Here is a 255,938-nt window from a genome sequence, read left to right as displayed (position 1 = left end):
CCAATTAAATATTATATTTTATTTTGTTTTGTTTTTAAATTTCCAATTTCTAATCGAGAGTATTAAAAAACAAATATAAGAACTGTATAATATTATAAGAACGGTTATGATTTACAGACACTAAATAATAATACTTAATTTTGTACGAAAGACAATATTAACTGATAATCCAAGTAAATACCAGAGGACAATTCCTAATTATTTTATGAGTAAAAATATCACGAATGAATGATAATTTTTTTTTTTCATTAATTTTGATCAACAATAATGAACATTTTTTTATTTCATCAAAATTTGATGGATTTATATAAATTCTAAAATGTAATTATAGAAATTATATAAATCTTATGCATTGCAATAATCTAATAAACTATTGAAAACACTATCGTCAAGTTTACATATATTCCGTATGTTTCTTATTGTAATACTTAGTATAGAAGATTGTTGTTTTTCAAAATAAATATTTTCAGTATGAAGAAGTAAGTACATTCATTCCAAATAATTGATAAAAACCTATAATTTATTGATAAATTAATATTAATTGTTTTGACAATACCAACGCTTTAAAATATTATATCGATTGATTTATTTTGATAAGGGTATACTCAATATTCATAGAAAACAATAGTTTTCTCTACATTTCAATGAATTGCTTATATAAGTAAAATAATTTGAAATTGAATATTTTTTTTTTAAAACCCGTAACTGAAACCTATAAATTTAAAAAAAACCATTCACAAAACCCAACTGAATTTTGCAAAAACCGATCATAGTTAGGTTCAAACCCAAATGCAAGTACAACAATTTCAAAAATACGTACCACGTCTCAACTATGTCACGAGACCAGTGTATTTTCAACATGGACCTCATACTAAGTATAAGGTCTATTTTTTTCCATCTCTTGGAGTGGGTGGGGGGGATTATCAGGTATTAGTTGGTTTACATTTTTTAGGAATCAAATGAATGTAAAATTTATTTAGGGTCAAAAATTGTTGTTTCTGTACAATATGAAAAATAATTGTCATTATTTTCCGCTTGTGTTGAAATGTATTGTTGTAGAGGTACCATTTTTTTTATTACGAATTTCAGTAGTTGTTTACGTATTTACATAAGTATTTAGCTTTTACGTACTAATATTTGATCAATATTCAGTAATAAATAATAACAATGTGTATACGTTCCCACTACCCGCATAGAAATAGAAAGTTTAATTAAATGTCCTATCATTTTATGTATAAACAATAATAACAATCAACAATCATGAATACATTTAATTATTACGACATTTTGATAATAATAAAAAAATGTGTTAGCTATTACAACTTCAAGCGAGGTAATAACCTTGTAGTTGTAACTGATGATAATAATAAATAATAATACAATTATAAAATATGAATAAAAAAATATTTAAAATACAATTTACATTGAACTCTTTTAATACTAACGATGCATTTATTTAAAAATATTTTGTTTAAAAATAAATAATGATAAATGACGTACTTCTATACATTTTGACATTTTGTAATGAACTATTTAAAAAATAATATTTTTAAATTCATTCACGCAATTGGATTTGGAAACAAATATTTTGCAACAAAATATATTTATATTTTTTTACTAATTATATTAAAATATACCCAAAAATAGTATAATATTTTATATATTACTATTTATTATATACCTATATAATATATTATATCGGAGGTAATAATAATAATATTATTTCTTCTGATCAAATTTACATCACAATAGCTGGTACCTATAGGTTAGGTTACCTATAGTCTCCATTCTTAAATTCTTAAATATATTTGTATAATAATGATTATCTATCTTAAATAATAATCATTTTAATAAATGTTCTAATATGTATTGCATGATTGATTCTGTACATTTCAAAATTAAGATTTCATATGGTTTGCAATAAATCTACACGTTACAAGGGTTGTTTTTCGACCTGAGTGGTTGGCGAGCAACGGAGCAAACACATTACAGTTGGTGTTTGTTATGTCGACCATAATCGACGGAGAGCGTATCTATTCTATTTTACATCCTTTTACCTCTCCCTTTCTCTCAGACACTATGTTCTGCTCGTAACGTTTCTACCCGCCCCTACGTTGCTATAACCAGGTATTTGATAACTTCCTGTTGTACACCACTGAACCCTAAATCCCCGTTAACACGGTGACATAATAATATATTCAAACCGTTTGTCTGTACCAGACAAGTTGAATTTTCAAGTATCCGAGGGGTTTATTTATTTATCAATATATTATAATATATTATACGTGCTTGTCAAGTAACTTTTTACGAGTGTTATATTGATAGATTACATATACCTAAGATACTGTTGCATGTTGTATATAATGTTAAGAGATTTGATGTTGATCCTACACAGAATGATCAATTCAATAAATTACCTGTCTAATCCATGTCAAGGAGGGCCGACAAACCTTTTGGTTTCTAAGTATCAAATAAAATATTGGATTGATATATTTTGACAAGAATGTATATCTATACTAATAAAAAAAATTTAGTATATAAGTCATTAGGATAAACTATTTAAAAATGCCATTAAAACTGTGGCTATTTTGGACTTTGTATAACTATAGATTTACTGCATGGTTTTAAAATATTGATCCATATTCATTATTTAGGTAGCTATTTTATGGTCAGTATATAAGTATTAAGGTTAGTAATGAACGTGGTGATATGAGTGATGTTTTGTTAGAATGGTTGTATCCGTCTCACACGTGTGCAAATTAGACCACAGTAATATAGTATAATTATAAGTTGGGCATGGCAGATACCTACGGGTGCCCAAATCAAAAATTCTGCCAAAACAAACACACACGTGTAAACAAATCTACAGTACCGTCCCCTACAGTACCACAGGCTAATGACCTAGTAGTTGAAGCCTTAACCCTAATAAAAAAAAAAATTATAAGTTATAACACATTAGACAGATCGATAATATATTATTATGGAATTGGTTTTTGACCAGAACACAAATAATAAAAGATAAATAAAACAAAATGTTCGGTACATAATCATTCGGTACATTTTATCTTACATAATCTTTTTTAAAACATCAACAACAAATTTAAGGTGATTTTATTTAACGTTGTCAGTAACTTAAAAAATGTTATTCCTTTGTATATTATTCCTCACTATTTCACAAGTATAATTTTTATTAAATTTTCAATCTTAATGGTAGAAAGGTGACTTACTCAAAGCTTTTTGATCTGTTTTTTTTTACTTTTTGCTCTATAACAGTTAAACAAGTATTAATGAGTTATGAGTATACATACACCGTAAATCAATAAAAGTAATTATTACTTTATATAAATAAACTTAAAATTATGAGATAGGTGTATAGCAGTTTGATTAACTTGTATATAAAATTTCATTATGAGTTGTATTTCACAAAAGTTATTATTGAAAAATGTACAAAACATTATTTTTTATTGAATTCGATATAATAATATTCACTGAGAAATTTTCTAGTTATTTTTTTTTGCAATGTACAATGTGGGAAATAATATGATTATTCACTTATACAATTTTAAATTTTAAATACTATATATAATATAAAATATACATAACTATTAAATTAAATATACATGGTAGAACTGTATGGATTCAATAGCGCAATAACTAGTAATAAATAACGGTTAACGATAGTTAATGATACTTAAATATTAATTAATAATTTATTAAATAAGGTATGTCACTTATAATATATTATGTGCCTACATACATATAACGGTCATAATATGCTAACCAACCAACTCGACTGATATCCAAATATTTACTCGTTATGGGTAATAATATTATTTTGTCAGCATTCACGATTACACAATAATATTATGCGACACGTAATAATAATATTGTAACACTATCTATTAATATTATGATTGTGTTGGACTATCCAAATGGAGTTTTCACCAAACCCACGCGCGTGGCGGCTTGGCATTATTTATTTTTTTCACCACCGTTGAGCTCGTAGTTGGGTCCTCCGCCGCCACTGCCACTGCCGCCGCCGCCGTCGTTCCTTGGACCTGAACGTCGGCCGGATCGTCAGGCAGTGGTGGCTCTAGGCCACCACCATCCTCTGGTTTTAGCAACGCTACTCCCATAGTGCCCATCCGGACGCAGTTGAAGTCGACGGCGAACACGGGTTTCTTCTCGGTTTGTGCTTCCATGCTCAAGCACACGTGAACGTTGCGGCCCACGAAGTACACGTTGCTGAACTTCAAACACACCCGGCTCCGGGTCCAGGCGGGCGGGAAGATCGGCACGCATATGGGCCGCGGATTCCTACCTATTGCATAACGTGACAATAAATAATATAATAATAAATAATCAACGTTCGACGATCGATCGGTTAATACGTCTAATACGCATAGACCATAATATTATACCATTGGAGACGGCGGTGTTGGGTAGTGCGTTCCCTGGAAATTTTCATTACTGTAGTATACAGTATATATTATTATAATATACGCAGTTATACACAGTTTATTGTATCATCTACTGCGCATGTGCGTAGTACTACGGGTCTTCTCGAGAAGAACTACACCCATGCTCCGTATATTAGTATATTATAAGGTCTATGACAGGGGTTACCAAATGGCGGGCCGCAGACAAGAAAAAAACCGTCAATACAGCAGTGTAGTACTCTCGGTAACTCGAACCTTATAACTCAAGTATAAAACTCAGGTATACCTTGATAACTCGAAATTATCGATATCTCGAACAAATAAAATTCCCCTTCAAATAACAATAACACATTAAGATTTTGATAACTCGACATTTTTAGTAAGTCGAAATTTCCTCCTCCCCCCGTGGGGCTTCGATATAACGAAAGTATACTGTGTTATACGTTTGTAATTTATCAGTTTTGTTCATTGAATTTTATTAACGTCTGTAATTTTGATGGCCCGCGAACAATTTCCAGATTCCTAATGTGGCCCTTCAAAAATATCAATTGGTGACCCCCTGGTCTGTGCTAATATGTCGGCTCTGTCCTATAAGAAAATGGATATTATATTATTATCTGCACAAGCACCATTAAAGACAGTGATAACACCGTGCTTTGTAAAAAAAAAGTACAGAGATTTAAAAATAATATGTTCAGCACCTATGCATGTGTTTTTATGCATGGTTAATGTTTCTCAATATTCTAAGACACGGAGAAAATAATAATTTAGTCAGAACGAGTATGTCATCAGATGCTTAAAAAATACATCACTTAACGTCATACCTATACCTAGGTGGCTATAGGCAGACGAATTTCGTTCAATATGAATAAGTTCAACCATAATAATATTATTATTATTCGACAAAAGACGAAATTAATATATTGTATTATTATAATTGAAATAACGGCGAGTGTTGCGAACAGTTTTCACGATGAATATTTAATTAGGTAGATATTCATTTTACTCCAGTCGCGTAACGTAGGTAATCACTACTTGCCATATGAACTCTTTAATGATAGGTACATAATGGATACCAGGCAATTCATTGTTGTATACCACACACGAAGGGAAAATCTTCATAAAATAGTAGTTTTACATGTAGCACATGGGTCATAATATGAGAACGGACAATTCGAATCTAATCAAAAATAATTACGACGGTTATCCACTTCCTTCCGGTAAAATTTTCTCAATTATTATTGGCTAACAATTATAAAATAATTCTACCAAAAAATAAACAAGGAGCATTGGAATTCTCCCGGTTAGAATTTATCTTATTTACCTATTTTTACGTGATCGTAATATATCTGCAATAATAGGCTTTTTTTTTTTATTACAGATATAAATAATATCAAAACGAATCGTTAAAATGTAGTAGGATAGAATGTAGTTTCTAGAATAATTTTCATGAAAGTAGTAGCAAGTTAAATTTACAAAATATCACTTAGTTTATAAGAACATTTAAATGATCATAGTCAATTAATTTTGATTCTATATAGTTTAGAAAAAAACATTTAAAATTAAATGTTCAAAGTAGGTTATATGAAATATGTATAATATGCATAACTCATTTCATTCAGGTTAGAATTATTTAGAAACTTACTTTACGAGTTAAAATTTTTATCGTTTTATTTTATATTGTTATGCTTATGACACTTGTAATATTTTTAATTTGTTATGGTTAAACTAGATGTCATCTAAAATGACATCTATTTTATTATGATAAAATATTATTTTCAAAGCAAAATGTGGTAAATTACGAGAAATATTTTATTTGTTTTTAAATAATACCAAGTATAATAATATAATAATTGGAAATTTTTTTATTGAATACAAATATAGTAAATTACCTTACGGTAACTTTAAAGTATCTTCGAAGTAGGAACGGGTTAATTTAATTACTTAGTCATTACTCATGAGATTAATAGTAGGTAATTCAATTTAATTAAGTAAAGGTAAACACGTGCAATTGCGTCACCTTTGTTGGAAACTTTTTTATTTAAAAACCGATTACAATTATTTGATATTATGCGTATTAATGTATTATATTGAATATACTCTCTATGGAAATTATTAACAATATTTTAAAACAAAATGTTTAATACGTTTATTGAATTTTCGACACGCACTGCCAATTCAAATGGTTATCATAAATAAAAACCTGACATTTTGAATAGAATTCTGTGTTAATCTTACGAGAGTTTACTTATGTTATTTTCCGTAATAGACAAGATGATAATATATTTACGAACAATACTTATTAAATTTATAAAATTTAATCTACTTAGAAAACAAATTATACAACAATACTGTATAAAATATATAGGCATTATGACATTACGACATGAAAAATATTTATGCTCACTAAGTCATGAATAACAATTTTCGATCATAAATGAGTGACATTTATGAGCCAACGGTGCTGGCTGGTTAATGGCTGAAAAGATAATAATATATTATAGGATCTGTGTATTAGTCGCTTCAATAGTTTGACATTATAATTGAAATATGTGATTGGCCAAGATAACGGTTTCATTATGAACTAAATCCTCCATCATACGTAGTTCGGGTAGTTACCATAAATAATTGGATACCTAAATGTCAACGAAATAGCTTATATCGCTGGTAATCAGAAGTTATTAATAATTGAATAGTCCCTTTATTAATACTACCAGCAAAGCCTTTCTGGACAGGGTTTGAAGTGAAAATTAAAATATTTCATTTTTAGAAATGTGCCATGTGGACATGTGGTGGCATTGATACAAACTAATGATTTAAATTTTAAGTGTTTTATGTTGCCCCTTCTTAGCGTATTATTGTCAAATAAAGTCAAACTTTTAATGATATTATTTTATTTTATTAAATGTTTGGTTTCCATGTAAAAAGATTGATGATTAACGTAAACCATGGTATGTACTGTCAATAATAGTATTATTTATGTTGATATATTGTTTATTTTACTCGTACATAATATATCGTGTAGTACAATAGTAGTATTTTTACTGTGAATTGTGATTCAAAATAATATTATTTAATGGTAGTATTTTAATTGTATATGCTTTTATCTTTAAAATTCCGAGTGAATTGAGGAATATGTTAGTTTAATAATTATACAATCTTCGGTTAAAATCATTAAATTTTGTTAAACAACTACCTATCTAATTTGGTTGCACAAATGAATAATTATTCATTATAGGTGTCTATACAGTTACATCACGTCTAGTAGTAAAAATTTCATTAAATTAATAATTATTGTAGAGTTGACAAAAATGTATTGTTTGAAAACAAATGTAATACGTTTATGCTATAACAAACAAAATAAACAACAATATACAAAAATAAGCTATTGTATACCTAAATTAATAGGTAGATGGTATTAGAACGAATGGCTACCTATATAACAGTTTATTAGTTTGCGCAGAACCATTTTTTTTGGAATTGAATTCTCATCACATAGTAAGTTAATTGCATATTTTTAAATAAAATAAGTTAATAGAAAAATGCAAAATATGAAATTGTTGGGTACCTATATAATAACACTAATAATCAATTGCTGTCAATAATAGAAATACCTAATGTGAAACATAAAAAAAATTGTATTTAAATATTGTATTATATTAAACTATTTTGGTCAAATGTTTTTGTGTCCCTACTACTATTATTCTAATATAAGTATAATAGCGGCAATATTGTATTGTTAAATATTACCTATTGATGAAATATTGTTTTAACATCATATATTTCATGAACTATTCTAATCAAATAAATAAAACGTATGCCTAATAACAAATCATACGAAAGAAGTATAATCTTACGACTTACCACTTGCAACGTGCTTTGTTGTGGAATAAAAATGTAATTTTTAATATTAATATTTTAAATAACATTGTAGTATAGATAACGTAAATGCAAATGTAAGCAAGTACCCATCAGGTAATACTCATTTAATTAGCATTTTTAAAAATAATATTATATTTTTAATTCATGTTAGTTAATTAATTATGTGTTCATTCTAATCATGCTGATCATGATTGATTTGTTTTAAATTATAATTGGAGTTACTTTTAATAATTTACCGATTTTATTTTATTTCATAAGCTCGTGCGTATATTATTGCGACGAATTTTATATTAATATATTTAATGATATTTAAACTTACCCGATACATCTCTATTGTACACCGTGTAATCATTGAATAATATACGCACGTTGAATTCGAAGTCATCGGCGTTATATGTTATATTGGTGCACAGCCGTTGCCGTATGTTAAGGTTAAAGTTTTGAAGTATATTTCCACTACAACAGCTGCATTTGCTTTCTTGACATTTGCACGGATACGTAATCTCCCTCGACTCTGGAAGTTCATAAAAATTACTTACTTTTACATTTATTTTTATTTTAGATTTAAGTTAAACGCACCCTGCTATCATGTGATTTTCTTAAAAAATTTGTATTTTATGATAATATAGTCATGCTTTAAATGTATTTATTATTTAAATATCAAACCATGAACAATATTATATTTGTATATTTTTTTCGATACTTAATATATATAGTTAGCATTGAACGAATACAATATACTTACAAATTATATAATATTGATTGAACAACAAAAGTTATTCAAATAAAACCAATCCGTAAAACTACAGTGGATAATAGATCGACTATATTATGTCAATCAGTAAAAATTATTTCTTTTTAAGAAAGTCGTAACTTTTTTTTTAAACGTCTGACAAGTTATAACTGTATAGTAGTTTTTATTTTGAAACAAATAAGTTTTGTTAGAAAAAATGACCAACTTTGGGTGAAACTATTATATTATTATTACAGTAAGTCCAGAGAATAACAAAGTAAAATAGTTTTACATTGATCGTATTCAACTAAAAATCCTAATCTAAATGTAAACGTTATAAAATATTAATATGTAATATTAAATTGGTAACGACTTACCCGGTGAAAAATTTGTGGACAAGACATTGTTCGCTTCATCGCCGAACACGTGGCTCGGGACAATAATTACGAGGGCCGAGGATAAAACGATCAAACGGGCTGTAATCATGCTGACGAGTGAATGTCGTCGACAACCGATCGGACACGTAGAAATCGATTTACTATGGTGTATGCGGCGTGTACACATAGAACTCCGGCGAAGAAAAAGTTAAAGTTTCACCTTGTTGCGATATTATTTTCGTGTGATATTTGAATTTCTCCATCTCTACTGCTGGCAGAGTGAGTAACATCAGCTCCCTGCCATTAAATATTATATTATAGAATATAAGATACGGAGAAAAACCCGAGAGTGGTGTGTTTGGATCGAAAATGACACATGATGCAAATTGCATTACCCGTGAAACCGGACATACACCCGACGAGTTTTTAAAAACATGTTTAGATGTAGAATATATTATTATTATTTTTTAAGACTGCAATGTATAATATTATGTCTGCTGTTAAGAATGCATTTAACCAGGGGTCTCCGACCTTTTTTTTGCAATTGGCTGAAACCTAATTACACTTATCGGCATCGCGAGCCAAAACTGTATAGAGAGGTACAGAAAGATTTGAGGATGAAATTTAAGAAAGATAAGAATAGTGTTATTATTATTTTATAATGTATTAATTATTTTAACTCTGATTAAGTTAATAAATATTAAACACCTATGTTTTATTATTTTCGATTTAGGGCAAAATTAATAAATTCAAAACTCATATATTATTTTCTAATTATAAGTTGGCTTGGCTGGTTGGAACCAGCCTGGAAGCGTAGGTTGGAGACCCCTGCATTAAACCACAGGACATATTTTATTGAGAGATTTAAGTATCTAGAATCTAGATGACATCTGTACAATTTACCTTTAATTTAGTGATGGTGATTTTAAAACGATAAAAATACAATAATTGAGCACAATTATAGGCGTGTCTTAACGGATGAAAAGTTCAATATAAATTATGAATGACTATATACCTATTCATGACTGTACATTTTATTTACACACATTCACTGTGTTGAGCCTAAATCAGTTACATAAACACATCATATAATAGTCTTGAACATTTTAAAATGTAGGTAATTTGTTTGATAAAAACATTAAAATACGAATAATTTATAAATTTAGAATTACTTTTCTGAAGTTATATTTTCTATACACTATAATTAAAAAAAGATTGACATATATTTCCTTTAGTTCTGTATATTACTCTGTATAGTGAAAAACATATTTCTTTTTACGGAGGAGTTTAATAATAGTTACCTACATCAAATAGTATTGACATAAGCATTATACTGATTCCGAGCTCAGTATTTTGCCCGGATTTTTGATATTGAGATTACATAAATGCAATCAAAAGATATAAAAATGATATTTCTTACGTTTTATGATATTAATTTATTATTCATACTGGCTGTGCTCTGTGCCTCTGTCTGAAAAGTTTAGTTGATATTTAAATATTATTCTATAAAAGTATTTTTAGTATAGTTCTACTTTCATGGGTGGAACTAGGATTTAGATGTAACAGCAGGGCACGTCCTGTAAATTGCAAAAGCAAAGTTAAAAAAGTGGGAAAGTGTATACTTAGGTACTTAATGTTTTTACAATGCATTACAATATTACTTAGTTATAATATTATACATTGTATGATAACTATACATTGGATGTTAAATGTTTTGTTCATAAATCATAAGTCATTATAGTAATAATTATAGTTTGTCTTTATTGTCTTGTTGAAAGATAATATCTTAAAGTGGAGAGCTTCTTTGGTTTTATTTAGTCTGTCATGAATGTTCTTTAATTGATTTGTCATCCATATTTATGGGTAGGGTAATCCCGTGTCGTTATAAAGTTGCTTATTTTGCATGAAACAGGTGTCTTAAAATATAACATAACCAACTACATCAGTGTATACTACAATTAATATAGGAGTACCTATTTAAAGGTGATAAATATTAAATAATAATCTGAGATTTATTAGTTTATCAAATAAACAATAACTAATTTTTTATTTACAACTGATTCAAATGCATTTAGTAATAACCTATATGTGTTAAAAAATTCCTATATACGACTTTTTTTAATAAATGTAAATATGTATGACATTATAAGTTATAACAATATATTATTATTTAATTTCAATGGAAGAACGAACTTTTTATCCCAATATATATTTTATTTCTTAAAAACCTCCAACGTATGGAGGAGAGGGGGACTGCGTTAGTATTACTCTCCTATTCAGCATCGGTTGTTCAGCTATATTCAAATAGAAGTTTCGAAGACTGAATGATTTAAAGTTTAAACTAATGGAACTGAAAGTATGTCAAGTCTTTATTTTTAAATTTGAAAATATTTAAATACTGATATATCATATAGATATAATGTGATAAAAAAATAGTATTATTTTCACAGTTATGTTATATCATTGTTATTGCTTTTTATAAGTTTCCAAAGAACGTCAACAAATCATAGTTTTCTTCAAATCGTTTTAATTTACCTTTATGGTAACCTATTATTTTGAAATTTCCACTGACGTAAAAATGACTTCATCAAAGTTTATTTGTAAACTTTATTCATGACTTCGTGTGTGGTAAACGTTCACAGCGAATAATCATTTGGCTGGGTGATTTATTTAACTTTGTCACACATCGCATGAACATAATTTTATAGGAGTACCTATCATTTAAAAGTCATAATATAAAAAAAAACCATCTTATGTTTTAAAAAAATATGCCAACAAACTATTTAAATATCAATTAAGAAAAATTTTGATATTCATATCCCTTTTACTGTCATTTTAATATAACACAAGAGTAGAGTTCCAGCAATTGACTGTCAAGGTGTATACTATCAAATAACAAAGGTTTCGGGTGCTTCTTTATGAACATTAAAAGTCAAACTTTCAAGTGAATAAATGCACACTATTGTTATTTGTAATTAAAACTTTTAATGGTTAAAAACTTTATTCATTTTAACAGTTATTATTATTAAAAACAACTCTAAGGTATATTTTTTGTTTTTATACTAGAAAAAATTACCTAACGTTATATATATTTTTAGATAAAATACAATAAGTATGCCATATACTTATATAAAACTATTGACTGTTTATCTATGTTAAAATAATATTTTACAAAACAAAATTGATGTGTTTTTGATTTGTTGCTTTTTGTTTTAATATTTTGTTAATTGTTATACCAATAAACTATAGTTTTATCGAAACAAATCTAATGAAAGTTAAAACAGCGTGATGAAATTATTAAAATTAACAATGTATATTTATCAATACGTTATCAATTTATGTTTGTGAATTTACAGACTTACTTTAAATATTTCAAAAATAGTTTTGTACATGCGCACTTCTTAAAAGTAAAGGTAATATTTTTTGATCAATTATTGCTATGAAGATAAAACATTTAACATTTTCAGACTTGAATTTAACGTCATTGGTAACCTAAATATATAAAAATAAACATACATTAATTTAAATACATAAAAAACTTTACATTTATTGCACATTTAAAAATATATTTTATTTGAAAAAAGTCTCAATACGACCAATTAATGATAATAGGAATATTGTTAAGTTACATCCTCATATATCGGATGTGAAGCAGCTATAATAAACATAAACTAGTTATACAGTTATACTCGATTAATTCTGTAATTTATATTCTATAATAAAATATTTTTGTAAATACACAAATAATATTATTAGGTAGGTACTTAAAATTATTGTATTTTACTTCTAAACATTGAAACTTCATAACAGCTTTCTAAATTATAACAAAATTCGTCAAATTTAATTCCATCACAGCGATTGCTCCATCCTTCAGTTTGGTACTTTGGTTATTGGTACATCGTATATAAAATGTCACATCATATACATTTCAAACAGAACTATATTTAATATTTACATCGGATGGTAACAATAATATTAATAACAACAAAATTTAACCATCAAATAATAGGAAAAAATCTTAAAAAGAGATATCTTTTAAATGTAAAATTGAAAACTCATTCGTTTCATAATATATTTTATAAAATGCCTGAACGGGTATGTTTTTCATAAGCTTCTACTAATATCATTTCTCCATAAATATTTTCCAAGATCTAACAGTCATCTATACAGCCAGCCTACACATTTTAATTTATCGTCATTGTATCCATGCCCTCCAATTTTTTGAATACCAACTGAAAGCACGAATTCGTACTAAAGAAGAATACATCTACATAAAGATATTACGTATAAGGAAATATCATTTGGTGTATACAATTATGAATCGATGAGAAACGTTTTAAAAATAGAAATATTGTATTTTTGGATAAAAGTGAACATTATAATAATAATTAATTATGCAGACTACCTAGGCTAGGTTAGGATTTGGACACTCGTATATTTATTTGCTTCACTAGCCCGCAGGATAATGAAGCTGATGGTGTTGATTACATGAAAAAAATCATTAGCCTAAACATTAGAACCTTGTAACTAGATAACTGATATTCAAAAGTATTATATTATATTATTATACAGATAGGTAAAATATGATACTTTTTAAGATCTCCTTGTACAGCTAATACACATTACACATGTACCTAAAATATATCCCTAAAATGTTCCAAAATCAAATTTAAGTTAATTCAGATAGTCAATAAGTTAATTATGTTTAATGTTTAAATTAGACAATATACCGCGTTAGGTACCAATAAATATTTATAAATAAATAATAGTTTTAGATTTAGATTTCTACTTCGATGTCCCGACCATTCCTGGAAATTCACCTAGGTGTCTCAAACGTAATTGGTGTCGTGACCTTCTTGATCCCCGGCCCCATGCAAATTAAAAAAAAAATACTAATTAGTGAGTGTCATTGATGGATGGCTTCTCACATCTCGTGTTTCATGTAAATATATATGTTTATGTTAGTTATCCTCTTTTTAATGTATTAATGTATAATATATATATATATGATTTCACTCTCTGCCACACGTACTCATTGTGCCTCTTAGGTATAGATTGTATATTTCAAAAAAAGGGGAAAAAATAGTTTATACTTAAATAATAAATAAAAACGAAAATAAACATAATACTATTATGGTGCTTAGACGTATCTTTTTCTAAATCCCCGACACTCATCCTAGCACTGCTTGAATCTCTTAGATTTTTATTAACAAGGCAACGGAGACTATAGACCTCGATGATGCCATGCCTTTAAATGGGTTATCTTATAAAATATATTGAACTATTTACCTTTATGTATTTATATAGTATATATTATATTATTATTTATTTATTTATTTATTTATAATTTATAAACTAACACTTAACTGAATTCGAATCTAATTATATATAGGTACAATATTCATTTAATATTTCACTTGTAATTTCCGGGAGTACTTAGGTACTTACTCAAAAATACGATATTGTTCGTGGGTATGGAAAAACTGAAGTTGTAAGATTTCAAATATCAGACATAAGACTTGCAAGGCATGTTGAAACAAACTAAAGCATAATCAGCCGTACAATACAGCGTACAATCGACTCCTATAACTATAAAGCAGTGTGACATCCCATGTTTTTTTTATAAATTATACAATTTAAACGGAGTGGATTTTATTGTACCGATTTTATTTTATTTTAATTTATAATTTGAATAATGAGTTTTGGATTTGGTTCTGAATAGTACTATACCTATAGCTACGCTTAAGTAGTAAATTGTGTAGTATATCTCTGTATATATCGAGTATTCAATTACGAATACATAGCAGTTATTAGTATTGTTCCATAAGTTCTACATATTAGTCGGTCATATTTTGCCATTAAGAATTCATGTGTAAATTTTCAATTTTATTCAATACAAATTTAATAAAAATGAAAAATATATAAATTCAATTTTTTTAAAATTCCACGAATACATCAAATGCAATTTAATCCTTATAAAGTATTGAAACGTGTGACTAAAAACAAATAAAATACGAATACAACTAAAGTATCTTGAAGAAAAGAAATATATTATACTATTTACCCTTTTTAAGAAAAAATTTCTTTTATGTTTTTTATTGACTTTCTTTTATCTTTTTATTTTTTATAATATTGGGTTTAAAACTAAACGCAATCATTAATATGACATTTGCAATTACATAACTATGTTCTGTATATATTTATCATTGAAAAACATTCGTACATGCAAAATAAAACCAAAAAAATAAAAATAAAACGTATAAAAAAGCTTTTTTTCAAAGAGATTTTCCCTACATTTCCGGTTTTAAAATATCCTCATTAACGAGTTTTCTACTCAAGAGAAACGGCTTTAGGTTAACGGGTGAAGCAAGTTAAGTATTTTAAATATTACAAGAAAAGTACATGTATATTTTTATATACTAAAGGCTGTTGTTTGTAAATGTTTTTAAAACCGATCTTTTTTCTTTGGTAATGATTTTTATTTTATGTGCAACGGACGAAAAACAATAAGTCAAAGGCTACACTATAAGCAAAAGAATTTCGCATTAGCATATACATGGGTCGGTGCGCAAGTATAATGGATTTAATTATTTTTTTTTTATGACTCACTGATTGTAACAAATTACTTAACAGACGTTACTGCAGGCACACGTTTAGTTGTTTAATTGTAGGAATAGTTCATACATAGGAAATGTTGTCTTTCGGTAAAGACATTTAAATTATATACCATTTGCAATTATTGTAAAAACCAATCTTATTCAATTTATTTAAAATGAATAGATAAATTAATTTATAAATAATAAAAAAATGTTCAAAGGCTAAACTGAATTGAAATAAACATTATAGTTTGTGTAATAGCTCCTTATATTGTCTATAAATAAACGTTGGCACCTTTATTCCATAATACTAGATAAACGAATGTGGGCTGTAAAATACGGTTATACGACCGTTGTGTCTAACCATCCATCTGTAAATCCGCAGTGACTTTCGTTCCCATGGTTATGATACTATTGTTTATTTACCTAGTAAAAATGTTACTATTAACAATAGTATTATAAATTGTTGACCTAGACTCATGCTATTATTTTTTACTCCTCCTTTATTAATATTTGTTGTTTTGAAATTAAATTAATTAAAATAATATATACTTTTAAATTTAACTTAGAAGGTAGTTTCTGGTAGAAAATTGAATCTAGTCTGTACATTTGGGAGGTGGGAAGTGAAGATTCTCAGTTCTAATCAAAATAAATTGAAAAAAAATAGGGATTTATCACGCAAACCCTGAATTTTTTTAACCCAGGTATTCATGAATATTTGAAATATAGTTATAAATATAGTCACAATTTTTTTATAAGCATTCAAAGTTCAAATGTTTACAAAATTCATTAAAATTACAAACATTTTTAATTTTTTGACCTAAGAATCGAAAATTTGATACAAGATTTGTCATAAGTTTATTTACTGGCAACGTCGTGTATCGTGTCATGCACGGGCACGGTAACTAAGGTTATATAACTGGCAACCATATTGGCTGAAGAGTTGAGCCGTAGTCAATTCTTGGTATACTCAGTTACTACGTGGTTATTATATGATACCAAATAAGTAACACACAAGACGACACTAAAATGTCCCTCTCATCTACTTCGTCATATCGAAAATAATGAGAGAAAATGAAATTTGCCTCTGCCAATTCGACTGCGTTGACGTACCGTAAACGGAACACGGAGATCAAGTTATAAGTAAGTTATAAGTAAAATACATAGCATGCATACTTGTGTAAAGTATTTAATTCAGGTACCTATATCTTATCTACAAGGTAGGTATAATGTTATAGTCGTCGTCGAGTCAAATCAGAGATAAAGTTTCACATAAATTATGTAGATGATAATTCAAAATTCGTCAAAAGTTCTGTATAATTAATTATTATAGTTTTTAATTTTTAACTATTCAATATTTTTGGGCATCGTCTTAATCTGACGCGTTGTCACTGGATATACTTATTTTCAATTATAACGTTATACCTACAATATGCCTATAATTCATAATTCTACGTAGTAGTTTAGTTAATCACTTGAAATATAACATTTAGTGGTTATTTTTAAATAATACAATTTATAATTAACTTCAAAATGAAATAAAGCAACAGTAGAAGTGTTCGTAAGTATTGTTTATTGAACTATAGTCTTTAATGAATACGTTTTTATTAAAAATACTTCAAATCAAAATTAGCTGGTTAAAAAAGAAAAATAAGATACTTTATTAATTACTGTTTACAGAGATTCGCAGTTGAATGTAAAAATATTATAGTAAAATAAAAACCAATTACCGTTGGGAATTTTTAAATTATTTCCATTAAGCTAATTTACTTATATGGTATATTTTTAATTTTGTTTTACAGTATGAAGTCAAAAAACATCTCGAATGTGCGAAAAAATAATTACATTTTATGGATTATTATGACTTATGAGAAGTAATAATATTATGTATAGGTACATATTTTAAAAATGATTTCCTAATTGTTTTTATCTAGTATTACATTAAATAAACGTAACGATAACTTTGACTTTGTACAATTAGTTATGTGGGGACGGAGTGGCCGAGTGGACTAAGGCGTCGGCTGCGACGCAGCCGACCTGAGTTCGATACTTCGGCCGCGGGTGGCATTTTTCTTCGGGCATGTCAAGGTGTCCGGAGAACAAGTGCCGCCATCCCCCCACCAGGGGCACGGCAGAAACCTACGGGTGCCCCATTAGAAATTCTGCCAAAACACAACACACACGTGTACCAACCTACCCAATTAAAAAAAAAAAAAAAAATTAGTTATGTTCAATCAAAAGCGTATCCCTCACAGAAATTCTGTTCACTCTTCTCCGACGTATCCAAACCGTTATTAATATTATGCTCGGAATAGACCATTCTAATCTAACGTACAAATACTCTATGAGTGGACGAAAACAACCACTTGACGACTCATGAACCCTTTCTGTATCTGTTAAACATCTACTCACGAAATGCAACAGATGCAACCGATCATAGACGAGCAAAATATAATACATATAATAATATGAGATCTTCTAGCACCGTAGGTACCCGGAAGGCTGAAACGCCTGAAACTACAACCTAACTAATTGCTCCATTTACCGGAATTACTTTATATTAATATTAAAACTATCAATATCTAACTTGTGCCATTTTGATTACGTTCTATATTTTGTTTCTTATTTAAATTATGTAGCTATAATTATATAATATCAACTTAGTTATTACTCAATACTTATTAGTAACGCTGATGACATTGCTGTTCATGCGTATATATTATAGATATTAATAAAACAATTTAATATTTATTATATAATAAAATAATTAACTTCATTCAATTTACACATTTTTCATTTAGTTAGGCTCACCCAAAACATAATTTTTTTATAAATTTAATTTGAAAAAGAAAAACTATTGCTCCTCATATTCAATATTATGTTCATTATTAGTTTTCTTACTTTTTAGATATCTTTCATCTTATGGTTGGAAAATAATAGACTGATATTAAAAAACATCAGATTGATTGTTGTATGTATATTATATGTACCTATATAAGCCATCAATAATACATATATAGATAATATAACATATATTTTAATGAAAAATTAGTAATAATATTTCCAATTTTAAAATTAAAAAAATGTGTTACTTTTACTTATATGTTACCTTTACTCGATAATTAATTGATTGTTTATTATAAAAGGTCCTTGATAGTTCTAACTACATTTGACTATTTTTTGTATGTTTCTTATAAGTCTTTCATGTATAATTTATATATCTACCAGAAACCTTGAAACAATTATCAACGTTGAATGATGTATTCCTAAAAATCGAACGTAGGTAAAACCATAAAATAAACTACGAAAACAGCAGTAGCATTCGATTAATATACAGGTTGAAATTTTGAATCAACATATAGATTAATTAAAATACTGAGTTTTATAATATTTAAATTAGTTTTAATTGAACACAAATCAAGAACTATACTTACTACATTTTTATGAGTTATAAGTTATAACTAATGAGTTATTGAACAAACTTAATTTAAAAAGGACCAATTGTAAGGCTTCATAGAATTTTTCATTTATATGATCCTATGATTTTTGAATAGATCATTAAATCAACACTGTTTCCCGGATTGAAGAATTTAAGCACCATTTGATTATTGTAATTATTATACTGTATAAATTATACTTTGTTTGAATTATAATTTATAATGATAAGTGATCTAAGTATGGTCGAAAAAGCATGATAGATTTTAATTTTCCTCTTGTCCGACAGATATTATTGCAGCTTAGTAATTTTTTTAATTTACATAGTAATTATATATTATTTTTACTTTCCGATTTGATATTTTATTCAAAATTGTAATATTTTTTAGCTTTAATGTTTATCCGATCTCTCGTGATGGTTATTAAATATCAGACGATCACGCACGAGTGAATTAAAGATTTAGTAGCGTCATTTTTTCTTTCACCTTACCCCCGTCTAGCATGGTATCGGTACAGTGTATCCTGTAAATGCACGCAAACACTATTGGCTTCGTTTGCAAAAATTGAGTGGCTTCAATTCCTTGATTTAGGGTTACAGTATATACACCAAGACTGTGGGGCGTGGGCGGACAAACATGTCTCACTGAACGATTTTTCCCTTTAATCCCACAATAAAATCCTTTTTCCATTTCATTCTTTATTTGGCATTCCAACTGAAATCAATAATATAATATGCACATTGCACACCCTTTTACAAATCCATGCTGTGAATATTGTTATAACTTATGAACATACCATTTAGGTAGGTACTGGTTGACGAACAGTTTGATTGGAGATTTTTTTTTCGAATCATGCTAACACATTTTCGACACTATCACCATTATGACTATTAAGTATTACTTACGTTTATAATATTATAAACCTAAAATATGTTCTACTCAGAGACATGCAAATTACAACAAAGTATCAGCTTTGATAATAACTACGAGATATGAAATGTATTGTTATATCATACATATTATATATTCATTTTCAAATCGAGTCGAAAAACTATAAAACATAAATTATCATGTTATAGCTGATATTAAATTATCCTAGACCAAGTAATGAAATAATTATACTTTTGGATGAACAATTTTTGAAAATTTTTAAACATGACAACTGACATTAGAACGTTTTTTTAAAAATATTTCTGTTATATTTTGGGAACATTATCGTTGCCAAATGCTGAATTAGTTACAGGTACAGTGGAATGTATTAATTGTTTTGAGTAGGTATATTGAGGAGCAGTAAGCCAAAGAAAACTAGATAATACCATTATTAAAAAATAATATGCGTGTTTATTTTGTGCATGCATTGATTCAATTTAAAAACTACCTTTTCCTGAAGTCACATCAGTGCCATTAAATACTGACATACTATAATATCCAATTATGTGTTTCGATCATGTATTACTGTATTAGTAGTTAGTATGTTTGTTGACATTATTTACAGCTATATATTTTAATACTTAATTAATTCTAAGATTTCACAGTAGTGTGTATTATACAAATATCACGTCAGGTATTATAATATACCTATATTATATTATAAATGTTATTATTATATATGCTATTAAATCAAAATATATAGTATCTCATAATATAAATATTATATACTCAAATATGAGTACTTAAAAATATTAATACTATCAAATACAAATACTTTTTAGTTTATTATTCTGTATAGAATATAACTATTTATCAAATAGTATTAATATATAATTTTGTTAAAAAATATTTTTGTCTGAGATTACACTGTTTCATTTTTATAAAAGTTGAAACTAAAGACGATTAAACTTAATCAAAATTATAATTTGTTAAATTATTTTAAAAAGATAGAAATTAAATAAATTAGTATAGGTAACACATATAGAAAAAAACACATATAAAAAAAGCAATTGAAAATGTATTTATGCACGGAAAGTGCATTTTCTAGGATTTCCAAGCGTACAAGTAGGATATATTATTTTGTGGCTGTTATTTATAGTTTAGTAGGATTGTTTTATCTCTCATAATAAAATAATGGTTGTTCACTTATTCGGGTTATTCCCTTATGCCCGTGGCTTTTATCATGATTTAGGAACACGAAACATAAAAAACCTTTTTGTTTTAAACCTTATTATTTCATAAACTAAATACTTAGAAACTAAGACATTATGTTCTTCATATTACGAACTATTTTTAATTAAATATTTATTATATTTGAGAAATAAATTGTTCAATGTAAAGTAATGTTTTGCTACTATAATAGATAATTAATAATCCATACAAAAATAATAAACAGATGAGATAATTTTTTTTTTTTACTCCATAAACTTATATAGATACCTACTTAATTCTTTGATCATCAGTGATAGACCTGAAGCTTGATTTTGAGGTACGCAAAATCTAATATTGCCTACACACAATTTTATTACAGATATTCTTAGATTCTATAATTTATTGCTCGAAAGCATATGTATATAGTATATCTAATAGATATGAAGATATTTTATACCCCTCCCCAACTTTATTGATATAACGTATAATAAAATAGTTTTTTTATCAACTTTAACACAAGTCTGATTGGTAATTAAGTTAATAATATTAGATAAGTACTTATACTTAACATATTATGTGTATGTACATTGCAGAAGTGTTATCATTGAATATATATCTGAACGGGTGAACGAGTCATAAAAACAATATCACTTCAAAAATTGTCACAATTTTGAATTTACTACCCAGAAATTTATATCTTAAATGCATTGGACGAAATATCCAATTTTCTCTTTTCGTTGGGAGCAATTTATGTATGGCCACCTGAACATATATTGATAGTAGCTACAATAATGCAATTAAATAAATAATTAGTTTGGCAATTCATAATAGAATAGCTTTTAATTGGATTTTCGGAATTAAATCATTTTCAATCCCCAGGTACTCGAAACGCACAAAAGGTGGTGTTTTGTGGAGTTAATCGTTTTTGAATTTTTGTATTCGAAATTGAAAACTATATATTATATAGATAGTACTTAGTTTTCGTTTGTATCAAAAATGAGACTCTCGTATTTTTACAGTGAGCTTGTTGATGACTTCTGAATAATCCTTTGTTCATATAAAGAGAAGTCCTACTGTTTTTCAAATGATTATCTCTCTATTTCGATGCGCTATGACCGTGTTCCTTGATTTTTTTTTACTAATGTCGCCACTTTATTATACTAAAGGGACCTACTGGCTACTGCAGGAAAGACGAGGAAAACACGGTTGGTAGGTATAATATAATGTTCATTATAATATTTTTTTTTCTACTCTCAGATATTCATTATTATGTACTATATTCATTATTATATTTTACAGCATATAATGATATGTGTATTGTTCAAGTTGATTAATCGTATCGATGTAATACTTCACACTATCTAGACACATTGCCTTTGTAGTCGTCCCGTTTGTGTTGTTCATGTAAATCGGTCACCCGAGTTCATTTCACTCGATTTCGCTTCGCTACCCAAATGGGGACGACAGGGCACTTTTTGTATAATATATTGAAAGCTCGGAGAGCTTACATTTTTTTTTATTCGTTACATGGTCCTGAATTCTTGATGTCATTGTGCCCCTGAATATTTAGCGAAGGCCGAGAGGAAATAAATATAAAGGTTCCGGCGCGTGGTGTTTTACGGATGTTAAGCTCATATAGGTGAATTTCACAATAATACCGTTGAACCAAGGTATACACATTTTCATTTATTCACCAGATAAATTGTCAGGTATCGATAATGAAGTTTGGATTAAAACATAATTAACCGTCAAGGATTTTTCTGCATTTATAAATATAATTCCATAAGTTGAAATAAATTAACTGGAATAAATATTTTTAGTACCTACCTATGAACATTTTTATTTGATCGAACATCTCTTTTGTTACCTTTTATAAATATTATATCATAGAAGTAGCCTGCAGTTGACACGTTATTCACTATTACTTTATACAACTAACCCTATGTTGAATGTATAGAGTTAACAATGTAGAAATTGTGTAGTATATTTTATAGTACAAAATATGTTCAAATGTAGAACTTTTAGTTTTTTAGTATCCAGTATTCACGATAAAAAATGTTTCAAATGTATTATAAAATTGTTTTTATGTATCATATATATACCTATGTAATACTAATCCAAAACTAAGTAGTGACATGTTAAAAATACCAAAATAAAAATTTAATACTGAATGTAATACTTACATTTGATAAAATGAGAAATTCTATTTTCGGAATTATACTAATAAAATATCACAATACAATATTGTAATAGAGTAACACGATGTTTAAAATATTTAAATATATTGAACATTTGATTAATAATTATTTTAAATTTTATTTTATATTTAATTATTCATTTTTATTTTTATTCACAAAATAAAAACAATCGTTTAATATTTTTAACACTTTAGGTGGGTTATTTTAGCATGTGCTCTTAAAACCGTTCATAAAATCTAGCCCTTCCTAGCACTTAAGTCTTTAACATTAACTAATTAAGTCATAATGGAATAAATAAATGCTCTTTATTTAATATTACATTGTATAATAAATTTATAAACATGCGTATACAATAATACAATATATTTTACGTTCGTAGATAAATTGTGATAAAATTAATATAATAATAATTTAAATTGACAATTAAAATGTTTGGTAGTACAACATTTTTTTGATTGCTCTTAAATATATATTTATTATTTATGTTAGGTACATAAAAAAGGTTTTTCATTCAAACATTATAGCATGTGATAAATTTACCAATTATAACTGGTTATCAATCGTTCGCCATAAATTGAGGAAAATATAATTTATTATATTTTTCGTATACATTTCAGATTAGGTTAGTTCCTTTTTTTTGTTGTTCGAAATTTATTGTATGGTTTCAACACAGTCACGCAGAGGTTAGGTTGGTTTCTTTTGTAAAACTGTTTATTTTTGTGATTTGTTGTTATGATGATAATATTAGTGAATACATTGTAATATATTGTATTGTATATATTTTATACAACGTGGAAGTGTTTATTTGTAATGTTGATACCAAAATATAAGGTAAGTAAACAAAAATATTAATTTTATTTAATTTTATTTTTTATCTCAACACGTTAGAATGGATTGTTGTTTAAGGATAAAAAAAAAACATATAGGTAAGTCGTCAACATAATTTATTTATGTTAAAATTATTGCTATTATTTACGACTTCGTCCAAAATATAATTTTTACATTTCTAGAAAAAAAATTGGAATTTTGTTTGGCTGTATAATGGCTTGTTTGTTATTATTCTAATCAAAACGAAGAATTAGTAAAAATTACTTTGTAAGAATGTAAGATCAATGTTGGCTGTTGTAGTGGTGTACTGGTGTCGATGCTTAATTTATCAGTTTGAAACGTAGTATAGCACTATTGTAGCCACAATAACAAAATAATGTGGAATTGCCCAATGGAATTCATTAAGTTCGAACCTTACAAATTACTAAAGAGGTATAAAAACATCTAAGCGACATGACGTGGCTACTGTGTGAAATATTATAATAGATGCATGGAGTACAGGTGAATAGTATTAGATTTCGATTGAATTAATGTCAATACAACAATAAATTAAAGACAATAAAACATTGCCACATCTATAGTAGTTAGGAGTGTAGGCCAAACTATATCGTTAAATAATATTAATTTTTATTATTATTTTCATGGCAACTAAAGCCGTGACAATATAGACGAAAACAACAGGTATGATTGCATAAATGTATATTATTATTGTTCTGCGCGTAGAAAGCTTCCATTTGATTATGAAACAATAAATTGTTCCCAAACATAGTACCTACATTAACATACTGATAGGCTTACGTTTTTTTTAATACAAGTATGTATACAATCATATTAATTTTGAATTCGGTAAGTGATAATAAATACTTTAATAATTAGGTACATTAAATATGTAAGTATAGGTATAGGCATATTTAATAAACGCTATAATTATAATGTATATACACCAGATGATCCATTTAACGTAACACTCGTCATTTTAAAACCGGTTAGTGTTTTTGAAACTTTTTTTACATGTTTTAAGTTGTTAAAAATATAATTTTTCTAAAAAATGTATTCCCACTATTTTTTATAATTTTTCAATTATTTTGAACGACAATATACATTTTTAATTCTTTATTCTAAAGCAGCATATTGTTTGGAGTACCTACTTTGATTATAAAAATCGAATTTTGGACGAATTGTATAATATATGAATTATTTGTATATAAAGTTAATATATGAGTGGTGTATATGGTGGAGTGGTCAAGAAGTACCCACCTGGTCCACTTCTCCAACTACCGCAATTCTATAAATATTGAAAATTATATTTTATATTTTAGTTACTAGGTACCTTAATTATTATACTTTTCCAATAATTTACTGCCTGATTTTGGGCAGATTGGGAGTTGATACGGTGTATTATATCAACGAAAATTAATTCACAAGAAAAAATCTCACGCCTCATTGATATGTCAAATTTTGATCATTCTTTTTTTTATCTAAAAGTTGAGAACTTATTTCGGTCGGATCAAAGCTCGAATTTTTATTTAAACAGTGCTAGAAAAAAAGTTTAAAAAAGAAAATAATATTGTGCATTATTTAAATGCATATTTTAGCTTCTATAATTAGAATTTTGAAAATCAAGTTTTGATCCGACCGGAAAATGTTCTAATATTTTAAATAAAATAATAATTAATGAAATCAGAGTATTGTACTGGGCGAGATAGTTTTTCCTGCAAGATATATTTTTGTACTATAAAACGCCCTTAATACTTACGACTAATAAACTACTTGTACGAAATTTGATTTTTATAGATCGAAATGCTCTGAGTAATATTATTTTTTTAATATGAAATTAAAAATGTATGTAGCTTGTCAAAAAAACTAAGAAACTTATGAAACGATAACGATAAAAATAGTAAACAATTACATTTTTTTCATGGAGACGTTAAATCACTCGGTATACTTTTTAGGTTAAAAACTTCCCCACTCTTATATATAAATATATTATGTATATTTTATATCCGATTCACTTCAACTATTGCGGTCACTTCCGATGAAAATGAAAAAGGACCAATTACTTCATTTTGCGCCAATTTTATTTTAGATATTACCTACATTTTTTCTAATTGATACTATCTTAATTTTCGTCGCTCACTCCCACCCCTCGGCCATTGCTCTTTTTCCGAATACTATTCATTAAAAACCACTTCAAATGATAGGTGGAATCAAGACATCTGATGTTATTTTCATCTTTAAATCTTACAATAAATCATATAATATGTAATTGAAAATGATATCACCAATTTGCTTTGTTACCTATCGTCCCTCCACCCATATCCGATGCATTATACTCATCAAAAACTAATCTAATAACTCAATGGTAGGTACTCAACAAAAACGTACTACACTAGATCCTGTAGGTATTTATATAAGCAAACCGATAAATCAAACAATAAACTTCTTAAACATCTGAATTTGCATTCGGTTACTGTAGTACTGAAAATAAATAGAACGTTTACCAACAGGAACCTTCTGTATAATATAAAACAAATAGTTATCAGTTAACCGTTTGCAGTAGATATTTACATTTAGTGATGAATTGTGATGTTTTATTGACGCCAACAAACAATTAATACACAAGACTTAGGGATAAGTAATTATTATTATGTTGCATACAACTTACATGTACCTATAATTAAACTGTAAGTTATGACATTCCGAAAGCAGAATTCTAACAATTAACGCAGTGGGGTATTGTTTTTTTATGCTAAGTATACCATCGTACGACAAACGCCAAAACCGTAAACGACGACTACAGTTTTTTTTACGTCGTTTAGAACACGTAAATCATATTAAAAAACTTTTAGTATATTTTCATAGGTACCTACACACCACGGCTTTTCTAAACTTGTGGTACACACTGTCCAAGTGACACGCGGAGAAGTAGATAAATGCATACTATTTAACGGTTTTCACCTAAAATACCATTTTTTCGTGTACACACTTTCGGAGATTCACTCGATTTATTTTCGATTGTAATTTATTTATGAAATAATAGTGCGTGGTAAATGGACCGTGGTATACCTACCTATAGCTACATCATAAATACGAAGAAAACATTTGGCGAATTGTCATATACATATATATGTACATATTGTATAATACACCGTATTACATCTTCAATTGAATATAATATGTTCGTGGTTCATCCCATCGGAACTTTGCTGTTTGTAAACGACTTTGAAAACGCCCAAGGCCAGCGATAACGTGACGCCAAAAGCCGATTCGTATTTACTAGATACAGGTATAGCGTGGGTGTAATATCGGTGGGTACACACGTCGTGTGTGTGCGTTGTCCAATCAATGGTCGTATACACGCGGATATTACGTACATATATATTCGCTTGCACGACCATATTATTATACTTTCATGCGAGAGCGGTGGTGGTGGTGGTGGTGGTGGTGGTGCACTGGTGCATAGTATACATATAGGATTTTCGTGTGGAAAAACAAACATCATATTATTATTGGTCGCGAAACGAATCGAATCCTGTCGGCAAACGATATCGTCGAGTATAGGTAGGTATATAGGTAAATTAATTATTCCCCGGAGCTATTTGTCCGAGTACACAATATAATATATATATATTTCGCGGCGGCGGCGGAAACTTGTACGTGAACTTTTTCGTGTATCCCGTCGGACCCGGTGGTCCGCTCTCCGGACGTAAATCGAATTATTTACACCGGCACGTGATAAGAATGACGTCGGCGTTGTATAAAACAGATTAAAATGCAAGCGATTTCTTTTCGGACACAACATCACATTTTACACGACCGATCGATAGCCTCGAACTCACTCGATCACTAATCCTCGACCCTTATTCGTCCGCGGGCCGTAGGTGTTACATATAATATTAACACACTCCTATAATAATATCCGTCCATGATTGTACATTGAAATACATTTCCGTGGGGTTTATTCTCGTGCGAACCACGTTTCCGAATTTAACTGCCCCGCGTCCCTTCTTCGGCACGCACGTGAATATATATAGATAGGCTTGAATATTGCGCGAATAGTTTTATCGCATTTACCATTATGATGTGTACGGAGGTGTTATCGTTATTGTTTGTTGTCTTTGCACAATTCGTATTGGACAAGCGGCGCAGCAAGAGTGATTAACTTGGATTTAGCAAGATTTAACGCGTTCTATCGAGTGTTGGCACGTTATGGACATATTTTTCCCCTTTTATATTGTAAGTACCTGTAGGAAGTAAAAAAAAAACTAGTTATACTGCAGATTGTCCATATATTGTAATGAATATAAAATATAATTATTTATTGTTTATAACGCCGTTTGAATATGTCTACGACAATAGAATAATGCGCAGAGTATTATAAATATTATAAAATTGCCAAACTACTATTGTTATTTTATTGATACTATAAACGTCTAAACATTATACGACTAATATAAAACGATTTAAATACATTGTGATATTGTAAATACGTTGTGTTTGAAAACAGTGAAAAATAGGATGTTATCTAGATATTTTGTAGAGGATTTAATTTAACTTTTTTTTTTATTGTTGATTTTTGTTTTTGTGGCAATAAACAAAGCAATACAAACATCGGCCTCGAGAAAAAAAAGTTGTATCCAGCCGAAAAACATATCTTTGTTACAACTGCGATGATATGGATAAATATATTGCAATAAAGTTGCAGGTGTAAACAAAAAAATACAACATTTTGTAGCACTTTTTTCAAATGTTAATCAAAATTAAACATTTTTGAAAAATTATATTAATTGAAATGTTGCATTTTATGAGTATAGGTGCAAACTATATTTACCTCAGAAGATAATTTTTTGTTTGACGAGTTAAATCACAAAAACCAATGGTTGTTTTCAAACATAAATATTTTATGGTATAGCATATTAAGAGAACTAACATTTAATTTAAAGATTTTCGATAGTATATTTGTTAGGCATGTAAACGTAATAAGTTCCAAACTCAAAGAACAAACAGTTTTGTATCGTTCATATATTATTATACGTATTTATTTGTAAATAGACAATGTTTGTTATTATTTCGTTAGAAGTTAATAATGATATCCATATCAAAGGCCACATCAATATCAAAGGCTACCGTTTCGTATAAATCGTCAGGATGAAATGAACGTGCGTTGGTGGAGGGACGAACTGGAAATTTATTTTTTTATTTCCCTCACATATTGTCGCAAATTACGGACAACAAAAAATAAAAACTAAAAGTTACTTAACCCTAACAAGTATATATATCTACACAAAACTCCGATCAATAAATCTAGTAGACTGCAATTCCCTCTCGGTTCGTTTTTATTATATTATATATTTTTTTATTATATTTTTATAGCCGGGCAAAATATGTTCAATTTTTTCCGCACAACAAAACTCGGGTAAAATGTATTTTTCCGAGGCAAAAGTAAAACGCCATCGTCGTTACACGATTTCGTCTTTTGATAATATAAAACTTTTTCACAAGACTAGGTTGACAATGGTAATTTCACTGGAGAAAGTTAAAAAGAAGTTTCAATGGAACGCTTTTAGCTTCTCCAATGCTACCATAGTATTGTATGTATACATTATACATAGATATATTGCGAAAATATACATTCATGGGTATTACTCAATAGAAAATGTTGCCAGGATGGACCCCAAATGATAGAAGATTCGTATAAAAATATACAAAAATATACGAATACAAAACACGTACCAACATTTCCTTTGTAGTTTGTTGTATTCTTACGATAGGATTTAAAAAAATAAAAAACAAACTATAAAATTCAACACAAAACATGAATTATTATTATAAAAAAAAATACAATATTGAATATAGGTACAGATAAAAATTGAATGACAACTAGATTTTAATTTTTAGAAATATAAGCACATAAGTTAGCTTATGACGCGTGTGAAGACGTTAAGCCACCGATTCGCTTAAACGACAACGGACAATAGACTTACAGGACTTCAAGTAGTATAGAGCTCAATTTGAAAGTTGATTTTTGGAATTTGTAAGTTCATCAATTCGAAGATATGGTCAAAATTAACATGGGTCCAAATTTATATTTACACAAGTGCCTACTTTGTCCAAATAACTCCAGAAAAATGTTCAGTTGTAGAGATTTATTTATATAAGTTATTGTGAAGATAGCCATCAAGTTCATTTTCACCATACTTTCGAATCGATGAATTTATAAATTCCAAAAATTAACTCACAATTTGAAAACAATTTCACTAACAAGTTGAAATTTACATCCAAAAAATATTTTTCCTGTGTAATTTGGACCAAATCAAGTGGTGTGGAGGGAGGGGGAGGTGCTAACTGCACAGTAGTCTTGTTGGTTTAGCTAATTAAAACAATTAATTTTGTTTTGAGTTTTTATTCATTCTAACAAATCCTTTAAAATGTATAACCTACTTTAAATGAAATAAAAATAGTCCAGAATGATAACTTGCATCTGTTTTATGGATATTGATTACTGATTACTATTAACGAATTTTTATTTTTTAATAAATTAGTTACTACTATTCAATTTCTGTTTTAAATCACCAACTTAAAATTTAAACTATTGAATATAAGGTAATATTTTAGGATTTGAATTGTACATTCTGTTTCAAAATAAAATGTATATTACCTTCACTCATACATATTATTTGATAAATAGCTTATTCAATTTTAAACGAACATTATTTATTTATTATATAGTAAATGAGTTTGGTACAAAATCACTCGTAAATGCAATGATTGATCATTTTTTTTTCAAATTTAAATAAATGATTCACCTTTTAACTTATACATAATATATAATATATATGGGTTATTCCACGTGCAAGGTATAAGTTTCCGTTTTTTTTTTTTTTTTATAGTCTTTATTCAATATTTATAATCTCGATAAATACTTTTAAGGTTGGTAAATAATTAAGTAGGTACCTTCGGGTACCTAATAAAGGTTGAAAACAGTTAATTTAAAATTACATTATTTCATTCATTCATTAGAATTAACATTTAATTAGACCGAGGTATATAAATGGCTTGGTTTCGTCATATAATTATTATTTGGAATACGTTTAAATTTAAAATCATTCATTTACAGTGTCTGCTTATTACATAAGTATAATAAGATATCAATTATCTATACATTGAATTAAGAAACCTAGTAAGTTAAAATAAACTAAAATGTAATAACTAATAACATACAATATAGGTAATGTTTAATATTTATTAATTATATTATAAGACTCGAGTGTAAGTAGGTACTTAATTGTAGATACCTTAAAATACTTGGATGGATTAATGTTTTAAATGTTGGTAGGTAGTTTCACCTACATTTAATAATGTATTTATAATGTAAAAGATATGTATAAATCGTATAAACCATGAAAATAAAATCAATAAATAATACGCCAGAAAAGTTATTTAAAAATAATAATAATAACACAAGTACACCCTACACATAATGGACTAATACATATTGAGCTTATTTAAGTACACTGAAAGAGACTGTAAGCTCTGCAAAGCTGTTTTTATATAAATATATTAATCGTGTGTTGATAGTATAAGCTCCCATCTTCCGATATTGATCAAAATGTATAGCAGCATTTTATGAATTTAAGTCATTTTCCACTTCAATCATAACATGTTTAATATTTGAGTACGAGACAAAATACCTAATAACAAATTATCACTCACAAAACGTATTTAAAATTGAGTTTCAGATAATTTGTAATTAAATTGTATGGCATGGATTCGTAGTTTTTCTTTAAATAATAGAAATCTTTTAAGTTTTGTTCGGTTCCGATTCCATTTAAAGTTTTTAAAATGTAGTTTTATAAATTTGATTTTTTTTTTAAATTAATATATTAAAAGTTCCGGTTCTAGTTAATACCAGCATATAGGTATACGTAAAACAATTATTTTTAAAGAGTTATAAAATGCAAAATAGGCACCTTAATAATGTAAGCTATCAAATAAACAGGTATACCTAACTACCGAAATTGAGCAAAAATGTAAAAAAAATTTTTACACTGCGCTTATCAAAAGCTCTTAATATTATTAAAATAACAAAATTATTCATTTACTAGGTATATTATTTTTTTTTTTTTTTTTATTAAGTTTGAAGGCTTTGACGACTGAAGTCATTAGCCTGTAAGGTTGGTAGGGTTGGTACGGTCGGTATTAGGAACACGTGTATGTGTTGCAAGGTTTTTGTGCACTACGAACCCGGGTGGTCACCCATCCGAGAACTAGTGGCAGCGACCGTTGCTTACTCTGAAACACGTCGCGTGATTGATTCCAGTCACTGAGCCACGCCGAGCCACTATAATATTATTTATATTGTATAATAATATGTCAGATATTACGTCATGTTGATGTTGTGGTAATTAATGAAACTCAACACATTTAAAGCGTTAGTGATACAAATATTATAATTCAATTTATTAGAGTCAATTGAAACGGAAACAATCTATTTATCTAATATCTATACTACAGTTCACCAGATATATATAGGTACCGATTTCGATTATGGCACTCTGAGAAAATTAAAATATAAAGATCGAGTTCTGGTCTCAACTCTCAATATACTATTATACTGGTATATTTAATTATATCGTTAAGCCCCGATTTGAACCGTTATAATATTATTTTTCTGTTCGTGTAAAGTGTTATGGAACTGCGGAAAATTTGAAAAGCCAGTTCCCGACACCCTTAATAATAATAATTGTTGACGCGCGTGGTTAGTTACTCGACACGTACTATAGACCTGCAAGGGCCGTACATTTTCGACCCGGTCTGGTCCATCAATTTTATCCTCAGGCCCGGTCCAAAAAATATTGTAAAAAAAATTATATTATTATGGTATATAAATAGCTTTATTATACCCACTAATCAATATATTATTATATTCATTGTGATTGTATCTACTATCTATCCATAGAGTATACTTTATATGTATCCACCTGTACCAACATCGGTTTTTATCATTATTATTTTAAATTGTGTCGAAGAAAAATTCTTAAAAAGCTCGGTCCAAGCCTTGATTTATTATACGGAGTCCAGCCCGGTCCGGCCAGGAATAAAATTCCAAGACTTAAAAAAGCCCGGTCCGACCTCTGGTTTATTATTCGAAATCCAGCCCGGCCCGGCCCGAAAAATCGTACAAAAAAAACCCCGACCCGGTTCGGAATAAAATTCCAAGACTTAAAAAGCCCGGTCCAACCCTTTATTTTATTTCAAAGGCCCGGCCCGGCCCTTGCAGGTCTTTAACACGTACGCCGTGGGTTTTCTGTCGTGACTCGCGAAAATATAGTTATTATTGTATATAGGTATACGCACGGCATCTCGTCTTTTAAGGAGCCGGGTCGAGGTAGCCGTCGAGGGGGGGGGGGGGGGGTGTAATATAATAATGATGATAATAATAATAATAGCTAGGCGTGCGACCGTGATGGTTTCCAAGTCCAGGCACGCATTCCTCGTCATGGGTTTATAGTAGACAATATATTATATACGTGTAAACTATACACTCTCCTCGTATCCGCCGCACACTCCGTAACCACCGACTAGATCTTCTCTCGCCGGCGAGAGTTTAGGCCACCGCGTACGACGTACGCGTATTATATAACACGGGGTAGCTCGTGTAATTACGGCGGAGAAATAGTGCGGACGGCCACGGTCGGCCGACCACTAATGACGAAACGTACCTACCTTAACACCGAAAATAATAACTCAAACCCGCTGCGGCGGCGGGGTAAACGGTCGGCGGTCATGGCGATAGTGCTGATGGAAGGGGAAGGGGGGGGGAGGTATATATAGTGGTGCACATCGCGTAATATACATTATTATACGGCGTGTAACGTATACGATATCGTACACCGGTGCAGGTCCGTGTCTGTGTAAAACGGACAAGCATTTGGGTCTCGGGGAAAAAAAAAAATGTCCGGCAAAAGCGTTCTCTACTCTCTACCGAAACGGGGTCTAGAGTAAAAATAAAAACCGTACAGTCGTATATAATATATATATATATATATATATACATAGACCGTATTTCTAGCTGTATACGTAATGTCCGCGTGCGCCCTATATGTATAAATGCGTGTGAGTGTTTTCCTCACTCTCAGCTGTATGCCTGTCTCTCTCTCCGTACCACACTGCACCACTCTGTCTCGCACTCATCTCCATCCCCGCTACGTTTTCCTCTCTTTTATTTTTATTTTTCTACATTTATACCACACGCGCATATACTGGGGTGAAACGTGAGTTACTTTTACTAGCTCGCACACACCTCTAAAAGCCCCTTTCTGCGTCGTACCACACACACACACACACACACACACACACACACACACACACTCACACAAATACGCGCAGATACACGCAGACACGCAGCAGATATATACGTATATACACCCTGCGCCGTCCATCGGTTACGATTTCGTTATGTGCCCCAACACTAAATCGGCTTACCAACGTTTACTGATGGACCAAATTGCCTACGGGATACCGCGCGCGCCACCACCGCCGTCACCGCTCGCTCGTCGTTTCCACTCTCGACCTTTTCGACGAGTCTTGACCCGGAAAAAGGATTTCGAACCGGACGGGCCACTCCGCCTCCGTTGTCCGCAAATCGAAATGGAAACGCACTCGGTCGCGCTCGTCGCCCGCGCCCCGCCTGCCCGTCCGTCTGCTACGACTCGTGCTTGCCCGCGACGACGGTAAAAATAATTGTTGGTCTGTAATATATATATATATATTATATCGGGTGATTCGTTTAACCTAACTCTCATTGTTTGAAAAAGTATACTTTTTTTGAAAATAAACATTTTATATATTATGATTTCTAGTTGTTGAAAACAACATTTTCAAAAAAAGTTTTAAATTTTTTACTTTTTCAAATGACAATATACAGTTATGATTTCATATTCCAAAGCAGAATATTTTTCTCGGTATTTCGATACATAAAAATCGAATTTAGGACGAGTAGTTTTTGATAGTTATATTAAGTATTTTAAAGTTTCTATGAGCGGAGTGGAGCGGTACGCGGTCACTCCGCAAAATGTTGGTCCACTATACTTCGCTCATCTAAACTTCAATAGGTACTTATAACTCATAAACTGCGCTCGTCCTAAATTCGATTTTTGTGTATCAACATACTCAGAAAAACAATCATGTTGTAATTGAAAAAAGTAAAAACTTAAAATATATCAGGGTAAAAATATTTAAAAATATAATTTTTTAATAAAAACGTTTTTAGTGACGACTTGAAACCATGTAAAAAAATATTTTTAAAAACCCTAATACTTTTCGAATAATGAGTGCGTATTACGTTGAATAATTCATCACTCGGTATATGTGTATATTATTGTAATATATATTACATAGACAATATTATATTATACACACGAGTCCGGCGATATTTTTATTTCCACGCTCGGCCGACCGGACGTGGATTAGTGCAATTTTGCTTCGGGGACGATGTGTACAATGACTTAATTGTCCTCGTCGCCGATGCAGCCGCCGGATTAGGAATTTGATGGGAACGACGACGTGACCGAACGAGAACTGCAGTGATAATATTATTTTATTTATCGGAAATCGTTCGGCGAAAAGGTTTTTTCCCCGTTTTAGTCGTTTTTTCACTTTAGTGTTTTCAGCGTTAACAAGCACTCGGTCGTGTGTCCCTTAGTGCAACTAATACTTTTCGATTAATGAGTGCGTCTTACGTTGAATGAATCACTCGGTATATGTGTATATTATTGTAATATAATGTATTATATATAGGTAACATATTATTATACACACGAGTCCGGCGTTATTTGTATTTCCCAGCTCGGCCGACCGGACGTGGATTAGTGCAGTTTTGCTTCGGGGACGATGTGTACAATGACTTAATTGTCCTCGTCGCCGATACAGCCGCCGGATTAGGAATTTGATGGGAACGACGACGTGACCGAACGAGAACTGCAGTGATAATATTATTTTATTTATTGGAAATAGTTCGGCGAAAAGGTTTTTCCCCGTTTTAGTCGTTTTTCACTTTTGTGCTTAGCGTTAACAAGCTCTCGGTCGCGCGTACCATAAACCTTTGAGTAAACAGGAGATATATATATATATATATACACTTATGAGTATATAAACAAAGTTTCGAAAATAATACCAGTGCAGTTATAGGGAATAATATATTATTATTATATTATATGAAGTAATCTTTTAATTTACACAAAGTGATGATAGATGTATTATTAGAACGACCTATACACGTTTCGTAAGTGTGTTTTTAGGTTTACATATACGTTTTCTAATGTCAAAACAATTATTATGTTATGTTATTTTATTTTATTGTTTTTCGATAGGTAATTCTGTTTTATAAAATATGTTGTTAAATTTTTGACAAAGCGGATGCACAAAGTTAATTTACGAATCGAGGACTTGTAAAGACAGACGAATTCATTGACGGTTAAGTCAAATTATATTATTTAATATATTATATTGGAAATATGAGATGAAAATATAGAACAAAACAACACGCACATTTTTATAATAATTAAAATAAAGTATAAATATAATACCTTAAGAATAGAATGTCTGATACATTTCACGTATAATGTAGATCACATTGATATATTATACACCAAGATGTATGACTACTATTATGCACTTTTTTTAACAACAAAACAGCGGATGATGCATAAAAAGCAATGTTTTCACAAATGTATTGTTTCTTACAATACTATATTTTTTGATATTATGTGAAATATCTGTTTAATGAGAATTCCATGACATACTTAAAAGTACAATGCATAGTTGTATACATTTATCCGATTTCTGATTAATTGAATGACCAACAAAAAAAAATAAAAATAAATCAATCAAAGTTCAGCCTTTGGTGAAAATGTCTTTAATAAACCATAATAGCTCTCTTTCGCTTCATTTAGCAGCTATAATTATAATATGTACAAAATATTATTCTTTTAAAATATTCATTACATTTCATAAAAAAGAAAAAATAAAAATAACAAAATTATGAAAGACTGAAGTGTTTTAATATTCAATTTTGCTTTGCTGGGAATGAGGTTGATCGTTGATTATAATAAATATTTGTAATTCTGATTTCATATCATTTAAATAATCTAATTAGAATTTAGCTCTATACAGACTCTATAATTGACGACGACAAAGGAAAAATAATTAATCACCATTATATTTAAATTAAATAAATAAAAAAAATCTAATGTTTAACTCTTGTAAAGATTGATAAGTTTGAATATGAATATTAACAATCAAATAATGTTTTACTTTTCTGAAAACTGTATACCGGTTTATTAGTAATTAAAAAAAGTCAAATGAGCTTAATAAATATTGTATAAAACATTTAAAGTTATTTATGAGGTATGACATAACAATTTGCCGTATTATTCTTAGAATTTAAGCACTTATATATACACAATAATATTATTATGACAGATATTATTATGCTTTTAAATCAATTCTCGTGTAAGTGCATAACTATAGATAAGTATAATAAAGTCAGTGTCGTAAAAGATACTTTTAAAAAGTATTTGAGTAAATATTCAATTATTAAAAAAAAAACATGTAGCCTTTTCCAAATACTTTAAAATAGGTACTTAGAAGGTTTACGTTAAACACTTAAAAGTTTTTTCAAACCGTTTATTTCTTTATTTATTTATCGTTAAATTGCAAAGATATATTTTTTTAAATATGGACATGCGTAAAAGATGAGTTCTTATTTTTGTCATAAGTAACTCATACCCCTGAAACTTATAATATGCGTTCAACAGAATCACTTATAACCGAGTGTAATACTTTATCAATACTTGAATAGAATAAAAATAAATAATTTAAATTTGTTATTTATTTAAAGCAACTGGTTCTGGGGTCTTATATTCATAATCATTTACGGCTAATACATGTCTACTCGAAATACTTTTTAACAATAGCTAATTTAAATTTCTGAATATTGTGAATATATTTTTATATATTTAAAATCCTTGCAGTTTTAAACATTAGCTAACTGATACAGATTATCTAACATTTTAGCAAAATTATTAACAGACTATCAACTTACTTATGCACTATAATGGGTGATTTTAAAATAAAAAAAAGTTTGATAAAGATAAAAGCATTCATTACAAGAAAAAGTATTTAAAACACTTAATTAAATAAATACTTGAACAAATAAGTATTTAAATACCAATAGTCCAATCACTTGAAAGACTGAATAAAGCACAAAAACATCAAACAGTGTATGACATCCATCTATATGGACTTCCATCGCCTCGTTTCAAGATGGTGTATTATTATTATTATTTATTAGTTCTTAGGTATTACATAGTACATATTTTGGTACCTATCAATGACTTATGACCACATTCAAAATATACTTCTTACTATATTTGTATAATATGGACTTAAGAATATTTTAATTATTTTTTTTTTGCTTCAACGCTTAATTTAGATTTCTGTATGACGTAGATATTGGAAATGTAATACATAATATTTTTGTACTTCAAAGAAAACATTTTTTTCATAGTTTTAAAAATTCGATTAAAATATTGCAAACAAATAAATAAATAGATTGTAATTACTATATACTTATTTCACTGTGTGTGTAAAATACTATAGTCAATGAAAATTTTTAAAAAAGTGGGCAACTGGGCAAGTGTGTGTCGCTCTGCTGTACAGTAGGTTATAAGTGGGCTAATTTAATGTGGTGTTAAATTTGAATTCAATGATATAATATCATTGTATACAAAAAACGATTCTGAGCGAAGACAGTCAGTCAGCCTATTATATATTACTAAGTATATTAGATGATATTATTGTGAATAAAATGTACCTATTCACGTGGAACCTTGTCTTAAACTTTGAATCCTTAGCTATGAAAGTTGATAATTTAATACATTTTCAACTAAAAATCATTTTTTAATTTAAAATAATATATCAGGAGCCTTGTATTAAATTTTCAAGTTTTTTGACCCAACGAATAAAATTTTGTTATAGGTATTTATAGAAAAAAAAAACTAAAAATTGGAAACTGAATATGTCCGTAAACAGCTCAAAACAAGTAGTATTTTGTAAATTTTATCACGTATAGAAAATGCTGATATAAACATTCAGTGAAAATGTCATGTATCTATGGTAATTGTTTTTAGAGTTACGTCAAAAATCAAAATCGATTTTGTAAAAGTTCCAGTTTTTCCTTAATTTTAATTTTGTTTTTCAGTGCGCTTTTGAAAACTATTGGGAATATTAAATGTTGACCTCTTCAGTGCACCAACTAGATTCACATTCCCATCGAACGAGATACCGTTTAAGCAAATCGAATCAGTTTTACTGTCCCAAACGGTGATGACAGACACAAAAATAAAAAACACACAACATTGTAAAATCAATATATTTATATAGCTCCGCTCAGAATCTAAAATGCGATATTTATTTTATTGGTATGGAATATGATTTATAGTATGAAGTACGCCGCCATACGTATTATCATGTCCCCATTGTTTGTGCCAAACATTTTTATAAATTACAATCTAATAATATTATCGTCATCCATAATATTATGCATTGCGATATCTCATTTTACGTCATATTTATGTGGATATTGATTTACTTGTCAGATTAATCGACACGCTCTTTTGCGTACAGAGATTAATTCCTTAGAAGTTTTATGCACTCCAAACGTTTCGTGGTTGGCACCTGTGAATATATGTGTGCGCGTGGGTGGGTGGGTGGGTGGGTGGGTGAGCTAGCGTAACCACCGGCGACCATTCGCGTGAATCATCGCCGATATCTGTGATATCCTTTGGCGAAATTCGCCGGGAAAAAATAATAAAGCCAATGAAAATTTAATTAAAAACTCTTCGGAATCGTTCTCCGTCCCCGAACGAGTTATATTTGAGCAACATAGTATATTATTAATAACGAAGTTACACGCGTTGTACTGCAAGTGTTGGTGTACAGGTTCTCACATCGGCATTTCCGTGGATTGAAACAATGGCAGCATTTTACGAGATAATGAACCCGGACACGTCCTCCGGTTTACTGTGTATCGGAGGCGCGCGAGATACGCGTTAACCCGAAATGTATATTATTTTCTGCGCGTCGGAATTACAAAAGTTTTGTTTAAGCAACTATAATGATAATATATAACGAATAAGGATGTCTGTCTATTCAAATACGTATAATTAAATTACCATTGACACGCCGCCGACAGTATATCCTGAAAACGTTGTCGTTTCACAGCGGTGCGTTTTTTAAATCAAAGTGCAGTGTTATATTTTTGTATCACTCAACCGCCATTATAGGTTGGACCGGACTTGTCGAAATATACCAATTTATTGTGTTTGATAATATCATTGTATAATATTTTAGCGGTGGAATTGTTTTCAGCGGTGTGTGAATAACGGCGATAAAATAATGAAAAAAAAAGAAAATTAGATTGCAACCGTTTGGATCGACCTGACAGATATTTAATAATATTTCGTTTGAATGCGATTACAATCGGAAAAATGGTTTAGATATTACAAACGCAAACAACATTTCACTTTTATTCTACATAATTTTTTCAGTGTTACGGTTACATTTAAATTGCTCGATGAGTATTGTTGTTTCATTTTCGCTCCGTCTTCGCGCTGAATTGACCATCTGCAAATTATTCCACCGCATTATTTTAAAATCACATTCATCGACAGTAATGAAAATACTCGTAAGAAATCCTTCATTGTATAATTTATGTATGATATGTTTAAATTGAATATGTTTGATGAACAATAATAAATGATTTTCTTTGATAGTAAATTTCGTCTGTTATTTAATTTATTTACTGACTATATAGTATTATCTTGAGTTGTATTTATTGGATTACTGACATAAGTAATAAATAAAACCAAGAGTAAAAATAATTTAAAATTAACTATCAAAGATAAAAAAGAACTTCTCTTCAAATTGTTTCTTTAATAATGTAAGACATCAGTTTGAAAAATTATAAATATGATGCAAGTGAGTAATTCCAGAAAATAAACAATTTTATCGTGCAACAATATTGCAATAACCTCAAAGTTTCTCCAAAAAATTATTTTTGAAATATCTAATGATTTAATGTACATTGTATTTTGTAATAATTTATACTTATACTATTATTTATATACTTCTTGTATAGGTACTTACTTTTCTAAAGCCAATATGTCAGATGATTCGGACATGGTGACAACAATAAAAAGCAGAAGGATAATCTGTGCAGGACACATGTGGACCAGAATAGGTAGTCGGACAAGTCACAAAATGGATACCGGAGAGCAAAAAACCACTTTATAGATCGCCCAAGACAACGATAAGTGGACAGAGATCAAAAAGACCTTACCAGCATGCTGGGCATTAAGCATACACAATAGTAAAGAGGTAGGTAGTTAAGGACAGAGACAGATGGATAGGAATGCAGGTTGCAGCGAAAGATAGAACGGTCTATATTAAGCAAAAAAAGCCAATATTTTAAATCATTTGTAGCACCTAGGTACAGTTTAATTCTTATGAAGTCAACCATTTGAGTTATAGTTTTTCGTTTTTGTAGTTTAAAAAACTTCAATTACATTTCAATCAGATGGATTACTTCTTATTTATTTGTATATTACTCTCCCGAGCTAGTCTGGTTTAAAATGAATTTAAAATATACGCTATTCACTATAAAATCAAATGTTCAGATATATGCAGTAAAAATTGAAGACGCGATGTTCAATCATGTAAAATCAATAAAATATAGTTAAATCTAATATGTAATATCTAACTGGTGCTCTAAACACTAGACATGACAATTTAATATATATTTTAAAAATTCTTCTAAAACATTATTTAAATTTATTTATTTTTAAATACATATTTCATGGATTTAAGAAATATCCTCTAGATATTAGTGGTTCTCATCGTGGTTCTCATCACTTTCCCAGAGAGTTAAAGAACTAGTTTTGGGTGGAGAGCAAGTTTTGCGACAGCAGAAGTTCATATTATTCAGGATGAGTTGATCAAACTTTCAACTACTGATGACATTTTGAAATCTTAGATTCTACTTGTATCAAATTAGCTTCTTATTGCCCCATCGCAGAGGTAATAAGATTTTTGTACTTGAAATACATACCAAAAAATGTGTCCCGCAAAAGTATTTTTGTAATGATTCAAATTCATCGTTAACTTCCTAACAAATTGTATAAAAAATGCTAAAAAGTTATAAATAAATCTAATAAATAACTATAAATCACATAACCCAAATAAATAAATATTTAAAATTTTATCTACTTACCTAAAAGTCCAACCTTTAGTAATTGAGAAAATAATTATTATTTAAAAATGTTAGTGTTAAATGGATTCTTTTAAACTACCTACAATATTATGCTGCGCCTTCACGCTGACATTTATACCACTTGGCCTCGGAATATTTCAAACTAAGTATAATATTATTTTGTATAATTTTTTGTATAAAATAACTTGAGATATGTAGGTATGCGCGTAACATATATATCATACGTTACACGTATACAGTTAGCAACACACTTCTAGTGATTTAATTTTTCCTTAGCTATTTTTTACACTAACTTAACAAAGTGTTTTTTTACTTTTAAGATTTATGAGTACAGTCTTGAAAACTAATTTTAAAAGACACCTACCAAATGAAAATCCTTGTTGTAGGTACGCACCTAAGATTGATCACATAATTTTTAATGCTATAATATTATTACTCGTAACTTGTTTTTGTTATGTGTATGAAACTATGAAATTGGATGGTTTAAAACTTTAAAGCAATCTATGCGAGTGGAGTATCCATTATATTTTAATATCATTAATTATGTGTATATCAGCTGGTCTCGATGGTCTGGCTAAACCAGCAATTTGAGTTTGTCAGGTGTTTTTATATCTGAATTACATTCAAAGGTAGAATTTACTGCAATGTGGGTGAAAATAGTCAAGAATACACTGATGTGCGGCTGACCCAAAAATTTGTACCTGACACTGTCAATATTAATAGACCGACCCTATACCGTTGTTAAAAGATTTTAATTATTGTAGTTTTCAATACTGAAAATATATACAAGATCATTCCAATTTTGTATTGTTATAATATTGTTAAAGAGTTTAAAAAAATGGAAATTCACATTTTTTTGTAAAAGTAACAATGTAATGTTTTTACAAGATTAAAAAAATACTCTATATAGGTACGTTAATAAAGTATTAACAAAATGTTTAATTATATTAAATTATTTAATTATAACACCAAAAGGCAAAAGTAATGTATGTATAATTAAAATTCAAGAATTTAGTGGTGTTTAAATGATTGTGAGTCTTGTGGCATTGTTAAAAATTATATTGCTTGCATAAAAAAATTCCAATTTACGCTACTGCTTGTGGAGTATTATGAGAATGATTTTCGTTTAACGCCGTCTGCGTCATATATAGCCTATGACTGTGAACAAACTTAATGTTATACATATTAACTGAAATTAAATAAATATAAAAACGTGTGAACTGTGTAAAATATTTAATATTGTGTACTCTGTTATTTTGTTCAATGGATTTTTTTCGTTACAGTTAAATTTTAAGTGAAAGAACGTTGAGTTAAAAATAACGAAATAAATATTTTTAATTAAAATACAAAACTATGTTTTAAAATGTTTAGTCGATTTTTTTTTTTATTTATTATATTTTTTTGTTTGCGTTGTGGAATATATTATATGTACAGCAAAAAAGTATTGTAATTTTACTCAAACAGTAATTGATATTTATTTATCGTTTGTTGGTTAATACAATGAAAACTGCAATACGGATTGTGCTTATAACAATTATTTAAACTTATAAGGATTTAATTTTTTCATGATAAAATGTATAGAAGAGGTTATCTAGTCAGCTGAATTGATAATGATATTATATATAAAACTTTTTAAAATATTATCATATCGTTAGTAAATTAAATAAAATTAATCGTTACCATGTATATTTTGTCGAATCAAAATGATTGGACATTTACACATTGACAATTAATCTTTTTTATAGATCAGTGCGTGAATAATGCTTTATGGTTTTTTGCGTTTAACTTCATAAAAATGACGAACCGAGTACTTAATTTATCCAGAATGCGTATGGCAATCACAGCAGTGTTATAACGCATATTAAACTGTTTAAATGCTTTAATCATTTAAACAACAACATTCAAATATATTTTGGACTTTTCATTATAACATATAGGTACAACATGCTTCGTCTGTTTTTACTATTTTTTTATTATTTATTAGCAGTGTAATAAGTTTATAACGCATATATTGTTTTTATAGTGTTTAAATACTTTCATCATTTAAACAACAACATTTAAAAGTATTTTGGTACTTGGACTTTTCATTATAATATTATATAGGTAGGTACAACATGCTTCGTATTTTTTCTATCGGCTAATCTACTGTTAGATCCCTACATCTAAAAAAAGTAAGTCAAAATACCGTAGTCAGTAGGTTCACTTATAACACGGCGTTTTGTTATATTATTGTGTGAAGTAGGTAGTACGTCTTTGTAATTTTAACAACAAATAAAAGAAAATGTTTATTACATTTCTTCCTATTGAGCCTGGACAAAGATTTACGGTATAATAAAACCAACATACTCGGGATTTTCAATAATTATTATACATTGTAGTAAAATAATTGAAAGCAAACTATATTACATACTCAGTGTATGTTTCTCGTTTTTCAGTGTTTCTAATTGAGTTATGTGAACACATATTATGTAGATGTATAATGTATTTTCAATCTATTAAAATCGAATATTGCAGCTAACAAATTTCACCCCTACGTATTAAATTACTTACTGTGTAACCCGAACTTATCAAGTACGTACCTACCTACCAATGAAAATTTTGATTTTCAAAATCCTTTTAAATTATCACCCTTTTAATAATATATAATAAAGGATTCGGAATTTGTAGGTCTCGTGTTACAAAATATATTCCAAAATAATCATCTATCAGAGGGATTTTCAATTGTACAGCAAAATTAAAATATTTTCCAGTTTATTTATAAATCTAAATATATGATGCATTTTAGTCGAGTCTGCATACAGTCCACTAAATAATCGAACCATTAACTGTTTTTAGTGACTATAGAATGTTTATGTCCCAATGCGATTAAAATAGACATAAAAAAATTTAAGTTTTAACTACAGTTCACATACAGGCTCAATAAATTCGCAGTAAGATATATAATTTCAAATAAATAAATAAAACCCATCATTAAAATCCATACGATAAATGAAACCTTATATTATATACCTACATTAATATTGATACGGAGCAGAGACAAAGAAACTGGTGGCTCTTCGCTTGTACGCCTTTATGCGTTTGATCATATGGATATGGTCTGAATTAAAAGAATCGAGGCATGTAATCAGAGACATAGTCAAGTCGCCTATATTTATTTTTTCGACTTTCTTTTTGCGTAGGCACCTGCCATCCATTTAGAGATTTTCTGATTTAGAGATTTTAGACTACTGAACTACATGTAAAATAACACACATTTTGAGACTTGTGTATTATGTCATTATGATTTATGACAATGTGAAAAATATTTTATTTTATTAAATATTTTGTTTACAATCTATGCAATACTACAATTAGTACAATGGTAAATTAAATACAATCTTAATAACAGGTGGTAGCGTTTATGGGCAGACACTCGGCAGTGCCAACCAACCTGCAGGTAATTTGTAAGTATTACCTATTGTTTTATTTTTATTTTATTTATTTTTATTTGTGTAGGTTTCTAGGTCACTGTCTTTTGAGTCTTCTACGTACATTACCGGGAAGTGAGATGGAGGATAGTTGTTTGATTAATGGGTTACTGCGTGAGAATTTAATTTAGTATGAAATTTAAAGTAATATAATTTTGCTAATTGATTTAAAAAATATTAATCTTTATTCTTTATAATTAAATTATTAAACTACAGCTATAATTACTATAAGATGAATCTAATCTGAAAACCACAGTTGAATTAACTGATAAATCACGATTACGCTGCCAACGTTCATTTTGAAACAACTGCCAGTGAACGGGGTCATCAGATAATCTCTATAATTTTATGTCTATGAAAAAATAATCTCGTCGATGTTGGTTTTTTTTTTTAAATTCTTGAAATTTCTCTCACCATTAGATAACCTCTTATAGTAACTTCCATTCGCGCTGAGGGATTTTGTAGAAACAAGAAGACTTTTGAAATATCGTTTTCGAGAACTTATTAGTTTTTAGTTATTCTGCATAGGTACACATATTTAAGCGTCATTAGTCTGAATAAAGAAGTCTAAATATTTTATTACCGAATACATTCGACAAATAAAAATAAAAATAATGCGTAGTATCGAATCCTATAGATTTAATTATTTTTACAAGTCTATAAGATGATTACCTGTACTAAATTGTCATCAAGGAGTCAACCTCAAAACAGTAAATGCATTTTATTTACGAAGGACAAGAAATTACAACATTGACCTAGCAATCAACTTGGCGATGCCTAGGCATTGTTATCCATATCGCGTATATTATATAGTATACCTTTCAATGTATTTTTCAAACTTATCTAAACGAGCAAATATTTATCATGTGTGTTTTGATAGTACTTAATTAGTCATTTGCTATTCTATATGAAAATGTAATCAGTGTGCGTTTAAGAGCAATAAATATACTATAGTAAAATACATCAGTAGAATACGATACGTTGCTATACTGGTATATATATATGAAATAGATTCAATTTGTATTATTTTAGTATCTAGCCCGATCTAGGTATTATTTTATCAAAAAAATGTACCTACCTAATATTATTCAAACGATTAAATTATTATTACATTTAAATCCACAAATACCTACACTCACCAATCATTAGATAAGTTTATGATATGTTATAGTGTGTTTAATGACAAGTGCAGTGTATAGCTGATCAACCGGCAGATTTAATTATTTTAAAGTTTATTTTTCTTTACTTTTATGAATAGTTGGTTCACTTAAACCCGATGAATTCAGTAGCCATTTTTTAGAAAACAATTAAGATTAAAGATTAATAGGTTTTGGTAGTATTGAATGTTATGTATCTACCATCTGGATGATGTATAATATTTTCACTATACCAATATAATATAAACTAAATTGTGAGTACTGACTTTTTCCATTAGTCCTGTGGCCAGGGAAAGCCATTGGAAATTGGTTATTACTTATTAACTATTAGTGATGGATAAAACGGCAGAGTAGGTACCTATTGACTATATAATATATACATAAAATATAACGAACTTGCATTGAAGGATTTATTGTTAGTAAATATTGTACTTATATCGATATTCGATTTGCCAGCACTCTCCATTCTGTAAAAATAATATTATGTCAAATACAGTTCATAAATATTTAAATTTGTCCGCACGGAGACCGAGAAAAAACAACAGGCGATAAACTTGTTTGAATGTATGTAGTATGTTCATATATTAATATTAGATTTAAAATACAATATAATATAATTAAAATAGTATATTACACATTAATTGGGGACTTAATAATTCGTATAAATTTATAAATTTCAGTGGACAGTGGAACATTGTTAAGTGTACAGTTTTTCTACAGTCTTGGACTAGGAGTTCATAATCATTTGCACATTTTTAATTTAATTATTGAAACAATATGGCTTGATTAATAATCAAAAATCTTTTCGTAACAAAATAATATTAATCAAACAATCGATATTTATACAACTGCGAATTTTCACAAAATATTTTGAAAATGTTACATGCGTTATTTATGTTACATATTCATTTATAATACGTGTCTTTTTTAATAATGCTTAGTAAAGTGTTTACTTCTTATGTGTTTTTAAAATTATTTGTTTTATATTTATATAATGACAGATAAGTATTAGCTATTATAACCGTCAAAATACGGAAGTGGTGACTGCAAAGTTAAGAATGGTTATATTGTAATATATTTTAGTATTTATTTGAAAGTAGACAGCTTATATATATTATTTTTTACTCTTGAATTTGTTTACAGTTGACTTCCGCTGCAACGTTTTTACTTAACTACAGTTGAAGTGCACTATTTCAGAGTTGGCACCTATACTAAATAATATGTTATAATACCATACGCGTTTAAGGACGGAAACTGATGGATAAAAATACAAGACAAAGAAAACCAATTGTAATCATAACTACTGAATTTGTATGGCATTAAAAGTAATTGAAGAAAAAAAATTAAATTGCATAAATATTATTTATAATAATGATTCCATTATGACTTTTTTCATTATTATTTTTTTCAGAAGGGTATAACGGCAAAGGAAAATACAAAAATGTTTATAAAGATACAGTACTTGCAGGGTCCTGGGAAATGTTTATTCGAAATGTGATGTAAAAGCTACTATATTTTTATTATTGTGATTTCAAAACTAAAATGTATTGTAAGTTTATTAAATTCAGAAGTGAAATGTGAGCAGTAAAATATGCATACCTACTACCTACCTAATATTATAACAAAATAAAAATCAGGTTATGTAAAAATTATTTTTTATTACGTTTTAAACCAGACATAACGTTAATTAAATATACAAGAACCATTACTATAATATTATATTATACTATTTGATAATCATTACTTTTACTAGTCTTACTTAAAAAAGCCTTCCATAAACATTTTTGTCTACAGTCTACGACCAAACCTATAAACAATATTTTTTATTAAGAAACTGCACATTTTAGCAGCTGAAAATAAGTTTGACTGAACGACTAAAGTCACAATATATAATAATGTTGTCAACTGAGTAATATTTCCAGAGAAAAAAAGTCATTCCAATTTTCAATAACCCAACAACCGAACGTATTTTTCAAATTAAGTACACGGTTAGGCCTGAAATGCCTGATATCGATATATACATACTTACAAAAACCCATATATTTTCACTTATATACAAATGGCAAAAAATAATATATTTTGAAAAGTTTCTGTTGTTGTTAGAACACAGTGTGCTAACACACGTAAAATATATACGTGAAATACGACTATATTATTATCGCCAGTCGTGTGAGACACCTAATATCGTTTTTTTTTCGATGTTTACTTCTACATGTTAAACAACAACATCATGATTTATTCAGAAACATATAAAAATATCATTAGGTTATTTTCTGTATTTTATACACCGTAGTGTGCACAATATGAATAACACACACAATATATTATTAAAATTAGTTATTTACAGATGTACATAATATATTGGTAAACGACTCTAATACATACCTAACTGGCGTTAAACAGATAGCAATTCGTATATTATATTTCTGAGAGCCGTTTGTAAGTAGGTACAGTCGTATGGAAAAAGTATAGGTAATCATGCCTATATATCAGAGCTGAATTAATCAAACATGGTTTTGTTTAAAACGCTTAAAACAAATGATTCAAGCAAAATAAAAAAAACTGTTGTTTAAAACAGAAAAACATCATGTGCATATAACTTATAATTTATAAGTTCATACTGGGCAACTCCTATTTATTATTTTTTTTGTTTCATAAACAAATTTGAAATATATTTATAATAATAATTTTACTTATTCGAATTACTAACAGTATACTTCTAAGGTTCTATTACTTCTGTAGTTCTGTAGGTAATATATTTGTTTAATTTTAATTTTTAATACCTATTTCATTTACAAATTATTACAACACAAAATTATACAACAGAATTATAAAATACTAAAATGTATTGTTTAATGTGTACTGTTTAGTCTTAACAGTTAACACCTAATAAGTCATAATGTAACGCATAAGCTATATAGAAATTAGAAATAGAATTATTAAAATTACATACCAATAAATAACATAACATTACAATATTATATTTCATTGATATCATATTATTACCTGTATCATATTTCATAATCGGAAATATTGTGGCGCAAACCCGTCCAAAATATTAATATTATATTATTCTTTATCAAGAAGTAGATAATAGATCAGTCCTTTATCATCAATTATTATCAAAAACGATTTTTAAGTCAAAAGCCGTGGTTAAATTACACGTCAAATTATAAAAAAATTAAGATAATAAATAAATATTAATTTTTTTAAAATAAATTACATATTTTGTTTTAAACATGTTTGAAACGGTTAAAAAAATCATTTTAAAAACATGTTTTAAGCGATTAAAACAGTTTTTTTGATTTTTTTTAAAAAAATCATATTCTTAAACAACTCTGCTATATATATAAATTTGAAACAAGGTTCCACCGTAAATAGGTTAAATTATATAAATTACTTTATTCACGATAATATCACCAAATATACTTAATAATATCATAGGCTGACTGACCGTTTTCGCTTAGAATCGTTTTTCTTATACAATGATATTATATATCAAATTTAACATCATACATTACAGTGACCCACTTGTAACCTACTGTACAGCAGAGTGACATCCACTAACCCACTTTTTTTATATTTACTATTATTGCTATAGAACAGAGAATCTGAAAATCATATTGATAATGACTTTGTTTGTATGCAGCTAACATTATTATGCTGCTAACACTAGTGTTATGGTCAGATTTGTGTTTTGTAGTCAGGTATATTATTTCATTTTCTCGAAAATCTATAATATTATATTCAGTGTTTAACCTTTAAATTTCTAACATAATGGTCTCCCTCTTTAGTTGAAGAACATAATTTCTATATTATTATATCAATATCCCTGATGTGATGAAAATTCAAAATGTATATTATAATATTTACTATCGTCGTTTTTAATAATACTTATGTATATAAAATATTTGATTTTTATAGTTTAAAACTCAAAGTTATTTCCAATAAATGTTCACAGAATACATACCAAATATACAGGCTGTAACAGATAGAACTGACTAATACAATAACTTTTGTTATAATCAATAATTAAAAGTTTTTTTTATATAATTTAAAAACACTTGCACTATATTTGTAGCATACATTTTTTCATTTTTATTTCTCGAAACTGAAAAAATTAAAATTTTAAAGTTTTTTTAAATTTTGTTTGGGAAATGTATAAATAACCAATTTGTAAATCAGATTGCAAGAACAATTTGTATGGTAAAAACAATAATCTAAGAGAAGTTGTTTATGTTTTAAGATATCGATATCTTTTTTGAGTACTTAAACTAATTTAAAACGTCTTTAATAACTTTTTTCAAAATATTTTTTTTGGGAATTTCTTGACAAGTATATTTTTTAAAATATTTATTATCCATATAATTTTCACAATTTTTGCCATACGTTTAACTAGCATCAATTTTTTTTTGCCAGTAACTATTTTGCTACAAGGCTGGGCAAGTTTACTAATTTTTTTAACTTATTAAGTTGAAGCTAAGTTTAAAATTATAAGTTACTTTTCTTTTTTTTTAATTTGTAAAAGTTACTTGTTAATTAGAAACAATAAATTGACTCAGTTATTGACTCAGTTAAAAAAGTTTTTGAGTGAAAATAATAATAATTAATAACTATTCTTATGTTATAGATTGAAGAAGATACCATTGAAAAATCAATAATGTATTCAAAAATAATCAGTGGGGTTAAGACCTTATTTAACTGGCTAATAACTAATAACAAATATTAGGAACATGGAAACCTGCTTTATTATAATATAAGTAAATATATTATTTTGATTGTTCAATATTATATTTCGCTCGTCACGTATGGACGGATTTAAAAGTCGTCAATCGTGTATCACTACAGTAAGTACTAAATTTCATAGACGTTTTCGAGTGAAAATAATAATAATTAATAACTACTCATATGTTATAGATTGAAGAAGATAGTAATCAATCTTGTATTATTACAGTAAGTTTCATAGAAGTTTTCGAGTGAAAATAATAATAATTAATAACTATTCTTATGTTATAGATTGAAGAAGATACCAAATCAATAATGTACTCAAAAATAATTAGTGGGGTCTTAACTGTTATATGTGTCGGCCTATTAGTAACAATTATAATGTTATTGAACCCTAACTCCCGACGGACTCTGGTAAGTCACAACTGAAAATATATTTTGTACGTCTGTAAGACAAACTTCTAGGTCCGTAGATTGCACAAACATTTAAGGGTGTTTTAATTATTGTCGTATATGTACTTTTCAATCCATATACATTATATATTATATCTACCTTTGATTAAGTAACAAAAATACCTTGAATTAACCGGTTTTAGTTTTGTTATGTAGATAGATATTCTGACGTCCTAAGGAAGAATGCCGTAAGTTCTTTCATGCATTTCGAGAAAAATGAATTTTTATATTTAGTAGTTTTTGGTAGTTCTATTTTCATAAATACAATATTTTTCAAAGTAAAATACATATATTTTTATGGAAATATACTCATGAATGCAACGGAACTATTCAATTTTATTTAAAATTTTTAATTCACCAAGATATGCTTGTTTTGATATTCATACTAAGTACGTACTTAATTATTTAGAATAGGTTACTTGTCAAAAATGCCGGTAATTCTGGTTGCGGCTTTTTTCTGTAGCATACCAAAATGTACTAATCACTAACAATTGGAGAAAAAACGCCGTATATTATCAATACTAATGTTTAGTTTTAATTTATAACACAACTTGAAAGTAATTACAAATATCTTATCTTGAAATCAAAGTCATCTATAGTCATTATTATCTATACTCTGTCCAGCGAAAGAACGCACCGCGCGCCTACAAAATTGGTCCGTTTTCGCGCATTCACGCGCGTACCCAGCCTGTGTGCCACCACCAGCCAGGACGGCCCACCAAACTACGGCGCGCTCCGGCGACCGGATGTACGTGTCCACGTGTCGGCCGTCTTCGGCAGGCCGAGAGAGGGAGAAATGGAGCCTCGGCGCTTGCTCGGTCAAGTCTACATGCGCAGAACTGGCGTGTTCTCTCGCTGGACAGAGTATAGTCATTATGAAAAATGAATACAATTTACTGACCAAGTCTTCCTTTTTACTCCCACTTATACCTTCATAAGTGAAGTATTTCTTTTCCTAAGTTCCCCTGATTTCGTGAACGATATATCATAGATAACTGAACGAAATATAGAATGTGTATGGTGCAGTACAACAGCAAAACTCCAAACATTATCAGTAATTTAAAATTAAATATTATAAGATACGGCTAATTGACGACCAGTTTTCTAAACAACAATGCCGTAAATATACGGCAATCTTCCTCAGCAAACTGTGATTACATCGTTTTTGCTAAGCATCGATTATATTTAATTACAATTGCGGCAATATTTGTTTCTTATAAGCACACATTTCTCGATGAATACCTAACTATATTTACGGCATTTTTACTTAAAAACATTATGTAAAACTGTAATGTTAAACGTAATACAGAATAATCTCATTTTATTTTTTTTCCTATTTACGGCATTTTTCCTAAGGACGGCAGTATAATACAGGCAAGGCTTACTATTATATTATAGTACCTAGTGATTTCCTCCACTTAAGAGATTTCTGGCTATGCAGCTGCATAGTTTATGTCAAGTACTCAAGTATAAAAAAAAAGTTGCTTATATATTCTTTTTTATCTAGATAAATTAAATTTATCTGTTATCTTTATCTAGATAAATTCCCAACAATAATCTAAATCTTTATCTAGATAATAGTTTAGTTATCTATTCCCCAACACTGTCAGTAAAATACGAGTAGATCTAATATTCAATGTTTTTTTTTTTTTTTTTTATAGGCATTTTCCAATGGAACAATGGACAATGGAACAAATATTGAGTCCACCGAAGGAGGAGGACTCTTGAATACCGTATGGAAGGCTGTAAGACCAATTATTTCGCCGGACACTGCAGCCTCCGAACTATCAGTAGCAAATGCTACTAAATTTAGGATTAATCATAATAACAATAATCATAATAACATAAGTTATAATATAGTTAATAATTATTACAACTGTAATCACAAACAATAAATCATATGCCGGTTTCGCTGCAGCTATCACTGAACCAGTAGTGATTATGGATTATCATTATCATTTGATCATTATCATTATCACATTTCATTATTGTCTACATGTCTGATCATTCTTAACTTAATTACCATTGTTTGTCACTATTGTTATCACTTATTATCGCTATTACTACTTAACTATTATCATGTTAAATATATATATTGTTTTAAATGTAATTACTTATTGTATGTATAATGTATTAATTGTGTGAATGTACCTAATTACTATTTATAATATATTAATTGTATAACTGTATAGCTTTTTTATGTCAATGTATAAGAATAAGACAAAACTTCTAATTGTAAACCTAAAAATTAAAAATCTATATCAAAAATACATCATTCCAGATATTGAAGTTGTATGAGTTCTGTATTATTCAAAAGAATTCGACATCCATCATGTATCTTAGACTCTATAACTAATGTGTTTTCACCACTATACGTCATGCTAGATAATTTGAAATGCTCTGTCTCAAGAAATATAATTCTTTTATATTTTCCTGTTTGTTCTAACATAAATGATAGGATATTACCCATCAGTGAAAATATCTGCTTTAGAAACTCGGTTGAAATATTAACATAACGTGATGGTGTTATTATATATGCACTACTACTCTGAACATATCACTTGGATCGATCCCAATTTTTCTTATTTAGGTAAAATAGGTACATAGTATACATATACACTATACATAGGTTGTCACGACTAACCAGTTAATGCCACAAAAAAACTAGTCGGTGCACTCTAAGGTGGTCATAAGCCCTAGGTTGTGAATAACTAATCTAAACTGAAATAGACTCGACAGAAAAAAATAATAAATATATTAATAATAAAACAAGACATTTTATTTATTTGATACTTACTATTTAAATATTATATTATCTGCTATAAAATACCCCGTTTTAGAATTGGTTCTTAGTAAAACTTAGATCAATTAAATTTGTTGGAAATATAAAAAAAATATCTGCATTAATACATACAATATTCTTCAGGTGTACACATAAATGTAAAAATTACCACGGAAAAATATTAATTAAAAACTTAAATCACAACCAAGTACCACCAATATGAATGGTTCTATGAATGAATGATAATAATTGTATAATATTGTGAAATCGTAAAAGAGAATGAGATGACGAGCTGTGGTCAAAGTAAATAATTATAAATACGACAAATTAATATAATAATAATAACGATTAGCTTAGGTAAATAGTGCTGTTATAAAAATACGATAATCGGTAAGTATTTTAAATAACAATAAATGTTAGTATTGTTTCGGTCCCGCGGTGTCGGCTTAGTATGGGCTTATGGTATCGTTATTTAATTCGTTGGAACCGTAACTGATGATCGTGTGGCTTGCAACAGTACGTGGGTAACGGCCACTGTGGTAGCTTTCGTATGGATGGCTGATGGGTCACCTGCATGGTTCGTGAATAGAGCATATCGCTAAAAGACAGTCTATGATATGTGAGGTGAGAGCTATAAATCCGGGATATAAGTGTTAATAAGGATTATCAACTAGTCAACGTCGGAACTGCTAAGCACAAATTTTCTATTAATTTTTATCACACTTTTAGATAAGAATATTATCCTGTGCCTTAGTTGGTGATTTGTTCGATATTTTAGAGTTCATGCAAGATATGAGTATGTAAAATATCACAAATTCAAAATGATCATACCTCCCTTTTAAAATTAATATCTTAAATAAAAGTCATGTTTGAGCACAGATAATATTTCTAATATCAAAACTAACAGCACGTTATTAGAATTAGTGAAAAACATTTGCTATATCCTACGTTTGTAAGACGGAGACAACAAATGCACGCGTATAGCGTTCTCAGGATGGCAATTGTTGGATATTCTGTCATTGCGTTATTTATACAGACTGGTGTTAATTTAGCATTATCGTATTGAAGTGTTCTAAATTTAGGCATTTATAGGCATTTTCCAATGGAACAATGGACAATGGAACAAATATTGAGTCCACCGAAGGAGGAGGACTCTTGAATACCGTATGGAAGGCTGTAAGACCAATTATTTCGCCGGACACTGCAGCCTCCGAACTATCAGTAGCAAATGCTACTAAATTTAGGATTAATCATAATAACAATAATCATAATAACATAAGTTATAATATAGTTAATAATTATTTCAACTGTAATCACAAACAATAAATCATATGCCGGTTTCGCTGCAGCTATCACTGAACCAGTAGTGATTATGGATTATCATTATCATTTGATCATTATCATTATCACATTTCATTATTGTCTACAGGTAGATATTCTGCCGTCCTAAGGAGCCGTAAGTTCTTTCATGCATTTCGAGAAAAATGAATTTTTATATTTAGTAGTTTTTGGTAGTTCTATTTTCATAAATACAATATTTTTCAAAGTAAAATACATATATTTTTATGGAAATATACTCATGAATGCAACGGAACTATTCAATTTTATTTAAAATTTTTAATTCACCAAGATATGCTTGTTTTGATATTCATACTAAGTACGTACTTAATTATTTAGAATAGGTTACTTGTCAAAAATGCCGGTAATTCTGGTTGCGGCTTTTTTCTGTAGCATACCAAAATGTACTAATCACTAACAATTGAAGAAAAAACGCCGTATATTATCAATACTAATTTTTAGTTTTAATTTATAACACAACTTGAAAGTAATTACAAATATCTTTATCTTGAAATCAAAGTCATCTATAGTCATTATTATCTATACTCTGTCCAGCGAAAGAACGCGCCGCGCGCCTACGAAATTGGTCCGTTTTCGCGCATTCACGCGCGTACCCAGCCTGTGTGCCACCACCAGCCAGGACGGCCCACCAAACTATGGCGCGCTCCGGCGACCGGCTGTACGTGTCCACGTGTCGGCCGTCTTCGGTTAGGTTAAGTTAAAAAATACTTTTTTATCAATAATAAATTATTGCTAATTATTTAACCTAACTAAACCTTTGGCAGGTGCCTTATTTAAAATACAAATAAAATTATAATTTATAAATACTATTTGACATTTCTGGTTAATTTTTTATAAAAATAATTTACAAAACAAATTATATTTTAAATCCATGTGGTCTTAAAATAAGAAAAAAATTAACCTAACGTAACAATAACATTAATTAACACATAAGTTACTGCATAATATGGAAAAAAAGTAACTCGTTATGTAACTTAGTTATGTAACTTAAATTTCAAACGAACCCTTTGTAATTAATATTTTATAAATAATAATGTTTCATACTATAATTTACTTTGAAAAAGTATCCATCTTATCATAATAATAATATTACAATATACGCTTATTATTTTTTTTTTTTAAATCGTAAATTTTATTAATTTTGTTATCTGCCAAGCCCGAGTGTATAAAAAAATTGTATAGATTTATAATTTAAAAAAGTGACACAATAAACATATTTGTTTTACTCTCCCGGAGCAGTTGATCACAACATAATCGAATTATGAAATTTTGAATATTATATTTCCTATACACTCCCAACATAATATATCGTAAAAAATAATATTTTAACATAATATGCGTAGTAATGCTATACCGGACAGTTATTAAGTATGTTTAGGTTTTGTCGAGGTATGCATATTTCAATGTTATCTATTTATTTTGTTTTATCTTTTAGACGCTTAATTTGAAACTCGTCCGACATTAGACGGATAACTTCTTCTATACATAAAATATATTATAATTAACATAGTTATATGATTAACTGCGAGGCAGACATTATTTCGCAAGTGCTGTATATTCTCGTTTTGTCATGAAGTGCGCGGAACAGACAGATATGAGATGGAAGTTATGGAACAAATTTACTGTAGTTGGCCTTTTAACATCATAAAAATCATTAATATATCGTTCAAGAACATGAGGCATGGTACAATAGTATTAATATACCAAATCTCTTACTATTATTATAACTAGTGTAACCTTTTCCCCTTAGAATTAAGTTATGAGTTATCTCTTAATATAAATCTTTGGTTTCATCAACTAATGCGTGTAATAAAGCCTATGTGTTCCACCGACCTAAGCCCTCGGGTTTCCACGCAGTGCGGCACATAGATCACGAGGTCTAAGTCGCAGGACCTCGTGGGTGCTTTCTGCAGGGTAAAATCTATAGACTGTCACAATATCATCATTCAGATTCGTCGATAGACATATTCAATGTTACATGAATTCACTCGTTATTTGTTTAACTCGAGCTACATATTTTAAGATCATGCAATACACACGTGCATAATTATCATTCATACGGATTGAATTAGATTAGGTTAGATCACGGATTAAAAGACATGATACGTCATGACAAATTAGATAGGTACCTATCATCACAGTTGAACTAGTTTTGCGCAGTATGCAAAACCTAACCCCCTCACTCACCCACCACAAATCACAACAACAAAGACGAAATGGGTACACAATAATAATTGATATCCTATATTGCATGTGCAGGGGCCCATAAATTAACTATGTCAGGATTATTGTGAATAAACGATATTGTATAATTAACCAAACTAATCTTTATTTAAGTTTGCGACAAACAACGTCAAACAATTAATGATAATCAATATTCATAAGAAAACATAAACAACTGTAGGTACGTAAATATTTTGTTTTTCGAATAATTTATAGCTGGAAATAATATTGCTTTTGAATTCATAGTACATTGATGAATATTGTATTTATACAAAACAAAGAAAAGAACGAGAAACAAGGTTACATCGTAACCATAAAGAAAATGTTGAAAATCAGTGTAATCGCAATGTGGTGTATGCTAATTTTATTAACGAACGGAAAGCCTCTAAAAATATTTAGAGAAAAAAAGGTAAATAAAACATTAGAATTCATGATAAATTAATAATTTAAAATGTTATTTTCAAAGCAACCCAAGAATATAAAGAATGAAAACGTAAACTACAAATCATTATATCAGGATATTCATGGCATATCAAAAAATATAGCAGAGACAGATCAATATTTGAAACATTCAAACGTATCTGTACAGGAAAAAAATTACTAGATGGCTGTGAAGGAAGGATTTGGTACTTTTTATGACGCAGCACGACAGTTTTTCTCCAAGGGCCCACCTCCGCCTGAAATTTATATGAGTGCGAATAGTCTTCATGATTCAGAAATAAATGATAAGTACAACGTAACAAACGATTCACAAATGATTATTGACAAGAAAACAGTAAAAAAAGAAATAAATATTGGTAAGAAAACAATAATTAATAGCTATAATATAACAATTAATAACTTTAATAATTGTTCGAGGCCCGCCAATATGTGATTACAATAATTATAGTTTTTTGTTACAGTTTAGTTATTTGTTATAGTAGGATTTGTTTGAATTTTCTTGCTAATATATATCTGACGTGTTAAGACTATTTCCACTCGTCTTGTCAATAAATATGTTAATGTGTGTACAACTTGTATCATGTTATTTATTTTGTATAAACATTGTAATTTTCCTCTGATAATTTAGTTTAAATTGTAATTAAACTATAAACATATAATTTGTGTGTATAATTTAAATCTTGTCAATAATTATATCTGACGCAGTGGCGCCGAGCTAATTTTTTTTAGGTGTGACAATGGACAATTACTTATACCCACCTACCCCAATTGGAGTATTGGATATTAAAACTAAGTCGTGAGGACAACTCCCACCCCACCAATTTTAAATCTAAAAAATATTTTCACAAATTATAATATTTACTGCATTATGTCTACATTTTAGTATTATTTAATATTTTAACATATATTACAATTAGGATCATCTCCAGAAAAAGCCTCCTCAAAATAAGAACCAAGTTATTATCATCTAAAAACGATATTCACAATCACTGATTTAGTCATTTAAGCTTTTAGCTAGGTACATCATATATTAATCTGTAATAATAAATTAGAACTATTACATTTTTTTTCTTATACCTATGTAAATATATATATATTATTTGGTTAATGGTTTGCATAATATTTTTTTTAGCATACTGTGCTATAGTAATACCTATATTAAGTAAAAATATTAATAATTGCTTTAGTTTCAATGCCAATATCATTTTCACCTGATATTTATATCTTCCTATACATATAATAGTATAATGTAGGTAAATATAGCTATCTAGATGATATTATTATATAGTTATATTTATATTGCAATTTGCAGCTATTTGAGTAATTTGTTTTACTAGTAGCAAAACAATGTGTTGAGTTAAATTTTACTTAAAACATTGCATTATAAAACTTCATTGTATGTATAAAATATAATAATATAAGTAAAAGTTATAAGTCACCACGAATAATGTTTTTGAATTAAAACGAAATAATGAATATCGTTAATCTTCGTTTAAACATCTAATTTCGTACAAGTTTCAACTTCAAATTACTATAAAAATACTGTGCTCATAATTTTTTTAGATTTTTGGTAATAGTATTACCCACTCATGAGATATCTCATTTTAAATTTCCAATCTTTAGCTATACAAATTGAACATTTGGTTTATACATTTTTAACCAAAAAATGATTTGCAAATGTTCGCGGTATTGACTAATTTTGTAAAAATCTGTACTTAAAATGCTTACAAAAAAAAAATAATCGTACATAATGTATCTTTATTGTTTAAAAATTGATATTATAACAACTTATGAGGAACCTTGTATTAATTGTTGAAGCTTTTAATTTTATACCCAGCGAAAATTGATTGATTTTTTTCAAAATTTAAAATGTCTATAAATACGTTTAAAAGAGTCGAAATATTTTGAAAATTTTATCATGTGGGTACCTTCAAACAATTATAATATTTTATCAAGATCATTTTGTGAACATTTGAAGTATCTATTTAAAGTTAATTTTTGAATTACGACAAAATATCAAAAATTGTTTGAGAAGAAATTATTAATTAACGGTTGATTGTAAAAAAATTAATTTAAAATGCTTATACGAAATGATTCCAGTGTTGGGAATAGATAACTAAAATAATATCTAGATAAAGATATAAGATTATTGATAGGAATGTATTTATATAAAGATAATAGATAAAAATACATAAAGTATACAGATAAAGCTAATAGATAAAAAATAAATAACCATTTTTTTGTATTTTCTTACACTTGACATAAGCTATTTAGTGGCTCAGTCAGAAATCTCCGATGGGGGGGGGGGGGGCGGGATTACTGGATTAATTAATAATTACCATATATGATTAGACGTATAGCCTTGCCCATATATACTACACAGACCAAGGGTAGTGACCGGGCCACCCGAAATACGCTACTGGAATGATGGGTATAACGATTTATCAATATTTTTTTACACAGTATTAATCTTTTCCTTTTAAAAATAAAAACTGTGGTCTGTGGTATACATTTTACATGCATCATTATAATGTTTTAATACTTTTACAGTTTTACTCTAATTTAATAAATATACTTGGGAACTTACGTACTTAGAAAATACTTCTTAAAGTAAAATAAAACAACATTAAATACCTAATTCTTTTCAAACGACATAATGTATGCCAAGTTTAGTTTTAATTTGTATTAAGACATTAAGAACACGTTTAGAATTTTTGAATACATTTAAGTAGATTAGTTCAAATTTTTAAAATAAAATATCTTAAAATGTTATCCAATAATAAATTAAAATATAATATATTATAATACAAATATTGGTTAGGTTACAAGAACACGAGAGAATGACAAGGACAGTTACTAGTCACGTTGTTGCGTTGCATTGTGTTTTGATAATCTGATCCTAAAATATAAACTCTGAAGTATAAAGATATTTATATTATAATGGATACTGTCTGTATAATAGTAATATAATAAAATTGACATCGGGCATCACGCGAACACTGCAGTGGGATGTCAACCAAGAGCCCAGCACCGATTTAAATCATCTTACAAATTATCTTACAAATTACAACAAATACATTTTTTCATCACGATTTAAACTAGACGATTATTTTTTTAATAATTTAAAAATGTGTTCATTTCTATTGTAAATTTAGATTTAATTTGAGAAAACATCAATTAATCTCAAATTACTATACTATTATACATTTTACTACATTTACAACGAATATTATTAATTTAAAGAAACATAATATACCCAATGTTTTTTTAGATTCTGAGTGAAACGATGAATGTATTGATTTTACAATGATGTGTGTTTTTTTTTTATTTTTTTATTTTTGTGTCTGTGTACACGATAAGTAGTCGAAATAATGCTTCGATTTTCGACTTCAGTATCTTGTTCGATGGGAAAGTGAATATCGTTGGTGCATTGGGGAGGTCAAAATTTCCCAGTAGTTTTCAAAAGCGATGTGAAAAACAAAAGAAAAATTAAGGAAAAACGGGAATTTTTACGCAAAATCGATTTTTAACAAAATCGATTTTGGTTATTGGTGTAACTCTAAAACAAATGACCGTAGATGCATGAAATTTTCACTGGTTGTTTATATTTGCATTTTCTATACACCATAAAATTTACAAAATATTTTTACTCTTTTTGAGCTGTTTACGGCCATTGTCAGTTTTCAATTTTTTTAGTTTTTTTTTCTATAATTATCAATAAAATTTTATCTGTTGAGTAAAAAAGCTTGAAAATTTAATGGAAGGCTCCTAGTATATTGTTTCAAAGGCAGATGAAAAAAATTAAAAATCCTTAGTCACAGTTTTTATTTATAAGCATTTAAAGTTAAAATATTGACAAAATACGGAAAAATCACGAAAATTAGCAAATTATTTTGAGTTGAAAATTCATAAAAATTTTTCTTTTTAAATCTAAGATTTGAAAATGTAATATAAGATTACTCATAAGCTTGTCTACCTTTATCAAAAAAAAAATGTCTAGAAGAAACTTAAATTAAATTTTTATGAGCGTCTGAAATTTATATTTTTACAACATTTGATATTTACTCGATTTCTCATGTAACAATTTTCTTATTTTATTGTAATTAAAAAACGAATGACTGTAGATACTTGAAAATTTCACTGAATGTTTATATTAGCATTTTCTATACACCATAAAATGTTGAAAATATTTTGACTCTTTTTGAGCTGTCTACGGACATTGTCAGTTTTCAATTTTTTTAGTTTTTTTTTCTATAAATATCAATAAATTTTTATTTGTTGGGTAAAAAAGCGTGAAAATTTAATATAAGGCTCCTGATATATCGTTCTAATAGCAGTTGAAAAATATTAAAAATACATATGCACAATTTTTTTTTATAAGCATTTAAAGTTCAAATTTTGACAACATTTATCAAATTTATAATTTATTAATTATTTTCTGGTTAAAAATGTATAAAATGTTTAACTTTTATGGCTAAAGATTGAAAATTTAAAACAAGGCTCCGAGTAAATAGGTTATATATAAATTACTTTATTCACAATAATATCATCAAATATACTTGGTAAAATCATAGGCTGACTGACCGTTTTCGCTCAGAATCGTTTTTCTTATACAATGATATTATATCATTGAATTCAAATTTAACACCATCCATTACAGTGACCCACTTGTAACCTACTGTACAGCAGAGCGACATCCACTTATCTACCTTTTTTTTTTTTGACCTTGCTGACTAGCAGATAAAAAGGTGCAAACACTATTTTCGTCGCAGCCAATTGAAGTCCTTGGGTAAATAACAAGGAGGTTATAGTATCATTTTTTTTTTAAGACTTCAAACTGCATGATCATTATAGCTGGTTTTACTGTGGACAATATTCCACGCCATTATTTTTAACTTGAAATTCACTATATCATGCGAGAATTTCAAAAATAAATCAAAAATGAACTTAGTTTTGACACTCGGCAACCCCATTCGGTTTGTGTGGGGGCTGGTTGGTACACGTTCTTTTATGTGAGGCAGATAGATCGTCACAAAGAACCCGAGTGGTCACCTATCTGGGAACCTGCTCGACCGCTGCACACATAACTATATTGGTGACTACGTCCAATCACCGCGCTTCACCATACAATGAACTCTAATACCAACCACGTTAAATTGTATATCATATGTTTATAATATATCTACCAGTTCAAAATTCTTGCCAAATGTATTATATGTAACATTTGACATATCAACAAATTGTACACAATATTACAATCCTTAATATAGCAATAGTACTTAGTAGTAAAATATATAATGGTATATACAGAATACAGATTAGTGTAAATTAAATCATTTGTTGGTCGTTGCCACATCGATAAAATCAAATATTTAAGTAACTTGATCGTCATATTTAAAAGGTGATTTTGAAAGGATTTAATATAGATACTTGTATATTTTAGAAAATTAAGGTTTCAGAAATATAGTAAAAATATATTGGATCAGGTACGTTATGTTATGTTATTTGGTATTAGCAAGAGTTAGCCTAACTATTAATTAACCACATAAATTATAAACTAGGTATAGGATCATACCTAGTCAAATACAATTTTAATGTTTAGAAAACCATGTAAACATTCAAATTAATAATTATGTATATCCTTATAACGTATCTACTATGCAGAGTGTGACAGTATATATGAAAAAAAAGAAAATTAAATATGTCCATTTATGTTAAATTATTACTTAATAATCGTTCAAACGTGTACCGGTTATTAAGTATTTATTCATTGCTCAACATTTTAAAAAACCCAAAATATATAGATCTATTAAAAATTTGATATAGATATACAAATAGTATGTATTATAATAATTAAAAAAGCGGGTAAGTGGATGTCGCTCTGCTGTACAGTAGGTTACAAGTGGGTCAATGTATAATGGATTGTATTAAACTTGAATTCAATGATATAATATCATTGTATAAGACAAACGATTCTGAGCGGAGAGTGTGGATATTTTATACTGTTATTATTTATTATATCATGGAAGTCGAATTAATATTATAATATTATTATTTTTTATTCGTTTCTATGGTGATAAACAAAGCGTTAGAAATTAAAATCCCATTTTTAGCGGTTTTTCGTAATTTTTCGGTGGTTTTTCCCGTGGCAATAAATAACTATTGATGAAATCGAAAAATGACCTCTCTAAAGTACCATTTTGATCCAATTTGCTAAAAATAAAGTACTCTATGTTGAAATCGAATCATTTCTTCTGATAGAAATTTTGTATACAGGATATAAAAAAAAAAAAATAAATAAACACCATTGTAAAACCCACTAGCTTCCTCGCTCCGCTCAGAATTTAAAATATAAAATGTATCAAAAAAGGATAATGAAAAAGTTCAACAAATCAAAGCATACTATCGGTAGCTGATGCAATTATTAATTAAGAAAAATAAATCAATAATGGTATGCTAATATTGTAATATTGTAAAATATATCCATTCTTTTGAACTTATAGTACCTACCTATGAAATCAAAAAACTGTGCAATCAGACCAGAAGTTTTAAGTTTTAAGTAGCTAGTACAATATAATATTATATAATATATTACAGGGGTCGCCAATTAATAGTTTTTTTTTTTTCTATATTTTCCACATTAGGAATCTGGAAATTGTTGGCAACCATCAAAATTTCAGACGTCAGTAAAACCCAATGAACAAAAATAATAAATTACAACACTAAAACCTCCTTTTCGATTTTTTTTAATTATTGTCGTTAAATCTTTTTTTTTTTTGCTAAATCAAAAAACTTTAAAATTTACCCATAGACTATAAGTCATTTCATATTAGAAGTTCAAAAGTAATGAACATATAAAAATGAATGGCACAAATTTTTTTATAAGCATTTTAAATTTAAATTTTGACAAAATCCATCATAATCGCGAACATTATCAAATTATTTTATATTTAAAAATGTATATAATGGTCAATTTTTATAGCTAAGAACTAAAAGTTCAAAACAAGGTTAAATTATTTATAAATATATTGCAAATAATAGGTAACAACTTGGCAACAAAAAACAGCAGTAAAACGGAAATATTTACACAACACCAGTTTTTAATTAAATTTATTTTGATCTTTTTGTTGTAATTAAAAACGATAAGGTAATCATAATGAGTTAAAATCTTAATCAAATACTTAAAATACCTACATTTTATATAGACCTGATATTATAATGTCTAAAATATTTTACATTTTGTAGAGTCTGCATAGTACCTATAGGTACCTCTTAATAACTTATTATTATAGCAAAATTACATTAAAAATACAACATCTAGGACGTTACAAAATACTAAAATAGGTATGTGATTTTTATTTATTAGATTTATCGAATTCGTTACCAAATGTATTAATTTATTGTTTCCATTATTAAGTTGTGTTTTGTTACTTTTGTATGTATTATGATTTTTTTTTCCTTTTTTTATTATGTTTGTGTTTTTATAAAAAAATGTTTATATTATATTAGCACTATCATTATTGGCGTATTATAAAACCAAACTCGACAAGAAGAATAATATGAGTTCTAATATTTACTACGATAACCATAGGTGGTCTTAGGATTTGAATTTTTAAAGGAATTTAGTCTCGTGTACATTTTAAACATAATATAACGAGCCCATGGCTGATGGGCCTTTCGTTGAGAAATTATTTAACTAAAAGCTGTTTTTGAATAAATCTGACTTATAAAATCTATCCTAAGTGCACCTATAATTGTATAATTCATTTTAATTAATGCAATCTAAACTACGACCTGTAGCCACATCTTAATTGGTTGATGGAATATCACTTCACGCGTGAAACTTAGCACGCTAAGTACTGTGTTGGCAGCTATTTTAAGTCAAGGAAAAATAATTCAATTAATTGAAAACATTACTTTGCTTTACTTTAATTTAAATACTATACATAAATATCAAACTTAAAAAAAGTAAAATGCTTATTGGAAACAATTTACTGTCGAAATATTACAATATAAATAAACTAATTCTATTCGATTAAACAGTGTATAGGCACAATCGTCGTCAACAATAAACAATACTAGCCAACATAGTTTAATGTCAATGTTATATGCGCCATAATGTTTACTGTTTATACGTCATAATAATATTATAATAATAATAATGGGGAACGGAGTGGCCGAGCAGATTAAGGCGGCGGTTGTGATCCCCCCCCCCCCCGGGCATGGCAGATACCTACAGGTGCCCACTAAAAAATCTGCTAAAAACAAAAAAACACACGTGTTTAAAACTTACAGTACCCTCCCCCGCAGTAAAAACCACCCAATGGCCTAAGTTTCCGCGGGTTAATTTATAAAAAAAAAATAATTATAATAATAGGTATATAACGTCATTGAAGGTACTTCAGGTATTACTTGTAGGTAGGTATATACAATATAGTATATTGTGTGGCAAGGGCTGGAAGTGAGCAATTTCAGTCGCAGCCGACGTGTGTAGTAGCGAGCCGCAGTCGTGGGCCGTATTTCACTAAAGACTAACATTGCCTTCCCGCACGAGCCAAACATACTATTTTTGTCACGCCTCTGCGTTCATCGATCACGATAAGTCGGCAAAGGTAATGCACTATGCAGCGATTTTCTATGCAATAACCAGACTATTCTACGAAAACAATTGCATGAAAGAAAATTGTTTGGTCGTCATGCTGGGAGGTTAAAATATGAATATAAGATGTAGCCCACGATGTAGATAGCTTAAAATTTATGTTTGTAAGGACCGTGGTATAGTTTTCAGTGTTGCCCTAATACTTATTCGAGAGGGGGTAACATTTTTTTTATCCCCAATGATTTTTTAACAGCATACGGCTTACGATTTATATATAAATTTATATAGTTAAGTCTCAACACAAATTAATGTGACTTTCTGGTGTAAGGTTTTCTTTTAACTTTCCTTTGGTAGACAGTCGACATTTATTTTGATTTTCTCAACTTTTATGAATTTTGTTAAAGTATTAACTTTAGACCCACATTAAAAATAATATAATATTGTGGATCTGTGTTCAACTTGACCAAGAGAGAACATTATTTATCGACGATATTTAAAAATAAAAATTTTTAAAGCTCAAAAAGAGTTAATATTAAAAATGCTCATATATTATATAAAAATGTTGTTAAAATATAAAATTTTTACCGTTATTCATTTTTGAGTTACAACAGAAAAACATAATCGATTTTGTCGACAGCTGGTTTCGTGTAAAAATTACTTTTATATTTGTTAATTTTTTTTTTTGTTTTTCACGACGTTTTTGAAAATTACTGGGAACTTTTTTACTTTTGAGTTTTGACCCAACAAAGTACCAACTAGATTCACTTTCCTATTAGAAAAAAAGTAGAAATTTGAACCATTTTTACTGTCATAATAGGTGATTGCAGACACAAAATAAAAATAAAATATAAGAGCACAAATCGTTGTAAAATAAAATTCATTCGTATGTGCCGGGGGGCCATCACCCCCGCTATTTCAGTTAATAGGTACTAATTGTTTTATCACTTATTGTAAAATAAAAATAGTAAATGTACTGTATTATTAGAAATTTTTGCCTTTTTACACAATACTATTGACTATAAATACTAGAATTTATTTATTAATGATAAAACTATAAATTAATTATTATTAATTAGTTATTGACTATTTCTAACGTTATTACACAGTACACACTGCATGCTACGACACACTAGGAAGTCATCTTTCTTATATTTGTACAATATATTTTTATACTTAGGATTACGATTACCCACCAATTTTTGGAATACACCCACCCCTTAAAATAGATGTGGCGGCTGTATCATGGGTTCGGCGCCACTGATCTGACGTGTTAAGTCTATTTCCACTCGTCAATAATTACGTTAATGTGTGTAAACTTATATCATGTTATTTAATTTGTATAGACATTGTAATTTTTCTCTGATAATTTAGTTTAAATTGTAATTAAATGTATTATATAAATATATAATTTGTGTGTCATATAAATGTTTTTTACTTTACCTCAAAACATATAATATATTAAAATGTTGGTTTTTATATTATTCTTAATATGAATCTGGGATAGTCAATTTGTAGGGCTAATTTATGTAAATATTTTAAAAGTTTAATCATTAATTTACATTAAGTACCTACAATGTACATGAATACTTTTGTAGTTATGACGTAAGTCTTAAAGTTTAGTTTGGAAATAGGCTGTTGAATGTATTAAGGACAAACCAGCGTTACACCCTGCATAAACACGTTAAATTATATTTTAACGATTAAAAGTTTTTTAGGTAAACCAGAAAATACCTATGCATTATGTACAATAATATTGTTAATTCTAATGAATAATAATTAGCAATTAAATAAATGTCTTTGGTTCGTATAATAACAAAATAAAATATAGATTTTAAAATAGGTATATAACGACGGTGTAATCATATATTAATATCGTTAGTGTTCAGTTGAACGGTTTTTAAATATTATCACAAAAAGTGTGGTACCTATTTTGTTTGTAGGTAATCTAAAAATTATTGTTTGAAAATAAAGACCTATTGACGATAATATTATGTAGGTAATTAATTAAATAGTCGAGTCGTGTCAGCGCTTCAGTGCAGACGTACGTTGCGGTTGGAAGCTCCCCACCAGGGGTAGTCTACGACAAGTGTCTCAGTCTCAGAGCCAGCCCACCACCAGCTCCAGTCCGCAGCCGTCAGGCTTTTCCAAAACACCACCGGCCATCCTCATCAAGAATGCGGAAGGCAAGAGTTATGAGGACACGATATTGGCGGTGCGCAACTGCGGCCTGATCAGGGAGGAGATCGGTACTAGCGTTACCATGAGACAAACGAGGGACGGTTATCTCCTTTTGGAGCTTCTTAAAGGAGGTAACTCAGTTTCGGCAGCCTAAGAAATCGTCTCGGCCATGTCGCAAAAACTAGGGGACTCGGTCGGCAAAGTATTACAGCTCGGCGTACAAGTGGAGGTCGAGGTGCTGGATATCGACGCTGCTGCAACCGCGTCAGAAGTCCTGGAAGCACTCCGTAACGCCATCCCCGGACAGGATGACCCGTCAGCTAACATCGACCGGGACGTCGTCAGTGACATCAGGATATGGGGCACCCGATCCGGACAACAGATAGCCACGGCGAAAATGCCGAAGTACATCGCCGCCCACGTCACCAGGGTCCCGATCGGGTGGATCATGTGCCGAGTACGTCCCAGGACGCTACCGCCGGAGAGGTGCTTCAGGTGCCAGGCGTTCGGTCACAATGCGAGGACTTGCAAAGCCGAGGATAGGACCGGCGCCTGCTGGAAGTGCGGTACTACAGGTCATTCTATGAAGGACTGCAAGGAGGCGGACGACCGCTGGACTACATAGGGTCGCACACAAGCCAAGCGCAGGCGCGTGCGCGGCCAGGAAACAGTCCGGAGGAGTGAAGAGAGTCTCCGATGATTAACTTCCTTCAAGGTTAGGTTAGGTCAGACGAGATCGAAGCGGCCACCCGCTATGGCCACGAAGACCGGTGGTGTTTCAGCTCAGACAGCGAGTTATACCAAAACCCTAGTTAAGTCATTCTATGTAGCCGAAGGCAACCTTGGGAGAGTATAGAGGCTCCCGCACTGTCATATACAGCTGTATTGTTGTTGTTGTAATAGTAGTGAGTAGGAGACTGGCCTACCACTACTAAAAATATGTTGTGTTTGATTTGTTTCAATAAATGACGGCCGGAGGAGAAGTATTTGCAAACTTAGTTCCTTCTCCGGTCCACGATACCACGCAAAAAAAAAGGTAATTAATTAAATATATATATTAGTATTTTATCCAGGACTAAAACAATATAATATAGATTCAGTTGATTACCGATACGCTTTATTACTATCATGTACTGCGTAAAGGAGTTCAATATAGGCAATATGCAAATTGCACAATATGTGGACACGTGCAGTGCAGTGTGCATGAAGTCAACAACAAATTATTATCATTATTAGCGACTACCCTACTATGTGATTTCATCTGGTGCCATTAATATCTATTGATTAATACCGATCGGCTGATCTTTTAATGAGATCTGGTTTCTGAAAACATACTTAAAACCTATTCATAATTTTATACTATGATAATATGTCTTATTGTCTTTTCGAGGTTCATTACGAAATATATTTTGTGATATATATTTTTGAATAATTGTGTAATATTTATTAATTTAGTGTCCTTTGAATTTTCACTCTTTTTTTGTTTTGTTTACATTCGTCTTGACTATTAATAACTATTTTCTATGAAAATTCGTTTCTTTGATATAAAGAAAAAACGAGCAACTGTTAGACTTTAGATGGTCTGGCAATATTACCAAGTATATTTTATGATATTATTGAGATTAAAGCAATTTATTTTACTATTAGGCATTAGTATGTATACTACAGTAGGTTAAATTACCGAAAAAAAAATCATTCGAAAATGTCATTGTATCTATAAAATATCAAAATATAATAATATATTTTAAAGTTTCTTGCACCTATGAGCTAGGATTAATACTTTTTAAATTACAACAAAACAACTAAAATCGTTATTCTTCGTTTAAATATTTGATTTCTCCCAAGATTGAACTTAATACTGTATTTTATATTTTTTAGATTTTTCGTTACAGTATGAAGTATGAAGTTCATACTATGAACCACTTACGTGGAAGGTACCTTTTTTAAATGTTCAATCCTTATCTATAAAAATTAAATATTTTATATTTTATACATTTTCTTAACTACAAAATAATTTGATAATTTCCAATTTGATAAATTTGATTAAAATTTGAACTTTAGATGCTTGTAAAAAAAAATCACCCCTACGTATTTTTAATATTTTTAAACTATTATTGGGACAATGTGTGAGGAGCCTTGAACTAAATTTTGAAACTTTTTGAGCTAACGAATAACATTTTATTGATATTTATAGAAAATAACTAAAAATAAAATTTAAAACTGTTTGTAAACAGCTCAAAACATTTTGAAAATATTAGATAATGATAAAATAGTAATTTAGTGTAAATGGCAAGTATATCTACAACCATAGATTATTTGTTTTATAATTACAAAAAATTAGAAAATTGTTCCATGAGAAATCAAGTGATTGTGAATGTCCTAACAAATTGATCTTTAACCTCTCATAAAAATTGAATTTGGCTTTTAGTAAACATTTTTTTTAAAAATAGACAGACTGATGAGGAACTTTGTATTAAATTTTCAAGTTTTTTGACTAAGCAAACATTTTTTTATCAACAAAATAAAAAATTTCATATGCCTATAATTAGCTCAACATGAATCAAAATATTTTGAAAATTGTATGGTGTATATAAATTGCTATTATAAATATTCAGTGAAAATGTCATGCATATACGGTATTTTCTTTTAGAGTTACACCAAAAACCAAAATCGATTTTGTCGAAAACTGATTTTGCGTAAAAATACCAGTATATTCTTAATTTTTTTTTTAGTCTCTTCCGGTGCTTTCGAAAACTAATGGGCATTTTAAATTTTGACCTCCCAATTGCTTCAATTAGATTCATTTTTCTACCAGAAAAGATACTGAAGTGGAAAGTCGAAGCATTTATCCCTCCGCTCAGAATTTAAAATAAAACTATGAGTGCAAGAATATGAAGTATACAAAATTCCAAGAACTGCTGGTTTTCGTCAATGTGAGAATAGATTCATTTAAAAACAGATCGTTTGCAGCGTAAAATAATGAGATACACCGTACTTTGGGTACACATTACAAGGAGACTTATGTAGGTAGGTTCTACACATTCAATATCTTTTGCTGACCAATAAAAAAACCATTATTCCACTTTCCCACTGCAAAGTAACGGACGTGTAATTTTACGTGAATCACCCTGTATACAATAATAATAGTATAATATAGGTAAAAAATACACTCAATATTATTACATAATAATGTCCGCGTGCAAAATCGAATAACCACTAATGGATATGAAATACTGAAATAGTAATTAAAATATGCGTCTGCCCGGGGAACGGATTTTAAAAAGCGGTTTGAATGTTATCTCTCTTTTTTAAACTATAGACAAACTTACTATTTGTGAATAAAACGAAAACACATTTAATTCAATATACATACCTATATACGATATCGGGAAAAATCCTGGGGGCCTGTGTCATTTTTCCACAAGGATCGTTTTAAATTGACATTAAAGCTGCATTAAGCGTTAACGCGATACCCGCTATTATTATATCCACGGTATCTGCGCATAATAATACCTTTCTAGTCGTCTCCGACTATACATTTTTTTCTCATATTCGCACACAAATCCGTTTATCCGTTTCTTGCATTGAGAAAAATAAGCTTATATAAGGCTTAACTTATTTTCGCAGCCAACAGTATGCTCATTTTTTCTTTTCGCTCGCACTCGTCCTCTCCCGAGTTCTTTTTGTCAGTCCGTCTGTCTGTCTCTCTCACTATATTCATATACATATATTCTTCTCGATCTCCCTCTGTCACTCTCTCTCTCTCACCCTCTCTCTCTCTCCCTCTCGATCTCTCCCCGTATTGGCGACGGGCTCCGCGCCGCTTGCACATAATCCATATTGATTTCGTCGAAAATTGGCGGTGCGAGGAAATTGTAAAAGATTGATTCCGCCTTAGGCCAGCGTCGTGTGTGTGTGTGTGTGTTTTCACATGTGTGTGGCTGGTGCGCAGTGTACATATATAATGTACACACACACACACATATATATATATATATATATGCACCGCTGACGACGATGTATCTTCTCCGCCCGGGCGAATGATGACCCGCAATAAATTGGCTACATAAAAAAAAATCCCATACCGACGGCGGAAGCCGATGGCAGATCGAACGAAGTAGGAAAAAAAATACAGAAAAAAGGCTTTATACACCTATACGCCCGATAAAGGTAAAAAAAAAAATCGTGTCATATTTACACGATAAATATTTCGTGCAGGATATAAACGCGCGTGCTGTACATCGAAAGTTCAATATGTCCGCGTTGATGGATATTTTCGCGACCTGTCGTACCGGAAAAAAAAATGAAATTTAAGCGATGCGCTTAACGAGTCTCGGCAGCAGCACGAACGCTGTCTGCAAACCTTTACAATATATATATATATATATGTATACATAATACATGGTCCAATAAATATGCGAGTGAAAAGAAAATGCGCGGGATGGATGAGACTTGTGTGTCGTTTTTCTCGGGTTTCAATGCGGACGCGGCACGCTACAGTACTCCCTCGTTAACACGAACTCGGTTAACACAAATTATTGTATAACGCGAACCGGTTTTTCAGTCCAGAGAAAGGCTCTATACTATAAGATAGGGGTTTTTTTATTTCCTCGGTTTATACGAATTATTTCGGTTAACACGAAACTCGAACAAATTTTAGGTACCATATTGTCGTTTTGTTGATTAACACGAACAGAAAAATGTCAATCTGTACATATTTATCTAATTTCGTTTTATTACTCGTATACTAGTCGTTAGTAATTTAATCTTTATAACACAGTTTTATCGATATCTTATCTTATCCCTACTATGTATGTACATATTCTCTATTGTAGGTACATACATATGTATACATGTGTACATTTGCATGTGTGCAATCTAGTTCTGCGATAATCGCTCTCGTTTAAACTAATAATTGCTCTATTAATCAGTTGGTCAGTTGACTTTGTTGGTGTCGTTAGTGATTGACCAAAATGAGTTTGAAAAGGAAACAAATGTCTATAGATCTAAAAACTAAGCAACTAATTTTAGTAGAAGTCGAAAAAGGTACACTGCCTAAAACCAAAATCGCGGAGAAATTTGGCATTCCAAAATCAACATTATCAACAATTATTAAAAATAAAGATAAGATTGACGAAGCAGTTGCGCTTGGTTCAACCAACAGTACAAAGCGTCTACGAAAACCCATGCTTGAAGACGTTGAAAAGGAACTTTTGAAGTGGTTCAAAAAAGCCAGAGACTCCAACATTCCACTATCAGGTGCACTTGTGAGGGAGAAAGCAAAAGAGATTTGTACTTCCAATGGCGTTGAGCATATGGCGTGTTCTGATGGCTGGTTATGGAGATTTCAAAAACGGTATAATATTTCTTGTCATGTTTTGAGCGGCGAGGCAAATAAAGTTGCAGATGAAGACGTAAATAAATGGCTTCAAGGGTTCGTAAAAGTGAGGCAATCCTATAGCAAAAATGATATCTTCAATATTGATGAGACCGGTGTTTTTTATAATTTATTGCCCGACCGTTCATTGGATTTTAAAGGAGTGAAGTCGCATGGGGGTGCAAAGAGTAAGGAGAGATTGACTGTTGTGTTGTGCTGCAACTCTACTGGGTCGGAAAAACTCAAGCTTTGGGTGATAGGCAAATATCAAAACCCCAGATGCTTTAAAAACGTAAATAAGCTTAGTCTTCCATTCGAATACACTAATCAAAAAAACGCGTGGGTCGATTCAACATCTTTTCGCCTATGGTTACTTAAATTTCAACGAAAAATGGCACTTCAGAATAGAAATGTACTTTTGACTATGGACAATTGCAGTGCCCATAATAATATTGGAGACCTGGAATTGCCAAACGTAAAAATAGTTTATTTTCCTCCAAATTGCACATCCAGGTTACAACCTCTGGATCAAGGGATAATTGCAGCTTTTAAACGATATTTCAAGACTAGACTTGTACGCCATGCACTGTTATGCCTTGATTCCGATCAACCATGTGTAAAATGGAATATTTTACAAGCGATGAGGGCAATGGCTGTATCGTGGAATGATGTAACTGCAACAACGATCAGTAATTGTTTTAAGAAAGCCTGGAACATTGAAAACGACGCCAACTTAACCCCCGAAATACACATTGAGGATGTAATTGAGGACGATTGGAATAAATTGTTAGCTGTAACTTCTGATGAAAATGCTCAAACTTTTTCAAGTTTTATACAAATGGATAATGATCTCGATATCTGCGATGAAAATGCTGGAGAAGATGGAGAAGATGAAAACCCCGAAATCTCAGATCAAGAAATTGAACCTACTGAACCTCCAGTAGATAAACCCTCTCGGGCTGATGTGTTGGCAGCCTTTGATACCCTCGTAAAATTTTCCCAAACCAGTGCAGAGTTAGATTGCAAATTTGATGACCAGTTGAACAGCATCAGAAAACAGTGCTTAGAAAACTATGAAGTTACATTCACACAGAAACCTATCACTGACTTTTTTAAACCGACGTGAGTTTTAAATTAATTTTTTTTTGAAAAAATGTATTAAAAATATTTCTTTATATATGTAATGTAGCGTAGTAATTAATTAATTAAAAATATTTCAAATATTTGTTTATATTTAGTATGTACCAAAGAAATGTAAATTTTTATTTTGAAGATTACTTAATAAAAAAAATGTATTTGAGTGTAAAATAACGTATTAGATTTAACCTTCTTTGATAACACGAACAAATTCGTGTTAAACCTATCGGTTTACACAAATTTTTTTAACACGAACAGGTTATTTTGTGGTCCCGTCGTGTTCGTGTTAACGAGGGAGTACTGTATTATGTTCAAATCTACGAATTTTTTATATTTTTTTTATCTGTGACGAATGTTGTCTAGAGTCTAGACGTCACGCGATCGACGGCGGGGAGGGTGGGGGAGGTACAATAGCAATAAACGTCGGACTGTGGTTCCGCGACCGGAAGTAAGTCCTCCGGGGGTAGGTAGCCTATCAAATTTTTAACGAATGTGCTGTTTGCATATTATATAGTACCTATGTGTTGAATTCACTTTTGGCCACAGGGTTTTTACAGAATGTAACCTTTTTGCAGGTGTTCCAGAAAATATGGAAAGTTATGTACAACAATATTTCAGTAGGTTGTAAAACTAATGAATGTAATTGAAAAACTATTTACGCTTTTGTTTTTACAAATATTCCATTCGACTATGAAATGAGCTGAACATAAAAAAAAATAGTTTTGTTAGTGTAAGTATTATGTAGATATGTGTTCATAAAATAAGTTTGCAATTACTGTAAAATGAGTAAAAGAAAAATAATGTTTTAATAATTGAAACCATGAAGTTAGAACTTATATTACCACGAAACTACCTAATAGTAGCCACGCAAGTACTTTATATCTACTATAAAATAATAAATTTAGTACCTACAACTAAATATTATTCTATATTATTATAGTTGGTTTACCTAATGAGGGACGTTATATTTTTATATAAGTTTTCAGCCTTGATATTATTATAAACTATTATTTTTAAACGAATATTTGAACATATTTTTTGTACGTACATTTAGTTTATTTAATCATAATTCATAACTATTATTTACAGTTTAAGTATTTTTGACACTATTTAACGTAAAGTCGTGTGAATCCAGTGGCGTATTTACGGGAATTAGTATTGACTCGTGTATCGTACATGTTAAATGTTGTGTTTTTACATGATTAAGAAAAACAAATTTTATCATAAGATACGAAGGATTTTGTAAAAAAATTTAAATTATATTTTTTAATTTGTTTTGTACGTCATATTATTATTTAATAATTAAAAACTTAAACATTTTCTATCGTCTTATAAATATGTTATATTTATTTAATAAAAAGTAATTGGGTGGTATGGGAAGCTTTGTCCCCGCGGCTTTGTTTTCTGAAAATTATCTGGACCCTCCCCATGATAAATTCCTAAATACGCCACTGTGTGAATCACATACATAGCGAGTAATGTTTAATAAAGCTACAACACATTAACTAAAATCACGTTCAGAGTAAAATGTGTTGTGAAACATGAAAGAGTTTACAGCTTAAATTGTTTTTTTATATTTTTGTAGATTTCGAATTATTCTAATTTTCCCGAAATATTTTGATATAGTAATATTTTCGGTATTCCGTATACTGCATTTCGTTCCTTATTTTAATTAGAAAATGTTAATTACATTTTTTAGTAACGATATTCCTTTGAATCTGTAGTTTAACCTTGTTTTAGGTAATTTTTATCAACTGTTAATTAATTAGCATACAGCATTTAATAAACCTTCTACTTTGTATACTTTTTTTTAACATTCAAGAGAAGGTCTAATTTTCATATACTATTCAAATTAATTTAGATCACACAATAAATAGACATCGAAATTGAAATAATTGAAGCAACAGATATTATAATTTATATAAAACCCACAAAAATATAGTGATTAAAAAAAATAATGCTTACAATATAATTCATTTTACCAGACATTATTAATTAATATTAATTTTAAGAACTAGGTATAATGGTTACGTAACTATTCAATTATGTAAATTGTGGAACGAAGAACGTTTGGTTTAACAATTATTATATATTTTATTTTTTGAAACCTCGCTGAGTAGACCAATTTAATTATCAGCGTTGAGGGTTGTTTAAAATGACAAATTTGATCTAGTTGGCTTTTTGGTGATTAACAGTATAAATTCCTAGAACTTTGCTTAATAACTGAGAAAAACTGAAAAATACCATAGGAAAAACGAGGACTATCAAACAAAACAAGTTTATGATGATATTAATTTTGTTTTTCCGTTGTATATCGGAAAAGAATCACCACTTGGACTCATATTTTTGATTAAATATTCTTATTAGCATTTTCTAGACATAGTATAATTTTCTGAATATTTTTAATATTGTTGAGCTAATATTTTAAAAAATTTAATTTTTCAAATTTTTTTTTTTATTTTGTCTTACATTTTATTGCTAAGTCAAGTTGACAGTTTAATAATGTGGGAAGTGACTCTTACATCAAAAGAAAAATATCGAAAATACAATGTCTCATTTCTTTTTACACGCGTTTGAAGTTCAAATTCGAATATAATTAAATGGATATCCTGCAAACGTCACATAACGTTTGAATTTTGATTTTTCCTCAAATAATGTTGGTTATTTGTTGTAATTAAAAAATATTTATCGTATCTTATAATATAATGATTCATCATGGAATTTAAATTAATCAAATCCACTACAGCGACGTTCTTAATGACGAGGTACATTCGAAACCCATTACACATCAGATCGAGTCAACACGTTATTATTATCTTTGATATTTGTAGATCGGTTAGTAGAAAATGTGAAGTTCCTAGGGTATATTATATTAATTTCAACCATTGTAATATTTAGTTCAACCAACTATATAGTGTGCAGTCATTCGAAAAGAATCTCAAAGTAATAATGTATAAAGTTGTTTTAAACATCAAACGCATACACACCGTCCACCGGGCCATTGGCTTTCCCGATCTCATCGCCTTTTTAGGTCGTATAATATTTGATGACAAATCAATACGGCCTATATTTAACAATCTCATAACTTTAAATTTCAAATATTTTGTTTTAAGTAGAAAGTTTGAGATTTTATAGTTTCATGTATGAGTGACTGATACCTATACTTTTTTTTTATATAATATACATCTCAAAGGTTTGATATGTGTTTATTAAATACTAAAATACTTACGCAAAATATTTGTTCCTCAGTAGCTTACTAGTATACGTCATGTAATTTTAAAATCGTTGGTAGAAGTAGGTATTACGTTTTACATCATAACTCATAAGCTCGTATTTTAATTAGTTATATTACATATAAAATCAGTGACCTGAATTCAAAATCATTCTCCCCTTCTCTTCCATCTGAGAAATTCCCAAAGAGTAAATCATAAAGCTACATTTTTCATTTTTTCTTAATAAAAAAAAAAGGAACACCACCAGCAAAATATATATAAAATAAAACTGATCCTTTCAAACATTTATACTGTATTTATTTATCGATAACGATACTTGTTGGGGCACGTATTTTCTTAAAAAAAAATTGTCAGGTGTTCGGTTGTTACTCAACCAGATCATTATTTTCACATAAGTCGTCAAAGGAAACAAGATAATAACCGTAATGGGAAGCAATGAGAGGATCAATAGTTCGAGAACGGATTTAACGTCTGATTGGTAAAAGTTTCCAGGAAAATTCACTATATCCGGTAAGTCAATAATAAGGGTTTTCTTTTGAACATCGCCGAAAAAATAAAAACGACAAAAGTCTTTGCACCACCCAAATTTCCATTACATTTACTTACCAACTGATCCGGATTTTTACGACTACGTATATTTCGGGTCTCTACAAGATAATAAATAAAAAAATAAGCATTTGCAATCCTTATGATATTTTTATTTTCATGAATAATATATTATGATGTATGACATCAAATTCCCTCTGATTGAAGCATTGGAAAATGAACATAAAAACATATTATACGTTTTTTGAAAATAACATCATTAAAATGTTAATTGATTTTCATATTGCGTGTGCATACTCGTTATAATAACATTATCATTCATGAAGGTATATATTTAAATAAACTAAAGCCCAAAATCATAAATTATTATTTTGTTAACTATTACAATGAAATTAAATTATAACATAGGTAGTTGTAACTTTAATATATTTTATTTTGTATATTTACCTATATATTGACGATATAAATGCGCACAGACTACCAAGCAGTATACCGTATTAAATACGTAATTACTAATATTATTATACGATAATAAAATAGGTACCTAATACGGTTATAGGAATTGTAGATATAATCAAAATTTAAAAACACGATATTGGGTTCAAATTTATACGTGACGTCGTATACCTACATAAATTATATATTATATTAGAATGACAGCTCGTAACTATATTTTTGTATTTTCATCCTTCTCATATCCCGTTTTCCGCAAGTACCTTATATTGTACCCATATAATATACGTTGTCTGCAGGTACGTTGGAATTTCGTCGGAAAACTGTTCGAAGCCACGACAATACGTGCACGCGATATTACTTACGAATTGTATGCCGTGTGATGATGATTAAGTCACCTCATGACAAAAGCGTAACATTTTTTCATTTGTCTCAAACACATACGTCACGTAGGCAGTGTTTATATTTTGTGCCTAAGAAGTAGGTAAGAGCATGTGTGTACGAAAAATTACACTATAATAATACGTACCTATAATGTTTCTTCTGTTCTTACGATTTTTTTCACTTTGATTAACATATTATTATTATTATTGTACTCGTTTTACTTCTTGTTACGTAATTAAACGTATAGTACCTATTTAAAACATTACACACATTTTTATCAGAAACCCCATCGTTCGGTTTCAGATTTCATCGTTATTTTTAACGATCTACGGCACAAGTTGCTATTTTGTACAATGTCCGAAACCGTGAGTGCCCTGTTAACAAATTTACAACATTATGTTTACGAAGGTAAAATGTATAAGACAAAAATAGACTTATTACGAATTGTTTTTTTAACGTATTTCTATTAGTTTATAAATCAAAAATGTATTTAATATATTATAATTAAAAATGCATAGTAATTTGTTATTTGATCAATTGCTATTTTTTTAAATCATAAAGCCTCAATAATCACCAGAATTTGTTAAGATAAAAACAAGCTTATGAATAGCTCAAAATATTTTTCCACATACCCAATATCCCAACCCCTAACAAATGTATAGTGAATTATACAATGAAAAAATTCCTAAAAAATCATTACATTTTTAACTTAATACCTACGTGGCTTGAAATATAACACAAGATCCTCATAATTTTTTTAACAGAATATTTTAATGACAGACCACAATATCACATACGTTTTTTCTGATTGTATGAAGTTCAAACTTTGACGAAATTTGATATTCAAACGTAAATTAATAATGATTTATCCTATGACAATTTTAGGTATTCTGTTTTAATTAAAAAACTATTAACCACATGAATACATTTTTCTCCATCAAGTATGTTATTATTGTTTTATATACACAATGTAAATTTTAAAATATTGAGTCCAATTTTTAAATAATTTTATACCACGAACCATTTTGATTCATATTGTTGTAAAAAGTACACCGCTATTGAATATCACATAAATACTCTATCAACAATAATATGCAATAGAAATATAGAATATTATAATAGTTGTTATATACTAAACGCGATGTTTTTGATAAATACTAGTTCAATAAAAACTTATAAAAAAAATTCATAAATGTATGCATGAAACCTTACTTTTTATTTTTATAGAAAAATAAGTTACTAATAGTAATTAAATAAATTATAAAATATCCTTATAAATAGAGGTTTTCAGTTGTTGTCACCGCTCAGAATCGTTTTTCGTATGCAATGGACAATGATGTATCATTTAATTTAAATTTAAATAATTAATTACAATGACCTACTTATATAATGTCTTAATGACGAGGTACAAATCGAAATCTACTATACAGCATAGCGACTTCCTGGTTTTTATTTTGTGATTTAAAAGTACTTTTTATGGTGAATAATTCATGGACTGAATAATTTAACTTATGCTCAACAATTAATTGTGATTGATTGCTATATAGTTAGATAGTCTGAAATCTTCATAAACAAGATAATCACCATTGTAAAATCGATAAATTGTATTTAAATTTGTTGTGTTTCCTTTTGTTCATCACATAAATTTACTGAAAAAAATACACAAAACACGATCTAAATATCCAATAAGAGTTAGTTACACCTAGGTACATTTAGTAGGTGCTTCGGTACAATAGTTGTTCTATTTCAAATGCTATTAGTATTCCATAGACAAGATGACATTTGCACTCAAAGCTGTACACAAGAGGAAACAACAGCGTCCCCTGCTGATAAACGTCAATTTGCGTAAATTATATTATACGTTTCCGTTTATGGGAATAATTTGAACGTTGTTTGATTACCTAAAACATTTTGCAGAATCATTTTTCGTCATTGTCGTTTTAAATTCTGAACTGAGTGCACATTTGGAGTTAATGGTTTTTGCATTAATAATCGTGGTGTGTTCTTTTACGCAAGAACATTTGGAAATATTCAACAATTTTAGAGTAGTAGCTACCTCCTATCCAGAGATTGAAAATAAAACATATTACTTATAAACTAATAATATATTATTATATGTATTGTACTCTCGAGGGGTAACTTTTCCCACTTCTCAATAAACTCTCATTAGTTTTCAAGAATATTATGAAAAAAACAAAACGAAAGCAACGGCCGAACACACCATAATATTTTGAATGATATCTGAAGTTTTTCTTGAATATTGACATAATAACGTCCCTCACGTTAATAAACCTACACAATATCGTGCCGAGGTGTACCTTCAACGGGCGAACAGTCATATTATTATGTTCCCTTAATTTTCTTTTAACGTCGTTGTAGTCTTATTGAAAAACTGCATGATAACTGTCTTGTATTTTTATCACTTTTATTATTATTTATATTACATTTACATACTATTCGATTTACAAATAACATACGCAGTGGACTACTTTCGAGTGCGTGATTTCCTACCCTTCAAATTTCACTCAAAATTATTTTACAATTATTTAACGAAAATTATGTAAGTCGCATTTGAATTATTTATTGGTGCTGGGATCATACTGTTTTATACACCCTCTCTCCTCCCACATAAAATAAGAAAATTCTGCGTGCGCCACTGAATACGATTAAACGTCACCATATCGTTATTTGAATATATACATAATACATTATTCATACATCGCTATTATATTATATATATATATCAAAATAATTTAAATTCGAATACATGTAGGTGTAGTATATAAATATAATTCTATGAATTATTATTTTCAAGTCTCGAGTAACAAGATGAAAGATGGAAGTAGGATGTACAATGATATAATGACGACGTTTTATAATTAATATGATTTACATTTTTCATTTACGTCCGAAGAAAATTGATTAATTAATCAATATTAAACAATATTTTGTTCGCCTCGATGACAACGGCTGTCAGTAATTGCAAATATTAATGCATAACGATGGTACACAGTGTTTGTGTTAATTATTTTATATATTATTATTGTAGAACACATCGTAATATTTATAGATTTATTTTATAGACGCCGAATACTAAATAAATTTAAAAACGAGTACCTATATGTATTCAATTTTAGTGACTATAAAATGAGCACTTAATCGTGTATTGTTGTAATGTTTAACGATTTTACGTTATTTAAAATATAGCAGTATAACATGTAAATATGTGATTATATTATGTAGTCTGTAGTTAATTCATTTCATACCGTTACTGTAAACGAGGCACCATGTTTTAAATATATATATTTTCATAAATAGGAATATTATTTTCCTGTTACCATCGAAATATATTTGTTTAAAAAGATAATTGCACACGTCGTAATATTATATTCTCCAAACAACTCCCCCCCCCCCCGTGGATATGGATCCACGGCTTTTTCACGAATTGAACACGTTTTGTTTTAATAAATTATAAAATACATGTCTAAATCTTCGGAAGTTTTTGGAAAACAAATTAAATAAAAGCTTACACCTCAAGTTAAATTCACTTACTTAAAGAAAAGCAATTATGACAAAGGTATATTACTATATCATATCATGTGTTGGTTTCCGCGGTTTGTTTCACTCTATATGCTCGGAAGTCGAAGCGGATAGGTGGCATAGTTGTTGTTGAAGTATTAAACTTGGAACTTGGAAGTAATAGTGGCAACATAAAAATGATTTTTATCGGAACTGACACATTTTCAAAAATATGGGAAAGGCTATAGTTTTCAGTACTTTATTCGTATGCTCAGAGAAACTATTGCTAAAGTTTAAATTTTCGATCGTATTAAAGTTGTTAACTTTTTGAGTATTTATTTCACCGGAAATGGTGTTCATAGAAAAAAATAAAAAACACATCATTGCAAAATCAATAAGTACAATAATTCTCACTACACTCAAAATCTAAAATTTGAACTTTTATTATTGTTACATATTTATTTAACTATAACTTTGCTAAAAAACTGTTGTTTAGGGATAACATTATTTTTAACATTAAAATTAGATATAAAAACCTATATATGGTATTTTTTTTATATACATTTTATACAGTTAAGTACTAAATTGAATAAAAATAATTACATTATAAATAAACAATACAAATGTTTTTTTCTAGCAGTATCAATTCGTATTTACAAATGTTTTTTTTTTTCAGATCCAATACTAAGCGAGGAATTAACAATAATATTTATTTTATATTAAACATTCAAATCATTTCATAATACCTACACATAATATAATGCAATACACTTTTCTCATTTTTTCAACTCTTTTTCTTCAACAACATTTAGTTGGATTTTATTCTAGAGAGGGCACCTACAGAGTACATATATAATATCGTGTGAATATTTTAAATGTTTAATTAAAATGATTAATGGTCAATTATATCATATTTTCACACTTTTGTGTGTACAAATAAATACGTTCAACGACAGCAACGGTAATTAGTAACAATGGTATAACAAAAAGAGCAATACCAAATAATTAATTGTTCATAGACGGCTGTATATAACATAGTAATATTATAGTTATGAGTCTAGGGCCAGGGACTTCACGATCTTAAAAACCTTAAAATATTAATTTATCTAAAAATCACTAAATATATCCTTAAAATATGCGCAATAAATGTGCTTTTAAAATATCCCTTCAAAACCGAAACAATTTTACTACGCTATATATCAGAAAAATATTTTTATTGGTAATGATATTATCAATTTGAGTTGCAAAAAATTGACTAAAAAAAAAAATTATTTATTAATTTTCTATTTATTTTTCTATAATTAATTTAGTAAATATTAATTATCAGCCAAATTAATAGTTGCGTATTATTGTACAAAATTGCGTGATTAAAATTGATAAAAACATATCGGTAAATGGTCTCGCAGACGAGGAAAACACAACCCACACTAATTTCTATGAATATTCTCTCAGGTGTACCCAAACATTTTTTTTACCAATTTAAACAAAAACTAAATTCTAATTTAAAAACGTGTGTAAGATAATATGCGCTTAAAATGAGAATATAACAAAATATACACTAACTCGTGAAAAAGAGAGATATAATATACAAAATATACAAAAAAAAAAAAATGACTGCAGACTACTGGTATTATGAAACAGATTTCTACATCACTAAAACTATGTTACGAACGAATATTAGAAAACCCAAATTCCTATGAGTATCCGGCCTTACATGTATAAGTTCTAACAAACGAACTGGGTGATCGAAACCCAATACATAGTAAGACATTATGTTATGATATAATGTAAATAATAAATAATTGAATCGTTTATGTCGTAATACATATTATTATTTTTGGCCGGAACATTTGTAATGTACGAATACGTTCGGCGGGTAAGAGATTACACGCCAACAGACCATTTTGGGGGGTTTGGCGGCGGCAAGGGGGTGGTTCGTCGGGGCAATTTTACTGCAACGGCGGCGTCGTCGTTGGTGGCGCGTACGCCGCCGTTCAAAGCACGTTCGCCGCCACGGCGGGAATCAGTCGCGAACCGGCTCCCAAACGTGTCAGTACCCCCCCGAAACTGCCCGGGGCAGGGCGGTGCTCTGCCGAAAACACGATAGCTATTATACCGAAATCGTCTCCGTATCACGTAAGTTCCACGTTTATCGTATTATAATATTATAATGTACCTATTACTATATATTATTATTTATCGATTCCGCTATCGAAAATAATAATATGTTTTTGCATACAAATCCGGACTCCAGTTACTATATGGGAATAACTGTTAAGTTATATCAGCTATTATACTATAAGTACTAATATTTATAGGTGTCTTGTTGTTTTTCCGTAGAACATAACGATGAGTTGTAGTAACAGTATTATAATACAACGAGTAGCCGAGTTGACTATACTCATTAAATTCTTATTACAAGTATTATAATAGTGTATGCTTAAAAATTATTATCTTCGAAAAAGTCATTGCGGCGATAACCATTTAGTCATAAAACACTGAAAAATGATTTATCAAACATATGCTCGCTCTATTTTTTCCCCTCACTACCTATATATTTATTCAAATTCTGCAGGGTTTTAAGTATATCTACTTAAAGACCACATTTTTAAATATATACTTAAATTTTTATGGAATTTTTTCAAATAAAAACCACCCTTTTTATTGTAAATTGTTGAATAGATTATTTTTTGAAAATGTTGATTTATGTAAATTGAAAATGTATTAAACTTTAGGTACAATAATTTGAAAATTTTAGTCATTATTCATACCTTTTCATTTATTAAATTTAAATATTTTTTAAAAATGTCTAGAGTAAGTACAAAATACTAGACAAAATATTAGATACAATTTTTGTTTTATGTAAAACCGTTATTAAAAACTATTATTCTTATAACATAAAATTTAATAATTTAGAAACTACTCATTTCAATTTCGATTTCGATGCATAGACATTTTCAAAAAAATCATTACGGTTAACTATAGTGTGGGTCTCATATGAAAAAGGAAGTTTGTGCCCCCTACAGAATACTCATTAATATTACTTAAAATAAATCTAAGTATTTTAATATTGTCAAAAAGTTTACTTAAAAATAATAATTTAAATAAATATGTATTTAAAATATTATGATAAAAGGTGAGGATGAGCATGCATAGTAAATTACCCTGTATTATAAATGTATTGCATATGTATTTTTTTTATAATCATTATGTAATACATAATATTATTATGTAAGTAATAATATGTTAAAATCAAAATAAATATTAAAAAACCAATGTTTGATATAATATATTTGTCCCATTAAATAAGACGATAATATAATATTATTATATTGTAATAATAAATTATCAATTACCAATTACCATTTTAATAAACATACATTGAATCAAACTGTTCGTTAATTAATGAACTCTTACTTATTATTATAATTATAGGCAGGTACTCATATTAATGTGTTGAATGAAATATAATTATAATCATCATAATATTTGATACATAACTTCAATTTATGGTAGTTTTCTTGTAGTAACCTAATATTAATTTATTGAACAATATAATTTGTTCAAAAATAATTTATTATATTTTATAGGACAGTAGTCTTTGTTAATAATAATTATTTATATTTTTGTCTTGCCATTAAAACTTATTTTTTCCTTTGAGTCTTTTGGAATACAGTACGTGCATATACCTATATTCCATTCATTCGCTTTTATCAAAAAGTTCCATCTATAAATACCAAAATATACAAATATATTATGTAGTATTCTATATATATATAATGTATCTAGTATTATAGTTAATATATTATATTATATTCCAAATGACGACAGAACTAAAAAGTGGCAAACAAATAAGATTTTTAAGTCATTATAGTTTATTATTTTTGCTGGTATTTGTGGGATTTTTTCTTAAAACCGAACTATTATAATATAATATATATATTATATTTTATATACCTATTATAGGTACTATATATATAAAATTTATATAGATACACTAATTTACTATTTATAATTTAATCATTTAATATATAAATATTATAATATTTAATCAAATTATATTCTGCAACTATGAATTGAACTTAATATGTTAGAGCTTACATGTTTCAAGCATACGCAAAAATCATAAAATGTATTCAAAACATTATTAGGCATTATTTAATGACTAATGAGCTATAGATCAACTGGTAACTTAATATTTAAATATATTTAATCTTGCTTGTACCTATAAACATTTTTTTTTGATTTTAATAACGGCACAACTAACTTATTTTATACTTTATGACAAAATATAATATTATTCAGTTTATTGTTGTGTGTGTAAAGCATTCCTAGTATGATATTATCATTTTACATTTTCAATTTGAAGACATTTTAATGTTATGTATTTTTTATTATAATAGTAACATAATATATGTATATATATATAGGCTATATGTTAAATATTTTTTGAAATTTTTTTTGACATAAATGGATGTTGTCTTTTTACACAAAATTATTGTGTTCCAAGCGGACCTTAAGGAACTGCTTGATGGTTGATCATTTCGTGTTAACTTTAAAGGACTTCAATACACTAATTCCAAAATACCTACTGCTGGGTTTGTAATATTAGATGCAAGATTAAATATTTTGTTTTTAAAAATTGCATATATTATTACAAGTCCAAAAACGCGATATTACCTTAAATCCAGCACGTGAACATTATAACATTTATTCGGAGGAACATAAAAGTATAATATCTTACTTTATGCTAAGGTGGGTGTTTAATACCAATAAATTATACACAAGTATTTTACGAGAATATGTAATACATATAAATGTTTACCATATAGACTTAAAACCATGTGCATCGAGCATAAATTATTAAATTTTTTCGAATGGGTCTTGCTCTGGATCCATTCAATAGGTAACCTATACCTACCTGTACAGAGGGCCATTTCCCGTGACCAGAACCATGCTTCTAGTATTGTTTATTTACGTTTTAAATTTAAATTTCTTATGTAATATTATGTGTTTTATTTTCTTACATCGGGTCATCTACGGACAAAATTTTATGCAATTAAGATCCAATAATATCGCGTATTACTAACTTAACGTAAACCTACATAATAATTTTATGTATTTGTTCATGGAAAATTAAACTGTTGAGAATCTTTTACAAATATTAAACAGTTAAACAGTGTAGGTTTATATTTTGCGAATTATAACCGATCAAAGTTTCCCAGTGTTCATGCTTTAACGTTATTTTAAAAATATTAATAATAATAAACATGAAACCAGTGAACAACAACAAACATGAATCAGTGAACAAAAACATACTGCTGAAAATACTTTCGAAGTTTTGTAACGACGGTTATTACTTTTGATGTTGATGGCATAACATTTTTGGTAAACTTTTTATATTATTATGAGGTTGAACTGCAGTTTATGTATTTATATGATCACGATTTATGTTTCATGTACCTACCTACTATAATAGAAATTTAGAGGATAAATTGTTTATGGATAATTTTTCATTGTACAACGAATATTAGCAAAGATAAATACTATGCACTATTATATAAGCATAAATAAACAAAGCAATTCTATTTTGTTTTTAAATTATTTTTTCGGGAGACAAATACATTACAAGTAAATCAGCTAAGTCTAATTTACACAAGGAAAAAAATTACGACTGACTTTTATCACAATTATACACAATATCATAAAATTTATAATAATATTATCGTCCACTTGATTACATTAGTTCACTTAAAAACCAAATTATGAAATAAGAAGTAGGTACATGGCGTTTTATTAGATATCTTAATATCCCGTAGAAAATAATATTTCATTCAATGACATGATTTGTTTTATAATTTCATTCACCTAAAGAACGTATACAACAATGGAGTAATTAATAATAATATCAATTTCTCAACTAAAAAATTAAATGTAACGTTACAATTCGTCAACAATATATTCGTAATTTTCTGCAAGAATATGAATAAACACTAATAACGTCAACATTCGTGTCGGATGAAAATATTGTTTCCGAGATTTTCCGTCGCTGCCGCAATATATTAATACTGTACTCGTAAAAAAAGTTTTACACAGCGATAAATGAGTTTTAAAAAAAGTACAATCAGATTTCGTGTAAAATCTAAAATAATCCCTCGAAGCCTGGCTAATGGTGTAATAAAATGTGTATGTCTGCATGGGTATTTATGTGAGCGCGTGTGAGTGTTTCGTTATGTGTGTGCTCGCCAATCGTTTTTCAAACCATTTATTATTATGTGTATGACACGGAAAAGGTCTGAGCCCACCCCGTTCTTCCCCTTTCTCACTCTCGCACACACACACACACACAAAACTGTAACAGCTTTCGACTCGCTACGTTGGCCTTCCGGTGGGGATGAAAACACTATAGCTCGACAAAAGTTTGTGCAGTTCGTCCAAATATTAATTTCGAAAATATATTATTTTATTCACCTGCATAATAAGATTATAATTTTTTTTTATTTATTCTCGCGGGTAATTTTATGTACCATTATCATATTTTTATCATATTATATAGTTTTCATTTTTATCCAAATGTATTTGTTGACTTTACGTAGGTATATGTTTAAACATAATAATTTTAAGTCACAGTTAGAACGTACAACCATCGGCATGTCTGGCAGCTTAAACTTGAACAAAATATGATATTATTAATAATTAATATGAACACGTATTTTAGATTCAGCACTTTCATTGATGCCGAGTTCAGAAATAACGTTTTATGTTTGTGCGTCTAAAAACAAATTGTGATTGCCAAATTGTATTCGTTATTAAATTGTTTGAAACCATCTGGTTTAAAAGTAATTGCAGAAAATGATTGCTTAGAAATTAAAGCTTCTTAATACTTTTGGAGTTGATAAACTAATCCTAACCAATTATTTTGCATCCTTTAAAGTTTCCATAATTAAAAATATATTATGTACTATACATTAATATCTTTAAACCTGCGGTGTTTGATACACCTCCTGAATATTGTATTAACTAAACTATTTGTTCAAGAATAAAACTAAATTACTTGTTATTAGTAATAATTAGGTATTATAAATCAAGACGTTTTGAGAAGTTTTTATATCATTTTATTTATGTTTTTAATTATTTTCTTATTACTTACAAAAGTAAGCTATTATAACCTTACAACAAAGAAAGTATTTGGTCATAGATACCAAAGTGAAACAAAAGTCATGCAATATCATCACTATATTATTTAAATACACATTTATATCTAAATTAAATCAGTAAATTATTTTGGGATCCAAACAACTAAATTCCTAGGCACGCTCTGTAACCAACAACAATAATAGTTATACCAGTCATCAAATGAACGTATAACGACTACCGTGTAATGTACTTATTCCATGTATTATTATCTGAATAAATTTAAAGGTACTTAACGTCTTAACCTTGTTAACTCGAGGGGGAGGAATATGTAAATTGTTCTCTAGAGACAAATTTCGATGTTTTCATTTTGATGGATGTTAAAAGTAGGTACTTCAGAACAGATCATATTACATGCGTTCTTGTTACATTGAATATTATTATACTTCACCCCTCGGCCATCGCTCGTCATACTAACTAAAAAGGAATATAAATATTACCAGTGCAATATTATACGATTTTACGGTTTGTTGTGTTGGGTAATTGGATTTCATCCTTCCTAAAAGCCTTTTTTTTTTTATATACTAAAATGTTATACTGTTGGAATTGAAAAAAATATAGCCAATCAGTATTAGTAAAAATATAAAATTCGATTTAAATAAGATGTACTTATTTACCTAAACTCGCGTATAATATTGGAATGGTTTTTTTTTTTTTAAATAATAATAATATACCCATATAAACACAATTTAGGAGATCTAAAATTATTAATATTTACATTTAAAGTATTTTTGTTTAATATAATAAAAAATAATACATTGTATTATTATAGTACTAATACTGTATTCATTAAGAGGATGTCTGCGCACTATTTGTTTTCTCTCTCTGATCCACGCGCATCATAGACAAAACACATTTGCGCAGAATCGTTTTTTCTATGTTTTTAAGTAATTTCAGAGTAAAACCACCCATTACAAAAAAAGATAGAGAATAATATTTTAAAGGGAATGACATATCGATTTTATATTTTATTGTTATTTGACTTTGTATTCGACTTTCGAAATAAACAAAAAAATTTTGTAAATTTAAATTATGTTTAAATTGCTTTGAAACAATATTTAGAGAAATCGATATGTCATTCCCTCAAAAATATTATACTCTATCTTTTTTGTCATGAGTGGATTTTACTCTAAGATTACTTAAAAACATAGAAAAAACAATTCTGCGCAAATGCATTTTTTCTATGTTGCGCGTGGGCCAGAGAGAGAAGACAAATAGTGCGCTGACATCCTCTTAAACGTCCAATATGGCAATGAGGTGCCATTTAATGTATTTTATAAATTTTAAACAGTATGTATAATATGAGTTTCCTATAGAATATTGGTTTACATGTACCTTTTACAAGAATTCACTATAATTGAGCAAAAAAAAAAATATACTTCTAATTTAACAAATTTAAAAAAATGTAATTCACATTTACTAAAAATATAACGTTTGTATAATGTATTACCTATAAATTAATATTTCCCATTTCTTATCGTAAATTATGTTGTTAATCAGACATGACCACGTGTCACAGCATTATCGTTGTACATCGTCTAAATATAAATTATCATTATCAATAAAACATAATATTCCATAAGCTTATAAGAATAAGTTCTATTTAGATAATAGAAAATATTAAAATTCATGAAAAGTTTTTGATAAAGTCAATACTTTGTTTTCTTGTGCGTAGTTGTATTCGTCTTTGGAAATACTACAAACAAACTGTTATCATTTTTTTTGTCATTTCATTAGATTTTAATATAAACTAGCGGACACATATAATATTTATCTATGCTTATCATTGACGGCTGACGCACATTTAAGGTAATTAAAATAAAATTGAACTTAAATAATCGGTAGTCGCATAAAAAAACAATTATTTAAATAATAAATAATATTGTATATACGTAAGTACGCAATTATTTGTATCAACAACGTACCAATAGTAAAATTTATAGTGACTTTATTCAAAATGATATTATATTATCGAATTCATCGTTACATATTATTATTTTATCTTTCAGACAGGATCGTTGTGAATATCCTCTCAATGATTCGATTGAGTATACTTTAGCTGTGTTGGCGTATTTATTACAGTGTAAATACTAGACTTATGATAATATTAAAAAAAAAACTATGTTGGTGTGTATTAAACATATTATATACATAACATTTTGTTTTAATAACAAAGGATTTAATCATCATAATTATCAAGGTTGCGAGAGTTTTTTTTTTGTGAAGAGTATTAATGGGTTGGTGAAAATAATAATCAATATATTATTATTAAAAGTTCAATGTCCATTATTTATAACTTTTGTATACAATTTTCGATTAACATATTGATTGAAAGTTTGATTTGTCTGCATATTATGATATTTATCTATTATAATATAATTATTAAATTGTTTTTTAACATGTTAATATTTTGTTTACATACATTTTATTTCCTTATTATTTATCATAACTCACAATTAATTACTGTACCATATTTATTAATTGTTAATTTTAAAAAATTGCATTTCATTTATGGTCACCAAAAACATAAAACCCAAATAAATTAGGAGTTGGCATAATATAACTTCTAAAATATGATTTACACTTTGTTTCGACAATTACGATTCTGAAATTCCACATCGTATTAACAAATTAAGCCTCGGGATCAAAAACCCAGAGCTTGTTGATATTTATAATAAGTCGTTAAAAAATATAATATGATAGAATGGATGGGAAATGAGAAAGAAAAAGTTTTGTCTTACGCACGGAAAATATTTCAAATATTTTAAATAATTGAATAACATTTCACATAATATTATAATATTATATTTTATATAAAATGGCCGGCTAATAATAATAGTATTTACTTAAAATGCTGATTATTTTACTTAAATAAAACTTTTAATTTAACTAAATACAATGGATACATATTGTAGAATCTATAGAGTGAGAATAGTTTTATTAAAACTTGGAAACAAACCATTTTTTTTTTATAAATGATTATGATCATTACATTGTAATTTTAATTGCGAAAATATATTGTTCTAATGTTTGTTGTATTTGTCATGAATTATTTTATGCTGATCGTAATAATAATATCAATAATAGTAATTTGAAAACGATTAAAGATGCAATATAATTGTGTGAACTGCAAATTAATTCCGATCACCGTGCACCTATAAATATTCATGCGCCTGAAACGAATAATTCGATTTTGTGATATCAAAATAATATATTATTATAACGACGTGCGTGGATGATATTCTATTATGCGCCTGTGACCCTTTAACCCTTTTATAGTTTGGAAACGTGAAATCACTTTTTACTTCGAAGAATATCATGTTACTACAATATTATATACTTTCAATCCTGAAAAAAATGTCTCGATTTTTAGTCCCGCCGCCGCGTGTAAGTGCGTATACTCCGAGTTAATTCCCCACCGAAACACTCGAGTTTCGTAGCACACGTATAATAGGTGCGTGTATAAAAACTAAAAACACAAAACCACAAAAAGGTTTCAATTATAAATAGTTTATCTATATCCGATAGGTAGGTAGGTATTATAAAAACGAAAAAACAACAACGACGCATCATTGACGTATTATAAACCCACGACCTCCTGGCTATATATATATATATATGCGTATATTGTACATATTTTATTCTATACAAGCCTGCAGGGTGATGGGGCGAGTGTAAGGTTTGAAATGTGTATCAAGTCCTGTAATAATGTACACTGACGGGAAGCCATGTGTCCGGCGGCCGGTGAGGTTATCTGATCGCAAAGCTCATTTGGTATGAATGCAAACCAAACATTCCCCCCACCCTATCAATTCTACAGGCCTTTGTCGCCACGGTCCTCTCCGTCGACCGTCGAAAGTCGTCGTCTCGCGGGCTCTTCACCCGTCACCAATCGTCGAGCTGGCGTATTTTTCAACATCCCAAAGCGGGTACACACACACACACACATACATAATACGTGGGAGGCGCGTACCGGCTATCTTTCTCTAAAGTGTACCTATCTTATCGGTTTGCGGTGATCGCCGCCGCCGTGAAGCTATACATATATATATATATTTTATGCTGTACACAACGTTAATTATCGAACCCGTTAATCTATTCCCCGGTCGGCGACGGACAAAGAAAAAGCACTATATACCGGCACACACGGGCGGGCGGGCGGGAACGGGGCAAGTAGGTAGGTGATGGTGTATGTATATAGTAGTAGAAAGAGAAGAAGAAGCAGCAGGAAAAAAAAAAACATTACAATAATGGTTCTCTCGTCCGCGGGGGGAACTTTGTAATGATTAAAAACTACTCTAGGTCGTTGTGCGCACATTACACACCCCTCTTTCGGCCACATACACACCCTCCCCACCCCACAACCTCAGATCGGGGGTTTGGTTTTCGACTGCGCGTGCGAGCGTTTCGCGTGTACTATATAATACGCGTGTGCCCAGGGAAAGGTGTGTGTGTGCGTGCGGGCCCGACCGAGTTTTAGCTCTGTTTTCCCCGTCTGCAGAGCCGGGCTGGCGAGGTAATGGACTGTAAAGTAAACAGGGCATTAAAAGCCCGAACTCTAAATTCCGACGGTCCATTTGGCAGAATCTATAGTAAATGGGTCCGGCGTACCTATATAATAATGACGACGATACAAGCGGCGGTGGTAGCGATGGTTTCGCGCAGATAAGTGGCCGCCGCCAGCGTGAGTGATAGATCCGCTCTAGGATTGTCGACGATATAATAATATTACGTAGGTACAGCGGATCGCCGCCGCCCGAGAATGAATTCGGCGGCAAATGTTGTTATAATAATAATATAATATATTATTGTGCTTGCGCCAATAATATTATTATTATATTAATAGTACGCAAAAAACAAACATTTCAAACATTTATCTAAAATACCCGCTCAATTAATTTTTTTCAAATCTAACCGTGTCATATTAATATTATATTGAACGTATAAATGTTACTCTACTTCATACTTATTTTACGCGCGTTATTTTATTATAGCTTTGACTGTATGAAAAAAAAACATGAATACAGTAAATAAAAAAAAAAATAGACATTTAAAGCACTTTAATCTTCGAAACGAGTTGAAAAAAAAATCACAGCATATAACATTATATTATATGTTGCCATATTGGGAAAAACTTTCCAATATAGAACATTTATAAGTGCCTATCCTGTAAAAGAAAATGCATTTTAAATCAAAAAAATCATATATATTGTGCATGTGTATGTACAAATAATTAATAATACACAACGTAGTGTAGCTTCATGAATGCAATTTAAGTATAATATTATCAAATAACTGTTTGAAACCTTAACTCCAGACAATATAAAGTACGATAATAGCCGTCGAAGAATAATACACCAACAGCTTTATAAAATATGGTATACGTATAATAATGTATTATGTCTTAATGACGAGAAAAAATAATTATATATAGTTATCTATTATGGCGTAGGTATATCTGAGTGTTTAAAGGACGTTTTTTTTAAATTGTATGTGCTTCTAAAAGGAATACCTCTGTACTCAAATATGTAAAAACATTTTTTTACATGTAGTTATACAATTACTAATACAAGTAGGTAGGTAGTATAAATTATTGTAGGTATTAAAATGCACTTCTAATCTTATTTCCCAAAAAAATACTTAAAAATAATGTACGTCACTACTTTTTTTCATAATTTAGGGACCTATATTAAACATTTATAATTGAAATTCAAAAACTAAATTTCGTACACTGTCTATATTACCTAATGAACACAAGTTTTATAAGACAGTTATCAACAATTTTGGAATATTTGAAATATTCTAAAAAATTTGTTAAAATACCTGTACTATTAATGTTGACACAGAATTTTTATTTCATGAATTTAATGTAGGGTTTGTAAGCGTTTTAACATTTCTTTAAATAATTAAAACTATTTTAATAACATACACCGTTTGAAGAGTTGTTTGAAAAATTCCACTACAAATAAATTCGGTTAACATAATATAAGTAAACAAAATAATTTGTCTACATGCTGCTTAATATACTGAATAAAACATATTTTTATTTAAAACAAGTTTGTCGATTTCAACCATATTACATTATTACTACATTATTATCTATAGGTATTACTTAGACTAGGCACATGCACTATTTAAATACCTAGGTAGTTAATTTCGAACGAATTAGGTTCGCAACATATTAGTTTTATAATTTCATTCAAATCGTCTAAAAATATTTAAATACATTTTTGACAGAGGAAGGTATTATAACTAGTAACATTGTTTTAATATTTTTATCCGATGAAATTCTCCAGAACATATAAGCGTAGGAATTACTCAGGGTTTTAACATATAACTTACATAATATACGCTTTAATCTCTTCATTTTTATGTTATTACAATAATAATATGTAACTACCCAGAATACCAACCATAATATTATATAATATGTATCAGTAGGTATGCAGCATGTACCTACGTTACACAATTAACTAGATATTAAATTAGGTTTAATGATATTTAATGAACAGTTCGCCGAGTTTATTAGCTGATGTGATAATACCCGCCGCAACTGTGCGAAAAACCTCGGAGTAATTAATAAAGATACTTTTTGAAAGGGCTGATAATCCGGCGAAGACTTAAGAGTCTTTTTCATCGGTTTTATAAATTTTGAAATACATTCAATATTACAACTCACGTGTAATTATGTTAATGCAAAAAGATTCCGAGGTAGGAGGTAGGTACTTGTGTATATTTTATAATATATTATTATTTTTTAAAATGCGTGCAGATGCAATTTAATATTAACAACTATAACGTATACTGCAGACGAATAAAATTATCCGGTTACGCAAGTATTTGCATATTAACATGACGTATAATATAATAATATTGTGTGATTCTTGTTAAAACGATTGATAAAACGGTTCCTTAATAGTTCCCCTACAGTTTGCATGAAAACAGGATTAATGAGACGAGTCTGAGCTGTATAATATTGTAATTAATATTATATTATCGATTTTGGTATAATATTCTGTTATTTGCATGTAAGGACCGTGAAACGTAATACCTGCCTTTATATGGTGTAACTCGATACATTTGATTTTAAATGTATATGATTTATGAAATGTAAAATTAAACCAAAAAACGCGGAAAGTAGGCAACCGCTCTGCCGTTTAGAGTAGGGTCAAGTGTACGTCGCATTGAGTAGGTCACTGTAATGGATGATAAATCATTGCACGCGAAAAACGATTCTGAGCGGGGACGGTCTGTCAGCCTATATCACTAAGTGCATTCTATTGATATTATCGTAATTTATTTAACAATTAGTAACACGGTAGTGGTATGGGAGGTGTAATTAATTTCTGACTATAGCATTGCATTTGAAAATTGCATTGTCCGAATAAAATATAATAATTTATGCACGTTAAAATGACCGTTACGATTATAAAAATTATTTGTAGAATTGCGCTCAATTTGTTTTTGATTTCAACACTAACAATAGTTATGTGAAATCTTGTATTCAATTTTTAAATTTTCAGCATGAATATTAAATTTTTTTATAGATTTTTAACTGCAAAATAACTATCAAATTTTCGAAATTTTGACGATTTTTCAAAAATGTCTAATTTTCAACAGTTACAAAAAAATATTGTAAATATTTTCGAAATGTTTTGATTGACAGTTATATATGAACATTTGTGAGGAAACTTGTATTCAATTTTTAAGAATTTTGAACGAGTGATTTATTGTCATTACATTGTACAAAGAATTACAATATAAACATCTTCAAGTATAAAACGATGGAAAATTAGGAGTTTTCAATTTTTACCTCCAAAAAGTACCAACAAGATCCAATTTGCTACAAGAAACCTCCACCAAAGTTGAAAATCGAACCATTTTTCAACTATAAATCGTGTATATATGTAAAAATATAATACACATCATTGCAAAATCAATACATTCATCGCTACGCTTAAAATTTAAATGGAACAAACCGTATTTTTCTATTTATCTTCTTTTATATAATATATGTATACGTATATATATATATTTTCTATCTTATTTTTATACAATTATACGAAATATCGTCAAAACCTCTTAAAACATTGTTATTCAATTGTACAGGGGAAGTGAAAAACTGTGGTAGGCTAAAATATTTTTACGTTTGTTGATACCTACTTGATTGAGATACCTGCGTGGTTATAAATTTGTATTTTTTCATATAAAATAAGGCAATAACTGAAAAATATTAGTAATTGTGATATCAAAATGTGTAGAAAAATACAGTGTATCCATTTCAAAATGTACATTTTTCGACTTGGGAAGTTTTGCACACGATGCCTACGCTATAACCTTTTCTCATATTTAAAAAAAATATAATACCATAATAATATACAAATCAGAACATAATAATATAATAAAATAAATTATATTAAAACTAAAACTCAATTTAAACTTTTAAGTTTGTACCTATGATTTATCTTTATATTAGTATACTAATTTCAATCTTTAAATTAAATTTATCTCTTGCATAATTCATAAAAAGATTAAAAAGGACTGAATACACTTTTTAAAACTAATTATAATCGGAATCATAAAATATATTTTGCTTGTACAAATAGTAATAATAAAACGGGGGACGAGGTGGCCGAGCGGTCTAACGCGTCGACTGCGGCGCTGGCAGTCGCGGGTTCGACTCCCGGCCACTGGGCGGCATTTTTCTTCGGGCAAGTCACGGTGTCCGGAGAACAAGTGCCGCCATCCCCCCACCCCGGGGCACGGCAGAAACCTACGGGTGCCCCATTAGAAATTCTGCCAAACACAACACACACGTGTACCAACCTACCCAATATAAAAACCTACCAAACCTACCCAATATAAAACCTACAGTACCCTCCCCACACCCAATGGCCTATGTTGCCGCGGGTTACTCAATAAAAAAAAAAAAAAAAAAAAAAAAAAAATAATAAAACGTAGTTATGGTTTATAAAAATAGTAGGTTGTTAAAAAGTGTTAATTGAACGATAGATAGTATCAGCATCAAATGGATTTTACAAATATCAATTGCTTTTACTTAAAACTAATATTAGTTTATATCCTTTTGATGCTATCGACAAATATGACTTACCGTACCTTTATACGACTGTAAACTTTTATTTTATACTTTTGATTTTGACTGGCCACATTAAACGATCTATCTGAGTACATTAATAATAATTTAAAAATCATATTTTTAATTAAAAAAAAATTATAATAACTAGGTACCTAATTATTAAAAAAATATTGATTATTTCACTATACCGAAATATGGTTTTATTATATGAAACATATTCATGAATTTATTATAAAATTATTATTATTAAACATAATTAATTCATATCTTTTTTTAACGTATTATTTATTTGTAATATTAAATATATTTCCAAACGATAATTTATACTCAAAATCCTTAAAAGCTAATTTTCAAATTAAATTTTTCTTTAAACGAAAACCATAATTTCCTATTATATTAAGTTAAGTACTTATACGATTCTCAAACTTTTTAAATTCTAAACAAATATAACGCATAACTGAATAAGTACCTAAATGATATTAAATTATTTTTCTACCTCAAATAGATTTAGACATATTATAGTAAAATTTTATAGTATGGAAATTAATGACATTAATGAGTTTTGAAAAAACATATTAATTAAAAGCTATTAGCAAATTCATATATATGTAAACATATTTTTTAAACATTTTACATTTCATTTTTATAATTGTTAAAAATGTTTTTTTTTTTTTAAATAAATAATAGTTTATTACATACCTATCATGCCGTACACGATCATCTTAGATTCTATTACTATATCCACATAATATAAATAACAATACGTCAATACTATTAGCAATACAAGTTTACTTGACGTTTAATAAACCACGAAATGTATTAAGCTGTCAATATAAATTTCAGCGTTGACTTATAATTAAATACATTTTGAATTGACAGTCATTGATGTGAATGTTACCAAGACGATAAGCAGTTTAAAAACGTAAAATGAATTAATTCAATCAAGTGAAATTTAAATCTTGATTTGTTATAAACAATAATATGAAAGAATACAAAATTTAAATAATAATTTCTTATCTTCAGATTTAAATTAATCATAGCCATTATTAAGTTAAGTATACATTAAGTATGCTTGAAAATTTAAATTTGAATAAATTCATTATTAATGGAAAAAATTGGGGGGAGGGGTGAACACTGAACAGCATCAACTGACGAATCACTCTGTATATATATGTATACTATAAATGTATATTTGTTTAAATAATTGTTAAGGTTTTAACATCGATGGTTATTATAGTTGCTTTACTGTTGCTTAAATATAAATACAAATAAATAACATCTTACAAATTTAAATTGTTCATTATCATATTATTTGATGGAATTTGCAATAAAATAATTAATAAACAATTAATAAATGTCATACGCGTGGACGCTATATTATATTCACATTTAAAATATATTTGTTTTACTTAATCAATTTTAACGAAATATTATGAAAAATTGTTACTAAACAGTTTAAATGTATGTGTTTAATTACAATTTTCAAGCAATTTATAAATGGCCCCATGCCCCCATCTTATAATATCAGTACTCCGTTATTATTGTTTATTGCGTATTTTTTTTTATAAGACTATATGATAAGGATGTTCGCGCGGGAAATAATCCCAAAGACTATACACAAATATTTCAGACACTAAATCTTCAAACGATCTAGATAACAGTACCTACTTTATCTGTGTAAAAGCAGAACAATTTTTTCGCCACCAAAAAAACTACACCATTTCTGAAAAAAAAAAATAAAGTAAAATTTATTATTTCACTATGTTGCGGTCTGCCGGTCTTAAAACATTAACGACTTTTGAACAATTGAAGACATTATATTTTTCTTTTTTTTTAAGCCACTCCAATATTTCACAGCTGATAAGGTATAATAATTATGGTCGTCGTCTAGTGAGAAAATGTCGAGTAATACCTGCTATCAATATTATGATATTAAATCTGTACTGTTTCGGGTGGTTTTTTTTTAAAATAACTGTTAGTTTAACTCTAAATCAGTACATACGAAGATCAGAAGTTTATCACAGCGTCCTCTTAAGAGTTCAATTTAGTCCTTGACCGTGGTTTTTAAGTGGTGCAATATGATCAGTTTTTATGAGATTTTAAGAACATTTTTAAATTAAAATATATTATAATATCAATTCAAACTATTTTACAGGTTAGGTTATTAGAATAAACAAAATTATTTACAATCTATACGACAAGGTATAATAAGTAAGTGTGATGACATAAAATAATAGAGTAGAAAGGCTCCCAGCAGTGCCACCCGACAAAAAATAATTATACCAACTTATAACAGTATATTTACTAAAAATATGGTATAAATTCGGAGTGTTGTATAAAGATAATTTTTTAATATCTGGATAATTGTTAGAATAGTTATTTAGATGAAGATAAAAGATATATAATAATTTAATTATCTAGATAAAGATAAAAACCAACATTTATTATCCAGATAAAAAAAGATAATTTTTTTTTTAATATGTACCTACCTACCTATTTATTACAAGCCTAAGGTGAATAAAGTATATTAGATAATTCATAATATTATATAGCACATCTTAATTTCATAACAGTTGTGAATTATGTAACTTTATAAGTCAATTAAATGTTATTTCAAAAAATATGTTTTTTAAACTAAGTAAAGGGCAATTTTCAAAACACCATAAAATTTGATGTCAAAAAACAAAACTTCAAAATTATTTCGACTTGAAATTTTCTTTATACCTACATATATTATGTTTTTTAATTGTGTTCATTATTGTTTTACCTAATGAACACAATTAAAATAAATTAAATTAAAAAAAAAATACAAATCAAATGTATTGTTTCTTTTTTAGTAGAAATAAATAATAATAATGATATCTACATAAATATTTAAACAATTTATATGAATATTCAGTATTTAAAATTCCGGTAACAATATTTAATAACTAATAAGTGATAGGAAATTATTAAATAAACACATAGGAGGCTAGAGCCGCCCTAATAAAATATAGATATACACTAATCATGTAGATGTTATTGCAATGCTAAAATTAGTATTGTAGGTATTTTATTTTACACTAGGTAATATTATTATTATACTTGCTATTAATAATTAATCAATAATAATTTATTTTGTGATCGTTTCAAATTTTAATTGCAGAATGCGGGTATTCTGTTAACGGTCAACGAATACGACGCTGATACGTAGACACGTAGTTAACCTAAAACGTTTATTAGTTTATTACTAAGAACATTTAAAATATGAACTTGGTATATCTAATAATTTAAGAATGAAAAATATATATGGGTATATTTATAAATTATAAATTATAATACGGGGGGCGAGGTGGCCGAGCGGTCTAACGCGACGGATTCGGCACAGCCGGTCCGAGTTCGATCCTCGATCACCGGGCGGCATTTTTCTCCGAGCAAGTCACGGTGTCCGGAGAACAAGTGCCGCCATCCCCCACCCGGGCATGGCAGATACCTACGGGTGCCCAATCAAAAATTCTGCCAAACCCAACACACACGTATTCCCCCTACCGACTTAATAACCTACAGTAAAAACAAAAAAATAGCCAATGACCTCAGTTGCCGGGCTCAAGATCAATAAAAAAAAAAAAAATTATAATACTAACACAGTAATACATATTATAAGTAATAGTTAAAATAATAATTTTTACCTATTATGTTTAAATATAAATTTACTATTTTGTAATCAGAAAATATAAAATACCTAATTAACACTAATTATAATTTATAATAGAAATATTTAAAAATTACATTTTATCTAGATGTTTTAATTATTTATCTTAGATAATAACTTAGATAACATATTTCCCATTTATCTGTATAAGATAAGAGATAAAAATATACCTATCTAGATAAAACACAACACTGGGTATGATTGGTATTCGGTGCGTTCTTAGAGATAATTAAATACTCGTTTTTTGTTTCTTTCATATGGCGAACACTTGTTATAAAACCATTGTTGAGGATAACAATTGAAAACTACGTACCAGTTCTTGATCATGTATTATAGGTACCTACCTATTTTACAACTTTGTATTTTACGGTGTAGGTACTGAAAAATAATAATTTTTTTTAAGCCTATGACTTTTTGTAACACTTATTTTTAAAAAAAACGGATATCATACCGTATGGATAATATAATATTGTTTACTTTATAACTGTAATTGTGTTCTTCCCTTATATAAACCCACCGCAGAACTTTCTCTGTACAGGTGTGTGTTTTTTACACCAAACATATGCGGCAGTATACACCTATAACGTCCCATTAACGAGTAATAAAAGCGATAGTACAACAACAACATCGTTAACGTGCAAATTGGAAACATCGCGACGAGCCTTCTCGCAAAGCACAATAACCCAGTGACCATTGTGTTAATATTCGCGACCTATACCTTCCTTCCGTCGATCTGACCGAGCTGATAGGTTTGCTGTGGATTCAGAACATTTTGACACTTAAAACGACCCGTACTATACGCCTGTGCGCATATATACGATGACATTTACATAACATTATGCCGCTGGTAGGCGCGTTCCGTCCGAAGGTGCTGGAAGAATAATAACATATTAAACGACAATATTATATTACTGTATAAACGCGAAAAACGTCGGATAAACAATCGAACTATAAAATATAATAAAAATTAATCGGCGAGCGAAAGGTCGTCGTCGTGTACATTATCGTCATCGTCTTCATTATTGTTATATCATTGCGTTACACGCGTATTATTTAGTCGTCGAGCGGCCGGGGCGAGGGGTGGTCTGCTGCTAAAAGGGGTCTCTCTCCTCCCTCTTTAATTAATTTCTGTAATTATTGTGCGAGCTGTCCTCTCTCCGGTGTACAATAATAGTATATAAGAGCGCTCGCCGATACACACGCGTATTGTTCGTCCGCGGGCATTATTGTTTGTGCGCGCGTGCGAATTCTCTCTCCCCGACCCGCCGCCCCACATTACCCACCCAACCACCCCACCCCCAATCACCTACGCGTCTGTCCGTCAACATCCCTTGGCGTGGTGTCACCTATATATAATATTATCCTCCTACCCGGCGGCCACTGCAGCAGTGTCCGTATACGTGGCTAAAATCAATTTGACGCAGACAGAGAGAGAGAGAGAGAGAGACGTACGAATGGAAATACGCAGACCGCACACGTCATCTTGTATTGACACCGCTGCAGTTACGTGGTACGTTAGGTACACCGCGTACATGTACCTAGGTATAAATATATAGAAAAAAAAATATATATATATTATATGATATGTTATATGCACAAAACACGCGTGCAAATCGATCGAGATTTCCGCCGCCGGTGGTTTCCTTGACGTGTTAAACCTCTCACGGGAAAACACGCGGGTGGCCCACTACGACCCCTCAGTGCGTGTGCTCCAGTATATACACCCACCGTAATCTGATTGAATTGTTTGTACACACAGACTCACTTATTTTCGTTGTAATTTTTTATTTTTTTTTTCCACCTATACCTATATTCTAATTAAAGGAAAAAACCGTCCCTTTACCTACGTTGAAGTTTTTTTAATCAGGATTTTACTCTCGTAATTTAGCAATAATACAACTGCACTACTCACTACTGTGTATACCAAACGCTACATCCTTATACTATAAACGAGCTGCGTATACGTATATGTACAATAGTGTGTACATTATTTATGTATGTATAATGTATATAGTATATATTATACACTATATAATATATTATATGTATGTATGTAAGTATAGAATGTATACGGGGCGTAGTGTAATGAGATAACTCAATTTCTTGAATTAAAACCACAGACGTTAACAGCAAATTTCCCTATAAACCTTATTGTTTCACAATAGTTACCTATATAGCCGGTTTTCTTCAGGGACATTAAACCCATTCATTTTATTGAACCGTTAAATGAAAAATCATGCACCGACAACCATTCCAATGCTGTATACTATTTATTTACCTGCAGCATGGTTAGTTTTTATTAAATTCTAAAAATATTATAGAAACGGTAAAAGAAATAACAAAAACCTAATTCCTATACCCAAATAAGACGAAAATAAATCAAATTCACAATATTATGCACTCTTACCTATTTAAAATGTTAAGGTTTATTTAATTTTTAATTTTAGGAAAATTTATCGGATTTAATGAGGACAAATAAATTGTTTTCTATTCTGTATAATGTATTATAAATTATAATAAGTATAGGTATACAATTATGAATATCAGAAATACATTACTATTTTTTATTCAAACATTTAAGATAATAATAATAATAATTGCTTTATAGATTTGAAGTGTTGTAGTTGGTTTAAAGGTGAACCAGAACGATGTGATTAACCGACTTTGACACTGAAATGGTCAGCAATATAGCTGCAATAATATATAAGTGCTGTGGGATACTGGGATTTACAATCTTTTCGGGTCCATTACCTAAATTACCAACAGCATATTCCAAAGAAAGGTCAACATGTCAAGTTAATTCAAAAAGATTTTAAAACAGACCAACAAAAAGGTTTAAAAATAGTAACATATAAGATGTTAATGATTAAAACACCATAGTTGGTATAAAGTTGTGGGACTGTTAAGAAATATTAAAAATTCTTTTATTTTGCTAACAAAATTCAAAATAAATTTAACCGAATCAGCTAAAGAAAATCAACATAGATACTTATTATTATTTTGTACTCACCATTACTATTTAATATTTACTATTTTTTTTATATAGTGTAGATAACATGATGTAGGTATTCATAAATTATATTATAATATGAAAAAGTGCTTTCGATTAAATAAACATTTCAATGTTGGTGAAAATATATCTATCTATAATACCTACCTTACAAGTAGTAACTTAACTGAATATTATTTTTTATCCTACAATTTACTGAACAGTTAAATATTTTAACTAATTGAGCTTCCTTTTAAGTCTTAAATGACTGCTCTTAAAACATAGTGGCCCACTAAACCTTGTTTATGATAGCAGTCTATTGAAAATATTTTGTTATTACAATAATATCACGTCATGATACATCAGGCCATTAATATGTAGAGATGGACATATTATATTTTAGGGATGGGTGATTGTTCGTTGCTGACTATCACGTCCGAGTGTCCGACCGTAGACAATTAATCGGAAGACCGATCAATTAAACCACTTATAATTATTTATTAAATAAAAACTAATGTAGCACGGCCAAGGATAGTAAAAATAATGACGTACAGAAATAATATTATGTACTCACTAAAAAAACAATTGACTTACATGAATTACAACATTTTTGATACAGTAAATTTTTAATTTACGGTATAAATTATATACCTTATTTATCAAATTTAATAAAACTTCTTTAACTAATTGATTATAGTATATTTAAATAATAAATAAGCACTATACAATAATGTACCTATTATTTACTAATTGCTAATAATTAAACTATTGTCTGTAAACAAATTGTTACAAACTTGTATAATACGTAGGTATATCGAATATTGCTAAATTTACACAGTGAGTGTTTTAAAATGTAATAATATTCTTTTACTCGGGTTGTAGAAAATATAAACATTAACTAATAGAACGTTTCATAGATATTTAAATACCTTTATCAATGTTTACATTGTATGAAAAATATTATTCTACGGAGCAAAAGTAACTACGTAATACTTTTTTTTTAGTTTTTAAAAGCAACGGCGCCACGTTTTACCCATATCCGTCTTTCGTCTAGCCGATTCAAAACTTCAGACAAAATGTCTATTGTAGTTATTTTTCGTTCTATTTCACATTCCACGTACGAGTATACGACAGTAATATTTTCATAATATGTATTTATCAGATGTCGGAATTCCCGCAGACAAAAATAACATTGACTGAGAAAAGCAAATTAAAAAAAAAAAACCCAACATTTTGTAAGCAAAATAACTAATAAATATAAATAATTTTAAAATATGCGCTTTTACATCTATTTTCAAATTAACGGGTCATGTTGGTGATGTTTTGTGTCTCAGAGCGTCTGAGCTCAGTTATACTAATACTATGAAACGTGATTAAACGTTTTAAGACGTATTAATGAATTTATAATATAATATTAATATACCGTATATAGAAATTGCTGGTGTTCGTCGATTATCATCTTGCAGATAGTGTTCTACTTGAATTTAATTACACATATTTATATATATACCTTTATACACTATATTCGTTAAATTAAATTTAGAAAAAAGAACCTAACGTAGTCAGAGATTTTGGACAGGCATTCGTCTTGCTTCGTTCATATCGGTGATATACACGATAGTGATGTATTATCGTCATACATTTAAAAGTAATGAGTAATCATAGTATATTGTGGAAAACGGCTAAGGATATTTGCTAGGGAAATGGTTAAATTTAAATCAACTGCAAATACAAAAAAAAAGGTGGATAAGTGGATGTCGCTCTGCTGTACAGTAGGTTACAAGTGGGTCACTGTAATGGATGGTGTTAAATTTGAATTCAATGATATAATATCATTGTATAAGAAAAACGATTCTGAGCGAAAACAGTCAGTCAGCCTATGATAAAAATGTTGTAAAAATATAAATTTCAGACGATCATAAAAATTTAATTTAAGTTTCTTGTAGACATTTTTTTTTTGATATAGGTAGACAAACTTATGAGTAATCTTATATTACATTTTCAAATCTTAGATTTAAAAAGAAAAATTTTTATGAATTCTCAACTCAAAATAGTTTGCTAATTTTCGTGATTTTTCTGTATTTTGTCAAAATTTGAACTTTAAATGCTTATAAATAAAAACTGTGACTAAGGATTTTTAATTTTTTTCATCTGCCTTTGAAACAATAACCTAGGAGCCTTCTATTAAATTTTCAAGCTTTTTTACTCAACAGATAAAATTTTATTGATATTTATAGAAAAAAAAACTAAAAAAATTGAAAACTGACAATGTCCGTAAACAGCTCAAAAAGAGTCAAAATATTTTGTAAATTTTATGGTGTATAGAAAATGCTAATATAAACATTCAGTCAAAATTTCATGTCCCTACGGTCATTTGTTTTAGAGTTACACCAAAAACCAAAATCTATTTTCTCAAAAACAGATTTTGCGTAAAAATTCCCGTTTTTCCTTAATTTTTCTTTTGTTTTTCACGTCGCTTGTGAAAACTACTGGGAATTTTTTACTTTTGACCCCCCAAAGTACCAACTAGATTCACTTTCCTATCAGAAAAGTTACTATTGAAGAAAATCCAAGCACTTTTACTGTCCTAAAAGGTGATGACAGACACAAAAATAAAAAAAAAAATAAAAAAAAAAACACACACCATTGTAAAATCAATACATTCATCGCTTCGCTCAGAATCTAAAAAATATTACCTCTGAACTGAGGTAGGTAACCCTATTACTATTTAATTATATTTTAAATAAGGCTAAAAATGACGTTTTTGAAATATAACATCATTAAACCTAACGCTAACAACTTTTCTAGCGTCATTATCTATAGGCGTTTGGCCGTGTGAGTATCTAAAAACACGGAATAAATCATACATTTTTAGAAGACTATATAGAAAGCATGGTATGCTACTTACATTATTATTATTATTACTATTATTGTAATATAATGTAAATCTTCTAGTACTCGTCCCGTTTGGTCTACTTACATATCACATTATACCATATTACCATCTAAGCTCTTCAAATGTGGTTGGCACTCAAATATTTTGACAAAAGTGTATGAAAGTGGGTTATTTCAGGTGGTTACTTTTCCTTTTATTCGCTATGTATTATATTGTACGGTGTACAACATTATTTATATTTATTTACACAAACTTGATGAATAAAATTGTGTCTATTCTTAAATAACCACGCGTGCAGACAAAAAAAGACTGGTTTCAAACGGGGATTATGTGGCTCTCGATGCAAACGTGGTAGGTTAGAACTCACCTATATGTAGTCAAATGATATCGAACTTGTGGTTTCGTCTGCATACAATACAATATATCGTAAGGGTCGAATTATAATACTATATAATCATCAAGGATATCGAGACCGATTATGCAGTTCACCTTTAATATTATATAGCAGCTATACACTCTATAATAATGGCTAAACGCGATGCACTAAATTTATTTTAATACTATACATCTCCGGGTTTGTACATTTCAGGGGTGAACTATGATTCGCATTAACTTGTAAACATTTACCACAACGTATATTTTGTTTTAATTCTCACGTGTTTTCTACATTATGTACCGCCTATTGATGTCGTTCACAAAAGTACTTATCATTTTGGTATAGGTGCAGCTTGACGAACCTCGAATAAAATACTCGAGGATGTGCATGACGTATTGACGAATCGTAATAGATTTATAATTTTCAGTCATTGATCAATGAGTATTTGACTGCATTTTCTAGTGTGTATGTTTTGTTAGTGTATTATATATGTGAATATTGTGAATAAAATTCATATTTGTTTTAACGAGTTCAATTTTTTTCTTTTATGTTTGTTCAACGTTAACTAATCAAATAAACGGAAAATATCAAAAATCCCGTTGATCGATGTTTGATAATTTTTGTTTTTGATAAAACAACAACATATATATTTTGCATTAAATAATTAATGTAATTTCTTGAAAATAGATTTGTTGAAAAATACCAAAAACTACGAACAAAGTGTGAAAGTATTAATATCTTAATAAATTATAAATAGTTATAGGTTAGTTATAGGTACCTACCTATGTTATTTAAAATGTAATTTTTTGTATCTATTTGTTAATTTTGTGTAATTATAATTTATGTAATACCTACTGTAAATATTATAAAACTACATTAATAATTTTACTTTCATTTATCATAATATGTTTAACTACATTATTCTAAAATCCACTTAAATGTTTGATGAAATTTACGTAACATGGAGGTTTAAAGAGTTTATTTTGAAACAGTGTGTAAATAATTAAAAAAAGGTTAAAATTGCTACAATATTATATTTAAACTATTTTCGATGTATTTAGAGAATCCTTTACTGCAAAATTATTATTTTATGGATACTTAATATTAAAAAATGCCGTAATCGCATTTAATAAACTTCATTCAGAATTGACAATCAATTGTGTAATAATTTTTAAATATTAAATAGACTTAAAATAGTAAAAAAAATAATACGTATTTTACTAATTATTAGTAAATAACATCTACAGTGCACTTGGTAGCGCAACTCAAATCAAACAACTTGCGAAAATTTTCCATTTGATTTAAAATTATAAATTCGAAATTATATTTAATATATTTATTATTGTTTATATTAATTATGAAATACTGCACCTAACCTAACCTAACCTATATTATAATTCCCATGATTGTAGCGAGAAGAAAATTTTAAACTCAATTATAATACGACCACGACGTGTTTATTATGTCTCAAGTAAGTCTTCAATTTAGGCATTTTCAAAAGACGTATTTGATGCACGAGAAAAAATGTATAGATACAGACATTAATCCCTGGCTCTTCATTATGGAATGTTTATGATCTTATACTTTCACGTATATAGCGTTCCGATGATTGTATAACAAAATCTCTTTTTTTGATATCTCTTTAATGAAAGTACACAGCATACTCGTTTACCTTCGTTCTTCAACCCTTATCAATCAGTTCGTTGATGCCTTAATGGGAGGTAATCTTTTTTCCTTGAATTATTTCTGTTCACTCCAAGCATGCCTGCTTATCTGTAATGTTCACGACTTAACGAGTAAAAACCGTTGTGTATTAAATACGTATATTACACTATTTATGAGAAAAGAATGATTTTTAGCGTCGGTACCTACATCAAAAATGAAAAATATTTCCATAAGTAACAGAGAACAATATTTATTTTTCTTACGATGTCCTAGATGATCATCGTTAGCCTAAAGATTTACTGCAGTTTGCAGAAATACAAATCATAATATAATATTCATAATTTATTATACAGTAATAAAAAATGAAAATATGTGTACCTAAGTACTATATCTGTACATCGCATTAATGTCTTATACGTACGATAAACTGTTTAGGTAATGGTCTTGATCACAGTATTAAATCGATAGGTATTCAATACATCTTGTTGGCTAAAATATTCGTAATTAATATACTTACCCACTAACTATATCGAATAATATTATAATATCTTGTTAGATGTAGAGGTAGACAATAGACAATAATATTTTATGGACATTTATATTATTATTACAATATACGTCAAATAAATATAGTGAGTAATTAATATATTTTTGTGTTGATTATTGATTATAATCAATAAAAGTTATTACTATTTATTATTTTAACAATATTACTTTATACTGTAAAGTAATATTATTTACTGATAGTTGTAATATATTGTGTAAAATAAAGAACTATGAAAAAAATATTAATTTAGACGGGGCCGACAGTTTAATAACTTTAATGTTTTTATAATATTATGTAAAATGCAAAATGCATTAATATGATAAGGAATATTATTTTAACATTCAAGCCTTGAGGTATGAAATATTTCATTTTTTTTTTAATTATACAAATTTCATTTTTTTAATGACATGACATTACAATTTTTTGTTATCTATTAACTAGAAGTAGGAACATGTTAATCATGTTAATGTCAAGTCAATCACGTAAATGTTTCTCTAATAATTATAACAGCTTGTTATAACATGACTGTTGTGCATACGAGTATCTATATTGGATGTTTTATAAAATAGCTAAACATAATTATTATAACCATTAATTAAAACAACTATTATCTCGATACTGACATATTTTAATAAATAACAGTTACATATGTGTATAATTAATACAATAAACTATTAAGATAATCATGTAGATGTTTATTGTCTTTCGAAATTGGGTGTAGACGTGTAGTAGTCTATTTTTCGTTTTTGTAAAATACTATAATGTAACACTCTATATCCATCACAAGAATAGCTTTAGTGTTAAAGGTGGTAGATATTTATTATTTTTTTTGTAACTTAATATTAAGTATCTATTTTTCTTTTACGTAATTGCTTTAATTGTATGTTCAAAAAAATGCATTTCTAAAAAAAAAGTAATAGATCATCTTAAAAAATGTAAGTAATAATTGCTTAAATTTTATCACTGACATATTTTTGTTATGAAGGTACTGTATGAAACATTATATTATATTTATCTACTGAAATACATAGGTTTGATTGTTTGCACAGCAAAATGTAGATTAGGTATCTAGGTAATAATTATTAAATTATTTCAAGTTGAGTTCGGAATCTAAAAGTAAAAGTGAGGTTGTAAACTAAAAGAAGCTATGATTGAGATTCTATATTATTATTTATGTCATATTTACCTAATGTAATTAATATTATAATAAATATCAATATTTCATTAAACATTTGTCTTGTAATAAAAAGAATCAAAGTATGCAATATATTTTACTTTGCATATATTGTAGTTTTTTTTAGATTTTTGCGCTTACTTCCAACTGTTTTTTGAGATATATTGACATATTTCTTAATTTTAAACATTGGTTATATTATGTGAATTTACGTATTTATACCTATAAATGTTCAGAAATTTTTCAGAGGGGGAGGGGGGAGTCAAAAACATGTATGTTGTAATTTTATTGAATTTTTGATATTTAGTTAAAATTAAGACATATTGAAGAAATTTCGGGGGGGGGGGCTAGACCACCTGGACCCCCCTCAGATACAGCCTTGAATAGAACCTAACCTAATACCTATACGTAGTTATATATATAAATAGATTTATTATTCCAATATTTCAATACGATGTTGTAAACACCTATAACCGTTTTAACTTATATACTTATTAGTTATTATATTTATATTATATTTTAAGACCAATTTTAAAGATAAAACTTATCATGTTTGTTTTCTTTTTATTACTATAAAATAGTCCTATGTAGGTCTTTTGAAACAGTTAAAACTCGTAAGTAAGCTAATTGTTTTAATAAATAAGGAACTTTGTTCCAATATATTTTTTGTGTGGATATAGCGTGAATTCATTCGATATTTTTAGTTCAAGTTTTACGATACTTAAGCCCTACCAACGGTAGTCGGTAATATTATAATGGTGTACCTATTAAAGTGCATACTATTATAATAACTCATAATATTATGATATCTAATTATGACCTTAAACGATTAAATGACTAAAAATGTGTCTAATATTTAACCAGCAAAAACTATTTTTAGGATTTATTGCCTTTATTATGTATAAGTATATTATAGTATGACTATAAACTATATAATAAATGCTTATTTAATTATGTACCTACATTTTACTAATATCTCATAAAGGTAATATATTATATACTAGCTGGGCTCTTGGAAATGCCCAATGTCTATAATTTAATGTCTGTATTTTAAAGTTTAAAATAATAGAAAGCTAAGATGAATTATTATTTACCATTATATTTTATAGACTTTATTTTTATTATATAGAACAATTCCAAATGTTTTTACCTCTTTTCAGCATTTGGATTATATATATTATTGTGGTAAATTGAAATTGCAAATCCAATTTAACCTTTTTTTTGCGTTTCGTTGAGTTATTTTGAATTTTATTTTTCAATATCATATAGAAAGGATATCAACTAAAATAAAAATAGTTCACCAAAATCGATGCTCGTAGACCCTCAAACAATGACTATAATATATTTTGCTAATATTTGCTATGATAAAATCTATAAGTATCATAAAATAGTAGTACGATCACGAAATTAAATAAACGTTTAAATTACCGTGTTCTTAAGTATAATACATGTATAATACAATTTCTTACAAATGTATGTACTTTAACGTGCACAGTTTATCAGGTAGTTTATGCGTTTTAGGTAAAATAATGAACAATTAACTTGGTGTCATTTAAATTATATTATGTATTTTTCATGTTTATTCGCCTTATACATTAACAAGTCTGCGATAAATCAATTATGAAACAATATAATAATATTAAGCACACGATAATATAAAATATACATTTTTTCGCTTATATTATTATCTCTAATATTACTACCAACATTATAATTTATAAGTACCAATAGTAAGTAATAATAAATTATTAAGAGATGAACAATAGCAGGATGCTGGTGTTATGAAGTATTCCACCTCAAATATGATGTTTTAGAGAGATAATTTATTTTCAGTGTTCTTTGTATTTATTTTATACAAACATTAATAACAGTTATAAATAGCTTAGTAGTTGTGAACTAATCTAAATGTTTTTTTACCATTTACTCGTGTTGTAAATATATAATTTAAAATAAATTATGATTTTTCAAATATTTCAACTCGTTAGAAATTCCAGAGGAATATTATTATATTGTAAAGAACCCTGTCACCGGCAACTGGCACGTAACGTCGGAATCGCTCTCGTCTAAAATCCATTTGTCGACAGAATAGAAACCTTTAAGCCCGTAGAATAGGATACGTTTGCGGCAACGTCTGTATTAGACATATTTATAAAAATTCGATTATTACGGTGAAACCACCTTAAATTGGCAGTAAAACGATTTTCATTCAAATGAAAATTATGTCACACAGAGCTGCGGGAAGCATAAACGTAGTGTTTGGAGATTAAACCATGATTGATATTAATATTAGAGTTCAATAACTATAGGGAATGCTGTGGGCTTTGATGCCTTGCAGTGTGCTTAGCTTACATACTTTGGATACAGTGGCAGTCAAATGATTTTGTCATGGGGAGGGATATGGCAAAATTTTTAACATATGCATAATTTTATCATTAAAATTATAATTTATGGTTATGTCTAATATCAATCTATAAAATTATGGTAAATACAAACTTTATTTATTACTTAGGTATACAGACTCGTGGACAGATCCCCCCCCCCCCCCCCGATATATTTCTGATGTGAATATTTCCCTCCCCCATTTTTTTTTAAAGTTTACTATTTAATAATAATATAAATATAAATATAATAAATTAATAATTATAGATGTATATTTTTGATCAACTGAACTACTTGAATCAAATTCAAAAGCAATTATTAAATTGTTAAATATCCAAACTGGTATAGTCTTAACAAAAAAAATATGACCAAAGGCTAAAAAATATGTGTTTAGAAATAACAAAAGAATTAGTAATCAAATGTTTTTTACAAAATGTATCATTTTTTATGCCGGAATTTTCTGCTATTTTTATTAATTATTAATTATATTTTATTGTATGCTTATTTTTTTTTAATTTTTATTTTTTAAGTAGTTCAGTGGATCGAACATATAGATTTATAATCTATTATATTTATGAAAAAAAAATGTTTATAATAATATTATATATTTTTATATTTAAAAAAAAAAAATAATTTCATATTAAATAATAAATAATATTGTATTATTAAATTCAATATTATTATATTTTATTAGTGTCAATAATAAATTTTAAAAAAAATGGGGGGGGGGGGGAAATGTCCGCATCAAAAGTATATAGGGGGGAAATGTTTAAATATCCTTCTAGACCGAAAACAGTCGGGGGAAAATCTCCGGGGGAGAAATGTCCATTTACCATACAGACTTTATAAATATATTATAGTATTAACTATTTTTTTATTATACTAGTAAATCTATTTTTTTGTTTTTTTTTTGCTAATTCGTCCAGTACTTCATTGGATGTTAGCTTTATAACCCCACAATTAACAGCCATAGTAAAAATATTACCACTAAGTCCACAACTTAATTTTCTGTAACGATTTTAGTGATCTTACTTCATTTTTCATCCACCGAGCGTTTAGAAGTAGAGCAACTTACATCAAAATAGCTAGTAATTTTTCTTTTATTAGACATAGTAATTGAGGGGTGACATTCCAAAACGTAGTATTGCCATAAAGTTGATTTTCCAGGACGAGCAGCTTTGTTTTTGTTAAATATTATCTCCTATAGTGATACCAGAGATTTTAAATAAGGTTATCTCCGACTTCTCCGAGTGATACTGTGTAAATAAGTACGTTTTGGATGATTTATACCACGGTAGATTATATAATCTACCATGATTTATACATTAATTATGAACCGATTTTTTTCATGGAATAAATGATTAAAGTTTAATTCTGATAGCGCCAATCGACTTCCCGCCTTTTCTTCTATAAGAATCGATGCGTATCTCGATTTTGTATATTTTGGCAATAGTACGTTTTGGAATGTCACCCCTCAATCGTGAAAATATAAAATGACAAAATAGTCAATATTACAAAAGACACCGACTGTATAATAGTAATACACTTTAGTACACTATACGGACACACAGTAGAAAACACGAGTACGAGAGAGTAAAGACGAATCACGGTGATAACTAAATATGATGAGTTATGATGTTATGACAAATAATAAGCAGTCGATGTTTCAAGTTTTCAACCAACTAATGGCATGGAGCTGGAGGTACGTAATATTGTAAAATACCTACTGATCGCACTATCGCCAGTATGGGCCAATGTTCTGGGAACGTGTAGAGCTGGTTGTTATTGAGAATTCTCGATCATCTAGTGGGATAATTCCCATATTATATTTTGTGTAAACAACTAAATATTAATAATAATATCCTAGTTCCTAGATATGAGTCTAGATAATAATATAGTAATGTCATATATACACATATAAACATGTTTTGACATTTTGTCGAAATTTACAATAGTTGATAATTTGTTTTTGGAAAAAAAATTGAACAAAATTTAATGCATTATAAAATATACTTAATTATAAATTGTTATAAATATTGAAAAAATTCATTAATGTAGGAAATTTCCTATCAACATTTTTAGTGTTAGCTATGAAAAAAAAAACTTTTATGAAATTCTAACTGAAAAAAAGTTTGAAAATATTTAACATTTTGATGAATTTTGTCAATATTTTATCTTTAAATGCTTATAAAAAATAATTGTAACTATGTAGTATGTACCTTGAATATTTTTTAACTTACATTAATGAAACTTATAAGATACCTTGCATTATATTTTGACGCTTTTTTACTAAGTGAAAAAGTTTTTATCGAGAATAATTTTAAAAAAATTTACAAATTTTTTGAAATGTATCAAAGCTATATAACTATCTCAAAAAGAATCAAAATATTTTCAAAAATGTTACAATTTATTGAGACTGCTAATATAAATATTTTCAGAAAATTTCAAATGTTACGGTTATTAGTTTTTGAGTAACATAAAAAGATAAAATTTATTTTTTAAAAAATTGGTTTTGCGTAAAAATTATACATTATTTTTTTTCACTTTATTTTTGTTTTCTTGTCATTTTTTCTAAAAAGAACGACTTGGAATTTTCAATTGACTTCCTAAAACTAGAGAAAAGATTTACTTTTCTATCAGAAAAGATGCTGATCTTGAAAATTACTAGGTACCTACCAAAAATGTTAATGACAGACAGAAAATAACACATTATTGTAAAATCAATACGTTCCGCTCAGAATCTAAAAATGTGTATGCCATATATCTACTAATTATAATAGTATAGGTAATGTGTAATATGCAACCAATGGCAACCTATTAAATAAAAAAAAAGAATATAAGTTTTTCATGAACTGAAAAAATTTGCATGAGTGAACTAATCTTTAGCTACCTATAGGTGTTCAAAATATGTTAAAACCTTCTCCGCGTGTACTCTATCATTTAAAGCAAATCTTATGACTATCGCATGAGTGGTTCCTGATATCTTTGACATCAAAGATTCTCATTTTCACATTTATATAGAGAGATATTATAATATAATGACGTGTCTTTATATAAATACAACTTAAATGTATGTATTTAATATTATGTAAAAAATATTAAATGGTATTAAATATGACATGGACAAATAGTATGATTAATTGTTCCAGTGAATATTTTATTTTACAAAATGAATGACCACATAGTAAAAAAATGACACGATGTCAAATTGGAGTGACCGTTTGATAAAAAAAGTAACCTTTTCGCATAATATTTACGTATTTCAGGATGTGTGAAAAGTCTCATCTATTTCATGAAAAGACAGATTTCACGAAATGGCTACGACATATCATTATACAAATTAACATTTTATTTTTTATGAATATAACTTCCAATTCAGTATTGGCTATTGACAATTTAAATATTTTACAATATCGCTAATAATTTGTATTTTATGCAATAGTGTATTGTAAACGGCACAATTTTAATTAAATATGCATTTTTTTTAAATTTTTTTCCAGGATAAGTGAAAATGGCAATGTTATGGATTTGTTTGATCATCATCAACGCGTGTACTCAAGGTAATAAACATTATAATATCAACATTTTTTATAACATTCATTTGTTAATTTTAGCCTGTAACTATGAGTACGGGGAACATAATTATTGTAAACAAATTGAATATCTCCTTCGCTGAATTCTGGTAACCCTCGGGTCAATATCAGAATACATATCAACAAACTTGTACATCTATATTATATATAATAAACGTCAAAATACATATATATATATATTAATATTAATATTATTTTATTATTTACTAAACAATTTTAATTTTAATTTTAAAACTAATATTATTACAAAATAACATTTTATAGACTTTGTATGCTACATCTTTTATTGCTGAATTTACATTTGTTTTTCATTTAAATTTCATACATCCCAAACAAATATTATTACTATTTCATAAATTTAAAATTAGTTTTTTTCAAAGAATTAGATTTAGGGAATTATCAAAAATAATATTTTAATGGTTTGATTCTAGTACCTGACAAAAAAGACAAATAAAATTTAATACAATTCCGCACGAAGGTTTAGTTGGATATATCCTTGACAGAAAATGTAACTTGCAGATTGTACCTTCTTATTTTGTCCTCCTTTATTACTTCGGTTTAGCTCATGAAAACTATGAACACTATTTTCACACAATAATCAATAAGTACTATATTATAATATTCTTTTATTTATCAAATATTTCAAAACTGCCTTTAATTAACAGGCTCAAAAATAAATTCTTTACTGCAAAAATATTGTATATTAGTCTATTATATTGATTGATAAGAAATAATATACAATATAGTTAAAATAAAATATGTTGGATACATAAATAAATAAAGAGGCTCCATTTTTTAAAGAGGACAGTGATGATTCATAAGTTTAAGAACATAAAATATATTGTATAGATATATAATATATATTATATATATTATGTATTCTGAATTATGTAGACAGGTTTTAAATTATATTTAGTCAAACTAATTAGGTTAAAATATAATATAACTGTATTAAGAAAAATTTAAATTTTCTTTAATGTATCCAATTTTAAAAACATAAATATTATTGTAATCTAAAAGTTATTATGACTTAAGTTAGTAGACTTATAGTAGACTTAATGTTATTACGAGTATATATAATTTTTTGTTAAACGATAATTAATTGAAGTATTTTAATAACAGAGGTAACTCAATTTGCATGTACTTACATCACATAAACATAATATTATAGTTTTGAAATTTAAAACACTATAACTGAATACTTAGCAGTTCAAAATTTTAATACCACAATTTCCCGATTTAAATTATAATACGTCAATATAACATACTGTAATATTTAGTGTACTCTGTGTACTTACTAGTAAAGGTATAGTGTTCTTTAAGCTTTCAGATACCGCAATATCATAAAATACATTTAAAAATCGATACAATATTGATTGATAAATGTTAACTATAAATTAATTCATATCTTTTTCCAATACATTTGTACTTAAATTATTGTATTAGTATTTTAGAAAGTCTTAAGTACATATTTAGGTATAACAGTGGAGGATATGGCGTTTTTATCAAAAATAAAAATTGTATTACACAATAAAATTCCAGTAAAAAAAAAATTATTTTTTTCTTAAGCTATGGACATAATATAAAAATATAAATACAAAATGTACCTCTATAATGATAAGTCTGTCCAATAATAGATGGCAAAAATAACAGTGCTATTATTTGCTGTTATTTAACATTGGTCTAAATTAGCTAAGTAAATTTAAAGTTTGATTATTATTTTTAAAGTGAATAATACATTGAGTTTGTTCAATCATATATTTTACATAATCAAATTGAAATTTTTTTTATGAAACGTTGAGTGAATAACACTAATAAAATAATACGTATTTATATAGTGAAGCCTTTGTGTGCAACAATTCGTATTCTAGCTGTATTTGTTATTCAATCTGGTAATATAAATATAACGTATTTGAACTCACTGTATTTATATATTTTGTATTTTACATTTTTGAAATTATTATCTGTTATGTTTATTCAATTCGCAACAAGCTCAGAGGTATTGAAAAACTTTTTTCCAACTAATCCATCACACACCCAATTGTTTCATGGGCATATGATTCGATTTCATGGACGTTTTTATCTTTTACACAATAATAGTATGATAGGTAAAATAATAATAAAAGTAAAATTTTATTTTTAAAAAAGACCAAAATATAAAAATTCTTTAGAAATGTAAAATCTCTCTCTTTAAATCTCAGTCATTATGTGACTGGTAATACCTATATATATATAATTAAGTAGTATTTTTAATTTAAGAGCAACTTGGATCATTCCAAATGATTCTAATCTGTAGAATTCATAATATAAATAAATTAATACAAACCAGGGAAGCTTCTTATATACCCACTAAATAGTAATTTATTTTTCTGTTGGTAATACGGTACCTATGTTGAATAAAAAAAATAATTTTACATTTTTATATAAAATTATTATAATAAAATATCATAATATACAACTTATAAGTCGTTAGTAAAAAAATTAGTCTTTAAAGAACGTCCCTAAAATCACTATCACAACAACAACAAAAACTTGATTTTTCAAAAACTAGTTTATATATTTTTGTTTTCTCGTATCCAATTTTTATTTGTTTTTTTCGATTGTTTTGATAACTGATAAGTACTTTAAATTTTTACTTTTCACCACCCGACGTATAAGGTTAAACTAATTTTTAAGGTTAGGTTAGATCCTTTGTCACCTTTTTAGGCGATGGCTGATGACACAGAAAATAAAATACACATCATCGTAAAACTGATGAATCGAAAATCCATATACGCTCAGAACCTGAAATGGAGCTCATAAAATATTTAAGCTTTTTCATAGTTAACATTTTTAACTAGTCTTTTAATCTGCAGAAGTTAAAAATTATAATATAATGAATAGTGAATTATAAAATATCAATATTCAATATAGGTACCAGTGAATTAGTTAGTGTCTAGCAGAAATAACGGACGCATATAATTGTGTTGTTTTAAATACGACCATTTATCACAATAATACGTTTTTCGTAGGTTTTTCCTTAGAACTAATGGTAGGTAGTAGAGATAAGATAAAATAGCTAATCGATCAACAACCGCACAGACGAAAAGGTCGAAGCGCAGTTACTATATAAGTGAAACAAATAATATATCTCTTGAGCGAATGAAACGTATGCGATTAAATTATTATTCGCAGAGAAAAGAAATCGATCGATGCGACCCGATAACGTTTTATACTCTCGCGTACTTGTCGATTTATCATCAATAATACGTTCGTGGTAACAAAACAATATTTTCCATGTTATCCAATACTAACTCGACAATATTCCTGTTATATGGACTTATTTGAATTCCCTAGATCAAAAGTAAAACGAACCACTTGCGGTACAAATCAGCCAACCTACGTCATAACAATCGGCTATAATTGTAATTAGTTTGATGTGGGTTACTCTAATATACTCGCCGCGGTGAATCCCTTTCAGGCTTCAGCGAGACACTTCATATTATAATCATTATACAGAACCAATTGCATCGGTCGAATAATATCATAGTAAATAGTAATACGCCATAGACGAACAAGTAACAAACCACCACTACTGTTGAAACATATCACATCATTATTAGTGGTTTTCATATAATAAAATATTTTGTAAAATTATAGAATCGAAAAATATAATTGCGTTGCAGAAAAGGGTAATAGGTACTCAATCATTTTGTATGGCTATTTGTTATTAGCTTACTATATAGTTACTATTAAATTTATTAATTTCAAACATTGGTTTAAAGTTATGAAAAACAAAGTTTCAATGGAATGACCGTGGTCATATAATAATAATCATCGCAAAAGTTTATTCAAACAAATTTATATAAAAATATTAATATAAATTTGTTTAAAATATTATTATATAATATTTAATTTAAAAGAAATGTGAAAGTGCATTAATGTTCAAAAACTTCTAATCTCCTTAAAATTAACAATAATAAGAAGATTATATAGAGTAACAACTAACATGTTACTGATTCTAGGTAAATATACTTAACCCTTATTATGTAATTGTTCTCCAAACTTAGGAGGAGAGATCTACTTTGGCATTACATCCCTCAATCTTTATCGTTTATCAAACCATGTAATAATAACATTATAACACGTAATACCAAAATTAACACACACCAAACATACATTAATTAATAATAAACTTAATTTTTCACCATTACTCATATTACTATTAACATCTCGGTAGAATTATCAATTAACACCCTCTACTTGGTGGTTGTTTATACTTATTACTTACTGATAATAGTATTTACTTATTAATACTATGTCACACTCAATTATTATTTATTGTGATATTTAGTTTATCTAAATTGTTTATCGTGTCATTGAATACACATATAATAAAAATTATAGACTTTAGACTTGCCTTATAATAATTTAATATAAATTGTTATTGGCTTTAAATGTATAAATTTTTTTCAATACAGTCATTACACCGATAACCCTTATCTGTAATCTGATGACTGTAAAATGTATATCATTTTAGAAGAGCATTGATTTTATAATATATCTATTTATACCATTATGAGCAGAACATCATTAATTGTTAATTCTAATAATACCGAATAGTCACTGGAGCATGTATAACAGTGATTAGTGCATCATCAATTTAGATGTGAAGGTAAATTATATTTCAGTTAAATAATTGTTGTTATTGCTATTCGATTTAGTTCCACGCGCAATGGCCTACCTAATAACTAAATAATTTACTATCTATATCACAAATAATATTTTTCTTAATATATTGGTGAAATACTTTATACATTTTGAGAAACTGTTGACCACTTACCGATCTAATTAAAATTTTTGGTGCTAATGACACTCGTTGATTAAAAATGTTGTTAGATTTGAAAACAGTATTTTTTGCTCAAAAAAAAATTACTACTACTGATGCCCCGGAGATGTATGAATTTGTCACTTGACCCCATCAATAAATATTATACTGTCAATAGAAAATCCAGAGCTCAAAGTATAGGAATTGTATTAAATGGTATATTTATACCAGGAAAAGTAAATAAATCATCGTTCGTTGGTCTGGTCGCGATCGTTTAAAATAAATTGATTTTCCACGAAACGTAACACAATCTAAAATCACTCAGATGTTATTACCATAAACTTTTTGACCGTGTTGTGGCATTGAATTCAAGTTTTCTTGTGTACAATTTTATTTGGAACTTCTACAAGTTATGAGAATAATTCTGAATGTATTTCATCAGTCACATTCGTATTATTTCACCAACTTGAAAAAAATAGTTCCTCTGGAAATGGTTTTTGTTTTGCTTTGGCCCAAAAATAAAGAAACACGGATATCATTATGAACGTATGTCATCAAAAGAAATTATTTTCCAGATTTAAATATTTTTCTTCTTCTTTTTGTCTATGGCCTTTGTGACCAAGCTTACAAACAAATTTCACTCCATCGTTCGCTCTATACGAAGCCAGTACTCTCCAATGCATTTCCTGGTTCTATTCTATTCATTCTGTCGGATTCATTTTTAATACGATTTTCTCATCTTGCACATGCACGTCTTTAATGGTCTTTTACCTACAGAATATCCAGTTTGAACTAACATTAACAGTGACCATTATTTTCTCCATGAGTAAATTTACTTTTTTTGTCACGAACTAAGGTATATCTTAGTTTGTGTTTTTTGTAGAGATATCTGGATTTTTGGTTCTGATATTCCTTTTATACTTCCAACATTTTGTTTTGCATGTAATTTTTTTTTCTCACGTCATAAAATATTGTTAGCTTCTTTTTGTCTAATTTTGTAGTTCAACTATTTTTTCGGCATCTTCTGAATCACTTAGCCAAAACTCCCTTTTATTCTTTCTGCGTTTAATAGCCACCCCGCAAATTATATCGAACCATTGTTTTTTGTTTGTTTGTCGTTGTTTTCCGATTGACTCTTCCGCTGTTTTTTTTACCAAATCCTTAAGTTAATCCACGTTGGCTCAATATCCCGTTATTTCGTTTTAATTCACTTATATTTTCGTCTACGTGTGAGCAGAAAGTTTCACATATTCTTATAAGTATCCAAGTATTTGTACGTTGATATACGCCTATTCATATTTTTTCCTTGCCTTTTTCCTGATTAATATTTATAATTGTGAATTCATATTTTTGTACCGTTGTAACTTAAGGTTTGTCTGTAAATTATATATTTTTTTAAATACCTAATAACCAGCTATAGATATTATGTCTTTACATTTTTAAATACTGTTGTTCACGCATGTATTATTGTTTTAAATAAATTCCGGTAAATACAAAGTGTATCACGAGTTCTCCACACTCTCGTAACAAATCTCTCCTAAAAATACACCATACTATTATAATTATATAACAGATAGACGCGTTAAAATAAAAAACAAGAGTATTGAAGAGGATTAAACGGTTTAACTGAAAAGCCAATATATCAAAATTTGTAAAGTTTTAATGGTTCAACAAAAATGTATTATATTAATAGAAAACAACAATAATAATAGATAATAATTAGAATCTAATTTCAGAAATAGTGACGTGTACCTATTTTGCCTATACGCCACGCCGTTCAACTTGCCTATACGTCTTTGTGTCTAACTTGATCACTCGGATCCTGATAATATAATACAAATCTATCTTTAAATAGCGTTAGAAACTTACTTAAGGAACACACCTAACACATCATAAAGAAGCTTGTCATGCATATAACAATAATAATAATAATAATAATAATAATAACTGGTAATTTTATTTTTTTTAATTAAACATAATATTATGTAAAATCTGGTTAAAAACTCATAACGTTTACTACACAGTTGTGCATATTTACACGTTTATACTGAACCTCTTGTTTTATATTAAAATAATCTCGCCACGTACACGTACACAAAATAATATTATCTACGTAACGGCAGTGTTCGTGTACCGTCGTATCATCAGAATAACGAAAGCATTTTACTATTATACGGTGTAAAATATACAAAGTGATTCTTTTATTACTATATTATAATATACAGTAATTTATTCAGTAAGTTTGATTATGTGTTCCAAAGCACAAGTTATAATATTTTTCTGCGGATTTCGAAACAATACTAACAAATAATAAGACGACATACAAATATTTGAAGTTTAGAATTTTGAAAAAATAAAAACGAAACCTTAAAATTTTATAACGATAAAAATAATTTAAAAACATAAAATTTTATAAACAATGTGTTGTGGTGAGTGGTGACTTTTTGAACAGCGCAAAAAACCAAATACCGTTTTTATAACACATAAATTTACAAATAAAACGTTTGTGCATATTGTGATGAAAAACCCGTCCTGTATAATATATTACAATAATATAATACGTTATATTATAAAGTATCGCAAAATCCACACGCCTTGCCGTGATGATGACCGCACCACGCGGGGTCAGTAGATGACTTTTCCTCCCCACACGACGACGATGGTTGTGCAGGCGGCAACCGACCGGAAAACATTATTATCCCATCGCACGTACATCCGACTTATATACACAAACACACACACACAAACGTAAATATATATATTATACAATACGGTGAGCCGGGATTTATTAAACGCTGAGCCGTCCGTCGGACCCGTCGTAAAAATAAAATAATAATAATACGGGTTGGACCGAGAACTCGTACGTCCGTGCATTGTATAATATGATATAAAAAATAATCGCTGTAGTGGTGACGACAACGACAACGACGACGACGACGGCGACGACGACGGTTGTGATGACGGATCAGCGCACCTAAATAAATAAATATCATATTATTATTTGTAATATTTACTATACGCGAAGCAAAACGGGTAGTAAAACGGTCGATCGCGGACGGAGATTGCAAAGTCGATGCCGTGATGCAGTATTTTTTTTTTTTTTTTAAATTGTTCTTGTACATTGTTTTCATAGAATATTATGTTTGATAGGAGAGCAATATTTTTGAAATCGAAAAATATATCAAATTTAAATATCTATATAGCAACACTTACAGGAGACGAATTTTAACAGTGTAGTAGCGGTACTTACTTAATTATACGATTTCAGCATTTTAATTACACACCAATGTGCAAGTCTATTATTAACAAAGGCAAAATATATCGTAGGTAGAAATTTATCAAAAAATGTGTTGAGTTATCCTTGAAGCGTACATAATATTATATACATATATTGTATGTATATTTATGCCTCTGCGGGCTTTAAAAAAATAAAATAATCGTGTGCCCGATACACATTATGCGTGAGATGAAAACGACAGGAAATCCTTTGAGTCATAAACAGAATGTATATGTATATACAGGGGGTATCACTCGGCAGGCTCACGCCCATTTTATCATTTAAGCATGCATTTATTTTAATTTAGCTTATTATAATAATACAAATGATCATGGCTTTTTAAAAATATATCTATAACATATTTTACATAAAAATAATAAATATTAAACAATATAAACATGAAATAACATAAAATAAAATAATTAAATGGCAAAAGAAGGGTCAATAATGTTATTGATGTTATCAATAGTGAACATATACATCTAGTTTGATAGTTTTTAAATTAATTTGAAAGCGACTTGGTAATCGGGACTTTAAAATAATTAAAGATGGAAAGTAAAGTAGGCAGTTCTATTTTACCAGATAACAAACTAAGTATTCAAATATAAACATAAAAAATGATCTTTTCAACAGATTTGCAGTAAAAAAAAAAGTGTGGCTCTAGTTTGAAAGAAAATAAGTCTATGTTTCTACGGTTCACTCCTTAAATGTTATAAAATATTCAAGTATTTGAAAATATGACCAATGATAAGTATATAGGTACTTAAAAATCTTAATGATCAGGATTTGAATAAATGCATCGTAAAAAGATAAAATGATCGAGTGTGTGATTGATGAATCACCCTGTATACCCACTAGTGCCTATATTATAATATGACAGAGGTGGTGGTAGCTGCGTGGCGGAGAATAAAAACTACCTCCGAGACGAGGGTGTGAAAAACCTGCCGTAAAAAATACACGGCGCACGTTTTTTTGGACTTCCGAAACGCATTTCTCGATTTAAAATCTGCGCTCTTTCCGTATTTGTGCGTGCCGCGTAATCTTAATAATATTCTATTTGGTATCGCGTCATTACACCTTGTTATTACACTGTCATAACATTATCGTTTCGGTGGTGGCCTGTACGTGAAGAGGTTGTTATTGTCAGTCACACACACCGGTATTCGAGTGTGGTGCGAATATTACAAGAATGAAGCGAAAAATACAATACAGAGATGATTACCATTTGGGCTACGAAGTTAAATATTCATTATAATATCATAATATAACCATAAATTATGGATTAAATTATTATATTATGTTTCGGTTAATCTGGCGAGCGATGACAATAACGTCTATGAATTTTATTTTATATATTATTTAAATAATATTATGTTTATCGGTAAAATATTGAAGTCGACGTCCAACTGAACGTATTTGTAGCGCTAATACGTCATCAACAGCTGACTTAAAAATATGTTATTATACGATTTAAAAAAAACAAAAACAAAAAACAATGCCCATAATATTATATTTTATTTTAATGGGAAAAAATTGTATTTTATTGTTTAAAATCCTGGGACAAGTAAAAAATAGCACTAATGAATCGTTCATAAATTGTGTGATTCACTTATTAGGAGGTGTACGTTGTTGTGGATGCGCGTTGGACGTCCCCTGTTGTGTTTTATCATAATATTTTGTGTATAGGTAGTTAGGCGACGAGATGGAAAATATAATAATAATAACAAAAAGGCGTTGTGAGAGCCAAACAAATATCAGTCATAATGAAAACAAACTATCTTTCGTCGCCAGCGCTGTGTACAACACCAGGAGGAAGAGGTGACACGCTGGCGGTGGTGGCGAAGAATTATTAATTTTATTAAAGACGGCGGCGCGGAAACGCCGTTTGTTTTTTTTAAATTTCTCTTCCCGTGTTGCTGTCCCGCCGCGGATGAGTCGTCGCCATTGAATTACGTTACAATCCGGTGTATTCGCGTTTCGCTTTTTTCTTGAAATATTGTTATTTTATTTTACGTAATTATTGTTTTTACGATCGACCGCAGAGACTCTTAAGAAACACACACACAACACACACACTCTCTAGAGAAAGAGAGAGAGAGAGAGAGAGACAGAGAGACGGAGAAAATTCCAGTGGGGCGTAGTAGGTACTACCGACGTATTATATTATACACACAATAACAATTTCAATGTGGTTTTGAAATCAAATCATGATTTGAGAGGGATCAGTGACCGAACAAAATGATCCCCGTTATATTCTGTCGTCGTCGTCGAGTCGTCGTATTCGAATCCGTAGTGGTGTTGACGCCCCACTCGACGAGCACTTCATTATCGTTTCAAAAATAGAGTACATATTATAAAATATTTTACTTACCTGCAGCAAAGGTTCATACGCGAAGATTATATTTTTATCACTTTTTTTTCTCTGCGCGGTTGAATTTAGTTATTATAATTTATCAACAAATATTTAATGAAACAATACTTACTACACGATACCTATTTATAATATATAGCTATGCGTTGTAAACATTACGCAATAGTACTCGTGATTTGCTTTCTTTTTTTTTACTGATTATAATACTTCACGAAATCATTTAAATTAAAATGTTTATTTTACAACAACAATAATGCACGATTTAATGTTTTATTCATTGTATCATTATATACATTCTACTCTGTGCAAAAGTGTGTTGTGTTATAAATACATTGCAGTCGTGTTTTGGAAATTAAAACAATTAAAACGTCAATCGGCTAAATTAGTAAGGGAGTATTTCTAATTTTAATTTTAGTTTTTACGCATTTCCATTGAAAGGAAACCTAAACGAATTTAATCTGTTTAAATATTTCAATTTAGTTTTTACATTGTTCATTATTCATTAACGGTCATTATTATGTTTCTTACCAAAAAATTAAGCTCAACACTCATTTCGCATCTTAATTATGAAAACAGATGCTGTATATACTTTAATTGAATATTGATTAACTTATTAATAATTAATGGTGGAATTTATCGAATTTTATAAAACACGAAATCAACTGAATACCATTATTTTAATATTTATATACCTAGTATATTTAAAAACAAATAGAAATTATTCAAAGCATTTTTTGAAAGGAAATTATATCTAAAAGTTATTGAGTTTTTAGACAGCACACTATATACCATATATGTAAATTAATAGAATTCATAATATTGTGAGCTTTTTTTCAATTTATGTGACATATTATTTTATTATATCACTAATTTACATTAGTTATCCGTAAAATTAATTTTTATAATTTGTAGTAAAATGTTTACAAATAACCATCATACTTCCAAGTGGTACAATTATTTTCTAATAATCATTTAAAACACTGTTCATAGTTGTTCGCAATTGTTCAAAACGCAATATGATTATATGGATGTTTTAATGATTATGCCTTAGTGTATGGTTACCTCGCAGTTACAAGTGAATCACTCTGTATAGTGTACATATAATATCAATTTTTTTTTATGAACTGGAGCGTAGCAAGGGAATTATTATTTTGTTTTGCAATAATATATAGTTTGTATTTTTTGTGAACACACTTTTTTGTCGAAAAAAGCTCAAAAAGTTTCATAACACACCTCTGTAAAATGAAGTTTGAACACAGATTGTCCGTATCATTTTTTTAGAATTTTCGGAAAAAAATATGAAAAAGTGCAGAATAATGGTGAAGCAGCAGGCATGGTTTGGAAACTTAATCTTGACAATGTTTGGATAAAATACATACCAAGATCTCCCTCAAAATTGTTCATCATCTTTCAAAATAATCGATCAACAATAATTACCAGTCGTCGTCTTTGTGAAAACCTTAAATACGTATTACGTAATAACACCTTTTGGAATATGTTTGATAAACTAGTTTTGATCATTTATTGCATGACGATAATAAGGAATAACAAAACTATATGATAGGTATAATTTGAATATTTAGTAATATTGTATTGAACGGTTACACAAATAATAATATAATATGTCAATACTCAATATGAGTGTCCTTACTAGGTAAACGCGTGTGTACTGTGTATATCTCCCAATCATTACCACAAAACCGTAAAATAATTACTAGCGTTTAGATGATAATAATAATATTCTCACTTGTATTTAATTTGATATAATTTAATTTAGATACCTACATAATATTATTATCCAAACTGGCAATAGATATAATGAATTAATGAAGTGTGCAACGCCAATCTCCCGTCCAATTATCATTAATCACTATTTTATGCACCAAAGTTAAGTAATATTCACTCAATAATTACTTGTTCAATATTTAATTACAATATAAATAGATAATAATATTATTATTAAAAACATTTTTTGTTCCATATATTTTAATTAGGTAATAGGTATATCATTATTATACAGATTACAAATTTCATAATATTCTTACTATGAACGAATAATTAATAAAACCTAGCCATTGGTCATTGTGTTGAAAACCAAAAATGGCGTAAGTAAAAATACTGAATATTAATACAAAATTGGAATCGCAACATTTTCATAATTATGGTTTGGATTATTTCAAGTTAATCAAAATAATATTTTTGGATCAAAATAGTATAATGGGTCATGTCTTTGTGAGCCTTTGAGTACAGTGAGAATTGAACAAAAAGATGCCACTTTTGTTGTCATTTTAATTATTAAAATATATATATGCGCCAAAGGGGGAAAACAAAAGACCTTTCGAAGAATCCACGCCAAATACGCGTTCCAAGTATATGATGTATACGCGTGAGGTAGTATTTTAAAAACAACTTTTCCCTTTTTTTTGTCTATAATAAATAAAAGGACTAGACCAAACGACCAGCCAGCTCGGGATTATTTTGTCTTTTCTCATTATGAGTAAAAAGAAAAAAAACAACAGCGACGAAACGGCAAAACAACAGCAGGGTCGCCGAACGAGGCGGGAATGACAAGATTATTATTCTTCTCATTTTTCGAACCCTATTAACGACGAGAGGAGAGCTAACAATGTCGGCAAAGGAAATTCCGATTGCGCAGTGGTTCTCCCCCTCCCCATCTCCTCCCCCCCCCCCCCAACCATACAGCTGCATGCACTGTGTACGTCTTACCCTCTGCATTTCCTCCGCCCGTCCGCTCGTCCGCTATCAATCACCACTACAACACACTATACCTCTTCGACATGAATACTGATGAGATTTCACACAAATGAACGGGCGCGCACAATGCGCAAAAGGATAAGTCAAAATTAACATGATCCGGCGGGCGCGCGTGTGTGATATGTCTCTAAGTCCGTTTTTGTTGTTGGAGTTCCGCTTAGCGGACCACAGATTACAATATATAAGTAAGGCAGGTAACTACCCAATATGATATAGGATACTTTCCTAATTATTCGATGGATTTCCGCTGATGGGTCTATATATTTAATTCCTGTTTCAATGGGTACGAAAGAAAAATATCGACTAACAAATTCTTTAAATTTTTAAGTGTTTGTATAATATTACATTTCCTCGAGCGACAGTATAATATTCTGACTTAATTTTTCAAAATAGTATCAATTTCAAAAACGTAATCATTAAAAACATACATTTAGTTTTTTTTTAAAAAGATAATATTAAATATACCCACATTACCTATACATTGGTAAAGGTACTAAACTGGAAAATAATATACCTATTTAATATACCTAGGTAACAAGCGAATGGTATTAATTATCTATACATTGCGTAGGTGTACATATGATTATTATGCTATTCCTGAAGTATATTTTAAAAAATAACTTTAAATTCAAACATTGGCTTGGAAAAATTACTTACTTACCCACATGTTATTATAGAAAAAGTAATGAACATTTGTAGTAATGATTATATTATTTTTAACTACACAGAATTTATATCATACATACAAATGAAAATAATATTTTTGTTGAACAATATACGTCTATGCGCCCAGTTATTTAAAATTAAATCAGATGACTAAAATTTAAATATAAAATATGTATGATCGCAGCATCTGGACAAATGCATTTTAAAGTTTTAACAAGAAACCATAAATAAAGAATCGTTTTCAATTTTCATTATAATTATTACGAACATTTGTTTGAATATTTTTGCATACTTTATTTGGCACAGCCAAACAATTATATAGCACATTTATAAGACTCCAACTGTGTTGCTTGTATTTTTCATGAATCTTTCAGAATATAATGATAAAGTAACTAGGTATAGTTATTTAAAAATAACTAATTGTTCCTATTTATGTCTTATAAAATTGATTTTCATTTTATGTTTTGTAAAATACACTTAATGTAATATGTTAAAATCTTAAAATGTACAAATTAATCATGCATATAATATAATTAACGTAACTATTACCAAATAACGAATATATCTTAAATATATGTATTATATTATATTATAAAATTCTTGTATACTATGATTTAAAAAAATATGTAAATTATATTTAAAGACATTATGTTTTAAATTTTGGAATCTCAGTTAATATAATATATTTGAATAAATCGTTATCAATAATAAGTTATTATAACTAACGTATTAATACATTTAAATAACAAATTATCATAATATCTAGTATTTTATCTAGTACGTTTAATATCTACATGAAAATATTTTAAATTTCTTCATAACAATAACTATGAGAATATAATGAGTAGGTATTTATAATTTGTTAGTTTTTAATGTTTGATCAAAAATGTAATTATTTGCACTATTATTATTCATATTATATTTTTATTGGAAAAAAAAAAAACAATTACATTTTTTTTTTATTCGATGTAGATAGATAGTTATAGTGTTATAGATAGTTATATTACCAATATCGCTACAACTATAATAGTTATATTGTTATAATATGCTTTTTCAATTAATACAAAAATGTATGTAATAATATTTTGTTTTGTATGTACTTTGTTTTATAATAAAGAAATAGTATCAATTATCAAAAACTTTATTAATATATTTTCAAGAAAAACTTTTTATTTTTGTTTTAGAAATAAATGAAGTATTATCAAAACTAGAACTTTTAGATATTATACAACTCTTATTCAATAAAATACAATACATTCCAAATACGAAGCATTAATGTAATGAATTTTAAAAATTTTTCTTTTTTTCCATCGACGACCACTTAAAATTAAATACTCAATTTCACATAGTTCATTTACAATATATGTTGACTTCTATGAGCAATATTGACAAATTCTCTGTTATTATTCAAAAAGCCAGGGTATTTTAATACTAGGTTTATAAGTTATTAAATATATTTAATAATTATTATTAAATTAATCTATCACGTTTTACCTGATATACAATAAATTTATGTTCAAAAAATCTAATAAAATTCCTCTATGATTAAAATTATATTAAATCGTACAAATGTTTTCATTGTTTCAGATATTGTATTGGGAATATGGCAAATCAGTCCGATGGAACCACCCAACTTTATAGTAGAACCACCGAGCCTAATATATTTCTCCAACACTACTGGCACGTTGATAAACTGCCAGGGACAAGGACATCCACAGCCTAATGTCACCTGGCTGCTTCACAACGACCGTATGGTAACTGACATACCAAGCCTCAGGTACCTAATATTAATATTCAATAAAAAAAAAAAAAAATCCCTAATATATCAATACTTTTAGGTAATTATAATGTTTATAAATACCTGCTCAATGTGTACGCGTTAACGGCTAATACTCGACTATTCCTTTTTTTTCGTCTCACTGTTGGTATCCTTGAAATCGCGTAAATTTTTCCCGTTGCCTCATGTGTAGGACCTGGTATAATACTACAATAACCTATGATAATAATTTTGTTCTAAACTTCTATGGAGGATAGTTCAATAGTAACATTTTGGTAACACGGCGACATAGTTATGCAAAATAGGTACATCTGCACTGTTGTGGCCGTGGCCCGTGTGTTCGTGTTTCTGGGCTTCTCGAGTACGTGATATGTTTTTAAATTGCATTTCAATTGGTTGTCGTGATTATACTGTACCGTTTTATACTGTTTATTAATTTGCTCATGGAGGGGTTAGAGTCCAAACGACTAACAACTAGATAGACGTGGTACGCTCAACTAGGTCCAACTTCTGCAACTGAAGCGAGTGACTCCCAAACAGAGGTATATCATGTGTAATTTACTCCGCTGACCACGTTAAAAAAAAGTGCGCACACTGATTATACCAAAAATTAGCATTTTTAAAAAAAAATGTTTGATTTAAACATGAAATATTTTGTTTTTAATGTTAAATCAAATAAGTACCTAAGTAAGGATTTTATGAAAATATAATACATTTTTAAGTCAGAATTGAACTATAATTTCTGAAAATACGTAATACCATAATATAATGATGTTATTGTTATTTAATTACCTACCTTCTACGAGATTTAATTTTAGGTAAATTGTTTGGATGTTGGTATAAATAATTCATAGTTGTTTCACAAATATGTTTCAATGTCTGATGCATCAATAGTAACTTAAATTAATCCAATATAATATTATATAAATTCACGAACATTATGTTTATAGTTGATAATATTCTTTAAAATATTTGGTGGCTTGTACTTACATTTATATTATTTAACTTAAGTAGGTACAATCAAGTAGTACCTACTTGTATATTATTTTAGGTAAACATTTAAAAACAAACTGACTGTATAATAAGGGTATATTTAAATTATGTGGTTTTTTTATTGATGAATTTCGTAGTATTATTTTACAGTATATTTCATCAAACATAATTCAATCTCTTAATGGTTTATTTTATATTGCATTATAAATACGAATTAGGTAGACTTAATGCTTTATATTTTGTAGTATTTTTCTGGTTGAAGATTTATTATAAGATTCGTTTTTTATACAAAATATAATAAACATTTTTCTCATAGCTGTTCATTTCGTTTTGATCACTTGTTCAGTGACCTAAAATTGGGGTAAAGTAATTTTAATAAAATGCAAACATCCAAATAATAATCGTTAACACTGTAATTCATAAAAGAAATTAAAACAACAAAACACTAAATAAACAAAAAAAAATAATAATAATATCTTACTAAACCGCCCATTACATATTTTAAACTTAACTCAATAGCTAATAAAAATAAACACATACATATAGTAAATTAATTTTATAACATTTACGACGACTTTATCAATTTTAAATTCCCTGATTGTTTATGATTTTTAAAGTGTAGGTATAGTATATTATATATAGTCACTGTATTTGTTATTGAAAATAAGGTGGTAATTATTAGAATGGTTTTAAAATTTGTAAAATAATTTCAACACAATCATAAACTACATTATTATGTGCAAATCGTAAAATATTATTATCCAAACATATGAATACAAAACATTTGTTTATATTTTATCTCAATAAAAATAATATTTGAAATAATCATATAGCTTCGGAGTAATCTATTTTTATGTTACACAAATATTGGAATTAAATGTTTATTTTCTATTTATTATTTCATGTATATAGAAAATACGGCTAAAATTATATTGTTTCTCAGTCCAACAACCAAACCTTTGGATTTCTTTCTCCCTGGTATGAGCGGTAAACCAAAATTCAATTATCTAAAAAAAAAAAACGTAATAAATAATCCATACTCAGATATGTATTCGGGCCATAAAAGAAAATTACATATTGTATATACATGTGCTACCGTTTTACTTAAAATACTTTTTTTTTTTGGTATTCCCATACCAAAACCCATAGGGTTTTCGACGTTGAAATGTTAAGTGTACTAGAAAATAAGTAATAACCGTATCAATTTATTCCGTTGTGTTTTTTGGACGTTTCCGCGGGCTTTTGAGTTTTGACTTATTTTACGGTTGTGCTCGAGAGTTTTTCATTAAAACTCTATTCACGATTTTTCCTTTATTACGTCTTATTTTACTTTGTACCGTATATACAAATATAATACATATTATATACGAACACATAAAAATCTTTCCACTTTGAACACAATATCTTTATGGTGCGTGTATTGCCGACATTATATTATTATATGTTTGTCGTCGTATTGAATGGCAATACACATCGCCGTTGCACACCGTCACCGCCGCCACTGTAGTAGAAAGATGGCGTCTCGTCCTTAACCACATTCAATATTTACACACCACCAGATAATCGTCCGTTCGAATACCGCGCACACACTTCAAACCGATTACGAGCCCTCCGAAACGCTCTATAATTGAATCCGATGTCAAACCCCACACGGCGGTTGCATTCGACATACTATATTATTGTGATGTCTCCTGCTTTATGTGTGTGTGTTGTTAAACAAATCATTGTTTAGAAATAATAGTAGAAGTTAATATTTTACTCGCACGTGATATCATAATTAGTATGTCATACGCCCATTGTATTTTGCGCACAAAAATTATCAGCGGACGGCTATCGCTTCGTTATTAGTTCACAACAATAATATGTACTTACTGCATGTGATATATCGAAAAGGTTATATTATTATCAACACGACGAAATTACATCATTCGTCTGCAGTTTAAGATATAATATACGCTGCCGTGTCGCTGTCTAATAAATTCGGTCGTAACGAGCCCTTCGAGGGACTAAAATCAATTCTCAGAAACGAAATGTACGTGGGATTTCGTTTGAGCACGCTGGTTTTTTTTTAATTATAACGTTCGTTATTTACAACATTCCGTTTTTCGGGAAAAAAAAAACGTTTGTTTTGGGGCGGTAAAAATCTCCTCGTCTGTTTCAACTATACACTTCTATATAGATCCTTACCCACCTAATTGAACTGATTGTATACTTATTTGTATATATTTTAATAAAAAAACATATTATAACCCGCGAAAAAAAACGTCACCACAGTGTTGCCTTTTTGATCGCCGCTAATTCGTGCTAACCTGTACAGTACAGCCAAACAGAAACTGTCCGCTCGTACGCTTTTTGTAAAAAAAAAAATCATTTACAGAATATGTAATGTTATGTAATACAATATCATTGTGTACAATGTATGTCCTATTAAAAAATAAATAAATATATGTATAAAAATATTTTTGTTATCCTTACCGTTTTGGATAAAACCATGAAAAAAAATTAAAGAAATATAAAACACAGAATCACTGACTGTTTTTTAATATACATTGTATAATAAATTCTGTAAGTAGTCTATAAATATATATACTTACTGTTGGAAATCTACTTTTAATAATTATTTATATTTATTATTTATTATTTTTATTTCGTACTTTCTAAAACTTCCAATTTGACATCCAACCCAACACTTATAATATCAATGATGGCTGTATATAACAATTTTTATAAAATTACTATATGTATGATGTTTTAAAAAAAACGCTACAGTAATATGTAATTAATAATTATAATTAAAAATCACGTGCGTGCCCTCAAACCGTGTACGCTGGCTTTATTTTTTATTTGCTGAAATCAAAACATAATTATTTCACCGATTAATACTTGAAAATTAATGTTCAATGTTTACATGGTTAATTTTTTACTCAATATAGCTGGTAGGTCAAGTTCATACTATATTTACATTAAAAATGTACAAACATTTTAGTCTTTAATAAAACTTTCAAATTTAGATATTAAGAAATATAAAAATGACCACGTTAAAACTTGGTGGAAGTCCTTGAATTTATTTTATGAACCCATTATCATTGCATTTAAGATATCATCAATTACCAACTACAAAAGTATCTTTTTGAAGAAATGTCGTAATTACACGTTAATCAAGAGTGACACTAATATAGGACCACTTGAATGTTCTATGCACGAATTTTTTAACACAACAAAGTACCTAATTAAAGTCGTTTTTTTTAACTTAATAGATGCTGTAAAAGTCGAGTGTACAATAACAACTAAAAACCGTTAGTTACTCCAATTGTATAAATCTTTTGATAAAAGAACAACTTCATGATACTAGTACTTACCTAACTGAAATGCGTACCATTAATAACCATTTTTTTTTATATATAAAAACCTCGCCAAACCATAATACTCATAATCGGTTTTAAATTAGTTAATTTATAATAATTGCTCTCGAATGCATATAATAACGCAGTTGCACGCGGGCATGCGCGGAAAGGATCGAAGAGAGATGAGAGTACATCCAATCACACCCCCTGCAGTGTGTCTGTATCCTGTCCATAAATCATTATTCCTATTTCTATAATTTTACACCATTTACAATAATATAATATAGGGTTGGGTACCAAGGTCATAATCGTGTTTTTTTTTGTATGGCAAAATTATTCAATCGTATTACGTTAAAAATAAAAAATAAAAAAATACCAAACACAATAATTGAAATCGTTTAATGTGTATATCGTATATGTATAATGTATATTGTATATATATAATGTGTATACCTAGCAAGTAGCATGTATATTTATTTATTTATTTATTATGTATTTATTGTGTACGACAATATACGATATCAATAAGATCACAACGACATTGAATCGAATGAGTGGATTTCATTACTCTCTATACAGTTATTTAATGTCGAGCAGTTAAAAGTTTTAAGTGCACGCGTAAAATAAAAATCTGGCACACGACTACTGAATTTATAGGTATATATAGAGCCCCAAATGAAATATTATATTATATTGTTGGAAAAGATTAAAAGAACGCTGTATATAAATATATCTACTATACCTACCACGCGGTAAACGACGTTAAATGGCAGCGCCAACCACCATGTGTCGCCAATAATTACAGCGCAGTAAGGCCGGGTAGTTTTACTTTTTTATTACTCAAGTATACAATAGTACGTATCCGACCGAGTGTAAGTAACGACGATAGGGCGGGATGGAAAAAATACACTCTTTTACGTTATATTATTATTATTAAAATTATTATATTATACGCACGCCATGTTATTATATTACTCACGACCGCGAAGTCGTCGCCGGGAAACGTTTTATGATCCGAATCCCTAATTGCGGACATTTAAATACGAAACAATACACGATTCACGGGAAAACGCATCTCGTATTCGGGAAAACGGACTGAACCCGTTTTTAAATAACAATAATTATTGCGTTGTCGTCCCGGTGAAAAAAAAAACGACAATTTTTTTTAAAAAATGAAAACCGCAGACCGTGTTCGAGTTTTAATTACACGCTATTGCGATAATATGAAATAATATAAAACGAGATGTGAATAATGTTTTGTTTAACCGAAAAGAATTCACACGCATACCGGGGGGGGTGGTAGCCGCATCTACCCCTACCGTGATAAATAAAAAAAAACACTCGAAACCACCACGGCGAGGGAGGCACCACATATTATGCATATATGTATATTGTATATTTATAATTGCATGCCTATATACATCAGCTGACTCGTGTGCATAATAATAATATTATGGTTGATCACTACAACAGTCGGTGGTCGTCGTGTATTTTAGTATAATATAGTGGGTAGGTAGTATGCCTACACGCGAGTCACTCACGCCCGCGAGGCGTAAATTACTTTTTACGCTTCGGCTGTGCAACAATTTTATTCGTCTGTTTTTTTTTTTCACGTCGCGTCTTTACAATTTATTATTTTTACTATTATTATTATTACAATTTTTCTTTTCATTCCGCATGTTTTATTTCCAGGGAAATGCGGCCAAACGGCAACTTGTACTTCCCGCCGTTCCCCGAACAGTCGTACATGCCAGAAATACACGCGGCGACTTACAAGTGTGCCCTGGAAAACCCAGTGGGGAGGATCGTCTCGCGGGAGTCCAGGATTAAAGCCGGTACGGATCTGCGTAAATATTTAATTTTCGTTTCCGCGCCCCGCACCCCGCGCCGCCACCCACTAACCATACCTATATATATTATAATGCGCGCACCAGTGGCGTTAATTATTTCGTTTTTTTATTTATCCCCCGCCCTTGGGAAAAGTTAAATCCAACGACCGTTCACGTTCACATTCCTATAGTGCGCGTTTAATAATATTTCGACTAGAATATTATTATTGCGTCCAGACGACGTGTACAATGCGCTCGTATTTATGTAGCATACGCGAGTTTTAGCGATGGAATTATTTTTTTCGTCAGTGCAAAATAAAATGTGTTCGACTTACGCACCTACCTACGTTTTATTCAAAAACCACGTGTTGATAAGCGATATCGATGATTCCATAATATTATGCAAGACGTATTATATTTAATTGCCCACTACGTTAGTTATTTATTTACGTTTATTCGTATACTGGATATCGATCCATTCGTGTTAGAACCAACGTGCACCTACTTGAGTCTTAAAATAATACATAATTCACACATAGCTATAGTGTACATAGAATTATTTTTATTATACCACTTATTTACTGCAGTTAGATAAAAAAAAATCCAATTGGTATACAGTATAGGTAGATAGCTGGTATGAAATTCATATTTAAAATTTAAATAAATCTAAGGTATTATTATAGGCATTCGTTGAATCTATTAGGTCATTCAATGTTTACAAAATTGACTAATACCTATATAATTTTGTTGGATCGTAATATATTAATTATTATTTTATAATTATCTAACTATGTACGTATTAATTATTATTTCTTTTGATTTTATTTTGACATGGATATGTGTTTGGCTGGGGATCAATTTAAAATTTGCAAAACTTTTTTTTTTGTTTTGATTGTTATCAATTGCTATGATGATATTATTATATAAATAACGCTAACAGCAAAACAAAAAAATAAAAATATTTTTTGAATTCTTATTTCAAAAGACATGTTCATGATCTAAATATCCAATATCTTTACAACGAGGGGAGATAGGTTGGTTTTTTTAAATCTAAATTTGCCTTGCTGCTAGGAAAATTGTTTATTCCGTATAATTACATTTCATTTTCATATATTTAATTTATTATCATTCATATAATTATGAAAAGAGTAATTAATTAAACGTCATGGACCGAAGTTTAGTGTGTTCTTATAAATTACCCAAATATAAATCCTGGGAAAGAGTGTGGTCGGGTATACTTTTATTTTTACGGTAAACATAATACATTTTTTTCTGCTTATGAATACGTAACAAGTGAGTTTTAAAAAAACTCTTATTTGTTATTTATGTGATATTTTATATTTTTGTGTACCTAGTAATAATGCCTTTGGTATTTTGTTATTCCGTAGAAGTTAAAAAAGTGAATTGTAGTGTTTATTCGCTAAATTCAGATCGTTATATTTCCACACATGGAATTAAATTTTAACCAAATTTTAGAAAATTGAGATCAAGTACCTAATGATCGTTTTTATAGTAAAATATTAAACTACTATATTAATTTACTATACATAATAATTATTATTTATAACCGCATTTCAAGACATTTCATGAAAATGTATTAAAATTATAGTATAAAATAAACATAGGTAATATGTAAGAATATTATTGTTGTTTAAAAAAAAAAATTCTTAACTATATTTTGAACTTTATTAGTGATGTCAAAATCATATGAGCTATCCGTCCAAAATGCGTTTGCTCTCCAAGGAAACGTAGCTGAATTTAAATGTCAATTACCAGAGTTAACTAGTGAACACTTGGTAAAAACCTGGTTCAAAATGGAAGATTCCAGGATGGAAGTTGGCCAATCCACACCAATACATCCAGGAGGACGTTACGTAATCTCATTAGACGGTACTTTACTAATTCACGATGTAGTACCTGAAGATACGTTTGATAGATATTTCTGTCAAGTTGTCAATAAATATACGGGTGATCAGCTGGTCAGTCAATCGGCTAAAATCATAGTCAAACAACCTACTGAGGACATACCGCCGATTATTAAACACCATACAGAACATATTCACGTCAAAGTCAATCAAGAAGCCGATTTGATATGTTCAGCTGAAGGATTTCCTCCACCGACGTACAGGTATATTAATCACGTTACGGAACAATGCACAATTGTTCAAACTTTAATTCGACTCAATACTTACTATAGATGGTTCCGCAAAAGTCAAGATAATTTACAAGAAATATCTATGGAGTCGCTGACTGTTCATCCCTATCAATCGTTGCTTCATATCATCAGAGTTCCGATGAGCGAGACTGCCATTACTTACGAATGCGTAGTTTCTAATAAACTCGGTCAAGATAAACGTCAGATTTCACTATCGGCTACCTTACCATTTGCCGTCAGTGCATATCCATTGAAGCAGGTTAGTTTTGATCAGTTGAGTTAATTGAAATTACTGTGATTGGCCAAAAAAAACGTCTTATCTCTTCTAGGTAGTTGATTCCGGTTCAACTGCAATTTTCAACTGCACCACTCAAGGTACATCGATACAGCCATTGTTTTCGTGGCTTAAAGATGGGTCACCAATACGTGGTTTCGGTAGACACGAAATATCACAAAAAGGCAATCACTTGACAATACACAACGTGATGAAAGAAGATAAAGGAATTTATCAATGTTTAGCTAGAGATCCAGAAACCGATGAGACAGCTCAATCCAGTGTTCTCCTATCACTCGGTGGTACGGATTTCAAATGAAAAAAATGTTAAATGTCACACTTGAAGCAAACCCTTTACATCATAGTTTATTTCAGCTGTTTCACCTGAATTGATGGAGACTTTCCATGAACAAATTATCAGAATAAACGGTTTCTTATCTCTTAGATGTACAGCTTCTGGTAATCCCCCACCCAGGATATATTGGTATCTCGACGGAGGGCTCATACTACCACAAGGAGATTATGTATTTGGGAGTTATATGCACGTAGATGGTAATTATTCAAACCTTTCTTATTATAATGCAAAGATACTAAACTAATTTGTTTTTATGTATAGGAAATGTTGTTAGCTATTTAAATGTATCAGTAGCTGATGTATTGCACGGAGGTTATTATACTTGTTTGGCGCGAAATATTCTAGGATTGAAATCTCATTCTGGGATGATTAAGATTTACGGTATGATTCATTGTTCATAAAACTTGTGAAGATAATTAAATTGGTAATAATAAAAATATTTTAGGTGATCCCATTGCAAGGCCACCGTCAAATCTTACAGTGCGTTCAGAAGACGATGCATATCTTCAATGTCCAGTTGCTGGTTATCCAATCATCAGGACGGCTTGGCAAAAAGATATGATAACGATACCAAATAATAATCGACACACATTGTTTGATAACGGAACTCTTTTTATACGTTCCACACAAGACACCGTCGATTCTGGATTATACGTGTGCACAAAAATTAACGATAGGGGACAATCTGCGACCGGACATCTATATTTAAGAATAATGAGTATGCTTTTCAATAGTCTTAATATGATTATTATTTTGTATACACTATTTTTTTTTTAATAGAACCACCAGTCGTAACACCATTCCAATTTACAAAAGATCTACAAGAAAGTGAACGGGCCCAAGTGTCGTGTACAATAAAATCAGGAGATCTTCCAATGGAATTTGTATGGCGTAAAGATAACAGGATAGTATTAACGGATAATGAAATTGAACTTCAAAATTTCAAATTTTCGAGTACTTTACTTTTTAGTAATTTGAAACCCAAACACGCTGGAATATACACTTGTATTGTAAGCAACTCGGTAGCTAGTAGTAACTATTCAGCATTACTTAATATTAAAGGTAAGATTATACTAATTTTGTTTATGCTTTAAACCCAACTCTTGCCAACTAATCTCACTAACTTATCAATAGTTATATTTTTCTAAACACATTATGTATATGATTTAGTACCTCCAAAATGGATTGTTGAACCTGAAGACACCGCTGTGTTAGATAATCAACTAACTATAATAAATTGCCAAGCAGAAGGATACCCAGAACCAAGAATAACATGGACTAGAGTATCTGGTTTGTTACTCATTTATATTTTATGGAATGTACAAATATCATCCACAGTATATTTTTAATTTTTATAGATAATCAACTTTTACAATCACTCAATCATTTCTCCGAATCAGCAATATCAATATTGGGCAATGGTTCTTTAGCTATCCGACTTACAGCTAATTCAAATGAAGATAATTATACGTGTACTGCCAATAACGGAATAGGAAACCAATTAACAAAAACAGTGTCCTTAAAAGTTCACAGTAAGTCTACAAATTATCCAACTTAATACCTATAAGTATAAGATATTAATGTTAACAATTTGTATTACATTTTCACAGTACCCGCTCATTTCAAAGAAAAATCTATTAATAAAAGTGGCGTGGTAGGAAGCAGAGTAGTTTTGACGTGTCAGGCGGAAGGTTCTAAGCCATTAAATATTGAATGGAGTCCCTCAGTAGAAAATATTAATACTAGAAATACGAACAAAGGGATAATATCAGAACTTTATTTAAATTCTTTACATAGTAGCCAAACAGGGATATATACATGTATGGCAACTAACTCGTATGGCTATGATCATATGACGATCAATTTAGTGGTTAGAGGTAAGGGAGTGTTTTTTAACGATATTTCTATGGCTAAAATCGATGTTGTTATTTAGAACCACCGGAATCTCCAAAGCAGTTAGATGTAGTGGACGCGGGTACTAGGTGGCTGGAATTTCGATGGGATTCGGTAAAAGCGCACGTGACTCATTATGTGCTTCAGATGTGCATTAATCTTTGTTCAGATTGGTCAAATTACACTATTGGTGGAAGTTTATCATACACTAAAATATCTTATTTAAAACCCGCTACGCAGTATACGACAAGAGTTATTGCCGTAAATGATTTCGGTTCAAGCAATCCAAGCCCCAATAACACCGTCACCACTCTGGAAGATGGTAAATTACTCCGATTATCTTCCAATACACACAAATCCTTTTTTTTTACTAATAACTAATAAAAAACAAATTCTAATACTATTGTAAATTATTATTTCAGAACCGAGTGCTCCTCCAAATAATGTGGAAGCCATTGATATTGATACAAATCAAGCGACAATTCGATGGAGAGTAAGTACATACCCATTAATTGATTTGATGAACGTATATCTCGTGGAAATATTACATAGAACAAAAATACATTTACGACCAACAAAATTAATATATTATTTAATACATTTTTGTTGACTAGAGGCGTAATTAGAATTTTTTAAGAAAGAGCATAGTTTTAATTATGCATAAATACATAATATATTATTAAATTATTAGATTACAATATTATAAGTATAAGTGGCACTCGTACCTATGGCGTACTGCAAGTTACACCTGCACGGTACACGTCTCTCATGACCCTCAAGTGGACAATTGATAATGCTCTCGTTTACAGTTTATTCTATCTCAGTCCATGCTGCCACCCTGCCTTTTAGGCATACAGTAACATAATAATACTCTACGCCTCTTGGCCACAAGATGCAAAGACAAACTATTTCCCACAGAAGAAAAAAAATGGAAGTTTTTCTTTAAGATTTTATGACTTATAATTTGCGATAAAAAAAATATTTTACAAGACTATAATAATTATTATAATATTAAACCTGAAAACCATTAATGAAAATATTATAAAAAATATTAGGTCTTAAAATAAAAATATCAAAACTGTTCGTTGACAGTAACTGTTGATAATCATTAATTTTCCAATTCACATTAAAATTAAAGTTATTTTTAATCCTATGATAATTCCTATAATTATAATCCTATAATCATATAAGCCATATAATTGAATCAATCTTAAAATATGGTTGTACGTATTATCAGTTATAACTTATACGTCTAGGCTCCTGAGCCTGGATTTATATATACATTTCAATATTATTTTTTAATTGCTTATCATATTATATGCTAATAGTGAACACAGTATTAAAGTTTTTTTCGAGAAAAATATATTAAATCTAAACACAAACTTTCAAATATTCTCATATGTTTTAGTTTTAAAGGATTTTTAAAAATGTTACTGCATATTTTAGTGTTTAATATTTTATAACAAAATGAAACATTTTTTTGGTAACGTTTGTTGATGAATGTTGAAGGAAAAAATTAAATATGTATTTAATGAAAAAACTTGTTTACAATTTTAAATATGAAAATGTATTTGTATTAAGTATAGATTTTCCCATTTATTTTTAACGGCATGCGTGTTTCAATTTTCATTCTTTAAAACCATATGCCATGCTTCTAAAATATTGACTGAGGTAATTTAAGTTATTGGCACACACTTTTTTTTATATTACATTTATTAGTAAACAATTATAGGTTAGGTTACGATTAATGTATTTGAGTGGATATTTTGACTTTTTAGTCCATATAATATATAATAATGGTTTTAGAGTATTTTTAGTAAATAATTCATTTGGAAACATAAAACGCATATCTAAAAATCAATAATTTGACAATTTTTTTCCCTAAAATATTTGTATAAAACAATGTGTTTATTAGCCTCCAGATAAAGACACGTGGAATGGCCAAATAACTTGCTACAAAGTATCATATGCAGATGTGAACGAAATAACAGAAGTATTCACAAAGACAACCCTCGGCTATGAACGATGTGAAATTCGAATCACCAACCTTAAGCCATTTACGACTTACAGGATTGCAGTGAGAGCTTTCAACAGCGTTGGACCCGGGCCAGATTCGGATTTTATACGTATCACGACCAACGAAGGAGGTAAAACAATTATGTTTGAAATGAACTTGTCAACTGTTGGTTTGAAAACGCACGCTAATCAATTAAAAATGTTGTGTAGTGCCAGAAGAACCCCCACAAAACGTTCAGTGTTCGCCGTTGACAGCAGAGTCATTGCGAATGAGCTGGGATCCACCGCCCATACAAAGTCATCACGGCACTATATTAGGATACAAAATACACTACAAAAAAGTGAATCCAAAATCAGGTAGAAAAGCAATAATGAAATACAAGCATCGGTGGAAATCGGAAAGTAGAGATTTTACCAGGTTCTTTTATGTCCTACTCAAATAACAAATAGTTATTATATTTTACCTTATAAATACATTTCATAGGAAAGGTACTAAAAATATTTTTTTAGAATAAATATTTTTTATATTTTGATTTTTGACAGAAAGAAAAAGTTCCCAACTTTCCATTAACTACTTGTGTAGTAATTGTGTAAACGCCAAACTAATATAAGATACAATGAGATATCCGATTGTACAAAACATAATATTATATTTTTAAATATTTTTAAAACAAAAAATATCCAAAGTATATTTTTTTACATACCTATGTTATAAAATTGTAATTATGCTTACAATCATTTTAATTTATTATCTCCTCCTAACAACCATAAATAACTGTACTTACCCGATTTTCACACACTGCAATAAACAACTGTTTAACCGGTCGTGTATTGAATGTACAGGCTCGTTTGTCTTAAACGAAATGAAAAAAACGACGAATTTGGAAACGAACTTGCACGCTCTAGACAAATACACGAACTACAGCGTACGGATTTTGGCGTACACCAAAGTCGGCGAAGGGGTGCAATCAAATCCTGTTTATTGTTTAACCGAACAAGACGGTAAGTCGCGGTCGTAATCAGCTGCAGCGGGTCGCTTATATTATGAGTTCTAACACCTATTTTCCATTGCAGTTCCCGGGCCTCCAGACAACGTGAAAGCTCTGACGGTGACGTCCAGTAGCATACTTGTGTCTTGGATGCAACCAAAACGGCCGAACGGCGTGATTATCAAGTACACCGTGTACGTAAAACACAATAAGGTATACAGTCGAAAAATCGTGTGTAGGAGGGGTAATAGCTAATACAAAGAATTCCGATGGTTTTTAGATAGTTGAGAAGGAAATCGTATTCGGCGACAAGAGTACAAAGATTGAAGTGAGGCGGCTCAAGGAGTTTCAACGGTACGAGTTTTGGGTGACCGCTTCGACCGTGGTTGGCGAAGGGCAGCCGAGTTTTCGGGTGAACCAGAGTCCAAATTCCAGAGGTAAGGATACACCTACGAACAATCCACGTCGTGCATTATAATATAGCAGACGTCTAAACGGATATAAAGTTTTAAAACACTCCCTGTCCGCCCACAGCACCAGCCAGAGTGGCGTCGTTCGGTGAACACGTGAACACCGTCGTCGGGTCCAAGTGCACGATCGAGTGTTACAAGGTGGGCATGCCGACGCCCGTCATCGTGTGGAAGGCACCAGAAAACATCGAGACCAAGTGAGTAGCAGTCTAGGCCCACGACGTTTAGTTGTATACCCCGTCGATCTCTGTACATATTTGTCGGTTCAAAGGGTGCTGTCCGACGGTAGTCTATCCGTGGGCCCCGTGGTCGACAAAAAATACTCGGGCAACTACACGTGCCACGTGGAGAACATATTTGGCAGGGATCAGATATCGTACACGGTCAACGTACTCTACCCTCCGTTGCCGCCCGAGTTCAGCGTAGACCCGGTATCGACCAGCGCCATTCGGGTCCAGTGGAAACCGGTCAAACAGGCGGACGCCGTGACCACAGCCTACGTGCTCAACTACCACACCGGCAACGAACCACAGCAAACCGTGGACGTGGATTCCGACCGGTTCGCGTACACGGTGGAACGCCTGAAGTGTGGTACCAAATACTCGGTTACCATGCAAACCGTGAACACGGTCGGCACGAGCGACGTAGGTCGCGTCGTAGAAGTGTTTACGAAAGGTGGAGGTAAATATTATGACGACGTTTCCGATGATAGATTTGCTTTTCTTAATTAAATGATAACCAGGCCCGGCTCAAGGGGTAGGCGACATAGACCCACGCCTAGGGCGGCACTTAAGTTGCACTTTAGTAAGAGGGCGGCATTTTCAAAATAATGATAATATTCTATTGTTAAGGGCGGCAAAATTTGATTTTGCCTAGTTCACTATTTTCGCTTGAGCCGGTCCTGATGATAACTCCGATGATTACAAAATATAGTGTAAAGTATCGAACGTAAAACTCATACCTATTACATATTTTCACGCACACCGATAATTATCGAAAAACGGTTATAGGTACTGCAAGTCGGGGAGAAGAATGACTTAACTCCATATTCGATAGTCGATACAGTTCAGTGTATACACAATAATAATTTTTAAGCATTTGATACTTCAAAATCATATACCAAGTTTACATGAGTTGTATTTTTTAATAAAATATTAAGTATAAAGACAAATGTAGGGAAAGCTAGGGTACAATTATTGTACAACTATCTATGTTATGATCATTATTACTCGTATATTATAATGTTGACAAAATTTGAAATTTTTACGTTTGATTGGATATACTTTCAATCAATAAAATAACATGTATGTATAAAAACTTAACTTTTACTACTGAATAAGTAAAAGTGCATTGAAAAAAAAACAAATCGTTCCAAAAATTGTATTGTGTCCCAATAAGTTCATAGGTAACGAATGTAACCTAATATCGGTATGTTTATTCAATTTTAGATATTTAGTTAATCTGTCTTAATATGTGTTATATTAAAAATAAAATGGCATACAAATAGAATAAAACAATACTTTGATATATAAAAAAAAAACACTATAGATACTGACCAAATTCACTGTTACTGGCATTTATAATATATGATTAAAAATACAATTTTTTTTTAATATTTTCCCCTGATACACTACTACAAAATAAAAATAATAATATTTCCAGTGCCCAAAGAACCTGACAAGGACACTGTGCTGTCCGTGAACTCGACCAGCGTCACGTTAACGTTCGGTTCGTGGCCGACGCAGATGTGCAACATACACTCGTTCACGTGTCAGTACGCGGCCAACGGTCGCGGCGGCGCGTGGGTCAAGTTTCCACGACAAAAACTGATCGGTGGCGACACGTTCACGGTTGGACAGCTGCAACCGGCCACCGTCTACACTGTCCGCGTGGTCGTGCACACCGAAGCCGGCGACACCTCGTGGGAGCACCGGTTTGCCACCCGCACAAAGACCGGAGGTAAGCGACTGACTGGCAGTGGCGACAGGTGTCTCTCCTACTCCTCCGCAGGGGCTTGATCCCCTCGTGTTTTTCCCCTGTCCTAAATAAAAACAATACCCCCCGCCCCAATTTATTTTCAACGGAGAAAACATAGAAATCCCGCTATTCCATACGAAATTCCTGCACACGCCACTTAGTGGTGACGAGTTAAAACCAGCACGTCCAATTCTATAGTATACCTAATATTACTACATGTACATCGTAAACGTATTCGTTGGGCGTCGCGACCAGTTAATGCCGATTTCCTGAGTGCCGATCGTTGTTCCAAGCTAGTATTTCGATAGGCAATACAACCTGCACGTGCCACGTGCGTGATAATAGTATGTTATTAGGACATTGCCTCGCGACCAATGATTGGGAAGGCGGTATATGGTTACCACTCAGCCCTCAGTCATCAAAGATAACAATACTATAATATTATATTATGATTTATGATACATTTATAGGTACACAACGATAAAAAGTAAATAATTTATTCATTTTTAATACCTATCAACAAATTGCATTTTACTTCAACTTTTAACTTTTCAAGTGTTGATTTAAATATTTTAAGTTACTATAGGTACCTAGGTACTTAATATATTTCAGAAAATCAGTTCATAGTTTATACTTATACTATGAAAGTTACAATATTATTTATGTTGACTACCTTTATTATCCTATGATAGTATGATACTTACGGAGTTACGCGTCTTACATTTTAAACTATTAAAATAATTAATGCAGGTAGGTAGGTAGGTAGGTGCCTTAACTGATTTATCGTATTCATTATAAAATTCCAGTTAAAACCACAAGTTTTTTAGAAGTTTTTTAGAAATAGGTACTATTGTATAGTTGTATTCTTATCGTAGAATGGCAATTTGAGGGTGTGAAGTTTTCAATAGGTCTCCAGTCTTCAGTATTTGGATATATTAGTATATTACTATATTTTAGTCTGTTGTAATTTTAACGGGTAATGTGTAGAAACCAACTTTTTGTAGAGAATACTACCTCCGCTTTCATAACTATTTTTTAAGTTTTCCGAACACTAAGTACCTACTACTCAGAGTTCTAATATTGCTCGTTAATATGTATTATTCACTATTCACATGAATAATAATTGCATAAAGTGCTGTAGTGCAGCTAGGTATACAAAATAAATTTACGTCATTCGGCCGAATTAATATTATTGCTATTTCCTAGTCCGACGGCTGATCGACTTTTCCAAATGCGTATAATCCAATTATTATTGTATTTTTATTGATCTCAAAAATAACCCGGCGCGCCGCGTCTAGGCCATTAGTTTGTATTTAATATTTTTAATATATTTTTTTTTTATCGAACAAAAATTTATATTAACAATCTGTATTTACAAGTAGTAAATTTAATGTGGTTTGATTGACGGGAGGGGGAAGTCGCCCAATGGTGGCACCCCTTAGGGGCCATTAGTTACGATAGTTACAATGTTTTAGGTGTGTCTATGGGGATGATACATTAGATGTATAGTAATGGAGCGACAATAATATGGTTTGTAGTTCCGACGATATTACAATATTTACAAATATTTACACGTCATGTCCTAATAGATATAAAAATAAATATTGTCATTATTATTATATTATAATATTATAACATATCTCCATATAACAATATCATTTACCGTGTTCTATAATAATATTGCAGGAGTGGTGCCGTTGGACTTGTACGGTAACGACGGTGGCGTCGACGGTGACGACGACGGCGGCGACTTGAGCATACCGAGTTTTGCGCAGATGCACAAATACGTACCGGCCGCCTCCGCGCTCGTTTGCGTCGTGTCGTTTTGCGTATGCATATGTGTCGTAGTTCAAAGAAGGTAAGAAAAAAAAGGAAACAAATAGAACGTTGCACAATAAACATACGTCACACCCACACCCACACACCCACACACACGCGTGCGTGCGTATGTAAATAAATATGTAGGTATATAATATTGTGTAATAGTTTACTAGAAAACCGATAAGGTTATTTGTTGAACGAAATACTTGAAAGCGTATTACAGACGAAAAATACAATTCTATAATATTATATATGGGTACCTTCGCGTTTAATATTGTGCTCTACAAGACAATCCGATTCAGATATTATATACACAGCCGGCGGCGGAGGTATTATATACGTATAATGATGCGCCTATAATACGCGTGTGTCGAAAACAAAATAAATATTAGATAGGACGTACCTGCGTGGCTATAATACAATAATAATATGTAAGCCCGTTAATCAATATACAGGGTGTTTCAAGAGTCTTCATCCGATTACGAACTGATATAGTTCGGCAACGGTTAATCGCAAGTTAGCAACCTATGTATTATTGCTTGACTGATTCGTAAAACTTGCCTATTTTAAGGATATATTTTATTTTATTTCACCCTTATATCTTCATTTATAAAATAAATATACATTTTTGAAATCGGATGAAGACTTTTGATACACCCTGTATATGTATATAGGGGTACCGCCATGTAGGTAGGCACGAGATAAACCGTCACCCACGTGCAGCGTGTCGCACAATTATTCTTATCGTCTGTTTGTACACTTGTGGAAATCGGCCTATACGTTTATTACATTTTTTATGAAACCAATAACCTTGTTTCAAAATACCTAGGTATATATATGTACTACTCACTACTACAACTAGTATGCAAAGACAGTCTAGTGTTGAGCAGGTGGTGTATTATTGAATTGTAGCAGTATTATTAATAATATTATACCATCATTACCTACCTAGTTATGATCATTTTTAAGTATAATCATGAACAGACTACTAATCTAAGTAAAATTTAAGTAAAATTTAAGATTGTAGAGCTGATGGTATATTATGTCCACATAACAGGCACACCTCGGAGAGTAAATACCCCTGTTTGTGATGGTAATCTTGGCAATTTTGATATTGATATCTTTGGATTTGAAGGGTACTTCTATTTTTATTTCGTTTGCTATTTAGAAGACAATTTATTATGAATATATGTTCGTTCTTATGAGAAAAGGTTTCAAGTGAACGATGAATAAAATAACAAGGTAGCTTGGTGACTAAATTAATGATATTTGACAGTTGACACGCATGTCTAAACGAATATCCTATTTCTTCAAGCGATATTGAATATCGGATGTTGAGAGTAAATTTCGAATAATGACCTCGAAAAAAAAATTTATGTCGTGTGGTTGTTATTAAGTGTGATCTTCGGATTTTTGTGATTTGAAAAAATCCAGTATCACTAATGATTTTTCACTTGGGTCTTAGAATTGGTTGAAGAAGATTTAAAAATAATTTCTTCAAGATATATTTTATATTCAAAATTACTAATCTCACCTTATTAAAATTTGAGACAATTCCGAGATTTTTTTAAATTTGTTCGATATTTTTAAAAATTGAATCAGAAGATTTTGTTGATCATAGTTTTATGCATTTTTATTTACAGTATAGAGAATCGATAAGGGAATGATTTGATGAAACAAATAAATGTTAAGATATTTTGTTTTTTTGAGAGCTGGAAGACGTAGTACGATAAAGTTTGTGATTATTTTTGTTGTGGAGTGTAGTGTTGATACCTTGAGATTTAAAACTGAGCCACTTGAAGCATTCTGTACACTAGTTTAATATGTTAGGCGAGTTCAGAGTTTTGTTGATAATGTGAAGTGAGTAATGGATTTAGTAAATAAGTTTTTATGGCATTATAAATTATGTATAGTTATAATCCACGAAAGTAAGTAATTATAATATATAGAAATTGAGATATTCGAAAAGCGCAATCCGTAGTCGCCATTGGGTTATGACGGTATTGGTTTGCACGAATATACATAGGTATATAATATTATAATATATCTTATTAATTAAACTGATCAATTAAAATATTATTGAAATCCCACGCGACATTGGTGGAATCAAAAACCTATTCTTCGTTAGCGAATGCGAAATTTTTGAGAGTATTTAAGAAAGACTTGGTTACTTTATTAACTTATTGACTATAGGTATCTACCTGGTTTTTAAATTGTTATTTTAATGACGAATGTTTCTCCCAAATAAATACTTTTCTTCCCCCCACCCAAATATCCCTATATTTCATAATTTATTCATATCTTTATAAGATTTTTGAGATTTCATGAGCGTGATACCGGCGTCTGAATATTTCAACACAATAAGGGACAACCATAATACCTATTTTCGTGGTGTTTTCAGTACATAATATCGTCACCCCTGGCTACCTGTTTGAATATAGAACAATTTAAAATCCAACGGGAAAGCCAAAATCCGGTGGTTTTCTACGACACGAGTGGAATATTTTCAACATGTTACGTGTATATATAGGTACCTCTATATATACAATATCACGACGTGTTATCGTCGTCGTGTATACCTATACCAAAACTATATGGGTACCGCGACGACCGCGGCAAACCCGTAACAACCGGAAGCGGATATAGGTGCCTATATATAAACTGCAGTGTTGACCGTGTGCGCGCGCGTTCGGTTTTTGTACAGGAAAAAAGACGGGGCGCAGTACTCGCGGAGGAGGAGGGCGAGCAGTTCGGCCGAGAGGAAGTGCAGTTACGAGGCGGACAAGCAGGTCGAGTACGCGACTTCCACGCTGCAGAGGAGCAAAAGGGACGATTCCGCGGACAAGATGTTCATGGGCGGCGGCGGCGGCGGCGGAAAGAGCATCGACTACGACGTGTGTCCGTACGCCACGTTCAGCGTCATGCAAACCACACCGTCCGGAAGTCGGACGCCCGCGCACCACAGGGCCCTGAGCCAGACTGATTGTTACGAAACGCCCGACCACAACGTCGTCCACGGTCTGCCGATCGACAAGTCCTACGGTGAGTGAGACGACCGCTGCACGCAGTGGCGGCTTGAACTTTTTTTTTCTTGACTCACATTTAATATTTTTACACCAAACCACCCTAAAAAATTTTTCACTGCTCTCCAAAAGGTGAGTTCATAGTTTTTTAGCGGATAAGTTATGCCAGTTATAGATATTTAATTGGTATACACAGTAAATATTATATAACCCTGTATCACCCCTGAACCATATAATAATTGTACTTATATATTACATATCAATATATGTATTTATATTCCATTCTTTACACATGCGGGTACCGGGGATTAACCGCTTAACCTAATGTTGGCTGTTACTGTACGACTTACGCTGATACACATGTAGTCCATATAGAGCTGAACATTATATTTCTAATTGAATTACCAACTTTTAAAACTTCTTCAAACTAACTTTCCCAACCACAGGACACCCACCCACCCACCCATTAATATTTCTATGAATCACATGATTCAAATATACCTCCTTCGAGCCGCCACTGGCTGCACGTACCTACGCCGCCAATGACTTGGTGTACATCGGTTGATATTTTTTTTTGTTTTAGAAATATTTGTGACAACGTAGGTATAGATACCATCACTATCGGACAACTATAGGAAGGCCAGCTCTTTATAGTTCAGCTCTAATTCAATATTGAATATTGAGAGGGATGTTAAAAAACAGAATACGTGTTAGATATGTAGCCAGTGTTGGGGGCATGGTCCCCATTAGATAGGCATACATAATTGTAGCACTCTCCAAAATGTAGGTCTATATATAGTTATTATAGCTGTTCCTAAACACTTAAACACATTTTAAAATATCGTTGAACCGGAATGCCAAGGGACCGAAAAAAAATCACTTTTATTCATAATGGGTAGGTAACATATTATTATAGCCATCTAGAAACCATCTTGAAACCTATAGCGGGAAAAATCCATTTAAATAAGCATAAATCCTATATATACATTTAAACATTAAATTATTACTGTAGGTAGGTAATTACTTGGTTTTCCGCTTTGCCATATTAATATATTATACATTTATACCTAGCCCCTAGGTACTGGTTGTCGACATTTTCAATATATTCGAAGAAGTTTTAATATTAAATTCGACAAATTAAAGTTGCGTGAACGGCTGGTGAATTTATTTTAACACTAAAATAATAAAAAAAAATAACGTATTGAGCATAATACTTAAAACACAATCATTTTTATAGATGTGCATAACACAGCAGTGTATAAAACGTGTATCGCTAAGAAAAGGGTGTCATGAGATTAATGAAAAGTTGAAAAACAAATATTAAATTAAAGAAAAAAACTGATGGTTTCGAGACATAATATGATATACGACGCTTTAAAAATAATTAAAATTACAGATTTAAGTAAATTAAGTCATAAGTTTTCAATATTCAGTTATTAACCTTCGCAGTTCGCACCTAACACAATACTATCAGAATTTTAATTTTTAATACCTACAAGTTTTATTTTAATAAGATTATAATACTTTTGAAAGCAAGACGATGAAATCATTTAATCGTAAATAAGATACTGAAATTAATTATGCAATCATTGTTTTGATAACAGATTTACTTTTAATAAAGACACAAAGTTTTTGAAACTAAGAAAATCTTATAGCCTATAGGCTGGTTATTTGGTAATTAAATTAAAACTACATCAATAACAAGAATGTATGATGTTTAAATGTAAGGAGATCAAATCATTAAATGAAAAAAGTTTTGACCTTGTAATCAAATTAATGAATGAGGTTTACTGAGTGCATAAAAGTCAAGGAAATTTAATCAAGAAAGTATCCGTTTTAATAAGTGAAAATGCAATAATAATTTATATTATATTATTATATTGATAAAAAAAAATCCACTATCTCTTAGACGCATTCAATTTTATAAAGTATTTTCAACATGTGATATGACAATAATAATATGTACCTATAATGTTGAATCGGTTTTTAACGGGACCAAAAATAAAATTCCTTTTCTGCAGATTTTCAATTTATACAATATTATGTTACTGGAAGTCTGTAAATAATTATCACCAACGAAAAAATAACGACCAACCAAGAGTTTATGGTTGCAAAATTTAAAAAATATTCATGTTTTTTTCCAGAAATTTCGTACATATCCAATCAACAGACGCTTCCTCTAACATCCGCTAAATCGTCAGCGTCGAGGAAAGTCATGACTCCGGTTCATTTCTTGACAGACATGGACGACGAACAGTGTCGCAAAATGATGGCGTCGAACACAGTCAGAAAACAGAGCTCAGGTGATGGTTATTAATAGGCATGGCTTCCTGCTGGTGATGGGCTGTTGGACCTGGAGTACAGCAGCCCGCTGAAATGAATTTGTAATTTTTGAAATTTTGATAGGAATGCTTATTTTATATTAAATAATGTTTTATGATATAAATGTACCCATATTATAATATTATATTAAGTAGAAAACGCGTATGGGACACTCCCTTATATTGGGTTGTATTATATTGTAAGTTTTGTATAGAGCCCAGTGGCACAGCTAAGATTTTAGGTTAGGGCTAAAAAAAGGGCTTTAGGAATTTAGGTTAGGTTAGGTTAAATTTAGGAATTTTAGGCTAAAAATTTTAAAATAAACAAAAGACAGCTCTAATAATAATTGGTCAATGGTCCGTAATTCGTGGAATTTATTTCAAATACCAAAATAATATTATATTCATATTTATTATTTTATTGTAAAATTTAAAAATAGGGTACTGTTAGTTAGGCTAGGGCAGTGGTTCCCAACCTTTTTGGTACTACGGACCACTAGGAGAACTTTCGATACGTCACGGACCACCTCAATTTTATACATTCTTTTTCTTACAAATAAGAATCAATTTTTTTTCACATATTTTAGAATTTTGATTATTATTATATGAATAAATAAAAAACAATGACATTCTTCATAAAAGGCTTTTAATAATGCTTATAATTGTTTTTTTTTATTAAAGTTTAAATCAATTAAAAATTTAATACAAACTAATATTCTTTTTGAAACGCTGAATAGTTATTCATTTCAACTTTACTTATCCACAAATCAATTTTACACATAAACGCTCGAAGTTTATCTTCAAATATGAATATATTTGCAGAGCCTTCCAGTTTATTATTTCCAGAGCCTTATAATTGCAAGTTAAGCTTGTTTAAAATATGTTCGAAGATATCGATAAGATAAGCCAGGTGTATTTCAAACTTATGATCACAAATACATTTCAATATTTTTTTTTAACCCAGCCGCTAGGGCCTTCATCAGTTTTGGGCCCGTGGCGTTTCCCACCTTGCTCATCCTGTATTTACGTTACTGATAGGGCTCTCAAAAACATTTAGTACAGAGGCCCACAATTTTTTGTGGTGAGGGGGGCTGTTAATAGGTATACTTTTTGGAGACGTCACATCATGACAAACAAACAATATTATTGAAGTAGGTACCTATCTCAGACACTAAACATATTATTACACCGCGGGCTTAATAATAATCAATATAACACTTAAAAAATAGATAAAGAAAAACAAATTTGATGTCGCCGTAAAACAATTAGGTACTTGTTATTATAAAATTACGTAATAAAACATATTTTAATTCTCTCTCAAGATTGGTTTAGTGTGTGGATTAAAAACATTTAGCTGGTATTAAATGTTTTTCCCGATCACATCGCGCTTGCCATTTTTCCGGTAGCAAATGTGGTAAACATTATACATTATACTCTGGACTCCGCGGAGTAGACGAGTATAGAGGTAGGTACCCACCTAGTTTTCTTAGTTGTGATTTTAATATTTTATATTAGTAGGTACTATGTGTACAATAAAAAAACATTATAATTACTAAATACGACGCACCTGGTTTTTATTAAATATTTTTAGGTTATATGTTATACCTACTTTTAAAAATCTCAATGTTTGAAACTTGAGACCCTCGCCAATTATTTATAATAGTGATCAGCAAATTTCCAAAACAATTTTGTTGATATTTTAGGAGTATTTCGAAAAACTCGAGACATTGCGTTTTTCACGTTATCCTATTGAATTTTCAATCGTCTTTCCTAGTTTCTTTTTTAAATGTATTATTTAAAAAACAATAAGCGACCTTTTTATCCTTCTTTTCTACACAAAAATAATTATGAACATGTACGTAAAATGGGAAATGTCACTATTTAAACAGCGGTAGGTATGACTAATGAGTGTTTATGTCTTATGCGTGTTACTTTTTCATGAAGTTGCGCACTTTGCCACTATCAGGTATTATAATATAAGCCAAGTAGGACGTAAAAAATGTTATTTTTACTAGATGACTAGGTAATTGGTGATATCATCGAGTAGGTATCGTTTAATGTTTTTGTTTATGTTAATATTCATTTACTGAATATAATACCTATACGATTTAATTTTTTTGATAAATACAAATATTATATGGATTTAAGATAATGTGTAGGTAGATTAAACCAAGTATACTTACATAATCTTTAAAATGTGTGTAGAGGACATAGAACTCTATAAATTGTTAAAATATTTTATTATTAGTGTATAAAAAAATAATATTGAAAAATCAATGTTATATCAAAATTAATAGAATATATTATATAATAATATATATTAATAGGTACCATTCAATAATATGGAAAGTATAGGTATTGTATTTATATATCCGTATGCTATACAGACTGCTGCAGTGCATGTTGTAAAATTAAAATAAACTTTTTTTGAAGATAGTTTTGAACATACATTTAGTTGGCAAAGAGGTTTTGACTAGTAGATTAAAATACAAAAAATAATGAATTTATAAATACTCATTTTTACTCAAGCTATATTATACATATATTGCAAGTCATTCTATTACACATAATATAGCGATGATATTTATGTTAGAATAAATATTATTTTTCAACACAATCTCATTATTTAATATTTTCCTAACAAAATTTTATATTTTATTAGAATTTAATGTTTAAAAAGACGGATTACACTTGTTCCACATTGATTAATTGACACTTTTTGTTGGTTGACAAAAAATCAGTAAACATAAAATGAAACTAAGAAAGTATTTGGCGACCAACCGATGATGAACCAGTGTAATATACTGGCTCGAGAGAAAATGGTATCCGCATGTGTTGTTTCTGTCTTAGAATGTGTTACATAGTAAATTTTACGATTGGCAGAACACGTGTATAGCTCAGTTAGTTTAAAAATTGGAGTTAATTGACCTCTTATAAAATCTAAAGGTAAGATTCTTAATTATTATCTAGGCAACCTTTTTATTATATTTTAATTTTAAAGTGAATTATGAGTATTTAAAAGTTGTAAATTGTTTGTACATCTTAAAATACTCATAACTCGCTTTAAAATGAAAATATAATAAAAATCCCATGTTGTTGCCTTTAGATTTTATAAGAGGTCAATTCACTCAAACTTTTACTAACTGAGCTACACTTGTTCTGCTGAGCATAACGCACTTGTAAGACGGAGACAACACATGTGGGTATCACTTCCTCTTAACATAACTGTTCATAAACTTTGTAGTAGAAATCACAATGATATTTTAGTAATAGAACCAATAATATTTTAAAACACTAAATATTTGCATTTTTAGAATCAAGAGGAGCACGAAGACACTACAATTAAGTTTATGAAATATAAGAAAATATTTGAAGAATAAAGAACGAAAATATAAATCGACTGTTGGACCATCATAGATTACTTTTATCATTTAACATGTTTTATACATAAGATATATATTATATTGAATTATGTTTTTTTCATAATAATTATAAACAATGTTATATTTAAAATTTATTTATAAAAATAAGTTACATATTAAGAAAAAAAAACATAAATAAAATAGAATGGCATTAGGAAATTATACTATATAATAAACTAAAAAAAAAAACATACATATTTTAATTTTGTTGTCATTTGGGTAACATTAACTCTGTAATGGAACAAAATTTTAAATAAATCACTGCTATCAAAATATGAAGTTGTTGTTTTATAATACCTACCTAATTATTAACGACATTAATTAGTTTGCAACATGGTAAATATTTACAATAGACTAAGATACTTAAAACATCATTGCTTTACTATAAACAAATATACATCCACATTGATTCAGACAGCCAATTAACATTAAGTTACCTACAATCTTAATTTAGTTACAATAGGATTAAATGATATTGTGCTCGATACTAGCTACCTTGGTTTACAATTTCCAAATAGGAAAAAATAAGTGAGAAATTATTATTAATCGATAAATCAACTTTAACGATAAGAACAAGAAAACATAACACTCGTTGAGACAAGGCTAACATACACAATTAGAATTCCTATCTCAATTCATCGCAGGTTAACATTTTCTCCTTTGGCCAGTTGAAAGCCTAACAATTTTTGATTTACACCAATTATGTACTAAACGGGTGATTGCTGTTGGGATTTTTCACACTCTTGTTTCAACATCATTCGATCCAATTTGTCAACAGTAGCATTTAACTCACTTTCCCAACCTTTGCGATCTTCCACGCCTTCAACCTCTTCAGTTCTTTTAACTTTCCATCATTAATGGTTTAGTAGCAAGATCACGTTACTTTTTGACGTAGTTGTTCCAGTTCCTGAAAAGAAACGAGACGAAATAAAATGATTAACCTTACACCCAGATGTGGTTTATTGAAAAAATTTATATACCATTGTCACTTGGGTATCATCATCAAAATCCAAGTCATCTGCATCACTCAAAAATAGAACTAGTATCCATTGATAGACTACCTAGGCTTCTTGAATCACATTTATCCAAATTCCAATCTAAATTGATATCTTCCATGCCATTGGCATCCTTTTTGTTATCTAGCTCTTGCCAGCTGTTGACCATAGGAGAAACTTCAGCACCAACACCAGGTTCTCGTGGACCTTGCAACGAACATTCCTGTTGAAGAATATATCAACATCGATTAATCTTCTTTTAAGATATTTAAGATAAATGTTGAAATAAAATGTAAGTACCATAAGTTTGTTGTTTTGTCGTTGAACATGAATTTCTTCAGAGATCTGTTCAAGCCTGTGCAAACACGCAGAATATTCTTGTTTAGCTCGTTGTACAGCATATCGGATTTGAATAATAGTATCCTTTTGTGCTGCTAATTGACCTTCACATAAATATTTTTCTTCGAAATATGGACGAGAAATAATGCTACGTTTAAACTTTTGCTCCAACATTTGAACCTAAAATTAAATGTTTAATTTAAGTGCATACCTAACAATCAATATTTTAAATATACCTTTTGTTCAGCAGCTTGGTAGAGAGCAGCTTTTCTTTGATGCTCACGTCCCACTTTCAGTCTTTTGATTTTCTGCTTCTGTTACCTATAAATAATAATGTTATTGATATTTGACTGAAATGTTTATTATACATTTAAATAAAAAGTCATCAATATTTAAATTTGTATATTCAAGTATCAGTAAGAGGTAAAAAAAATAATGATAATAATACACAATACTTAATGAATAATGAATACTATGATTCTTATTAAATTTAAATACCTTTAGAATAGCATTATTTAACATTTCTTGCCACGCACTATCAAATTTCCATTCATGTTGTTTACTAAGAAACCGGGCCTCAGCCAATGCCACAGTTTCTTTAGCAGCTTGATGAATTTCTAAAATGTATTAAATTAAATTTTACTTATAATACAGTTAAGACTATAATAATCTACTAATATTTTTATTTTAAGAATTATATATAGTTAATATATTATTTATTTGTACTTATTATACTTGCAGAGTAAGAAGGAAAAATATTTTTATTTTCATAACTAAGTATAATATATTATATTATGTAACCTATTTAAAAGCCAATACATAATTAGCTAATAAACTGTATAATATTAATATATATATTGAGTAATTTAATAGCTTTATACTGGTTTGCTTTGATAAAATTATAAATGGGAACAAATTAAATATTTTTAAAATAACTAGGTATTATTTATTTTTAAAACTTGAAACAATAACAAAATACAGGACACATTACAGTTATAAAATGATATTCCTAGTAACTGATTAAATTTGTACCTATTATTAGTATTACAAAGTTATGATTTTGAACATTTAATTTTCTAGCCAACTAGGCTTTTTTCAATAGAATAACTTTAGTTGATTGGTTAATGATTATTGAACAAATTTAACTTCCTTTCATTAATTAAAAATGAATACAGATAAGTGATAACACATTCTTATTGGATGTACAATAATCTACAAATATAAAATAATTAACAGATACATTATTAAATGAGCAAAGTACATTAAAAGTATCTTCATGGAAACACATTTCTGTTTTCAATTTTAATTAAAAAATGTAATGTACCTAATATAGAGTGTATACAATTTAATACATTTAAGACATAAAACAATATTTATATTCTATATAACATATTATTATAATTTTACAAGCCAACCAAAGAAGGTTTACCTATTAGATTACAAATTATTAATAAAATCTTTTTTTTTCTACTATTCATGATAAGATAAAAATGTACTTGAAAAGTCTCTTATTTGAAATACTGTATTGATTGATTTTAAAAAAATATACAGTATACAAACCAATATTGTAAGGATCAATATTATTTCTCTGGTGCATATTATTGTAATACAGCAGACCACACAGTAAAGTACTACAGTATTCAAGCGTTGGGTATGTATACAATATTCTAAAATTAATTAAAATATGTATTCAATAAATCAAATTTTAATATGAATATTTAACATGAAGCTTAGTGTTTATAAATTTGAATAAGAATATAATATAAAAATCTTGAACTTATGTAATGTAAGTACATATTTGTAAATAGGTAAGAAAAAATAACTAATAGGTACAAAAGTTAAGCAACTTAATTAATCATTTTAAATGTGTACAATTAAATTTCTGAATAACTTATTTGCACAGTTAATTATTTAGAATAGGTGGTTGTATATTTCTATTTTACGGGACACCCTTTTTATTTGCAATTTTTTTTTTTTTGAAACTTATGTAGTTAAGTATACAGTTATGACACTTCAAAGTTAGTATATAAAAAGTAGAGAAACTGATAAGAGTGGTTAAATGGCGATTACCCTGTGACCAACTTGAGGTGGTGTTGCATAGCAAGTCTATGGAATTTTCTTTTTTTTGTCCGAGCGCAGCAAGCAAAGGGGTGTCCCGATAAAGTAGAAAAGTTCCGAATAGGTAATATTATTTTATACACAAGTGCTAACCAGAGCAAAAATAAAATACATCCCTTAAATTATTATGACGTTTATAATATTATTAGAAAAGGTGGACACATATTCATCAGAAAAGCAGAATCAGTATTGCTGGTGATTTTAAACAAAGCATCTTCTTATTTAAAAAAAAAAATACCAAACCCACACAATTATGTTTGGAAAGAATAATTTATTCTTGGTTTTCAATTTAATGTTCTATGTTATGTCATATTGATTTTTATATGAGTTACACTATTTCTTCAATATACTCTAATATTACTAATAATTTTGTTTTTGTACATTAGAAAGATAGATTATCTGTACCAAGTACAAAAATATTTCATTAATTTCATATTGAAAATATTTTTTCAGATTTTTTTTCTATTAAATATGTATTGATTTAATGGTACTAAGGAAAATAATTTCTGAAAATTTTAATTTTATTGATCTTACCATTAGCTCGTTGGTATTTTACAGCTGCAATTTGACATTGTTGCTGAGAATGTTTTGAACATATTAAGAGCATCATAAAATGGTCGAGCTTTATCAATGCATGAACCTAGTTTGCGGGCTCGTACCTTCAATCTCCTAGAAGCTTCAGCCATCAACATTCTAAAATGTTGTATTCGCTTCCTAAGATAATATAACATATAGGTTAATTCACATAATAGTTTACATTTCTAAGAATTTTTTTCCATAGGTAAATTAAATTATTAAATATTGTATAAAATGTATTATTTAGTACAAAATAAATCAAATATACCTAATTAAGGAAATCAATAATTTAATTATTACAAGTATGGCATAAATTAACTATGATTGAATGATAGAAATAAAATAAGTTGATAGGGTGCTACTTATTATCAACTTCAAATATTTATTATTATTTGTTTATATTATTCTACCTAGTAGTAATTTACATTTTAAAAATAAATGAACATATTAACATTGTAATTTATATATTAAGCCTAACTTAATAATATAATATGCAATAGATGCATAAAACATAATAAGATATAATATTTCAACTGTTACCTAAATAATTTAGTTTAAATGCACGTATACTTACATCTAGTTCAATTTTCAAGTTTGTTTATATTGTCTGTGGATGAATTCAATTTTTCAAGTTCCAGCTTAAATAAAAACAAATAAATAAATATATTTTATCCGTACAACTAACTATGAAACCAATCATTACTTGAATTCTAGGATCTAAACTATCCTCTTCGTTGTACAGGGATGTGTCAGTCTCCTGATTACACTGTCCACTAGACGAGTCCATCGTTAAAACAACAAATGTCTTTGACCTGTTTAAAGCATTGTAGTTCAATAATAATATTAATAAATTTAAATTTAAAAGGATAATAAAATAAAATAAAAATAAAAAAAAAATGTCAAACAGTAAAAACTAAATTGACCGTGCCAATAATTGTATTAGAGTATCTTTTATTATTATTTTTTTTATCATGATAAAGGAATTCGTGATAACAAGACGATAATGAAATACAAACATCAAACGTAACCGACGTTGCGGTTTAAACCGTGTTTCTCTTGACCTCGACCCGCAACTACAAAGCACAAAGCACAAAGACAAACCGTTAGTCCGTTACCACTTTACTAGTTACTACTTACTACATCATTCTCTTCACTCTTCAGTTTCATATACTTTCATTTTAGTCTTCAATTTTAATTTGAATAATTTAATATTAATTTTTAACGTTGTACGTCCGGCGTGTACCTATCGTTAATTTTAATGTAATAATATGTATGTAGGTATTTAAATTAGTAACTGCCATTGCCCATCCTATCACGGATTCGGCACGATGATGGTCGATGACATCAAAAAGATTTATTTTTTCACATTATAATATTATCGTTATAGCAACTAACGATACCTATTTATAAGTACTTACAGCACCTATTTATTACATTATGTCTGATTATTATTATTATAATATTATCATCGAGTAGGTATAAAAACGAAACAATTAATATTAGATATATGAAAATAACATTGTGCCTGTATAATACTCATTAAAAATTATTAATTACAATTTACAATATCAGTCTTAGTAGTTGTGTTCTACCGACCGTATTGTGTAATAATAATTATACCTACTTTGTCTAACCCAGTTGTTTATACTTTGTTTGCAGAAAATAATACGGCATCGGAGTAATTCGAAACAATGGATAAACCCTTAATAGGTATGTTACCTACATTCTGATAAATTGCAATTTTGTGATCTGTGTTTGTTTGCTTGTTTGTGTATAAAATATGTACATAACATTATTTATATAATATCATAATACACAGTTGTCTTTGTATGTCAAACTATCGACTCACTCACAAGTCGCCACACATTTTTAGCCGACTACGAAAGAATTTACCAACGGTTATTATCAAAACCTTAAACCTAACACTGTTTGTCTAATGATACAGGTATATCATTATACTATTATAGATTAATAAATATCAGTAAATCATGTAGCCACGCATAAGCGTACAATAAGGTGGTCTAACGACTAAGGAGGCTATATAGCCCGCCTGGAATTATGTGTAACCCCCTCAATCCCGTAAATTTTTTTTTTAGTTACATTTTTGGATATATGTTGTGCACCAGAAACATAATAGGCTATGCTCTCCCCCCTACATAAATTCATCACGATACGCATGTGTATCCATGTGGGTACATATTGTGTTTAGGACATTTAGGTAGTAAGAATTGTATTGTATAAAACGGTATTAAAATGAATTATAGAATTAATAGGACTAACGTGATACCTATCGGCTGGTTCTATAGGTCACTTTGTAGTTCGAACGGTCAGGTAAAAAGGTACATTGCAAAACGCGGACACTTTGTACTATTATATACCTACTGCATAATTGCATAAAGTCTATATATTGTAAATATAAGTTTAAGTTATATACTAAGGAACTAAGTAACGATAGGGAAGCATGGAGAACTACAGAAAACCAATCAAACGATTATAACTCATAAGTAGTAAGTATATAATTATTTTCAAAACAAAAGTATGATATTTAATTTTTAAAAACGGACTTGTGCCCTTTTTCACAAACATCGTCTATATGGCATATAATGTCAATTTATTATTAAAATGTAAAAATTAAAATTAAATAAAAAGTCGATTAAAAATGTTTTAAAATATTATAGTACCTATATTAACAATAGTCAAAATAATCAGTTTTTTTAATTAACTGGTTAGATAACAGCCAAATATTACTTCGTGTTATAATATATTTGTAATTAATTTAGGAACTCGAGGGTAAAAAGTAAACATTTTAAAAAAGAGCGTAAATCAACAATCATATTAAAATGTTGACAAAATTAATTATGTAAGAAGCCAAGAAAACGACCGGCCCACGAGTCATAACTTATTATAAACATCGAATTAGGTATATAATATATATTAAGTAAGTATAAACACGATACACGAATACCTAATCTTGAATATTTCATTGCATAATTGTTATGTAAAGAACTTCACGAAATTGAAAATACCAAAAATATAAGATATGTATTACACTATTACATTAATTATTCAACCAAACATGTTGTTTTATTTTTATCTTATCCGTATTTTGTTATTTGACTAAGCGGTCTACTCTCAAAAAACGGTTTACAGATAAGAACTTATCTTGTACTTTTATTCTTCCGTAATATTATATGCCTCAGAAAGACACAACTTACTACTTAGTACTTACTTTAACTATGAATCGGTGCAAACTATACAAATATAACAATGTTGAGTCCTAGGATTATTTTTAGTAACTAGGTACCTATAGGTTAGTATAGGTAGTATACTTATACAGAGACAACCAGCCAACCACGTGATATCATTCATATAATTTTCAAATTAATAAACAACACATTTTATAGGTAGGTATAGGCCGGGAAATTTTGGTTTTATTTGTACCGTCGGTATTTCAACTATTAACGATATTACCTATATTCTACACTCTAGTTTACAAGGTGTGACTAAATCATACATACCTACTATATTCACTCATTAATCACATTTTTCAGAATAAACATAAAACCAAAACTTTTTTTAATTTTTAACCATACCTGTAGAATTTTTTGTTACAGACAGTCCTATTTGAATATGGGAAGGAAGATGTTTTGTTCTTAAATTCTGACGGGACTCAGTATTTAAACATAGAATCAATAAGTATCATATTTTAAATTTCACAGGACTCAATTCGTTCTAAAAGGTTTTATTGGAACTCGTCGTAAATGATTCTGTTTGAGAATTCCGAGCTTCCGTAATATTTTTTAAATGTTTCCTGATTATTCTTAATGGACTTGGGACGAATGCTACAACCCCCCCCCCCCCCCACCATCCAAAAACATACCATTTAGATCCATTTAACTACCAAAAACCACTCTTAATCTTGATGATTGAAGCACTGATTTTTCTCCAAAGGTTAGGTTAGGTTAGGTTATGTCAGACGGAAAAATTACTAAATAAATATTAGGTACCTATGTATGAAAAATCTCACAGTAAAGTATAAACCATTATATTTGCATTTTCTTCGCTTAGAATCTCAAAATCTTATAACAAGTTGAATTAAATATTAATGGATACCTACTAATATTTAGTTATTAGTTATTATAATAATAGGTAAATTATAAGTGGTGACGTGGTGTTATACTACTTGGACAATGGCATTTATAAAAATTGTTCCATGGATATCGGTGGATTTCTCATGCACTTAAACTTAAAAAACTACTAAGAAAAATACCGTCCAGGCTTTTTATCCTATCTGTGAGAATACTATATTAGATTATAAACGAATATTTCTATCCAAAAAAAAACAGAAAAAGATAATAAAAATAAAATAGAGAAATTAAAAAATAAACTATTATTTTAAATTACATAAAATATAAATACGGTTATGAATATACACTGAAATTACATTTTTGTTTTATTATTACAGTCAAGTCTCGATAACTTTAAAACTTCGATGACTCGAATTTTTTTCTTGCTCTTAAAATGTTTTTAAGTTGTGCTTGATGTATATAACTCGAAAAACACATAAGTCTAATTTATTTTTATTCTCCTTGAGACTTGACTGTATATTACACAATATCGTCTATCTGTATACGAAATTAAAAAAATAGTTAATAGGATATAAAACTTGAAAATTTAGCTCTTAAATTGTATACCTACTCAATTGTAGAAAAAAAAACTTACAGGTTTCATTGATTCGCTTGTATTTTATATGTAGTAAATGTTTTGGGAAAATCATTTCAATAGTTGATTGTTTGTAAACGTATTGAAATGAATATTTGCAACGAAAATAAAACATTATTTTGATTTAAAAAAACTGTTGATTTATGAAGTATGTTTAAATATTTGTATAGCCATATATAATAAGTCATATATGTTATTAATGTGAGTAAAACTATAAAATACATTCACAGTAAAATGAATAGAAAATATTATGAACTAAATACCTACCTCTCCGTTTTTATCACACAAATGCAATGTTCTTATCTACATTTTTTTTAAAAACTTACTATTCAGGAGGGATTGCATTAATTAAAATTTTGACAATGGCAATCATGCAATTATTTATTTTCGTTATAAAGGTGGCTAGGTATAATCTACAATAATGTACATGTTTATATTTTTATTATATTACGTCATTTTACTTTGACTTATGGACTGCGCAGTGGCGCTACCTGGGGAAACCCCCACGCTTAAGATGTATTTGAGTTTTTCTATCTGGTGATACAACTCGAAAACCCCACCCAGCCACCACTTCAATAAATTACTGCTTGCGACACTGGCTTTAGATAATATTTAAATCGTATCTTATACACTGCTTCATTTGTATAATGCTAAATGATATATAAATAGCTAAATAAGAATATTACATTAAATAAAAATGGATGACATCATTTGTTTTAATTCAAAAATAATAGCTGAGGTCATTCGTACTTACATTATCTCAGTATTACCTATTACTTGTTATCACCAACGCAAAAACCACTTCATATTATGTCCGAGGATACTTATTTGTTGTAATATAAATTATAATGTGAACTACCATAATATAGGTATAGGTACTTCATAGTTATTAAAAGATGTCATGCTATTCAGGCCTATCGTTTTCGGGGGACAAATATCAAAGCATAAAGTTAGCTGCTAAGTAGTTAGCACTAAGTAGCACATCCATATTCCATAAGCATAACAAACACATATGAAACATATCTAACAATTGTGTTGGTAACTCGTTGGACTATATGTGAATCTAAAGCCCCCCCCCCCCCCACCCCCCAAAAAATTATTAAAACTATTTATTTTTTATATTAGAGTATACATTATTTTAATATATATTGTTTCGTCCCTAATATATTAAAAAGATAATATTTTCTATAATTTTCAGAATCTATTCTGAGCGGAGCGAAAGATTGTATTGATTTTACAATGATGTGTGTTTTTTTTTCTGTCTGTCATCAACATTTTAGGTAGCACAAATGCTCCGATTTTCGAGATCGGCATCTTTTCTGATAAAAAAGTGAATTTAATTGGTTTTTTTAGTAGGTCAAAATTGAAAATTACAAGCGTCAAAAAAATATTTAATGGAAGTTCAAAATTATCAAAGACACATAGGCTTAATTATTTTCTATATGCAATTTTATTGAAGTTCAAATGTTGACAACATTTCGAAAATGTTCAAACTATTTTTCAGTTAGAAATGCATGAATATGTTTTCTTTTTATAGCTAACATGATAATATTTTTAAACAATTTTGAGCTATTTATAGCCATATGACATTTTTTAAATGTTGTAAATTATTTTTTAGTTGAAAATTCGTAAAAGTTTTTTTTCATAGCTATAACATAAGAAATTTTAACATAAAGTTCCCAACAAGTTTTTCTACCTCTATCGAAAAGAAAAACTCCACCAGAAAATCACCCTTTTTATACACATAGAAACAATATATATTCAGTTTAATATGCATTGTTAGGTATTTTTAAATAATGATTTCTTAGGCTCATTTCACAGTTAATAAAAATTGTTACCGACAATAATTAAGTAAGGAGAACAGTACTGCTGTACAGTATTAGTTGTCAAGTATGTAATTTTATTGGATATGTTTTATCTGAATTCAATCATAAACCGATGCATTCGTAAAAAAATATTCTGAGCGAAGACGTTGTTTTTCTAAAATACTATAGTATAAATAATTAAATTTAATAAATAAAAGAAAAATAATAAAAATAATAAAAATCAAAAATATCTCATGGCTATAAATATCGAAACTTTCCTGTAAACTTTTTTTTTTGGTAAAGGTAGAACAATTTGTGTGGAATATTCTATTAGAAGTTGAAAATCGAAACATTATTTAGCCTACTTATCGTTCACTGACATAAAAATAATTTTTTTTTTTTAAAACACATCAGTGTAAATTAATCGCTCCGCTCAGAATCTATAATATAATATGTTGGAGAATTTGGATGGAATAATTAAATGTTAAATTAAGAGTGATGGTGATAGAGAAAGGGCAGGTGACTGACTATAAGTAAGTTAGGGCCACTGTGATTTTCTCGGCCTTTTTTTCTCCCGGTCCGTCACTGTGAGCTACCTACTCAGATCGTATTCTGTGTAATACATTAATTTTTAATAGAAAGTTTCACAGCCACGCCATAATTTGAAATTTGTTCATTTAATACAGGTAATAAATATAATAAACTAGTATTAAGCACAAAAATACCATAATATGCGTTATTTTAGCAAACGGATATTCAGCCATTGATAATATCAGGCTGAGTCTGGTATAAGTACTTACATTACGTAGGTAATGCTGGAATGTATATAACTGTTCTCTTGACATGGTGTGTTTTTAATTTTTTTATTCATGTACGAATAAATAAAATAATATAATGTGTTAGAACTTACAGTCCAATTGAAACTAACTTAGGTAGGTTTAAATTTATTTATTTGTTGATAAGAAAATTAAACAGATTGTTTCAATGCAGTTTGTTAAATATAAGACTTAAGAAATTCAATGAATATATAGTTAATGTACTTAATCTATTATACGTTAAATGCTGTCTAAATACCTATAGGTATTCTAAACGGTTTTACAACTTATTTCAAGACTCATATTAATTAATAATTGACAACTGTAGACCAAAAATGATTAGGTATTACCTCTCGGAAAAGATTATTTAGTTTAAATGTATAATATTTTACAAAGCTCTGGTGTTTCGTTTTTATTTTTTTTTACCGGCACATTGCTTAATGAGAATGTTAGGAATTCAGCATTGGGCTTATCAAAATTTCCAATTTATCATTCTGATAAAAATATACATACAAGTTTATATATAATAGAGGGGCTTGTACCATTATAGTTATTAAATATAATTGTAATTCTTCATTTATAAATATTTTAGCTATTTCGCTGGAACGAATTTGTTATTCAATCTGTTTTAAAAACAAATAATTATTTTGAGTAGGAACCATTAAACCTACTCCACCCAGCCAAGAAATTAAATATTGATTAAATATATTTATATTTTGCTCAATTGTCAAGAACTAACCGTAAGTACCTATTCAATCGCTAGATTTATTAGATCAATTTTAATTTACCGGGAATGATAATAATATTGAACATTTTTTGAGGGCTTATTTGTATACTTAATTAATGCGACATTTTGTTTATTTATGATTTCTGAATAATTATTATTTACTAATAAAATATAATTTATCACAATCAATTATTTGATTATTATAGTCTGAACTAAATTAACCATTACATGGTATTTTTGGGTAATGTGTCAACAGTATTTTAGAACTACCTATTGTAGGTATATACTCAGTGTTGGTCTGGTTAATGATTAGGCCCCGGCACAATAATTTTATATGGGCCCCTTAAAAAAAATCTTTTGCCTAGGTAATTTTATTCTAGAGTCCAATTTCATGAACATGGTATTAAATATCAGTTAGAATTATTTCGTGTTAAATATATAGAAGTTAATATAAATCAAATAATGTATAGGTACGTCCTTAATAAACTATAACTTCACAGTTTGACAAACGACAATTGTTTTAGTAAAAAATGTATACTTTTTGATGATTAAATAGATACAAAATTAAAAAAAATATATAATAATGTGTCTCCATATGTCTTAATTATAATTGGACATTTGGAAAGTCAGTAGCTTTAATTCAATATATAATTCAGATATTCTAGTGCAGTTTTTTTAATGTATTCCTTAACTGACTGTAAACATTTTTTTTTAGACCTTATAGTAGGTAAATGCTATAAAAAATTTTCAAAATTATTAAACATTTTTTTTTGGTTTTATTAAAATTCGAAAATGGCCATTCTGTAGTTATAAAATCGATTGTAGCTTGGTGGGCCTGACACTGGGTATACCTATTACAGTAGTACAGTTACGACAACAACCAGTCTTTTGACAAGTTTTTATTTATTGAATGAATACAACATATAGTTTTAATTTCATTAAATAGGTACCAAACCACAATATTTTACTAAGAATTTCAAATTTATAAAAATTAAATTTGAGTAGTAGTACATTAGTTTATACATTTAAATGTTTAGAAAAATATTCTCCTTCGGAATATGAAATCAAAAATCTATAATGTTATTCTTAATAATATAAGAAAGTAAAAAAAAAATGTAATAAAATTATTTTTGTCAACGATTTTGTTTTGTATTAGGAACACAAAATAATGTTAAAAAAATATTTTCAATAACATTAATATCTACTATAATTATTATTAATTAATTTAACTGATAAGACAGTCACACAGTCTAAGTGTATATATATAATTTTAGACGACGCCCATTTTGTAAAAATGTTGTATTTCTCAACATCGACTATTCACTTAATCTACATTTCTAAAAATTAAAATATAACATGATGAAATATACTTTTAATTTTTTTGTATTACTTTTTTGTTTGGGATTTACAATATTTAAAAATTTTAACAAAAATTGATTAATGATTTATAATATATAAGTATAAAAAAATTAATAAAAATTATAATAACACTATAATACTATATAGATAAAATATAATTTAACATTATTTGGATAGGTAATAATATTTCCTACATTTTATTATGTATTATATCTTTTATATCTATAATAATAATTACCTTTGTCTATTGATTAAATTCAATATTTAATGTTAAGGTACGATTTCGTTTCCGTAGTTGACTGCAGCAGTCATACAAAATACCGGTGCAGTCGACTGCAGACTACTGGTGCTCAGACCAGTCATGCAGTCGACTGGGTCCATACCTTTACTATTATAAATATAAACGCCACATAAGGACGAAAATCGGGGAATGTGTAGTAAATAAATTGAAGACACAAAGGATTATATTATATACCTACTTAATTGCACCTATATAACTTAAATGCATTCAATACATATGGGTAAAGTTCACCAATATGTTGAAGAAACAAATGTTTATAAAACTAATGATAGGTATCAATTTATTTTTGCTTAATTAGCTAATAGATATATAACAATTTTTATGTATAAATATTTTAAAACCAAGTAATACATTTACAAGTGTATTATAAATAAAATATTATATTTCGTATTTCGTATTTATTTTAAAATAGGACGTTTGTTTGTCATATTTACCTATACCTATCTATATACCGTTCATTGCAATATATCCTTTCAAAAAAAAAATGTTAACATACTTACAAGAACTTATACTTACAAGTTACAACCAAACAAACTATATTGTTTTGTTTTTTTTTTTAAAAACTTGGTAATGGACTGCAAAATTAAATTTTTATAATTTTGTTTATAATATTGTGTATTGACTATTGACAAGTATAATCTTTAATGATAATATTGCATTTAACCTTCAAAGTTCTTAATAGTTTATAACTGGAAATAATTGCTATAACTATATATTTAATTATTTTGGTTACATCAGTATTTGTTATCAATTATTATTTTTTCCCTAATATATATTTTAAACAATTATTAAGTATTAGTAAACCATATCAATTTGCATTTAGTATTTTTACAATATTAGACAATAAAGTAAAGCGGAAAAAATTGAATATAGAAATAGAAATTATTAGGAAATTAATTATGTTTTCATTTGTTTTTTAAATTTTAATCACCCACATTATACGGGTTTATCAGTAACCATAATTATTACTGCAATGTTAGTCTACGCCTAAATTTAATTTTTAAATGTTTGTTTTATTTATTATATAGTATTGTATTAATTACATATTTGAGTTATACATTATATTATACATGTATAGGTTAAAACTATGATGTCATTTTAACATTATTAAAACTAATTGAAGTTGGTGCATTTATTGATGTATAGAGGCCAATATTCTAGTGGGCTGAAAATTTATAAGTTTACTAGAAAGAATAAAATCTATTTGCATCATTGATCATTATTATCATCCAATCGTTGTGCACAAAGACAATTTGTAATAATAAATTGTATTTTAAGAATTATTTTAAATGCATTAATTCATTGAGTTCGATATCGTTTTATGTGAACATTTCAAATTAAGATATGTATACAAATTACAAAATAAACTTACTTCTTAGCATATATTTACTGTAGTTGTTTAATTATAAATTATATGCATGTGTTCTATCGACTATCGACCAACTGTAAACCACATAATATATAACATGAAAACAAAAGTATTTAGTTTTATTTCAATGTTCAACAATATATTTTAAGTGTCGCCAGTGCCGGCTTTCTTGTTCTAATACTATCGATTATTTTCTATCTACAAATTTTGAATCGTGTTTAATTTCTTCTTACAGTGGCCTGAATATATTTCCATTTGCATAACAATTGTTGTTTATAGTTTATTAATTATGATTGTATTAGGTTACATCTATGGATCTATAATAATTTTAATATTTAATTTGAGAACACATTGGTATTATAGTAGTGATTTATAAAGTATATGATATAATACATACTATGACAAATAATATATATCTTGCTATAGTAAAATGATTTTGTCGATTTTGAATGCATCTATAATTTCTACAGAACTAATTATTAGGTAAAAACAAGGTTTTTAAATTTTCCTTGTTGAAAACTAGATTCTAAATGTTTTTGAAACCAAAAAAAACGAATACAACTCGTTGATATTGATTTCGTTTAAGAAACCCGAAATTCAAAACAATTCTAAGAAATGCTTAATTTATTTTTACATAACATTTTAACACTTTTATGGTTACACGGGTCCATTATTTTATTTATATGTATTTATCTAAGCTACTAGCAAGACTTAGTAGCAAGAACCTGTATTTTCCTTCTCCAGAAAGCAAACCGGTTGTTGACCCCTGCAGTGAAGAATACAATGTTAAGTCCTTGGTAAATCATTCAGCATTCGTATATAACTTTTGTAACGATGTAAGTTGTAAACATAAAAACATAATACTTTGACAACAAATAATAAATACTAATCATATACAAATTTATTTCAATTAAATAGAATTAGTATTTTTCTTAAGTGTTATTTTTTATATTTTATAGTTACTTGTTCTTTAATTTCGTTGATACATTTTTAACACAATTGTATTATGACTTACATATGAGCATAATACAGTAATAAAATGCTCACAAATAGAACCAATTGATCAAATGGGTGCAATGGTATAATACTACTGTTATTGTACAATTTGTACTGTATCATGTTATTATGTTATTATGTTATTGAAAAAATAACTTATAACTTATAAGTAAAGTTAAAAAAAAATAACAACATTTTACATAGAAATCATTTTCACCTCAAACTGTTGCATATTATGTAGGTATGTGATATTATTTATAGGAAATAATAATTAATAGAATATGTGTAATATACATAATGTAGATATGCAGATAGTTGATGGAACAACGTTGAGTAGGTAAAACCAATATTACGTATTATACTATTATAAATTATTTTACGTTCATAAACTAGTATAATATACAGAGTAATTCTTGTACTGGTGTTTGCCAATACCTCTCTATATATCTAACTCGTATCTTGAAAACTAAAAAGTATTAAAACCTTTAGAAATATTTTTTTTTACATAGTTTGAATTGTTTGAATTTAGTTTTCCACTAATCTATTGCTTAATACCTATTTAGAGAGCGGATTGATACGGTGTACATATTATATTAATAAGAATGACTTGAAAGGAACAATTCTCAAATCTCAGGCCTTGTAGAATTTTCGGATTTTGATAACTATTTTTTTTAATTTAAAATAAGAAGACTTCTTACAGGCTGACTTGAAATCCATTTTAGATTCTGAGCGAAGCGATGAATGTATTGATTCTACAATGATGTGTGTTTTTTTTTTTATTTTTTTTTTTATTTTTTTTTTTTATTTTTGTGTCTGTCATCACCTTTTAGGACAGTAAAAGTGCTTGGATTTTCTTCAATAGTAACTTTTCTGATAGGAAAGTGAATCCAGTTGGTACTTTGGGGGGTCAAAAGTAAAAATTTCCCAGTAGTTTTCACAAGCGACGTGAAAAACAAAAGAAAAATTAAGGAAAAACGGGAATTTTTACGCAAAATCTGTTTTCGAGAAAATCGATTTTGGTTTTTGGTGTAACTCTAAAACAAATGACCGTAGGGACATGAAATTTTGACTGAATATTTATATTAGAATTTTCTATACACCATAAAATTTACAAAATATTTTTACTCTTTTTGAGCTGTTTACGGCCATTGTCAGTTTTCAATTTTTTTAGTTTTTTTTTCTATAATTATCAATAAAATTTTATCTGTCGAGTAAAAAAGCTTGAAAATTTAATAGAAGGCTCCTAGGTTATTGTTTCAAAGGCAGATGAAAAAAAATTAAAAATCCTTAGTCACAGTTTTTAATTATAAGCATTTAAAGTTCAAATTTTGACAAAATACGGAATAATCACGAAAAATAGCAAATTATTTTGATGAGAATTCATAAAAATTTTTCTTTTTAAATCTAAGATTTGAAAATGTAATATAAGATTACTCATAAGTTTGTCTACCTTTATCAAAAAAAAAATGTCTAGAAGAAACTTAATTTAAATTTTTATGAGCGTCTGAAATTTATATTTTTACAACATTTGATATTTACTCGATTTCTCATGTAACAATTTTCTTATTTTATTGTAATTAAAAAACGAATGACTGTAGATACTTGAAAATTTCACTGAATGTTTATATTAGCATTTTCTATACACCATAAAATGTTGAAAATATTTTGACTCTTTTTGAGCTGTTTACGGACATTGCCAGTTTTCAATTTTTTTAGTTTTTTTTCTATACCTAAATATCAATAAATTTTTATTTTTTGGGTAAAAAAGCGTGAAAATTTAATATAAGGCTCCTGATATATCGTTCTAATAGCAGTTGAAAAATATTAAAAATACATATGCACAATTTTTTTTTATAAGAATTTAAAGTTCAAATTTTGACAACATTTATCAAATTTATAATTTATTAATCATTTTGTGGTTAAAAATTTATAAATTTTTAACTTTTATGGCTAAGGATTGAAAATTTAAAACAAGGCTCCACGTAAATAGGTTATATATATAAATTACTTTATTCACAATAATATCATCAAATATACTTGGTAAAATCATAGGCTGACTGACCGTTTTCGCTCAGAATCGTTTTTCTTATACAATGATATTATATCATTGAATTCAAATTTAACACCATCCGTTACAGTGGCCCACTTGTAACCTACTGTACAGCAGAGCGACATCCACTTATCCACCTTCTTTTATTTTATTTCAAATAATGGTATAAAGTAAAAGCAAGTTTAAAATGTTCTTATTTCTAAAGACATTATAAAGCTTGTGATTAAAATATTGAAAAACGGAGTTCAATGTGAACTGTAAAATATTACTCTCAATTAGTTAAAAAAAAATTATCAAATTTGGTTGATTCTACAGGACAGTTATTATTCTCGTTAAGTGTTTTTTTTTTTGACAAAAGGATATATTTATTTGGCATTGAGTGCCTTAATACATTTCAAGAAAATAAATGTTTACCATTATAATAATCACCCTGTATAATTGTTTTATATACTTCGTGTGCTTATATATTCAATATTGCCATGCATAAAATACTTTTTATATCAAATATTTATTTAAAAAAATAATTAATACTAATGATGTGGCTACATAATTATAGTGATATTAAAATTATAAATTGGTTGACATTTGTCAATGTATTCATGCTTTATCATCGGAATGATTATAAATGTGTATAATATATAATTAAATACTAATGAAGATAGTCTTCAGTTGTGCGTGAATTAAACTATAGTGTAGTTCTTATTTCAGTGTGTGTGTATATATATATAAATATAATATATATATATATATTATATAGTATATATATATACTAGTTTAAAAATTTAACATTAAAAATGTAATTAAGTAATTTATTCAAAACACTTTTATTAGCATTGTTTTTAAATTCTCCTAAACCGGAGAATTTAAAAGCTTACAAAATTTAAAATAAAGAAGAAACGAAGCTAATTTAACCCTGGATTACAACTTACTAAAAAGGTTAGTGGTTTTGTTCATTGGCTAAAAGTTTTGTACCTACTCATCGTCTCTAAGTAAATAAAAAACAAACCTATAAATTATAATTTCTTAAACTACCTCTAAGTTTAGTAATATGATCATTATAAACATTAAACACGTATTTGTGGTGTCTACTTATGTCTTATGCGGTTAAAGTTTGAAATTAACTTGAAATATTAACGAAAACAAAAACGTTGATTTTCGCATATGTACTCATCAACGATTTGAGTATAAAATTAGAGAAAAATCACCTTAATTGAAATAGGTTTACTTACTCTATGATAGTATTATATTATTAATTTGCTATACTATGTAATTATGCATATACCTAATTTTGAATCAAAGTATTAAAATATAAATATTGAAAAAAAATATTGGGGTAGTATAGTATTATGTACCTATTTGTACGCCAGTATTTTATTTTAATCTCTTTCTATTATTATTAATGATAAGTGGTCTCACTCTAATTTTATCTATAATGATCCACTGTGTGCGTACCTATGTTATAATATGGATTCTTGTCTTGTGTAGGTATTATATTCCATGTTTGGACGTAAGACAGAGTTATGTCTTCAATGGCTCAATCCTCATATTAATTAAGAAAACTATTTATGTTGTTTACTGAAAATGTTTAGCATAATTATAGTGACACATTTAATTTTACTAATAATTATTTTGTTGTTGAGAATATGATTTATAAAATAATAATTTGAGACCCGAAGTATCAATAAACTGAAGTACCAAATAGTGGATGTCTAGCTTAATAGTATATATTAATAGATGAGATATTTAAAATTTAAGTAATGAAAAATAATAATAGATAAATATACTATATGAATATTATTTAATTAAATAATTATCAATTCTTGGTATTGGTTAATTTTTATTTCAAAACATAATGCTAGATATAAAACATAATGAATTACATAGGTATCTATTGTGATTTTCACAAATATATTTATATTCAATAATCGTGTAGGTACTCGTGTACGAACTACAAAGCCGCCTCTGTTCACACAATCCCTCCCAAAAAGTATACCCTGTAGACGATGTATGACGAACCTTTTTGTATCGTCGTGTCAAATGAAAAATTATGATTGACTATTTTTGGCTGGCGTAAAAACTTTTTTTTAAAAAAAAACTATTATTTGATAACCACCTTATATTAGTTTTACTCATATACTTATATCAGTTATCAGTATTATACTATAATAGTGATAGTAAAAGATGTACATTGTCCTTGTTTATTCTTTTTATTTCATTACAATATGTTAATTTTGATTTCGTCTGTCCTTCTCTCAGTTCGAAATCATTTCTGATACCGTTGTTTATATTATGCACATTTTGATATTAAATTATGTATATTATTATATGCATAAACTAAGTCATACAATTTTAATTAACTATGACAAATATTAAGATAAATCACTTAATCAAACTATTTAAGTAGGTAATTGATTATTAGGTATGTCTTCTATCTTTATTCGGTGCTTTTCAAATGTAAGCTAATAATAATGTATACAGTACCTACCTATACATAGGTACCTATAATAAATAAATTGTCTATGATTTAACAATAATGAGTTTAAATAATATATTTTAAGAAATAACACTGAAATACGTCTTGAAAATGGTGTTAATAATTATTGACACCATCACGTATACAGCTGCAGAAAGCCTTCATATAATCTACAAACAATTATTTGTATAGTAATATTTTATGGAGAATTATTAAATAATATTTATAGTTTGATACCCTTCGACATCCCATGTAAGATATCATAATACATCTTAGCTAGTATACGCTACTACGAAAATAATTGGTATGTCACTTAAAAAAAAAACATATTCACATCTAGTTTCATTTTAATTAATACATGATATTATGTTAGTTGTCGAGCTGTCAAGTTAAAATATTTAACTAGGTATCATTTTTTGTTAGATAAAAATATTCAGTTGAATTCCGTTATAGGTATAGTAATTTAATTTACATTTAATTAACTACCGATTCAAAGGTGAGTTACAACTTACAACTGAAAACAACATAGATCGACAAATGTTATACATTCCTACTATTAAACAATATAAAACTAAAAATAATAATATTAACATATTATGTTAATTAACTCGATATTAATAAGTTAAGAATTATTTTACCCATTTGTCGATGTTTGATGTTAGATATCGTAATTTGTTTATGCTGGAAAATAGAATACGTTTTTTCTATTCACTGTACTTAATAAAACACCTGCTTTTAATTGAATTTAAATTTAATGTTAATATAAAAATTTTCAAAACACATAGTTAATTTTTTTTTTATCCTAATTTTTACGTGTGTTCTTGGGGAGAATATTGTATTTTTAAGTCGAGTAAATTAATCTAAAACAGACAAATAGTTGACAGAATAATCATGTACTTAATGTTCATTTATAATCTACTTTATAAATTAGACATTGGTATGATAGTTTGTTCAGTGTTCACTGCGTGTATTACACCCGGGAAGTGGGAATTATACATTTAATTATAAAGTAGGTAATAAAATAGTGTCACTATATCATACTATTCTCTAACTATCAATATTGTTTAGATACTTAATAGTTTCATAGTATATTAGTATGCTTTGTGATGTGGTACATAATATTATTAATGATTGTATAGTCGGACAAATTGAAATTGAAAACTTTATTTAAAGTGCTCTATACATAATTTTTTCTGATATAGGTAGTTTTAAAAATAAAACTAATATTATAACAAATATATATGTTTTTTTAATAAGAAAACAGTTCAAAGTTTACTACAGTAAACTTGTTGTAATTCTATACAACCTTAACCAATAAGGTAAAATATTATAATACACCTATTATATTAGTTCAATAGATAGTTCAATACTCGAACAAACAAGGTATGTTTAATAAAATATTTAATATTGTATGGGCAACCTATATGTAATTTTTTTAATAGAAATAAGTAAATACGCTCCTGTAGTCTTAGCTTTTTATTGATATTTAACGTAATTTATACATGAAATGTCTATCCCAAACACTTTTATGAACAATATATAATTAACTTGTTAAATTTTTACACTATACAAATATACTTAAGATTTGCTTAAAATTTAAATATGTTGAATACTTTTTAGATAATACAAAAATTAGCAAAAGTTAAAAAAATTAATTATAATAACAGAATATTTAATCCGATTGTAAAACTTCAATATACTTTCAGTTTCCAATAAGGTATACCTAGGTACTCTTTTGTTTATAGTTTTTTAATTTTATTTTGATGTTTAATTATCAGCGTAGGTGTATTCAATAATTGTATTAAAATATTTTCAGAATTATTTAGTTACATACCTAATTGGAACTATTTAATTATGTTTACTATTGATAGTTTATATTTTGTGTATAATTTTAACTACGTAGATACTTGCTAACAGTGGCGTGCAGAACATTTTTCAGACCTGAGGCAAACTATACAATTTGACCACCCACCCTATCACCATCAGGTTTTTCGTACTCAATTGATACTTTAACAAATTGTATACATTTATATGATATTTAAAATGTACGATCAAACTAGTGCCCAGTGCCGCAATTACACATTATGGGGCTGATGTGCATTTCTTAGTTTGGGGCCTAAATATACAAAATGTAAATAAATTCTTATATTAAGCTATCCAAACAAAAAAAACAAAACAATGTAATTGTATAATACTATAATTTATTGTTATAAAAATAGTATTATAGTATAATTTCAACACATTTGTAAATCATCTAACAAAATTGTTTTTTCTTCGCTTTTGCGTTTGAAAAGTTGTCAATGACTTTCTCTACATCTATATCGGAAGTTCTTCCCCTTTCTATGTTCAGTATAGAAATGCCATTGAGACGTTATTGACTAATAGAATTGCGCAAAAAAATGTTGATTAATCTGAGTTTAATTTGATAATTGATTACAATAAATTATAAATATTTAATAATATGAACAAATTTGTTTTTTTTATTCTTCATTTTATTTAAATTTTCTTCAGCCACAGCTTTAAAATTTATTTTGGGGGCCTATATTGGATTGGGGCCTTGAGGGTCGATCAGCGATGCACACCTTGCACACTCGGTTGGTGCCAAGTTGCACACCTAGTAACCTACCCACCCACCCGTATTTTCCCCGACGCGATTGCCTCAAAAAATAGCTGTTCAGCACGCCACTGCTTGCTAGTACTTAGTAACAAATATATTGTATTGAAAAAAATATAGTATTTATTATAAGATGTTTATAATTTTAAATAAAAACAATTTATGCTTTTTAAATCTAGTTATAAAATATTTAGATATAATATACATACTTAAATAAAAAAAATAATGAACATTCCAAATTATAATATATTTTATTTTGTTTTTAAATTTGAGTTTTATTTTTAGAATATAATATATTTTACAGGTATGCATGTTTTTATAGATTATTTTTTACTCATTGCTTAGTTTTTTATTGCCAGTTGGAAAATATATTGAGCATAATATACGAATTCCCCTAAGTGATTCTCTATCCTAAGTGGAGACACTACAACACAATAACACATGGTACTTTTACAATATTATAGTAAATTATATTATCTTAAGCATTATATTATATATACTATGTACTATGTAGTTATGTCTGTAAATTGTATGACATTTCTTGAATGATTTTTGTACAGCATATTATATTGTGTAGTTACACCAATACTATCTATGAACTAAATACATATTATAATATAATATAATTGATAAAAAATCAAACACGAATAATAACTTGTATTCCGGTTCGTGTTGATAGCTTTTGTAATTTGTACCTATATTAGTTGAAAGAAATAAGAATTTTTTAAGATGAGTCCATGTTGTTGTGATGTTCTTCTTTCTCACGGGTAGTAAAACAAGCACACGTTATTCGAGTGTAAAATGTAAATCAATATTAATAGGTATAATGTTTGGTGAGTTGTGAGTGGCAAGTCTATACAATTATCGTTTAGTATAGTAAAAATAAGACATGATTTACACCCGAAAATATTGTTTATAATATATATTTTAATGAAATATTTGTAAGCTGTAAGTTCTAATAGTATTCTCTTTATAGTTTTTTTATTTTATGAGTTGTGATGATCAGCATGTGCCATGTACTTACGAATTTTTGATAATATGTTAAACGCGTACGACATTTGACACAAATGCACATTACACACACATGTATTTCAGTACCTATTTGTATAACACATCTCGCAGCCTTGTATCATACAAAACCTTGTATGATGTTCTTTATCATCATAAAACTAAATAATTTATTTATTAAATTTAAGGAAGTGGCCAAATCAATTACCTAACGATGACAAGTGGAGATGATGGAATAATAAAAGGGTAAGTAATGACTATTGACTATAAGTAGGTTCCTAGTTACTATTATTTATATTATTTATCATAAAATGTGATATTATAATTTATTATAGTTTTAATGATAGAAAGTATATTTTTTCAACAATTAACATATTTATATCAAATTATAAATGATTTAGGTACCTAGTATTGTGTTCAGTTTACATTAACTTCACTTTATTCGGATGTCCAGACTTTATGTCCATAAGAAGCTTAAAATGTGATTAAATTATGCGACAAAAATTGACATTTTCAATCCTTAGATAAAATTAAAAATTCCACGAGTTAATAACAACAAAATGTTGTAAAATATGAACTTTAAAGCTTATACAATAACTATGTTAATTAATTGGAAAATCAGTATCTCTAATTCAAAATATAATTCAGATATTCTTTTGCAGTTTATTTTTAATTTAATATAATATGATCAATAGCCTCAAACAATGGAAAAAAATTTCAAAAAACACTCAAGATTTATTTTTGATTTATTAAAAAAACTTTTTAAAAATTTGATAATAGTTATTTTGTTGAGTTATTTATTTATAATATTATGTAGTAACAGATATTTCGAATGAATAATGGCAAACTTATGTTTTCAAATATACAGCATATTATTGCTGTACAAACATAAGGTTTTCACTGTTTTCAGTTTTTCACACTTTAATAACTATAAATACTAATCTACTATAGCCTATAGGTACCTAATAAAGACCCACAGTAACATACTACTATAGTTGAAATTGTATGTGATATTGTTTATTTGTCTTTTTAATATTATTCAATCTATCCATCATGATTATTATACAACATATATATGTATATGTATATTATATTATAATTATAAATTGTCTACTATGCATAAGTCAATTTTATCTTTGCAACAGAATGTACGTGTCACTGGGAATATCTCGCACATTTTTTAATTATAGCTCTAATTTTATTACAAAAATTATTGTCCTATAAAACTTATAAACTGCATAACAGTTTTTTTGGATATATTGAACAATATTATAAAACAAATAAAAAATATTACATACAATTTCAACGAGAAGTGTGTTTTTTTATTACTTTCTGTATTAGCATTATAGTTTTAAAGTGTGAAAAACTGAAAACCATATAATTTTACTGCAATATTATGCTGCATTTATGAAAATAAAAGTTGCTTACATTCACTCAAAACATTTTTACCCCATATTATAAACAAATTAATCTATATTACATGGCTATTTTTGGAGTTTTAAAAAAAAACATTAAAAGATTATAGGTAAGTGGTTTATTGAAATTTTTTTTCAGACCATGGTAAAAGCGAGGCTAATAGTCTATATATTAGGTACATACATTAAAAAAAACTGCACTATCATTCGTCGAGCGCTCATAATCTAAAGTAATTTCACAGAACAAATCATATGTTTTTTTTTAATAATCTCAAATACGGCAATATTACTTGAAAAAATAGGGCGTCAACTATAAAATATACTTTAATATACCTACAACATTAATTATTCTTCTGTACGTTCTTCGTTTAAAATGTGTCCACATACCTACTATTCTAACCCCGTCAATGTACGCATATATTTAAATTAAAAATATATTATAATATTTAACGTAACTATTATTATAATTATGTACTGGTAACTAACAAGTGTTCTAAACTTGTGTTTAGAAACCTAAAATAAATATTTAAAAAATGTAGAAAATGTATTTACATCGTGGTAAAAACATAAGAATCCTTACTCGGATTATATCATACATGTATCTATGTAACTATTTATGTATGTTTATATGAGAATCCTAGACAACCTAAAATATAACGATGATTCTAAAAACTATTGTTTTGATATTAGTAGGTAGGTATATGATTGCAATATTTTTATAAATATAAATACTATAATATAAAACTGTCTGATTTTAAACAGTGATAATCGATCTCGTGCATTATAACATTACTTGAAGTACCTACCTACATTAGATTTTAATATGTTAGTAGTTATAATATCATTAGTCCGTTAAAATAAAGAATGTCAATGAAATAGTCTGAAAATTCGACGGTTGGTTTTAGAATATGGATACTACGATAATTGAGTACAAATTTGATTTATTTTATTTTGAAATATTACATAAATGTATCATTGTATATACCCTAACTCAGGCTCTAGGTCAAAATCATGGGTATTACATGATAAAAAATTGTTCATAGTTAGAAGTATAGGTAACAGTTAAAATCTTAAAATTGTGCTCCACTATACTTTGTATGACGGTAATAAATAATAACTCAATAGGTACATAATGTTAAGGACATTAAAAGTGGTAAATTTTTTTTAAAATAACATTTACACGACGAAAAATAAATAATTTGTGATTATGAAAAAACAACCAAATAATAATAATTTGTATTGTTTATCATATAAGATTAAGCTATTGCGGGAGTAGGTCGTAGGTGGTAGCTACTTTTAGATTGTTGGGGAGGGGGGCATCAAAAATATATTTCCCTGGTGTGGATATTCCCCGTTATAAAACGCGCCACTGAATTTTACGACACCACTGGCATAGGTACATAAAAATCGTTTTTATTCAGTAAGACCTGACAGATGAAACAAATTTTGTTCTAACCAATAATATTACATTTTTCTATATAGATAATAATGTTTTAAAAAAATCACTTGCAGATAATACTGAAAATAAGAATTTATAATTTGATTTGAATTTTTTTGAAAAATTCAAAATAGCCAATTTTTAAATCTGTTTATAATGACAATTTTTATGGTAAAAACATTTATATAAGTCAAGTAGGTAGTTTATTTTTTAGAATTTTTAAAAATATCAATATTTTTTTGAGTAAATTAATTTAGAACATAATAACATTATTCAAAATATTATTTTCGGCAATTTTCTGACATGAGTATATTTCTTAACCATTATCGATATAATTTTTACAATTTTTGTAATACGTTTAAGTAGTATCGTTTTTTTTTTTGTCATGTCTTCTCGTTACAGCCTGTATAATATTCGTATATTGTATATAATATTTTGCTCGTTGTTTCAGCGGCCCGACGACTTCTTCGTGGACATGCAAGATCCATCCCTTGTTCAACGCTGTCACGTCTGCCGCGTGCGTGGTGATGGCGTGGAGCCTGATGTATTTTTTCTTCGGCATGACCCCTGGCTCTGACCTGGCCTCGGTCGTGTTGCTCATCTCGTGCTCGTGGGCGTGCGGCAAGATCGCAGACATACTGTACCTGCCGCCACTGCTCGGCATGCTGCTTGCCGGAGTCGTTCTCCGCAATTCCGGTCACTACGATGTGGATCAAAACGTCTTCCAGCCGTACATCATCAATTTGAGGTCCGATTTTGTCCTATGATAATATAATATATTATGCTATAATGCGCGATACATGCGGAAATACTTATCAGTGGCGTAATCAGGGAAACGCCATATGGGGAAGGGATCAACATTTTACCATAAGATAAAATGATTATATATATAAAAAAAAAATTGTTCAAAATAAATATAATCATACTTTATTCCGAGCAAAAACAATTTCTATTTATATAAGTAATATTATGGAACTATATTAAAAAATAATAGCGTCGTCTGTTGTAGCAGTCGTCTTAATAATTTAGATCTACTTGTCTTGGCTCTATAAAGCTTTCCCAGATATTTCCCCATCATGATTGACATGATTACGCCACTGACGTCTTATTCATATTGTTATGTGTGATGTAGCCATAAAAAGCCTCATCCAACTCGTAGCATTTTCTTTTAATCAAAATATTTTATATAGGTAGTTAATTTATGTCTACATTTTATAAGTTGAATTATATACCTATATCCTACATAATACATAAATGCCATATATTTATTGTTTATATTAAGAGATACTATTTTTAGCGATGTATTATTTCAAAAAATATTATATTATTTATTTACCTTTTAAAGACATTTTATCATTATAATATGTAGGTACGTTGGTGAAACCAACTTATAATTTAATTTTTTTATTTGAAGCAGAATACTAATTTAATGAGAATTATGATACACAATTGCCGCTAAAAGAATCAACAATTTAAGCAATATTTTTTTTTTACTTACAAGCACTTGTATTTTAAAATTTAGAAAATATTAGTGAAGTAGTAATATATTGGAAAATTATATTTAAAATACCTACTCTAAGAAATGTGTGGTACTGTGCACACATCTATGCAAGATTTTGAAATTTTCATACATAAAAATATTCTGCTCGGGTCCTTGAAATTTTGAAATCAAAAACAATCAACAAACGCTAAAACTATTTAAAATATTGAAAAATTGCCTATTCAAAAATTAGATTTTTATTTTCAAAAGTGTATAGGTCGAAATAATGTCACGTTATAGTATAGTTTTTGCCGTCGTTATACTAACTGGCCCGTCTCCGGTCGGGTTTGTATTGTTGTCATTGCAGGGAAGTGGCGCTCACTGTGTTGCTGGTGGCGTCCGGTCTCAGCCTTGACCCAGCCATGTTGAAAAAGCTCAGTCTCGTCGTCACCCAACTGGCCATACTACCGTGCATCACCGAAACGATTGCCGCAGCTGTGGTTACGCACTACCTACTTGGACTGCCGTGGATCTGGGGACTATTACTTGGGTAAAAACGCTCGTTTATATAATATAATACTTTATGTCTTACTGATATAATATTATTCGAATAATAATGCACGCGATTGTTGGCTGCTGTTTTTGCGCATTTTTATTTGTGAAGTTAATTTTTGGCAACAAAAAATTCAACCCACTCAACTCTTCGGCCCACAGGTCCATTTTGAGTCCGGTCAGCTCGGCGGTAATCCTTCCAGCACTGTTGGACTTCAAACAAAAGGGCCTAGGCGAGGATAAAGGGATCATAACACTGGTGATGGCCGCATGCAGTTTCGACGACATATTTTGCATTTCCGCATTCGGAGTGTTTCTCAGTATCATATTTTCTGAGGGTATGACGTATATACATGCGAGCATTATTACTGCGTAGTGCAGGCTCGCTGGACAATCGTTGTTAATTTGGTGTTTGTTTGGTTTTTCCTTTCCATTCAGGTAGTTGGCAGACGAATGCCATGCGAGGACCCATCGAAGTAGCTATCGGAGTCTGTGTAGGCATCATTTGGGGTATAATCACCGGTTTCATCCCGCACAAATGCGAAGTACGTATATTACAGACTTACCATATACATACCTACATAATAACAACACACAAGTCCGGATTTGAGTCAACAGGTGTCCCCAACACTTGCAGAAAATTAAGTGTTGCAAGGGTAAACCTTATCTCGTTAGGGATGCGCTACTATATGCGAGATATGCTAGTGGATATTGTAAAAAAAAATTTTCATATTTTATTTGTTGATAGATTTCGATTTCGAAATAGTTTATTCATAGAAAACTGAAAAATTATTTTTTATAAAATTCAGTTGTTTTTTTATTAATTTTAATTTATTTAGTTTTTAGTTGTCATTACAATTATTTTCAATTGTACGAATTTTTAATGATTCTTAACAAAAAAAAAATTATGGACGATTACTTTGTATAATTTTAAGTTGCCCTGTCTCTTCTGAATCCGGGCTTGAATCAATAATACAGACCATTTTTAACGTGACAATAATATACATTTATTTTTATTTGAATTATACATTATAAAATATAAAATTAGCGTATACGATTCGTATAAGTACTATACAATGTTTTGTTTACAGACAAGTCTGACCCTGAAACGGACGTACATAATAACGGCTGGAGGAGTATTGCTCACGTTCGGGTCAAAAATGATCGACTTACCGGGTGCCGGTCCTCTGGCGATCATGACGGCGGCGTTTGTCTCGGCAATTTGCTGGAAAAAAAACGATTGTTTTAGCGTGAGTGATGAGATAATAATATTTAAACTGAAGGGGGTTCAGCATCGGGCAAAATTTAACGGTCTCGTACAATACATTAATGATAATTTGCAATACCTAGTTCCTAAATCAATCTGACATTCTGACGGTCGACCGGGGGCACAAGATTGATTAAACGTACATTTTATAATGATAATAATAATAATAACAATGTTTTATCGTCGTAGGATAACGTGGAAATGGCGACGAACAACGTATGGGACTTTTTGGAGCCTATGCTGTTCGCCTCGATCGGCACGGAAATCGACTTAAGCAGCATAAGACCGACGTTAATCACGTCGGCGTCCGTCCTGTTGATAATCACATCATTGGTAAGCGCTCGGAAAGGTTTTTAGTATATGAATTTACGCGGATTACTGTCAATTTTCGATCAATTTGTCTTCAAGTGCGTGAGAATGTGTCGAGCAATAAATTATAGGTGTAGTGGACGGTGATGACGTGACTGCATTATGAGTATGTCAGCGCAGCATTTGTTTTCCTTCTCTAGCCCACGCACTAGTGTAAAATCATTTTGTTTTTTTATGATTTTTGAGTAATCTTAGAGTAAAATTATTTGTCACAACATTTATAGAGTATAATATTTTTGAGAGTTTGACATATTGTCTCAAAACCATTTAACATCCATTACAATTTACAAATAGAAAATCCATCACTCGTGACACTTCTAGAACGACATTAAATATAGGTAAATAGGTAATATAGGTATGCCGCATATGAACTCAGATTTTGTCGATTAATCTGTTTAATGTTGTTTTAATTACTGTCGTCTACTATACGCAATTAATTGTTATCGATGCTTATTACACAATATGGCCACTAAATACAAATTTAAAAAAAAAAACAGTGGTATTAAATGTTTTTGATACCTAGTGCGGGACTCGATTACTCAGTTTATTCGTAGCAATATTGAAGAGTACCTATAATATATATGGTTTATTAATACATTATGTGTCTATAATCTATATTGTAATTATTTTATAATTTTCTAATATCATAATAATATAATGATTAATGGTTCTATGTTTAACACCTTTAAATTTTAATGGTTACAGCGGTTGATATTATTTTATTATTATTTTCATTTTTTTCAGGTAAGAGTGGCCACCTGTTTCTTCGTCCTAAAGGATACCAATTTCAATTTACGCGAGAAAATATTTGTTAATATTGCGTGGTTACCAAAAGCAACAGTTCAAGTAAGATATTACAGTTATACGACTACCTACCTACATAGTTGTTTGAAATTCATCTACTACGATCTATGATTACGAAATAATAATAATATTAGGAATAACAAAAATATGCCCTAAATTATTAACTTTTTTAGGTACTGTCCTCTGTTATTAACAATGCACTAAATTAATTTTTGAAAGACAATAATTCTCTATCAAGGCAATACTACATTGACAAATAATAATTGAATGTATGATTTATTTTGAACAGGCAGCGATTGGGCCAATCGCATTGGATATGGCACGCAGTCGTGATGAACGCTTAATCCCATATGCATCTGATGTATTGGCTATCAGTGTGTTAGCAATATTGATAACTGCACCGATAGGAGCGATAGCCATGACACTAAGAGGAGAATACTTGTTGAAGAAATATTGATTAATTATTATTTATACCGAACAGAGAATCTTGTTCAAACAATGAAATTAATAATTGATCAATATTAATTTGTTCTATTATTAATGCTAGTCAAATTTTCATTGTTTATACTTAAATACATAAAACTAGTTTCTTGGTTTTTTTATTTTTTTAACCGGTTCTAAATTTTAATTTTTTGCATTTATTATAAATTATTATTCTTAAGGTTAATATTTTATACATATAATGCAAAACAATTAATTCACAAAGTATTCCTTATGTCCTCTCATAAATATCCACTCTTCTTTAAAAACAATTTTTTCTTTCATATTAATCAAAACCAGTTATAGTAGTGCAGTTAAGATTTAGGCTTATAAAAAGTTTTCTTTAAAAGTTAAAATATAAACTAAGGTTTTCAATTGAAACCATATAATATTTTTCATATTAATTAAATTATAAATATTTAACAATTACAAAAAAAGTTTATACCTATATTTTTAACTATAAGAAAATATTGTGGTAGTAAATGAAAATAAAATTTGTAAATATAGAAGTAATAACTAATAATACTTATATTAGTAGATTAACATATTATATATAATACTTAACCAACCATATAACTATAGTAGGTATTTAAAAAACTCAAAATTGTTATTTGATGTACTTACATCAGACACTTTAAAATTTAAATACAATATAGTTGACTACCTATACTTATAAAATAATTTTCAGTCCTCAGTTCTTAAGCTTATTAATAACACTATGATTTTGGTCTTTTCAAAGACATTAAAATATTTCTATTAAACATATTTTACTCAAATTAATTTTGATTTAGGTATAAATTTTTATATTTTCAAAATTCCACAAAGATCTGTTTAAGACTCATTGATCTCTTTCCATCTAATGATATTTGTTTCCTTATTATATCAGATACATTTTAGTTTTAATCTTAATTTTATGCTTTATTTATTTATAATATTTAATAAAATAATTTTTAGACAACAATTTGAAAAATAAAAATAGCAGTTCTAATATTTATGATTGAAAAGTTGGTTTTAAGATTATAAAACACCTCAAATAAATTTATTTTAACAATATATATTTTATTTGTATTATAAAAATTCTATATATCCGCGCTAAGTTTCAGGAAATTTAATTATAAAACAGTACACAGAGTGATACTATTGGATTTATCCTCTAACCATGTTTATTTATATTTAATTATTTAATTATTTTTGCTTGTTACTCTCAGAGTGTAGAATGTATAATTATGATTGTAAATTAAATAAAAAAATACAAATATGTATAAATATATGAGTACATATTAATAATAACTTTATTTAAATGTTTTATGTTAGTTAAATAAGTTGTATATGTACACTAAGAGTTATTCCAATAACCTAAAATTATTTTCTTTAAGAAGTAACAAACCTTCTTTAAGCAATTAAAATCCATATTTAGCTTGTGTTTGTTTCCTGGTCATTCTATTCTCAGCCCACATGTTTTTAAGTTTCAACTCATTGGCTTTAGCCTATAAACATTTATAAATTATATTAAATATTAATATTTAATTTAGAATGGGTACTTGATGTAATATACATCTATTTTTTTTCATCATTACCTGTTGAGCTAAATATGTTATCTGGTGTTTGCGTTTTGATTGTCCACTTATATTAATATCACTACTGATATTTTTACTTTCAGCATATTCCTCTGTTATGTTCTTCTGTAACCACTGTTGAGACTCTTCCATCACTTGACGCATATCCACATTTATTACATCAACTTGTTTTATTTGAGTCTTGCTAGGATCACTAAGTTGTTTCAACTGTAATAAAAAATTTAATTTAACGTAATATGTTTACAGAAATGCTTATTTCAATATTGATTGTTATAAGAATTTTATAATCATTAAACATACAGCATTTGAGTCGAGAATTAGTTTTGTTTCATCCTCCTCATAAAGGTCAGATTTGTTGGGTTCAGAACAATACACTGGTCCATAAACTCTGTCCTCTTCAATTTTAGTTGTATTAGTTTGTATTTCAGGTAAATCAAACCCAGCAATAGGCTCTACATCAAGTACTTCATTTATTTTGTTCAATCCTAAGAAATCGCCATCTTCTTGATCATCATCATCGGCTTCATCTTCAACTTCAATTGGTTTAGTATCAAAACACTTAATTTCTAATGTTTTGAGTTGAGGGTTTTCTTTGACATTTTTAACATTCCGCATTGTCGCTCTGGGAACCATTGATATAGTTGTTGAAGCTTTGCTCGTTTTCTTATTTTTAGGATCAGGCAACATGGAGAATAAGCCGCATCCGCTCTGTGAAACCACAAAACAAATTTAAATAGTGTAAGACTAATTTATGACAATATTATAGTGAACGTTGTAAAAATATTGAAAAATACAATATTTTACTTCGATAATTTAAAATTTTACTTTTTAGTAATGCAATGACTTTTGCAAATTTGCAAAATTTTGATAATTTATTTTATTTTGAAGAATACATTAGAAAATAGAAACTAATGTGTAATTAGTACTAAATGTATTAGCATACAAAATATGAAATAATATTTTCCATATTATTTTTTAGAGGTTATCGTTACATAATTTAAAAACTGATGTATGAATAACATAATATTTAAAATGTGTAAAATATATGTGTTTTATACGTAAAACATATTTATATCATAAATATTTAAAAAATAAGATGTTACAATGAAAAATTAAATTAAAATTAAAATAGGTACCGAGTATATATATTATATCAGGAATATATGATTTCAAAAATCAGAATTAATATGTAATTTAAAACTATTACCAACAAAAATATGCATTATATGTAGCATTATGTGTAATTATTGAGATTTTAAGTTTCAGATATTACTTCATGTAATCATGTTATACATAAGCAATTTAAACACTTACATTTGAAGGTTTGATAATTTTACATTTTGGTTGATAGTCGTCATCTTCATCGTAAAACTACAAAAATTAAAGATTAGTTATAATCATATCAACTAGTTTAGTGGAATTTTAAAACAAGACTAAGTACTTCATTTAATGAAGGAATTATTATTTTGACTTTTCCTCCAGTTTTTGGTTTAGGTAATGTGGGGAATAAAGGGATTTCTTTTTTCTCTTGAATGCTATTGACAGTTGGAAGTTTTGCTTGTACCGCCGGTTTTTCTTTGTCAACTGAATCATAATCATCTATTATTTTTGTGTTTTCAATAGATTTGGGTTCAGGCAGCGTTAAAAATGGTTTACTAACAATCGGTTTTGTTGCTACTTTTACAACATTGGGTGATGGCACTATTACTTCACCATTATCTTCATCCGAATCGCAATCACTGTCTCCGTATGCCACAAGTGACATTATACTAGCAAATTAAAACCATATAAATATCTACAATGTTTATTTTAACACTAAACAAAAACTCAAATAAGTACTCACTTAATTTTATTTGAACGTCCACTTTTAAGTTTTTGAAAAATTGTAGATATATTTTATGTTGTTGAGGTTTTATGACTTGGTAGTTATTATGACGTAACCTAAGTTCCAAGTACTATTTTCATTGATTAAATAGATGTTGAATATTTGATATTATACTATCGTTATTTTAAATTTTAATCATTAAAATAAATATGTTAGCTTTTTAAAATTTAAATTCTGTGTTTTACTGATTTTCATTTTTTATATTTCAACTAAAAACTAAAAAGTGATTGTAAAAAAATAACATTGATAATTGAGTTAATTCAGTGTCACCAATATACTAACCTCATAGATAATATAAGAATTCTTATATTATCTATGACTAACCTGAAGATAATAAATGTTCACTCTTATCTTTAATACTGTTATCATTTATCAAAAATTGATAAGCTCTTGCTCTTTAACACGGTCTTATGTACCGTGCTCTTTAAATTTTAAAACTCAGATAGGATAAGAATTAGGACCTTAGATCATAAACCTACTTATACTTAAGTCTGTCTTTAGTCTTAATTCTTATGGATTCCTATTTTAAATTATTCAGATTTTTATACCATTTAAGAAGTGTCCCGTGGGCTTTAGCGAACGGTAATACCATAGATATATAATATTACAGACCAACTTATTAATTTCAAATAAGAACTACAATTTTTACAGTAATTTTTAGGCTTAAGATTTTATTTTTAAAGTTTTTATGCATCTAAATCAACATTTTAACACTTATAGTTTCTTAGTTATTAAAAGCCAAAAGCTAAGGATAGAAGGCATTACAAATGGTTTTACAAAAATAAAATATATGTATCATCTTGAATTATTAGCGTTTATTATACTCGGACAATTTTTACAAATTATGAAATGTAAATGTTGATACATAAAACTTTTAATCAGGTACTAAAATGCTCAAATCATCATAGATCCCTTAAATACACCCCTAATAGGATAATATAGTACACACAGTTAAATTAATAATAACATATAAACTAGTGCCTAGTTAATTATTCTAGTTTTCAATATTTTTTCATGGTCGAACAATAATAAATAAGTAAAGTAATCTGAATATTTGTGTTGAATAAATAAATAGATAAATAAATGATTTAGTAACTTAAAAATAAATACATATTGCCATATTTAAATATTTATACATCAAAACATTATAGTCTTCATAACATACATTTAAAATAATCTTATACAATATTTAGATTTATTGGTTTAATAAATGTCATAACTTTTAAACTAGGTACCTATATTTACAAAATATACACCATACTACCATTATACACTATAGTTATCAACCACTATATATTCGATAAGATAATATACTTAACATTTATTTGTATTTGTACAATTATTAGTAATATCCACGTTTTCTTTGTCTCTTACAAATTTGCCTTTCACTTAAATTGGTGCAAAATCCTATATAAACGAAGTCGCGTAAAGTCGCCGTGTCGAGCTCTACCTCAATGTTTAATATAGGTAGGTACTAAATGTGTTTCAGTAATCAGTGGAGATGTGGAGTACCCAGGATTTTGATATTTTGAGGGTGGGCTAATAACTAGTTATGCGGGGGAGGTTTAACTATAGATACAGAATTCCGAATAAGTTTGGTATGCTGATGCAGTGGATGAATAACATTTTAGACTTTTGTCGCAACTTTCATACAAATTGCAATAATTATAATAAATGGTTACCCACGCTTTACGTAATACGTTCACAGAACATCGAAAGCGTGTTTAAATTTTCCTGAAATTTCGGGGAGTGCTGCAGGCCCTTTAACCCCCATCTACGCCACTGAAATGGTGGCTGATTCAATTGTCAATGTTTATAATTAGGTATTCTTAAATCCTGATTACAATAACTAAAATCAATCTAAGTTTATCTTGTACGTGTTATAATCAAGGTACCATATTATTATAATATTACAACGATGAAAACCACGGAGTGAAATTAATAATAATTTGAAACATACCTACTACTCGACTTTACTTACGACCAGTTCGTGTGTTTATATTTGACAAAAAAATGTAGTTTCTATTAATAATTATAGTGCTTTCAAACATAACATATTCGATTAACATAAAACCAGTCATTACTGTTACCTACTAGTTGTAAAAAAAACTCTAAATTGGTATGAATTCAACTGACCAAAAGTAACGCATATGGCATCTGTTATATAATATATTATAATTCCCAACACTCGTATTAAATTGAAAAAAATTGGTAAGTACCTAAATCTTTTTGCATGACAATTCTATATACAACATTATTTATTGATCTCTTGAGTTTAAATATACATATGTTATTTGAATATTTATCGTTCATGTGGACTGGCGTGACAGTCGGTAGACGAAGGTACTCGTATACCTACCGGCTATCATTATAATAATAATAAATAATTAAAAAGTGGATCTAAAAATATACATCTTCACAATGAGAAAGTAAGTGAAACATATAGGTACCAATCGGGATAATTGTAGGTACTAATCAGATTTAAAATATATTATGCTAACAACGCAGTTATAAGAAATCTAGTTTTAAATAGAGGTACTAAGTATAGGTTATAGGTGCTTTCTTGCGATTAAAATTTCGCACCTATACTCGATTCACGGTGGGAGTAAAATTTTAATACTAAATATACATAACAACATAGTGGGCGGCATCATACCCCAATATGTTGGTGCGGACAATTTTTTTACAGTTGTTCGAAGATGTGTCGAATAATTAGTCGGCAGCTGAATACGTTTCACTTCATTTAAATATTAATGTGCGTTTTATACGACAGTTTATAATAACATACTACAGTGACGCGCTTAGAAGAAAAAAGAAAACGAAAAATTAACGACAACGAATTTTAACTCCCATCCTCCTCTCGATGTAGACTATATTGGGTAGGTACATCTCCATTATGCTACAGCTGTATTTTACGTCATGAACTCAATATCATGAATGTCTTCTTGTACGGCTATGTGCCTATAGATGTTGAGCATGGCTCCGAAGACGTCTTTGGGTTGTGACCCTCCGCCGCTGTCATTGCCGGTAATGTAATTGAACATGCCCGACAGCAAGCCACCGAAAGCGGTCACAATGTCGGGTACGTTGAACGTGACCGGGAAAATGGGAACGGCTTCGACAAAGTTGCCGATGGCCGAGTAGAAAATTCTAGCCAATTCTGGTCCGTCTGTCCTGTTTAAGAACATTAAAAAAATTAATAATAATAATAAACTCGTGTAATTTTTTTTTTTTACTCTTCGCCATTAAACATAAATCGTTTTAGCCAAAATATTTTTTTTACAAAAAAGGTGACGAGTAAGAGGTAGGTTAGGTTACCTAACCTAACCTAACCTAACCTACATAAAATAACTAGTTTTGAACTAATGGTTTTTATATTTATATTAATTTTTAACGGTTAGATTATGAACGGAGTTATAGTAGTGCACAGTATATAGTATTGACCCCCCCCCCCCCAAATATGAACCAGTGGCGTGACGAAGGACTTTATTTGAGGCACGTTCCTCAGCTTAAAAGGTGGTGGGTGTACTGGAGACACGGGCATTTCACATATAGTTAATAATTTATTGAGTACACACTAAGATAAAGCCAATCATTCTCAGTTACCATTTAAGTAAATACGTAATTATGTATATAAGTATTTATTATTACTAATATGAATTATTGTGCCTCATAAGTTAATGAAGTTCGCTACGCCACTGATATGAACTGACTAACATTCCTGCCAAAATAGATAATATTGTTGAAAATCTAACCATTTTTACTACTACAAAAGTTAATAACAATTAACAGACACAAAAAACCCACACACATCATCATTGTAAAATAAATTATACATTCATCGCTCCGCTCACAATATAAAAAATATTGTTTCGATGTATTTTATGTACCTACATCAATATTTTCATGCAAATAATATCCTGCTTTATAGAAGATAAACAATATATAGCTAACTAAATATGAGTTGTTATTAAAAAAGTTTAAAAACCACTTAAATAAAAAATAAATAGATTATTGAAAAAATATGTATAGTGTTTATGCACATTGCACATAGGTACTTATAAAAGTAGGTATATAAAAAAAAACACGAAAATTGATTGGGACTCACTATTCTTCTCTTTAAAGTTTGATATTGTATAATAATTGTGTTATAAGAATAATGTACCTAGGTATTTTTATTTGGTACCTATTTGTATTATTAAACAATCAGTTCCATGACGTTGTGTATGGTTTGGTTAGGTTAGGTTAGGTATAGTAAAATAATATCATATTTTATTGTCTTATAAATATATTTATTTTAGATGTTTTTAATTACGCTGTCTCTTTCAAATCTGTCATCGGTACTGCCGGAATCATTCCCGTTTTTCTCAACATAGCCGAAATTCCCGCATTCGTTTGCAATATGTTCAGGCAAAAGAACGTGAAAATCACCAACTGAAAACAAAAGGAGTATTTTAAATAACACGTTTAAAAAAGGTTGAAAACATAGGGGTGTGCGTATGCACCAGCTTTTATTTTCAAAAAATAAAATGCAATAAGTTTTTAGGTATAGAAATCACTTTCATGGTTGGCGAGCACAGTCAAAAACATTTATATGATTATTCTTTAAGATTCTGTCTCCTCTCTTCCATTTGTAGGACCTGATCTACTATTTCGTTCTACTTTGAAATAGTCAACAGGTTGTTTTTAATGACGTCCAGTACGATGGTATATGGAGGACGATATAGGTACAAGGTACCTATAATAATTATTGATAGATAGAGCATAGTAATGGGTAATGGGTGTGATACTATGACGATAGTTACAGCAGGCTATATAACACTATATAGCTAATAATAGTAATAAATAATAACACATTAACACCAATATTAATATAATATCACAACAATGTTGTCTTTTATCAGCACGCTAACATTTTGTTCAAACTATTCATCGACTATAATAAATTATTATATGTCATTACACGATATAATATTTATGTGTTTACTTTTATTATTGGGTATAATGGTAAATAATGGTAAGTAAATATATTTGTAATTACATATTTACATAATATCGTGTTTATTAAATAATTTTTTAACCAGTTCCCAGTTAAAATATCCGGTGAAAAAATTATTTTTAAAACATAGAGTAAAACTAAACACAGTCGTAAAATTAATAAGTGTAACTACACTTAGAAGTTAGAATCTAGTTTCAATAGAAATACATTTAGGCATAATATTATATGTATTTTATAAAATTAAGTTATATTTCAACGGAGACGTGTTTTGTTAAAACAATTTATATACGCAACACTATCTAAATACGTATTGAAATAACATAAACAGTTTCAAATATTTTAATAAATGAACACTATTTTCATAATGATAAATGTTAAATTTACATAGTTATTTCAAACACGTATACCTACGTTACAATACCTATAATTATCCGAGTGTAAAGAAGATTCGTTTTTATAGTGATTTTTAAATAACGCCATAGGCTTATTGATTATTTATCTAATGTTATTTCGTATAGCTGAACATAATATTTCTCTTTAATGTGATTTATTATTATATAGATAAAAGTGATGGTCAAAATATAATATTCATCTCTCCAGATGCTTCTATAACCTACGAGCACGGGAAATAGAACCGGTTTTCGTGCATCGTTTGATTCTGTATAAGTGGAAAATCCTAGAAAGTGGAAATGTCACGACTACGAAGACTACGACTACGTATAATAAGTAGCAATGTTTTATGTGTTAACTACGCACAGACGATTGTCCGTGGCTGTGATCACGACTTAATAATTTAAGTAGTATGTATCCTTACACAGGAGTTTTTTCCATACGAGAAAAATAGTCGTATTGTACTTTGAACTACTTGCCAAGTATTTTTTTCTCATTAAGGTCAATTAAATTCTATAACTGGTTTGTTAATATTGTTCACCGGGTTACGATTATAAATATTATGCACGCCATTTAATTTATTAGTTAATCTTAAATTGCCAAAACGCTATAGTGTTATCAAAATTATTATTTATATTCCTCTATTGAAGTCGATAGCAATAATAAAACTATCTACAGCCGTGACTGAAAGTATACATTTCAAGATAAATTCTCACTCGATTTAACATGATAATATTTAAGCTTTTACTTTTCAATAATAATTATCGTATATCATAAAACGTATAGGTATATTACAATTAATTGACGTTATATTTAATTAATATACCAATTCGTGTACAGCTTTCGTTAGTACCTACCTAGTGTCCTAGTAGTTTTATTACTCCAATCAAACGTCTTCGTTTATATCCTCTAATATTATATTCAATAACGATTTATTATTATTATAAATGCCATTCAGGGTTATTAGGCCATTGCCTTGAGCGTAATATTATATTTATGTTCCCCAATATTTGTTTACGATCTCTGTATTTACAATCAATCTAGTTTACAACTGATCTCTTAAAACATTTTTTAATCACACATATTATGTGCTTTCGTCGCATTCATAATAGTATAATACCTATACATAATAAAACGAAGATACCGGATCTATTTTGTAGGTATCATTTCCATTACAATCAGAAACCAGTTTAAATTAAATTAAATGTAATAAAATACAATATAATATTATTATTGGGAGACGAGTGGCCGAGTGGCAGTGTTGAGTTTATCTAAATAAATATTCTTTTATATTTATCCTTTCTAGATAAATAGAGATTATTAATTTCCACAGTTATCTAAGATAAAAATCACTGTTATCTAGATGAATTTATCCAGAAAATTTAATTTATTAAACGACTTTTATTTATTATAATTTATAGGTAGACAATTAAGTAATTTATTAAGTAGGTAGTATTTACTAATAACTATCGACATTTTCGATTACATACTATTAAGTTATTCTATATTGCTACGAGCTTACGAAGAGTGCCATAAACCAATATAAAAAAAAATTATCCAATAATTTATCTAGATAACATTATTATAATTTATCATTATCTTTATCTAGATAAAATTATATTTATCTCGGCTCAACACTGCCGAGTGGTCTAAGGCGTTGGTTGCCATGCGCGCCGTCGCTGGTTCGATCCTCCGCTTCGGGTGGAATTTTTCTCAGGACAGGCAACTGTCTGGAGAAAGATGCCACCATCCCCCGACCGGGAATGCCAGAAATCTACAGGTGCCTCATTAGAAATTCTGCCAAACACAACACACACGTGTAAAAACCCTACCGTTACAAACCCTACTACCTACAATCATAGAAACCCCATAATCAGCTAATAGTCGTCGGGCTTAAAGATCAATAAAATAAAAAATATATTATTATTTTATGGTAAAATGTTACCCCAAAACACTATTTTAGTAGAAATTCATTATTTCGACAAATATTATTCTAATCTGACTTAAGAGTGTTTAAGCTTTAATCGATGAATAATTAATGATACAATTTGAATGGTTTAAGTATAACACTATAACGTTTATATAAGTACACGTTTTAGGGAAAATTTTTGATTTTCCAATTTAAATTGGAGTAGGCAGGTATGCTTGGATCAGCTATCAGGATTATAATATATTAATTTGAATAACTAATTGCATGGTTGAAAAAATAGCTAAAAAATAATATTTTCTTTAATCAAAATATATTTTTTTAATGTTTAAGTATCAATATTACACATTTACACAACTGTATTGTATTATAAGAATAGATTAACAGGGAAGGTAAGCTTCCCTATTAGCTTGAGATTATATTGATATAAATATGTAAAGTAACAAACACTAAAAAGGTTTAACGTAGGTAGCATAAAGTTTTTTCTTTTCATCATAATAAAATATTATTTGTATAAACACGTTGATATACCTAATCTGTGATTGATTGACGGTTAAATTAAAAAAATATAATTAGAAATAATTCAAATACGTACCTGTACCTGTAATTTTTATAGGTATTAGTACATTATTATAAGTAAGATATTATATAAAAAATTGTATGAAAATTTAAATTAAATAAAAAGTTTGACTTTGCATATTTTCGAAAAAATGCATATTTGTAAATGTATCATTATATTATTTTTATAAATGTCGGTCAATATTTTGTTAGTTATAACTTATAAGTATTTTAAGTTTAGACGAGTGGAGTAGAGTAGATATTATAATATTATAACTAGTTAACTATATTATGACACGTCAGAATTTTATATTTCGGAATAATATTCTGGAATTTTCGCTTTGATATATATGAAATTAAAAATACAATATGTTGTCATTCAAAAAAGTAAAAAATCTTGAAACAATCAAAATTGGTGGTAAAAATTAAACTCTCTACACAATATCACGTATAAACGAGAAAATTGTTTTTATAAGATATAATAATATATTCATAGAATAACCCTTCCCTCCATTGGAAATTTCTATTTACATCATTGCGTAGGCAGAACATAACGTAAATATTTCGTTTTATTAATTGTCTTCTATATCCTTATACGGTAAAAAAGAATTTTATCAGACACAAAAATCAAGATTTATGATGAATCTTCTTTACTGTTTAGTCAATAATCTCTTGTAAATATCTCTTAGTATTTTATTAAATATCTATAAAAAAAATATAAATTACAATTCAAACAATCAATTAAGCACACATTGATGTGTTGTATTTTATCTTGTAACTATTGAGGAACGCCTTCGTATTCCGCTTTCCATAGTTGAAAGTTGTTTAAATATTTTGGTATCGGTCGTATAGAATTAATGCGATAGGTACATTTACAACTTACAAATAAAAATCAGTTCATTTTATTCAAAAATAAAATAATCCTGTTTTAAATTTATTTATGTATATAAAAATTTCGAGAAACCAGATTCATAAAAAACTTGTTATTTTCTCCGTTGCATAGAAAAACCACGAATCATTGATATGCTTTACGGATCCTTATAAAAAAAAAAGAGAAAAAAGAGAGGTGGCTATGGCAACGTACTTAATAATATTATGCCAGGGGCAAACCTAGGTCCTCTAACGTGAAATCGGTTGGAAATAAAGTTGCCCCCCCCCCCCCCGGTAAGGACAAAAATTGTACCCAATCCAAAAACATATCTATGTTAAAAATATAAACAATAAATAGACTAAAAAAAATAATAAACAAATTCAATTAATTCATTTACAGTTTAATTATTCACAGTATAATGTTGTGCTTCTATATTATTAATTAGTTAAAATGTTTAGTAATATTTTTGATTGCTCAGGGCTATATTGTGTTTTCCCAAGGGAATTTTATTTCATCTATCGAGACACTCGGATATTTATGATGGATTTACTTCCTATGTCACAACTTGTGTTCGTTTCATGGTCTAGGAGAAAGTTTTGCATTATTGAAATTCAAAACGAAAAAAAAATGAATGACACTGTTTATTGTGTTTTAGACCCTTGTCGTGTTTCCTCTTTTTATTTACATAGGTAAATGTAATTATTTTCAGAAGTGATCATGATGAATGGCCTGTAATGTACAAAATAATATAGCATTGTAGAACCACTCGGAGTATTGACAGCACGGTACTTACTCACTTAATGTACCTATAAAATACTAAAATTACTAGATAAACAATTATATTTTCAGACTCCCGTTAGATATATTTATTGTTAACACCTATTTTGCATACCTATTGTTAACACGTTATATCGCACCTATACCGAAAAGGGCAGGTCAACGTCTGCCGGACCAGTTGGTTAATTATAATATATTATAATCAACATTTAAAGATTCATACTGCAGGTATAATACACAATTATATGGATTACAATTTACATTCCAAACTATCTGTCTATAACTGTCTTACTTAGAAGACAAATAAGCATTTATGTACATTTATTTATGAACCTTGATTGTTATTTTATTTTTAACCAGTTTTCTTAAAATGTTTATTTATTTATAAGGCATATATGTTTGACTTTTTTCGCATTTAGATAAGTATATATGTTTTTACCTTATTAGTTTATGCATCTACATTTTGTGTTTTAGAATTTTAGGTTTAAGAGCTCATAATTTGTATAGTTAAAATCTGAAATATTTATAACTAAAAAAAAATATAAATATAGGAAATATTTCAATTAATATTTACTTTATTAGTTATACATGGATTACATATTACTTTCTATATTATATAGTATCAATAAAATCTCAAACACACTAATATACTTAAATTAAATTTCATTGTATAGATAATACAAATATATGGTAGGTAGATGTAGCATAATATTTAATATATAGGTTTGGTGTTTTTGAAAATATTCTTGTTTTAAACTTTATAATTTAATTTTTAAGTATCTAAGGTGGAAAATACCTATTTAAAATAAAATAACTGTTATTGTACTTTTTACAAAAATATGATTCATAGTTTTTTGTGTAATATGAATAACTATAACTAATTTGTGAATATTAAATAATAATTATTTTGTGTTGACTTATCTATATTATAAGTTATCATATTCCAAAAATAATATTTTGAATAAACGTTATACAATTTGTATGTAATTAGAAATAATTTCAATTTCAATAAATTTTACGAAAAAAATACCATATAGGTATATTATTTTAAATCCATATCAAATATAATAGGTATAATTTTATATTTTTTAAAATATAAATACATATAGGTATATCTGTTAAAAGTAAATATATTACCTACATAATTAAAAATTCATTAAATATCGATGTGAGGTAAGTACATGCAGGTATATAAATGAAAAAATATTACTTACACAATAGTAAAGTTTGTTTATCCGGTGTCCGTTCATGTTGTTTTTTATGAGATAAATTAATTTTGTATTATTTATGTTTAATTTTAATAATTATTTTTAAATATTCCCTGGAAGACGTAAACAATAACTAAAACATGTATTCAGATTTGTTTCAATTACAATATTTCATAGCAGAGGATGTATCACGATCGCACGAGAGTCGCGTGTAGACTGAAAGGACTTTCTTTTTCAAATATATTCAGCGTGGAGATTACAGCTATCGCCAGAGCAGGTTTCAGAAAAGGGTAGTCGTACGTGAGGAGTACGTCGAACACAACTATAAAATAAATACCTATTATTTCAAAACACAAATAATTATTCTTCGGTATTTTCATATTACAGGGAACAAACAGTACTATATGAGTTTAGAAAATTCCAATGTAAATTTGAAATCGCATTTGACACATATATAAACGTATGACGTTAATTTATTATATACTAAATTGTTATTGGTACTTACATGGCGTTAGTGAAATCGTCACGTTTTTACCGTTATTGACATAATAGATGTTAACATATAATATGAAATATAAATAATTAAAAATTAAAAATACATTTAACTCGTTATTAAATAAGAAATTATCATTGGGTATTCATGTGTGTTACCAACACGTTCGTATAAAAAGTTTGTTTTTTTTTTGTCTTACCATTATAATAAAATTTCAAATATTCATCACTCGTTAGTCGTCAGGATGAAACGCTGCATATAGACGTGGGAATAGTAACTGTTTCAAACGTAAGATAGGCGGCTTGGGTCTTCGGGTGGTTTCTTCGTAAGGTAACTGAGTATTCGGTATGTAATATGCGGGAGCCGGTGGATTATAAACAGGCGGATTATAAACAGGTGGGTTATAGGGTGGTAATGTTGTGGGTTGTTTGTAAAAATAAAGAACTGTAGATCCAAGAGCGGGCTGAGCTACTAAGTTCAGTGAAGGAGCTTCAGTAGGTCCGTATCCAGATATAGGTTTAGGATCACTTGCTGTTGAAATTTGTTTTGGAGGACATGGTGGTTTTTGAGTTGTTGCTTCCGGGCACTTAGGCTTAGGACTGGTCACTTCTGGACAATTCGGTTTTGGAGTGGTCACTTCTGGACAGTTAGGTTTTGGAGTGGTAACTTCCGCACATATAGGTTTTTGAGTGGTTACTTCCAGACAGTTGGGTTTTGGAGTTGTCGATTCCGGACAATTCGGTTTCGGAGTTGTGACTTCTGGGCACTTTGGTCTTGGAGTAGTTACTTCCGGACAGTTAGGCTTAGGAGTGGTCACTTCCTGACAGTTAGGCTTAGGAGTTGTCACTTCCTGACAGTTAGGTTTCGGAGTTGTCACTTCCTGACAGTTAGGTTTCGGAGTTGTCACTTCCTGACAATTTGGTTTTGGAGTTGTCACTTCCGGACAATTTGGTTTTGGAGTAGTGACTTCTTGGCACTTTGGTCTTGGAGTGGTCACTTCCGGACAGTTAGGTTTTGGAGTAGTAACTTCCACACAGTTAGGCTTCGGTGTTGCTACTTCAGGACATTTCGGTTTCGTTGTAGTTACATCTCCCGGGCAATTCGGTTTTGATGTCGTTGGCGCTATTATATAAGTGTCAGGTTTGTATGGATACGCATTTTGATCGGAAGAAACGTTTTCATTTTCCAACGGCACAGGAATGATCACTATCGTGCTCGTACCGTTACATGGTAGTATTACCTGTGTATTGTTCGACGGTTCTAACGGCTGGTACCCGTCGTCTTCCGGATTATTGATACCGGGTCTTAAGTCATTCAAGTACTCCGGTGGATTATATACGGAAAAATAGTTTTGTATGCGCTGTATAAAACGTTCGATTGGTGTCGGAAACTTGCCCTTGAACTTATTTGGAGAATTTGGATCCAAGCGTATCAACGTCGGAGGGCCGTCTTGTTTGCCAGTCTTAATGTTATCCGGCGGAAGTGCAACATATATTTCAGCATCAACCGATTTTTTCGGTCTGAAAAAATACACCGTTGAATTAATTATAAATTGCGATTAAATTAATCACGATTAGCCTAACGATACAATAATAATCCCGATTCCTGGACATCAAATTCAGTTTTGATGCAAACTCATAAAACCTGATTTACACTCTTTATAAAATTATAATAATATAATCCACGTGTATATATCTGAGGTTTATAATTTATTTTATTCGGAATTCCTAATTAACAAGCCTAAAAAAAATATATGTTCTTTCTCTAGAAATATTTATAGTTAGAGTCAGTGTATTATTGTTATACACGTGTAATAATGATGACGTTCACCTTGATCTGCCAGGATCGTTCTTGCCGAGTACATTGACGTGGTTTGCGATGCTGGATTGTTCGAAACACACTACGAAAACCACAAGAATCTAAAAGTAAATGTATAAAAAAAGTATGTAATTAGTAAACATGATCACCGTTTATTTAATTGTGTTTTACATTCAGTATTAACAATTAGATCTAAGAGTTACATTGTATTGTAATAGTAAAATTTTGATTTACACATTAAAATATACAAGGTGTTTCACGAACATTTAACTATTATTAAACATGGTGGGAAAACCGTGTTTACATTTTTATACGTTACTTCACTTTGTAAATCTTTACGGGACACCCTGTACTACTGTTTAGGGTCAACGTACGTTGAGATAAAAAATAATACTTATAAATTAGTAAAAATATGTTATAAGATATTACATTTTTCATCGGTGAGCACAATATATAGGTGTTTAAGTCGTCAAACGATAAAAATTACAAAATATAAAACATTAAACAATTACCTATATTTACATTTCAATATATATTTTACGATTTTAGTAAAATATATAGTACTTATATTAATCTTTATGAATATTTTTAATGGCCAACAATTAATATCAATGCGTAAATGTGTAGGTAATGAATAATTATTGGCAATAATTTTAATGCATTCAATAACATTAGCATTTTAGGTAGGTTGGTACCTACCTAATTAAGAATACGAATATCAACATTGATATCAGATAGTAGCATAATTATTCATTATTGAGAAAAGTGAATACAAGACAGTGTAAATATAGCTATATTTCATATTAACAATTTCTACATAACTTTATATAATATTATGCACCAAAATCTATGTCTAGAAATAGTTGTAGATGTTCATAAATCAAATAAGGTTTACGCATAATAATATAGAATATATTTTCAAGAAGTACCTACACTATAATACATTATATTTTAAAGTCCGTAAATATGAAAAATCCTAGTAGATATTATTATAATATTACGGGTTATTACATTTTTAACATCGAAATACAATACAATTTATTTATATTTAGTTTTAATTAAAGTAAATTAAAAATATTTTATACACTTAACTAACTATTTTTGCCGGTTTTCCAATTGAAATACTTTTTTTTTATTTATTAGCTACCTAGTTTTAATAATTACAATCTGTGTTACACTCCACACACATCTAGGAAAATTACGAAATCCTACATAAAGTTACATTTAGATCACTAATTTATCAGCATATAATTTATTTAGGTGTTGTTTATGTGGATTGGGGACTTAGGGACTTAGGGGACTTATATAATATAAGTAATTAATATACTACTTACATTCAACTAATTTAAATTTATTTTTATTTTTATTTAAGTACCACTGCGTATCAAACACCAATACGTTACAACAATAAAAAAAAATGTGTACAAATTGCAATTCAAATGAATAACTAGGTACATAATGTAAATTTATGAAATATTTATTTTATGATATCAGTGATTTAGATTATCATTTTCAGTAACCATTAATGCTAAACATATTTCATTCACGTTAAAATATATAAGTTAAAACACAAATAAAATATTTCAAGATATTAAGTCTTAAACTATTCATAAATCAATAATAGTGTTAACAGTAAATAATTTATTTTACAATTAAGTGGTTGAAATTAAAGTGAAAAAACAAAAAATGATAGGATATTTTATTATTTAAAATAGTTAAGATATTATTATAAGGATTTATTGGTTATTTATTAATTTATGAAAATATAATAACCCTTTTTTATATAATAATGAATTAACAAATTCTATTGTTTTGTTTACATAATAAAACTGCTGAAAATTGATACATGATGATAATATTTTTAAATTAAGTATTAAATTGTTTTAATTGTTACATTGTGATAGAAATCAATTAAGTATATGTATTCAAATTCGTTAAATATTTGTTTACATGTTTACTCACCCAAAATTTTGTGAAGCCCATGACTCCTTATTTTAAAAACACAGTAGTGTCTTCTGCGATTATATAACGAAGACTGGTATTATTGTGGATCCATCCGGACTATAAAGTTCCCTTCCATCCTCGTGATACCAAAGGTCATCGATCTTTAAAATAAAATTTACGATTACCCAGTGTGCAGTTTAGGCCTATGCTATAATCTGGTCTAACGTGTTATGCCACACGAAACTGCATACCTATTAATGACATGCTCTCAAGTTCAAGATAATCATCTATAGTGTTTATTCGCCAGCTGGAGGTCAGAGTGTCAATTTATATTATTAAACATGTTTGTCCAATCTCCGAATTCAATACGACTGTCGATGACAATACTAAAAACTCAAATTTCGGTTAACTGTGTAGAACATTGTGTGGGTCCATCCTTTTGTGGTTTGCGGGCCAATTTATAAATTTATAAACAATAAGGGGGGGGGGGGCGCCAAAAAAAAATTATTTGTTTTTTATTGTATAACAAACATATTATAATATAATGCACTAGTAAGCTGTTACATGTAGAATACGTATAGACTACCTAGTATACTGCTGGCGAGCCATATCCCACCGCCTTAGTTTTTTTTTTAATTCATAAAATTTATATACCCTAAAATGATTAAATATATGTACTAGGTATATCGTGTATGCGTCTTCTAAGAAAGGCCAAAAAAAGGCTTTGAAGGCCGTGGGTTGGACTACCCTGGTATAGATGTAATTATTTCCCGGTAACTCGATGACATATTATAGTATCGTGGATTAGTCGAACAATATTATTTGTGGTTAATTATTTGTGTTAACTATACCTACCTACATAAATAGTAGGTAGGTATAGTTAATTTTCGGAAGTACGATTATAAACTCCGTCAAATGGTTTACACTTCTAAAATATAGCTTGAATGTATGTTATATTGTCTATACTATTGTGGTTGTTTTATCGTTACTACTTTTATTTTTTTTAAAAAAAGGTCACATTGATATTGGTAGTAGTGGGCATCGAAATGACTGACAAACGAGCCAAAATTAGACATATTTATCATTTATTGACATTCACAGATTTAAAAAAAAAACTGATTAAACAAACAACAGCGCTTTTGGCAAAATATAAGTGAACAGCTAAACAAATAAATCAAATTAAAATACAAAACAATCGCTTAGGTATAAGATGAAATAAAAACCCAAGTACGTATCAGTATCAAAAATTAAATCGGGCTAGAATTTGACATACCAGACTACACGTCTTGGATTCCCGAAGGCAAAATGCTACCCTGTCTAACGTCAAACAAGCGGCAACACCACTCAACAATCATACGCACAATACATATATTTAATGAATTCAGTCATCCAGACAATAGACAACAGACAAAGAATGAAAGAACACAGGTTTGAACTCTATATATTATACCTTCCAAATATCCAATAGCTGACAGTTTAGGCCCACCAATGAATATAATACAATTCAGTTTTTTAATCAACTTCAAGTACCTCTGCCTATATTTGATAAACTATAATGATCATAAATGTTATACATAGGTACTTAATAAATATCGATGCCCGATGAATCTACAATAATATCATTATAAATATTTAGATTATCATTTCCATAATTACCTTGATTACTTATTACAACAATATTGTTATTACTATTATGATATCATACTACTATTGTTCATATGTATATAAATGTATTATGTATAAACAATCCATATTCTACTATGATTACGTACTTAATTTTGTGTGATTTCAATTTGAATCTTGTCATATTTATTTTTATTATTTAAGTACAATCTATTAATAATACTAATATTTTATTATGCCTAATGCTAATTGCATTCATGTAACGCTAATTTCGATGCAGGATAAAGATCAAAAAAAAAATATGTAGGTAGGTATTACTTATATTATTATATTGTTATAAAACCAGGCAAGATTTGGCGTTTTATTTCACTGGCCTTAAATATAATTAGGTACAATCAGTATTTCAATATAAAATTATTATCACAAATGTGTCTAAGTACTAAGTACAAATTATAATTTTACTGGTGTATTACAATTTTATCATTTGATTTCAGCCACTTTGTAAACTCCCAGTTCGGGTGCATACTTTGCCACATAGGCTGTCGTGTGCTTGTGAACTGGTGTTAAGTCAATCGTTGGTGTTAAGTCTAGTGATATAGCAGTGGCACTTGGTTCTGCAATTGCTGTAGCATTTTTGCCTACAATCGCTGTGCCTATAGGTCCAGCTCCGGCTCGGCCACCGATTCCGGCGAACGCGATACCCTGTGGCTGAGCCACTGCTATCGTTGGACCTATTATATACATATGATACACATTTTAATTATAACTTTGTAATGAAAGAAGTTGTAAATTATGGCCATTATAGCCTGTTATAGGTACATAATATAAAAATAATATGTTACACCATAGTTATGCGTAGTACTATTATTACTATTATATTATGTAAAGAATAATAAAAAATCAAATTATGAAGTTCTTACGTTATCCCCTCCCAATTCCTGTCGTTTTTTTAATGTAAAGTTTTAACACTCAAACCTATTTAAATTTTAAACTATATCTGAAACAGTAAACGACCCTGTAAAGCAACAATATGTATGCTCTTTAGCAAGTTTTTAAAAACAATGTTTGATGTCAGTGTATTATGTCAATATATGACTTAAGAAATTGACATAAGATTGTTGCATGAAAAGTATAAATTGGTTAAAAGGTTCAAACTATTTAAGCAAAATAAATACATTTTTTTTTTATTAACCAATAATTTTGTATTTCACATTGAAAAAAAAGTAGTTTTAAAATACAAGGATATTTTCGAAATATGATTTATTTGACAATAAATTCGTATTTTAACTCAGCTTCTATATAATAATAGTAATATGTGCATCAAACTGGCTCATGTTACTATTATATTCATATTGAATTCAAACAATATATTTTATTATATAAAATAAGATTATAAAATTATATTTTGAATTGGAAAATTGTATAAAATAAATTCAGTCGGGTCATAGCTCCAAATTAGTTCGAACCTGTGGCTACTTTAGATTGTGGTTGCTGTTGGCCTTCGGCATTGACTTGGAGTCCGGTGACATTCGAATCTACGACAACAGAGGATTCGTCTTTCTGGGGTTGTTGGTCGTATTGTTGAAATTGTTCCGGTTGTTGTTGGAATTTTTCCGGTTGTTGTTGGAATGGCTGATCTTGATGTTGATGTTGGAATTGTCCTTGTTGGTATTGTCCCTGTAAGTGTTGTTTCTGGAACTGCAAGTATCGCTGGTAAGCTTGTGCTGCGGTACCTTGGTTGGCCTGTGGGGCCTGGTAGTATTTTTGATCAGCAAACTATTAAAATAAAAACAAATTGTCAATAATAGTTACTTAATAAGTGTATATGTATTGAACAATAATTAATAATAATATAATATTGTTAGGCATTCATAGAGAAATCTCTGTAGATATTAGAGACATCGTAAAAAACATGTAATTGTATTGGTGTGAACGTAATGTTTTAATCCATTATAATATGATTATATATCTATAGAACACTATATAGACGATATTAGAACATAGTTAAAGAGACATTTATGCGGGGGGTGAGCTGTGCGTGGCTTAACATTAATTATATTCCATTACCGGTTGTGGTGTCTGTTGGAACACTGCAGATTGAATATTTTTCGGGAAAAGAAAACTTGAAACTGCGCCGTTATTTGCTGCGTTCAACTTTGCTGGGTCATATGCTGCTTGTTGAAAAGGTGCTTGTCCATAAAATTGTGGTTGACCGAAGTACGGTAGAGGATAGGCAGCGAATTGTTTGGACGGTGATTGAGAAGGCTGTTCGTCGCTAGCGACTTCTCCTGATTTGGGTGCTTCTTGTGTAGCTGCAGGTTTGTCGCCCTTTGCTGGACCTTCGGCGGCTACGAATGAAAAACATGTATAATATTATATTGAATTTCGTGTTTTGTTTATTTCTATATTTTATTGTCTTACATGTTTGAGTGTCAGGAGCTGCAGCCGCCGCGGATTCTTCTGTTTCCGAAGCCGGTTGGGTGCCGTAAGTCGGCACGTAGCTCCAGAAACTGTTTGTTAAGTATTCTGCCCAGCCTTGAGCTCCAGCTCCAGCTCCAGATCCAGCTCCAGCTCCAGCTCCAGCTCCATCATTTTGAACGTATGAATATGGGTACTGCTGGGCTTGAGCATAGGCTGGGTAAGGAGCGTATCCGTAATAATAAGGGTTGTAGGCAGGACTAGCTCTAAAAAAAAGATATGAAACATATTTTATCAACCAAAGACAAAGTTTTAATTTATTATATCTGACGCTATTTGACGATATTTTTTAAACTTCAGTATTAATTTTATAAATTTGAGAATTTTATTGATACTTATTAGTTATTTGATGTTTAAAGACTCGGTCAAACAGAAGGCGGTCTGCCATGGTGTACGGGTACGCTGTCCGCGCGGTTGTATTATTTTACAGTGTCTGCGCGGACAGACCGCTTTGTGTTTGACTGAGCCTTTAAATTGCTATTTTTTTTATATGTTATATTACTTAGAGTTTATTAATTTCAAATATAATATGTGACTAACCATTATAATATAAAGGCTGACGCTGATTAAATTATAATGATTATATTAATAAGACATAATAATTCTACAGTGTATTGTCATTAAGTATATGTCTATAATATAACTAAATACAGTTTTTAACCTTTCAATGCGTGACTTAAATAACATTTAGGCAGGTTAGGTATAATATTGACATAATATTATCTTACATAACAGGTACACTATATAATATGCTTCTCGTTGGTGATTCGTATTTGAAAATATTACACTTACGGTACCAAGACTTGTCGGTAGTTTCCAGGGGCAGCTGGATATGCGGCAGCTGGATATGCGGCGGCTGGATATGCGGCGGCTGGATATGCGGCGGCTGGATATGCGGCGGCTGGATATGCGGCGGCTGCTACATAGGCGGGCTGCACATTGTATTTCGGTTGTGCAGAGTAAACTTGGGGGTATACATTAGGATATGCTACCGGGTACGGTTGAGGGTAGTATGGCACAGCCTGGTTGGGTGAGATCTTGCACTGAACACTGACTGCCAACAGGCAAGATAGAGTAATAAACTGAAAAAAATTAATATAACATATTGATCATAAGACATTACGAACCATTTATTTATAAGTGTATACCTATAACTAGCCATAACCATTTGATTTTATCACGTTTGACTGTATTAAAAACATAATAAATTCGAGAGTGCCTATAAACTTACATATTATCAGTATTTCATAGCAAAAGACATTATAACTTGTTCGGTTGGCGAAAAAATTACAAACTATAACCTATATTATATTTCATGAGTATTTGCAATCCTTCGTATTTATATTTTTTTTTTTTTTTCATATTTATAGAGCATTAAATCCATGTCAAGCTGATTTTCAGCTATTGCGTATCGTGTGACTTATAATTAATGTATGTATAACAATATTATTAGCTCCAACTACCTATTGGTACCCGGTACAGTGAGTATCATTATAAAGAACTATATTATAGTTATGAAAGACTTTAATTATATGTGGAATACTCTATACACGGCATCCTAGATTCCCTTCACTTCTTTCGTCCCGGACACGGTGACGAACAATGTATCGAATAGAAAATACATTTTTTTAACAATACCTATACTATAATTTTGTCAGAACAATGTTGGATATTATGTAGAAATGATATCGGATCATGTAAGTACTACGTTAATTAATACAACTATTTACAGTCATAGCCTATATAATATATGCGAGCTTATTCGAGAATGTTCACTTGATTCAATATTTATTATTATTAGATTTTTACGTATTAAAACGTTATTTTGTTCGGTCAAACAGAACGTATTGTTACCGAAAAAATGATTTACCAATTATTTTAAAAGATGTGTTATAGGGTAAGGTTAGGACTTGAAGACAAATGCTTTTTTTTTATGTCAATAGAAAAATAATTTTAAAATTAAAATTTGTTTTATTGAATTTTTAAGATGATAGGTGAACATTTTTTCTCTTTTTTTTTGCCTTTTTCTACCCATAAATGCCTTTTTTTACTTTTTCTCTTTTTTAATTTGTATCTGTTCAAATACCAATTGACCTGATAGTTTTTTCTACATATTATCAACAGAACAAACCGTCAAGAGCTTATGAAGACGACGCATTGTCGATGTTATGTTTAAAACTAGTCTTAATGGGATTTATTATCGGCGATAACGATAAAGTATTTGTTACGGAAAGTTAATTTATCGTTTTTGTAAATGGTAGTTACTTTTTTTAATACAAACCAATTAAATTTATTAGTACATTTTGTAATTGCTTTCTTATATAAACTAAATGCTTTTTTGGCCTTTTTTCACTTTTTTTTATTGATTATATTGTCTTCAAATCCGAACCCTGGTTATAAGTTTCTATATAGGCGATCGTTACGAATAAATCATTAATACATAAATAAAGAATCACGGGTAACACACTTTTTATGTCCTGCAACCACTATAGTGACATAAATCGACGATAAACATTTTGAACCGGGTACATAATTCAAAATGTTGGTTTCATAATGCTAAAATATTTTTATTTGTCCATATAGAGGTATAGGATTCTAAAAAATAAGATTTATTATATAAATAGTTAAGTATTAATTAATATGAATTATAATATAATATATATCTCAGGACAAGTCATTTTATATATTATATAGATTCTGTATTTTGTTGTAACAATTATTATTTTTAATGAGAAAAATTAACAAATAAATAAAAACTTAATATCCATTTACATTTAAAATACAAATACTCATCACATTAAAATATATTAAATAATAAAAAAGTAATTAGGTTATAGGTAATGATTAGAATCCAAAATCATTTAGAAATAAATAAATAACGAATGACACGAAGCATTATAGTATAATTATATGTAAAAAAAATGTTTGGATTTTGGTTCGTTGATCTGACAAAATGAAACGGGTTTTTTTTTCTAAGACGACTAAATGGTAAATAAATGGAGGGTCATGATTATTATACATGTTGGGCGTAAATTATATTATACTAATACTTATTACACGCATTAATCTTGAACAGATTAAAAATTCGAGGTTAAGAAAGGTTATTGCCACTATGCTCCCAATTAAAGCTTGTAAGAATATCGTCTACAATTAGACAAGATTTTACATTGCGAATATCAAGACTTGAATTAAATTAATTGAATGGACATCTTAGTATTTTACATAGGTACCTATATTATACGTTTCTTCATAAGACGTATTATGGTATAAAATATTGTAAAAATTATTGTTTTCTTTTTAATGTACAAAAAATATACTATTGTTCTACGCATATGTAAAAAAAAAAATCAAATTCAATATAATAAACTGTTATTGTATATCTACATTTATACTGGCTTAACAATTAGCTATAGTTAGATTAATTTTATGTTTAAAACTGTAAGCTATATGCAAGTACCTACACAAAACAAGTAAAACACAGGTTAAAAGACAGTAAATTACTATACCTAGGTACCACAATAAAGCATTTCGTATTTAAAAGTATTGATTTAATATGAACCGTTAAGTTTTAAATAAATGTTTTGAATTAACTTTTAATATTACGAATTTTACTAATGAAATATAGGTACAAATGAATATCTAAAAGTTGCGATTAAAAAGTGTAAAAACCTACGATAATTGTATAAGTTTATTGCCATAAATGTGGTATTTGAAAATTGAATTATGTTAAAAACAGTTATAATATTTTTTTTTAATGTTTGTAAAATAGTAAATATCAAAATTACTACGAATAATGCTTACCTTGAACATGATTGCAGACTTGAGAAGACCAGTTCAGTGAAGTGTACGAGGAACGTCTACCTGCAAGGCTTATAAAGGAGTTCGACTCCCTACCATCGAGCTGAGGTAATTGCCCAACGATTCGCTCCGGTAAAACCAAGCTGAGGACTTACGGTAGGTATGGAGAAAAACAAAAAAATTATAGATTCTTGACATGATCTCCATCAAAGTGTAAAAATCGATAACTGCTTGAATTATAACATTATTAATATTATTAAAACCTGATTGTAACAACGGACGGCATTATTTTAATTCAATAAAATAATTATGTAGATTCAACTTACTATATACGACCTATTAATTTGTTATTTTTCGTGAATAAATCAAATACTTGCAAACAAATTAATTAATAAATGACCGTTAACTCGTAGTAATTAAACATTTTATATTTTAACATATTATAATATTGAATCATTTGAACGCATCATTCATGTACCTAATTAACAAATTGTGCCTGTACCGTTAATTACTGGATGGGTGCGTAACTTAAAGCATTATAGTTCAAATTATTCGAACTGTGTAATAATGAAATATTCGCACAGTTAATACTTAATCAATTTGGAATAGTTTTAATAAAAAAATTACAATAATTAATGTACCTACTTATACTATATTTAAAATTGTTTTATATCGATCTAAAGAATATACATTATACATTATAATATTATAACATTGTATCAAATAGTAATAAATACGTCGTATAATCTCCGAATATGACAACAAATGGTAATAATCGATTATGAAATAAACAATAATAAACAAATACTTTATTATGTATTGGCTATTGATATAATTTGTTTAAAGGGCTTACATTTTAGTAATGGTTGCCTAGTCAAGAATGATCCACCTATCATAAGATAAGTAATTATTATGTGATCCACAATGATAGATATTATATGCTGTAAGACTTTCTAAATTCTAATCGAAATATATTATTAATTGTTATCAAATACTTTGCAATTAATTACACACTATAGCTGCAGATATATAATATATATATAGAACGGAATCCATAGACAATAAATACGTTATATTTAATACAAACGGCTCTCGTATGTGTCATGTAAGCAATTGTCATGTACTTATCTCTATTGGTAGGTACAATAAAATTATTATTAATCAGCACCTATATGGGCGAAAGGTATTATAGGCATACCCTTATGCAAATGCGAATAAAAAGTGTTATTATATATTACAGACTATACAATATACAGTGATTAGCACTTGTCAGTTGTCATTTGGCGATTAAATTAAAATATATATTAGCAAAACAATATTCAACTTAATATTATATAATTTGTACACTCCCATTTAAGAATTACATATTTACAAATCAATTTTATTCCAAATCAGCAATATATATTCCCATTGGAATGTAGAAAACAAACCTCCATACCTAATACAAAATATAAATTGGGATAAAGGTAATGGGTTTTTAATATTTAAGCTTAAAAATCATTTTCAATACAAGCAAATGTTAACGTTTATTCAGAATTAAAATTAACTTTCATAATGTACCTAGGTACTGTTATAGAATGGTAATATTATGGTATACTATTTATTTTACGGTTAAAAAAATACTTTTCTTTATGACCAAACTTTTTGTATACCATTGGTAGTATATTTTACTATTTATGTTTGTGTGTATCGTATATACATACCATTATTATGCTTTGGCAAATTAGTCAGAATTAGTAAATTCTTATTATTATATTTTTAAAGCCACACTTTTTGAAAAATGTTATTGAACTCACAGCTATCCACAAAGCATGGATATTCAATACGTTTTTCGATGTATAAATTAATGATGACAAATTAGTACATATTTTACTTCATTAAAATATCGTAGATCCGTTATGTTATATTAATATATTATATTAGTGCCTGATAATAGTAATATACAGAGGGGTTTAAATTCGCATAAAATCTTTAGGTTAGGTTCGAAAGAAGAAAAGTTTTCGAATCCGTTTTTGTCCATCGCGAATTCTGACAAATATATATTATTTTAATTTTGTTCCTTTAAAACCAAGAATGTAATATGTTCATATAAACCTAATATGTAGATGATTAACAAAAATATGTTTTTTTTCAAATATAAATTAGTTTATTTTATAATTTATGGGCACATCTATATTTATATATTTTTATAGCGCTAATATCACGTAGAGAAAAATTTTACAAAATTAATATCAACAGTTTTTAACCGAAGAAACGATTAAGACCAACAAATGAAAATAAAGTACCTACCTATATGTACATACGGATGACGTGACAAAAAAAAAAAAAAACCACTGTTTGATGACATGATTATTGGTTCATAAAGGTAGGTACTGATATTCTCACGGTATTATATATTACGATGTTGACATTTATTTTATCCGGCGTGTATACATATACAAAACATATACAATACGATTATCGGATTTATATTTAATGGGTTTAAGGGGGACGTCGACATGTTGGACGTTACATGGGCTTATAACATCGTGGCGGTCAAGAACATATAAATATATTGAATTATAATATTACCCGTACCGCAAAGTTATTTACTCGATATTCGCGCGTAGGCTCGCTTTACATGCACTTCCAAAGAACCGGTCTAATAAACGATAAATTAACCTGACCGGACGAGTATTCATATCTGTACTAAAAAAAAATAATAATAATAATAAATTATATAAAAAAAAACGTTAACTTTGGGCCGTTGACCCTGACCGAGAACTTCAAATGATATCGTATTCCAAAATCACTCGACCCTCCTGCAGTCCGATGGACAGATTCATTCTGGATAAATATCGCATTGTAATTTATTGTACGGTTTATATTTCATACTCACATACACACAAACACACATGTGGAAATTCAGATTTCATAACATATTATGGAAGTTATATGATTATATTGCCTACGAGAGTGATAAGTAATCGTCTTATAGTCATCTCCTCGAATATTTTTTACTCTCGCCCGTCAAGGCCAAGGTTTTGTATTATAGTATTATTATTATTTTTTCATCCTTTATATTATTATGATTTTTAATGCATAATAATATAAATATTGATGAAAAAAATAAAGCCCATAAGAATTTTCTCTTTCAGTGATGATAATATTTCGTCGTCGAATGGGCCAGGATCGTAACATTATTCTATGAATTCCAGTATACATTATCATACAATAATATCGATTGTAGGTAGGTTTATTCAATGATTTATCATGTGGAGCGATATTAAAGCAGTTCATTTACCCTGCAAAATGTTGTTATAATACTGAAAATAGGTAAGCACCTACTCAAAAATTAATAATTTAGTAAGTCTAATGAAAATATTTTTATTTTTATGTCAAACTATTGTCTACTCCTAAGTCCTAATATTTATAATATTTAAAGAAATAGGTAGGCACAACGTAGCTCGATTCATTAAGAGCAACAGGTATATGGAATGGGAAAACGGGCTTATTCTTTTTAAATGTAATACTTTTTAAGTTCAGTTCAAAAACCAAAAGACATTTTTCACTTCATTACATATAAATTCGAAATATTCAAATATCTCATATTACAATCTATACCTAATGCTGTCAATATATATGATTGTGAAGTGCAAAAATAATAAACATAATTTATAATTTATTCTAGTGTCAAAATATTGGAATTTATTAGAGAATAAAATTATTATTACTTGTAGCATAAAAAAATCTTATTTTCCTTATTAAAAAATAAGTACATTCTACTTACTTGCATATTATAAGTTTAATTTAAATAAAATAAAAAAAATATGTACTTTTAAACACTTAGCTAATATATAATGTATAATCTTATATTATACTATACAAATTGAAATTTATTAGTTCTCGAACATAAATAAGTACCCTGAAATGTAATATGCATGGAACATGTAATTTAAACGCAAAAATTTGCACCTGATTTATATTTATTATTTTTGAATTTGCATGTTTTTACATAAGCAATTATAATGAATTTATTTTAAACTTAGATACACTTTAAATTTAAAATATCAATATGATTATCATCATATTGCCATAATGCCATAAGATTAAAATATAAAATCAATTTCTTTATTTTTAATTTACTATATTATTATTAAAAGTTATATTCATCAACGAATATTCACTAAAATGATCAAATATATACAACTAAAACATCGTAAAGGCAAGTAATTATGTCATCTAATATAATAAAAGTAAAAAAAATCTTAATATTCAAATCTAAAAGTTTTTGATATTTTATGGGCAACTTTTTTTTTTTATATATATATATGACACTACTACATGATGGAGGGTGAACTGTTTGCACATTACTTGGCAGCATCGATTACTGCAATATACAATAATATACAACTGTGGTTGACTCTCATGAAGCCAGACTCTACTTTCCTTAGCTGAGCTAGTGTGTATGTTTAGATTTCATGTAACAAGAGATCGTATATAATCCTTTTACAAAGAGCTTACAATCATTTTATAAAAGCGTATCTACAATCGTTTTACAAATTGTACTAAAACAATTTAATTGTAACTTACCTAGCAATAATATATATTATAGAATGTTTTAAAAAAAATATCTGGTTGCAACAATAAGTCTGAGCCCTATTTATTATTAAATCGTCATTGTAATGTATGCAGAACGGTCGTTTTTAAATATTTTTTAAACCTATTTTTGGTATTGTTGAACCTTCGAAAATGCGACGGGACAATACATATATTGTCGAACGCCAACGCTAAGTCGGGTCTGTATGGACTGTCCATATAGGTATATTCATATTTTATAATTTGTGTTCCATTCAAACCATTTAATGTAATATTGTAATATTATTATAATGTCATCTCACAATAGGCGTTCATCATAGGCACGATAAAAATCTTGGAAACACGGACATTTTTTTTTTTACGGTCAGACGAGACTAGATTTCATTAACTTAATGGCCCGACGACTGCAGGATTATAATTTTTTCTGGTGAATGCGGTTTCCTCGTTAATAACGCATCTGCCATCTGGTAGGCCGCAAACTGCACATTCACATCGGCAAACCGCTCGCAACTCGACGTCGATTATCGTTTGAAACGACGTGACTTACCCGAACATGGGAGTTCCGCAAGTCGTCGAAACATTTTGCGGATTAAAGGGCTCAAAAAAAAAAAAAAAATTAGGCGAAGTATTGCGGTACATTTTACCTACATTTTTTTTTCTTCATATTTCGTTAATAATCTACGCAAATTATTCCCTTCGACGTTGCACACACACATATAGGTACAACGACGATATACATGGTTTGCATAATGCAGTTAGCATAAATTCGAAAGGTCTTCGACCTGAAACCCACCGCGGTAGGGCGTTCCGAACAATCTGGTTTATTCGACGTATTATATACATATTATGTCTGTTCCAACTTTTTAAAATTTTTTTTTTTTTACGTACGGCCTTACATTTTATTCTGGCCACTTATGGACGCGACATATTATATATGTATATGTTCTATGGGTGAGCCAAGCCAAGCTTTATCGGTGCCAAACGACCTACACGGCCTTTTTTAAATTAACACACGTCGATTGTTTCCCACCCGAACGACAAATAAAAAACAACTTCAGGACGCACTTTGATTAAATAAACGCGAAGATTCGAGAAAATGTTAGACACGCATTCAGCGGACAAATATTATTATATTGATATTGTTAAATCAATAATAATTCATTCAGTCAGCCGATGGTACATAATACGTAGGTGTAAAGGTAGAAAAATGATATTGTACCATCGTTGTGTGCGCGATGGATTTAAAAATCGTTCATTTACCCACCGAATAAAATAATAGTAAATCAAATTCACGCGTTTGAATCTTAAATAATATAGATAGATATTCACTCACATTCTGTAGCCACGGCCTAAACGGAGACCATACAACTGCAGAGGTGCAGGCCGTTATCGGGGGCCGTAGAGTTTAGATTTTAGAATAATTAAATTATTTACGATAAACAACAACCAGTTCTATTGGAAATATTAATGAAAATTTAAAATTACAGTTGAAGATATTAAACCGTCATTATAGATGTTTTAGTCTTCAAGTGTATAGTTGTAGTGTCGTGTAAACTGTGTATCTAGTATCTACTTCGCATACACTTTGATTAAATAAACGCGAAGATTCGAGAAAATATTATACTCGCACTATTGTGAAAAATGATACTGTACAATCGTCGCGTGCTCGATGGATTTTCAGCTCGACGGACTTAAAAATCGTTCATTTACTCACCGAATAAAATAATAGTAAATTTCAATTCACACGTTTGAATCTTAAATAATATAGGTAGGTATTCACTCTGCACATTCTGATGTAGCCACGGCCTAAACAGAGACTTCAAATGCAGAGGTGCAGACCGTTCTCGCGGGGGTCTTAATGTTAGAGTTTAGAATAATTAAATTATTTACGATAAGCAACAACCATGTTCTATTGGAAATATTATTGAAAATTACAGTTGAAAATAGTAAACCGTCATTATAGATATTTTAGTCTTCAAGTGTATTATAGTTGTAGTGTCGTGTAAACTGTGTGCCTACATACTTCGCCACGCCTATTCTAAAGTCGTTTGTTTCCGTTAAAACACGTACCTACTTATGATTGCGGCAAGCAAAATAAATCAAAAAAGTTAAAGTGGTAACATTTGAAAAAAAAAAAAAACCATTTATACTCGTATATTTTATTCACGATTATTCAAAACACATTAGGCGATAATAATTACCTTTTAAGAAACGTCATTAGAAGACACAATTAAGTATAAATAATAGTAATTATAATATAATATATTATTTTTTCTTACTCTGGAGTTTGGGGTTGTTAAACTAGAATAATATATTATAATGGTTCTTTTGTCCTATCTATGCGACGGTTATTAGTTATTATACAGATGCGTAATATAATATATGATACACATTATGCGTCCATTAGATATCTCAAACCAGTTTTTGTTTAAGTGCAAATTTGAATATTCTTATTTCTTAGTACATTGCGTTGTTTACAGTTGTAATAACCGCTGGCGGTCAAAAATAATTACTATTATTATTCATTATTATTATTGTAGATAATATAAATATTATATTATATTAAACGATTCAACTAAATTAAATGTACGAAAATAATTTACGCATATAATTAGTCCAACCCATTCAAATTCCTTTTTGATGATCTAATTTATTTTTCCAGAGATATCAACGTACACAATGTATATTGTATGTTAATTTTGAATATTTTCAATTCGGAAATATTATTGTTAATATTACTATATAACTTTAGATTCCCGCAAAGATGTGTGTTTATATCAAAAACAATTTTGTCAAATATTTTCGCGTCCTTAACCATTTTTTAAAATATTTTATTGGTCAAGTTTACTTAGCATCTAATCCTATACGTACAAGCATTCACTGATGTCATATTATATTCTGTTGATTCCGTCGTACGATGATTAACAAATTATACTCGGCACATTATGATATACTAATATATTGTTCTAGGTTAATTATCAGTTTATTAGACATTTATTTATTTAACTTATTTTTTTTTTTTTAATATCTCCATAACTGTGCGTCTTAAATAACCTAAAAAGTGTATTTATTTCTAAAACGCGGAAGAATATCGCTTTTACCATAACGTATAATAATATTATATATAATATATATCCATATATATATATATATAATATGTAACATAATATTATAAAATTAAATATCTAACGCTCGCCCACGTACAATTACAGCGTATTCAGATCATATTTATTAATATTTTATTTATAAGCACATTTCATACTTTGTTACCTTATTGTTCGTTGCATGAATTTTACATATATTATTTAAATTCCTGAACTGCGGTGAAACTTCGTACGAGTTTCTTTTTTTAGGTACCTATATGTATGGTATACACTACAAAAAGGACTCATGACGTTATTATTTTAGATTTATAGATAAAAAGATATGTATATCTTTTGCTGTACATTACCGTCTTCGATCGATGTACCTACTCGAAAATATTCATGCAGCATTGATCACTCTGGTAGACGGTATCAATATTGCAGTCAAATGACTTTTTCAAAGGGGGGGGGGGGGGTATGGCTGATTTTTTGACATGCACTTTTTTATTATTAAAAGTATAATTTATGGTTATCAGATCTTAAACATTGAAAAAAGGTCATGGGGAATCTACCCTCCTCTCATATTTGACACCACTGGACGGTAATATGCACTTGTCAATTTTTTCTAGCGTAACGAAAAACCATGTTTGAAAAAAGTAATAGGTACATAAAATCAACTACAATAATTGACATATGTTTTTTTAACTATACGTTCGTTTAGATTTTGATTGTTATTCGGTATGTTTATACTTTCAAATCTTATATCATAATACACAAACACAGTAGGTACCTATTGATTACCCTTCGATGGTACCCTTCGATCAATGGAGCGAATCGAGTTAGGAGTCCCGTCCGTATTTTATTTGTTTTTTAATCCGTTCAAAAGTATAAAATATATGTTATACTTGGAACCTATAATATGTTTCCCGTTTTTGTCGGTTTGCGCGAGAAATTGAAAATAACACGACTCACTCGTAATAATATAATTAAAAATATTATCGTTAAATTTGGGTTGTTCACAAACCAATAGTTTATGTCAGTCAAATAATTCAGATGAAACGCTAAATAAAACTCTAAAAAAGTAACGACTGTGATGTGAACTTATAACCTAACCTATACTCTAACCTATTACCTCGTATATAGCGTCAACAATTGAAATAACAATCGACGTGACTCGATTTTTCTGTCCAGAATCCTAATACACGATGGTGACAAAACGTGTTATTGTAAACACTTGGATTATATGACTAAACCTTAGGTACCTAATATAAATTACACAAGTTTCACTATTGTTTTCATATTATTTGCAAGTGTTGTATATTTTACATATTTTATACAATGGACATGGTATTTTATGAAGTAACGTCGCCGCGTCAGTATCTTATAATGATGTGTTGAACCGCTAAAATTATATTATGACGTAAATGGTCTCATACATAAATTATAGTTATGTTAGTTTACCCTAATTCAAAATGGGTAATCATTTCGTTTTGCAACGTTTTGAGTAAATATTGTTTTTTACATATGTGTGAGTACGTTCGGTCACATATTTTTTTTAGATAGGTACTAACTACTATACAGCTAAGTACCGTTGATATAAAATATATATATTATTATACCCATAGGCGTAACTAGACTTCTAGAACGTGGAGTGCTTGTAAATGCTTCACAGAGCCGTAGAGGACTTTGCCCCAAAATAGATCAAAATAGTCTTTTTTTCGGTAAATATTTCATACTTTAAAAACATTTATAAAAGTTTTAAATATGCCATATGCGTACAGTAGACAGATGACCAATTTATGAAAACATACAAAAATATTTATATTATATTTATAAAATAATCGTGAAGTTTATAAAAATTGAGTATTAGTTAAGCTCTTAAGTAATCGTATTTATCATTTGATCATCGTGTCGTATAATCTGTCTAAAAATATAATATACTATACTATAGATGTTATAGTAAATTTGTACGCTTAAAAAACACAGAATAAATACAATTTTCTAAGAAGTATTGGGTAGTACCATTCATTGAGTACCGGCTTACTTCAGTATACCATTCGTACACCATTTATGTGTAATAATAAATAATGTTTGGACTTATTTATTGATTTCATTTAAATTTCGATTCTCGTCGAAAACGGAGGAAATAAAAACAACAGACGTATAATTTATTAACCGTACACGTAATGTATTATAATTATTATCGTAATGCACATCAATTAAGTATATTATAAACGTAATAATAATATCATATCGAATATGGTTTACACATAATATTATATTAATCGTTGTGTCGTGCCTACGTGTGGCGCAACCGCATTGGTGTATGGTGGTGGGGGGGGGGGGGGGGGGGGAAGGTATAATGATGCGTCGCTCGAGCTGACCGTCGATCGTATTATGAATTGATGAGTACATTTTTTTTCTTGTCAAATTTATGAATATTTTATTATCGTTTGCCCAAATAAAAAAAAAAAAACATAAATACGTCGCTCCGGTGGTCACGGCGATATTGAGCGTATTATTACGACCATATACCCACTCCTGGGCATGCTAAGCGCGTACATATATAATATTAGGTACCTATTATGCGTTGGAGGGTCATCCACCCATATCGAAATGAAACAGAAAAGGAAAAAAAATTATGTAAATAAAAAAAATTAGTTTGTTTAACTGTATAAATTATGTGAAAATAAATAAAAGTTTACGCGTTAAAATATATATAATAATAATGATCATCGAATGGCAAGGACTGATGTGATATTATCATAATATTACTATCGTCGTCGTATATAATATTAAAATAATATCCGTCGCGCGCACACTGACGAGCCCGTCAGTTAACGTATTGGTCGGCTCCGTACACTGGCCTAAGTATGAACCCCCAAGCGTGCGACTCGGGTATCTTGTACAGCGGGTACGTGGGCCACACCTGCGCTGCAGTGGCGTCGACGGCGGTGTTGCTGACCACAGGTCCCCGCGGCCCAGCCGACCTCCTGCTCTTGACGCCCGGCTTGACGCCCGTTTTGGTCGGTTGCGGTGTGCTGGTGGCGGAGGCGGCGGCGGCGGCGACCGCGGCCTTCTGCCTGTGCTTGCCACCGTTGCTGGCCACGCCAATCAGCGCTTCGGCGCCGGGTATGCCGGCTATGGCCGTGGCCACCGGTTTAGCCAGCGCCAGGCCTCCGGGTCCTACCACGGCCGTGGCCACGGGCTTGGAGGACGCCACGCCGCCGGTACCCGCGATAGACAGGGCCACGGGCTTGGCCTCGGCCACCGACGCGTTGTCCGGCGGCAGGCTGACGCTCACCGACTCGTTGGTCGGCTCGTTGGACGACGAATCCGACTCTTCCTCCTGTTGGCCCACGTCGTCCTCGTCTTCCATGTGCCCGTCCGCCGCCTGCGGTGGCTTGTGATCCTCCACCGTGGTCTTGCCCGAAGGGTGGATCACCAGGAACTTGCCCTTGCCGCTACCGTAAAACGGCACAGCCTGCACCGCGTCTTCGGCGTTCTCCGCGAATCCTCGGTGTTGGGCGCGAGACAGGCTGTGAACAGACAAACAAAATATAATATTATTATTTAGATCGCATTCGTGGTTTGTTGTTGGTGTTAGGATTCCGGAGACGTATACGATCGGCGAATATCGGTACGAACGATATACAAACGTTCAGTGTAATATTACGGATCGCTGTAAATTATAAAAATATGTACATTTCTGCCTAAATATTTTTTTTATTCATACGTAAATTATTTTTAGCGATATTTTCTTTCCATTTATCAGTCTTACTGGCGAAACAACTGGTTTAAAAACAACAAATATTGGTTTTGCTGATAATATAGTGATTATAGTGTATATGATTAAAAAACAATTAGTAATTAAGTAAATGGTAAAGATATTTGTTTGAATTAATGATAATTTTTTTCGTACAATATCTAAACAAATAATTTTTTTGGTTTGCAATTCTTTCATTTTTTCTTGTATATAATTCATATATTTTTTTCCATTATTTTACTATTTTTTCTGCTCTGACTTTTCAGATTAATATGATATATTAATTACATGGTTTTTAAAAATGTGCCGGGACGCAATTCATCTAGTATATTAATTTGATCTGTATGTTTAATGTTAAATAATATTGTTTACACGATTTAAATACAAGTACAAGATACCACTATACCCGGTATAGTAAACAACATACATATAATACATTTTATATTTTACATTTATGTTGTGTATCTAATATTTGTTTGATCCGTATATTATGTTATGTTCAGTCAGAGTCTTGAAGATATGCTGGTCATATTATGCTTTTAATCGAATCTTCAGTTTAATATTTTCATTGATTCTAAATACTAGGCTATTGTAGTATTTATAATCAATGGTATTTTGAAAAACAAGCACCGAAAAGTTAAAATCGTCGTTAATTTTTAGTCCTTAAGATATATTTATGTATATATATACACAGTGTACACTATATATTTAAATTACCCTTATTACCCTATACATATTTTTGAATTCTGTTTGCGGAACGTGAAACTAGACTATATTGGATCATCAATCTCCCGCAGGCAGAGTTCTGAAATATGTATGAGGTACTGAGTAATATAGGTACCTAACTGAGTTATTGAGTGTACCCATTGTTCGTGGACACATGGTATATTATATGCATGTAAGAAATATAACTTTGATGATAATCATTATGTACCTAGGTGCTATGTGCTAGTAATAAAATGCGGATGTGCAGGATACTTCGGGGACGGTGTATACCAACATGGTGACTGCGAACTCTCAATATTTTAGCACCTATATACATTTTTTTTTATTAGACTCTATACCGCCTGACGTATACCCATAGTATGCACAGGTATATTATAATGGCCTATTATAATATAGCCACGTAGTATATGACTGGATGCGTATAAGATTATTGTCGGTAAACAACGCTATAAGTGGTCTATTCAACCATTTACACACCGTCAGTGCGCGCGTCTATTGTTGTCTTAAAATAATATTATTTGCACTGCATTCCTGCGCCATTATTAATGTATTTTGCGCGTGCGTTTTTTCGTCGACGTATATGATGTATACAATTTGAAATAAAAGCACTTTAGTGAGATTTACTCTGTCGATTTCATACCTACCTACTGACCACCTGTGAGCGGCAATGATCGTGCCGTGTGCTCGGTGTAATAATAATAATAATACCTATAACTATAGTAGGTATATGCCAGCCAGTAATGCGATGATAAAATTATGGTCGTCGTCGTTAATCGCTGGTTCGTATACACACGGTATGATGATACGCGATATGGCCATTCGCCCGGAGTGATTGTCTTCGAGTGGTAAAAAAAAAAAAAATTAGCGCGTATCTAAAATAATGCGGATAAATAGCTAGGTGTATTCGTCTGGGATTTTCGTCCGTATTGTTCCTCTGCAGGCGGCAAAACGACATTAATTCAAAGCGCGTGTTTCGCCGACCCGGGCGGGACAAGGGGAAGAAGGGGGTGACGAAATAACTGTTGTTCGACTACATTATAATAATAATAATAATATAATATTATAGGCACGGTCCGGCGAAATGGGCCAACGTGGTTTTGGCGACCGGTCAAAACGCGTCTGGTTAGCCGCCGAGACGTGGATGTTCGTGACGATGTGACGAAGTTTTACATATATTTTAAGGTCGCACCGCTATAATATTGTAATAATAATATGGTATAAGTGGATGGAAAATTAGTAAAATATAATAATATTATGTTTACGTATTATGTTTATACCTATAATGAATTTATGTTCAATGTGCGCAATGCGCAGTAGAGTGTATAGAGACGTTTTTACGTTAATTGTTGTTATAATAATATATATCGTCGTCATACCTATTGTATAGGTATGAGGTGATTCACCCCAAATATTTTTTTCTTTATAAAATATGTGTTTAAATTGTGATTTGTTTATTGTTCTAGTATACCTACCCGTTTTACCCGTATCTAAGAAGCATCGTAGGCAATACAATTTATTTTTCAAATGAGAACCACTCTTTTTCTGTGATTTGTTATTAGGCAATAACCCCAATATGGTATAAGGATAATGGCTTAATGTAATAGGTTTGAAAAATATGGCCAATCATAGCTAAGATAATAATTTAAAAATTATAATTTATAGTAATTAATATTATACATTTATTAAGATCATACAATTTTAAAATTGTCCGAGCATATAATAAATACCTGAGTACAGGACTAAAATAATTTATATTACATATATTTTACATTTTATGTAAACCATTAATAAGGACTATTAATTATTATTATTACTAAAGTTAAATATCCTAAAAACTACTTGTTAAACATTTTACTTAAAAGCACCAACGTTTGAAAAAAAATCTTGTGCTAAACAATTTAAAGAATAGGGTGGTTCTCGTTTGAAAAAAAAAAGTTTCTTCCAATTTCCAATGGTATACAAATTTAAATATTTGAAAAGAAGGTTTTTAAGTATATCCATTTGGAAATGTCTAAAGTCAGAATATGAAAAACTTATGGATGATTTAAGGATAAAAGGAATGGGATGAGCATGATTGATGAAATAACCCTTTATACGATCAATACGATTATTATTATGAAAATATTCTTATAAACGTCTTATTGGGAAGATCTATTTTTGAAATGTGACGAGCGGACTCAGTGGCGTAGACATGAATTTTCATTGAAGGCGGGGGGGGGGATATAATATATTCATTATTTCTAATAAATTATTGCCAGTTAACGGGACACTGTCCACTTTTAAGGTTTTGTAGCCAATAATTGTTATGAAACTCGTTAGTCATTTCTAATATAATTGCATAATACATAACTATGATAATTGTGTCTATGTATCGTAATATATTAATATTAAGTACCATTTCAACATTTGTGAGTAAATTTAATGTATATGCATAGTGCCTACAAAGATACACTTTTGAAAATTATTTTTGACAGTATTATTTCAATGGTATACTGTTATGCACATTGTTTAGTTACAACAACTGGCACCATAATAGGTTATTTTACCATTTTGTCGTATCTAAAATATAATATCATCATATAGGTACTTAATAATACTATATGTTAAGTATAATAATATGCTTTAGTACTTTGTTCTCAGTCTTTGTAAATTATTATACACTTTGGAGTTTGTAATAGATTTTTTTATGTTTTTTTATGACAATTAATAATTTATTGATCTAAATGTATTATCTGTTGTGAAAAGATTTAAAAACCTACTTTATATCCATATCAGTAATTTATGTGTGTCCTAAATCAGATAAATTTTTATTTAAATTTGGTTTATCAATGTCGAACGATTAGAAAAGGTTTTGTTACAAAATACAATAATTTATTGAATTACCTTAAATACAGTTCTATAATCACATGACATAGATGTCTAGTAAGTAGTGGTATCTATACTATAATAAATGATGCACGGGACACGTGTAACACAGGTTACTGTCAGTACAGTATTACAAGGTATTATACGGTTTAAGCATGTATAATGTAATGCGGTTGAAATGTTTGTTGTGTTGCAGATACTTTGAATTGTAAGGATCTATTATACAGTATTGTTTATTATTTAATAACGACATAATAATCGTCGTGGTTGTTAATATTGTATCGCACTTAATCATTGTAACAAGTGGGATCAGTTTACTGCACATAATATTATTTTGGTAAAAAAAAAACAAAAATTAACTAAGCAATATGCACATCATAATATTTTAATACAATGGAAAACAATAATAGAAAAGTAAAGTTATCGCGGTATACTGAACCCTATACGAATAGTTTGGCAGGACTACGATGATAATTTAAATTGAATAATTTGATCGACAGCATAAAAATTCTGGAAATCGTGAAAGAAAACTAATTAGGCAAATACATGAATAACCTTGAAACGAACATGACAACGATGTGTATTTTATTTTATTGAACGTGGATCATAAAATACATTGAAATAATGAAATTCACACATTTTCAGTACGTACTTATAGTTTATTACGCTCATCTTGTCAATCACTATAAAATATAATATCGTTTCGTGTTTATTTTGGGTAGTAAAAAAATGAAACTTGATTAAAAACCGAAGAGTATAAAGATACTTTATAGTCTAGTAATATTATTATGTGGTATAGAGGTACTTGATTAAATATAACAAAATTATTATTATTTGTCATTATATTTGATTTGATTTTCAACGTAAATAAACCAAACTACGTCTAAACGACGAAAATAAAACAGATGCACAATATATAAATATAATATTATGTATCGTGTATGTCATGATAACCTACCTACAAAATACAATCTACTTATTTTTAAATTAGCCAGTATAATTATTATATTGATAATATCGATTAATTTAAACAGTTTTAATATGTCATGCTTCATACACAATTATCAGCACTAAGCAATCTCGCGAAGAATACTTTTTTTTTTGTATCCAAATACCTATTGTATTATAAGAATGTTCAGAACATATTTTATTCGAATGAAGAATAACTTATTCGGTATTCTGCATGCCTATTTATGTTTACAGATTAATTATCGAAGACATAATGTCGAGGTTTCTTAGGTTTTTTGAGTGCAGTAATAGCTATTAAGAACATCATGTATAACGGAATGGATCAGTCTTACATAATATTACCTTTAACTTTTGCCGAGATAAATAATTTTTATCCGTGTTAATATTATACAAAATATTTTTAAACAAATAAAAAAAGAACAAAATAATATACTTATTATTTACAAAATGTTTACAGTAGTAAAAAAGCTACAAACGAAATGCCCGAAGCAATGCTTTTAGTTCCTTTAAGTACTTGCAACTTTTCAACGGTAGGTACTGACGAATTACATAATAACAATATTATCTACTTATAGGTGGTACAAAATGTTTTAACTAAACAGGTATAAATAGATATAAAAATATCGTAAAAACAATTCACGTGGATGGTTAAAATAAAATATGTATTATGTGAGTACACAAATTAACTATATGCACAGTGTATATTTCAATATAAAAATATAATATATAAACAGTAAATAGGTAATGGGTAACTGTAATAAATTATAGTACGTACGTTAAGTCCTATTGTGATTAATATTGTAGGTAACTTGTTATTCATAAACCCGTCAAGTTTGTCACGTTTAATTTCTCCGTTTGATACGTCATAGGTAAATCAATACGATATAAAAAAACAAATTAGATGAAGTAAAGACGTTTTATATAGGATGAAGTTATGGCATTTCACATTATATTATATGATGAGCATTTAAATGCCACAAATAAAAATTCATATAAGTACATCGATTCGTATACAAACATGAGTAACACACAATAATATTATTATAACATGAGTATTTACAATTTGTAGAAAACGAAAATATTATAAAGTACCTACCACTCATGTTACTATTGAATACAAAATAAAAATAATATCATAAAAAAATCATTATAGATTTTATACTTTGTATAAGTAGACAATAGTAAGTACGTATATATAAATATATTATAACATATATTATTATATCATAACGAGTGTGTATGGCACAGTTTATAGACCTAATGGTTTTATGGCGGCGTCGTCGTCGATATCTAGCGTTTTGTTTCAGTCGATAAAATGAATGACCAGTTCCGGTCGGGAGATGGCCACGCCGCCTTCGCCCGCTTCCGCAGTGGCGTCCGGAAGGTATTCAATGCTGACTGTGTCACCCCTGCGGACCACGGCCGTGCTGATCGGGTTCGAGAGGGCCACGCCGCCGGCACCGGCCTTCGCCCTGGCCGACGGTTTCAGGTATATCTTGGTGACCGGTCTCTCAGTGGCGACGGCCGTGGAGTTTTTCACCTGCGACGCCTGTACGACCGGATCCGACGCCGCCGCCGCCACTGCCGTCTTCCTCAGCCAACTCGGTCCTCCGACGCTCGGCGTGTTCGAGTGCAGCGGCTTTACCTGCGCCGGCCGCCACTTCCGGTTTGGGTCGGCGGCCGCGTCCCCGACTTCCGGTCGGCCTGCCACGTCATCAACCACTGTCACTCGGCCGCTGTCCAAGTTCACGGCGACGGATCCTCTGGGCGGAGGTGGGATTGTGGCGGCGGCGGCGACTGCTGATCCAGTTCCACTTCCGGTTCCGGCGACTCCGGGCCAAACGCCTAACGTCGGCACGAATGCCCAGTACGGCAGCCGATACCTGCGCATACAATAACCACGGTTAGGTTTAGGCGTTTGGCCCTACAATGACGAGATATCGTGCAGTGTTTGTACGTAAGGCACGTTCAATTTACGTATTATTTGGTTTTCGTTTGTTTGTTGTTGACGTTCAAGCACCGGTATACACCATTAATGGTATTGGTATATTGTAGGTATATAATAAATCTACAGTGGTGTTGTCGGTACAACGGATGTGACATTCCGTTTAGTGTAGTGGCAGTCTACGATCGTCTATGAGTTCGTTTGGGATTTAAACCATAGAATATATATATGTATATATTAGTATTATGTGGATCGATATCGACTATAATAATATAGACGAATAAACAGTCGTTTTGTACGCGAAGATTTTCACACAGATTTTAATATACAAACGGTAACGTGCAAAAGCAAAAAAAAAACGCATATATTTTAGACGAATAATAAACGCATCACTGAACTACACTTATTTTTATAAACTCAATTTGTGTCTATGTGTTTAACTCAAATTAATAAAAATTATATTCCAAAACGTAAATTTAATATTGTCCGACGCATATTTATAGCGAAATTCAATAATACTTTAGTGTGCATACACGTTTCGTATACTCGTAAATGTTTTCACTTGATACTTCGTTTGAATTTAAAATTAAACCTATTCTATTCTTTGTATAGATAAAATAAGATGTCCTGACTAAAAAATCAACATATAGTTGGAGACTTGAAATTTTCATGGTAGGTAATTATGTTTGTTATATTTGTAAATATTTTTTTAGCTATGTTCTAATTGTTTCTTTTAAATAACTATATTAAATTTTTTCTTAAATTTATTTTTTTAAGATTGCTCGAGAACTCTTTGCTCCACCACAAGCCGGAGTTAAAGGAGTAGACAATATATTCTTTATCTCCTTATTGTATTTAGGTTTATGTATTTGTAGTAAATAATTGTAAATAAACTATTCAATAAAAAAAATATTATGGGGGGGAGGGTACTCATTTTTTTTCGTACTCTCATGTTATCTGTCTTTTATCATATATACTTATTATGTCATCCAAAAAAGATTGTATATTTGGACTTGAAATAAAAAAAAAATCATTGTTATTCTGTTTATAAAGGTGTGTATTATACATTTCATCTGAAACAAAACGGAAAATGATAGAAAGATAAATTACCCGATTGGAGTCGGGTAATACAGCTAGTTATATAAAAATGCCATGATGGTTATAGGTGATAAACAGTAAAATATCTTACATAACAATGATAACAATGATAATATTATCAATATATAAACGTTTAAATAAATAGTAAAAGTTATAATCATATATTATACGAAAAACCGTGAAAATAGGGCACAGAAAAAATTAAGTTTTTGCGCATGTGAATATACAAGAGTTAAAAAATTATAACTTATAGAAATTTAAGATCCAATCATCTAGTTTCATGTACCACACACAGAATATTCATATATATATATATTATATAGGGTACTGGGTAGGTGCTGAGTAATATGAACTAAGTTATAAAGTGTACCCGATTTTTGGGGAAACATGATATATACATAGTAACTAGTAGTATTTGCATTTTATGTACAATTTAGAAATACAGTGAAACTTTCATATTATAAAGAACTTCCATCTAACAAAATTTTGTATTTAAAAAATATTTTTGAGAATCTAACCAAATTAGAACCAAATTTATTCAATTCTACTTAACAAAATTTTATATAACACGGTTTTATTTTATGCTCCATGAGACTTTGTAATATGGAAGTTTCACTGTGTATTATCTTTTAATATAGGTATAATAATATAAGCAATGAACACTATTATATTATAATCGAGAGCAACTTATGAGCCATTTGCTGTCTGTTAATAACAAATTTATGTGATGTACCTACATCACCTACATTGGTACAAAACGCGTAGGTACATAATATTTTTACTTTAAAATTTTCAAAAGCAGTGTATCTGGTTTTACTATTTGATTACTTGTTTTTAGGTTAGTAGGTATCTTGTTGATGTTGTTGTTGTTGTTGTTGTTGTACTTGTATTTTTTTTTTATATAGGCACAGTCACACAATTATGTAGCTTTATGACCATAAACTTACGGCCTGTCACCGATTTCACGTATGGTACATCACTACTTCCGTTGGTAAAAAAAATCTTTGATGTGAAGAAAAATCTCGTTTTATTAGTTTATGTTTTGAGGTTTTTGTTATTGAAATATTATACCTACACAGTAACGCACTAATGCAGTTTTAAATTGACGTGTTAGTACCAATAGTACCAAATGTCTAAATAGTACCTTCCAATTTTTAAATCCATGAAAGGCTTATATTCTAAAACTATGATATAATAAATTAATTCAAGATTGTATTGATTCGTTATAACTAAATTAATGTTCTACCACAAAACTTTGAATTAAAATGTAAAATATACGTTGTATTTAAATTTAAATTTTAAAAAAATGTTTTACATATATACCTAATTGTGTGAAATTATGTAAGATACAAAAGTTCATTTACAAATAGAGAGCAATTTTGAAATGCAAAATATTAAAACTCAATGTTTGTATGAAATATAGTTTTGAATGCATTATATAGGTACCTACTCCAATATAATTATTCTAAACATCACTTAGAAATCAACCAAAATATTTTACATCATAATATTCTGTTTGAGTTATAATATTACAACGAGGTTATTGCAGTAAATAATATAATTATAATTATATAAGACTAAAATAATGTTTCGAAATAAAAATTTAGGTGTTCTACTTAATTAGGTTTGCTTATAAAATAAAATTTAATAGTATAAGTTAGCGATTGAGATTACATATAGGTATCTTATCTACCTACTTGTAAGCTTTAATATCAAATAAGACCCAATTATGTTAACGTATTAACGAGCGAAACATTATAAATAAGTAGTTGGTACACTCTGAGTTCATAGTTAAATTATTAGTAAACATTTAAAAAGAAATTTGAAAAATACTGTTAATTATAAGTATAGTATAATATTAAAGATCGTATAATAATATAATGTACTACGTATAACGTTAGGCACGCGTAATATCTTACTCGTATAACAATACACAATATGACAATTTATACAGCCTTCACCTTATTAGTTTGATAAATTAAGAGCATACAAAAGAACTACAGATTTTTAAATATTTATAATATTGTACATGTAAATAATATTATAGAACTACCACGAGGTTTCTAATTTACCTATAGTATATAATAATTGATATGTATTATATAGGTAAGTATAATAAATTATTGTTAAAGGTCTACTTAAATATTTAAGTTAGGTACTAAACATATTACTATAAAATATACGATAGGTATATAGGTAAACTTATGTACGTATAATAATAATATGTAATTATAGTGTAAATGTAGACACAACAATTATAGAGCTATAGTAATATCATATTGTTATCATCATGTGCAATATATCACGACAGTCTTGTGTTGTTGTAGAGGAACAAACGGATAAACGTACGGCAGCGGGGTTGTCGTCAGAACTGGTGGTCGACGAGTTTCACGGACTTTTTGCTCTTGCGCGACTTCTTCCGGACGGACGGTTCCGGATTGTAGTACACTATCGGCCCGGTGGCTATCAGCTTGGCGCCGTCCGGAAGTGAGATCTCACGGCCGTCGCCCGCGCCGCGTCGACGTTGAGACGCCGTCAAGCCGCGGGACGGCGTGGGGAACGTGTATGCGACGCCGTCCGCGGACAGATAGGCCGTGCCGCCGGCGCTCGCGTCCCGCAAGCTCCGACCGAAACCGTTGTTTTGCTGCGGGTACGGCGCGAAATATCCGGTCGGGCCCTGCACCATCTGTGGCCCATATCCGGCCATCGAGATGCCGCCGGCCGGTACGGGGACGTCCGCCGAGGAACCGGACGCGGTGTGCTTGTTGCTGTACGCCGACCCACCGGGGCCCACGATCGCCGTGCCGCCGGATCCTGCGGTGGCTATGCCGCCGGGGCCCGCGATCGCCACGCCGCCGCGGCGCACCACTAGCCGCTTGATCTGCGGGCCCGTGTCGCCGTTGTGCTCGGTGGCCTCCTTGTCCGGCGTCCAGCCGAACAGCTTTGACGGTTCCGGCGAGACGGTCGTCGTAGTCGTGTGTTTGAACGGCCGCACGTGATTCAGCAGCGCTCCCTTTTCCTCTTCCGACCGCGCGGCCACCGCGTTCCGGCGCGACCGTCTCCGCGCTTCCGGTCCAACGGCGGACACTTTACCGCCACCGACAATCCGTCTAGTAGTCCGGGACGATATCCCACCGTCCAACCGGTTGGCATCCTCACCCACCATGGTTGCCACGTCGCCCGTCGAGTGCCTGCAAATGTCAGCGGCCGGACCGTACTCTATGATCTCGGAAAATGAGTTCATCATCGTCTGCAGCGGATCTTTGATCAATATCGGAAAGTAATCGGCCCAAGGCGACGACCAATCGATCCTCGACGACGCGTCACCGCCGTTATAAATCCGATTCGGAACGCCCACGTTGCCGCCCTGCATTGGCGTCGCGAACACCGTATGTCTGATGATCTTGCGCCTGATGGGCATCTGGTGGTGGTCCGACAGTTGTTCGTCGTCGCCGTCGTTGTTGTTATTGTTGTTGTTGTTGTTGTTGTAGTGGTGGTGTTGCTGTTGCTGCATGTTGTTGTTACCGGTTGATGGCGGTTCACCGTTCAGGTTATGGAGGATCTGACCTATGTACGGGTCGCTCGGCCGTTTCCTCGTCGAGTACTCGTTGTAGTTCTGGTACTTTTGAAGGTTTTTGTCTAAAAGGTCCCTAAGCGCTTCCAGCTCTTCTCTGGTTATGGAATCCAATGCCGGCTTTTTCGTCTCGGCCATTCGCAGGTGCGCTATCGATTTCAATCGGCCCAACATGTTTTCCGTAGTCGAAGATTCCATTTCGTGTAGCGGTAGTTCGCTTACGCTATCACTAAAATACACAAAATTCTTATTAAACCACCCGTGTTTATAAAAGTAAATTTAAAAAAAAAACTACGAAAAAGAAACTATTTTTTAACCTCTCACCAAAAAATATCTTAAACATTTTTGTTTGATATTTAATATCAAAAAATGTTTAAAACTTTTACCGAAAGTTTACATTTCGAGTGATATATTAATTCTATTAATTATAAAAAGTAAAATATGTTAAACTATTTGAGCGGGGAAAAAACAAAGCATAACAGAAATATTAATTACAGGACAAAAATAATAATAAAAAAAAAATGTGTTTGAAAATAAGCTTACCTTCTATATACTATGTTACACGCATTGAATATATTGACCGATCCATTGCCATAATTTTGCATAAAGCACTAAAACCGTAGAAAACAAGAAAAAACCACCGAAATTGTGCACTGCTAACGTGTGTGTTTAGTAAAATATAATGTACTCAACTAGTCCAATCAGAGTTTAAGGATTTTAAACTTAAAACTTTTGTCAGTCGGTACCTAGTTTATAATATTATCTTATAAGTCAGTTGCAGTTATCAAATGCGTTAATTTAGTGTTAAACCCATTTTTTGTACAGTGTTTAATGTTTATAATTTGTTAAGGTGTGTAGTGTTGTTGATATATAGTAAAATATTATATTATTTACATTAATCGATTTGTCGCTTTCGAGAAGCGCAAAACAAAAACGTTTTTTTTCACTTACTGTTGGAAGTGTTTATTATCTCTCTTCGCTTCTCTTATGATCTCGTCGTGTTCATCGTTGTCCGACGGTCTGCTGTGTCCATAGGCGATCAGACAGAACAACAATACCTGAAAAATCGTTACATATAGTATGAAAAAAAACACGACTTATGGACAAAAAACGAGAATGATTTACCTGTAAAAACATCATAATACTATTAATAGTTATGTTAACACAATGCGTTCACATACATGCAGATGGTCCGAGAATCAAAAGCACTATGACCACTGACTTCCCGACCACCTTTCACTGTAACCACGATTCCCTCTACCATCTCCTAAATCACACGCGGTGTTTAGTGATCATAATATTTTCTATAACTCCATTGTCCGTTTATCATTATAATGCCGATGCCTATACATAATGGCTGTCTAATCGATTTTTCATATTTGCTTCCGAATCCTCCTCGAGTGGCCTGATTTTACTTTTATTGTTGGATTATATGATTTATTCATCGCAAGTATTTATTATTTAATATGAGATGGCAAAAGACCATATTATTATTGTTGTTGCCGTTGATGGTATACGACCTGGCATAACAATATAATAATTACTTTCGAAGACATGTTTGTAATAGTCTTCATCATTTATAATGATTTAATTATAGATAACTCGTATAATAGCTATTATAGCTGCTTTATAACAAAACCGCTATTTTTATTTTTTTTCTACGATAAAAATAATATTAGTTTTAACATTTTTGTTTGAAAAAAGTGATTTAAAATTATATCGGATAACATTCTGTTGTAATTTTAATAACAAGTGTTTTTTTTTTTCAGACGTTGAGAAACAGACCATCAATTAGTGATACTTATTAAATAATAATTTACGTGCTTGTAATATTTTATGTAAATCGCATTGAACAGCGTAAAATACTCATGGAAAGACCCGTTATAACTATCTCATCATGTTTTGTTTTAAACACTTTTCTGGCGTATGACTTCAAAAACAATAATTATTAACCAAACCGGGTTAGTGGGTGGTAAATGGTAATTACACATTATTAAATCTGTACCCACACAACGATAAAATAATTGTCGCAGACAATTCACATTATACTATTCTAATTTCGACTTCCGGCCAGCCACTGTTATCTTCTGCTGCAGATCCTTATCGGCGGATATGACTGCAGACAGTCGTTCCGGGGCCCGCCGCCCCGTGTTACTGACACGAAATCCTCGCGTCATCTCTCTCTCTCTCTCTCTCTCTCTCTCCTATGCCTGCTTCTTTGCCTCTCTGTCCCCCTGTCCCTCTCACACTCACTCTCAAAAGACACTTTTGTATGGACCGACGGATTTTTCAAACACAATCGCGGGGTACACGCGAAGGAACGTTATTAAATCGGTCGGAGTTCATAGCCGTGTATGTATAATATTATTATTTGTTCGATATGTAGAGTGTACCATCTCGGAGAGAGTGGTCGGGTTATTTTCAAACGGGCGGCGGCTCAGTATTTATTATAGTGCATAGTAAGTTGTAGTGTCAAACATACATCGGGAAGATTCTTGCCGTGTATAGATAACGGTAAATTTCTATTTTTATTATTGTAATGAATCTTTTGGGCGCACGCGACCAGTTTAACCCGTGCGGCAAGTCCCCAGACTAAGAACCATGCCGACAAAGATAATAAGTTACGTCTGAAATCGGAACAACCATAATATAATAAATAATACACAAAGTCCGCGATGAAAACGACTTATTCCTGAATTTCTTGACAATTTGCGCAAAATCATCATTAAACGACAGGTGATCAACGAACTGACGTCTAAATGGAAATTCGTTTATTTTATTGGCAACGGCCTACAATGGTGCAGTGGCCTTATTCCGAAAATTTGTATGATATTATACTATATATATATATATATAAGCTTATTCGCTTTATGTTATTATACACGAATATACGTGATCTGGATGACACTAAACCAATAACCATATTATTATTATTTGATTTTGATGTGTATGACCACGCAAAAATGCATGCCGACGACGGCTGGGCACAAAAGATCGATACACATAGAGATATGAAAGAGCACCGTGTAATATATTATCGTTATTATGAAAAAGGTTAAAAGCGAGACGAATACAAACGCGTTCTGGAACGTCAAAATTTAAAAAGAGATAATCGGTAAAATTTAGTTTTACCGGTCATTTTACAAAAATGTTCTACTACACGCAGAGAGAGCACAAAATCATGTAGGTATGTAAACGGAAAATGTAGTCCTGTCCAATAAAAGTATACCGGCTATACCTATTTAGTTTTTTTTATAAATTGTTCTGAATTTTTTTTACCGTCATAAATTCTTAGTAGAAACTACATATTTTTGGGTACCTATATTATTATATTAACTGTTTATGATTATGCTTTGAACTTTACTCAATAACTAATAACTATAATATATTCACTGATCTCACTGTGTCATAATATGATCAGTGTGCGCTTAAGAATGGTTGATTAAGTATACAAACATATTATATAGTATAGGTTTGTAATTTGTAACCAATCAATACGTACCTATACTATAGGAGTACTGCAGGGCAGATGCAAAGCTAATTTTTTTATGTTTGAAATTTTTTCAATATAACTTGCATTTCATTACACACGATAAAAAACCGAAACGTGACGTTATAATATTACTGTAAATCTCGTATTAAATAAATAAATATAATATAAATATTCAATACACGTTTTCAATAAATTTAGTCACCAGCATCGTCTTAACAAGGTTGACAGTTACGTTATACAGCTTAAAAACGGTTAAACCGAATTCGTATTCCAATAAATTATGCAAATATAAGGGAAATTGAATTCCATATTAAAAAATGCAATAAAGCGACGTATTTTTTAAAATAAATTAATCATAAAATTAACTATCTTGATTTTAAGCTATATATAATAAATTATTGCCACCTATTTATAATGTCATAAAAAATGTGCTGTGGTTACCATACATATTTTAATAACTGCAGTCCACAACATTGAATTACGGTATTATAAAATATGGTGCTCATAAATTTATAGTTTACATAAAATTGTTGTAAAGAAGTGCATACATTTATATTAAAATTAAAATCATAAACTGTTACAACTTACAAATTTAATAATAATTAATCCAATAATGTATACGCTTATATTTTCAGTGAAAACAACTATAACCCAGACAGCATTTTGTAATGATAATATTATAATAAAGTTATAATAATATTATTCTTTATTATAATATAATAATATTATTAAACAACAAATTGCTGCCTGTGAAGTATTCACATTATTGGACAATAATATCCTATAAATGAATTAGATATAAGATGGCAAACAGTATAATGATCGTGAAAATTAATTAGTTTAAAAAAAAGGCCGTTACGATTAAAATAATAGGTAATAACTATAATATTGTAATCTGTTTTTGATAATATAAGTACCTATTCCTATAATATCTACGTGCCCAATCAATGTCGTCTGTATAGTGTCCATGCCGCTTGCCTAAAAAACGTTGAAAATGTCATTTGTGCAGAAAACTAGGACAACGCGTCATTGAAATGAATTTGATGAGAATTATCATCAGAGGAAATTAATAATCTAAATGCAATTTTCCGGTTATCTGGTAATGTGTGTACTACGAGTACATATTGCTGTTGGGCATAATGTCGCGTCAACCTAAAATTGTGTTTTCTTGGACGTGATATTTTACTTTATATGTAGGAATTACTAGGTACATACATGCGCAAATATATTATGTATCGATATACCATGTACCTATAACTACGTATATACTTACATGGCTACATATAGTTAGTCCCATTGACGGTAATTACCGAAATTACGATATAATAATACCGTGTCGGTGTCACATATGACGCATGCGTATATAGTATAAGTATAATATGATATTTGAAATGAGATTTTGGAAATTTCTGTACATGTATATAGGTATTAGTAATATAATAGTATTACAAGTAGGATTTAGAAATTTGTATAAACTGTAAATGTACAGTACAATAATATTTAAAAATAGCTGTATAACCAAACTTTGCTCGTGAAGATATGAACAAAATATTTAAAATGTAGCGCTTTATAACTTTATAAGTACCTAATTATTGTATAATAATAATAATAATAATCTACCTCTGTGAACTAATTTGACCGAGATGACTAGGTATATTTTTGAACTAATCACTGAGCTTTTCTGATACCTCTAAGAACAATTTGGAATTTTCGTCAAAACCAGTCGAGTAGTTTTCGAGTATATATACTTAAGCTACCATAAATATAAAAAATTAATTTTTACTACCTAGATATTTTCAAGGTTTTTTATTTTTTAAAACTACACCAACCATTTAAATTTGCATATACCTACAGGTACCGACGCAGAATATTTTTGCGAGGATTTTAATATTCAATAAGATCAAGAATAAAATCAGAAATCAATTAAAAATTATAATAGTATTTAAATTCATCGGCATTCCATCGCAGAGAATGAAAAAAAAAACGATGACAATTAATAGTGTATTTATCCGGTTTTTCGCTCGCAACCGCTAATATCAACGGTGGTGATGATGTAGACACTTTCGGCGGTCAAATTTACATAATAAGATATAGGTACCTTATAAGGTACTATATAGGTAGGTACCCATAACCACCTGTAGCACTGCACGCGTCGAGCGGGAGCGGTCCGACGCGTTAATTAAAAGCCATCGGGTGGGGCTGAAGTGCCGAACAGGGCGGGACAGGGCGTGGGGAAGGATCGGGTGGCCGAGTGGTCGGTGGGCGAACTTGTCCGCACATAATATTATTATCATGTGCAGTGTTCGTAATATTTATAATAATAATAATATGATAATGCATTAATGCGTGTTGGCCAAACGGATATACTTAATAACACGTTTTTCGCGGTTGAAAAAAAAAATGTTTTTTAAAAAATACGTACCGCGTTATGTTACCTATATCTGCACGTGAACTTTGGACACGACCGGTCGCGATGGGTATGTTTGGTTGTCTGGCTGGCGGGTTGGGTGGGGTGGGTGTTAGAAGGGGAAGGGGAGGGCGTGTGCGTTGACCTCCGGCCAATGACTCCCGAACCACCGCCGCCGTCGCCCGGCGACGAATATAATAATAATAATAATAAAAATATTTGCCGACCACGAAAACTATATAATAACATATTATTGTCATAGGTAGGTACTATTATAATAATACGAGTATAATGTAGATGTGTCAAGTGTTGTTTAGGCGATCCCACACAAAATACATACAAAATACACCATTACATAATTTAATTGTGTATAAACACTGCGAATGGGTGACGGGCGACGGTTATTTTGGATTTTGCGTCGTCGTAAATTTGCACGTTTATAATGTTTAAACGACTACGCGGGGTAAGCCCACGTGGTAACAAAATAATAGGAATGAAATTAATATATTAAATAATATTATAAAACTACCGTTGGGCTCGTGTTCACCGTACACGCCATGTCATAAATCGTAGCATCATTATAATGGATAATTCGTATCGATCCTTCAACTGCGTGGGACTAAAGTATATAATATCATATAAGGGTAATACTATGTGTGCACAATATATTATATACGGTAGGAAATAATAACGAAATCTTCGTCGTGATGATGTAATTTGGTGGAAGGCGCATTGACATCGCAGTGATACTATGCAAAAGATGACACCTACACGGTGTAATTATGTTTGATTTACACTCGGCGTCGGTGGATTTATCGCCAGGCTGCGCATCCACAGAATAATACATTACATTTTTCCTATTCTGGCTAATATATTGTCATTTATTTTAATATTGTTTTTAACATAAATAATATTATGTTTTAGGGCTGAATACACGTTTTTCGTTTCAGACCGATTTTTCGTGAGGTTTTCGTTGTCACGGTTAGGTATTAACAAAAACTTATTAATATTATGATTCATAGATTTTCCTTGTATATGAAAAATATCGAGTAGCGTACTACGGTTTTTAAATTTTTTATTAGTTTCTAGCATCAGACTCTTTCTAGCAGCACTGCTTAATCATTTAATTGTTGTGTTTTATGCGGGCCTGCACCGCCTAGGATCACCAAGTATCACGCTATACGCTCCGCTGTGTATAGCAGTATATAGCACTAACCTAAGTGAGCGGTAAAAATGTTATACTTAAGCTCCTGCTGCATGACACGAAATTTGTTGATACTAATATAATATTCACCACGTACCGTATTATAGTATTATTATCCACTATTATTAGAAAAATACAAATTCAGAATACTTTGACGATTTTTAGACGGATCGTACTATGATTTTTTGAAAAAAATTGTTAGGTACCTAACCTTAAAAAATAAAGTTCTCTACAAATGTTTCTATTGAATGATGGCAAAAAAATTTGATAAATTGCACACTTACAGTTGGTAATAAATATTTTGTGTATAGGGTCCGATGAAAGGGTTGAAGACACGGAGTTAAATTATGAATATCTATCTATATATATATATATATTTATATCTTATTGTTATTGGACCTTGCGTCCGTGGTCCGTATGAAATATATAAATAAATATATTAGGATAATATTATATAGGAGATTTAGGAATTATCATCTTATAGATCTCTATTTTTACTGTTTTTTTAAATATAAATATGCTTTCGGGCTGGATACACATTTTTGTTTCTGGCCAATTTTTAGTAAGGTTTTCGTTTTCTTGAATACTTAATACTTATTAACAAAACTATATATTTTATGGTTCATAGATTTTACAAAATATCAAGAATTGGGTTATGGGTTTTTGGTTATTTACATCAGTGTCTTTGCGGCTTAATTTAGTGAATAGGTATAATGCATAATATAATATTCGTCCAAAACTTAATAATTTGTGTGATATTGAATGTATAGCGTTTTAATATTTTGTTTTTATATGAAACTACTTTGCTCTATGGAACTCATTAGCAATAAGTAGATTGTTATGGTTAACCTGTTGTGGACAGATAGATTTTCATTACGATAAAATGTTTTCGTTTTAATACATTAAAAACCTATTAAAAAGTATATACCTTGTCAATCCATCATATTCAAATGATTACTAGATAATTTAAAACTTGAGTCTTATGAATAGATAGTTACTACTTTACATAGGTAATTTCATAATTTGTTTATCCGTCAAAGTACATATATTGTTATTAAATCGTTTATAATATTCTCAATCATCTGACCATGACTGCAGTTCATAAGACGTAATCCCATCAATAATTCCAAGTGAATGATTATAAATGACGAACGAATAACATTCAAATAAAAATGAAGACAAAATATATAGTACAAAAATAAACTCGATAGAAAAATACTTGAAAATAATGACATTTATTTATGCGGTGAAATGATTACCAAGCAATTTTACAAACATCTTGAATTTAAAACAGCGATAAGGACAGTAAGTAAACTTCTGTATTTTTTTTTGTCCAATTATGGGGGCAAAGAGCAATAATTATATTAAATACCTATTGGTATACCTTGACGTCTTAATCCGGGGCTTGAAATTCACACGAGTCACAGCAGATCGTTTTTTTTCACTCGAAATAACGAATAAAAAACACACGCAAACTACAGACGTCGCATACCATGGTTATATTATCACATGATAATATTATCGCAGAAAAACTCATCGCTTCGGCTTTCCAATAATGTTATTCTATGCGCGCACGCCGCTTATATTGTATTGACGCAGTGTGAATCGCGGGAGATCGAAATACACTATCGACTGCGTTAATTATTATTGCTTTCGCGTCGGAGTGTGTGTAATATAATAATCGTTCACTGTAATATTATTATTATACATACAGGTGGGTACATAGTACTATGATATATAATATTGTATAGGTATAATAATATAATTTTGGCCCGTCAAATCCGAACGCGCCGTCGCACATATAACAATGTAGCGACACAAACTGGTCAGTTATACGGTCGGGTGGAAAAAATAAAAAACAAAACAAATCACAATGAAGACATCAAGCGGCTAAATCCCGCTACCTATTGTTTTAACAACGAAGTCCGACGCCGAGAAATCATGATGCATGTGAATGCGAATAATTAGCAATACATCTGCGGCCATAATATAATATAATATTATTATATGCATAGTATGGTGTACAGCCATAGGTTAGGTCTACCTGCCTATATGTATAAGTATATACGGCGGCGATCATTGATCGCGTATTGTGTGCGCGGTATATAGTATTTTTCGAAATTTAATTAAACATTAATAATTGTAAAAACGCCAGACATATTATATTATGTGCATTATTTATAACCGACGATAATATAATAATAATTGTTATTTATAAACTATAATATATATACATAGTATAGTATACAGTCATCCCTCCCGCGGTATACCTCCACGACGACGGGTTGTTGTTCGGCGATCGTTTCAGGACGCCTCGACGGCAATTTAATATCGAACCACATATTACAATGTGTATAGAATATTATCATATATGCACGATCGTATTACTACCGGGAGCGGTGTATTCGTAAATTATAATGTATACAGCGTACCTATACAATATTATAACGAAATGAATAAAGCGACCACTCTGCGGGATGACCGCCGTATGTATATTATATGCACACAATGAGCCAATTAAAATGTCGTACTGTCTTGAGCTGTTAAAATCGTCGTTTTGGTTTTATTTTTTTATTTTTCATTCCATTTCAGTCGACCGAGTTACAATACAATATCGAGTCCATTGCGCAGGCCAGCAGATGATATCCGTAACCAAATACCTAGTCGAAAACACGGCGATGTGTGCCCTTGGTCACATGTTATTATATTTTGATCCTATCGAGATGGGACGTGTGCCGAAAAATAATCGTATTTTACATATTATTATTAGTGTTATTATATTAAACCTACGTCGTCGGCCAACGAATATATAGTATTTCACGACAAACACAATACGTTATTATTATTATTATTGACTCGCACTGTGCACGGTTTGAAATATTATATTTTGTGGTTGTCGTGTTTGTACAGCATGTACGAATGTCGTGAGGACAAATATACGGCCATCAGCCACATGTTGATTCTTCAATCAGCGAAGTTATTCACCTTCTAAAAGCCGGAAAAGTAAAATCGACTCAACACGCTGTACATACAATATGTCCGTTATGTTAAATGATAAATCAAATATCGAATATTATTTACTGCAGCGTTGTACATAATATACTATAAGTCCGCACGCGTATTTTACCACATGATGGGTAATCAATTATCGTCGCATTCGCCCATGTGTCATTATAATATACTACAAATGATCAATTCATTTGCTATAAAAAAAAAAAAATACATGTTTGAGTTCACCCGAGTTGTATAGCACACTGAATACATTCAGTTTATTCCTTTTGGTTATGTGTGGTATTTAGTATTTACACTTGACTTTTACGAATTCATTCGGTTACTCCATCGTCACTGTTCTCACGCTACCATCGGTTGGAAGTATTTTTTAATATGCGTGCGATCATAATATTAATAAAATAAATTTGACTGTAGTACCTATAGGTATAGTTAATTTTTAACGTATTATACGCTTATTAAAATCTAAAAAGCTCTTGATGCGATTATAGTAAACTGTGATGATGACCACCTCTTTTATAACTTATTTCATTATGTGATATTATATTGGTATGATATGAATGTTTTATGCTTATGCCGTCAGTGTATAGGTAGGTACTTATTTGTAAGAATTTAAAAGATTCAAGAAGTTTGTAAAAAAAAAAATAGTTAGAAATTTGTCCTGAGTATATATAAACCAGTGAGTTCCAGGAGATCTCATTAAATCTTGCGGAGAAGGTGATGAATACAATAGGTCTTGCGGACATCGATAATAGTATAAAGACAATAAATAACAATATAACGATTACGTCGATAATATCATTAAATGTTGTACCGCATTCTCATTTGCTTACGAAGAGCAAAAAAATAAGTAAATCTATCGGTCCGGTTTTACCACTCTCCTTCGTGGTCTCAAGTGCGGCGTTTTATATCCACCCCACACCTGAAGTACAGACACTCTTGGCACAAGGTCACGTCCTTGTCCTGCAGCAATGCGACAAACGCGTTCTGATAATTTATTATTTAGAGGGATAATACGAGCATTTTATGGTGGGAACTGGAGAGTTGAGTGCGTTTTTTTTAAAGAGTTATACATAATATTATAACTTATAAGATTATATCCTCAATACTTTGTATTCGTGTGTGGTTCGGTTTAGTTACGATAATTACGATAATTGTTATATTATGTAAGAGAAAATGAATCCGTAAACCAATTATATGCTCGTAATATTTAAAAGTATGTCGGTAGTTCAAATAAAAAAAAAAACAGAGATAATTGGTTGGAAGAGACTATAGTGGCTTTTTATCTTTTTTTCTCGACGGTTCAACTCGTTTAAGACGTGCAGTAATTGATTAATCATTATAATAATATTATACTTATGTTAATATGATTTAAAACGGATAGGTACCTAGTTATTTACTCATTATTTACGCATTTCAAACTAATAATAGTTGTAAAATGTAAAGTGAAAATAATATTATTTATTTTGATCTTTATCAGGAGGGGGTAAACATACTTTAATACCCAATCGCGCCAAATGATACATCAGCAATAGTCCGCATTATTTATAATTAAAAAATGAAATCATTACAACAACACTACACGCGGGTATTGCCTAAGTATACATCGATGCATCTACAACTACAATCAATCGCGGTTACATACTATATATATGTGTGTGTTACAATGTCACCTATACCACGGTATATGAAGATGTCATATATATATACACTG

At 29.4% G+C, this 255,938-nt stretch overlaps 11 protein-coding genes and 1 pseudogene across 17 annotated transcripts in view; 4 read left to right on the top strand and 8 right to left on the bottom strand.

The window, feature by feature from the left end:
• Positions 1–3,132: 3,132 nt before the first annotated feature.
• LOC132943532 (uncharacterized) lies at positions 3,133–9,699 on the bottom strand. The gene is made up of 3 exons (XM_061012571.1): positions 9,432–9,699; positions 8,641–8,835; positions 3,133–4,321 (listed from the first exon to the last, which is right to left on the bottom strand). Exons 1-3 carry the CDS (start codon positions 9,616–9,618, stop codon positions 3,942–3,944), a joined length of 762 nt encoding a protein of 253 aa, XP_060868554.1. The 5' UTR covers positions 9,619–9,699; the 3' UTR covers positions 3,133–3,941.
• A 32,154-nt stretch (positions 9,700–41,853) lies between these two features.
• Positions 41,854–54,749, top strand: LOC132942377 (uncharacterized). Its single transcript, XM_061010697.1, has 5 exons — positions 41,854–42,008; positions 52,155–52,371; positions 52,442–52,477; positions 52,541–52,663; positions 54,364–54,749. Exons 2-5 carry the CDS (start codon positions 52,333–52,335, stop codon positions 54,595–54,597), a joined length of 432 nt encoding a protein of 143 aa, XP_060866680.1. The 5' UTR covers positions 41,854–42,008; positions 52,155–52,332; the 3' UTR covers positions 54,598–54,749.
• Positions 54,750–75,257: 20,508 nt separating this feature from the next.
• Positions 75,258–76,787, top strand: LOC132942683 (tigger transposable element-derived protein 6-like). The gene has a single exon (XM_061011284.1). The coding sequence runs from the start codon at positions 75,258–75,260 to the stop codon at positions 76,785–76,787; it is 1,530 nt and encodes a 509-aa protein (XP_060867267.1).
• A 10,150-nt stretch (positions 76,788–86,937) lies between these two features.
• Positions 86,938–163,186, top strand: LOC132943223 (cell adhesion molecule Dscam2-like). Its single transcript, XM_061012113.1, has 28 exons — positions 86,938–87,069; positions 120,442–120,501; positions 136,018–136,207; positions 142,237–142,379; positions 144,066–144,501; positions 144,571–144,787; positions 144,858–145,104; positions 145,178–145,354; positions 145,419–145,538; positions 145,603–145,875; positions 145,938–146,219; positions 146,328–146,447; positions 146,516–146,689; positions 146,768–147,034; positions 147,091–147,372; positions 147,473–147,543; positions 148,966–149,197; positions 149,277–149,423; positions 149,910–150,068; positions 150,141–150,268; positions 150,336–150,492; positions 150,590–150,722; positions 150,797–151,206; positions 152,188–152,484; positions 154,189–154,360; positions 157,028–157,365; positions 159,491–159,649; positions 162,982–163,186. Exons 2-28 carry the CDS (start codon positions 120,453–120,455, stop codon positions 163,011–163,013), a joined length of 5,412 nt encoding a protein of 1,803 aa, XP_060868096.1. The 5' UTR covers positions 86,938–87,069; positions 120,442–120,452; the 3' UTR covers positions 163,014–163,186.
• A 54-nt stretch (positions 163,187–163,240) lies between these two features.
• LOC132943226 (SH3 domain-binding protein 5 homolog) lies at positions 163,241–174,548 on the bottom strand (annotated as a pseudogene).
• On the top strand, positions 165,966–195,271 carry LOC132943224 (sodium/hydrogen exchanger 9B2-like). 3 transcript variants are annotated; one of them, XM_061012114.1, is made up of 11 exons: positions 165,966–166,074; positions 168,777–168,827; positions 187,545–187,602; positions 190,661–190,957; positions 192,057–192,239; positions 192,404–192,579; positions 192,680–192,786; positions 193,333–193,491; positions 193,698–193,841; positions 194,622–194,723; positions 194,971–195,271. In XM_061012114.1, exons 2-11 carry the CDS (start codon positions 168,809–168,811, stop codon positions 195,136–195,138), a joined length of 1,413 nt encoding a protein of 470 aa, XP_060868097.1. In that variant the 5' UTR covers positions 165,966–166,074; positions 168,777–168,808; the 3' UTR covers positions 195,139–195,271. The 3 variants fall into 3 exon arrangements, with proteins under 3 accessions (XP_060868097.1, XP_060868098.1, XP_060868099.1); XM_061012115.1 differs by lacking the exons at positions 165,966–166,074; positions 168,777–168,827 and adding an exon at positions 175,045–175,199; XM_061012116.1 differs by lacking the exons at positions 165,966–166,074; positions 168,777–168,827 and adding an exon at positions 182,076–182,197.
• LOC132943227 (proline-rich protein PRCC) lies at positions 192,439–198,853 on the bottom strand. Its single transcript, XM_061012117.1, has 7 exons — positions 198,582–198,853; positions 198,180–198,507; positions 198,053–198,109; positions 197,039–197,446; positions 196,739–196,945; positions 196,549–196,648; positions 192,439–193,466 (listed from the first exon to the last, which is right to left on the bottom strand). Exons 2-6 carry the CDS (start codon positions 198,501–198,503, stop codon positions 196,562–196,564), a joined length of 1,083 nt encoding a protein of 360 aa, XP_060868100.1. The 5' UTR covers positions 198,504–198,507; positions 198,582–198,853; the 3' UTR covers positions 192,439–193,466; positions 196,549–196,561.
• Positions 198,854–199,285: 432 nt separating this feature from the next.
• LOC132942773 (uncharacterized) lies at positions 199,286–209,500 on the bottom strand. Its single transcript, XM_061011412.1, has 3 exons — positions 209,360–209,500; positions 202,939–203,057; positions 199,286–201,797 (listed from the first exon to the last, which is right to left on the bottom strand). The coding sequence occupies exons 1-3, from the start codon at positions 209,393–209,395 to the stop codon at positions 201,536–201,538; spliced, it is 417 nt and encodes a 138-aa protein (XP_060867395.1). The 5' UTR covers positions 209,396–209,500; the 3' UTR covers positions 199,286–201,535.
• Positions 209,161–213,785, bottom strand: LOC132942771 (uncharacterized). 2 transcript variants are annotated; one of them, XM_061011411.1, is made up of 4 exons: positions 213,627–213,785; positions 211,677–211,765; positions 210,046–211,366; positions 209,161–209,675 (listed from the first exon to the last, which is right to left on the bottom strand). In XM_061011411.1, the coding sequence occupies exons 1-3, from the start codon at positions 213,645–213,647 to the stop codon at positions 210,079–210,081; spliced, it is 1,398 nt and encodes a 465-aa protein (XP_060867394.1). In that variant the 5' UTR covers positions 213,648–213,785; the 3' UTR covers positions 209,161–209,675; positions 210,046–210,078. The 2 variants fall into 2 exon arrangements, with proteins under 2 accessions (XP_060867394.1, XP_060867393.1); XM_061011410.1 differs by lacking the exon at positions 209,161–209,675 and having other exon boundaries at positions 209,809–211,366.
• Positions 213,786–216,388: 2,603 nt separating this feature from the next.
• LOC132943195 (nematocyst expressed protein 3-like) lies at positions 216,389–221,669 on the bottom strand. 2 transcript variants are annotated; one of them, XM_061012061.1, is made up of 6 exons: positions 221,511–221,669; positions 218,629–218,791; positions 218,502–218,598; positions 217,653–217,915; positions 217,299–217,579; positions 216,389–217,007 (listed from the first exon to the last, which is right to left on the bottom strand). In XM_061012061.1, exons 1-6 carry the CDS (start codon positions 221,517–221,519, stop codon positions 216,687–216,689), a joined length of 1,134 nt encoding a protein of 377 aa, XP_060868044.1. In that variant the 5' UTR covers positions 221,520–221,669; the 3' UTR covers positions 216,389–216,686. The 2 variants fall into 2 exon arrangements, with proteins under 2 accessions (XP_060868044.1, XP_060868043.1); XM_061012060.1 differs by having other exon boundaries at positions 218,502–218,791.
• A 16,468-nt stretch (positions 221,670–238,137) lies between these two features.
• Positions 238,138–239,385, bottom strand: LOC132942565 (uncharacterized). Its single transcript, XM_061011108.1, has one exon. The coding sequence runs from the start codon at positions 239,383–239,385 to the stop codon at positions 238,798–238,800; it is 588 nt and encodes a 195-aa protein (XP_060867091.1). The 3' UTR covers positions 238,138–238,797.
• A 2,985-nt stretch (positions 239,386–242,370) lies between these two features.
• LOC132942564 (uncharacterized) overlaps positions 242,371–255,938 on the bottom strand; it is a 14,365-nt gene continuing 797 nt past the window's right edge. The window contains exons 1-3 of one of the 3 annotated variants that reach the window (XM_061011106.1): positions 245,237–245,387; positions 245,063–245,169; positions 242,371–244,340 (exon numbers count right to left, since the gene is read on the bottom strand). In XM_061011106.1, the coding sequence (XP_060867089.1) occupies positions 242,903–244,340; positions 245,063–245,169; positions 245,237–245,251 (1,560 nt within the window). In that variant the 5' untranslated portion in view covers positions 245,252–245,387 and the 3' untranslated portion in view covers positions 242,371–242,902. Of the gene's footprint in view, positions 244,341–244,654; positions 245,042–245,062; positions 245,170–245,236; positions 245,388–255,938 lie in introns of those variants that run through there. The other 2 variants (XM_061011105.1, XM_061011107.1) reach the window with 2 other exon arrangements.

The sequence above is a fragment of the Metopolophium dirhodum genome, chromosome 4, assembly GCF_019925205.1.
Source record: "Metopolophium dirhodum isolate CAU chromosome 4, ASM1992520v1, whole genome shotgun sequence".
Taxonomy (NCBI): Eukaryota; Metazoa; Arthropoda; class Insecta; order Hemiptera; family Aphididae; genus Metopolophium; species Metopolophium dirhodum.
The sequence above is the reverse complement of the archived record's forward strand: the minus strand, read 5'-3'. Positions and strand labels throughout refer to the sequence as shown.

Coding starts and splice junctions, on each gene's coding strand:
- LOC132943195 (XM_061012060.1), bottom strand. Junction 217,916..218,501: donor TACCGACAAGTCTTGGTACC/GTAAGTGTAATA, acceptor TCTTTTTTTTAG/AGCTAGTCCTGCCTACAACC. Junction 217,580..217,652: donor AGCTCCTGACACTCAAACAT/GTAAGACAATAA, acceptor TTTCATTCGTAG/CCGCCGAAGGTCCAGCAAAG.
- LOC132942771 (XM_061011411.1), bottom strand. CDS start 213,647: ATGGGCTTCACAAAATTTTGG. Junction 211,766..213,626: donor TGGGCTTCACAAAATTTTGG/GTGAGTAAACAT, acceptor ATTTACTTTTAG/ATTCTTGTGGTTTTCGTAGT. Junction 211,367..211,676: donor AACGATCCTGGCAGATCAAG/GTGAACGTCATC, acceptor GTATTTTTTCAG/ACCGAAAAAATCGGTTGATG.
- LOC132943227 (XM_061012117.1), bottom strand. CDS start 198,503: ATGTCACTTGTGGCATACGGAGACAGTGATTGCGATTCGGATGAAGAT. Junction 198,110..198,179: donor TAATTCCTTCATTAAATGAA/GTACTTAGTCTT, acceptor TAATTTTTGTAG/TTTTACGATGAAGATGACGA. Junction 196,649..196,738: donor TAACATATTTAGCTCAACAG/GTAATGATGAAA, acceptor AAATGTTTATAG/GCTAAAGCCAATGAGTTGAA.
- LOC132942565 (XM_061011108.1), bottom strand. CDS start 239,385: ATGCGCAGGTATCGGCTGCCGTACTGGGCATTCGTGCCGACGTTAGGC.
- LOC132943532 (XM_061012571.1), bottom strand. CDS start 9,618: ATGTGTACACGCCGCATACACCATAGTAAATCGATTTCTACGTGTCCG. Junction 8,836..9,431: donor GTCCACAAATTTTTCACCGG/GTAAGTCGTTAC, acceptor ATGAACTTCCAG/AGTCGAGGGAGATTACGTAT. Junction 4,322..8,640: donor GTACAATAGAGATGTATCGG/GTAAGTTTAAAT, acceptor GTTATGCAATAG/GTAGGAATCCGCGGCCCATA.
- LOC132942773 (XM_061011412.1), bottom strand. CDS start 209,395: ATGAACGGACACCGGATAAACAAACTTTACTATTGT. Junction 203,058..209,359: donor TAAACAAACTTTACTATTGT/GTAAGTAATATT, acceptor TTTTGTTTTCAG/TTGGTGATTTTCACGTTCTT. Junction 201,798..202,938: donor ACAGATTTGAAAGAGACAGC/GTAATTAAAAAC, acceptor GTTCTTAAACAG/GACAGACGGACCAGAATTGG.
- LOC132943224 (XM_061012114.1), top strand. Junction 190,958..192,056: donor CCGTACATCATCAATTTGAG/GTCCGATTTTGT, acceptor TTGTCATTGCAG/GGAAGTGGCGCTCACTGTGT. Junction 192,580..192,679: donor CAGTATCATATTTTCTGAGG/GTATGACGTATA, acceptor CTTTCCATTCAG/GTAGTTGGCAGACGAATGCC.
- LOC132943223 (XM_061012113.1), top strand. CDS start 120,453: ATGGCAATGTTATGGATTTGTTTGATCATCATCAACGCGTGTACTCAA. Junction 136,208..142,236: donor ACTGACATACCAAGCCTCAG/GTACCTAATATT, acceptor TTTTATTTCCAG/GGAAATGCGGCCAAACGGCA. Junction 147,544..148,965: donor AAGCGACAATTCGATGGAGA/GTAAGTACATAC, acceptor TGTGTTTATTAG/CCTCCAGATAAAGACACGTG.
- LOC132942683 (XM_061011284.1), top strand. CDS start 75,258: ATGAGTTTGAAAAGGAAACAAATGTCTATAGATCTAAAAACTAAGCAA.
- LOC132942377 (XM_061010697.1), top strand. CDS start 52,333: ATGGACGGATTTAAAAGTCGTCAATCGTGTATCACTACA. Junction 52,478..52,540: donor ATCAATCTTGTATTATTACA/GTAAGTTTCATA, acceptor CTTATGTTATAG/ATTGAAGAAGATACCAAATC. Junction 52,664..54,363: donor CTAACTCCCGACGGACTCTG/GTAAGTCACAAC, acceptor TTTTTTTTATAG/GCATTTTCCAATGGAACAAT.